This window comes from Bos indicus x Bos taurus, chromosome 26 (genome assembly GCF_003369695.1).
Source record: "Bos indicus x Bos taurus breed Angus x Brahman F1 hybrid chromosome 26, Bos_hybrid_MaternalHap_v2.0, whole genome shotgun sequence".
NCBI lineage: Eukaryota > Metazoa > Chordata > Mammalia > Artiodactyla > Bovidae > Bos > Bos indicus x Bos taurus.
Window position 1 is genome coordinate 7,592,064 of NC_040101.1, and position 283,698 is coordinate 7,875,761.

Genomic DNA, 283,698 nt, shown 5'->3' on the forward strand with positions numbered 1-283,698 from the left:
CTCTGTGTATGTGGGTTTTGAGCTCATCTGGGGCTCCCTAGTGGCTCAGATGGAGAAGGTGATGGCACCCCATTCCAGTACTCTTGCCTGGAAAATCCCATGGACGGAGGAGCCTGGTGGGCTGCAGTCCATGGGGTCATGAAGAGTCAGACACAACTGAGCGACTTCACTTTCACTTCTCACTTTGATGCGTTGGAGAAGGTAATGGGCTCACTCCAGTGTTCTTGCCTGGAGAATCCCAGGGACGGTGGAGCCTGATGGGCTGCCATCTATGGGGTCACACTGAGTCAGACACAAATGAAGTGACTTAGCAGCAGTAGTGGCTCAGAAGGTAAAAAATCCGCCTGCAATCCAGGAGACCCAAGTGCAATCCAGGAGACCCAAGTGCAATCCAGGAGACCCAGGTTCAATCCCTTGGTCAGGAAGATCCCCTGAGGAAGGGAATGGCAACCCACTCCAGTATTCTTGCCTGGAGAATTCCATGGACAGAGGAGCCTGGGGGATTACAATCCATGAGGTCAAAGAGAGTCGGACACAACTGAGCAACTAACACTTTCACTTGAGACATTTGCTTGTGAGCTGCAGACATCATGATTTTTCACCCGTAAACATACAGATTGAATTTCCTAAAACCCAGGAGATTCTCTTACATAACTGTGATATTACTAATGTGTCTAAGAAAACCCACAATAATTTTGTAATATCATCTAACTTAGTCCCTATTTAAATTTCTCCTAATGTGTAGTTCTTTAATTTTTTATTTTATATTGGAGTATAGTTGATTTACAATGTTGTGTTAGGAAACTGTCCATCAGTAAATTCTTCATAACAACAGCAGCTGGAAGTTTTACTAGTAACCTCTCCAGAGAATAATCTCTGTCTTACTGTCTAATTCTTCAGGAACTGGTATATCTATGGGCAGTTTTATTTGGGTCCCTCTCTTTTCATTCAACATTCCAGCGACAAATATTTATTGATCCCCATTCTTTGGCATCATCGACTCAATGGAAATAGTTCAGTTCAGTTCAGTCACTCAGTCGTGTCCGACTCTTTGCGACCCCATGAATCGCAGCATGCCAGGCCTCCCCATCCATCACCAACTTCCGGAGTTCACCCAGACTCATATCCATTGAGTCAATGATGCCATCCAGCCACCTCATCCTCTGTCATCCCCTTCTCCTCCTGCCCCCAATCCCTCGCAGCATCAGAGTCTTTTCCAATGAGTCAACTCTTCACACGAGGTGGCCAAAGTACTGGAGTTTCAGCTTTAGCATCATTCCTTCCAAAGAAATCCCAGGGCTGATCTCCTCAGAATGGACTGGTTGGATCTCCTTGCAGTCCAAGGGACTCTCAAGACACAGTTCAAAAGCATCAATTCTTCGGTGCTCAGCCTTCACAATCCAACTCTCACATCCATACATGACACAGGAAAAACCACAGCCTTGACTAGATGAACCTTTGTTGGCAAAGTAATGTCTCTGCTTTTCAATATGCTATCTAGTTTGGTCATAACTTTCCTTCCAAGGAGTAAGCGTCTTTTAATTTCATGGCTGCAGTCACCATCTGCAGTGATCTTGGAGCCCAAAAAAACAAAGTCTGACAATGTTTCCACTGTTTCCCCATCTATTTCCCATGAAGTGATGGGGCCGGATGCCATGATCTTCATTTTCTGCATGTTGAGCTTTAAGCCAACTTTTTCACTCTCCTCTTTCACTTTCATCAAGAGACTTTTTAGTTCCTCTTCACTTTCTGCCATAAGGGTGGTGTCATCTGCATATCTGAGGTTATTGATATTTCTCCCGGCAATCTTGATTCCAGCTTGTGTTTCTTCCAGCCCAGCGTTTCTCATGATGTACTCTGCATATAAGTTAAATAAGCAGGGTGACAATATACAGCCTTGATGTACTCCTTTTCCTATTTGGAACCAGTGTGAGCAAACTCCGGAAGACAGTGAAGGATGGGGGACACTAAATCACACAATTTAGTGATTGAACAACAACTCTTTGCCAAGCTCTTCTGGTGCCAGGAATTCTGAGATGCCTCCGTCCTTTGCCTGCCTCTGAGGGCCTCACATCCTACTGGAGAGTCAGACACAAGACATAACGCCTTACAATGTGCTGAGTGCTATCCCCAAACATGTGCAGAGCAGCAGACAGAGGTGTGAACAAGGTACTCAGGTTGCACAAGCCTCCCAGGTAAGTCCAAAAGGTTTCCTAAAGGTGGTAACATTTGAGCTGGGCCTTAGGCAGTGAGTAGGATTTTGATAGACTGAGAGAACTTTGATAGACTGCAGAACTTTTTAAGGATGCACATTGCACAAAGTTGGTCTCCACTTTCCATCTCACATGAGCCAGGGATGATCCTTGGATTCACTAGAGTCATCCCTCAATATCCGCAGGGGATGTGTTGGCGTCTCCCACCGCCTACCCCCCACACACCTACACCTGAGGATGCTCAAGTCTCTTATATAAAATGGAGGAGGGGGGTATTTGTACATAACCTACACACATCTTCTCCTGTACTTCAAATCATGACAGAATTACAGTTGAGCTATTTAAAATCCTAAAGGATAATGCAATTAAAGTGCTGCACCCAATATGTCAGCAAATTTGGAAAACTCAGCAGGGGCCACTGGACTGGAAAAAGTCAGTTTTCATTCCAATCCCAAAGAAGGGCAATGCCAAAGAATGTTCAAACTACAGTTGCACTCATTTCACATGCTAGGAGGTAATGCTCAAAATCCTTCAAGCCAGGCTTCACTAGTATGTGAACTGAGAAATTCCAGATGTACAAGCTGGGTTTTGAAGAGGCAGAGGAACCAGAGATCAAACTGCCAACATTCATTGGATCATGGAGAAAACAAGTGGATTCCAGAAAAACATCTACTTCTCCTTCATTGACTATGCCAAAGCCTTTGACTGTGTGGATTGCAAAAAACTATGGAAAATTCTTCAAGAAATGGGACTTGCCTCCTGAGAAATCTGTATGCAGGTCAAGAAGCAACAGTTAGAATTGGACATGAACAATGGACTGGTTCAAAATTGGGGAAGGAGTTCAACAAGTCTGTATGTTGTCATCCTGTTTGTTTAACTTACATGTAGAGTACATCATGTGAATGCCAGGATGAATCACAAGCTGGACTCAAGATTGCGGAGAGAAAATATCAACAACCTTAGATACATAAATGATACCACTCTAATGGCTGAAAGTGAAGAGGAATTAGAGTCTCTTAATGAGGTTGAAAGCAGAGTGAAAAAGCTGACTTGAAATTCAACACTCAAAAAACCATGATCATGGTATTTAGTGCCATCACTTCATGGCATATAGAAGGGGAAAAAGTGGAAGCGGTGACAAATTTTATTTTCTTGGGCTCCAAAATCATTGTGGACGGTGATAGACAAAAAAAGTTATGACAAACGTAGACAGCATATTAAAAAGCAGAAACATCACTTTGCCAACAAAGGCCTGTATAGTCAAAGCTATAGTTTATCCAGTAGTCATGTGCACACGTAAGAGCTGGATCATAAAGAAGGCTGAGTGCCGAAGAATTGGTGCTTTTGAATTGTGGAGAAGACTCTTGAGAGTCCCTTTAACAGCAAGGAGATCAAACCAGTCAATCCTAAAGGAATTCGACCCTGAATATTCATTGGAAGGACTGTTGCTGAAGTTCCAATACTTTGGCCACCTGATGCAAAGAGCCAACTCATTAGAAAAAACCTTGATGCTGGGAAGGACTGAAGGCAATAGGAGAAAGGGGCGGCAGAGGATGAGATGGCTAGATAACATCACCACCTCAATGGACATGAGTTTGAGCAAACTCCGGGAGACAGTGAAGGACAGAGGGGTGTGCTACAGTCCATGAAGATGTGAAGAACGGGACATGACTTAGTGGCTGAGCAACAACAAAGTTTACTCACAATACCTAATGCGATGTAAAGATGACGTAAATGGCTGCCAGTGTGTGGCAAATTCAAGTGTGGCCGCCTAGAACTTTCTAACAATTGTTTCTCTGATGATTTCCAATCTGAGTTTGGTTTAATCCAGAGATGCAAAACCCACAGATACGGAGGGCTGACAGTACTTCTGGAGACTGGTTACTTCTTGTCCCCAAGTTTCTCCAACACTCCCACTTAAACTGTCTGAAAGGTACTGTGGATGATTCACATCTTAGTACAAACAAACCACATCTGTTTGTAATCAGTCAAGAAAAATGACTAATGCCCCTGAGCTCTACAAAGCAGTGCCCATGGCTGGTCAGCCACAGCTAATGTCCCAAGCAAGTACATATTTGCTTTGGAATCAAACACCTCTCAGTCTTGTCTGTATGTGAATTGACTACAGAGGGTCTACCTTCTAACAGGTAACACAATCTAGGGCTCCCAGCACAGGTAGTGCACCATACTGAAGAATGACCGACCACAAGCGGGCACACGAACCCTGCAGAGAGTTATCTGCATGATCAAGGAAATCGTTCTTACATACGAAGACTCCAAAAATCCACTCTGTAGTGAGCACTTAAGTCTTAGACGAATATCATTAGTAAGTGCTCTAGTTTTGAGTCAGTTTCAATCTCAGAAAGCATTTCTTAAATGCTTCTCGGGTATTTGGGAAATAGATTCTGAGCTAAGGCAAGTGGAATTGGCTCTGGATTTATTAGGGAAAAAAAATCACGGTCAATGCAAAACAAATCATAAATACAGGATTTCATCTGGAAATAAAAGTTGAATGCAGGGAAGTCGGCAGCATCAAGGCTGACCTTACATTGGCCACAAATCTAAAAAAAACTGAAGTGTGGTGGTGAAGACAGAGTCAAGAATGTCTCCAGAATCACCTCTTGGGTGGCTGCATGACATAATTCATGTAGCCAATGACCCCACATTTCTGAAGTCTTTTATTAAACCCTTAATGCAGATAGAAAGTGCAGTAAGTGAAGGACGGAAGACCTGCCACGATCTATGTCAACACTTGTACTACTTTGGACTATTCTTCTAGATTATTTTCTGTCAATAGGAGTATTGCATAAAAACTTTTCCCCCACAAAAACCAGATCATACCTTCCGTGCTATTTGGAAACCTGACTTTCTGCATTTATCTAGAAACATTTCCACGTCAAGAAATCTTTTTGATTTCTGCAATACATTTAGTAGCGGTAGACTATTTCTTCTGTAGGTATACCAAAACGTAACCGTTCCACTACCATTAATTTCCAGTTTTTACTACTGAAAATGCTGCCATGAACCACCTTTTGCTAAATCTGCCTGAACAGAAGGCTACTTCCAAGAGCTGCCTTCTGGACCACGTGTAGCACATGGCATCCAAGGCCCATCTCCCCGCTGATGAACCCAGGCTAGAGGGGCCCCTCCCCCAACCTCCGGGGTCAGAGCAAGCCTGGAATAACCCAGTGGATGGACACTGCAGCCTGACTCTTCTGCCTGATTTAGGACGTCACAAAAATCACTGTAAAAAAGAAGGCAGCTGAGCTAAATCCCAGGACTTGTCCCAAGTCTGTTTGTCATCAAGTTGAAAAGTAAACATTTTCCATTATTTATTAGCACCACATTTGCAGAAACGGTTGCCTCAGGCTCTGTGTCTAGTGGAATTAAGGTTTGCCGTGGGAAACGATGAAGCAGAACCTTGTTAACAGAGTGAAGATCTTTCAGTGACTGAAGTGAAACCTACAGTCAGGGCAAATCAGACCCAGAACACAGTTAATAATCATCACTTCTATTGTATCTTAATTTTATATTCCCCAACTCCTTTAACTTCCCTAAAATACAGATTCACAAGAGGGTCCATTTAAATGTTTTTATTAAAGCAGTTATAGTTACTGCCCCACGGCGTCTAGAACTTTAAAATCTATATCCTTAGGGTGTGAATGTTTGGGGATGAGATTTCTGTTTTTACGTTTTGCTCTTTCTCCACAAAAGCCAATTACAGCATGTTATGAAGCATTTCCAGACTTCCAAGCAAGTTAAAAGAATCTAGTCTTCTTTTCTCGAAATTAGTTGGAGGAGACTAAAAGGTTACAAGCCACATTTTAAACTCCTACTGAAAACAGACTGTCACCTTGGATGCTGGAAGAGTGACACTAAAGGCCCGCACAGAATCCAGAATACACTCGTTATTCTGGAGCGTCTAGAGACGCTCCTTCTAGGTGCTTCTCTCATTCCAATGACACTCTAGGAGCCCCAAATCCTCCAGCATCTCAATCGTTAGGTGACTTGGCTGAGGTGTCTCTTCAAACAAGATCAACTGTGTGAAAGATGTCTTTCGGGAACTAAGGTTCAATTTTCTACTCAACTGATCTCTCTTGATAACTTGATATTTGACACTTTCTTGAAATCAAGAGAAATCTTTTAATAAATTGTATTTTTGGATTTCCCCTGAAACCAGCCTGATCAAAAAAATAAATAAATAAAAAACAAGTATGGAGATGAGTTTTCATGCCTTTTTAAAAAAACTATATGAAGTCAACTAAGAACGGCCAGAATGAGTAAACTGAGGCAAGACCTTGCCGGGTGTTGAGACAAACATTAAAACAATGGTATACCATGATTAAATAAGTTTTTATTGTCACATTTAACTGCTTTGTCAGATATACATTGTAGGTTTCAGTATGGCATAAAAAATAAAAATATTTTCCTGAATGTCAAAATCTGAACAGAGGAGATGGTGATGGCACTTAAAAAAAAAAATTCACACTGGTGCTGAAGCTGCTAGAAGGTAGCTGATAAACACTGGAACGGATTTGCAGATAAAGCGGTCTGCAACATTTCAAATCAAACGGCAGTGGTGTAAGGCCAACAAAACTGGAGAGCAGGAAGACACAGGCCCCGCTGAGTAGCTAGCTGTCTGAAGGACGGCAGTTTGAACGTTTAATTTCCATTCAGACTAAACTGCTTTCTTACAAAATGAAACTACTTTTTCAGAACCTGGATTTTAAGCTTCCTTAACAACTTCCTTATTCTTACAGGTCGTAACGAGTCCAGAGAAAGGCAGTTATAATCCATGGCATTAGCTTCGTGGGCTGACCCTGCCGTAAATGGGGGAGGGGGGGTCTTGTCATTTCCAAACCAGGAGCCTGTCATGCTCATGAACGTCTGTAGTGGTGTCACACATTCTGGGCAAAACTAGAAAGCAAGCAGTAATTAACTAAGAATGTTAAGTGCCTCCCCAAGGAAAGTCTCTACACATTCCACAGCTATATGCCCAAAGGTAACTTAAAAAAGTGTGGTTATTTTGATTGGAAATGAATCTCTATTCAATAACCAAGCTTCCCAAACAGTTTATTAAATGTCTTTCTTCCACAAATAAAACTAACACTAGGATTTGTCAGAAGATCTACACGAATTATCTCCCTTACGTACGAACTTGGCTAAATCTGCTGTGTCTGGAGTCTGTTCCTCATAAAACTCAGGTCTGGAACAGAACTCCTTTCTGTTATACTGCTGTGTGTCCTTCATTTAAGACTCCAGAACAGAGACCATAAACGTGGCTAGTGCAACAGAGCAGTCACTGGAATTCCCCGAAAGAAAAATAAGTAATTTATTTTATGACATACTTATTTGGATGATTACTTACTGGTAATTAGTATTTCTACATTTTTTTTTTAAAGGCAACCATTTTAAGTGACAATACATATCAGGCTAGTAGAAAAAAGTGGAAACAAAGCCCTCTCTTTTGATCTCACAAAGTCATGCAGACAAAAGAAGGTACGACTGATTTGTTCCAATCTTGGAAATTATCAAAATTTCTTTTCTGGCAAAGATGAATTTGGCTCATCATAGAAAGAAGGTTCTTTGAAGGCTGCTGCTAAACTAGTTTCCCTTTGAAAAAGTAAATTTCAAGGCATGATAGTGCAAGAGGTAAGGTTTTGATTTATAGAACATTTATAGACTAATTGTGCTTAGTCTCTAATTTCCAAATTATTTTAAAGAACAGAAACTACGTTGATAAGTTTATCTTTGCCTAAATTTACCAGTACATCCATGAATCGCACCAGAATTCGGACAATTTGATTATCTTAATGACTCTGTTGTGAGCCCTGCACACTGCGTCCGCAGGTGAGGACCCCCTGCATGCGAGGCTCCTCCAAGGTCTGGGCCCAAACACTCATCTTGGGGAGTCCAGGGGCCCGAGAAAGCAGTTCTCCCCTCCAGAGGAAGTCCTCAAAAACTCTCTCAATGAGCGATTAAGAAAAACAGTGCTAACTGGAGAGTTTCTTGCGTTCAGTTAAATCTGGGAGGTCTGAGTGTTCCTGGAGCCCCATCAGGGTGTGTCATGGGTCGAGAATCCCTTGAACGTGAGTATTCGCTATTAGGGGGCTCTGTAGGGTCAATCAAATTTTCATAATCACTGTCGTCTGATTCCTCAGCACTGTCTCCAGCTGCTCTGTGGGAAGGAGGGGCATCTGCTCCACTTCCAGGATATTTCAGTCCAGCACTGGTGGAGGCATAACTGGAGGAGCCCACAGCTTGAGGTCGAGGCATAAAGACGCTGCTTTCCATGCGAGAATGGCTCAGAGTACTTTCTTGATTATTTGGGTGAAGATCAGAATAAGGCGGAGGCGGGTCCGAGGCCTCTGTGTCTCCAAGAGTACTTCGACCTTCCGCTGTGAACCCTGGATAGGGCATCCGAGGGCTGAAGGTGGGGTCCACACTCTCAGATGGCATCTGTCGGCTTACCATTGCCTGCTGCAATCCTGGGTGGAAAGAGGAAGGAAACTGTAACACTCTCTGTATTGTCACAGCTTTGCATGTCAACACATTCAATGGTCGACCTGACTGTTCTGAAAACGGCAACAAAGCAGTGCAATGTATTATTTCTGTGAATTACTGTACATTTGCACAGTATTTCATAATTTTCAAAAGCCTCAGAACAGCTCTCTGAAGTACTACCGTTATCATTAATATTACCGTCTGTTATGCAGGCAAACGACCAGAGGTCAGAAAGACCAGGTGACTTCACTAAGAGGACAGTGAGAAGTGGGGGCTCTGATACCCAAACACAGGTCTCTCAACTCCAGATCCAGTGCTATGACCCTCGCCTGCTGCTCACTGTGCTCAGAGACCATGGGGACAGAGGATAAAATTTAGAGTTGTCCCCACACTTGGTGGTCATCTGAATGTGAGTTTTTCCTTAATAGACCTCACATCAAAAAACAAAAAAAAACTTCTCGACAACTGCTTGTCACAATATTCTTAAACATCTCTTTCTCCTTAAAAGTTCAAAGCCCTGGGACTTCCCTGGTGGTCGAGTGGCCAAGATGCTGCATCCCAATGCTGGGGGCCGGAGTCCAACCCCTGGTCCGGGAACTAGATCCCACGTGCTGCACTAAGGTTTGCATATCACACTGAAGGCTGCAGCTCCTGCATGCCACAGCAAAGACACAGCCCAACCAAAGAAACAGATATGAAGAAAAAAAAAGTTCAGAAAACAATACAACATTGCAAAAATACTTTTTAAATTAAATTAAAAAAATAGGGACTTCAAAAGTCCTGTGTTAGGTACTAGGCCATAACTTTATTGCATTTTTATGGTGGTAAAACTGAAACAGCCACACATCTATGAGTCTATGGCCTTTAAACTGTTTTCAAGTACATTTAAAAATATTATAAAAATGATTTGTACAAAATTTAGAAAAGGAAAAAAAAAAAAGAAAATCACCCACAATTCTATCACTCAGATAGATATCTGAGTCATATCACCCAGGGGCCTGAGAAAACAGTTCTCCCCCACAGAGGAAGTCCTCAAAAACTCTCTCAATGAGCGATTAAGAAAAACAGTGCTAACTGGAGAGTTTCTTGCGTTCAGTTAAAATTTTGATGAAAAGCGTATAAGATTTGGGTTAAAAGACACACGCCTCAGGTGTCAGGCACCCTAACTTCTCCAAATCCCAGCTCCACCATCCAGCTTTGTGTATATCTCTGTGTGTCCCTGTATTTTATCTGATTTATTTGCCTGCCTTGTGCAGCAGGCAGGCCCTTAGTTCTCCAACCAGGGGTGGAATCTGTGCCCCCTGCAAGGGGAAGAGCCAAAGTCTTAACCACTAGTTAAATCTAGTGAGTTTCATAAAAAAGAATGAAATAATGCCATTTCCAGCAACATGGATGGAGCTACAGATTATCATACCAAGTGAAGTCAGACAGAGATAAATACCACTGATATTACTTACATATGGAATAAAAAAAACAAACAGAAAAACGGTACAAATGACCTTACTTACAAAACAGAAATAGGCTCACAGGCATAGAAAGCAAATATGGTTACCAAAGGGTGGGTGGGGAGGATAAATCAGGAGTCTGAGATTAACAGATACACACTACTGTACATAAGACCGATAAACCACAAGTCCTACTGGATAGCAAAGTGAGCTATATTCAACATCTTGTAATAACCTATAATGGAAAAGAATCTGAAAAATTATATATATATATATACACACATACACACACACACATATCTGAATTACCATGCTGTACTGAAACTAGCATGACATTGTAAATCAACTGTATTTCAATAAAAATAATATTTTTAAAAATCTGGTGGTACTACAGCATATATGTCTGTTACCATGCTGGAGTTAATAGATTCTTGGGCCTAGTTCTCATTTAACCAGCTGGTTCCTTAGTGTAATGGTATCTGCTATCAATGGTAATCTGCTGTAATGGTAACTGCTATCAAAAACTAGACATTTAAAGTCTTTGCCGAGACCCTGCCCCGTGCATCAAACATAATGTTCACAGAATTTTAGGGAGCTCTTTTATGAGGCTCCAGTGAACACAGGACACGGCTCCTATGTTCTAGGCATGCCAGGGTTAACTTGGTAAGAAACATCGCATCTACTGTACACAGACCATATCACTTCTTGGGAATTACTCTAACTTGCTTCAGCCTTTCTACCTTTGGTCTTTTTTCTTCCAGTATCAGAGACTTGAGAAGGACACCATGAGAAACAGTACTGCGCTTCTGGAAAAGCTAAAGACAAAGGAATGCCCTGTCCTAAGCAGCCTAACTTGGGGCCTGATGAATGTAAAAGAATGGATGTAATTTATCATATAATTTGAAGTTTAAAACCAGACATTTCCCTGATACTCAGGGGTAAAATGAATAAGAAGCTCACGTCTTTCTTGTTCCTTTTCATTCTTCCTCTGAGTGATCTGTCTTCTTAATTTGTTCACTTCTGCCTGACAAGATTCAACAACTCGCTCACTCTTTTCCACGTCTGCACACACTGCCTGAGGGAAAAATGACAACAAGAACAATTAGTTTCAAATCCAAGCATGAGGCACTTCATAAAGACAGCATCGATTATGACCCTAGGAAAAATCTGTATACTTTATTACGTTAAAAAGCAGACATTTCCCTGAGGTATACAACAAAACCATGAAGGCCCACGAGACCAGTACTGCTGTTATTCACTGAGCTGCTTTCTCAGTTATGTTAAGATGATTATGCTACTTAGCTTAGACATTCTTGAATATGAATCTTTCCCTTGCTTACTCATCTTTATTTATATGAAAAGGGAATTTTGGTATCAGTCTAGCATAGGGTTTCCTGGGTGGGTGTTACTGGTAAAGGACCCGTCTGCCAATGCAGGAGACCTAAGGGACTCGGGTTCAATCTCTGGTTGAAAAGATCCCCTGGAGGAGGGCATGGCAACCCACTGCAGTATTCCTGCCTGGAGAATCCTATGGACAGAGGAGCCTGGCGGGCTACATCCACAGGGTTACAAAGAGTCGGATACGACTGAAGTGACTTAGCACACACAGTCTAGCATAGGAGGATGAACAAAAGAAAAGGGATGAGCATAGGAGGATGAACAAAAGAAAGGGATGACATGCTTTCAACTTTTACTTATAATCAACAATTAAGCCTCGGATCACACACAGATTTATTTAATAGAAACCACAACTAGGAAAAGTTGAAAAAGAACTTGACTTTGAAACTTATTTTCTTTTTCAACTTTCCCTAGTCAATGTACTTTAACCATTCATATCAGGGCATGGACGTGATCTGGTGTTTGCAGGGCAGGCCTTAATCAATAGGCAATGAAATGTCTAATACATGCCACTTTGAAGTCTGTGAGACGGCACCGACAGTCTGCAAAGAGCATGGTCATGAATTCAGGACAAAAAGTTGCTTTTCACTGCACGTTCCTTCCATAGCAGAAATACCAGAAATCGCCGGAAAGTGGGCCAGTCACCAATGAGTGAGGCTGGATTAAGTCCCTGTGCTGCTACGGGGACCGTGACCCTGATTTGGAGCCTCACACTGGGATCTGCCCACTGCCTGCTTTCCCCTGTGCCCCAGGCTGAATGGAGACTGCTCTCCTCTTTCTCAGTAGCTGCCTGTGCTCTTTCATTCCCTGGGCCCTTCCTCCAGGCCTGAGACAGCCTCTTCAGCCTGACCCCTCTTCTTCCTGTCCTCCAAGGCGCTTTTGTTCTTAGGGTTTCAGAGCGAATCACCCCTAAGAACACTCTGGGGCTGATGACAAGAACGTGGGAAAGTACTGCCAGCACCTAGCTCAGGACCTGGCTTGCAGGAGACGTTTCCATAAATATTTGTTGCATGAATGCCTAGGAATGAACAGGCCCCACTGCACCCTCCCACTCAGTGGAGGCAGCTGTGGGCAGAGGAGTGAACTCGAATCAGGAGGCCGAGCTGTCCTGAGTTACCACGGGGCTTTTGGGTGCGGTCTCTACTTAGAGGCTAAGTGATGCGACAGCTGTGTTCTTAGCAATCCTTCCTTAAACTGGGAATACATTTCTCTATGGAAAACGCTGTCATTAAGGAGGTCACAAGTATTTAAAAGAGTGATATTAAAACTGTACCTCAGAGTCTCCATGGCAGGCATATAGTGAGAGAGACAGGCTTTCGTAGACTGGCGTGAGTAACTACTACACACATCTGATATCATTTGGGGACTGATTTTTGGACCACAGGAGATTATTAAAAATTAAAGTAGAATTTAAAAAGCATTTGGGCAACATAAATACTGAAAGCTAGTGAATAAGTCAGTTACCTGCACCTTCTCCTGAAGCGCATTGTAAACCTGATAGATCGCCCTGATGTCTTTCATCACTCCGTCCTTGTCAAAAAAGTCAGCACTAGAAGACAGAAGCGAGGTTCACAGAGCGATCAGACCACAGTGAACGGAAGGCACTTTCCCGTCATTTCCTCCTTAATCTACCGATTACTTAAATGCTGCAACCCCAGGGTAACAATGTTTCAGCAACAATGCCCATGTCCCTAGGGTTACACAAGAGAAAGAAGAGAGAACCCCTGTTGCCAAGACCACTGAAAAATAGTAGTTATTTTTTCCCTCACCCTATACATTTTTCAGGGACCACAGTTAGCTTTCAGAACCTCAGATATACACATAATCTACTCACATTTTTGCATCAGTTGCAAAAAAAGAAGAAAATTGTGGCAAGTGATTAAAAAAATAAATATTGATAAAAGTAAATTTTCTTTTCAATAAGTGTTCAGATTTTGATATACAGTAGTAGAGAAAGAGAATTGCCTTATTGGATTTTTCAGTGTTAATCATATCAAATGACGTCACATTTCTCCAGAAGCACAGTTAGAAAAAGAAAGGAAAAACATTCATTTTACCTTTCAACTTACCCGTGTTCTTTAATAACTTTGGCATAACTCTGAGAAGTATTTGGCACTGAAGACACTTTATACTCTTGCTGGCTAGTATTGCCTAGATTGGGAATAGCAAGGGATATCCTTTGATTATACCTGTGGGGGATTGAGAGAGAGACAGAGATCATGTTGAAAGCACCCCTCTACTTAAAGACTGGGTCTTGCCAACAGGAGCTCGAGTCTCTGCACTGGGAACTAACAGAAGGTCTCACAGAGAACCCACTTCCACAGACCACCCAGGGTTATGTTGATTAGAAAAGTTTCACTTCCCTTATAGTAGGACTCAACTGTAAACTCCGGAAGGCAGATGTTAGGTCTTCTGCATTTCCACAGCAACTGACAAGAGTGCTGAGGTGGTTTTAGGTGCTTAAAAACCTACTGACTAATTGATGAAATCTTAGGAGTGGCTATTTAACAACTAATAATTATTTTTCACTGATGCTGATTTAATTTATTCTACTATAAATGAACTTCTGTAGGAACCCTTTCTGTTGTTTACTGACATACCATGATCATATGATCTTTCTTTTTGCTTTAACAAGTTCCTAATGCAAACCCTCATTAGCCAGTAGGTGGATCAATTTTACAATTTTGTCCTTGAAATCTATGTTTTAAAATTATAATCAGGCTTACAGCACAACAGAACTGTATTTGTATATAATGGATTATGGAGAAGCAGATGATGATTTCCAGCTGTTTATTCTTGTAAGAATTGATGCATAATGAATGTCTTGCTAATGCTTCTTGACTCAAAAACTATTTTAATTTATATAATTAACTGACAGGAAAACACTTTCTCCATCACAAAGAAAACCAGCTACGGGACAGTTATAAACACTCTTCTTTAAAGATGCTATAAAATGCTTATTTTCAAAGGCACAAATCTCAAGTACTTGTGTCAACATCTTTCCTATTTATGTGGGCTGGTGAATGCTTTCTTTACCTTCGATTTGGTCTAAAGAGAACATATTCTAAAGCATGAGTGGAATTGTTGGCGGTGGAGATGAAGCTGAAGAGGAGGAAGACGAGGTCGGGCACCCCGAGGATGCGGGTGAGCTGCTTGTGGATCACCTGCTCTCGGTACGACATCTGCTGCTGCGTGTTTCGCCGGAATCTGTACCAACCGATCACTTTCTGCAACAGACGTAGAAGAAAGAAGTGTTAAAAGCTGCATGAAATCCCACAAATTTCATTCCAAATGCATCCGCACAAACATTCATACCAAATTTACGTGCAACAGCACGAAACTGAAAGCCACGCAACTGTCCCACCAACAGGTGAATGGATAAATAGAAATGTGGCGTACGCACACACTGGACTTCTACTCAGTGACACCAAGGAAGAAACACCGACACACGCAACACACATGAGTCCCACATAATTATGCTGAGTGAGAGAAGCCAGAACAATAACAACAAAGATTATCATCATCATAAGAGCACAGGCTACAGGATTCTTTTTTTTTTGGGGGGGCCACACTGCACGGCTTGTAGGATCTTAGTTCCCCAACCAGGACCGAACCTGGGCCACAGTGGTAAAAGCGCCAAGTCCCAATCACTGGACTGCCAGGGAATTCTCAATCTACGATTTGATGGCATGTAAATTCTAGAAAATGAAAATGACATAAAGCAGATGACTAGGGCAGAGGTGAGAAGAAGGGATCAGAAAAGACAAGGAGATTTTGGCACGGACAGATATGTTCGTTATCTTATTCTGATGGTGGTTTCATGCATGTATACATATTTCAAAACTTATCAAAGTATATGCTTTAAATATATGCAGTTTACTACATGTTAATTATACTTTAATACAACAATTTTAAAAGGTTAGCTTTGTCAGTGTGACTATACCAGAACTTAAATTGGTATGTGATTTAAACTGACAGGCTCTTTGGAAGAACATTTTCACAATGTGATCTGCTGGATGTATGGAAGATGGAAGGCCCAAGAGACACCTGGGAGCTTGCTGGGCCCAATCAAAACCTGCAGAATTGGAGCTTCTAAGGGTACAGTCAGAAATCTGAATTTAAGATGAATTCTTAAGTTTTTTCTTAGGTATAAAGTTTGAAAACCTCTGTTGTGGAGACACTTTAATTCTTTATAGGAAGAAAAATCTTCCATAGCTTCTTTCTTTAAAACAAACTCTTTGTATGAAAATCCTAATGAAAGTAATTTAAAGTTGTTCAGGTCAGTTGCTCAGTCGTGTCTGACTCTTTGCGACCCCATGAATCCCAGCACGCCAGGCCTCCCTGTCCATCACCAACTCCTGGAGTTCAATCAAAGTCACGTCCATCGAGTCGGTGATGCCATCCAGCCATCTCATCCTCTGTCGTCCCCTTTTCCTCCTGTCCCCAATCCCTCCCAGCTTCAGAGTCTTTTCCAATGAATCAACTCTTCGCATGAGGTGGCCAAAGTACTGGAGTTTCAGCTTTAGCATCATTCCTTCCATAATAACGGTAAATTTAGATTATGTTTTAGAAACTTTCATAAAGGAAGGAAGTCAATCAACCTTTACTATTACAATTATTTTCACTAATTATCACAACAACCCTGAGAGGTGAATAATGTTTTCTGCACAGAGTTCATACCACATGCAAGGAACTACAGGGAGCAAAGTAACACTGCCTGCTCTTAAGAAGTACTGCTGCTGCTGCTGCTGCTAAGTCACTTCAGTCGTGTCCGACTCTGTGAGACCCCATAGATGGCAGCCCACCAGGCTCCCCCGTCCCTGGGATTCTCCAGGCAAGAGTACTGGAGTGGGTTGCCATTTCCTTCTCCAATGCATGAAAGTGAAAAGTGAAAGGGAAGTCGCTCAGCCGTGTCTGACTCTTAGCGACCCCATGGACCGCAGGCCACCAGGCCCCTCTGCCCATGGGATTTTCCAGGCAAGAGTACTGGAAAAGTAGTGGCAGTGGGTTGCCACTGCCCTCTCCGTAAGAAGTACTACTGAAAATAAAGCATAATTCTAATTATATTGAAGCAATTAATTCTGGTATACTTTAAATATAAAGAAAACTCAAACACTTCTGTCAGTATAAATCTTAGAGTGAAAAGTAGTTTTCCTTTAAAAAAAATAAAAACAAAAAGAAAAATTATCAACTGGCTAGAGCTACTAGTATCAAAGAACATGGCATATTTCATGCTGAGTCTCGGCACTTTGAATTTAACTTGGGATTAGCTCCTCTGAAGGACTGGGTCACGTCTCACACCCTCTGCATTCCTGCAGAGGCCCGAGCAGCAGTCAGCACATGGCCATTCTCATGAAATACTCGCTGATTAAAGAATCAAGCAAGTGGTGACTGCATGGATACTAACACTTTTCATTTACACTGACTCTACTTGTTTGATTCCATTTGTACTTTCTGAGAAACAGGAAGCTTTGTAAATTTATTGTGGATATTAATTTATTCATTTGATATTTGCTAAAAAGATAACCCTCTTCATTCTGATCAATGAGAGATAAGATGCCAAAATAATTCACACTGGTGACAGGTACAATTGTACCTTTTAGAGCTAATAAGCTGGTTGCAAGGCTATCGAGTACCGAGGTTACTGATGCGGAAGAGCACATTTTTGATAGCTATTTTTGGGCCATGATGAAAAATTATGAATGTCTTTCCCTAAAACCTTATCTCTGCTGAAGCTTCAGACAATATTTCACAAAGACTCTCCTCTCTACTCTCCATGCTAGACATTGACTTACATTTTCTGGAGCCAAAGCAATTATCCCCAATACTGAGCACATTTGTCATCTTTAACTTGTGTTCTTTTTGGCCTTATGATAATATTAAGATGGCAGTTATATTTATCATTATCTGTTTCAGAGCAGATGCTTTCAGGAAGGCAGAAATCCTCCTCTCACTTGCTTTTTTTGGCCTGAGCCCAAAACCTGAGGGTGGTCAAAACTTTGTAAACATAATATGGCTTCTGCCAGGGCAGTAACTGAGCAGACAACCAGGCTGCACCTACAGGGGAATTTCTCATATGAAAAAACACTGGCCTCCATCTTAAATCCAACTTTTTTTTTAATTTAGCAATGTTGTGGAGTTCCTATATTTGAGAGCCACATGTTTTTAGTAAATAATTTTCTATATATTTTATATATATTAATTGGTATTGTGACAAAAATCTTTATTAGGTTGTGTATTCTAATGGATTATTTTAGGACTCAAGAAACTTTTAAAATTACTACATACTTATTTTATGAGTTCAAATCACTGAACTTTCCTTTGTAGGATTTTTCTTTCTTTTTTTCAGTGGGGGAGCCTCCCTGCTCCACTTCTAGGATTTTAGCTCCCCCACCAGGGACTGAACTCCAGCAGCCCTCAGGGCCCTTGGCAGTGAGAGCGCAGAGTCCCAACCACTGGACCACCTGGGAACTCTCAGTTCAGTTCAGTCGCTCAGTCATGTCCAACTCTTTGCAACCCCATGGACTGCAGCATGCCAGGGTTCCCTGTGTATCACCAATCCCATAGCTGGCTTAAACTCATGCCCATCAAGTTGGTGATGCTATAAAAACATCTCCTCCTCTGTCGTCCCCTTCTCCTCCTGTCTTCAATCTTTCCTAGCATTACGCTCTTTTCCAATAAGTGAGTTTTTCGCATCAGGTGGCCAAAGTACTGGAGTTTTATTTAGCTTCAGCATCAGTCCTTCCAAAGAATATTCAGGACTGATTTCCTTTAGGATTGACTGGTTTGATCTCCTTGCAGTCCAAGGGACTTTGAAGAGTCTTCTCCAACACCACAGCTCAAAAGCACCAATCTTCTGGTGCTCAGCTTGCTTTATGGCCCAGCTCTCACATCCATATATGACTAGGGGAAAAACCACAGCTTTGATGTTGCCAAAGTGATGTCTCTGCTTTTAATATGCTGTCAAGGTTGGTCATAGCTTTTCTTCCACGGAGCAAGCATGTTTTAATTTCAAGGTTGCAGTCACCATCTCCAGTGATTTTGGAGCTTAAGAAAATATAGTCTGTCATTATTTCCACTGTTTCCCCATCTATTTGCCATAAAGGGACAGGACCAGATGCCATGATCTTAGTTTTTTGAATGTGAGTTTTAGGCCAACTTTTTCACTTTTACTTTCACTTTCATCAAGAGGCTCTTTAGTTCCTCTTTACTTTCTGCCATAAGGGTGGTGTCATCTGCATATCTGAGGTTATTGAGATTTCTTCTGGCAGTCTTGATTCCAGCTTGGGCTTCATCCAGGCCAGCATTTCACATGACATAATCTGCATATAAGTTAAATAAGCAAGGTGGCAATATGCAGCCTTGACATACTCCTTTCCCAATTTGGAACCAGTCTGCTGTTCCATGTCCAGTTCTAACTGTTGCTTCTTGATCTTCATACAGATTTCTCAGGAAGCAAGTAAGGTGGTCTGTTTTACCCATCTCGGAGAATCTTCTACAGTTTATTGTGATCCACACAGTCAAAGGCTTTGGTGTAGTCAATAAAGCGGAAGTAGATGTTTTTCTGGAACTCTCTTGCTTTTTCGATGATCCAAAGGATGTTGGCAATCTGATCTCTCATTCCTCTGCCTTTTCTAAATTCAGCTTGAACATCTGGACGTTCTTGGCTTACATACTGTTGAAGCCTAACTTGGAGAATTTTGAGTATTACTTTGCTAGCATGTGAGATGAGTGCAATTGTGCGGTGGGTTTGAACATTCTTTGGCATTGCCTTTCTTTGGGATTTGAATGAAAACTGATCTTTTCCAGTCCTGTGGCCACTGCTGAGTTTTCCATATTTTCTGGCATATTGAATAGTGCAGCACTTTCACACATCATCTTTTAGGATTTGAAATAGCTCAACTGGAATTCCATCACCTCTACTAGCTTTGTTTGTAGTGATGCTTCCTAAGGCCCACTTGACTTTGGACTCCAGGATGTCTGGTCTAGGTGAGTGATCACACCATCGTGGTTATCTGGGTCATGAAGATCTTTTTTTGTATAGTTCTGTGTATTTTTGCTACTTCTTCTTAATATCTTTTGCTTCTGTTAGGTCCATACTGTTTCTGTCCTTTATTGTGCCCATCTTTGCATGAATGGTTCCCTTGGTATCTCTAATTTTCTTGAAGAGCTCTCTAGTCTTTCCCATTCTGTTGTTTTCCTCTATCTCTTTGGAAGGCTTTCTTATTCCTCCTTGCTATTCTTTTGAACTCTGCATTCAAATGGGTGTATCTTTTCTTTTCTCCTTTGCCTTTAGCTTCTCTTCTTTTCTCAGCTATTTGTAAGACCTTCTCAGACAACCATTTTGCCTTTTTGCATTTCTTTTTCTTGGGGATGGTCTTGATCTCTGCCTCCTGTACAATGTCACGAACCTCTGTCCATAGTTCTTCAGGCACTCTATCAGATCAAATCCCTTGAATCTATTTGTCACTTCCACTGTATAGTCGTTAAGGGATTTGATTTAGGTCATACCTGAATGGTCTAGTGGTTTTCCTACTTTCTTCAATTTAAGTCTGAATTAGGCAATAAGGAGTTCATGATCTGAACCACAGTCCGCTCCCAGTCTTGTTTTTGCTGACTGTATAGAGCTTCTTCATCTTTGGCTGCAAAGAATATAATCAATCTGATTTCGGTGTTGACTGTCGGGTGATGTCCATGTGTAGAGTCTTCTCTTGTGTTGTTGGAAGACAGTGTTTGCTATGACCAGTGCGTTCTCTCGGTAAAACTCTATTAGCCTTTGCCCTGCTTCACTCTGTACTCTAAGGGCAGGTTTGCCTGTTACTCCAGGTATCTCTTGATTTCCTACTTTTGCATCCCAGTCCCCTGTAATGAAAAGGACATCTCTTTTTGGTGTTAGTTCTAGAAGGTCTTGTAGGCCATCACAGAACTGCTCAACTTCAGCTTCTTTGGCATTAGTGCTTGGGGCATAGACTTGGATTACTGTGATAGTGAACGGTTTGCCTTGGAAATGAACAAAGATCATTCTGTCATTTTTGAGACTGCATCCAAGTATTGCATTTTGGACTCCTTTGTTGACTATGACGGCTACTCCATTTCTTCTAAAGGATTCTTGCCCATAGTAGTAGATATAATGGTCATCTGAGTTAAATTCACCCATTCCAGTCCATTTTAGTTCACTGATTCCTAAAATGTTGATGTTTGCCATCTCCTGACTACTTCCAATTTGCCTTGATTTATGGATGTAACATTCCAGGTTCCTATGCAATATTATTCTTTACAGCTTCGGAGTTTACTTTGATCACCAGTCACATTCACAACTGGGCACTGTTTTTGCTTTGGCTCTGTCTCTTCATTCTTTGGAGTTAGTTCTCCACTGATCTTCAGTAGCATATTAGGCATCTACCGAGCTGGGGAGTTCATCTTTCAGTGTCCTATCTCTTTACCTTTCCATACTTTTCATGGGGTTCTCAAGGCAAGAATACTGAAGTGGTTTGCCATTCCCTTCTCCAGTGGCCCACATTTTGTCAGAACTCTCCGTCAAGGAACTCCCAGAGCTTTTCAATTAAACATTAGCTTTGAAGCCTGCCTAGCAGAGAATCAATTTTTGAAGTGTTTCCATTAGCACTTTCTTGAAGAGTTGATGTTAATTAAAAATAATTTTTTATATCAGATACTGTCTAAGTACATATGTATTTTTAAGCCGAACATTTTAAATTTAACTTTGTAGGTACTACTATAACCCCTTTGAGGTGAAGATGTAACTTTGTACCATTTCTGGGGAAAAATCACCATACTAGAGTCAACTATACAGCTTTTCAGTCTAAATATTAAGTATTACCTTTTGTTTTGGGGCTAGAAATTTGGATTCTTGAAAAAAAAAAAAAACCTCTAAGAGTTTATATTATGTATAAGGTGTCACAGGAAATACAATGAACATAAAACACAGTCTCTGCCTTTAACAAATTGTATGGAAAATAAAACCTAATTTCCAAGTAAATTGAAGAAACAAATTCTTGTCTTTTAATTGCAAAAGAAAATATAATCGTTAATTTTAGCACAAAGCTTTAGAAAATCAAAACTGAAGATCAAGTTTTGAGAATCTGGGCCCCAGGAAAAGCAAAGATAACTCCAGTTAACAATCTATATTGGTCTTCTGTGTCTCAAAAGACCAAATCCAATTTTATTTATTATTTTTAAAAATATGATATGCCTATATTTTAATATATAACTGAAATACAAAATATCATAGTAAATTAGCAAATCCAATTTAAAACCCCCAAATTAATTAAGAAAAGTGTCTCTATTTACTACTGAAAATGCTACATGATAGAGTTCATTTCTTTTTTCCAATTAGTTTCAATATAAAATATAATGTAAAAAAACTTATTATATAAAGTTTCCCCTCCTCAGCAACATCTCTGCTGCCTTTACTTAGAGCAACCACTTCTAGGTGTGGTTGGCTTTCTTCTGGATCTTTCTCTTTATACTCAGACTTTTGTTTTTATAAAAAGCAGGCTCAAATTATTTCACTTAACTTTAAGAACTTTCTAAGTCATTCATGAGAACCTCCCTTATCTTTTTAATGGCTGCTTCATATCCCATGGGCTTCCCCAGAGGTGCAGTAGTAAAGAATCCACCTGCCAATGCAGGAGACACAAGAGACATGGGTTTAATCCCTGGATCAGGAAGATGCCCTGGAGGAGGAAATGGCAACCCACTCCAATATTCTTGCCAGGCAAATTCCATGGAGAGAAGAACCTGGCAGGCTATAGTCCATGGGGTGGTCAAGAGTCGGCCGCGACTGAGCACGCATAAACTGTCATATTCCATAGTATGGAGGCACCAACATAATTTACTTAACCATTCCTTGCTGGTAGACATTTAGATTGCTTTCAAAATTCTCATTATTAAGCAAAGATGCAAGAAACATCTTTGCATGCTGCATTAAAAGGCCAGACTGCTGGGTTTAAATCTTGGCACCAACATTCGGGCTTATAACCTTAACCAAGATATTTATCCTTAGCTGTCTCAACTGTAAAATGGGGGTGATGATAACAGCCTTATGGGGTGGGTATAAGGATTAAATGTGTCAGTACCTGGAAAGTGCTCAGTATACGGTCTGGCACAGAGCTAAAGTGTTCAATAACACACGTTTTCACACCTTTGTGCCTATTTGTCTGTTTTCTTGGGCCAGATTCCTCGAGATGGAACTTTATATTTAAAATTCTGTTATTGCAAAACTCTCTCCCTAAATGTCTATGTCAACTTACATTCCCACCAGCTACAGCTTCCCCACTTCCCACAACCTTGCCAACACTGGATATTAGCAATTCTTTTATACTTTTGCCAACTAGATGGACAACAACAACAAAAACAACAGTATTATGTGTTACAATTTGCATTTCCTGATGAGAATGAACATTTTTTCCATTTACTTCTTGACCGTTTGTAGATTTCTTTTTTCTTTTGTAATTTCCTGTTCATATTCTTTATTTCTTTTTTCCACTTCAAATATTTTTTCTCTATTGAAAAGAAAATGTCCTGGTAATTTAATATATGGTGAGTGTTCTAGATAAGTGCTTCGGTAAGAATCTTCATGAAATAAATTTTAGAGAGTATATAAAGCTTCATTATTTAAAATGTGAAAATAAATGGAATGAAGAAGTAAGGCAGTGGCTAGAGAATGAAGATGCTCCAGATGCCAGAATGTGCATTTCAGGGAAATCACTGAGAATGGGGGAGTGAGACTGGGATCCTTGGGCTGTACTCACCCACTTCTGCACACCCAGGCAGGTGACCGTGTTAAAGACTCTCTGCCAACACGGTGCCCTTCCTGAGCCTGTCATCACCCACAAAACACTGTCCTTTCCCCAGACGTTCCCCATACTTTCTATGTTTCCTTTTCCCTTACCTGCTTCTCTTTCTGCCTGTGCACCAGATGGTGGTTCTGAGAGGGCCCTACACTGGAAAGGCTGCCCATTTACTCTAGCTGCTTCTGAGGCCCTTCTTCGAACACCTGAGATGTCCCACACTGATTGTTTTATGCACAGGTAATCTTTTAAAGGCTTTTTTATAATACATGCTTCTAAAGAATGGCATTTTGTTTTCTCTTTAACAAGCTTTCGCTTTCATTGGTACTTTTCCTCCTCACGTGATGTTTTAGTGACTCATCTATTTTCCGGGAATCAATATACCAAGGTAAAAAAGTAAACCCCGTACACGGTACAACAGAGTAAATTATGAATGAGACCATCACACAGCAGCAGCAATAAAACCTCGGCTCATTTTCAATTCTATTCAGACGTGTTTACCATATATATACACACAAGCAGAACATCATATGCATATGCTTACAGAAACAATAAACATATGATCTTTTGGGAAAACATCTATGTTCGATGTGAACTGAACTTGAAAGAGCAACACATCAAAAGATGTTTGACTGCAATCTACATTTTTTTAGGAATATTTTCCCTCATTATAAAATTAATGCATGTGTAGTAAATGTTGGCAAAATTATTTTTTAAATTACCAAACAGGAAAATTAGAACCACCCAGAAGCAACTATTGTTAACTTTCTGGATTATAGTTCATGTTCTTTTTTCTCCTTCTGACTTTTTACATAATGGAATCATACTCTAAATATCTAAATTCTGTTTTACATACTGTAAACATTGTATCACATCTACAGTTTACCTTTAAAATCCACTTAACAGAATTCTTACACATTAATAACAAATCTCACTGTTTCACTTTACATTCCTTTCTGGTTTTAAGTTTGGGTGATAAAGATTGATTTCCAAATCAGACTGGGTGACAAACATACCTTTCTCCGATCTTTAAGAATCCTGTCCAAGCTCTCTTCATTAACTTTGCTTGCATAGTCATAAAAACTGTTTTTTTTAAGAGGAAAAACATTTTATTAAAATTACATAGTATTTTGACAAAAATATGCTTAGCAACTTGTGTCTGTGTGTCACCTAATCCTAAAAGTTGGCAATAAAGCTACAACTGCTTATCTGCAATAGGTATAAAATGGCACAGTGGTAAAGAACCCGCCTGTCTATGCAGAAGGTGCAAGAGACGCAGGTTCGATCCCTTCCCTGCAGGGAAGATCCGCTGCAGGAGGAAATGGCAACTCACTCCAGTATTCTTGCCTGGAGAATTCCATGGACAGAGAAGCCTGGTGGGCTACAGTCCATGGAGTTGCAAAGAGTTGGACACAACTGAACAACTGAGCACACACACACACAATAAGTATATAAGAAAAAACAATCTAAATGTTTTGCTGATATGAGGTATCCTTTGCATCAAAGATTCCTCAAGAGACTGCTACATTCAAAAGGTATTACTTCCATAAGTGGAAATGCTGATACCAAGTAATTAAAAAATGTGTGGTTTCAAATGACTGTGACATCTTTTCCTTGTCTCTAAGTGTCAATTATCTATGGGGGAAAAAAAGAACAGAGAAGCACATATTCTGAGAAATGAAGAAGGGAAATGAATATTTGCTGACTCCTTAATAAGACACTCAGCTGCATGCTTCCTCATGTTAATTCATTTCATTTCTGTCTCACTGCTGGGAGGTAAGTACTAGTTCAGCCCAACAAGTCAACACTTTTTTCCCTCCATTTTTGTAAATAAAGATACTGCGGTTAAGTGACTTGCCCCAAATTATAGAACTGGCAGATGGAAGAGCTGGAATTTGGATCTAGGTCTGGCCAGCTTCAAATTGAAGGCACTCACCTTTAAAAGAGACCCATCTGACCAGGACCCTGTGAAGAGCATTTCGGGCATAATGATGTGTGACCTTTTCTATCACCGGTCCTGGTTTCAGGAATGCCACACCCCTCCTCCCACCACCACAAGCCCAGGCCTTACAGGCAGGAAGGAGTTCAAGTTACAGCAAAAACACTGAACTGGAAGTCAGGAGATACCAGCTCCAGCTCTGCGCTGCTCCTCTCTATATGATCGTGGGCAAGTCACTTGAACCTCAATGGCCTCCACTTCTTTTTTTTTTTTTGCAAAATAAACAGTTTGGAGCAGACATATGATTTCCATGGTTTCTTTCAGTCCTAAGAATGATGAGTCTATGGCTTCAATTATGAGTCTATGGGTCTAGGTTCTGGGTATTACTTTACTAACAGTGGCTTAAGGAACTCCTCAGAAAGACAAGGCAGGGCACACCCAGCAAAGTCTTAGATGGTCAGGGCCAAACAACAGGACCCTTTCCGATCCAGACCGAGGCTGTGAGTGGACCAGGGCCTGAATCATTCATTGACTGCTGAATCGTCAGCAATCGGTCTCAATGCTCTGAGATTCTTTTCAGATGAACTGCGGATTCCTTGTTTGCTTCCTGCTCCTCTTCAGTTACATGTAAACCTAAGAGTGAGGTTCTCAGCTATTTTGGGGCTTTGTTCACAGGTAACAATCCTCTGAAATAAGGGGTAAGTGTGTGTGGGAGGGGTGGGGATAAGATGGGTGGTGAACACAGTGGAAGTCTCCAGGGGTTCTTGGGTGCAGGGCTGTTGGGGGTTTAGGTCAGCTGAGGATGGGAGCGAAGTCAGGGTGAAAGCTGCCGTGAACACACGGCAGCAACAACCAGGCACAAGGGGCTGGCAGCGTCAAGGCAGAAGTGCTGACCCAGAACGCTGAATCCAACTGGTATGGGCAGCAGTGCAAGGAAAGGACTGGCCTGGCTTTTCACAAAGCAGAGGAACAGGGCCTCAGCGAGGTTTACGGAACACAAGAGTGAAGGTCATCATATCTGTCAACAGGTGGAAGGGTTGGGGGCTCTGGAAGGAGGCAGAGGCCTGGACTGCGGTTTGGGGAGAAGTCCGGTGGAGGCCACATGCTGGTCACTTTCTCCCTCACCTTTGCCTCCATGGGCGTCTGTGTCACTTTCTCTCTTTGAATGTCTCTCCTCCTGTTTCTTTCTGTCCTTTAGTTGGTCATAACATGCAACTGGAATATATTAACTTAAACCCAAAAAAGTAAGCTTTATGTTCCCTTTCCTTACACTTTAAAGTTGTACACAGAACACTTTTATGCCTCTTACAATATGCTTTTATCTCTATGTGATCCTTGATGAGCTGCTTTCTGTACGTTGACGAGCCCATGCTAGGAAGGCTGGCAGAAAGGCTTCCATTTTAAACAACTGAGGCCAAGGTTTATCTGCCCACCCTTCACCTTTTCCTAACTTAACACAGCGCTACACACGCATCTGACACTCAGTAAATCAGTGAACTTGGACCCCTCAGTTATACTTAAAACACTACAGCCATAATCAGATACAAGTCTGAGTTCATTAGTCTTCAATCAATTAATCTTTTAGTAAGGACGAAAAGCTACAAAGAAGGATGTGGCTTACCTAAAAAGTTTTGAACAAGGCTGATGGTTATGGATTTCTGTAATCAGAAAGAGGAAATACATCTCAGTTAATCATGTAAGATACAGACAACTATAAAGTAGCTCAGGATTTAAAAAAAACTTTAAACCAAAATCTCAGACAATAAAAAGATAGTTTTCCTTTCCCAAAGAGTGTGTACACTGGTGAAGGCAGTGTCTCCTTAACACTTAAGCTCAGGGCCACCCTCTCAGGACAAAGTAAAATGGCCAACGACAGGTCTGGGCCCATCTGTTGGCGTGTGATAAGCACACGCCTGAAAGCGTTTATTCAGGATCACACAGCTATTGTGTGCTTTTGGTCAATCTTACCTTTTTCCAAGAGGAAAAAGGAACCACTGACTGGAAGCATTTAATCGAGGTGGATAAAAGCTGTGAGGACAGCTTGAGGAAAGGAGGGCCTTAACCAGTCTGCCACCAGTAACTCACTAACCACGCAGGACAACTGGGCCAGGTGCTTTGAAGGGGAAGGGTGAGAGCTCTGAACATTCATTAGCCTTTTCAAAGCTTTCAGCACAAGGGAAACAGCCATTGTAAGGCAGAGGCAAACAACTTCTGAAAAGATGGCTGTGGTTTACTGTAGCGACCCATTTCTTCAAGTTCATCAGGGGGCTTAGGGTCTGGGTTGAGGTACAAGACCATGGGACTAATTAACCACTCAGTTCTATTAACAACATTCTCCTGGCCAGCAACTCATCACCTGCTGCTTATAAAGCCACAGCCACAGAGTTCCAGGCTGCAATTTTAACTCAATTAAAATGAAACCGCAACCCTGAAGGACACTAGGCTATGCCCATTAGCTTCTGTACCGATGTGAGAGCTGCCAAAACACACAAAAACGCCAGTACTTCCACGGGGAAGAAAAGATTATTTGCCGAGTATAACTGTCGACACAGTGATGCAAACAGGAAAATCTCATCTAGACATCCTCTCTTTTTATCACCAAAAATGATACAGTATACCATCATAAGTTACTTCAGAGATACTGTCAGTAATTAGACTGCAGAACATCTGTAGTAAAAATGTTAACTAGAGTTCAGGGGAAGGCAAAAAAAAAGTCCTCATCTACTTTAAAGGAAAGAATATTTTGTTTAAGAAAATCCCTAGAGTAAATTCTCAACTCTGAAGACGCACTCCTGTCATCAATCCACCCCAGCAGACTTCCTTCATGATTTACAACCTGGGTGAGAAGCATACTGAAGATTTGCTCTAGATACCACACCATATTTTCTACAGGGTCAAAGCTTTCTCCTACAAGATTCTGCAATGCCTAACTAAGCACTCCGTGGAGAAAACAGGGTGATGCTTTCAAACACGATTAAGCTGCAGACTGGCGTGACGTTGGCAGCTGTGACAGCTGCTAGGCAGACTTCTGGAAGCAGGGGAGCCAGGGCAGCTTGGCCTGGGATTCCAGAGTTAAAGCCTCCAGAGCTCTTCTGGCTGGTGGCTGCTGCTGCTGCTACTACTAAGTCGCCTCAGTCATGTCCGACTCCGTAGGACCCCATAGACGGCAGCCCACCAGGCCCCTCCGTCCATGGGATTTTCCAGGCAAGAGTACTGGAGTGGGGTGCCGCCTGGTGGAGCCCTCTTCATATGTGCATGGCATTTCTGCCTGCACGTCTGTGAACATCCCCACGGGAACGCGCCGCTGCACTGGCTTATCTTCCTGTCACTGCTTCTCCTGCTGGTGGGTGGGCTGAATAGCCCCTCTCATCCCCACTTCCATCTTTCCAGGAACTGCTGCTGCCATCACCTCATTAGCTAAGGGAGCTCTCGCGTTGCTCTCTCCTCCTGGCCACTCCCAGCATGAAGGGCAGACAGTTCCACTTCAAGTGCGTGCTGCTGCTAAGTCGTTTCAGTCGTGTCCGACTCTGTGCGACCCCATAGACGGCAGCCCACCAGGCCCTTCTGTCCCTGGGATTCTCCAGGCAAGAACACTGGAGTGGGTTGCCATTTCCTTCTCCAATGCATGAAAGTGAAAAGTGAAAGTGAAGTCGCTCAGTCGTGTCCGACTCGTAGCAACCCCATAGATGGCAGCCTACCAGGCTCCTCCGTCCATGGGATTCTCCAGGCAAGAGTACTGACTGGAGTGGAATGCCATTGCCTTCTCCGTCAAGTGTGTGAGCACCGCTTTAAAAATGAATGTGTTCAAGACGAGTGCTTCCTCACAGCATGCCATTTCATATCAAGTCCTCCTTATTGTTCAGAGTCAGGGAAAGGTCCGTGCGTGGATTCAGGCATTTTCAACAAATACGAAATTGGGTCAATTTATTATTTTAAAATGTGCTGGAGGTTAAACTATCCAGAAAATTTCTTTGCGCTAGTGGTATGGAATACTTCTCCTGGTACGTTCGTTATCTAACGCTTGGCCCTTTAATCCAGGTTTTCCAGGGTCCCGGTTTACATTTTCTAATATTGTTATGTAATTACTTTTAAATGAAAAACACCACCAAAAAAAAAAAAGAGAAAAAGACTACAATGATAACCATACATTTAATACTGGCAAATACCCTGTTTATGAGACCCATGATTGTTTCAACAATAAATTGAATGTAGCTAATAAATTAAACATTATACAGCAAAAGAGGGTCGTCGTCATGGCCCTGTATTCCCTGGGTCTCTCTATCTGCTGGCACATCTCTGTATCTGCAATACTATGGGAACTGGTATTTATGAATCAAAAATGAGAGTACACGATGCTGGAGAATTTAAATTACTTTACTATTCTGTTTCCTCAAAGATAAATAAACAGCCAGAGCACTCACCAGAAATGCTACTTTTGTGAGCATGCCAGGCTAGCGCTCTTTCTTGCATGGTGTGCCGTCAAGTCTTTCTGGCAAACCCTCACACACCACATTAGTTTTGAAAACCCAAGTGCAAACAATGAATAATTGCACAGATGGCCAATGAAACCGAGTTCTCTATTTTAGGATTTTTAAAGAGTTAAGCAAGACAAAACACAGAAATCAAACCTCCGTGAAAGAGCAGCTACATCACAGCACGTCAAATATCAAGTATTTATTTACCAAGTCAATATTGTGGGGAGTGGGTTTCATCGTTTTGGTTCTTTAGGAGACAGCTGTCTCTTGTTTTCCCCAACCCTCACCTCCTCAGTCCTCACCCTGGCCCCAGCCCAGGTACTAAAGGCAACGAGAACAGGCCGAAATCAATGCTTTGGCCTCAGCATAACCTAACCTCCCAGCAGTATTTCAAACCACAAACCACTCACCTTCACGCCGTCTGTACTCTAGACACCCAGAAACAGGCCAGGCTCCCTGCATGTTTTATGCACTCCCTGCCCCGGGATGCCCTGAACAAACCACTCACTGGCCCTCAGTTCAGCTCCCTCACGGTGTCGTTACTGACTTAACCCGAGAGCATTTTTTTTTTTTCCCAATTCATGAGATTGACTTTGTTCCTTTCTGACAGCACTCAGCCTGCATGCTCTGGTATTTCTGTAAACTTGTCTTCCTCTTCTCACAGTCCTGGAAGGCAGAGAGGCACTGCACATCCCTCTCACTGCCCAGCACTCGTCTCCTGCACTGGCGTTTTTCAATGACTGTTGGTTGCATAAATGCATCAAACAGCCCTTGCTCTGTTTTCAGTATCAGGACATGCTGTTCAGTGATGCACACCAGGTGAAAAACATATGATCCTTATTTATCAAAAGGAGACTGAGCCAAAGAGCCATGCACCTACAAAACACCTTCATTTTCCCCAGTAAGCTCCCCTAGATCGGCTGTTTGGCTTAGTCCTCAGAAAGCTGTGTAGGTCTGACAAATATCTTCTGTAAACAAGTGTAAACATCTTTGCCAGATCCCTCTAGGGAGGACCAGCAGAACACACGCTTTCATTATGGTATGAGGCGATGCTGAGCATGGGCACAGCCCAAAGCGCACACTCAGGGCTCACCATGGCTGTGGAGAGACGTGCGTGAAATTCCACACAGCCATTCACAGGTCAGAGCACTTGGGTCAGGGACAGCTTCACAAAATACCTGAACTTACAGACTCGCACTCTGGGTTTACACTGACTTACAAAGACATTTCACATCATTCCTAGTGAAAATAACTGGCATTGTGATCTGAGTGGCTTTCTATGTACTCTTTAAGTCTATTGTTAGGTTACAATCAGTCAATGGCCAAAGAACAAAAGAGGGCGCATGTATACGAGAAGACTTTTTCTCAGGCCCGTGACAAGCTCACTTACCGATTACTTGCAGAAACTCTGTGCTGCTGATTTGGGAGTCACTGATGCTGAAGGTTTCCTCTTGCCTTACCTCTCCCAGCAAAAATCCTTCCTGAAAGCAATGGGGGAAGAGAGTTGCAGCTAAAAACAAAAATGATTTTTACTGGAATTAAGAGGAATTGAGGACATTACAATTTTATAATAATTTTAACAATAATCCAAATAAACTTGTCACATAAACTACCATTCCATAAACCAACAGGTATACGACTAAAGTACTTTGTGACACAGCTATTAACTGAATCGTTTGAATAAAGGATTCCATGACAAGATGAAATATTATTTAATCCCTTCCCCTAAAACCCTGTTTTTCTGAAGTGAAAATAAGTAGAGTGAATTCATCACCTAAATCCCACTAAGTGTAACAAGCAACATCAAAAAAGCTCAGGAAGTAGAAATATTCTAGGCTGCTTTCTTGAAACAACATGTAATTTATTGCATTGTTTTAAAAACTCTGCTAATGACAACAGGGTAAAGACAGAAGTTAATGCAATGCACAACTAACCGCTCCTATGAGGGCTGGCAGGAAAAAGTAGGATTCCAGCAAGCAAGTTTTCACTAGGTCAAAGTTTTTCCTTAATAAATGCTGAGATAAATTGATTTACTCCTTTGAGAACCGACACCGTCATCAACGATTCAGCACATAACCTACTGCTTGAGCATCTGCTAGAGTTCAGCACAAGCACCGCTGGAGAATGTTCACTCTAAATGGCAAATACCATCCCGGCAGGTGGTGAACTAACAGGCTGTCCCAGACTTCCCCTCCCTAGGCATCCTACATTGCTTACTCCTTCCCTCCATTCGGCTCTTCACTCAAAACAGCACCTTATCAGAGAGGCCTTCCCTGGAGCGTGGAACAGAATCAAGAGTCTGCCACACACTGCTCCCTTTACCCTGCATCCTTTCTCTTCTCATATTTTTCTCCTGTTTCATATTTACACATACTAACGAATGCCTGCTCCGACTAAAATATGAGCTCCGTACGAGCCGGGATTCTATGTTCACTGTGCACTTCAGCACCTCGCACAGTGCCCAGCACACAAGAGCTGCTCAGCAAAGAGTGGCTGAATACATTTAGTGAAACAATGTCCTTTCTATTGTAGGTTGACTCTTCGAATAAATTTCCTAGTTTAAAAAGTCCCAGTTGGAATCTGTGGGGGTGAGGATGGAGAGATAGAGGCTTTTCAGCATAGCTGAATACATACATAACTCAATACAAAATACTGATTTAGAGGAGTGGAGTGTCATAAAAATCCCAAATCGGGCTTCGCTGGTGGCTCAGTAGTAAAGAATCCGCCTGCCGATGCAGGAGATATGGGTTCAATCCCTGGTCTGGAAAGGTCCCACGTGCCGCAGAGCAACTAAGCCTGTGCACCATAACCACTGAGCCCGTGCTCCAGAGCCTGGGAGCTGCAACTCCTGAGCCATGGGCCACAACTACTGAGGCCCAAGCACCCAGAGCCCGTGCTCTGCAACGAGAGAAGCCACTGCAAGCGAAGCCTGTGCACCTCAACAAGAGAGTAGCCCCCGCTCACCACAACCGCAGAAAAGCCCATGCAGCAATGAAAACACAGTCAAAAAAAAATTATATATGTACTAGAGAATCCATGACTACTAGTCTGGAAAACATGGACTAAAGCAGCTTGTTTTATCCTATGAAAGTCTTTCTTCATGAGTTCTTACTACAAAACACAAGCTGCGCCTTTGTAACAGATTAGAAAAATTTCTCTTTAATCAAAGTGGAAAATACAATTGAAGATTCCTACACAACTTTAGACCTTAATATCTACAGATTCCTAGTGTTCCACAGCCCAAGGTTGCCAAATTTAGCAAATAAAAACGCAGGATACCCAGTTAAATTTGAATTTCAGATAAATGATGGATAATTTTAATATAAGAAACAGGATATATTTATACTAAAAAATTGTTTACTGTTTATCTAAAATTCAGATTTAACTGGGTGCCCTGTATATTATCTGGCAGGCCTTAGTTTGAAAAAGTCGACAGTGACATCAAAACATTCTAAAGCCAAGTATAAACCAGATGCTTATTTATCTATGGGTCTAGATTATCTGAACCACTCTTATTTTATAATAGTAGGCAAACTATAGTGTGTGGGCTAAATCCAGCCTAATGGCAGTTACTGGGGCTACAAGCTTAGAATAAGTTTCTACACTTTTAAATTGCTGAAATGAAAGAGAAAATGGGAGCAATATTCCATGATGTGTGAAAAATTATATAAAATTCAGCTTTGTGTCCACAAGTAAAGCTTTATTGGAAGCAGTCATTCTAATGTATTTATTGTCTACGGCTCCTTTCTCCTACCAACTGCAGGGCTGAGTAGTTGCTACAGAGGCCACAAGGCTCAGGAGGCCTAAAATAATTACTGTCTGGCCCTTCACAGAAAAAGTTTGCTAACTCCAGAGCTACAGAATAATGAGCGGCTTTAAACTAATTTGCCAGGACAAAACAATATACTACAAAAACAAATTCTTGGTTCTTCAACTTTAAAATGTGTGAAATTGAAATCACTTTAAAGTATTCTACATATGTAACTGTGGCAAGGTTAACATAAAAGGTATCCTTGTAGAGTATAAGATACAAGTTGCAAACTATTGCCATTGGTAAAAATTTCTATTAAGTCTGGCACCATGCCTGGCATAGTGCAGATATTAAAGAGATATCTCTTGAATCAAGTTAGTAACAATCTAGGTAACATGGCCATCTCACTGTAGACTATAAAAAAAAAAAAAAAAAAAAAAACTAAAACTATCCACTTTTCAACAGGTTGCTTACAGTAATTTTGCTTTATATATAAAACTGTGATATTACTAGGCACTCCAAGAACTAGAGAGGTTAAGAAACAGGACTGAAACCATGTTTAACACGTCCAGGGGACACGAGCAGGATCACAAACTACCTGTAGAAGGAACTGCATTACATTATTAAAGAGCTGGCTGCAGTATCAAGGGCCTTAGTGTCCAGAGACAGGAGCTGCCTCTGGAAAAACCCATGTTGTGTATATTTCTATAGTTGATCTCTACCACTGAACTGAAGCAATGATCGGTACAATACTTTAATGCCATCCTATTTACTAGTGAAATCACCTCTCTACGAAATCAGTTTTATAGATGGAAACTAGGATTGCAGACATCAAACCAAACCCAGTTCCCTCTTCTGCAGTGTTCTCATTTTGCTTTGTAATGACACCACCACCCTCCCTCCCACTATATTTATTTAGTGAACTTAAATAATTCACTACTCAAATCAGGTTAACACAATCTCTCAACTTGGTGGGCAAATACGTAAAGACAAAAATTATCTAATGTCATAAAAGAATTTCCATCCAGAAGCCAGGGACATTAAAAATGCACTTCCGATCACTCATACGTAAAGGCCTGTCACTTCCCTATTTTCACTGAGACTAGTTCCCGGGTCTTAGAACATTCGCCAGCGAACTAAACATGCAACGGCCAAAGTAGACCCTCCACCGAACACTCCTGGTGACATCTGCATTTTTCATCGAGGCGAAGAAAACACACGCTCGCATCTAACAAGAGTAGTGACAGCCATAGTTACCCTCGTCGCACTCCACAACAACCTGTCAGACCAGAGGGCGCGGCTGGGAATCTCCGCTCCTAGACTGAAGCGGGGGTCCCTCGGTTCCTTCCCGACTCCGGACACCCCTCATTAGTCTCGAAGCCTGACTCAGGGAGGGGCAGGCACTGGGTTTCCAGGACTAAGCGACTCCTGCCACTGTCGGTGGCCGGCCGGGAAATCCCTCTCCACCGGGAGACTGCTGTCCTGGGACGGGCATGCCGATGGAAGGCACCAAGTGAGGGGACGCCCATCTCGGGGTGGGGGGCGAAGGAGACCCGGGCAGCAAGAGTTCGCCGGCGGCGGGAGCCTCCCGGGTCATCAGTTCCTTCGGCCAGCATAGGGGGCGAGGGGCAAAGGATCCCGGCTTCTCCACAGGCGTCGGCCTGAGACCGAGGCCAGAAGCCCTAGCAGCCGCGGCGGGTTGCGGGGAGTGGTGGGGGGCCCAACACCTACGTGGTCGGCGTTGCTGTTGGCGCTGTGGAAACACACAGCGCTGAAGGTGTAGCCCGAAATGGAAGCCGCCATGATGGAAAGCTCCAACTCCCCCATCATGCCCCGCGGCGGGCACGGAGCCTTCCGGCCGGCCAGCCCCTTCGCATGCTGGGAAATGAAGTCTTCGACAGGTGAGGCCAAGTGGCCCGAGAGCCCCCGGAGTGAGGGGTGAGAGGTGCAAGGTTTGCCGCCTACATCACTGATTCCAGCACTGCATCCTCCGCGTGCAGTCTCGCGCTCTGCGCATCCCAGACATGGCGCCTTCTGTTACAGGTCTTGGTCGTTCCCCAAAGTTTTCTCTTTGCACGCGAAATTTTTTAGTATTAAAAGCCAGCATTTGCCATGCTCAAGGATAAAGGAGGGAGTTGATTAGGCACTTGTTCGGTTTGGGTTTGATGCAGAAGTAACATGATGTGATTTCAGTTTCCACATGACCCCTCTGGCTGCAATGTCCAGGACATAGTGGCTGGGGAAGGGCGCCGTCACAGTAGTCCAGACGCTGGGTGCCAGTGGTTTGGGGGTGGATAGAAGTGAGATGCTGGTGGCAGTGGAGGTGTTAAGAAGCAATTGGATTCTGGGTACGAAAGAAGACAAATGTAATGAAAAATCCATGGGAAGAAGATAAAATCAGCATAAATAATAAATAACAGTGAAAATGAACTACAACTAACTTCAGGGAAGGAACTAAACTTTCTAATCATTATTCTTCAATTCGTTCAGTCTCGAAGGTTCAAAACTGAGATTGTAATCTTTCACAGAGCTCCTCCCAGCACACTTCTTCCAAACTCAGCAAACTGAACTGTTTTCTGACAGTTGCACAGGCCAACAACCTTGGAACATTCCTGATGCTCCCCTTTGATCAGTCAGCACAGTTTTCAAAAATACATCGAGAATCCTACAACTTGCCATAGCATACCCATCACAGTGGTCCAAGCTATCCCGGATCACTGTAACAGCCTTTAACTCAAGGGGTCTGAACTGGAGGCAGTTTTGCTCCATGGGACAGCAGGCAAAAATGAGACATTTTTGGATTTTACAACAGATGGGGGTGGGGGGGAGGGAGCGTGGGATGCCACCTGCATTTAGTGGTGAGAGGTCAAGGAGGCCACTAAATATCCTACAACGCATAGGACGGACCCTCACAACAGAGAATTATCCCACCCAGAATGTCCATTGTATGAGGATGAAAGAGGCAGTGTGCTCCCACTTCTGCCTTTAACCCTTTCCCGGCCAAGTCTGTTCTCAGTGTATCAGCCAAAACTGTCACACCAAAACTTAAATTTAAATCTCATTGCTTCTTGGTTAAATCCCCAACCTTACAATGATCTGACTCCTTCATTTCTTGCTGCTGTCCCCTTTGTTCACTCTGCTGCAGCTACACTAGACTTCCTTCTGCTTCCTGGATAACCCTATCTCATTCTACCTCGGGGGCTTGGCACTCACTGTTCTATTCACCTGGAATGCTCTTCTCCCAGAAAGCTGCAGGTTGACTCCATAGTCTCTGCTCTAGATGTGGTGATGTGTGACCCACACGTCCCCTTGTAAGACTGACTGAATTATTCTTCCAGGTGCTGACAGCCCTTTCTTGGATTTATCCTTCCTGGAATTCTCATCGTCCAAGATCAATCCTCTTTTTCTGGGCAAAAAAGCATTTGAGATTTGGTCAGTGTATCCACAGATGAATAAAGGCCCACATCCTTCAATCCAACCTGAAAATTCCGAAGGATCATCCCAGCGTCACAGTGTCCTGTCAGGGGAGAGGGTGTTAGCTGAGGCTCCGTTGTGATGGTACCCCAGCCTGACTACTTCCTCTGTCCAACCCTGCTTCTCTCTCTTCCCCAATAGGTGGTGATCTTGAGAGCAGTTCCTAATAAATTTCTTCTATGTTCATCTCAGTCTTACAGTCTGCTTCCTTGGGGACACAGCCTGTGGCAAACTCTTTTAGCTTTTCACTCAGTGCTACCCTCTCAGAGAATCCATCCCTTCTGACCCTAACCAGGATCACCTGGAATCTGACTGTTGTTTTGCCAGTTGGGGAGCATTTGAGAACTCCTGAAAGCACAGTTTCAGAGAAGCTGTAGGTAAGCAGGGTTCCAGCTGCAGAGACTGGCAGAGTCAGAGGGACACAGGCAACCCAAAGTATACTCAGGGCCTCCCTCCTGTCTTGTGTAACTAGCACCTGGCAGGAGGGACTGTGTTCCTTGGCACATTCCAGGTTCTCCCTGGTGATGGGCAGCTCTGCTCTGATCCAGCTTCTCCATCCCCCCACCAAGAATGTTGTCCTGGGAGATCAGAGGTGGTGCCCCACTCAGGACTAAACACTCAGAGTAATCCTGGAGCCAAAGAAGGAACTCTGTAGAAATCGTGTTTTTTTTTCCAGGGCTCCATACCAACAACTGTTTATAGCATTCATCACACAGAGCAATCTTAAGTGTTGGCAAGACATCAGATTGAAGAGAGCCTTATCTTTCATGGGCGCTTCTTAATTAGAACCTAAAACCTTTTAAGACCCACTCAGTCACATTCAAGCTCACTCTCTCGAGCATTGAGCATCAAGTCTAGAAAAGATCAAAACAACCATTCACTCAGGGCAGCCCTAATTGACTGTGGCATCTGGTGGTTTTATTACTCTGTAATAAGGTTATGCACTTTCTTGAGTTCTTTAATCACTATACACATAGATTCCCATCTGTCTTTTACCATATTCTACACCAGCACTTGCCTGAAGATCTTGGAACGTCTTGCGTCACAGGACATACACATGTGGTCCTAACTGGGATTTCTGTGAGCTGGAAAGGCAACTATTGATGCCGCTCACCTCCAGGGACTTGTTAACGTTCACTGGTTGAGAGCAGTCTCTCCCCAGTGAGGTGCTCCTGCGGAAGCTGAAGCACACAGAGGTTAGGGGTCTTGGAAAGGGCCAGGTGCCTGGTTAGCTGCTGCGTGGACACAGCATCCTGACTTCACTTAGAGCTTTCTTCTCATTTAGCTCTCCCATTACCCGTGGTTGGCCTACTTGGGCGGGCATGAAGGGGTGGGGGTGGGGGACCCTAGGGCATTCATTTCACCTGGCATAAAGTCCTTCCTCCACCAGTGACGTCAAGTCAGAAGAGGCCAGAATGCTAATTTTCAAGGCAGGGTGCCAGCCACAAATGGAATTAGCCTTGGGCAGGAAAGCCAAATACTGCGACGGTCCGTCCCACCCATTTCTCAGATCTACCCACGACGTGGAGAGATGAGGTGATCTGTACGTGTGGGTCGCTGAACGCTGTCAGCTTAGTTATCTGCTGTGGCTTCCCTACCGCCGGGCTTTTTCCAAAATGCAATGGCTTGAATAGTCTCTCACAAACAGCCGTCCCCATATCTAAGGTGCGCATACGCCGGGCACCCCGAAGCAGTGGGTGCGTCTGATGCTGGCTGGAGAGAGGCGGGACAGAGGGGAGGCCTAGCCCGGTGCACTCCTGGGCTAGGGTCCGAGGCGGCGCCGGGAGGAACGCAAAACAGCCGACCCCGCGGGGGCCGGAGCAGTAGAGAGGGTGGCCTCCCGCCTCCTAGAGGCGCCAGCCCGCCCGTCCGCTCTGCCCGCGCCGCGTCTCTATGGCGGCCCCAACGGCCGTCCGGGGCGCGGAGCGCGATGAACGAGGGCGCGGACTACGGTGGCGGCGCGGGAGGCGCGGCGCGGTCCCCAGGGTGCGGCCCCGAAGGGGGTGGGTTTGTCCCGTCTGCGCTGGGAACCCGAGAGCAGTGAGTGTGGCGCGGGGCAGGGGAGGGTGAGCGTGGCTGGCCCGGGTCCCGGGAGAGGGGACGGAGGCATGGATCTCTGACGTGGTGATGGTGGTGGTGGGGGTCCCGGCAGATGGGGAGAGCCTGAGCGGGGCGTGATGGGTGGAAGCCGCAAGGGCCATCTTGGGAGAGAGTCAGGGGGACCTTCGGGATGGAGTCCGGAGGGCCACATGTGAACAGGCCTTTCAAAGACTTTGACGTCTGAGGGGCCCGTGGGGTGCGGGGCGGGCCTTAAAGGTCCTGACTGGGCTTTTTTAGGGAGTCTTAAGCTTTTGGAGGTAGGCTTGAAGAAATGGTGGTGGTGGAGAAGACTCTTGAGAGCCCATTGGACTGCAAGGAGATCCAACCAGTCCATCCTAAAGGAGATCAGTCCTGGGTGTTCATTGGAAGGACTGATGTTGAAGCTGAAACTCCAATACTTTGGCCACCTGATGCGAATAACTGTCTCTGAAAAAGACCCTGATGCTGGGAAAGATTGAAGGCGGGAGGAGAAGGGGACGACAAAGGATGGGATGGTTGGATGGCATCACCTACTCGATGGACATGAGTTTGAGCCACCTCCGGGAATTGGTGATGGACAGGGAGGCCTGGTGTGCTGCCGTTAATGGGGTTGCAAAGAGTCGGACACGACTGAGCGACTGAACTGAACTGAGGAAAGGGAACGAGCGCGCGTGGGTCTGACAAGTAGGGCTGGTGGGCAAGGGTGGGAGCCGGGCGACAATTGCCCGGCTTAGGGACCTGAGACGGAGAAGGCAATGGCACCCCACTCCAGTACTCTTTGCCTGGAAAATCCCATGGATGGAGGAGCCTGGTAGGCTGTAGTCCATGGGGTCGCTAAGAGTCCGACACGACTGAGCGACTTCCCTTTCACTTTTCCCTTTCATGCATTGGAGAAGGAAATGGCAACCCACTCCAGTGTTCTTGCCTAGAGAATCCCAGGGATGGGGGAGCCTGGTGGGCTTCCGTCTATGGGGTCACACAGAGTCGGACACGACTGAAGCGACTTAGCAGCAGCAGCAGCAGTAGTACATTATTAGTACATTACTAGTACAAGGAGATGGAGAAGGCAATGGCACCCAACTCCAGTACTCTTGCCTGGAAAATCCCATGGACAGAGGAGCCTGGTAGGCTGCAGTCCATGGGGTCGCTGAGAGTCCGACACGACTGAGCAACTTCCCTTTCACTTTTCACTTTCATGCATTGGAGAAGGAAATGGCAACCCACTCCAGTGTTCTTGCCTGGAGAATCCCAGGGATGGGGGAGCCTGGTGGGCTTCCGTCTATGGGGTCACACAGAGTCGGACACGACTGAAGCGACTTAGCAGTAGCAGCAGCAGCAGCAGCAGCAGCAGCAGGGACCTGAGAAGGTTCAGTGGAGGAGGGCAGGGACATGGAAGCTAGGAGGGGTGGGAGTCGGGGATGGTCTAAGGAGGGAGCAAGGAGACAGTGAGCATCTTGGGATAGGAGAAAGTGATCTGACCTAAGCAGATGCTCAGTAACCATTTAGTGGGTTAGTAGATAGATGAATGAATGACTGACCGTGGGGAAAGGTAAGGATGAGAGGTAACTGGGAGAGAGACCAGGGATTCTAGAGACAGGAAGTAGGAAGAGGCGGCCATCGATGGGGGAAGAGTCCTTAAAAGGAGTAAGAGTAAGTTTTAAACTTAAAGCTGACTTTTAAGCGGAGCTTATCTTTAATGAATTCCATTGAGAGTAATCACCTCATTGGTAGAAAATTCTCGTATCTCTGCATTTGAGAGTGAAATGTACTGTAATGACACTGCCTGTACAGTTTTGGACTTGTGTTTGGGACTTGGGGATCCTTGGACGGATACGCCTTTGTATTTTTTAAGCTAAAACATACACCGTTTTTAATGTTAGGCATTGTTGTGAGTGCTGTGAATGTATACATTTACTCTCATTTTTTTAACACGAGGATGTTAAGAGATTGAGCGATGTGCACTTATCAACACTAATAATGTTTTAAGTTTTTGTCATAGCTATCCCGGTAATGTATGAGAACTATACATTGAATTCATAATACAGTTTAATTCAATAATTTGGTTTGCATTTGATTATTTATATAGTTGGGATGCTGTCTATAAGAGAGAACTGCAAACTTTCCAAGAATACGGAGATACAGGAGAAATCTGGTGAGTTAGAGAAAATAGTGGGAGTATGATCCAGAAGCTTATGTAGGGGTGTGTGTGTATCTTTTAAGTGCTTATCCCAGAGAAAGTAAAAATCTTGGGAACCTTGGACTGAGTCTGGCTTAAATGGGTAGATTTAAAGAATCACTCTCTTTTCTTTTTTAATGGCCTAGGTATAAATTTGATGACAGTCTTAGGAAATAACCCTGATTGTATAATTGTCCATTTTCAATAAGCAGTGCAGTTTTGAACCAACAGCATGTACAAATGTTAATGCTGATGTAGAGAAATGTTGATAAGTAACATATCAACCTTATCCATTCTGTTCTATTCTTGGGGGTGTTTCCTCCTTAATAATAGAGATGAAGATTAAGTTTACAGGTAGTATTTCTTACTTTCAAAAAAAAATCTTAATTGAGCGTATTGAATAAGCTATGTAGGTGGGATATAGCTGTAACCTTTGTTCTCTAGCCCTTGGTAGTTGGACTGACTGATTCTCTGTTTCTAATAGGTTTGGAGAAGAGAGTATGACTCGACTAATAAGGTGGATGCAGAAACACAAGATTCCATTGGATGCTTCAGTGCTTGATATTGGAACTGGAAATGGTGTTTTCCTGGTTGAACTTGTTGGTACTATTAATATTCATGTGTTAGAGCCAAATTTAAAAATGAAATTAGGAAAAAAGACCTTGCAATTAGGGATACTCTAATCTAACAGTCTAATCCAGCAGTCTAACTCTTAAGTAGTAAAGCTGTCATGCCACTTAGTTTGAGAGTCACATAGTATGAGAGGAGACTGTATGGGTTGTGAGAAAGCACTAAATGAGAAAAACGGGGGATCTGAGTTCTAGTCTTGGTCCTTCTTGCTGTAGTCTCGACCTTGAACAAGCTCTTATTTCTTTTCTCAGGTTTAGTTCTTTCTTAAAGATTTTACCTAGGTGATCTCTATGGGTTTCTTCTAGTTCAAAACTCTGGAAATCTGTATGTATTGCAATATAAAAGGAAGGTGATTCTTTGACTTCCAATAGAACATATCCCTCTTCTCAGGTGAGCACATGGTTTGAAGGCTGTTTTGCATATGGTCTGCAAAGAGCGTTTTGTCCATGGAGCTAAGTTTTGGTACAGGGTCTGCTCCTAGCTAAACTGCCGCTGTTATATGCCTGTAGTGCCAAGTGCTGTGGAGGGAGTGTGAGACAGGCTTCGTCTTTGATAGTTCTACTGTTTTAGTTTGTAAGGATATATACAGAACAGTCAAATGTATTAAGTGACTACTACTTGCCAAGCCTTGTGCTGGGCACTGGAAATAAGAAAATTTAGACCTTGGTGCTTGAGTTATTCACAGTACAGTATAGACTGACATAGACATGAATAACTAATGCTATAGCTTGATGTGCACAATAATATATATGCTGAGTGTAGGAAAGGGAGTGATTAAAGGGAGTGATTTGGGGAAGAGGGAAGAGAAAGGGTCTTAGAGGAGCTAATATCCAAGATTGGTGGAAATTGTGTTGAGTGTGAGTAGAGTATAAAGAGGGAGAGAATTTCAAGAAGTGGAAACAGTATTTAAAGGGATGAAGGTTTGAAACATCATAACATGTTCTGGCCCTCTGAATTTGGTAAATTAGATTATAAAGTGTGTTGTGGGATAGACAGAATGGAGGATTAGATTAAAAGTAGGAGCCATATCATGCCATGTGTAAGAGCTTAGATTTTGCTTTTAGGCTTTGGGGAGCCATTCAAATGTTTGAAGCCATGAAATATGATTAGAAAAAATTGTAATAATTTTTTTTGAAATGTTGGGGTGTTGCATATGTACATTAAAGTGTGCAAACCAAACGAGTATGACTCAGTGCATTATCACAGTGAACAGACCTGTCACTCTAATCAAGATGTAGAATATTACAGACTCCAGAAAGCCCCCTTGAATTCCCTACTAAACCTCTCAGAGTTATTCCTCCTTCCTTTCTAAAGGTTATCACAGGGGTTTTAACATCACAGATGAATTTGCCTAATTTGGATGTGTAAATGCAAGCCTTCAGTGTGTGCTTTCCAGTGTCTTTTGCTCAGCATTCTGTGAGAGTCACTCAACTTGTTGCTCGTAGCAGTTGATTCATTTTTGTTGCTGTATATGATTCTTTGTACGATTATATCACAGTTTTACTTACTCATTCTGTTGTTTACCTATAGATTCTTTTGGATTTTAGTAGCTTACATGTAGAGGCTAATGATTGATCCTTTGTGACTGATAGTTTAACTATAGGTTCTTTTACAGACTGAAAGACTAACACACACACACATATAATTATGCAAACTGTAAATAATGGTAGTTTTAATCTTTCCTTTCCAATCCTTTGTAATTTTTCCCCCTTGTTACACTGTTGGGATCTTTGGGAGAATGTTAAAAATTAGTGGTGACAGAACACATCCTTGTCTTTTTTTGCCCTTTTCAGAGAATGCATTTGGTGTTGCACTGTTAGGTATGATGTATCTAATGAGTTAGTTTTGTAGATAACTCTGTTATCAGACCAAAGTTTCCTCGTATTTCTCCTTTGCTAAGTATGTGTGTGTGCTGTTATTGATTAGATGTTTTTCCTGTATCTATTGAGATAATTATGTGAATTTTTTCCTGTATTCTGTTCATGTTAAATGCGTTTCGAGAATAAACCCAACTGATATGTAATAGATCAGTTTGAGAAGGATTTACATCTTTATAATGTTGAGTCTGTGAATCCATGGACATGATGAATTCGTCCATTTATTTAGTTCTTAATTTTCTCTCAGTAGTATTTTGTTGTTTTCTCTGTAGAGATCTTATATATTTTTCCTCGATTGACTCCTAGTTTTTTGTTGTTGTAATTGCTATTGTTACGCTTTTAAACTTTCATTTTCTAATAGTTTATGCTATTATGTATAAGTGCAGGAGGTTTTATATTGATCTTGTATCCAGTGAGTCACACATTCTTTCCAATAGTTCGTTTATAGATTCTTTTTTAAAATTAAAAAAAAAAATTTAAACATTTTATATTGGAGTAAAGTTTCAGGTGTGCCGCAAAGTGACTCAGTTATGTATATACGTGTATGTATTCTTCTTCAAATTCTTTTCCCATTTAGTGTGTTACATAATATTGATTGAGTTCCCATAGGGATACAGTAGGTCCTATAGATTCTTGTGAATTTTCTATAAAGACTTTAATGTCGTGTGTAAATAATAGTGGTATTTCTTTTGTTCCATTCTTAATATTTTATTTATTAAAATGCTGTGTACTCTTTAGGTCAATGTAGAATAGAAATCATGAAGGCAGATAGCCCTCTAACACTGCCTGTTGTAAGAGGAAAGCTTCTAATATTTCACTGTTAAATATGATATTAGCGCTAGGCTTTTGTAGGTATTTATTGAAGTTGATGATGTTTCTTTATATTCTAGATTGTTAAGAGTTTTTAATCTTAATGGATAGTGCACTTGATCTTTTGCTTTCTTTGATATTCACTGATATGATCAAATGATTTTTCTTCTTGATTTTGTTAGAATTGAATTGATTGATTTTGGTGGGGGCTCCTCAGTTTTTTTTTTAATTGACAATTTTATTGAGATAATTTTAGTGGTTGATTGATTTTAAAACAAACTTCCATTCCTGAAGTAAACCATGTTTGGTCATGGTGTATTATCCTTTTCATATAATGTTGGATTTGATTTGGTAGTATTTTACTTAGGAATTATATAGTGTCCTGTTAGTCACTCAGTCATGTCCGACTCTTTGCGACCCCATGGACTGCAGCCCACCAGGCCCCTCTGTACATAGGATTTTCCAGGCAAGGATACTGGAGTGGTTTGCCATTTCCTTCTCCAGCAGATCTTCCTGAGCCAGGGATCGAACCCAGGTCTCTTGCACTGCAGGCAGATTGTATATAGCTTTATAAGAGAGATTAACCAGTAATTTTTCTTATTTGGAATTTTAATGTAAGGTTTTTTTTTATCAAGGTTATGCTGCTCTAATAAAATGAGATGAGAATTGTCTTTATTTTTTTCAGACGATTTTTGTAAGATTGGCTTTGTTTCTTAGATGTTTGGAAGAATTCATGGTGACATTCTGTGAATGCTATCTTGACTAATGTAGCTTTTCAGTGAATCTTAAAGTTGGGTAGTGTGATTCTTTCAACTGTATTCTTTTTCAAATGTTGTTTTGTCTGTTCTAGTTCCTTTACATTTCCAAATGAATTTAAGAATTAATTTGTAAACATCTACAAAAGAATCCATGCTGAAAATTTGGTTTAAATTGAGCTGAATCTATTGTTTGAGGAGACTCCACATCTTTTGGGGAAGGAAATGGCAACCCACTCCAGTATTCTTGCCTGGAGAATTCCATGCACAGGGTAGCCTGGTGGGCTACAGTCCATGCGGTTGCAAAGAGTTGGACACAACTGAGCAACTAACACACACGACATCTTTACTGAGTCTTCCAATTCATGAACATGGTATGTCTCTTCATGTATTAGATCTTCTTTGATTTCTTTAATCAGTATTGTTTAGTTTTCAGCATACAGATCTGTACATATTTTTTAGACTTATACCTGTGTATTTGTGTGTGTGTGTGTGTGGAGTATTTAAAGTGGTATTGGTTTTTGAAATTCAGTTTCCAGTGTTTATTGCTAGAAATATGATTGATTTTTGTTTGTTTCTCTTGTGTCCTTTAATCTTGCATTTAATTGGTTCTACAAGTTTTTTGGTGGATTTTCTGAGATTTTCTATATAGACAGTCATGTTAATTATGAATAGGGTAAGTTTATTTGATTCTTTGCAATATGTATGCCTTTCTTTTTTTTCCTGCCTGATGACACTACATAGGTCTTCTAATACACATATAGCCTAAGACTGGTGATGGTGCATTTCTGCCTGGTTCCCATCCTAGGTGGAGTCTTCCGTTTTCCACCATTAAGTATGTATGTTAGCTGCAGGGTCTTATTAGATACATACTCTTTATCGTATTGAAGAAGTTCCCTTGTGTTTCTAGGATGACTGTTGAATTTTGTAAAAAAGTAGAATGAAATAATTTTTTTGCATCAATGAATATAATCCTGAGGTTTATTTTTTCTTTAGATTATTGATACAGTGGATTGTATTGATTTTCAAATATTGACCAGTATTGAACTTGTGGAATATGCTTCATTCGGTCATAATACCTAATTCTATTTCTGTATTGCTAGATTCAGTTTGTTAATACTGTGTGGAGAACTTTTGCGTCTGCATTCTTGAGGGATATTTGTCTGCAGTTTCCCTCAGTCCTGAAGTGTCCTTATCTGGTTTTTGCTTCAGGGTATCCCTGGCCTTATGAAAAGACCAGGAAAGCATTGTCTCCTTTTTTAATTGTTTGAAGATACTGTGAAGCACTAGTGTCGTCTCTTCTTGAATGTTTGGTAGAATTCACAGTTAAACTATTTAACCTGGAGATTGCTTCACTAAAGGTTTAAAGTATGGATTAAATTTAATAGTCATTTGAGAGAGTTTGCATGGTTTGCAGTTTTTGAGGAATTAGTCCATTTTGAATTTGTGTGTATAGAGTTCTGCATTGTATTCTCGTTATCCTTTTAACATCTGTGGAATATGTATTGATGGGGCCTTGTTCATTCCTAATATCGGTTACTCTGTCTTCTCTTTTTTCTTTGATGATGATGCTAGAAATTCATTTTTTCCTGTCTTTTATAAAACTTGGCTTTTTTTTCATTGACCTTGTTTTTATGTTTTCAGTTTCAATGAGTTTTGCTCTTAATTTTATTATTTTTTCATTCTTTTTGCTTTTAATTTATTTTTGCTCTTTTTTCTAGCTTCTTAAAGTAAAAGCTTTAGATTTTTGATATTAGATTTTCCTTTTCTGATATAATCATTTAATGATATAAATGCTAAAAATTTTCCTATAGGTGCTCCTGCACCCTTCAGACTTTGATATGCTTTCTTTTTCTTTTCTTTTCTTTTTTTGGCTGTGCCATGTGTCTTTTGGGATTTTAGTTCCTTGACCAGGGATTGAACCCAGGCCCTTGGCAATAAAAGAACAGAGTCCCTAACCACCAGGACCACCAGGGATTCTCTAATTTTCCTCTTTGATCCATGGATTATTTAGAACTTTGTTCTTTAATTTCCAATTGTTGGGGATTTTTTCTTTTTGTTCAGTTCAGTCAGTTCAGTTGCTCAGTCGTGTCCGACTCTTTGTGACCTCATGAATCGCAGCACGCCAGGCCTCCCTGTCCATCACCAACTCCCGGAGTTCACTCAAACTCATGTCCGTCGAGTCGGTGATGCCATCCAGCCATCTCATCCTCTGTCGTCCCCTTCTCCTCCTGCCTCCAATCCCTCCCAGCATCAGGGTCTCTTCCAGTGAGTCAACTCTTCGCATGAGGTGGCCAAAGTATTGGAGTTTCAGCTTTAGCATCATTCCTTCCAATGAATACCAGGACTGATCTCCTTTAGGATGGACTGGTTGGACCTCCTTGCAGTCCAAGGGACTCTCAAGAGTCTTTTCCAACACCACAGTTAAAAAGCATCAATTCTTTGGTGCTTAGCTTTCTTCACAGTCCAAGTCTCACATCCATACCTGACCACTGGAGAAACCATAGCCTTGACTAGACGGACCTTTGTTGGCAAAGTAATATCTCTGTTTTTTAGTATGCTATCTAGGTTGGTCATAACTTTGCTTCCAAGGAGTAAGCGTCTTTTAATTTCATGGCTACAGTCACCATCTGCAGTGATTTTGGAGCTGCCAAAAATAAAGTCTGACACTGTTTCCACTGTTTCCCCATCTATTTCCCATGAAGTGATGGGACCAGATGCCATGATCTTAGTTTTCTGAATGTTGAGCTTTAAGCCAACTTTTTCACTCTCCTCTTTCACTTTCATCAAGAGGCTTTTGAGTTCCTCTTCACTTTCTGCCATAAGGGTGGTGTCATCTGCATATCTGAGGTTATTGATATTTCTCCCGGCAATCTTGATTCCAGCTTGTGCTTCTTCCAGCCCAGCATTTCTCGTGATATACTCTGCATATATGTTAAATAAGCAGGGTGACAATATACAGCCTTGTCGTACTCCTTTTCCTATTTATTAGATTGTATCAGTGAACATACTTTGTATGATTTAAGTTCTTTTAAATGTGTTTGTTTTATTATCCAGGATATAATCCATCTTGGTGTATGTTTCACATGCACTTGAAAAAAAAAAATATATGTTCTGCTGTTACCTGATAGAATGTGTTGACTAGATTTATGGTGTTTGGTGGTGGTGGTATTCAATTCTATACCTTTACTGATTTTCTATTCTATTAATTATGGATATAGTAATGTTGAAGTGTCTATCTGACCAAACTGGTAAATTTGTCTGTTAATTTTTATTTCTGTCATTTTTTGCTACATGTATTTTCAAACTCTGTTCAGAGCATACACACTTAGGATTGTATGTGTGTTTTGATTAATTGACCTGTTTATTACTGTATTATGTTCCTCTTTAACATTGGTAGTTTTTACTTTGAATTTCACTTTTAATGCTAATAATAAAGCTTTAAAAAAAATTGAGATATAATCTGCATGCCATAAAATCTACTCCTTTAAAGTGGTTTTCAGTATATTCACAAATTTGTGTAACCATCACCACTGTTTTAATTCCTGAAGATTTTCATCACCCCAAGGAGAAGCCCTGTATTCATTATCGTTCACTCCTTATTGCCCATTCCCTTCAGTCCTTGGCAACCACTGATCTACATTTTGTCCCTGTGGATTTGTCTGTTCTGGACATTTTGTATAAATGGAACCATCAATCTGTGGTCTTTTGTGTCTGGCTTCTTTCATTTAACATACTATTCTCAAAGTTCATCCATATGGTAGCATGTATCAATGCTATATTCCTCTTCTTGCCCAGTTAATATTCTGTTGTATGGATTTGTCACATTTTATTTATCTACTTGCCAATTCATGGACTTTTAAGTTGCTTCTGTTTTTTTGGCTACTGTGAAAAATGCTGCTATGAAAATTTGTTTATGTTTTTGTGTGGACATATGTTTTTATTTCTCTTGGGTATATAACCAGGTCCATACGGTTACTCTATATTTAACCTTTTGAGAAATTGCTTGACTGTTTCCACAGTGGCTATATCTTTATACATTTCCATGAGCACTGTTTGTGAGTTCCATTTTTTCCATATTCTCACCAGAACTTTTTAGTATGTGTCCTTTTGATTATAGCCATCCTTGTGGGTGTGAAGTTCAACATTTTTATATTAGTTTTTGCGTGATACATCTTTTCCTAGTCTTTCATTTTAAGCAGCCTGTATCATTATATTTGAAGTGAGTTTCTTGTAGCCAGCATATAGATGGGTCATTTTTTTAAAATCTTTTTTGAATTTCTATCCTTTAATTGCTCTATTTGGAACATTTACATTTAGATTTAGGTCTGCCATTTTTATTATTTTTTTTCTTTGTTACCTCTGTTTTTCATTCTTCCTTTCTGCTTCCCTGCTTATTTTGGTTAATTTGACCATTTTTTAGTATTCCATTTTAATTAGATATATCTATACAAATGTCTTGGTATAGTTTCTTTAGTGGTTGCTCTAAGGATTTGACTATATCTCTGGCTTTTTTAGTGGTTGCTGTGGGTCCCGGGGAAGGAAATGGCAACCCATGCCAATATTCTTGCCTGGGAAATCCCATGGACAGAGAAACCTGGCAGGCTATAGTCCATGGGATTGCAAAAGAGTCAGACACGACTTAGTGACTAAACAATATTTAATGTGTTTGGAGCTTTTTTACTACAGATTATAATATACATTATTTACACAATCTTCTTAGAATCAATGCTTTACCGTTTCAAGTGGAATGTAAAAACCTTAGAACATTTGAGTTTTTTAATCTTCCCTCCTTTATGTTGTAGTTGTCTTAAATATTATCATTATATATGTTGAAAATCCTGTTGGATAATCTTGTAATTATCCTTTGTATTCTCCTGTCAAAGGAGAATAGTAGTTAATAGTAGTTGTTAAGTAAGTAAAGATACTTTTGCAGTTTTTTCTTCATTCCTGATCTTCTGAGTGTGTGTATTTGTTCTGGAATTAATATTGTTTACTTTCTGTCTAAAGAACTTCCTTCAGGGATGATTTTTAGAGTAGCTTTGCTGGCTAGAAGTTTTCTTAGTGTTCCTTCATTTGAGAATGTCTTCATTTCACCTTCATTCCTGAGGGATGTTTTTGCTTAATATAGAATTCTTAATAATTGTTATTTCAGCACTTTAAAAATGTTGTGTCACTTCTTTCTGACTTCCATAGCTTTTTTTAAACTATTATGAAATGTGTTTGGCTGTACTGGGTTCGTTGTGGCCCACGGGCTCTGTGATCTTCTTGTGGCGTGCAAGGTCTTCAGTTGCCGCATGTGGGATCTAGTTCCATGACCAGGGAGATGGGACCCAGGCCTCCTGCGTTGGGAGCGTATAGTGTTAGCCACTGGACCGCCAGGAGGTCCCAGAACCGCCACGGTTTTTTATGAAGAATCTGCAGTTGTCTGAATGGTTGTGTTCTTGTAAGTAATGCATCATTTTTCTGAATGCTTTCAAGATTTTTTCCATTTTCTTCTAGTTTTTAGCATTTTAATCATGATGTACCATGGCTTAGATTTCTTTCTGCTTATCCTATTTGGAGTTCACTGAGCTTTTTGAATCTAAGAACTTATGTCTTTTGTCAAATTTGGGATGTTTTCAGGCTCTCTGTGTTAAAATTTTTTTTCCCCTCAATAACATTCTTTCCTTTTGAGAGTCTGTAACTATCAGTTAGGCCTCTTTGTATTTATTGTCCCACAGGTCCCTGAAGCGCTGTTCATTTTTTTTCCAATTAGTTTTCTGTCCATGGATCAGATTTGATAACTAGCATTGATGTGTCTTCAAGTTCATTGACTTTTCTTCTGTCATTTCCATTCTGCTGTTGAGTCCACATTTTGCAGTTGGTTGATAGTCTTTAAGGCTCTTTAAATTCTCTGTATATTGTTTGTTTATTTAACTTGGTGATCTATTTATTGTAGAAGGTAGTTTATTAATCCCAATGATTTTCCATGGTGTGGACTTTCTAATTGCATCTTTATAGTACCATTTAAGCATATTTTCTGTCCCCTGTGTTTTCTGTAGGTTGGGAGTTAGATCCAGAATAAGGGTCAGCAAACTATATAGTTTATGAGTCAAATCTAGGATTCCCTGTTTTTATAAGGATTTCTTGGAATACAGCTATATTCACTTATTTACATTATTATCTATAGTTTATGTGCTACAGTAGTAGAGTTGAGTAGGTGTGACAGAGACTGTGTGAGTGGCCAAGCCTCAAATATTTATGCTCTGTTCCTTTAAAGAAAAGGTTTGTTTACCCCGATCCACAGATTTTTATCAAATTCAGTTTTTAAACAAGTAAATTTAATAGATGGTTATATAATGTTTGGTTTCCTGTATTTTTGTGATGTTAACAATCATTGCTCATATTTGGTGCTCTTTTCAGTGATCGCCTACCTTTTTGATGGAGATATATGCGTGTGTGTGTATACACACACATACATTTTTTTTGCTGGGTGTGTTATTTTAGATTGGCATTTTCCTTTCACTGTTTCCTGGCTTTCATTCTTTGACTTATTGTTAGCCATCAGTCTTATTGTTAGTCTTTAGAAGCTAATCTGTCATACTGTATCCCCCACCCCACTCCCTGAATGATTTTGAGATTTTTCTGTTTTTGATTTTCATCAGATATATTATACTATTTGTATATAATATAAATTGTATATTGTGTCAGATGTATGTTATACTGTATTATCTTTGTTTTTATTGTGCCTTGAGTTTATAGTGCTTCTTAAATCTGTGGCTTCAGATACTTTGTCAGAACTAGGAAATTCTCAGTCATATGTCATTTTCTCTTCTGCCCTATTTTTATTTCCTCCTTTTCTAAGACTGTTATATGTATTTAGATCTTAATACTCTGTGCCATATTCTATCTTTTATGTTCTTTCCTGTTGTTAATTTTCCATCCTTCTGTCATTCTGTGCTTAACAGTGGCATTTTCTTCTGACCTTTCTTCCACTTCAGTATTTTTTGTTTTTGTGTCCAGTCTGCCATCAAGCCCACCCTTGAATTTCTTAATTTAATTATTTCATTTAAAATTTTTCTTATTTGTATGGTTCTTTGTTATAGGTTTCAGTTCTGTTACAATTCCCCAGATTGTCATTTATTTCAGTGTTTTAAGGATTTGTTTCATTCTTTTTTGTTTTTTGCTTTGACTGTGGCATGTGGGATCTTAGTTCCCCTACCAGGGCTTCCCCCTACAGTGGATGTGCAGAGTCTTAACCACTGTACTGATAGGGAAGTTGCATTAAGTATCTGTTTCTGATCATTCTTTTATTTGAATCTGCTTTGGGCCTTTTCCTAATATAAGTTTTTCCCTCTTAGTTTTTGGTCATTTATTATTCCCTTGAATGTCTGCTTATTTCTCACTGAGTGCCAGAAACTGAATGTGAAAAATGTTGGCAATAGTTTGAGAATGAATGTTCTAGGAACTTAAAATGTCTGTGTATGCTTCTTATACAGTCCAAGGGAAGAGTAAACAAGTGTGGAGAAGCAGGAACTAGTTAAGAGTCAATTGACAGAATCATCCTGCATTCTAGGTCTGATAGAGAAGGAAGTGAGGGAAACGGGGAGAAAACGAAGCTGTTAAAGAATGCGAATTGAGATCACTAAAAGAATAGGAGTTTGGCATCAAAGAAGGGGTGTTAGATTATTTTTTTTGATACTAGATCTTAAGACTGAAAATAAAAGTGATCAAAGAGAAAAAAAGTGCTCTGTGGAGAATAATTGTTGGGTTGAGTTTAGACTAGGAACTAGTCACTTAGAGTTGAAAAGTGTAGGTAAGTCTTAAATGACTGGCAAAAAGCAGGAAGAGAATTTCAGGCTATGCTTTACTTTGCAACTTCTTTTCTTCTTCAGATTTCCTTTGAAATTGCCTTTAGCCTGAATGGTCTGACAATGTTCAGCATAGTTAGAGCTGAAGACCAGAGGCCATCATGCTTCTGGCCTTAGGCTTCTCACACCTCGCACCCTTTCATGGGTTAATGTGGTTAGTAAACAGCTGGATTGAAGGTTTCGTTTCAAAACTCTTTAGTTCACTGAGCTTTCTTTAACTCTTTGGGGGTATTAATACCTGCCCAGTGTATGACAGGTTTTTTGTAAAGGTCTACTGGAATGTGTGAACTATTTTAAAAATACTGTACAAATGGAAGGTGGTTAATAGTCACATGGTTGGTGGAGAATTATGTGATTTATAATTGCACTCAAGGAAAAATTTTAAAAGCAAGGACTTACTACATATGCATTTAATTTATTCATTAACTTAATTGTGTTAAGAAAAATTTATGACAGATTTATGTGTGAATTGGAGCATATCAGTATTGGAAATTAATACTACCTTTTTCTGCTTTAGGACAGAAATACACATATATTCTCATTGTCTTTGAGAAAATGAATTTCTTATGAAAAAGAAATCAAATATTGTAAAAGCAAATAAATTGTCACATTATATGAATTTAAACTTTTAGTTTCTATTTAGATTCTATAATAAAATTTAAACATGTTGTACTATTAGAGGGTATATGTCATTTGATGTATTAATAAAATAAAACAGTCTGGGTCCTAACAGAATATTATAACTCATAGGTAAAACAGTATTTAAAATTTTAGAAAACTAAAGTATAAAATTATCTGTCTCCAGGCAAAATTTGGTTTCTCTGATGTTACTGGAATTGATTATTCTCCGTCTGCAATACAGCTTTCTGGAAGTATTATAGAAAAAGAAGGTTTATCTAACATTAAGTTGAAGGTAACTATTATTTATATTGCTGCCATTGTTATTTTTATTTATAATAAGTTATAAAGTTTAAATGTGTCTGATGTGTATTAATTTGCTGACATCCTTAAACTCATAAATTAAGGATCAATCATAAATAATCCAAAATGATAACTTTTTAAGTAACAGTATTAAAATTTTCAGTCTAGTCAGTTTGAGGAACTTATTTTCTCCTCTTCCTCTTATGTTCAAGTATGTTTATTTTGCCTTTCTGTCTCTCTTTTTTTGCAAATACACACGAATAATAGCTAACTTTGGATTAACCAGATAAAAAATTTGTAAATGCATAAATTGGTATAATGCCCCAAAGATTACTTATTTTGCCCTCTGATCTGTGAGGAGATGACGACACGTGCATTTACATTTTTATCCTGGGCTTCTCCTCTGAACTCCAGAAACGCTGCATATTCTATAGTTCCACTTAGATAACTAATAGCCTATTAATTAGTCCAAAATGAAACTCTTGGTTTCTCCCTTTGCCTTCCCACTAACTCCCATCCCCATCCCACTCTTTCCTTTTTATTCAACAGCCAGGAATTCCCTGGTGGTCCAGTGATTAGGACTTCATGCTCTCCTGGTTCAGTCCCTGATTGGGAAACTAAGATCTCAAAAGTTGTGAGGTGCTGCTGAAAAAATAATCCTAGAAACAATTTTGTTGGTTTTATCTTTAGAATATTTGAGAAAATGTGTCATTCCTTAATATTTCCACTGTTGCCTCCTAGATCCAAACCACCATCAGCAGCCTCTTACTTGGCCTTCCCAATTCTACTCTTACCACTCTGCTGTGCATTACCACAGAGCAGCCAGAGTTATTGTATTTTTATATATATATATATATATATAATTAAATTTATTTTTAATTGAAGGATAATTGCTTCACAATATTGTGTTGGTTTCCGCCAGACATCAGCATGAATCAGCCCTAGGTATATATATGTTCCTTCCCTCTTGAACCTCCCTCCCACCTCCCTCCCCATCCCACCACTCTAGGTTGTTACAGAGCCCCAGGTCTGAGTTATTTTTTTAAAATGTAAATCAGCCTCCGAACACTTGCCCATTGCATTTAGAATGCAATCTGAACCCCCACCCAGCCTTACGGAGAGAGCCCCTTGGTTTTTACCCCTTTCCATCTTTATCACTAATACTGTAGTCACTCTGACTTTCTTTCTGCTCCTGATACGTTTCAGCCTTGTTTTTCTCCAATCTTTATTCCTGCTGCTCTCTGCCTAGAATGTTCTTGCCCCAGATCTTAGTTTGTTTGGCTCATTCTCATCATTCTGATCTCTTCTCAAATATCACCTTCTTAAAGAGGTCTTGCCTGACTACTTTTCCAAAACATTTCTCTTCCTAATCACTCAATGTCTTTATTTTTCTCTTCATAGCACTTTATCTGAAATAATGTGGTTAACTTATTTATTGGTTGCCTCTCCTTTTAGAGAATATGAGATATATTCTCATACAGAGATCTTTTGTTTTGTTTGCAGTTATAGTCCCAGGGCCTGAAATGTTCCTACATGTCATAGGTGTCTATGAACTATCTGTTGTATACATGAATACTTTTATACAGGCATTTAGGATAGAAACTTCTCCAGACTTGACTCTTATGAGGGGTAGTCATGGTTTTGCCTCAGGTGGAATGATGTGGGGTGGGAGTGGGAAGCCTATGTTTAAGTGTATGGAAACATACAGTACGCATTTTAAAGTCAAACAATAACAGAGTTTTAGATAATACACCATTTATAATTATTTTGTTTATATGAATAATCACAAACTGCTTAATTTTTCAAAGTAGCTTTTCAGAATTAATTTTGTTGGCAAATTATTTTGAATATTTTATGAAATTGAGGCAGATCACTATTCCAGATGCTTCTGAAGTATCAGTAAATTATTGAAAATGAATGAGATGAATGATACATGACTTTCAAAATCTGAAATGCATGATATTGGAAAAGTTAGGTAATTGCAGTTTAAACAGTCCTTTAATTTCTTAAGCTTTGTGCTATTTGTTGTAGTTGCTTTGTAAGCTGCTGAGTCAAGGCAATACAACTTTTGATTTACCATGTTTACTTCAGGTCAGACAACTAATAATATCAGCTAAAAGTCATCACATTTCCAGTGACCTATTTGAGTTCCAGATACTTTTTTGTCATTTAAAAAATATGTCAAATATTCTGCTTTTCAACAGAAATAACTTTTTCATAAACTGGGCTTGTGAGTTCCATTATGTGCTGGTGTTATTAGGCAGTACACCTGGCTTTGATTTGTTTCCAAATTTGTAGAGATTTGGAATGTCCAGGAAGCACTGTCAGTCTTGCTTACCAATCTTAGCTTTAATGATCTTGGAATGAAGCACATAAAAGTTAGCTGTAAAGTTGAAAATATGTTTATTATATGTAAAATGCCATTGTAATTAATTGCTCCTTTTATCTATCACTTTTTACAGATTGTTACTTAAATTCAGTAAAGATTGTGTGTGGATTGTTTCACATAGACATTGATTTTTAATATAGGTAGAAGACTTTTTGAACCCTTCCACAAAGTTGTCTGGATTTCATATTTGTATTGACAAAGGGACTTTTGATGCCATAAGCCTTAATCCTGACAACGCAATTGAGAAGAGGAAACAATATGTGGAATCTCTCTCCAGAGTGTTGAAAGTGAAAGGCTTTTTTCTAATAACCTCATGTAATTGGACCAAGGAAGAGTTGCTAGATGAATTCAGTGAAGGTAAATGGCTGTATATTGTTTAAATGTGTTCTTACCTCACGTTGAACGCACTCAAATAGGTTTTTTTCTTGGTGTTACAGTGTTTTACTTTTCTGTTTGTGGGAGTTGCCTGCTTTTCTTCTTTGTTAATAACCATGGCAGTACTTTTAACTGTATATTCAAAGAACAAAGAAATAATATTGGTTGAGATCCAGAGTCCTTTATAAAATTTTCCAAGAAATTCTGGCAGTTAAGTACTAAAATTTATGAGCCTGTAAAAATTAAGTTCTTTATTTAAGCTGTATAATCTCTTATTTAGAGAATCAAAACAAAGAAAGCACATATATTGTGCTTCTGAATTCAGTGCACTGATATACCAGTAATTAGTAATAATAGTAATAATGCAGGTGGTATTAGTGTTTTTTAAAGTCTTATATGGTGAGAGTTTTAATTCTGTGGATACTGGTGCTCATTTAGGTGTTGAGGATTTTTCTTCTTGTTTTAAGTGTATATTCTTTTTTTTTGACATTGCATAGAAGCAAAACATAGGAATTTAGAAGAATTACTGCGTATTAATTCTTGAGGAAATCTACTTTTTTGCAAGATTTTGGTGCCAAGACAGGAACATTTTTTTTTCCCCCAATTAGCAAAGTATAATTAGTACTGTGTCTACTAAATGGGAATCTTGTGAGAATCTTTAATCCATACGCGAATACTTTGAGCTTTGGCAGACTGCTCCTTGCATGGTTGAAGGGTTATTTCACCTGTCACTTACTCATGCGGTACACAGGCCTTTCTGGAAAGTACCTTGAGACTCTATAGCGAGATGTTTGCTTGGTTTCTCCTTACACTCCATTTCAGGTTAGTATTAAGGGTTTTTTTTTAAGGAATGGGAAGAATTTTCAGGATGGAGTATTAATAAGTGACATGGTACTAAATTTGTGGTTAAATTTTGAACTTCAGTTGTCACAAGCTAGCGGGAAATGGATTTATAACTATGTTGCGTGTGCTTCATCTCAGAGTTTGTTTTCTTTTGGTAGTGAGGGAATAGGCAGTAGGAGGGAGAACACCTAACACATGTCCTTCTGTGTGCATTCGATGGCTTTGGCAGGTTATATAATGTAAAACTTGAAGTGTTTGAAGCTTGAAATGAGAGCTTGAGGCTTCATTATTGCTGCCTCTGGAAAACAAGAATGATGTGATTTATTGTCTTTTATTTCATGTCATTAATTTTATTATCTTCTATGTTAGATTTGTTTCCTTTAGAACTGTTGAGGCCCTGTACCAATAGTCTTTTTTCCTGAAGCTTGACAGTTTTAATAAATGCTCAGTGTTACACTGTGTAGGGCAAGTTCCTTTCCTGGTTTTTAAATACAGGTGTTCTCTTTTACCCTTGAAACCACCAGACAAAAACATATTTGTCTGTCTTTGATAATGAGGAACAGACTTCAGCCTGGTAAAGAGTGCTTAAAAATCTGTCTTTGAGACCTACTAAGTAAATTCTTTAGCTTATGTTCAGTTTCAGAACTTAATGCAGAATTTAAATAAGCGAAATGTTGCCACAGGAAATGTTAAAGAAATAATTATATACACTGAAAACATTTTTCTTCTCTTAGAAAATGGTTTTTGGAGTTAGACACAGGACACTGCCATGCATCACTGCCGAGGGGCTTCTCACTGGGGTTTAAGATTGGCTTCTGTGGTCCCTTTTGCACAGAATAAAGCTTGCTTTGCTAATTTTTTCAGGTTTTCTGCTTCTTTCCTAATTTGAAATGTAAATGTTCGTAAATCTGTTGAAATGAATTTTTCCTTTATAGCCCTATTATATAAATATTTGGTGGTGGTATTTGTTTAGGTTAAGATTGCATAATCATTTGCCAGACACTAGGATACTCTAATTTGATGTCCAAGGAACTTGACTTTCTTACAACTAGGGAATTAAAAAAACTCGGAAACCTGTCTTACAACAAAAGTAACCTAGATTCATTATGGAAAACATTTGAAAATATCAGTAACCCCAACACATAAGTACATAGATTATAACAATTATAATTAATTATCTCTGGTATACAACCACTTTTAACACTTTGATGTATTATCTACTGAATGTTAGTCCAGGGAGTTAAAAGATTAGTTCTAGAAAATTTACACAGACAGCTCCATTTTCTTTGGAAAATTTTTATTATGAATTATTTGAAACACAATTTCAGAAAACAGATAGGGGCGTGTCCGCATGTATCCACCACAGTGGCTCCATTTTTTTAGCATTAAAATATATTATTTAAAAGGCCTGACCTTCTTTGGGAAAGTTTTCTTACGGTTATTTTTTTTTTTTACAGTTATTAATTAGCATTTTAATATCTAGTTATTTATTAAGATTTGGTGAACCCTGGTTACGAATATGAACTATGAAGAAAAGTATAAAAACCCAATTAATACAATAGTATATATCCTTTTAAGCATTTTTTTCTGTTTACAAGAGTTATTTGAGCCTTAGCTCAGGCATGGAAACTTAGAAAATATAGGCATCTCCTTCCCCAAAAGAAAAAAAGTTTCTCCCAAACTGAGAGAAACCCATGGTAAACTGCCACCCACCCTTATTTGTCTTATTTTTTAAAAACAGAATAATAACATTAAATTTCCATTTTGTTTTATAGTTTAGGAGAACACCACATTATCTTATTGTGATCTTTACAAAATCACTGAAAGTGAATTAGGGCAGTGATACCTGTAACCTTCTTGCGTAGAAATTGAGGATTCTGGATGAGGTAAATTGACCTTCACCTAATAACCTGCCATCTAGTAAGTGGTGGAGGTGGGACTTGAACCAGAATGTTTGAATCCACGTTAAGTGGGGAAAAAAAAGAATCAACCCTGCACTGCTTTGGCAGTTACTACTTCCTTGTCTTCCCAAGTTGAGTTCAGTTTGGGTCTGTATCTTGGGTTCGAACTGTTTTTTTACTGTAGTAAAATATATCTGACATAAAATTTACCATTTAGCCATTTTTAAGTGTTCAGTTCTGAGGCCTTAAGTACATGCTCATTATTGTGCAGCCATCACCCTGTCACCCCCATCCATCTCCAGAACTTTGTCATTTTTATTTCCTCATTATTTAACTTTCCTGTGTTAAAGTGCTTTTATATATCTGATATGGATTAATTGAATTATATGTAGAAAGCACTCAAAACAGTACCTGATGCATGGTAAGACCTCAACACATGATAAGCTGCCTACAACTGGATGGTTAAGGAGGCTGATGGAGGTGTAGGGTTTGCGTGCTTAATGGTAACAGTGCATGTGTCTTAGTCACTTGGTCGTGTTAAAACCTTTGTGACCCCATGGACTGTACCCACCAGGCTTCTCTGTCTGTGGGATTTCCCAGCCAAGAATACTCCTTCAGGGGATCTTCCCAATCCAGGGATTGAACCCGCATCTCCTGTATCTCCTGTATTGCAAGCAGATTCTTTACCTGCTGAGCCATTGAGGAAAGCCCTATGCATGAAGGGATGATGAAAAGGAAGTGAAGGAAATGAGGGATGGATGGAAAGCTTCTTTTCTTCAGTTTAATTTTGTCTGTTGCTTGTTGATTTCAGTGTTTTGGAGTGTATATACATATACACATAGTGTAGAATTGAAAATCATAAAGTGAAGTTTAGTCACAATGCAGTTTGGAATCATGTAGTTTTATGAAAGGTTCTAAGGTACTTTGTTAATACAAACATCCCTTCACTGTGGGAGTCAGTCCCTAATGAAAGTGTTTTAACTTTGGCAGGATTTGAACTTTTCGAAGAGCTGCCCACACCCAAGTTCAGCTTTGGAGGCCGATCTGGAAACAGTGTAGCAGCGTTGGTTTTCCAAAAAACATGAGGCTTTTCACTGGACAGACTCAGTTAGTGTCTTTTTAAGAAGCTCTACATCAAAGTAAACCTGACACAGAAAATGCAAGCGCAAGTGAATGTTTAGTGAGTATACAGGATGCACATTTTGAGGAGAAGTAATGGGTTGTTAAAAAAAACATTGTGAGCATGTAAGTGGTTGGGTTTTAGAGATCAACCAAGAATAATTTTAAAATTTTCTTTGTATTTGAGATGTAAATATTTCTCTTTCAGATTAAAAAAGTAATTCCTGTAACTGCTGAACAGCTAAAACTTTAAAGCAGTAAATGAATTTACAGAAAGCTCGTATCCTTGATTTTTGCACCTCGGTAAAGGTGAATTGAATATAGCTATTTATGAAGATTTGATCAAACTATTCCAGGGTCAGACTAATAAGCCAAATGACTTTCTTAATTTTTTATTGGACTATTATAAAACATACTGTGATATTTTGGGTTGAATGGTGATTTTTTTTAATGCTTTAATATCTGAGAAAATGTCTCAGCCCTTACGTGTGTAATTAAAATCAGATAAATATATCAGTTGATCAAGAAGTATTTACTGAGCTTTGTTTTGGCTGATGGCTTTCTGTACACTGTGGGAGCAGGAGGAAAGACAGCTGAGAGGCACTGTTAGCGGCTGGCACTGTGTCTGACTGCGTTGTCTTCCGGAGGCATTGAATTCCCTCAGCATCTTCTGCAGGCGCATATTACTTATTCCTGTTTCTACACATCAGACAGTACAGGATGGAGCCAGGGCTCCTCTCTGGTCTGCCTCTAAAGCCTGTCTCTAGTAGTTTGCTTCCCTGGGCTAAGTTTCTGCCGTTACGGCATTTACAGTTCATTAGGGGAACCAGGACTGGTACACCGAAAATTCTGTCAGAGAAGTTGAGCAGTTATTTTTAGTGGCTCTGCAGCTCCTTGTTAGTGACTGTTGGTTGGTGGACTGTGAGAATAGTGAGTCATCCGTCATTAATTTTCACTGTCTCCCTACTTGTCTTACAAGACTGGCTAATCAAGAACTGAATTATGTCATTCTTCTGTCAAAGGTGGTGTAAGTTTTACATATATACATCCTCAGGGCTCTGGAGACAAGATGTTCTAGTTAGGCACTGATCAGCAAGAGAAACAGTTTATTTATGATCGTTTTTGAAAAAATAAGTTTTATTAATCCTCACTGCCATTTTGTCTATGGGCTGATGTTTTAATATTGGAGTCATAATACAGGTTTTTAAAAAATGACAATAGTGTTTATGATTTGCAGCCTTTGGGTCTTGTTGGGTTATAAAACAAACAGAATTTTTGTTTGTTTAGCAAATGCTTTCCAGTACTGAGCAAGTCTAGCATTACACCCTTTTTCTTTTCATTTTTGTCTGGAGGGAGACAAGGGGAAGAGAAGAGTAGTTTGGTTTAGATCAACATTAATCAATCATTAAGATAACTATCTGCCTTGCACCGGATAATTGAATACATTTCCATAAACTTTCAACACAAATAACACTTTTGGAAAAGCTTTAATTTTTAACATGAAAACATGAGAAATAAAATAAAATTTTGTTGTTTAAAAATTAAATTTTAATTTTTAATATATATGTGAAAATTAAAATAAAAAATTTTTAATTATAAAAATTAAGATATATGTGATTTAAACATATAAAATTAATTGTGTTGATGTTATAAACTAGACTCAGGATCTTAAACCATAGAAACAGTGTTATATAATTTATTGAAGTGATCTTGTCTTTGTTGTTTTCCAGGTTAATATTTCTTGATTTTAAATACCGTATTAGTGTGTAGGTACTCTTTTAGAATTCTGAGTTGTTAAGTTTATGCTATTGTGAAGCATCAGTGGAGCAAAACAGGCTTTCTGTGAAAACCAGACTAAGACATTGAGTTTGATTCACTGATAGTTGGAGAGCGCCTTTGTTGAAAAGCTCCTTGAGTCACTATTGTGGGGGTATGTGTGTTCCGTTTGCAGAGATGTAGGACTTTTGGCAGGAGAATCATGGGACTGTTGATAAGGTTAGGAAAGGGGAGTTGTCATCTCTTCTTAGCAGTTTAATCCTGCTGGAAGCCAGCCTCTTGGAGATTGAAATCAGGACAAATGGAAGGTCCAAAGATGCTAACGATAAATTATTAATATTTTCAAATAATACCACACTTTCAAAACCAGGCCCAAGTTACTGAAACAAGTCATAAACACGTTATTATCAAACTTAGTTTTGATATGTCATATGGATATGTGGGTAACTGCGAAGGAAATCATGCCGTTCTAAAAGGGAGCAGTAGGTTATGTAGTGAATGCTGTTTTATCTGGGCAAGAAGTTGGAATTGTAATTTTATTTCATCAAAAGACACCCTTATTTTGAGAAGACTTGTTTGAAATGCAAACAAGATTTCTCTGTGGAGCCTGCACAGAATTGTTGCTTTTCACGATGATGTTATTGCCGCATAACAGTCCACTTCTGTGTGTAGGAAGTGTGTGTGCAAGTCCAAAGGGATTGGAGGCCTCAATGGGTGAGTTACACCAATTAACAAAGGGAAAGTTTTCAGAACATTTTGTTTTAAGCCAGGTGCACAAGTTAGAGTTGCTTTTTGGGCCTAGTGTTTATGTATCTGAGAATCAAACCTGACACTACTCTTGGCAGCTAGACTAAAGCCATTTTAAAATAAGTACAAACTGTCCTTGAATGATTTTTTTCCCTTTATAGTGGCAATGAGTTTGCCTTTTCTTCATCTGTGGTATGTGTGCAATTTTCTGTTTATTTGGGGGGAAAGAGGGAGGTAAACATACATGAAAGACTTTTAGTCTTTATATGAATAATGTGTTTCAATTCATTTATTTTTAAATTTTCTTGATACTGTAACACATTATCTATATGTTGACTTTCATTCACATTCATCCAGAGTATAATAGAAACCTTAATTTTAAAGAACCCAGATGAATAATTAGGTTTTATGTGGCTTTGAGATAATTGTTCTTAAACTGATATGCAAAGAAATAGAGTATCCCTGCCAATGTGAATAGACTTTGATTTATGTTCTCTTAAATAGTTTTATTTATTTGTGTGTGTGTGTGTATCTGGAAGCCTATGATGAAAAGGTACATGAGTGTGAAAAATGAGTTTCTCTCTACATCAGCATTCTACCCCTGTGGGGACACTTGGGTTTGATTCCCTGTTGTTAGCACTATGAGCTAGATAGAAGGTATGTGCTCCAGAGACAGCCTTCTGCTCTGAGAGCAAGAGACCAAGCATCTTGTGTTCCACTGTAGTAACCTCTTTAGCTAATTGTGTGTGTGTGGAGGAGGAGGGGAGCCGAGGGGTGTTGCTGGGGTCTGAAAGGAGTCTTGTCTAGTGCACTTCACAGGAAGGAGGCTGCCTGTGACCTGGAGTCTTGATTGTGGGAGGAGAGGAGTGTGGTAGGTTGAAGGACAATTCCATCGGGGGGAAAAAATTAGGAAACCCTGTCATTTCTCTTGGCTAGGCAGAAAACAGAGATGTCCTTAAAGAGGGGGGGAACACATGAGCATGTTTTATTAACAGTTAATAGAAGAAAATTAATGCTAATTTATTCTTCATACATACCATGCAATTTGTTAGAAAAGTAAAAGAATAGTTTGGGATTCTTTGGTCAATTGGTGGATTCCTATGTTAGGGCCATAGCAATGAAACTCAACATTAAGCAGACAAATACCCAAGCCCACAGGCTACATAAATGCTGAATAAAACCAGCTCTACAGTGGAACTCTGAAAAGCGAGGGGTAAGAAGCCTAATGAATGAGTGGGTATGACCTTAGCAAAATCCCTGCAGTGGTGTGGAAAGATCATTCATTTCCAGCTTAGATGTCAAGATGGGCTCCAGTAACCAGAGGAAAAAAAAGAAGAGTTTGAGTCGGTACTTACTGAGTTTTAAAAATCTCTACAACACAGTGCATTAAACTAATCATTAAAAGGACTTCTCTAACTGCATTTTAAGCTGCCACTGTATGGACCTGTGGTTTAGGCCCAGAGAAACCAAATTAAAAAGATAGGAATAATTCTCAAGACTTGAATGTATCGCTGTCCTGCTTTTATGGAGTAGAACTTCAAAAACTGGGGCGCAGAGGCGGCAGAATGTACTTTTGTCATGCTGATACCATTGTAAGAAAGACTTTCGACCAAGAGATCAATTGTGCCTTAAAGTATTTCCCAGTTACTTGCCTAGTTTATTGGAGGAAGATATAAAAAAACGAACCTACTTTTTTCATTTTTTAATTTACTTTTTGCGTTTTTAAGTGATCCTTCCCAAAGAAGTCACAAATTCTTATATTTATAAATACGTATTTTTATTACTGCATCAGGAAATAGTAAGTATGTTAGCGAGCGAGCTTCATTGTGCATGGTATCCAGAAGCTTTTTAAGAAAAGTGAATCTGACAATATATTTGTTTCTCCGAATACCTAAAAATTTTCACATGAGCCAGCAATTAGCATACTCTGGATATTATCTGAGGAGCTCAGAAATATGAAATACTCTGCTTGAGTAAGGGGACCCGGAAGTGTATTTATCACTCTTCATTAACAGAGATGAAGCAGTGTATCATGATGTGATTGTAGCAGAATGGAAGCGCTGCTGGGGTGGCTGCTGGCTCCCCTGCCCTTGTGTTCCTTGCTGCTTCAGAGTTGAGGGAATAGTCAGGACGAAGAGGCTAAATGTAGAAGAGAGTGGGTGCTGCAAGCTCACATTTTTCTCCCAACCCCTCCTCTAATATGAAAATGTCAGTCCTTTGTTCCCATCTAATTTTAGTATATCCTGGCTAAAAAAAAATGTTAGGATGATTTCCAACCATGGAACTTGGAGGGGCGGGGTGGGAGAGGGGCAGAGTGGAGGAAAGAGCCGTTTACATTCCATATCCGTCTGCCGTTCTGTGACAGCATCTCACCCCTACTCTGTGGATTTTCGTGATGAAATAAATTTACATGCACTGGAGCAGCACTAATTAGGTTTTCCTTCCATGTCCTCAACAAGAAGTCTCACTGGAGTCTGAATGGGGAAAATCCTAATATGGTATTTAATAAAACGTACTGGGCTGAATTAAAGAGCTGTTTGCAAATTTTGGAAGACAGGCTTGAAATTGTGAGTGAAAACTACATGTTGTGTGATTTATAAATAGAGCCTTCGTGAGTCAGTGAAACTGCTTGTATGCTATTTTTTGAATGAGAATAATATTTGTTGATTTTTGAGAATCAGTCATAAGCAAGTCAGAGTTATTTATTCTCTTTGGATTATACTTCATGGTAGATTTAATATATTGAAACTCACATTGGAATAAGCCTGACCTTTCCAAAAGTTTGCTCATTTACTGAGCTAAGGTTTCCTTGTGAAATCTTTGTATGGTAAGGACACTACATAGCCAGAATTGAGAGATCATTTTGTTAAGTCCGTTTGATTAATGATTTAATTTGCAAAAAATGCAGTAATCACATTGATTTTTGAACTTGAAATTTGTTTTTGTTTTCATTTTACAATAGCATATAATTTGCTTTTAAAATCTATTAACTAGTAGAATAAATATCAGAAATGATATTTTTAAAATACTAAATTTTGGGGGTGAAAATGACTGGAACCTAGGCAAGTCACTTTCCTTTTCTGGGCTTCCGTTTTTCTTTTTGTGAAAGAGGGGTGTTCAGTATGTGATACTTAAAGTTCCTCTCTACCTCTGTAATAGCTGGCATTGCCGTGGACTGGGTGGCTCAAACAACAGAAATTTATTTTTCATAGTCTGAAGACTGGAAATTCCAACATCAAGGTGCCGACAAGGTAGGTTTCATTCTGAGGTCTCTTCTCTTGGCTTGTATGCAGCTGCCATCTCCCTGTTACGTTCACGTCCTCTCTTTGTGCGTGCTTGTGGGGAGAGAGTGTGTGCAGTGTGCAAACTCCCTGGTGGTTCTTATGAAGCTCTTGAGTGTTTCTTCTTGTAAGTGCACTGATCCCAAGGTGAGAGCCCCACCCTCATAACTTCATCTAGCCGTAATTACTTCCCAAAGGCCCGCTTCCACATACTGTTTCTTTGGGTGTTAGAGCTTCAGCATAAATTTCTGGGGGATACAAACGTTCAGTCCATAATAACTTCTGAAATTGATCTGAGGTTTAGAGAAAACTTAACAAAATACATTTCCACGATATATGGAGAGTTTAAATACTCCATTAGCTAAATATCAGTTTTTAGGTCACTTTATGATTCTTTTAAACCAAATTAGCTATTCATGTATCTGAAAAAATACATGTACATATAATAAAACAGTTGAAGCCATCACAGGATTGTTTTTCAGTCTGAAAATGTCTTTGTGCGTTCATTGGTAAACTTTAGATTTGAGTATTGATTGCCCCTGATATATATTTGTTAATTCAGTTTGTATTCATTTGACACAGAGATGTTTTATATGAGAAACTCAGAAATTTACATCTAATTTTTCACTCCTACCTTAATTTTATTATTTTTTAAAACTTCTTTAATTTTTAAAAGTGTTGGGCTGTGCTGGGTCTTTGTTGCTTCAAGTGGGCTTTCTTTAGTTGTGGTGAAAGGGCTTCTCACTGCAGATGGTTTCTTTTGTTGCCGAGCATGGCCTCTTGAGCTCAAGGGCTTCGGTAGTTGTGGCTCCTGGGCTCAGTAGTTGTAGCCCTCAGGTTCTAGAGCTCATTGTGGTGTGCTTAGTCGCTCAGTCGCTCAGTCATGTCAGACTGTCTGCGACCCCGTGGACTGTAACTCACCAGGCTCCTCCTGGATTCTCCAGGCAAGAAGCCTGGAGTGGGTGGCCACGCCCTCCTCCAGGGGGTCTTTCCAACCCAGGGATCGAGGCTTGGTCTCCCACATTGCAGGCAGATTCTTTACCTTCTGAGCCACTAGGGAAGCCCCTAGAGCTCGAAGGCTCAGTGTTTAATAGTTGTGGTATGAGGGCTTAGTTGCCCAGTGGCATGTAGAATCTTCCCAGACCAGGGATTCAACCCTGCATTGGCAGGCAGACTCCTAACAACTGGGCCACCAGGGACTTTCCCCACTGTAATTTTGATAAAGTGATAAATAATTTGATAAAACTATGATAACCCAAAGAATCTCTCTAATTTGATTCTTCCCTATTTCAAACACACACACTGCACACTCAGAGATGACTTTATTTACCACTTGAAAGCCCTGGGTTTTTGAGGTTTCTACATTCTCATGCTATACAGAGTGTAGTATATGGGTCTGCCCTTCTATACCTTGTACCTCTTTGAGGTACTGTCAGTCTGTTCTATTGGAGAAGACAATGGCACCCCACTCCAGTACTCTTGCTTGGAAAATCCCATGGATGGAGGAGCCTAGAAGGCTGCAGTCCATGGGATCGCTGAGGGTCGGACACGACTGAGTGACTTCACTTTCACTTTTCACTTTCATGCATTGGAGAAGGAAATGGCAACCCACTCCAGTGTTCTTGCCTGGAGAATCCCAGGGACGGGGGAGCCTGGTGGGCTGCCGTCTGTGGGGTCGCAGAGTCGGACACAACTGAAGCGACGCAGCAGCAGCAGCAGCAGCAGCAGCAGCAGCAGCAGTCTGTTCTATAACTGCTTATCCCCCTCAGTGAAATTGAACTATTTTAAAGGTACTGGCAAAGTGCCTAGTATATAGTAGATACTTATTTCAAGTTGGTTACCCTTCAGTACCTTTCTTTGAAGTAGTTTGATATAGTGGAGAGAGAAGCAGTTGTATAGACTATACATGATAGGGTAGTGAATATTAAGTGAGAAAAATGTAAATCATCTTAGCATGATTCCTAGCACATACCAAAGCCAAATAAATATTCTTTTCTGCAAAGAAACCTTCTTCCCATTGGAGCTAATATATTGAATGGTTCAGGATTTTAACCCTCAGTGCCACCGAGTTAGTGTATTCGGATCCATCCTAAGGCATTTGTATTCCAGGAGTGATGAGATGAGTGAGTAGAGGAGGATGAGAGGTAGACAAGGAAGAGGGAAAGACTGGCATAGGTGGGGGCCTTTCCAGATTATCTTAAATCATACTGCACAGCTCCTTCTTCAGTCTCTAGATGGGACTGGTGCTAAAAGCACCTTTTTATTTAGTAAGAAGTGGAGACCAAATATCATAATGCTGGATTTTCATGAAATCCCCTTTATAATTTGTGGTAGCAGATTCTAGGAATCCCCCTCAAGTTTCTGATCATTATCTGTTTCAGAGGTCAGGAGGTAGTAATAAGAGTAGGTGTTGTGGGGAAAAGGTTACTGTGGATGCTTCTGAATTGAAAACAAATGGCCACGGATATGGTACATTTTCCTCAGGTTTGAACTCCAAGGCTTTGTTTTCGGTGACCACTAACGCTTGACCGGACCAAGATCCCCCATGTGACCTTGTGTGTGTGTGTGTGTGCGCGCGCGCGTGTGCGAGTCTCTCAGTTGCGTCCCACTCTTTGCGGCGACCCCATGGACTGTAGCCCGCCAGGCTCCTCTGTCCATGGAATTTCTCCCAGGCAAGAATACTGGAGTGGGTTGCCATTTGCCTCTGCAGGAGATCTTTCCAACCCGACTAGGCCACCTGGAAAGTTGGACTAAGATTTTTGTCATTGATTTCCACCTTTCATTATCTAGGTTTGATTTCTTTGATCAGTGAATCATGTTCATTTTCTTTGCTGTAAGTTAGCAGACATTCACAATGGCATTTTAAAGTTTGATGTTGGGCAGACAGTACTTGAAGCAGTTTATATGATTTGACCTTGGTGTATATTACCGACAGTATAGTTGGTAAAGTACAGTGAATCAGTTGTTTACACTAGTGTAGAAAACGCTTGGTTTGCGGATTTGTTTACTTACTTAACCTTTTTATTAGTGGTTAAATGAATACCTTAATGCTTAGAGTGCTTAATACTACTATAGAAATGCTGGCCAGAGGAGTGTCACTTTCTCTAGGTAACTAACCTCCAAGAGTTTAAGTCTGAACCATTTTAGAAGAAGCTCTACATAGATGAGGTCAGTACAATATGATGTATATCATCAGGATAGAACATAATCAGAGTTTCACTACTTTCAATTCGGTAAACATTATAGTGGTTGAATATCTTGGTTTGATCAAGGTGTTTTTTGTTTTGTTTCTATATGAAAATTAAAAGGAGATGTAAAGTAGTATTTAAAATTGCAAACCAGCTTCTCATTCATATCAGTTCTGTTTCAGGTCAGCTGCAGGGCATGCTAGGACAAAATAGGCAAGGCTGGCTGGCCCTCTTAGAACAGTAATGGAAAGGGTAAAACAAAACGTCTCGGCTTTTGGTTAATAGAGAAGACTGAGAGAACTGAGTGAGGAAATTCACAGGCTAGTAGAATACGTGGGGCAAATGTTCTTTTCATACTGCTCCCAGGGATGTTCTTCCATTGGAGCCAGAGACCAAATTTTTTTTTTCTTGATATTTTAAATCCAAAGGATTCAGTCTTAAGATTGGGTATTTAAACTCTATGAAATCACAAGCTGTATCTTTCAGTTTCCTGTATACCTAATGAAAATGAAATTTACTCATTTCATTTTCATGGGTAATAGGCAGGATAGTGGTAGCTTTAACTCACTAGGGATGAGTTAAAAATAGATTTTTCTTGAGGCAGTGACTTATATGACAGGTAGTTGATAGAAAATTAAGTTAAATTTGGGGCTGAATATCTCATACTAAATCTGAATTCCACTACAGAATATTTGAAGCAAAACATTGAAATGATTTTCATTTGAAGATGACATAAACATTGAGTGTGCTGTTGAAGTGTTTTCTAGATTAAATTCAATGTGTGGCAATATGAAAATGCTATAGCTTGTTTTTAGCGATGATTTTGGTAGAGTGTACTGAGGTAGACGCGGTTATCGGTGACTAAGCGTGTTATAGTGTCTGTTTCAGCTGAGACCATAAATAGATCAGGGAAAGGCCAGGGACTGATTATGCTTTTGAGTCTTAGTATTAAAATAGTTTAAGTAGGTTTGGTAAGATTTACATATGTCAGTGACTTTGAATGTAGATTTACTTTGCTATATTTTTACTTATTTACCATGCATAAACTTTCCAGTGTCTGTTTTTTCATGCTTGAGTTTTCTTTTAGCACATAATACTTACAGGTACTATTAATTTTGCAAGGAAAAAGTAATATCAAATTGAAATAAGTTTTAACTGTTGCTCTGTTCTTTTTAGCTTCCTTTACTCACAGCCCTTCCATGCAGTGAGTTGCAAGCGTGACATTTGCTGTGTTTTCAGCACCTGCCAACTTGGAAACCAGGGTTTGTGCTCAGGACTTAGGCTTACAACCCACACTTTGTGGTGCACAATGCCGTCCCAGCTGGCATGCTTCGTACCTCAATGGTGCTAGACGCTCAGTTACAAAGCTGTGCAGATTCACATGCGCTGATTTCAATAGGCAGTCTCCTTCAAGCTGCTTTCAACTCTCATTTTGTATCAAAAGAGTTAGATTGGTATCATTAAATTCACTGCTGTGCTTATTTTTCAATGAAAATAAATTCATTTTATTTAGCTCCTGAATCAAAAAATGACTGTCTTCGAGAACCAAAGTTCCTCTTAAAAAAGGGTGAATGTCTACAGATATGGGAGATAGATTTATGTATCTGTATGAGATTCCAGCCAGGGCTATAACTCATTTTCATCAGTGGAAAGGTTTCAGAACAAAAGATAAAAAGAAGAGAAAGGAAAGAACAGACATATTAGTGTGTTGTAACATGCTTATGTAGGTAGGGCTGTTAGTTGAAGCTGGATCATACGTATGGGGACGATTATAGAACTTATTTTTCTAAATAAGCTCTGAATAAGAAAATTGCCTCCATAGTAGGCTCAGATTTTTGGCTTCCACTGACAACCAAAAACTTTCCATCATTTTCAAAGCAGTGTATTTTGCTGATAACTTGCTTTCAGTAGCCAGTCTCTGAAAATGTTTCAGGTGGGCTTGGTGATGTCTATCTTCCCATCATCTATTATAAGCGATTTTAAAAGGTTCTGCTTTTATAAAGATCTTTTCAAGTGTAGAAAAGACAGTGTGAAATGTGAATGACTGGCTTTTAATACAGCACTTGTGACAAAGAAGCTGTGGCTTTGGGAAGCTGAATAAAGGGGTTAATACACATGCATCTGCATACTGCTGTTGGTTCCAACGTATAACATGTCTGATGTTTGTTTCACTCCCATTCTTAGTCTAAAAAGAATGTTATTCTCAGAGACAAACCAGTTTACCATCTTTCAGTGGTCACCACTCTTTTTACAATCATAGGTACAAATAAATTTAATGGGAAAAACTGAACAGTATTGACTGCTACTTGCTGAAATGTCAAAAACTTAGCTCCCTGTTGTTTGAACATCATATTTATCTGGTTCTAAAGACACAAACACAGAACACCCACTAACTATCAAGGACATTTCTGAGTACTTAATCAGAACCCAGTCTTTACCCTCTGCACAAATGTGCTTAGGTGAATACTTTTATTAGCTTGTTGATACAAGTTATAGTTGGTTACACCCTTTCTTAGTAAAATACACCCTTATTGTCTCCTGTTGCTTAAGAGCTTTAAACTTGGAATGGGAGCACCATCTAGTATAGAAAGCCACTCAGTTTCTATCTCCCCAGCAGTGCTGAGTGGACATGTCATGCATACCACACACACACAGGCATTCCTTCATTTGCAAGTTCTGCTTTGGGGAGGGGAGCCAGGAGAGCCAGTATTGACTGTACTTTTTCCCTGGGCTTCATATGTTGGTCTTGGAGTGAGACTGCAAGTAATCCCTACAGTTTATATTTCCCAGGGTGTTCTGTGCCTTAACCAGGTTAGTGTCGGTTGGTGATAATGGAAAAGTTGCAAGTGATCATTTTTGGATTATTTTATGGATTTATTCCTAAATTGGCCCATGAATTTGCATTTAGGTTTCCGGTTGTGTTCTAAATCTGGTTTTGATTTGGTTTTGACCTTTAAGGACTGAACAAAGGTAGACAGCTTAGCCCTCCTACCCCCGTCCTCTGACTGCAGCTTACATTGTTTTAAATCCAGTTTGACTGAGTTTATATTTACTTCTTTGAATTAAGCAACTCTAATATACAAACTTTGGGGTAGGACTTTTTATAATAAAGGACTGTGTAGTATGGCCCTAAAAAGCAGGGCATCATATATCTATTCTGCTGCTGCTGCTGCTGCTGCTAAGTCGCTTCAGTCATGTCCGACTCTGTGCGACCCCATAGACGGCAGCCCACCAGGCTCCTCTGTCCCTGGGATTCTCCAGGCAACAACACTGGAGTGGGTTGCCATTTTTTTCTCCAATGCATGAAAGTGAAAAGTGAAAGTGAAGTCGCTCTGTCATGCCCGACTCTTAGCATCCCCATGGACTGCAGCCTTCTAGGCTCCTCCGTCCATGGGATTTTCCAGGCAAGAGTACTGGAGTGGGTGCCATTGCCTTCTCCCTATCTATCCTATAGGACTTTATTACATGATATGGGAAGGCCCACAGTATGGAAGACTAGTGACACAGGCCTTAATGTGTGTATTTTTAGTCCTTAGACATTCAAATTAAGTAAATGAGAAATAGCTATATATTGGTTAGTAGCACAACCCCTGAAGCAGATAGTTTTTAGTTCTCTACACTTTTAAGAAAGCCTAAAAACCAGAAAAACAGGCTGCTTTAGGTTGGAAAGGAGGTGTTACGGCAAAGGAGCTTGCCATAACCACAACCCTTGGAGTTTTGTGAGACTAAAATCATCCTGAAAGCAACAAGAATAATGGTTGCAGTAATTGTTTCCAGGCTCGGGACCCCTGAATTTTGTTTTTTTAAGTTGACCCCATGAACTAGTAATTGCAGGAATAAACTGAATGTTTGCCAGCAGGAGTCACTCTAGGCCTCCTAATAAAAAGTAAATTAAACTATATCTGTAAAGCTCTCAAAGGCTGAGGTAACACTGCATGTGTAAGATGGCATGAGGGCAGCATTCTCAAATTATCCTTGTGCCTTTCTTTGTTCCGTCTAGGAAGACTTGGTTTTTGCTTCTTTCAAAATTGGCCCTTGATAACTTGTTTTAAAGCAGAGTGTATAATATAGGTCAGGATATGGGTCCCATAGTCGATATTAGCTTGGTTTGGCTTTCTTGGATGGATTGATTGTATCCCACATCATCTACTTGAATGAATGCTCACATCCTTCTCCTGGTTGTGCCTCTCAGTCTTGCAGCAGAAGTCACTGGTGTGAACTGTAGTTGGTGTGAAAGGAGATGTTAACTCGTGGTTTTCTGCAAAAGAATGGGTCCAGTGTAATGGGAAACTGAAATATGTTAGCAATAGCTGTGAAATATAATAGTTTCCCAAGTGCACACAAGCTCAAGAAGTTAATTGTTCATTTATGTTTGATACTGGGATTGAAACATTGGATTAAAACCAATTAAATGTTCCTAGAAGCAACAGAAAAAGTTTCCTGATTTATGAATAGAACCATTGAAATGGCGCAGACACAATCCATGTAAAGTAATGAGGTGTTTTGTTTTTTTGGCAAAGGAGAACACAAAACAGGCATAGGGAGTTCTTTTAAAAAACCTTCTCTTTAAAAACATCTTTTTGGACAAGGTCAATAAAATAACATACACCAGTAGGAAGGCCTAATGGGAAATCTAGGGCTTCACTTCACAAGGAAAACAATCCCCCTCCCCCAGGTGAGCGGCACAATGAAAATACTCTGCTTATTCTATCAGGGTTACATTCCTGAACTTAAGTCAACATCCTAAGTTACAGAACTAAACATGCTCTGCTTCTGCTTAGCAACCACAAATCCTTCCTTCACCAGTTGCATATATTTTGGATGTGGCTTCCGAAGTACACATTCCTTTATTTCTGTCAGGGCCCCGAGTTAGGAAAGGAGCGCTTTATTTTCCAAAAGCGCGACAGACAACACTCACACGGCTCCCCCCCGTCCCTTGCCGCCCAGCACGCCACTGAAGCGATGGTTTCTTTAAAACCTCAAAAAAAAAAAAACAAACCAAAACACCCCAACAACCCGGAAGCTGGACATCTGAAGTCCACGCGGCCCGGGGTTTTCGTCCCGGCTCGTGCGGGGGGCGGCCCCGGGGTCTCTGGCTCCGGGCCCGGGCGGCGGCAGGGGCCCGGGGCCACTTCCCGCGTTCCGGGGCCTCCCAGGCGCGAGCGCGGGCGTCTCGGCTCGCAGGACGCCCTCTAGCCCCGCCGGCGGCGCGCCGCGACCCCCCCGCCCCACTCCCCGCCCACCGGCGGCTGCGCGCACTGCACCCTCGCCCGCCGCCGCTGCCGCCGCCGCCGCCGCACGCCGCCCGGCTCCTGCACGCCGCCGCCGCCGCCGCGCCGAGCGCCCGGGCCCGCGACGCCGCCGGCAGAGCGCCGGACCCAGCGACGAGCAGCCGCGGTCGGGCGGCCCCGCGGCGGCGGCGGGCGCGGGCGGGCGCGGGCGGCCTGGCTAGGGCCGGTTAAAGGGACGAGTTGCAAACAGTTCAGGAAGTGACAAGTCGATTTCCTCCTCCCCGGGAGCAGCTCCGTACAAAGCGCTCGGCGCCGGCAGGAGAGCGTGCGCGCGGCGGCCGCGCGGCGGGCAGCCCGGACGACTCGGCGAGCGCCGGCGGCGACTGCGCGGGGGCCCGCGGCCGGAGCGTCCCGCCGCGCACAGTAAGCGATCCCGGGCCGGGCGGCGGCGGCGGCGGCGGCGACCGGGGGCCCGGTCCCGAGCGGAGGTCCCTGGCGAGTGTCCCCCGGCCGCCGGCGGTAGGGAGCCTGGCTCGCGGGGTGCACTGGCCTTAGCCCCCCCCCCCTCTTTTTTTAATATTTGTGTGGCTGATTTCCTTTTGGTCCGCCTGCCTGGTTTCGTGTGGGGCCGGGCGGTTTCTCTGGGCGCTGAGTGCCGCCGCTGGTGCATGCGTGAGACTTGTCAGAGCGCAGCCAGGGGAGCGAGCCAGCACGGCCCCTGCGGAAAAGTCTGCGCTTCCCCGGGGCGGGCGCGGGCACTGCTGCGCCCTGGGGTGTTCCCCCCGCTCCACGTCTCAACTTGAGCCCCGGCGAAGGCGCCGGGGACCCGGGCATCCCCTCGCACCCCGAAGTTCCCTCATCGTTTTGCAGACAACTCTTTTGTTCGTGGAAGTTTGCGTCCGCCACCCCCGGGATGCGGGCGCGCAGCGGCGGGCTCCGCGGCTGCTGGACCGGCCGGAGAGGTCACGCTGGGGGTGGGAGAGTGGCCTGTCCGTGGCGGGGGAAAGCCCCCGCGGAGGCCGCGGTCACGGGGACTTGCGGAATGGGGTGAGGGTGGAGGGCCGTGCCGGCGTGGCTTTTGCACATGGCGAGAAGGGCCGTCCGGCACAGGGCACCCTGGCCGAGTCCCATCTTTGCCAGTCCTTGATTTGCAAGCCCGTGGGAGTCGGCTTCCCCGCTCGGGCTTTCTCTTGGTGGGGCGGGCACGAAGATGGGGAGGGCGCCCAGAGTCCGGGGAGGGCCGTGGATTTTCATTGCCCAAAGTGCCTTCTTGGCCACCGCCCCCCCAACCCCAGCTCCCCAGCTCCCCACCCCCGCCCGCAGACTTGAGGAACAATACTCGTGGCTCGGTACCGGGTGGCGGAGCCCTGGCGAGTGTCGAGAGCCGGGTCCCTCGCTCCCGGACGCCCTCTGAAGCCAGGCTCCCTGCATCCGAACGCCGGGCTTCATTCACATGTACTGTACTTCGTACGACGGTGAACAAAGAACAGCTCTTTGCAGCATTTGATGAATGGGATTCTGCCTCCTATAGGCCACACTCCGAGTCTTCCATACGTTACAGCCTCCGGACTCGGGGGGGTGTTGGGCTAGTGGCCCCTCGCGCTGGGCAGCGCCCGGGGCTCGGGGACCTGGGCCGGGCGTTTGTGCCGCCGCCTCCGCCAGCTCGCCTTGCCGGAGCGGGTGCAGATGGAGCCAGGCTGACGGTTGTTCAACAGGAGCAAATGTTTGTTGAATTGTTGGATGGTGGAGACAAGGGACTGTTTTCTATTGACTGCTGCAGGAGTTGGAATGGCATTGTTTATTGGCCTGGGAAGCCAGGCAAGCGTCTTGTGCAGCTTACAACATATTAGCAGACTTCCAAATGACATACTAGCATATGTGTTCCCAGCAGTTCCCACCGGCTGGAGGGAGATACTTCCTTGATCCAGAATCCTGGACTCTGGGTGATTACAGTAAGACGCTACCAGGTTTGAGGACTTGGGAAGGAATGGAGTTAGTAGACTGGGTGAAACTCACTGTTTCTGCAGTTGGCTAGGTTTTGGTTTCATTTTAATTTATTCACTTAACAGTAGCTTGTCTCAGTTACAGTTTTGATACTGAATTGCCGATCTGTAGTTCTTTTTTTCCCTTCTCCCCCTCCCATTTTTCTCAGCTAGGGACAGCTAGATAAACTGAAAACAGCTACTTGTCCCAGTTTATAGGCCCATGTTAGTGGGAGAAGGTTTGGGTCTTAAGTTCAGGCTTGGTAACCCTTGACCCAGTGTCTGTGCTTGGCAAGGGCCGGGATCCTGCCAGCCATGGTCCAGACCGAGGAGCCAGCTCCCAGGGTGCTGCTGCAGCCCAGAAAATGAAAGAAAGGCACGGGGCAGGCCTGCTGCTTTCTCCAAGTGCTCCCCTCCAGAGAACAAGGCGGTTCCAATAATTCTACCCAAGGACTTCGTTTCCCCTGAGAAGTGATTATTGCGATGCAATCATTTTAACATAGAAAGCAAGTTTTAAATAAAAGCTTGCAGCATAGCTGCTGCAGAAGTGGGCTTGAATGTCCTCAGGCTAGCGGGACAAGTAGAGCATTCCACTGTTTTGATTGATGATGATGTTTTTAGTCAGTTTCTCCCTCCTGTTTTCAGCTCAGGGTAAGTTGCATGTAGCAGTAGCATTTTTGGAAGTTCGTAAAATTCTTGGAGGAAACAGAGCTTTAAGATACCGTCTTGTAATCATGGCTGCTGCACTTAATTGGCGTTTTATGGGAGAAAGCCCTGTGGTTACCTCTTAGGCTCTTTCCCACCACGCCTTTTCGCCTTTATTCCCCTGTTGATTCCTTCAGTCTTGCCCAGCCCCTCCAACTTCCCCGTTCTCTGGGAGCCTAGTGGGCTGGGTGTCCTTTAAATGGGTCCAGGGAGCAGGCGCCTGACCCGTGATGGAAGCTCAGGAAAGGCCGCCAGCTTTCCTCCCCCTGCGGGAGGCTGTAGAGGAAAAGAGCCTGGCGTAAACTCTGGGAGCTGACGGCAGAGGACGCTCCGGAGCAACTTGGTATACCTTTGCGTTGCTCTTTGAGAAAGCACACCCTTCTTTCCCCACCGCTGGATGCCGCGGGCGCTCAAGACTGTGCCTCGGACCCACTGTTGGGTTGTTGCGTTGATGTTTTACCCAGGCAGTGTGACTTTTTTTTTTTGGATTGCATAAAGTGTGTGGAAAACTTTGTTCTTGCCCTTAAAAAAAAAAAAGACTGAAATAAGCAAATACTCAGGTCAGCACAACTCCCATCATTACCACCACTTCACACACCTCTCTGATGTGTAATAAAAGAAACCTGCGGGCATAATTTGTTATGTAATACGCTGATAATACAAATTTCAGTTTTCGATGGAAACCAGATGTGGAGGGGCTCTCATTAATTGATCCAGCAAGGGGGACACTTTAATAGATTCACTAGCCCTTGTAAACCCCAGAGGTGATTTTTTTGGGGGGGGGGGGGGGGAGGACTTGAGAGGAGAATCCCAAACCCGGGACTTTTTCGAGGTTTTTGCCTCTCAGCTTCTCATCTTGCTGCAGCTGTCCTTTTTGTCAGACTCTTCCTCTCTTGAAAGAACCGGTTTGTTGCCAGCATGAAGCACATGGCTGGGTCTGGCAGGGCTCTGCTTGGCTTAACTCTGCTGGGCTTCACTCTCCTCCTCGCCTGGTCCAGCTGCCAGCCTGCCCTCCACCCTCCACAGCAGAGCCGGGCCGGGGGACTTGGGCGCTGTGAGGAATGCTGACTGGTTTCCCCCAGCTCTTTTCTGCAATGTCTGATCATCCAGGGAGAGTTGCTGTTTAAACTTGCCCAACGAACAAACTTTCCAAAATCATCGACTCTCCTTCTCTGATTAATTTCTGTGTTTGTTTCCTGCCTAACTTTATGAGGGTTCTTTTTACACGACTGAGTCACCTTTATTATGGCCCAAGGTCGGGGACTGCACTGTAATAGCTGACCCCACTAACAGTAGTTTCATTGCCTGCCGGGGATGTGAACTTTGGAAACAAACCCAGAGGTTTAGATACGCTGATGTGCCCGGAGACTCGCTTAGAAAATTTTTGTTTTAGCTCAGTTTACATTAACATGATTAATGACCCCAGCCACTGAAAAGTCTATATTCAAAAGCAATTTTACCGTTCCCGAGGGTTCTTCTTACGGCGAAGTAATTTTCTTGGCCAAACAACTTTGTTGTAAGGTAACTTCTTCTTTGATGTTTAATCCAAACCTCCTGTGCACACGGTTTTGGATCAAGGTTTGGGCTTCGAAAATCGCGGGTTGTGGTTTTGGTGGTGCCGGTCTTAACCCTCCCGAACTCTGGTCGGGAGGCACCCGGGTTCTTGTCTCGGGAAAGTTCTCTGAGATCCGGAGCATCAGCAGAGAGGGGAGGAAACCTTCCAGAGGAAACTTGGCTTCGGGGTGTCCTGGAGGAAGGATACAGGAGGCTGGAGCGGAGGACAAGCTTTTTCTTTTTCTTTTCCCCTTTGCAGTGATTGAAGATACTTGAGCGTTTTCAAAAAACGGAGACGTCTTTGCTGCAGCTGCCTCCTGCTCCTCCTCCTGCTGCTTTTTCCTCATCTTCTTCCTCCCTTTTTTTTTTTTTGTTAAGTGTGGGTTGATTGAGAGGGGAAATGCTGATGGGTGGGTCTGAAAGCAGCCTTAGGAAACCTAGAAAATAAAAACACATTTGAAGGACTCTGGAAGATTTTGCATTTCAAAGGGTCTACCTTGTAGAATTTCACATCACGTCAGGGAGAAGTGTGACGGGCACCCCGCTTCTTTATGATTCTCCTCTCCTGCTGCGGGGTGGGGGGTGGGTTGCTGCACGGGACTCTGCTTTTTGCGGGGGGGAGGGGGACAGCCTGGCCAGACTGTGCAGGAATATCTCACAGCACCCCCCCGCCCCCCCATAGGCAGCTGTAGTCCCTGGAGGGACTTTTTCTACCCGGCTCCCCGCTCAGGAAGTGAAAGCAAATCATGTTGGTAAAAAGCCCATTTGACCCCAGAACGCAGGACCAGGCCAACTCCTGGCTGTTCTGACTCTCCCACAAAACAAAGAAACAGATTCTCCTCCTGCGATGATATAATGGGGTTCCCAAGATGCAGGCCTGTACAAAAGTTGGGTGCAGTGGGATTTAGCTGAAATGGGGGTAGGCTATTTCAGAAATAATAGCAGTGCCCACTGGTTGTGGAGGCTCACCCTTGCCAGGGGCTTTGCATCCACTGTCTCTCAACTCTCAAAGCAGTCCTGCAGTTACAGCTGAAGAAACTGAGGCTGAGGGCGGTGCCAGGACACAACAGCTGGAAGACTGAGCAGCTGGGGGCTCTGTTTCATTCTCTCTGGCTCCACAAGCCTGCCCGCTCTCCATACACCGTGTTCACAAGATGCGGAGGCACTGAGTTCTGTTTTATCTCAAAGCATAAATTTTGTTTAGTCTTGTTAACACCACAGGGAAACTTAGAAATTTTAACTGCCTCTTTCCCTTGCCCCTCTGTTTTCCGCAGTCTTTTTTTTTTCTTCCCCCTTTAAAGGAATGATTGAATTCTATTGCTGTATCTGCAGTAGGACCAAAGGCAGTGCCTCGGTTGGGAAGACTGAAATGTTTCGCTTTGTCTTTACAAAAGACAGATTCACAGGAAAATATGATTATTCCTAGTGACCTTCTGGGGGAAATGGGAAATAAATCTGGCAGCCCATTAGAAGCATCACCATGTATGCAGATCCCATTTTCCCTTCAAAGAGATTGTTAAAAGGATTTCCAGCATTTATCTCCTTTTTTTTTTTTGTAGCTGAGTGAGATGTTTCAGAGTAAATCATTTTGTGGTACTTGCCACCCCAGGTTTGCACAATATGACGTTCTCTTTACATGTCCAAAGTAATCAAATAACTGAATACAATTGTCCATCCTCCAGTGTGTGGGCACTTGGTATGCCCCAGCCAGGGCTGGGCAGAGGCCCTGTGTTCTGTCTCAGACAGATGGCTCTTTGCAGGTTGATCCTGGTTTGTGTGTGGGGGTGGAGGTGGTGGGTGCGGGGGAAGGCAGAGTGAAGACACCCATCTCCAGCAAGGGCTGCCTGGCTGGGTCTTCTGGCTTTTGTGCTCCTCAGGGGTTTGTGGGAGAGGCCTGGGACCCCTCCATTGACTGAGTGTTTAGCATCCACAGAGGTGGTCCTCAACCTTGGCTGCATGTTAGAATCACCTGGGGAGGTTTAAAAAAAAAAGTATGGATGCCCAGACAGCATCTCAGACCAGTTACATCAGAATCTTGGAGAGAAGGGGTGGGACTCAGCGTTGGTATTTTTAAAGCTTCTGAGTTGATTCCGTTGTGCATCTAAGACTGAGGCATGAGGACTGGAATAGACTCCGCGTATACCTCTCTCTCCTTCGTAGGGGATTAGGGGCCTTCCTGTTCAGGAGTGGAATAAACCTATTGGAATTTTCCACTGCTGCCGCCATGTCTCAGCGAAGGAGAATCTGAGCGGTACCCACCCCTGGGCCCAGTGCCTGCTGCAGGCATCACATCCAGGTAGTTCCTGTTTCGGCCCGGCCAGGTGCTCGCTGCCCCTCACAGGATTTGGTACAGCCCCTCTGAGCCACCTCCTTTCTGGAGTGAAGAGGGCAGGTTTTATTCGGTCTGCTGTCACGTAGGCCCCGCATTCCTTCTGGAGGTTGGGCACATGGTGTCTGTGTGGGGCTCGGGCGGGAGGAAGCAGTTTTGTCCATCGGTGATTCTCAGAGAGCTGCTGGGCCTTTTCATCTTGGTTTGCAGTGAGTGTCATACTGACAGCCACCCAAGGGTACCTGACTGCCGGGAACCTGTCCTTCTACATACTTGAGAATCACGTTTTTCGTAGAGTTCCATTTCGGGTGACCAGGGGCTGGGAGAGCAGGAGCTGCCGTGGCCCGCTGATGGAATCTTACAGAAGGTGAATCCCACCGCCAGAGATGGGGTGACTTTTCGCCTGGTCACATGGGCCAGTGCAGAGAGAGACCAGAATCTGTGTCCCCGCCCTCCCCCTGTCCCTGGGTCCCCTACTCGAGTGCTGCCTCCTCTCCGGTGAGACTTAAGGACACTGTCTTGCTCGTGAGACAGCGTGCTGTGCAGTCCAGACCCACAGGCAGCGTGGTCCTCATCCAGCGCTCTTTAGCCTGGTGAAACATGCCCTCCAACACCCTCAGTTGGCTTGGACCGTCCATCCCAGATTTCACTTCCTCCCCAGCGTGGGGGCAGCAGGCCTCCCTTTGGTCGTTGAGAGTACAGGGTTACTAAGTCTGCCATTGTCAACTGGGAAAACTGAGCCCCGAGGGGAAGTGCTGAAACCTCGGGCTTGATCAAAAGGCCTTTGGTCGCTTTGGCAAAGGTTTGTCCATCTGCTCTTCTGGGCGCCGGTGGTGGTGCATAAATAAGGGCTCTTTTTCCTTCACTAGGAGTTGGGTTCGGGCCTAATGAGGTGGTCAGGCATGGGGGGGAGGTTTGTTCTTCCTGCCTTCATTTAGCAGACACTGATTGGACACCTGCTGGGCATCCCTCGCAGAGCTGGCCACTTTTCTTCATTCGTTCACTGAGTCCTCAGCACAGCCTGTGCCTGAGGGACTCGCTCCGTCGCTTGCTGAAAACGCCACTGCTTAGAGAAATGACTTGGCCTTGGGTTTGAGGGATGGTGACCTCCCAGCTCTTCGTGATGGCCTCCATCTTGTCCCTGCCACCAGGCTCCCTTTTGGCCAAGTGGCTGCCCCCGGGGCAGCAGAGATGCGCTTCCTGCCATAAGCAGGGAGCATCGTCCGGGGAGATGGCCCCTGGCAGTTAGAGATTGGGCACCGAGCTGCCACCTCTAGGAGGGGGCCAGGTGGCCACGCGCCAGGGCCTGCCTCGGGGCCCGGGGAGCAGGGTCTGCCCAGGCCTGTGTCCCCGCAGTTGGAGCAGTTCCCCCAGGGGGAGGCGGTGGCTCGCCCTGAGAGGCCACCCTCCTTCCCGCCGCCCTCTGGCTCAAGTGCCCTGACGGCCCGGTTGGGAGAGGCCTGTGCTGCGCCTGGAATTCCCCTTGCTCTGGCCTTCATGTTGGCCCGGGGCCTGGGAGTGCAGGGAGGTCCCGGGTGCCGCCTGCAAGCTGCCTCTCTGCCGGTTTGGAGGTGGAAGGACACAGGTCTCCACGGCCAGCTGCCTCTGCACTCAGGATGCGGGGGTGGGGCTGGGGTCTGTGGTTCTGAGACTGCAGGCAGGGTCTGGGATGCAGGGGGCCCTCTGTGGCATGGTCCTAGGGGCCCCCTCCTCCCGAAGGCCTGGGGGCAGTCAGACGATGGGATTCCCCAGGGGAGGGTGGCGGGCCCGTGACGGCTCACTTGCTGGATCCGGTTGGCTGTGTGACCCCTGCGGCTTCGGGTCTCTCCTCTCGCCCGCCTTGCCTCCCAGTGCTTTCAGGGTTGGGTGGGGGCCTGTCCAGGAAGCCCCCCGGTGAAGGGTGTGGTGCTGCCCGTGGGACGTGAGCTGGACTGGGTGGGCAGAAGTTCTGCCAGCCAGAGAACTACAGAGGAACTTGGGCAGGGAGGAGGGGAAACCCAAGGGCAGTTTTCAGCTCTGGCATCAGTGCCCAGGGTTTGAATCCCAGGTGTGCCCTCTGCTGACCGGTTGCTCTTAGGCAGGACTGCCTTTGCTGCCTGGGTTCCCTCATCTGGAGTGTGGTCAGGCCTGGGTTGGGGGGAAACTGAGGGAAACCACGGTTGGGGACACTCGGGGCCCAGCGGACGTCGGGGTGTAGCCCGCGGCAGGCATGTGCTCTTGGTGGGACCGATGAGGGGAAGGACTGGGGTGACTGTCCCTATGGCCAGTGGGTGACTGGACGAGGGACAGAGCTGTGGGGACTTGACTTGGAGCTGGACCTGGCTGGCCAGGTGAGGCTGGGTCAGGTAGAGAGCCTTTCTTCACTCCCAGTCTCCCTTGGTGGGCGTCCTGTGATTTAGGGCAAGAAGGGTGAAAGCCCACGTTACGACCTGGTTTGCACTGTGTCTCTCAGCTAAGATGGGCGGAGTCTTTTGAGCTTTTTTGCTTGGGAAGCAAAATCTCCTGTTTACCAAAGGTGATTGAATTCAGTCCTGAACATGGAACACTGGATGTGTGTCATGGTGTGGCCCCGTTATCTTGCCTCCACCCTCACCACCGTCTGGGAAGGAATTCTGTGGCCACTTCCTGGCCGCACCCCTCTGAGGACTGAGGGTGGCAGGTCCTTCACTGTCTTTAAGGTTCTTCGCAGACTCGCCATTGCTGATGTCTTTATTTTGCCCCTCCTTTCAACTTGCTGAGCTGCCTTTCATAACTGCCCATGTCCTCTTGGGTCAGGTTATGTGGCTGGAGCTGGGGTGTTTGCTGAGGCACGTTTCACCGACTCCTGGGGTGCGAGCCCACCGCCTCCAGAACCCCTCTGCCCGCCACCCCCACCGCCCACCCGCCGCCCCTGGTTTCTCCAGCAGCAAGAGCTCATCTAAGCTCATCAGAGCTTTTCAAATGAGTCCTTGACTGGGATGATGGAAGGGAGGGCCGTCCCCTTCCCAGGGAGTGGGTAGGCCAGTGGTCCCTGGCGGTCTCCATTCCCCACTTCTTCTTATTTTCATGTTCATCTTTCTGCTTTTCTGGCCATGCTGCGCGGCCTGCGGGATCTTCGTTTCCCACCCAGGGATTGAACCTGCGCTGCCCACAGAGGAAGCATGGTGTCTTAACCCCTGAACTGCCAGGGAAGTCCTCTTGGTGTCTCCTGAATGTCCCCTCATTAGCCCCAGCCTGGCCCTCCTGTGGGGCGAGCAGGGTGGACAGTCTTGGCCCGAGAGGTCGCTGCTCTGCTTTGGACAGCTTTGGGGAGACCCTTTCCTGGGGAGACCTTCCTGGGGAGACCCTCTCCTTTGGGGAGCTTTGGGGAGACCCATTCCTGCAGGGGTGCACAGACTAATCACTGAGTCTGGGCGGCTGCCCCGACTCCGCCCCTGCCCTCAGTCTGGCTTGGGTGGCTGGGGCTGGCTTTAGAGAGCTCTCTCCGTAGAGGACCCACTGAGGTGGCTGGCCTGGGGTGGCCGACACAGACCCTTTTCCTGGACGTCACGAAGCTCAGTGACCAAGGGGCAGTGTGAGGGGGGTGACCAGGACATCCGGGCTGCCTCCGCCCTTGCTGGATGACCACAGAACACTCTGCATGCTGGTTCCCACCCCCCCGCCCCCGCCCCCCGCCCATTCCCAGCGCAGTCCTGTTCAGTCAGTGGCTAGGAAGCGCCTACGGCACGTGTCAGCATCTCTGAAGAATCCGAAGATGAGTGACCCTAATCCCTGCCTTTGAGGAACTTGTGGACTTGAGCGGCAGACAGTCAGACTGCACTTATGTTCATGCACTTCCCACCACGTGCCTGGGGCAGTGTAGTGGACGTGTGGGTCCATGGGGCACTGGTGAGCCCCCAGTCCCGTGGGAGTCACAGGGGGTTCATTTAAACCGAGCCCTAGGGAGCAGGGCTGAGCAGGAGGCTTGAGGAAGGAGGGGTTTGGATGGATGCAGACTGGGTGGGGGTGGGGAAGGAGGCATTTTAGAACAGGGAGCAGGGAGCGCGGAGGCGTGGCGGCTGGAGGCCACCCCCTCATGGTGGAGAATGACCTAGGCTCGAGGGTGGGAAGCGCACCGCTGCGCCCACAGCTCAGCCGTGAGTCAGGGTGGTGCGGGTGTCGGATGGAGGGGTCCGGACGTTATCCTGGTGGGCCGGGAGCTGGGGGCACTTGCTGATGCTTCTCTCTCTGAGAGGCTTGGTGCTTGGGGAGCGGCACTGTAGAGTGGGGTTGGAGCAGACACCTGGGAGACCGCAGAGTGACCCAGGAGAGAAGGCAGGGATGAGGGTCAAAAGAGGTAGTGGTTGGTTAGTCGGACACTCGCTGGAAGCTGGCGAGGAGGCAACTGGGAGGAGGAGATGGGAACAGCCTGCTCCTTACCAGGGGCCCCCTTCTGGGAAGACTGCTCAGGGGTCCCATCCTTTTGACCTCTGAGTGACCTCCTGGGAGAGCCCAAGACTAGCCCCCTACACAGGGAATTATCACCAAGTGGTACCTACTTGACCGGAGGCACGTGGTTTGTGTTGATTTTAGTTGCAGCTCTTGCTTTCAGTGGGAGCACTTGGGATTCCCAAGACCTTCCAGAGTTCCTTGCCTGCACCTGTACTGGAACTAAAGGAATCAAAATGAACAAAGCCTTTTGGCATCGCATGAGCTGGAAGAGTCTGATTCAGGGTAAACCTGCTTTTTTTTTCTTTTCCCCTTAAAGGAGAAGAAAGTAACCACATTGGTGTGATGGAAAAAAGGAGTCTGGGTGCCCTTTGGGTTCTGCTGTAGCGTGTTCTCGCTGGTGATCTCAAAGGGTGGGGAGTTGCTGACACAAACACGCGAGAATGTTCCGCACGGGTCGCCTGGCACCTGGCGCTCCTGTGGACCCCACACCCTCAGACACCAGCCAGGGTTCCAGGCCCTCGTGGCTGTGTGGAGTGTGGCTCAGGCCCAGAGGACGATAACGAAGGAGAAGAGTGGCTCTCTAAGGCTGGGCCCTTCAGCAGCCCATCTCGGCGTTCAGGGTGTGTTTTCCAAGCCTCGTGGGGGTTTTGTACACCAGCATTTAGTCTAGAGGAGAGAAGTTAAGTAAGCTGGCTGCTCCGGTTCATCTGATTCCCAGGGCAGTTAGCAAACCGCCCTCACCTGTTAGAAAGAAAGTAAGAGAATGGTCAGGCCTGGTGAAGGCTGAAAGGGACCCAAAAGGTGAGCTGCAGCGCAGAGGGGAAGAGCCACGCCCGTCAGGCACCTGGACTGCCGGCTGAGGCATGTAGGGGGTGGCCTGTCCGCAGGTGATTGGGTTCTAATTTGCTTAAACGGAAAGTGTCAGATTTTTAAACCTTTTGAAAGATTCAGGTATGTCCCGAGGGCTGCAGAAAAGACCCCAGGACATCTCTGCTCTTGGTCGTGGCCCGGAGCTCTCAGCTCAGCCTCTGAAGAGCAGGGTCAGCCTGGCACAGGCTCTGGGTCGGCCTGAGGGCCCCTGGCCTGCTGGTGCCCTCCTCAGCTTTGAAGCGTGGATGCCCGGCCAGCCCTTCGCCTGCACCTGCTAGAGGAAGAGCAGGCTGGCCTCGTCTGCCTGCGGTCTGGGTGGATCTGTGGGGAGACCAGGCGACGTCACGGGAGGCGCTTCTGCCTGGGGTCTGGGTGGGTCTGAGGGGAGACCAGGCGACGTCACGGGAGGCGGTGGGGTAGACTGTATGGTCTGCAGAGCTCGAGACGTTTACTGTCCGGCCTATTACAGAAAAAACAACAACAAGCTGACCCACTGCCTGTATGGATGGGTCTGTATACCAAACCTGTGCTGTTCAGCGTGGTAGTCGCTTAAAGTTTTTTCCAGCTTTATTGAGGGATAATTGACACAATTATGATTGTTTAAATGTAAAACAGTGGAATTAAGAATTCAGTTCTTCACCTGCAGTAACGACTCATCACATGCTCAGTAGCTGCGTGCAGTTCCTCACTGTCCTGTTGGAAGGTGCACATATAAAACTTAGCCCAGTGGCATAGAACGTTCCAGGGGCAGAAGTGTGCTAGACCTAGTCTCTCAAGCGTGTGTTAAATTGTGTCTGACTCTTGGCAACCCCATGGACTGTATCCTGCCAGGCTCCTCTGTCCATGGAATTCTCCAGGCAAGAATACTGGAGTGGGGCTGCCATTTCCTTCTGCAGGGGATCTTCTGGACCCAGGGATCAAACCTGAGTCTCCTATGTCTCCTGTGTTGGGAGGTGGATTCTTTACCCCTGAGCCACCCGGGAAGCCCAGACCGTCTCCCAGTGTGTGAGGGAACCGGAAGGATGGAGGAGGCACCTCAGGGAAAGAAAGGACACAGGCTTCCCTGGCCCTGAAACATAGGGTGCAGAGTGAGTTCGTTGACTCGGAGGTGATGGAGAAATGTGTGATGCGACAGAGGGGGGCCTCGGCCTGGAGTGGAGAAGCTGCCCCCAGACCTTCCTTTTCTGTGACTGTGGGCAAGCCCCTCACCATGCAGACCATGGTGCCCAACTCCAGGTGACCAGTGGCTACGCGAGGACCCCCTCAGCCCTGCCTCTCCAGCCTGTGACCCCAGCTCCTCTACCGCCGGCTCCTGGCTCACCTGGGCCGGTGGCCACATTAGCTCTGCTGTGCCCAGCACTTCCCCCCGTTGGGTGGGTGGGGGGGGGGTGTGTGCGCGCGTGCGTGTGTGTGCGCACTCGCGCGCACACGCAGGTGTACACACACGCTGGGCTTTGTGGAAGTCCACAGAAATCCCCCTTTGCCTGTGTTCCGATCACACTCCGCTCCAGACCACCTGGACCCGATGGGTCGTATCACTGTTCCTCCTGGGCTGGGCTGGGCACATTTTTGTTTTGATAGAATGGCCGTGTTTTCCATGGGCAACAGATGAGGAACTACTCTATTCATTTAGAACGGTGGCTTCTGTGTAGCATGAGGAAGGAAGAGACGTTCCAGGCCCCGCCACTAGCCAGCATCATGTGGCTTTCTCCTTAAAATGCCGTCAGCTGCAGCGCTGGGGCAGTCTGTTGACTAGCTGGGAGCTGGCTGAACTGTAGCTCTTGTCTTGCTTGATGCCCACATTCGCTGACTCCCAGTCCCTTTGGAAGCTAGTTAGGGGTAGAGTCATTCCGAGGTGGGGCAGCAAATGTGGGGAACGTGGATGTGAGTTCTGTGCGTGGGGCCCGACTGTAAATGCGTTGCTGCTGGAACTGCCTCCCCGCGTTGCTGGACGCTGGTGGACTCGAGGTGGAGAGACGCCGCGGGGTTGCTTTCCGCTGAGCTGTCCCGGGCTGGGGCTCGCGGCCTTCACGAGATGCTGCGTTGTCAGGAGTGCGGTCCGCTTGTACCCTTGGGAACGGCCGGGCCTGTCCACGTTGGGTTTCCGTGAGTCCAGTCTGCTCGCATCGCCCAGCTTAGACAGTGCCCGCTCCCTTCGCGTCAGGATGAAAACATCTCCAAAATGCAAGCCTGAGATATCAGGGGGAGTTTCCCGGACTTTGGGCAAGAGTGCAAAAGGGAGGAAACCAGATAAGCCTGGTGCATTTAGCCACAGAAAGTTGCGTGAAAGAAGCGCTTGGTGAGGAGGAAGTTGGGGTTAAGAGGACACGCAGCAAGAGCCCTGGAAGCCCAGGCTTGATTGCGTACCCTCCTCTGACACTCGGCTTGCTTCTAGCCAGCCACTCAGGATGGTCTCCGGGGCCTGCCCTCTAAGGCTGGTGGGGGCCTGAGAACATTGGCAGATTGGGCTGTGCCCGGGATTGCTCACCGCTGGTCTCACCACCCAGAAAGGGGCAGTATGTGTGTCCCCCAGAACCCTGGTACAGCACCTCACCGTGGAAGTGGCTCGTTACTTAGGGAGCTGGTGCTGGGTGAGCACCTGCTGTGTGTCGGCCCTGCGCCTATATTTTGTCTGCTGGTCACCCAGGCAATTGGCTGTTGGCTTATGAGCCCCACTCCACAGGAGGGGACTGAGCTGCGGGCATATCCGAGTGCAGGCCCATCCTCACGGGCTGGATCCCAGTTCTTCTGTTCCAAAGCCCATCTCTCCTCCACACCCGGTGCCATCCCCCATTGGGGACCGTGCCACCATCTGCAAGAGGAGTCTCTTCTTCTCTGGACAGCACTCCCCCTGAACCCCGCCACCACCACTGTCTTATGGCTTGCGGGAAGAGAAGTAGGTTGCTCTGTGGGTTGACATTTAAGAAAGCCTACTTGATGGAGCTGTCCTTCTGAATATGTGGTTGTGGTACAAGAAGGCTTCATTTGTCCCAGGCTGTTTTGAAATCAGAGGCAGGAAACCCCCGTCTCATTTCTGTATCTTGCATAGAGGTCATCAAAACAGAACCCTGTGTTCTGTGCAGGAGTTGTGATCGAGGAAGCCAGCCACGTGTAGGCATTGGGGCTCTAGAACCATCTCTTCCGTCTGCCGGCTTTACTTGGATTTGTTTAAAGAACTTGGCATGGAAGCCCCCCTTCCCTAATACCCCACTGTGGGAGAGGCTAGAAGGGAGCCCTTCCAGTGAGGGTGGGCCAGACCCGGGCCGTCCTCTGCTCCCAGTAAGACCGCAGCTCACGCACCTCTCTGATCACGCGGCTGGGAAGGCAGGCCTCTGCCGTTAGGGATTGCGAGCGTCATGGTGCTGCCCTGGTGTGCTCTGAATTTCAGACAGTCTGCGCTTTCTAGTCCTTTTTAGGGCTTCCTCTAACTCAGAACCAGCCAGGAGTGATACAGATGGATATGCGTGACTGTGGGGTACTCAGGGCGCAGCCATCAGGCTCTTGAAACAGAGATGAAGTGCGGTTGTCCGGGTGACTTCGGAGCTTGAGTAGTCAGTGTCCTTTAGAGCAGAGGCTGTGCGCCCATGGTCTGGGGGCCAGATGTGGTCCCCTGGCAGAGTTTGTTTGGCCCCCAGGGTGCTCTAGGCACTTCCGCATTTCTTGACAACATTTAAAAACCAAGATTGTACAAAGAAGTCTAGATGGTCAGCTTTTTCTGACACATCAGAAGATCTTTAATATAGTATTATCCTGGGTCCTCTTTCCCCCGCCCACAGCCAGGCAGGGGTAGCCAGCCATCCAGCCCCCCGGGGGCTCCCTGCTGGGCAAAACGGTTCCTGCCCATTAGGTTTCACTTGTTTCTATTCCCTGCTTGGCTCTGGAAGATGTTTGAGATCACTGGAGTGGACGTGCCTTTCAGAAGGCAGGTTTAGGTTTTCTGGTTCCCCGGGTTGTATGGTTCAAGGTGCGCGGTGGTGGAAATGCCCAAGTGCACAGTCATTCCCTCTGTTATCTGGCTGGTTGTGCCACCTGCAAGGAAACTGACAGAGATGAGCCAGGGAAGTGCTCTGTTCATCTCCGTGAGGCTTCCCTCTGGCTGCTCCCATTGAACCTGCCCGCACGACCCCCAGTCCGCTCCGTGAAAAATGACCCTTGACTCCTGGAAGCCAGTCTCCAGCCCGGGGTTCCCCCCGGTTGCCCTGCAGATCGTTTCTGTCCCCCCAAGCCCCTAAAGTCACACTCAGTTGCTTCACCCAGTTCAATCTTCTTAGTTCGAAAGTGCTCCCATGGTTTTAATAGATGATGTAGGATTTTCTTTTTTTAAACAAAGATTAATCTCTAAATTATCTTGACAGGCAGTCTAGCTGCTATGTATCAAGTAGATAACTTCTGCTGGTGGTCGAGAGAGAAAAAATTTCTCAGGGTAAATGAGAACACGCTTCTCAGAGTCTCTCAGCTTATTCTTTTCGACAGAGACTCAATGAACCAAGTGGAAGCAAAGAGCCTCCAAATGGCAATTTCTATTTTTTTTCCCCTAGGAATTGAGTTTTTCTTCTTGTATTCCTCCAGGTATTTAGTATCAGTCACTCCTTTCATTTACTCTTTTTTCTTCATCCCCATTTTTTTCCTCCTGTTGTGGCAGATATTCTGCCTCCCCATCTGCCTCCTCCTCCCCTCCCAGCCAGTGGCTTCCTCCCATGCCTGTGGGCTTTGTCCAACCCCCGACCCCCCAGGGCCAAGACTCCTGAGAAGGACCCCAAAGGCCCTTCCCCCACTGGTGTTCTTGAGAGCATTCTAGGCGCTGCTAGGAGGGCCTCAAGGACAAGCACTGGGTCATCTTTATCTAAGTTCCCACGTCCTGGCCCAGATGAAGTGCTGGCAGTGGGACCTAGACCTTCCACCCCTTTCTGACCTCATGGACATTTGCATGAGACTCAAACCAGTCCATCCTAAAGGAAATCAACCCTGAATATTCATTGCAAGGACTGATGCTTGAAGCTCTAATACTTTGGCCTCTTGATGAGCCGCCTCATTGGAAAAGACCCTAATGCTGGGAAAGATTGAAGGCAGGAGGAGGGGATGACAGAGGGTGAGATGGTTGGATGGCATCATCGACTCAATGGACATAAGTTTGAGTAAACTCTGAGAGATAGTGGATTTTCCAAGTGATTCTAGTGGTAAAGAACCTACCTGCCAATGCAGGAGACATAAGAGACGTGGGTTCGATCCCTGGGTCAGGAAGATCCCCTGGAGGAGGGCATGGCAACCCACTCCAGTATTCTTGCCTGGAGAATCTGAAGGACGGAGGATCCTGGCAGGCTACAGACCATAGGGTCACCAAGAGTCTGACGTGACCGAAGCGACCTAGCACGCACGCCGGGAGATAGTGAAGGATAGGGAAGCCTGACATGCTGCAGTCTTTGGAGTCACAGAGTCAGACGTGACTTAGGGACTGAACAACAGCTTTGATGGACCCCATTTTTTTCATCTGCAGAATTGTCCTCCCCTCCCAAGTATCCGAGTTCTAAGGACCAAATCAAGTAGAACATGGATTTTCAAACTTTCCAGGAGCATCAGACTCACCTGGAGGGCTTGTTAAAGCCCTGATTGCTGGCCTCTGCTCAGAGAGTCTCTGATTCACTCTGGGTGGGGTGGGGAGTGAAACTTGGCATTTCTAACAAGTTCCCAGGTGAAGCAACTTGCTGCTTGTCCCGGGACCAGGACTTTGAGAACCACTGCCCTGGTAACCACGTTGTTGAAAGAGGCTCCAGCGTTCACCCCAGCAAGGGTGTGGTTCCCAGCCAGTGACTCTGATCCCCTTTTTACTTTGCTGTTCTGCAGACGAACACACAAAGCTTTGCATCTTTTTAAAAAAGTATACTTATTGACTTATTTGGTGGCCAGGCCTTAGTTATGGCACATGGGATCTTTTGAGTTTTGGTTCCCCAGGTAGGTTTATTTTACCCTGTCTCATCAAGGAAAGGCTGTGCGTGGGCTGAGCTAACATCTGCACGGAGATGCTGGGTAACCTGGCTCCTCACGGGCAGCTTGGTCCCCTCACAACGCGCGTGCTCTGCATCTGCTTCCCACGACTTTGCAGGTATCAATCAGTCTTGAGGCAGAGGCGCCCTCTGACTCAGGTGTCCTGAAATCAGTGTTGTTGTCAGTGGCGGCTGCCTGCCTGCGAAGATGGATTTCACCTCATTTTTGGTTTTCAGTTTTCCCGTGTGACTCTGAAATCACTGCCTGTCTCCCGTCTGTCTTTAGCCTCGGATGGAGTAGCTGGACGCGATGGCAGTCATCAGTCTTGCCTCACTTCGCAGTTTTCCGTGCAGTTTTGTTTTGTAAAGAAGTGTCCACTTCCCCCACCTCCCTGCCCCTACTTCCCCTCAAAAACTAGGGGGACAATAAAGCAGTCATGGTTTTGAATGAAGCGTCTCTGTGCTGTGTCTGGGACTCGCTTCTTGCTGCCCGTCCTCTGCTGTCCCCGGACCCAGGCCCCCAGCAGCTGAAGCACGTGGGCCCTTGTGCTTTTGTGCTCTCATAGGCACACAAACACGTGGTGAGCGCGTGCTCGGCACAGGCCTTGATCACATATTTGTGACTCGGGAGTCCGGGATGGTCGTGACATTCTCACGTGGGGCAGGGCGTGGCCGCCCCCCCTCCCCTGGGAGCAAGCACAATTGCTGTATTGTCTGTGGGCGGCTGAGCTAGCCGCGTGGGTCGGAGCTGGGCTGCTGGCACGCTGGGAGAGCAGAGAAGCTGTTTCACCCTGTGTATCTTCCTGCTGCTGTTTTATGGAAGGGGGTGGCGTGGGACGCCCATTCAGGATGCTCTGGTTCTGCTTGGCTGGTGCCCCTCGTGGTTCAGCTGCTGGCCTGGTGTTCCCACCCACTGAGAGCTAGAGAGGTGGGGCCAGGCCAGGGGTGGGGAGGCCAGTGCGGCTGAGGCCACCCCTGGATGGCAGAGCCCCCACCCTCCAGAGGCTTGAGAGGGCTGCGGGCGTTAGCCGGACACGTGCCCATTTGGGCAGCATGGGGCTCCTTCTGCCGAAGCGGGGAAGGGCCTCACCTGTCCCCAGCTCCCTGGTGACACGGAATGTGTCGCCAGTCGACTGCTCCTGGAGATGGCCTCACCCTGTCTCCATGAAGCCTGACATTCCTGCCGCTGCCTCTAGGACACCTGTCCAGACCTGGGCCTCCCCGTCTGGGGCCTCAGCTCGCTCCAGACCTGGGTCTCCCCGTCTGGGGCCTCAGCTCACTCCTGTGCTGCAGCACGTGTCTGCCCGGGCACTTGGTGTTGTTGCTGCTGCTCAGTCGCTCAGTCGAGTTCGACTCTTTGCGAACCTGTGGACTGCAGCACACCAAGCTTCCCTGTCCTTCACCATCTCCCAGAGCTTGCTCAAACTCGTGTCCATTGAGTCAGTGATGCCATCCAACCATCTCATCCTCTGTCGTCCCCTTCTCCTCCTGCCAGCATCTTTCCCAGCATCAGGGTCTCTTCCAGTGAGTCGGCTCTTGGCATCAGGTGCCCAGAGTATTGGAGCTTCAGCTTCATCATCAGTCCTTCCAGTGAATCTTCAGGCTTTATGTCCTTTAGGATGGACTGGTTTGATCTTGCAGTCCAAGGGACTCTCAGAAGTCTTCTCTAGCACCACAGTTGGAAAGCATCAGTTCTTCGGCGCTTAGCCTTCTTTATGGTCCAACTCTCACAACCATACATGACTCCTGGAAAAACCGTAGCTTTGACTATACGGATCTTTGCCAACAAAGGGATGTCTCTGCTTTTCAGTACACGGTCCAGGTTTGTCGTGGCTTTTCTTCCAAGGTGTGCCTTGCGGTATACCTCTGCGAGCAACAGGTGGTGTGTGACGGCTCGGCTGGGTCCCTCCGCCTTCCTCTCTCAGACCCTGGCATGGCCAGCCCGGGCAGTGTGGGATGGGGGACGCGGCCCTTGTACCAGGAGGAGGAGCCAGGGTGTGCGTAGGACCTGCCTGTTGAATCAGAGCCCCTCAGAAGCTGCCCTTTGTTCAGGAGCACAGCGTCACATGCGCATCTGACTTCTCCCCAGCGGTCCTGCCCCTTGGCCCTCCTTGCTCACTGTGCTGGCTGCCAGCCCTCAGGCCTCCAGTTTCTCAGGGGACGCCGGCATTTGGGGGTGCTGCCTCCCTGCCAGCCCTGAGTGCAGTCAGGTGCGTTCTCCTAAAAGCTGAACTTGGGGGAGAAAAAAAAAAAAAAAACAGGGAAGGACCCTGGGCTGAGGTTTTCCTGGGATTGGGTGTGTGAAGGACCGCCTGCCAACCTGCCAGCCCGCCCAGGGAGCCTCCTGATGGGTATTTGCAAGTTTCTAGGAGGTGAGTGGTATCAGAGAGAGTGATTTTGTTGCGACCACACGCTCTGCTCCTGCTCTGCTGCCATGGAACCTAAACAGCTTTGAGCCCAGCCTCTCCGTGGACCAGGAGAGCATTCGTGCAATGCTTTGAATTAGTGCCAACAGCAGAATTTTGATAGCTGCAGGGAAACCCCACAAGCAAGAGAGGTTTCAATAGCTTTTGGCATCAGGAAAGTCGAGACCCGACTTAATGGAGCGAATGTGTTTTTTGGGTTCAGCAAATGTTTCCCTGAGCAGCTGTCCGTGTGAGGTCCTGCAACTCAGGGGACCGTGGTGGGTTCTCGCCCTCCCGAAGCTCACAGCCTGCGGGGGAGATGGACACACTGCCCGTTCATTTCATGCTCCTTTGATTCTCCGTCTGTGGGGTGGGCGAAGCCTTCCTGGAGAGGGAGACACCTGAACTGAGTCTTAAGAGCTGAGGGTCTTGAGCTCAGCTGGAGGTGGACAAGGCTAAGAGGCGAGCAACCAGAGAGCCCAGCGTGAGCAAAGCTCGGGACACGTGGAACCGTGGGGGTTATTTGGGTAACTACCGGCAGCTGTGTGAGTGTGTGCGTGTAATTTTTAAGAATAGACAATATATACACTGGGTACAAACTCAGCTGTGAAAAGAACTCTCCCTGCCTCCATCCCTGTCTCCCTGGTCGGCCTCTCCTTCTCTCTCTGGAAGAGCTCCTGTTGCCTTTTTGTTTATTCTCCCAGAGATATTCCATTGATGTGCAACCACATATAATATATACAGACTTTTGATTTTAAACATTTATATGTTTTTTTGCATAGTACACACCTTCAAAGTTCAAAACATGCAAAATGGTATTCCGTGAAGAGCCTCCTCCCCACTCTGTTCTCAGCCACCCACTTCCTCTCCCCAAAGACCCCTCATATTGTTTCTTTTGCATCCTTCTATATTATGATTACATATGTTTAGTTTTACCCAAATAGGAGCTTGCTGTGTCCACTGTCTTTGCTTTTCCACTTAGCACTGGACTGGAAGATGGTTTCCTCTTGGTACCTATCAAGTCTTTTGAAAAGCTGCATATTGTCCCTTGCATGGATGTCTGGGCAGCTGTTTATCCTGTCGTTACTGTTAGGCAGTTAAGTTGCTTCCGTCTTACCTATGCTGAAGATGCATATTTTTTGCACCCGAGCAGGACTAACCTGTAGGGCAGATTAATTTGGCGTCTGAGGCTCAAGGGGGAAGGCCGCCTGGTTGACAGTAGCAGGGCACAGACCATGTTTGCCCAGGTTATGTTTTCGCTTTTGTTCCGCTTTGTGGAAGGCAGGTGACTTTTAAATTGGGTTGGGCTGAAAGTCTGGGGGAGAAACTGTTTTATTCTGTTGGTGCCTCCTGTATCTGACCCCTCTGAGAAGTGGGACCCACTGTGGGCTTGTGAGTGCCACTGACCCCTGGGTGTGGCCAGTGTTGTTCAGTGGCTGGGCGAGGCCAGACCCGGGGCCCGCAGAGCGGCTTTGCCAGCCCTGGCTACTGGGGCCTGGTGGGCGTGAATGCCGCATCTGGGCACGCGGTGGGCTTTGCGCTTCATGAGCATCATGACTCAAGCGAGTATTCTGTTGGTTTATTAATAACTGATGTGAACAATAATCTGTTCAGGAAGAAAACCCCCCCACCGAAGGGTGGGGGGAGACCCCAGCATGGCTTTGCATGCACCCCATAAAGGTGATGAGGCCCAGTTTTGCACTCCGGAAGGCCCAGTTACGTTATCATGTCTTAGGGGTGATGGGGGGGAGACCCCAGCGCGGCTTTGCATGCACCCCATAGAGGTGCTGACGCCCAGTTTTGAACGCACCCAGGTATGTTATCTTGTCATTTGTCTTTTAAGATGTACTCCGTCTCTTAGTGCATTTTACTTTCTATTTCACTCATGCATCAGTTAATAATATTTACTTCTCTGGACGGAGGGCCTGTGGCTTACATATGTTTTTGTCTTCAACGCCTGCGGACACCAAGCAATCGCTGGACAAGGGCTTGTGGGGTGAATGAGCACAACCCTGTCCCAGCCGGCTTTCCCGGGAGGACAGCCTGCTGTTAACTGTTCACCCAGAGCACCTGAAACTTGGTTTTGGTGTCAAACGCTGACCTCTGTCCAAGGACCTGTTAAATTTCATCCAGTCTCATCTTGTCCTCTTACTCAGTCTGACAACTTCTTTAAAAAAAAAAAAAAAAGTTTTATTATTGTATTATAACTCTGAGCACATTGATAATTTACACTCACCACCCTGGGGCTTCCTCCTGGCCAAGGAGGCAGGCATTGCCCTTCCTGCTCGTGCCTGCTTGGCATCTCTTCCAGAGGAGGCTCCTGAGCAGGGCGAGGCCCCTTCTACGTGGGGCGAAGGCCAGCTGGCGGGTTTGGGAGGTGCTCTGAGGCCTGGCTGTAGAGCTTAGCTGCTGACTTAGTGAAATGCGCTTCCTGAGGGTCGGACAAGTCTGCACCACACCCTGGTTCCTCTGGCCCTGGTAGGGGACGATGACAGTAACGCGACAACGACAGCAGCCGCTGGCACGTCTGCAGGTTTTCAGGAATACTGGGGCATGTTGTGGACAAATGTGGAATGAACCTGCGTTTCTTCCGGGGCCCGAGCCATTTCTGACGAAGGAGGTGGTCTCCTCACCTCCCGAGGTTGGATTAGGCCTCTCAGGGCTCTCGGAGTCGCCCTTAGAGCTGTCAGGATACACTAGAGGCCCTGCAAGCGTTCAGCAGGGCTTCTGGAATTGGGTTGGCCCTGCCGTTTCCTCTTTAACTCCCTCGAGGGCTGTGCTTACGAGCCCGGTTGTCACATCCACCCTGGCCCTTAGAGGAAGTGGAGATGGGTTTGCAAATGAGGCGCCCCTCCCTTCCCCTGCCCCACGCCCTGCCGGAAGGTGAAACAGGAGCCGAGACCCAGAGCAGCCACTCCTTGCCTTTGGCCCCTGAACCGTTCTAAATCATTCAGAACCGAGTCTCTGGGCTTTGCTGTGAGTTCGGGCCTCAGCCCTTCTCCCGCCTCCTCGAGAGTCTGGTGTTGCCTGTGCCGACAGGTGGCTGCTGTTCACAGAGTGGCTCTCTCTGCCTCGTGCTGATGTCAGCGTCATCTAGGTGGAGATGGGCCCACCCTTCGGAAGCCCCCTGGGAGGCACCAGAGGCACGGCTTGGAGAATGTTGACTGTGAGGTGCCCTGAAGTTCAAGGGTACCTGTCACGACGGACCCCGAAGAGTTTCGTCTTGGCCGCTGATGGTGTACTCGAACGTGCAGTGGCGCCTGCAGCACGAGGGGCAGAGGGGAGGGCGGAAGCCTCCGGGTAGATCGGTTAGCCGGGCTGATTCATTTCTGCACCAGACCCTGTGACACCAGTGGGTTCAGGAGGGTGAGGCCCCTGGTCCACAAGATGAGGTCAGGGTGTAACCTCCCGAGCGAGCGGCAGATGGGAGACCTGGTTCTCACGTCCCTAGCAGGCCTTTACTGTTGCGTCACCTCCCCTGTTCCACGGTGACACTTGTGATACCACGGGGGGCCCCTGAGATAGAGAGGGGCTGCCTTCCAGCTGTGGCCCCAGTGCCGGCTGCTGCTGGGGGGACTCTGTGTGCTCCGCTCGGCGGCCGGGGGTTCTTTCAGGGCAAGGCTGGTGTGGCTGGAGTGGGTCAGGACCGCCTCTCCCTGCCCGAGCTGCGCTGGCTCGGAGGTGTGCCTGCTGCCTGGCTGGGGGCGGGTCCTCCAGCCCACCAAAAATCCATAAATATTTTGCTGAGGGGGAGGATGTTCCTTTGCAGAAGGTAGGAGACCAAGGTGTGAAAACTGGTGAGTGACTTAACTTCCTGGCCTGCCGAGAAACTTCCTTCATCCCTGAACATTGTTAATGTCACTGAAAGACACCAGGCGCCCCTGCTGTGCTTAAGGACCAAGCTTGGAAAATGTGCTTATGCAAACACCCCGGTTTGCACCCATAGATCCGGAAGGGTGGGGCCAACCCCCCTCCCCAGCCCCAGAACCCAGGCGTCACCGGCCCCTCAGGGAGTATCGGGGTGGCTTCCTGCTCCCCACTCAGCTGTACAGAAGGTCACGGCTCAGGCTTGCGACGGCAGCGAGTGAGAATTCGGCCTTTGCTGTTGTCCGAGTTTCCTGGGATCTTGAACACTGGAGGTCGGGTCTGAGCAGGACAGGAAAGGCCACCCAAGGCCTGGCCGCCAGAGCGTGACTGCAGGGCAGCCATCAGTCCTTCCTGCCCGCTCACAACAGCTCACAACACACCTTCAGCTTCTCTGATCAAGTCACCACTCCCCCGGGCTCCTTTTTTCATGATGCAGGGGAGGAAACTGAGGCTCAGAGAGGCTGCAGGACCTGGCTGAACCACACAGCTGGGGCTCACTGGGCAGACACGGAGCCCGCGTGGCCCAGGCTTCCAGGCGAGGGAACCAAGGCCATGCGGGGGACGTGAGTTGGCAAACCGGGCTGGGCTAGAGGCCGGGCCAGAGCCCTCGGCTCCCGAGCCCCGCCGCCTTCAGGAAGAGGCCACTTGGGTTACTCTGTTCTTGTTCCATTTTTTTTTCTTTCTTTTTTTTTTAACCCCTCCTCTTTTTTGTTTCCTTAACCGTGCTTTGATTACATTCACTGTACTTGTAAATAGGTCTGAGCGAAGAACAGGTCATGGTCGTCTTAGGCTAAGTGGCTTAACATGTAGTAGCTTATCTCGGGGGCCCCTGCTCTGTCTCCCCATCCTCTGTTCTCTGCTTCGCCCTGGTCTGGAGGAGAAGGCGGTGTCTAGTCTGTGCTCCCTCAGTAAGTGCTGGTCCTCCACCCCCTCCGCCTCCCCGCCTAGCCTTCCTTTCCTTCCTTTTGAGTTCGCTCCTCGGACTCTAGTCCATAGGACGCTCTCGCGCGCACGCGCTGTCTCGCTCTCGCTCTCCCTCTCTCTCTCTCCCTCTCTCTCTCTCTCTCTCCCTCTCTCTCTCTCTCTTGCTCTCTTGCTCTCTCTCTCTCGCTCTCCCTCTCTCTCTCGCTCTCCCTCTGTCTCTCTCCCTCTGTCTCTCTCCCTCTGTCTCTCTCCCTCTGTCTCTCTCCCACTCTCCATAGGACGCTCTCGCGCGCACGCGCTGTCTCGCTCTCGCTCTCCCTCGCTCTCCCTCGCTCTCCCTCGCTCTCCCTCGCTCTCCCTCGCTCTCCCTCGCTCTCCCTCGCTCTCCCTCGCTCTCCCTCGCTCTCCCTCGCTCTCCCTCGCTCTCCCTCGCTCTCCCTCGCTCTCCCTCGCTCTCCCTCGCTCTCCCTCGCTCTCCCTCGCTCTCCCTCGCTCTCGGGTTTGGCGGGTTAGAATGACTCCAGCGGTAGCGAGGATCACGGGAATGCTTATAGGAGACTGGCCTGTCAGTTACTTCTCATGATGAATGAGCTCTTGACAGGTCATGCATGCAGCTGGCTTCAGTTTCAAGAAGCAGCTCAGGCTGTCTCGTTCCCATGTTCAGATTTGTTTTGGCTCCGGGTCTCAACACTTTCATGTCCCTGAATAATGTCCTTCCTCCCCCTCCTCTTGAAATGCTACTTGCTTAAAAAAAAAAACAAAACAAAAAACCCCAGCAGATCCCTCCAGCGCTGTGAGAGTGACTGTGTAAAGTCCCAGCGAACAGAGTCCCAGTTTGGTTCAACAGCTCATTGAACCAAAGCAAGGGTTTTGCTTGCCCTCCATCAAGACAGCCTCATGAGGGAGCCTGGGCCGCTTTGCTCTGCGCAGGGCATGGGGTCGGTCCCTCTCCTGCTGGGTGGTGTGGCCGCTCATCCTTCCCCCAAGACTGGGCCTTTGGCGGCTTTTGACTACCTGGAGGTCTAGCCCAGGGAATGGCAATCACTCTAGTTACTGCAGAAAACACCCCCAAGGATACACCTTACTCTGGGATGAGGGATCAGGGATGGGGTGAGCATGCTATCTCTAAGGACAGCAGATGCTTTATTCTCACTGCTCAGTCCCCCAGAATCCCGGGCAGCCATGAGTCAGCTGTGTGGTGTAGCCAGGCCGTGCTGCCTCTCTGAGCCGAGTTTCCTCACCTGCCGCAGGTGGACGGGAGCCCGAGGGCCCATGAGACTCAATCATGGATTCGATGATCTGGCCACTGCACCTCCCAGCGAGGTGAGCCTGTTCTGTGGCCTGGTAGCCAGTTCCCACGCGCTGGAGGAGGGCCCCCTCTGTGCTTGAACTGCGATCACCTGGGGACCTTGGTCTTCAGGGGCCCCACCATGCAGACCTTTCCTTCCTTAACTTCCCACTCGAGGGGGCCGACTTCTTACAGATCACAAAGCTTAGCAAAGTCACGCACATCCAGCGTGCCACAGCCTGCACGGGACTAAGCCGAGAGTGCTTCTGGACCTTGCCTCCAGTGCTCGTCCCCCAGCCTGTTACTGACTCCGCGAACAGACACGGATCAGGTTTCTGCTGTCAGAGGCTCTCTGTTGAGGCCAGAGGAGGCCAGAGGCAGGTCCACACCCGGACGACACGCCTGGAGGGGAGAGCTCGCCAGAGCACCCTGGAAATAGGCTTGGAGAGAAGGGCAGGGTGGGCTGTGGCAGCCCAGAGAGATGGGGGCCAAAGGACTCAGAATCTGATATAGCGGGGAGCCGGCACCACTGCCCCAGGCCTGGGGACACCCTGGCTTCCCTGGAAGGCCCTTCACCTCCTCCTGGCGCCCGGCGTGGCTGCACCTCCATGCGTTTGGGGTGGGGAAGCAGTGCCCGCATGCTTTCACCCCCACCTTCCCGCCTCCCCACTCCCTGCCTCGGTGGGACCCCTAGTGCCAGTTCAATCGTTAAGCCCAGAAGGTTGAGGTGTGGCCTGGGGCACCTCGGGAAGAGCTTATAGAGAAGGGGTGTCTTGCAAACCCAGCGTCTGTACTTCGGTATCTGGTCCGTTTGAGAGATCAAATATTTGTGGGATAATTATGATAAATGTTAACAGATCCTGGAGTAGAAGCCTCGATGGTTAAGACAGAAACTTTGGAATCCATCAGACGTGGTTGCATCCTTGCTTCACCCTTCACAGCTGGGTGACCCTGGGCCTCAGCTTGTCCCTCTGTAAAATGGGAAAACAGCAGTGCCCACTCGAAGGGCTGCTCTGAGGACTTGGTAAGCCTGGGGGCCTCACTGCTCTGGTGGTTCAGATGGTAAAAGACTCCACCTGCAGTGCAGGAGACGTGGGTCTTCCGTGGGTCGGGAATATCCCCTGGATGCAGGCATGGCAACCCACTCTAGCATTCTCGCCCGGAGAATCCCATGGACAGAGGAGCCTGGCGGGCTACAGTCCACGGGGTTGCAAAGAGTCAGACACGACTGAGAGATTAACATTTTATTCATGCTCTGTTAAAGGTAGACCCCACATCACCTGTTAATTTCCGCAAACACAGACCAGGAAGCTACTGGGAAGATGGTGGATAAAAGGTTATTATTTGCTGTCTGTTGCCTCTGCTGTGGAGTTGCCTTAAATCAGTGATATTTGGTGTCGAGCATGTCCTTGGTGTTCAAGTATTGACGTAAGAGGTATCATCTGTCTCTGTTTTTCTGTCAGCGCATTGCAGGTGGTGAAGGCCTCGCTCTTTGATCGGTCATTTTTCAGTAGGACCTGAAGACTTGGGAACCTAGGCCAAGGGAGTTAGTTTAAGCGTTCCACCAGCGTCTGGGAAACACATTCTCCAGGCATGTCCTCTTATTGAAACTGCAGACTCTTTCCAGTATCAGCTCGGTCTGGGAAAGTATGGGCTCTTGATAAAAGTTCCTAGGCAGCTTTTAACTTTTTATTCTTAAACTCAGATGCCTTTGCTACACAAGCCGCAAGCGAAAGGCCTCCCCAGGCAGATTTAATTCCCTTCTCTTGGCAGAAGTGGACCTTGACTGCGGCCACAGGATCAGTCTCTCCTCTCCACCCTTCCAGGGGTTTGTCACGGGATCTGGCAAAAGGTCGCATGGCCCCCTGAAAGATGCACTTCCTCAAACGTTCATAAATTAGCTTCCAGAGCCTGCCCACAGATTGCTTCTGTCACACCAGCAGCTGAGAAGTCACCGAAGCTGAGAAGTGCACGCAGCCTTCTCCAGGACCTTGCAGAACTGCTGTTTCTCTCCCATTTCCTTTGGTTAACGGGAGGGGGAGGGACATGGAGGCTGTGAGAGGAACGACTTGCTCAGGCCATCAGGAAAATCACTGTCAGCGGCCAAGGTTATGTTTAGGTTTTGCTCTGAGTCCTGTGTTTGGGGTGGTGAGATATTCTCCTGCTATAAAACTAACTTGCACAAGTAGTAAACACAGGATAAGGATATTAAAAGAAGGAAACATTTAATTGGGCGAGTTCCAGTGTGGTCAGTTTCTTTTCAAAGGGTAGCTCTTCAAAACGCATTACAGAAGCGTTTGGTAAACTCCTGTAATCTTCTGAAGAGTTATATAGAATTTGAGAGTTTACAGAACTTTTTGCATATATAAAGGAATTTGGTGTGCACTGGGCAGGGTTCCCACTCCCCAGAAGCTGAGCGTCTCCAGCCACAGTGACATCAGACAGCTGGGTTCAGGGGCTTGCAGAAGGCGCATCGCAGGTTGCAAACCAGAACCAAGAGAGCTGCTCGTTAGGAAAGGCTTGTGTGACAAAGCCAAGTCACCGCCTGTCTGTGAAGCGTCCTGAGGAGGCAGACCTGGATTCACATCTTGCCATCACCCCTTCTCGGCTGCAGGATCTTGGGCAAATGCTTGATTTATTTTCCCGGAGCCTTAGTCTTCTCATCTGGAAGATGGGAATCCTGTTAGCAGCAACAGCTGTTCATGGGAATTAGATGAAATGAGAAGAGCCCAGCCTGTCGTGCTCAGGGAGCTGGAGGCTGGAAGCACAGCTGTGAAGGGATAGGTAGAGGAGGACCTGGAGCCAGGCTGCCACGGGGCTGGGTTGAGGCCTCTTGTAGACTTCGGGCAGTGTCACTTGATGCCCGTTGACTGTCCGTGGGTACCCTGGGCAGTGGGCACCGACGTCTGGGGCCGTCTCTGTGCTGTGCTGTTACGTGCCTTTGCTTAGCCTAATTCTCCCGGCAGCCCGCAGGGCAAAGGTGTTCTCACTTTGGTTTTAAAGATGAGGAAGCTAAAGTCAGGTGACTTGCAGGGTGATGGCGAGGCTTGCCCAGTCCCTTAGCACGCATCCTTGCCCTACCCTGCACACGTCCTGTACAGGCAGTGGCAGCCATGTGGGCCCCTTAAAAAAAATTTTTTTTTCATATGTCTGTGCAGTGTAATTCACTCTTTAGTGTTTGGTTTTATGAGTTTTGATAAATGCGTCGATGGAATGGGCTTTTTCCATTTAAAAGTGTGACACCAAGAAGGGACTTCCCTGGCTGTCCTGTGGTTGAGGCTTCTCCTTCCGATGCAGGGGTTGTGGATTTGATGCCTGGTCGGGGAACAAAGGTCCCATGTGCTTCATGGCCAAAAAACCCAAAACAGAAGCAATATTACAGCAGATTCAATGAAGGCTTAAAAAAGTGGTGCACGTAAAAAAAAAAGTCTTGAAATAAAATTTTGACACAAGAAAACATTTGTTTTTCTTGCTTCTTTCATTTTGTGTCTCTACGAGATGAGGGATGTGTTCACTAAACGTGTGGTCATCATTTCATGATGTATGTGGGTCAGACCATAATGCTATACACCGGGAACTTACACACTGCCGGGTATCAATTTATATCAATAGAACTGGAAGGAGACGTTTGTTTTTAAAATCTGGGATCATTGTAAATTCACACGTAGCTGTAAGAAATCGTAGAAAGTGCTGTGTATCATTTTCTCAGTCTCCCACAGCAGTTAACACGTTGCAAAACGACAGTGCAAATCGCAAACAGGAAGTCGACGCGGATGCAGTCGAGATGCAGAACATTTCCATCACCTCGAGGGTCCCCGCCCTTTTCATAAGCACATCCTCCTCCCTCTCCCACCCGCCTTCCCAAGCGCCCATCCAGACCCCCAGCAGCAACTAAAGCTAGCCTTCCATTCTGTCCCTTGGTCATTTCAAGGCTGTTACGTAAATAAGAGTCGGGCAGTAATTAACCTCTGGGGGATTGGGACTGTTCACGCGGCATAATTCCCTGGAGATTCTTCCAAGTAGGAATCAATAGTTCGTCCCTTTCCAGTGCAGAGGGGCATCCCACGGCATGTCTGTTCCACAGTCTGTTTAGCCAGTCACCCGTTGAAGGACATCTGGGTTGTTTCCTGGTTTTGGCTGTTATGAATAAAGCTGTTACGAGCATTCACGTGCAGGGCTTTGTGTGAACATAAGCTTGCATTTCTGTGAGTTGCGTGCCAAGGAGTGCGCTTGCTAGGTTGTATGGGAGTTGCTCGACGGGGCTTTGAAGGATGCGCTTGAGATGGAGAGGCAGGTCGGGTGGGGCTTTGCTGCAGGTGGGCTCCGGTGGGCAGCACAGGCTGGGGAGCTCACCCCTGAGACCCTGGGTGGCTTACTTCATCTGTCTGTAAACTGTTACTAGTTACACCTGTCGTGTAACCAGTGCTAAAGCACCTGATTCACAGTCGGTGCTCAGTAGATAGAAGCCGTTCTTAATACGGGCTCAGAGAAGACCGAGCAGGCCAGGGTAGCTCTGTGCCCCACAGGTGAGCTCAGCAGGTCTTTGTTGGTTGTGGACTCCGGGGCACCTCCTTACCTCAGGTAGAGCTGTGCACCCAGTTGCCCTCAAAGGTCAAGTTCCTGGCTTCTGCCTGAAAAGTCCCTGGCCCCGTTCTCAGACTGGGCTCTGAGTCCCTGGACGGGCGTTGGCATTCCCCAGTGAGCTTGGCCAGGCCCATGCCACGGATCAAAGGAATCCCAGGGAATTCCACATGGTGCCAGGCTCTGCCGGTCTGGATTTGCCTCACAGGGTCTGAGAATGTGCCCAGATTATTTCAAAAGTTGCTGCGATTCAGCCTGGTTCCAGAAACGTGTGACGCTTTTGGTGTCGTCGAGACCCGCTGCTAGGTGTCGCAAAGAAAACAGACAGAATGGCCGTCTCAGCGGGTCAGCCCCGTCAGCTCCAGCTCCTTGGGGACCCTCGCCTGGCTGCGAGACGCAGCCTGGCAGCAGCGCCTTTGGTCTGGGGTGACTCTTGTCTTTCCAGCCCCTTGTCCCGCCGCTGCTGCCCTTCTCCACATACCCTGTGTGCCCGCCGCCAGTGGGCTGACGGCCCCCGCCCCCACCACACGCAGGCCAGGCTGCCGGGCTTCGCTCATGCTTCCCTCTTCCCAGTTGCCTCCTCCCTTCCTCTTGAAGTCTTACCTATTTTCTTTCTGGTCAAAAAGGTGTTAATATGCTTACTGCACTGGATGAAATACACAAACAGCGTGTGCGTGTGTAAGGCTGTACACTTAAGGCGTGCCTTCTCCCACTGCAGGACCACGTGGTTATGGAGCCACACTGCACTCCTCCCCTTGCTGTTTTCGTTTACAGTGAATCTTGGAGAGAGTGTCACGTCGGCACCACTAGAATCACCATTAAAACTGCGGTGCGTGTGACGTGGCATTACTCGTTTACACGGTGGCCCTGTGATTTCTCTTACCGGTCGCCTGCTGGTGGCGGTCTGGGTTGTCCCCACTCCCGGTCTCTTCCAGCAGTGCTGTGCGTCACTGCCCCTGTGCAGAGGTGTCTGTTTAGGACTCAGCCCCGGATCCCCCTCTTCCTCCTGTCTGCCTCTGGTAGCTGTGGTGCCTGTGTTCCCAGCACTGTCTTTCCACGACTCCTGAGGACAGGGTTTGTGCAGGACCTCTTTCCTCCTTCCAGCGCCTGCCGTGCTTACTGACTGCCCTGCTGCTGCTGCTAAGTCGCTTCAGTCATGTCCGACTCTGTGTGATCCTATAGATGGCAGCCCCCCAGGCTCCCCCATCCCTGGGATTCTCCAGCCAAGAACACTGGAGTGCGTTGCCATTTCCTTCTCCGATGCATGAAAGTGAAAAGTGAAAGTGAAGTCTCTCAGTCGTGTCCGACTCCTAGCGACCCCATGGACTGCAGGCCCCTCTGTCCATGGGACTTCCCAGGCAAAAGAGTACTGGAGTGGGGTGCCATTGCCTTCTCCAACTGCTCTAGTTTCCAGGAATACATGGTCCTCTGGTATTCACCGATCTTGCTGCCCGTGTGCTCTGGCCTTCTGTAGGGGCTCTGCTGGGAGCAGAGACACGAGAGCCGAGATGCCTGCACCACCACCTCTGTCCGGCTTTGTGCTTGGTACACAGCGGCAGCATCAGATGGGGTAGCTTGTTTCCATGGTGATAAGACTTCCACAGCATCTTTCTTACTGTTTTCACCACAGGGATCGACCATAATATTGCCAGTCCCCTCTAGATGGAACATTAGCTTTGAAAAGTTTTAGCTTTAAAATTCTGCCTTTTAAAAAATTTTTTGAGAGGACAGATGGTTGGGTGTCCATTGCTGAGAAGAGATCAGGACTCGGGCTCCCCCATGAAACTAGTGGCCGTGGCTACTGTTTATTGAGCAGTTCTTCAAACGAGCTAGGGCTTCTCACCATGCAAACGGCTTGAATTCGCATTTTCTCATAGTGCAGCCGTCTTCTGAGGCAAGCTCTGGTGGCGGTCTTTTACGGTGAGAGGAAATCAAGGCTCAGAAAGGAAGTAACTTGGTAAAGGGCACTCAGTACATTTCAAGAGGTGGGATTCTGGCTCAGGTATGCTCTGCTTAGGACTTGAGTTTATAACCAGTGAACCCTCCTGCCTTGCTAGGAGGAAGGGCCTGGGGAGGGTGGGTCACCCTGGGCCTGGGGTGATGGTTGGCAGCCCCAGAGCTGAATTGACGTTGCACCCATCAGGCCCGGTCTCTGATTCTGAGCTGCACAAAGGGTGCCTTTGAAGGGGGAGTCCAGGGCACCCCTCCGGGCGCTCTCCTGCACACATGCCCCCCCCTTCCCCTGCTCCCAAGCCAAGTGTCCCGGGGGCTGGCGGGCATTCCTGGCTCGACTTCCTGGCCAGACTCGGACGAGTGATCTGAAATTCTTTGCTGGGCCAGATGATACTTGGTCAGAATGTTTGTCACTTCTAGATGGATGTGGCTTTGAAACAGGTCTCCTGGTGTGACCTGGGGACCCCGCTGGGCCTCCCTCCCGAACAGTCAACCCTTTGAAAATGTATTGATTTCCCCCCTCCCCTTCCCTGCTTTTGCACTTTGGATGAACCTTGTTTTCGAAGAACAGTAGAAGGTAATTTTCCCGTGCTTGCCAGCTGGCCTGTAATTGAGCAATTTCAATAACACCCACTGTAAAATCTAATCGAAGTAAACAGGAAAATATGATTTATGATCTGGACAGCAAGTAAATACCAGGGTGCAATTAATTTTTACACAGAGCAGCAGATTCTAAAACATTTTCCTGCGCTGACCAGTTTGTTTTTAATTACAGATTAGGAGCTGCTTTTTATGTATTTATTTTATGATTTTTATTTTTTTATTTTTTACTTTTTGATGGTAATCTTCAGGTTCTGTGGATCTCTGTGACTTTCTCTGAAGGTGTAACCTTCAGAGGGGTGGGATAGAGGTAGGATCAGAAGAATTAATTTGTAAGGAGCGATTCAAGAATTAATTTGTAAGGAGCGATTCTCCCAACATGGGCTGCAGGCTGCACTTTTGGGGCGTTTGCTTGGTGGGAGATGACACTGGGTTGGGGAGATATTCCGGGCTGTGTAGAATGATGATTAGAGAGGGTCCCGAACTGCTAAGAGCTCAGAGGTGTGTGTGCAGGCCTTCCCTCACCCCCATCCAGGGCTGTGGTGTGTGTTGGCTCATTCTGAGGAAGGAGACAGGCATGGAGGGCCTCTGCTGTCCACGTGTCACTCTGGAAATTGATGCTTCCAAGGACAGGAAGCATGTGTCCTTGTAGTTCTTCCAGTAGCTTCTGTCCAGATCTGGGTGGAAAACAGGAGTCACTGCTGGTTGCCCAAGGGCCAGTGGCATGGGCTTCGACTGTGGGCTGGGTGAGTGCCCAACATCAGCCGACCTTGGGCTGTCTGTAGGGTCAGCTCTACCTAGGAGGTCGCAGGGCTTGAGCACACTTTGGGGGTGTAGCCCTGTGACCAGCCAGACCCTGAGATCTGTCTTAGAAAGGTGCCATGGCTGAGCTGAGAGTCACTGCTGTGCCCACCAGGGTGTTGGCTTTAGGGACGCTCCAGGGCCAGCATGGGGACTCCCAGAAAGGTGATTCTGGCCTTCGTGTCCCTCCACCGCTACCGCCCCCCAAGAAAGCATCTCAGTTCAGTGGTGAGGCGGTTCCATTCCCCAGCAGGGTCCCCACCTGGAGGGGAGGGGCTGAGTTTCTTGGGACCCCCGTCTTCTGCCGTCCTGAGTCCCTCTGCCTTTCTTTTGTCTTTCCAGAGAGCTGACCTCACTCCGCTGTTTCCTGGAGGAGCCCCACCCCGATGGGGAGCAGCCTCTGCTGACGTCATCGCCCGGGAGACATCCCAGGAGGTCGCCTCTGCACCCCCCCGTCTGCCCACCTGAAGATGGCTCGTGCCCACCCTGGGCTGGTGCCCAGTGCCTGAGGCCCTTACCATGGTGATGATCCTGAGTCAAAGCCTCGACAAGCAGGGAGCCGACCCCGTGGCCTGCAGGACCTTCAACCCTGAGCCGGTAAGGACCTGGTGGCCTCATTTGGAGGCCCGATGTCCTGGTGGGGCTCTGGACTGAGCAGACAGGCTTAGCAGACCAAGTCCAGAGGGCCCGTGAGCAGAGCTCTGGGACATGTGGCTGCAGGGGCGACAGGCTGTCACCCAGAGCCTGGCTTTGTCCTCGCCAGCAGGAAGTAGCTGGCTCAGGTGGAGTTCTCTGGAGAGCGATGAGGGGAGGCCACCCCCTCATCCCCTGGTGAATAGTACCAAGGGGGGCTCTGCTGCCCCTGCCAGGCCGAGACCCACATCCCTCCTGGTCTCCACCCAGCAAGGTAGGTGGTTTCCAGAAGGTGGGGGGTGGTACCAGGATAAGGCCCGGCCTCCAAATGGCGGTCGGAATAAGAGCTGCCATCTCAGAGATGTCAGGAGCGGGAGCCGGTATAAAGGAGGGTGTGGTTGGGGGCCTGGGTGGTGGGCCCAGTGCTGGCGGCCCTGCACCAGGTTCTTCTCTGACCAAGAGGGCTGGTGAGCTGGAGCAGAGAGGCAGGGGCCCGGCCTTCTTAGACCAGGAACAGAACGGCCCCCTGGTCCTGCTTGCAGCCCTCCTTCCTCAGAAGCGGGTGGGCTGCCCCGTGCTGAGGAAGCAGGAAGCAGTCCCACTCGGGCATGAACATTCTTGCAGTGGTGGGCTTTGCAGGGGGTCCGTCCCCAGGACTCTCTGCCGCTTCTGTGGGCAGGGCTTGGGGGCACCCCTCCTGGCACCTTCACAACCCCTGTGAGACTCCGTGTTAGCACCTCGCGTGGGCTTCCTCCCCCGGTACCTCCCCAGTACCCACGCCGAGAGCGGGCAGGTGGGTCTCAGGTCATTGCAGGAGCTTGTGAAAGTCACCAGGACCCGCGTCCACCCCGCAGGGCTTCCCTGGGCACTGTGGGCCAGAGGACCTGCGTCCACCCCGCAGGGCTTCCCTGGGCACTGTGGGCCAGAGGAGCTCCGCAGGAGGAGCCGGTGTCTGTCCGTCACCCCTTCCTTTTCCAGTGTGCTTTGAACGTGTCTCTACATAGACTTGCTCCCATCATTCCCGCCGCTTCCCCTCTGGTCCCGCCTGTGTCCTCTCTTGCCCGGAGTCTCATGGGAACTGGCCCCTGCTTCTGGCTCCTGCAGCCTCTTCTCCAGCAGCAGCAGCTGCAGGAGATGCAGGTCAGAGCGGCCCTCCTCCACTCAGAGCCTTCTACCAGCTATCCCCCTCTCAGGCCGAGCAACACGCCAGTCCCTCACTTGGATGGATGGGGGCTGGCATACCCTGGCCCTCGTAACCACTGGGTGCTCTCCACCACTTTCCCCCCCTCAGTCTGCACACGCCTCGCTGGCCTACGTGCCTCGGGGCCCATGCGCTTCCTCTGTGGCCTGGAACACCCACCCTGAGCAGGGTTCCCTCCCTTCTTCCCTCCTTTTCTCGGGCCACTACCCACCTCCCTTCCCACGTGCCCTCTGTCCCCTTTCCCTGGCCTTTTCCCTTCCCGGGCACCACCAGCCTTCCTCATGTTTTGATCTTGTTCCCTGAGTTGACTCCTGCCCCAGAATCCGAGCTTCACCAGGCAGGGACTTTTGTCTCTTTGGCTCCTTGCTGACCACCCCAGTGCCTGACCCTGGGCACGGGCCATGGTAGGTGCTCAGGGGACCTTGGCAGAGGGAGGGGATGTGAGTTCATGGAGCCAGGTTCTCAACTCAGCCTCGTTGAGTCCCTTCTCCGGTACTCAGCTTCCTAGCTCAGGGGGTGCAGGTATGAGCTGATCCGTTTTCTGCTCTGGGTGCATGTTTTCCTGGTGAAGTGAAAGCACCTCATGTGGAGTAGCTCTAACCAAGATGAGACGGCTCTCAGGGTGCAGGCCTCCTTGAGGTCCCCGGGGACCCCCCATTCCCTCCTCCCTTCCCTCCCCCGACCAGTCTGGTTCCAGCTGTGCTGTTGCTTCAATCGCTGCTAAACTTGGTTCCATCTGGAGGTGGGCCGGCCTGGGCTTGGCTGTGGAGCTGGTTCCGGGGCCCATGGGCCTGTGGTCAGCTGGGCTGCTCTTCCGAGAGACAGGGCCTGAGCCCCCGCCAAGGAGGAGGGTGGCCTCCCAGCCCCGGCCGGGGAAGGAAAAAAAACTTCTCAGAAAAAGAAAAAGGAGCGACGAGCCAAGGGGAGCAAACGGCCACTGAAGAGGGCCCGGCAGTCGCTTTTGGAGAGGGGCCTCTCCTGCGTCAGCCTGTGGGCGCGTCACAGGCCTGGATGGTTTCTGCCCTCACAGTGGGGTGGAGGCACAGTGAAGGCGAGGGGGCCAGGGCCTGCGGGGGGCCCGCCGAGGTGCCCTGCCTCCACCTCCCCGACTAACAGGAAACAGGGGGCCCAGGGGCAGGGGGCACAGACGAGCAGGATGCAGGCTTCAGGTGCAGGCCCCGTCCACCACCAGGGCCTTCACACCACCACCCACCCCCCGGCCTGTCTCCTGAGCCGCCACTGGCCTGGACTTCCTTGGGAAGAAGCATGGGCCATAAACAACCAAAGAAAGAACCCCCGCACCCCAGATAAGACCAGCCAAGTAACGACAGCCCCAGAACGTGGAATCAACTGATTAGAATCCGCTCTGCACGGCCAGCCAGGGTGAGAAGAAGATGGGGGGACTTTAGCTTCGACTTCCTAAACGGGTCGCATCATCCTCGGGTGAATACCATCAAGATAACGACAGGAAAGAGGGAAAAGCTGTCCTCTTTTGTTTTGTAATCAGACTAAGAAGATACCAGAAGTTGGGGTTTCAGATTAAAAAAAAAAAAGGAATGGTGAATCACCCCCAGGCGGCTTCAGAATTAGGGAAGCGAGAGGCCCTGCAGTGAGGTCAGAGCCTAAAAAAAAGCTGCAGGTGGACGTGCCCTGGGGGCTTGGAGACAGTGGCAGAGGAGAGGCTTGGGCATCGCACCCCCACAACCAGGCCCCGACCTGCTTGCTCAGAGGGTCCCTGACGCGGTTTCCTGGTTCTCCTTTTTTCTGTAAACTAAAATACTGGTGACAACGTGACCTCCCTACTCCCAGGGGAGGCGAGAAGACAGCAAAGGGACTGAGAGCCCTGGTCTCGCCTCCCCCACCGCTGGGGGTGGGGGGCGGTGCAATGACTCGGTTCCCCTTTCCCCCACTCTGCCCGGTCGCCTTCCTTTCCCCCTGAGTGGCCCTTCCTCCGAGTGTGCTAACATTAGCTGCTGCTGCTGGAAGGCCGCCCAGACATCTGACCTCGGGGCCAACCTTCCCCAAGCTCCTTCCCGCCCGCCCACGCTCCTGCCGAGGGCCCGTGGTCCCTCCTCCCCAGGCAAGCCTCCCGGCCCCCCTCTCTGGAGGCTGGAGACCGGAGGGAGCTAGGGGTGCCCTGCTCCGTGGAGGACGGGCCGGGGAGCGGTGGGGTTGGGGGGTGGACAGAAGCCGGAGGAGGGGCTCCAGGCCACCTCACTTTCCTCATCCTGGAGGTGTTCCTGGCCACAACAGACACTCCATGTTTTTGGAGCAGGTCCTTGCTTCCACGCTTGTCAGATGAGGACGCTGAGGGCCTTGCCCAGCAGGAGAGTTCAGGGGCCATGTCAGCTGCCCCAGGCACCCAGGCTTTTCCCCCGTCCTGCTCACCCGGAGTCAGCATTAGGCCTGACGGGGCCCCAGCCAGGATCCCAGGCTGGAATCCCAAAGTGCGCAGAGCCCGAGGCCGTCCCAGTCTGCGCCCCCACCGTCCTGGGCAGCAGAGACCACCCCCCACCCCCATGGCTGTCCTGCAGCCTGGGAAGCCGGGGCGCCCACCCTGTGTCCATCAGCCTCCACCCTGGGGCGCCTCTCCCTTCTCAGCTTCTCTTCCTGGCCTGCCTCGGCCTCCCACTTTCCGCCACTCAGGGTTTCACCCTGTTCCCTTCCGGAGGCCGGAGCACCGCCCTTGTTACCCTCCCAACGCGAGCGTGGGCCCGTCCGCATTGCCCCAAGACGGCATCAGCAGAAGGAAGAGTGACGTTATCGCCCTAGTCTGCAGAAGGAAGCCACGAAGACGCATGGTGATGGCCAGAGAGGAGCTTGGCCATTTTCTGTCTGAGCTGGCTCCTCATTAAATGATGACCTGAATTGAGTCTTATTTAAGTCAGGGCTTCTCAGTCAGACAGACGGCCCCTGGAAATACCATTTGGTCTCCAATTTCTGTCTTTCCTATGGAAGATGTAGTTCCAAGCTTTCTCTGCTGATGCAAGGAGTCTCCCAGACACCAGGCTGTGCCCTGGTCGGGACGGTGGGGCTCAGGAACAAAGGCTTCGGAGTAGCAGGAACAGCCCCGGGAGCAGAGCTCGTCATCCTGGGGACACAGCGAGGGCCCCGGGTGCACACTCGTGTGCGAACCCCGAGTGTCTTGTGAAACCTCAAGTGGTGAGAGCTTCCTCCACCCCGCCCTGCCCCCGGGGGGCCGGTCGGGCCTCACCACATCGTCCACAGAGCAATGGGCTCATCAGCCTTCCCACAGCGGGTGCAGAGGGCTTCGAGGGTTCAGGGAGGCTGGCTGCAGAGCAGCACAAAGCAGTGGGGATAGACCGGCCCTGGACAACCTGGAGTCCAGTGGGGAACCTTGGTGCTGGGCCCAGGGAGCGTGGCCAGCAGTCGGCGTGTACACGGGGCCCTGGGAAGCGGTGGGTTATGCGATGTCCTGGCCTGCCGGCTGCCAGCCCAACCTTGTGGACAGGGCTCAGAAAGTGAGTTGGGGGCCCTGATCTTTTTTCTTTCTTTCTTTACGCCAACAGGAGGCAGAAGCCCCAGGGGGAAGTAGTTAGCTCATGACTCTTTCAGCCCTTTTCTGACCTTAAAGTTGGCCAGCGTCCTGTTAGTCAACATTTCTCTACTGCTACTTTGAAGGGATTTGTCTCCACACACAAACCAGTTTGAAACGAGCATCACACAAGGATGAAGGAAAAGAAAGAGGGAAAAGCTGCATTTTTAGGTGGGACGGGAGAGCAGGGAAACACCATTGCCCTCTACATATTTTGGCCGGTTTCCTTGTATCTTTTTAGTGAAGCAGGTTTCACTGACAAAGTATGCTTCCTCGTGGTACTGGAAGCCTCTGCCCAAACACCGCTTTGAGCGGTTGCGTGATATCCCTTCAAGTGGCCAAGCCTACTTCCCCCGTTATTCTTCTTGAAGACCCCCATGAAATTGGCCAGGGTTCCTCGGACGTAAGCAGCTGGGGCCACCTTCCGCTGATACACACAGCAGAAGAGAATCCACTGGCGCGATGAAGAGAGACTTGGGAGAACTGGTGACTGAAGTTCCCGGAAAGGGCAGGGACAGGCCCACTGGGAGGATGGTGGAGGCGGGTGGGGGGCTCCCCACCCGGTGGACCGGCCCAGCACCCCTTCGATCCAGGGGGCAGAGCCCTGGAGCAGGCATGTCCGGTCAGCCAGGCCCACCCTGTGCAGTGCAGGGGGCTGGGGTCGGGGTGATATCCCACCAGGACACCCCCAGTGGGAAGGGGAGGAGCCCCAGTGCAAAATTGGGGTGCTGTTAGCAAAAGAAGGGCGCACACCGCCTGCCGTGCCGTTTAACACTCAGCACAGTGGGGGTTGTGCCAGGATGGGACACGGAGAAGGTGTCCCTTCTTGTCAGCTCTCCGTGCACACAATGGCTGATCCCCCTGCACCCCGGGTGCAGAGTCAGAGGCTGTGTGTGTGGGGGGGTTGCCCCCGACTTTATCTAGCTGATGCTGTCCCCCTCCCCCACTGAGTTGCGACTTGGCAGGAGGCCAGTGATTTGGGAGGGCAGCGGGTTGTGTCCAGGGAGAGTCCGTTTCCATCAGGCCTGCGTTCGCCAGGCACGTGGCAGCAAGGGCGGGCTCGGGCTGGCTGCGGGCCGCAGTGGCGGGGTGGCAGAGAAGCCCTGGGGTGCCCGCTCTGGGCGGGGGATGCTGTGGACCGGACCACGGCCTCAGGGAGGCTTGATCTCGGGCGAGTGAAGTCTGAGCCCAGAAACAAAGCAAACATGCGCGCGGGGTGGCGGGGGGGCAGCTTTCAGCAAGGTCCCGAGGAGAAGAGCGCGGGTGGGCAGGGCGTGTCTCGGCCGGGGAAGGCCGCCAGGGAGGCCACGTGACAGGAACCAGCCACAGAGCCAAAGGCCCGGGCAGCAGCGAGCCGGACCGTCCCCAAGCGGCATGAGTGAGGCTGGGGTGGACGCAGGCTTGGCTCACGGGCGCCCGGTGGGTGGCGGGGAGTGGGGCACAGCCAGGTTTCATCCAGGTTGTTGTGAGTGGGGCAGCCACGGGGGCTGGGCCCCCTAGGTCTGCGTGGAGGATGGACGGTGCAAGACGAGCCCAGGACCAGGTCAGGGGCTCACCTGGTCCCTCGGTGGACAACGGTGGGGCTCCAGCCAGGCGGTGTGGGGAGCCAGAAGCAGTCGTATCATTAGTGCGCGCCCCCCCAACCTGGCGAGCAGGTCCTCTTTGGGTGAGTGAGTGAATGACTGAATGAATGAGTTTTGAGGGCCAGCGGCGCCCTGCATGCTAACCCGTGGCTCCTCTCTGCGGGCCCAGACCCCAGCCTTTCTGGTGCCCGTTCGCGGGCCACATTCCCGGGGGAGGGGACCCAGGTGACCCCTCTGCCTGAAACACACCTGCTGAGCGAGAGGTCAGTCAGTGGGCAGCACACCCCTGACGGTCCGCACGCAGCATGCCTGCCTCTGCGTCCGTAAACCCGGGCCCCTGGTGGCCCCTGCGTGTGCCAGGGTGGTGACACGTGGCTCCCGCCTCTGTGCACCCTCCAGCTCTCGCTGGCCCGCCTTGCTTTGGGTTCCTGTGGGCCTCCAGCCTGCGTTAGGGCCCCCATCCCTGCCCTTCACGGGGATGCACTGAGGTGGGGTGGGGCTGTGGTTCCCAGTGGGTGTTGGCTCCGTGCTATAAAGGCTCCTGCAGCGTCGGGGGCCATCCCCCTCGGCCAGCCAGGCCCGTGGCCTCAGCCAGGCCAGCTTCTGTCTCCCCCGAACCTTCCCTGGGCGCAGGGCCTGCCTGGCTTCCACAGGCCGCGCTGCCTGGAGGCAGGGCTCTGAATGTCTGTCACACCCACTTTCCATGAAGTGACTCTGGGGTGAGCTGGGCAGGAGGCAGAGGCAGCCCATCTTTAACTTTTTCCAGGTATTTCCCCGGAGGGCTGTCGGTTGGGTGGACCCTGGGAGGGAGACCTATCCTAAAAACATAAGGATTGTCTTCAATCCAAGGTGGGGGACTGGAGGAGGACAGCCCAGTCTCCCTTTGTACCCCACACCCCCCACCCCGTAAGTTCCTTCAGGACCATCTCTGTTTCCCCCAGGAAGCCCGCCCTGACCTTCAGCTCCCAGCGCCCGTGGCCTGGTCCAGCTGCCTCCAGTCCCGCTCTCTGTCTGATTGTGTGACCTCTAGGAAAATGTGGGCTTCCTTGGGGCCGAGGCCACGTCCTTCACCTCTGTGTTCCAGGCTGGTCAGGACAGACCCTTAATAACCTGATCAGCGAACACACTACTGGCCAAGGGCAAAGGTCCCCAGCTTGAGCAAGCTGAGGACAGGGGTGGGGAGCCCCTGCCAGATGCCAGCTCCCCTCTTATCTGGGGGGGCCAGATGTTTCTCGGCGGCCACACCCTCCCCGTCCAGGCGTGAAAAGAGCCAGGGCCTGCGTCCCCCCCACCCCTGCCCCCCGCTCCTGGGACCAACAGCCAGGCACGCGTCCCTGTCACTTGGGGCTCTGCTCAGCGGTGAGAGCCCCCTGTGAGCACTGACCACTCCGGAGCCGGGAGCTTCTTTCACCATCGCGCGCTCCACCCCAGCACAAGCCTGCACCTGACTAGTCGCCGGTACATGTTTGTGGAGCGAATGGATGAATGAATGAGTGAAGGAAGGGATGAGTGAGGCCCTTCTTCCTGGGGCCCCGACGGGCGTGGACGGTCTCCTCCTCATTGGAGGTCAGAACCGGCCTCTTGACCTGGGTCTTGGCTAGCGCTCGAAGCCCCGGAACGTTCCAGGCTTAGGTTACCGCGGCGCCGTGGATTCTTCTGGGCGACCCCCTACCCTGGCCTTTCACCCTGTGACCACAGTGAGGCAAGGTATGGGGTGAGAGGGGAGATGTGCAGTGTTTACAGGGGACAGGGAAACCCTTGTAGAAATGTGGCACCGGGGAGTTCAGAGGCCATCGCCGTGTGTTGAGACCAGACGCAACCCGAGTTTCTGTTTCAGTTCTCGACGGTGTCTTGGCGGGCGGCGGGGCCCCTCCTGGCTGCGAAACAGCTTCCGAGACAGGGCCACCCTCTCGAGCTTCACAGAGATGGGGGAGCTGCTCCTCTTGCGTCCAGGAGGAAGGGCTAGGGGGTGGCAGGTGGGCCTCTACCCTTTGCTGGAGGCTCGTCCTGTCCCCAGGGACAGGAAGTGGTCGCCTGCCCTCCTCCCCGCCCCGGGCTGCGGGGAGGCTGCTCTCCAGCCCCTCCTGCGCCCTGACTCCGCATCACTCACGTGGACGAGTCCCCTGGTGTCAGGAGTCACGGGGCTCCCTTGTGTGTTTTTAAAGCCCGTTAACTTGATGGACTCCATAGTTCACCCGAGGCTCCGGACAAGAGCCCAGACCTAATTATGGGCAGATGTCTCTTTTAGTACTTGTTTTTTTGTTTTTTTTTTCCTCCTCCTTTGCCTGATCTGACATTTTCCACCCCACCCCCCCCGCCACCTTCCATGCCCCCCCCCCCTTTTAATTGTGACTTTAGCGAGGGAATCAGTGCAGGGTCATGTGCAGACGTGCTTCTTATGACTTGAAGAGTGATAGCTTTTCTGGTTGTTTGCAGCACACGCCAAAGAAGATGAGTCAAGGACCGACACTTTTCTCTTGTGGAATCATGGGTGAGTAACCAGGTGGCTGTGGACAGTCCTCCTCGAGCGCCTTCCCCCAGGGCCCGAGTCCTCCAGGGGGAGACGCTAGAAGCCCTTTCTGGATGCAGGCACAAGGAGCGGCCGCGGGGAGACTCTTCTGTGTTGTTGGAACTGTCTCGGTCTCAGTGCTGGAGCAGGGCAGGGGCTACGGGGGCTGAGTGAGGGGCTGGGCGCTGGTGCGTGGTTTACAGACGTTATTTCCAGCAGTGACACCTCGAGTTTGTGTCTGATCATTAACGTGACCACGTTCGTTTCTTTTTTTTTTTCTTAATTCAGAAAAATGCACCATTCGTGTAAAGTACAAAATAACAATCTCACACAGCCCCAGGACCCAGTTATAACTGCTGTTAATATTTTGGTGTAGTTTTTGTCCTTTGCAGTTTTTACATAGCCAAGTCCGTGATGAACGTATGATTATACAAATTTATTAAAAACTTTTGTTTTTGCTTTTTTTTTTCTGCATACTAATAATGACCCATCATTTCCCTGCAGCATGAAAATTGCCCATCCCATGCGTGATAATGAGTCTATAATATTGTCTTTTAAGGAGGTAACTCGTTTCTCAGTTGTTGGGTAGGACTGTTCTGTTGCTCTCACGATTGACGGTGACTCAGTGTCTGAATCTCGCTCTGCCTTTCGGATTATTCCTTAGGGTGGTTCCCGGGAATGGAGTAGAGAGGCCGGGGGGCAGGCACATTTTCATTTTTAAGGCTCTTGCTTTGTGTTTCTGTTATGCTTTCCAGAAAGGTTGCCCTGGTGCCCTGTTGACATGCAAGTGCTAATTACCGTTGTCCGTAAGGGGCCGAAAGGATGACTGTATTGACTGTTGATTCCTCTCTGCTCCCGGTGATGGGGCTGCTTCTCCTTGCGCCCTCTGCCCTGGACTCCTGCCCGCTTCCAGGACATGGCTTCTGATGAGTTTCTGTAAGCCGGGCTTCCGTGGCGGGTCCCCTCTTTGCGGTTTCAGGTTTGCCTCCCCAGGACTGCGCTCAGTGCCCGTGGCCTTTTGTCTTGGCCCTTTTCCATCTGGGCACAGCGTTTTCTTCCGCAGGCTCAGTTCCCATAGGTGGAAGGCGGGAGTGGTCCTGGGGAGTCCTTATCACGTGTCACAGTGAGCGTGGTGCCGTGCCGTGCCCCTGAGGTGCAGGGTCCCCCTGGACTCCACAGCTGCTCTAGGCGGCAGGCAGGGGCGCTCCGCTCACATCTGGGGTGGCACTCAAGGCCCCTCAGTGGGCAGAGCTGGACCCCGGGGCGGGGAACGACTGTTTGCTTCTCACTCTCAAGCCGCAGCTGTGTGGGAGAGCCCTGGGCGGCCTCCTTGGTGCTTGCCCCCTGGGGAAATGGAACCGGGGAGCTCACCTGGCCTTGGTTTACCCGTGTGACACACTTCTGAGGCCTGTCCCCACCAGAGGCTTGGCTGCACACCTTGGTTGTGGTTAACGGCTCTCAGCAAACCCTCCGCGCCCCATCCACGTGGCCCAGAAGCCCGCCTCCTCACCCTCTTCCTGGGCCAGACCCACAGTCGGGCTGCAGCTGGGCTGTCTTCCTCTGGTGTGTCTGGGAAGGGGAGTGAGCGGGGCTCCTGGGCATACCCACCCCTCTGCCCAGCTGCCCCGCCCCAGGTAGCTCAGAATTGGGCCAGACTGGTGACCCAGATGGTGGAACCCTTGGTCTTTATTTCAAGACCTTAACCGTCGGCCTTTGCTGTGAGCACATCGCAATAAGTTAGAGCTCTCGAGGGTTCGTGATGGTGGTGCTGGCCCTCACACAGTCACTGCGAACTGTTTACCTTTTCCAAGCCTCAGTTTCCTCATCTGTGAAATGGGTGTTGGGACAGCACCTGCCTTGCTATGAGGTCTCCGAGACTCTCGGAAGGAGCTTGGCGCAGCGTGAGCACCGTACGTGACAGGTGGAGAAGAAGGCTGAGCTTAGATTGAGAGTCCTGCTCCTGTGAGAGGCCTCCGCGCCCCCAGGGACCACCTTGGTTTCCTTGGTGGGCATTGGATGGGGGGTGGTGCAGGTGCGAGTCACCCTTTTGGAGAAGGTGCTCAGGCCCGTGGAGCAAGGCAGAGGCGAGCAGGGGAGGTCTCTTTCCAGAGTCCCAGAAGAGTCCATCTGAGCCCGCCGAGCCCAGCAGTCTGCCTTCTGCTGGGGGGGCCCGGGGCTACAGGATGACTGGGCTGCTGCCCCTCGGGGCTCTGGTGCGCAGGGCAGCCCCTCAGGAAGGGCTCCCTGGCCCATGGGCTCTTCGCCTCCACAAGGTCTGTGCGCTCCTGCTCTGCCGGCTGGTGCCAGGGCCCTTCCAGACAGTGAAGGACCACGGGGTCCGTGCAGTTACCCCCACTGCCCCTTCCGTGACTTCTCTCTCTCTGTCTCCCATCTCTCCATCTTTCTGTTGTCCTAAGCCCTTCCCTGATTCGGGAGATCCTGACCCACCTGACAGCACGTGCTACCAGGGCTTTTAGAAAAGTCGGCCCCAGTCTGGTTCAGTGTGCCTTGTTCTGGTCGGTGTTTATTGAATCCTCGAGGGGGCTTCTGTCTAGTGGAGGAGCAAGGCCAGGGAGCGTGGACTTCCCCTGGACCCGTGTAAAGGGGGCCCTCAGCGCTGTCCTCCTGGGCCTCCCTCTGCAGCCTGCACCTCGTGGGGTCCATGGGATTTAAGGAGACAGCAGCACCTGCGAGGCGCCGGCTCGCACCCCACCTCCGTCCTTTCCCCGCACTTGCTGAGGTGGGTGTCAGGGGTCCGAGGCCCTCCCCAGGCTGTGTGCTTGTGGAGGCTCCGGCCTGGGACTCAGTGTGCGGCCGCGCCCTATGACACGTGCGAGCAGCAGCCTCGAGACTTTCTCTCTCTGTGCCTGGTTTTCCGTAGTAAAGAAGAGGACCGCCGGGGTGGGGGTGGGGGTGTGCGGCCCTCAGCAAAGATGAAACCTCACAGCATTATAATCACCAAACCCCCTGCCTGTCTCCCGAGACAGAGGACTCCGGTTCTGGCCCTGATTAGTGGAATTCTCCCATGAGAGCTGGGGACAGCGTGGACCTGGGACTCAGGGCATTTCCCTCTCAAGCCCCCGTGCAGGGGTCCTCGCTGGACACTGGGATGAGCTGGAGGGTTTTGTGAGTGTTCGTAAGAAAACCCAGGCAAATGTGTTTGGTGGGAAGGGCCTGTTGGCTTCTTCTGGAGAAGCTGCCTTTGCTGGGAGCTCAGCCTCCCCTGCACCCAGGGAGATAAAATGGTTACTAATATCATCAGTGTTCGCAACAATGTTTCGGCTTTTAAATACTTCCGCGCTCAGTTATCCTGAGCTGGACTGCAGGGCCCTCCCCGCGGGTCTCCTCCCCTCCCTTCAAGTTTGGGAGCTTGATACAAAGAAGTAGTTTTGTCCTTTTCCAGCGTGGGGGTGGGGAGACAAAGTCAGCGTGACTGTGGACAGGAGAAGCGGGGTGGAGGGGAGCCAGGCCACGGCTGGCCTGCCCTGCCAGGGCTGAGTGCCCGGCCAGCCTGGGCGCCACAGGGCTCCTTCTATAGCAGAGGCGATGCCGTGCCTCTGGGTTTCTCTCCTCACCTCCCAGACCATCCTCAGCACGCCTCCTGGGCTGAACCAGAACTGCCTCTGCAAACAGCCTCTCTGGGGAGAGCCGTGTCTGCCCAGGGAATTGTGTTCCTGACACAGGAAACCCTGGTCAGGTGGCAGCTTCAGGGGTGTGGCCCGCCCACCAGGTCAGCTGGCCTGACAGGTGAGCCAGCCCTGTTTGTAGCCGTGATTGCTCATGGGTGCACACGGGGGGCTGGCTGCTCCTGAGAGGACCTCCCCGAGCCAGGCTCGGGTGGGGCAGTCGCCAGGGAGTCCTCGGCCCGTGGCTCCTCCACCACTGGGCCTGGGAGGTGCTTCTTCACGCTGACCCAGGGTCACGTGTGGATGGGTCAGATCTCTTTCGGTGAAACTGGACAAGCAGGTGAGAGGGGCCTCCATTCACCACCCTGGGCTCGGCTCCTCGCACCCCCTTGAACGAGTTCCATGTTGCAAGGACACTGGACTCTGCCCACTTCTCTCTCCTCAGCCGTCGGGTGAGCGGGAGACCGGGAAATCAAACAACATGAGCAAGCACGTGCAACCCCGGTTACTTCCGAAAGGCCGCTAGGAGAAGGCGTGTAAATACAAGTCCATGGACGGGGAACAAAACAGTTCAGATGCTTAAAAAAGAAAAAAAAAAAAATTGGGTGGAAACCCATAATTACTTTAGGAGTTATGGTAATAAATTATTTATTAATGTAAATTATCTCACAGGCAAAGAACATAGAGGAAACTTGAGCAGAAGGATCATACATTATGTATAAAAAGGAATTGTAAAAATATTATAGCAGCCCTCCTTGTGCCACTGTGGTTCAGATTTGTCAGCATTTTAATTATAAGCCCTTACTTTCCATGTTTAATTACTCGCTGTTAAAGTCTGCTCTGTACACAGAAGGCTTGCTCCTGGGGGCACCCCTGCATTAGTTTCTACAGGGTGCCCCAGTGGGCTGTGCTGAGCTGCACAGAGGAAGAGACTGCACTTTGAGGTCGGGGAGCTTTTGGTCTTTTCACCCTCCCACCATTTGTTGCTGAAAGTGGGCTGTGATTGCAGCAAGCGGGGAAAAAGCCAGCATTCGGAGGTTGAGTGTTTCAGGTTTCCAAGAGCAAACGGAACACAACTGAAATGAAATGAGCCGCAGTGATAACGAAGCCAGAATTTCTGGTCTCTGCCGCTTTTTCAGTCTCTCTGAGATAGCCACACTGCACATCATCCTTGGACCCAGGGCCTCCTATAAGAACTGATTATTAGCCAAAATAGGCTAGTACAAAAATCCATAAAGAGTGCCTAGGATTGATTTTTAAAAACGTAGCTGATAAGGACTACTCTTATTGACTGTAGTCATCGGTGTGGCTTGCCCATCTCTAACACGGCGTGAGGTCTGTCCACGCAGAGTGCTTTCAGTCTTTCCTTTCACCACTTAGGTTTCAGACGTTTCTGGTATAAGGTACAGGATGGGATGTAGGTACAAAGTGTAGCTGGCACATGATGGCCATTGATGGTTGCAAAGGGAGCCTCCCGGGCCGCCTTCTCACCCAGGCTGGCCTGACATGGTGGGACGGGCGAGGGAGCCCCAGAGGTGCCAGAGGGCGGGGAACGGCAGCTGCCAGACTGGCCGTGGGCACCCCCCACCCCCACCCATGTGGTGCCTCTCCAGGCCGCTTCCAAGTGGAGAGACGGTCGTTAGGAGGTAGCCTGGCCCCGCTGCGGGAGCATGGCCTTGGGATTGCAGACTGCTGTTGGCAAGCGACATGTCCCTAGGCGAGACACGAGGCCATCCTGTCCTGGAGTTGGTCTCCCCAGCCGTCACGTGGGGGAGCGCTCTGCTGCCCTGCGAGATGAGAGCTGTGCTTGGGGTATGCACTGAGGCTTTCCCTCAACTTCAGTAAGGATCCCACTGAGGTGGGTGTGGGGGGGGGGGGGGTTAGCTAATTGACAATTAATGCAGCTATATTGACAGTTTCCTGAAGAGCTCTTGCAGTGGCCAGTTTCCTGCTCTGTGTCACGGTGCCCAGCTTTGCTGCGCAGGTAGGTTTGGAGTTGAGTCCCTGGCTCCTGCCCATGGCCCATGCCCTGTGCAAACACGCAGCCAGGGTGGGAATCCGAAGGCAATGGATGGAACAGACCGCTGTGTCGCTTGGGAGATTTCGTGGCCCTCGTCTTTTTCTGTTTGTTTCATCTTTGGCCCACGCTGTGCACCATGTGTGGGATCTTGGTTCCCCGAGCAGGAATGGAGCTGTATGACCCCTGCAGGGGAAGCACAAGAGTCTCAACCACTGGGGCGCCCAGGGGACGTCCCGCCATGTGAATACTAGCTTTTTCCTACAGACTTCTGGGGTTGGGGTGCAGCAGGAGGTCCATTCAAGGCAGGAAGAGCTGTCACAGGGCCCCAGCCCATGCTTCCGCCTACAGATGGGAGACCAGCCCACCCTCCCAGTACCCAGTTGGGAGGGGTTTGTACCCCTTCACTGTCTGGGGATCCCCACTGGGCCTCTTTCTGTAAGAGAAAGAGCCCCCCCACAAGCAGTGGCCGCTGCCATGGGCCACCCTCACCTGGCTGGTGACGGCAGGACCCCAGGAACCCCCTGTACCCACCAGCCTGTCAGACGTCTTCCCAGTACCCTTCCAGCTAGCCTTCCCTGGGTGGGGCCAGGGGAGCATTGTCTCCAGCCATCCTGGCCCCTCATCCTCCGGCCCTGGGCTGAGGTGCTTGGCATCCTGTGTTGTCCCTGAACCTAAGATGCACAGACATTCTCTGATTTATTGCAGGTGAAGGTGGGCATCGCCAGAGGCTGAGGTTTGGGCAGGCAAAGCCCAGGAGCCTTTTCTGGCCCAGCCCTGTGTTGAGTCTCCATCCTGGTGACTCAGGGAAAGAGGTGCTCCCATGGGCCAGGGGCTCCGGAGTCCATTTAAAAGCACACGGTGCCGTGTGGGCTCGCTCATGCCACTGTCCCGTGTGTGCGTTTCCACCTGTGCTCTTTTCGTAAGAGCGATGTAATAAAGCGGGCTCCAGAAAGACACGGAGTTCCCACTGAAAGGGCTGGTGAGCTGCTCCCCTGCCCTAGATCAGGCAGAGAGTCCTTGCAGCCCGGAGGCCAGGTTAACACAGCCCCAGCCCCCAGGCCAGGGGAGGGGAGGCTGGTGTCAGCACAAGCAGACAGGTGTGAAATCCGAGAATGAGTCAGCCGGCCCCAATCCGACTGAGGCCGGCTCGCTCGGCCCGAGCGGCTGCAAGAGCCTTCCGTGTCTTGGGTCTGTGCTTCAGGTGTCTAACCTCTTCTAGAAACCACATTCTGTTGTGGTTATGTCACCATAGAGCGGCCTCCAAACACGGCGTGAAGATATCCAAGGCTATCTTGTGAACATAATATGAAGGCTTGTAGTCCACTAAGATTCTAGGCGCCCTGGGAATTTCCCTCCAAGTTTAAGGGCAGAAATGGAAACAAGAACATTTGAGGTCACATGCTATTTGTGTTCCTCTGGGTGTTTTCTTTCTCTGAGCTTGGAGATCCATGCACCCAGCAGCCTCTGCCCTCCCCAGTCAAGGGATCTCCAGACCAAAGCCTGTGAGTGTGTGTACACATTGCTGGGAGCGGGGAGTATCTGAGTTCTGTCCCCTAGGTGTGGCCATCAGCTTCTTCTGTGCTTCCCAGACACCTCAGGCTCGGTTGTGGAGCCTTAGCTTGGGAAGGTCCCCTGGAGGCCATCTGGTCCAGTCCGTCTGTGAGGGAGCAAGACGGCTTGTGTGATTTGTGTGTTTGTGTGGTTGGCCCCCACCCTCTGTAGAAAAAGCCCCGGGCGTGTGTATCCTGCACACACACCCACACACCCACTCCCATGTATAAACCTCAAACTTGTGAAGATTGGCCCAGCAGGGAGATGGAGAAACCTGAGCTGTCCCTGAGGGTTGCAAGTCATGGGGCCATTGAGAACCTCAGCAGCCGGGGCCACTGTCCTTGGCCCTTACCGTGTCCGCTGGGGGCTTGGTACTCGGACCTTCCCTGAGAAGCTGCAGGCCATGGCACGTCTTGCGGGGTGGGGGGCCTCCCATTAGTCCCGTCACGTGAACGGTCGGCCTCTCAGGCCTTTCGCACTGGCTCTCCATCCAGAACACGCTGTGCAACTTGGTGTCCCCACCCCCATCCTGTGAAAAGGGGACCTCAACATACTCTAAAGGCAAAGTCATCCTTCTCCATAATTCTGCTTTCTGTTGTTGCCCCAAACAAAGCCAGCGTTCAGTGATGTTCTGAATGCAGGCTTGTGGAGACCGGCATGGTCCACCCTGCAGAAGCTTCCTGGTGTGGCTGGATGGTCTGACTGGGCCTCCATGGAGATGTTTGAAAGACACCCAGGTCCCTGTGCAGCCTGCAGTCTCGAACAGTGGTTCTCAGCCACTTCACGTGAAAATAACCCGAGGAGTTTATTAAAAGGCAGGTTCCTGCTCCGAGAGATTCTGTGTATCACGGCAGGGACTGGGCCTAGGAATCTGCATATTAACATCCCCAGCAGACACCCCTCTGGTGCTCCCAAAACCGCTCTTTGAGAACACCCAAGTCCTCGTTCCAGACACACCCCACGCGGGAGGGCTGGGGCTCAGCTACCCGAGTCGCCTCCAGTGTTGTCGTCACGGCCACGCTGCTGTCTCGTGAGCCCGTCCTGTGGCCTGCGAGGCGACGGTTCCATTCTCAGGGTAGCTCTGTGCAGAGGTTACAATCAGTCTCCTCGTTCTATAGATGAAGTAGCCGAGACTCAGAGAGGTGAAGTCACTTGCAGAGCTGGGGCTCGAACCCAGGTCCACAGCCTTCCCACCACACCAAGTCCTCCAGCTCAGTAGACTCCTCGTGGCCACAGCCATCGTCACTGTTGAAAGGGTTACGGTTGTTTGTGCAGAGACGGTGTTGAATGGAGGGGCGGGGGCGTCCGGTATCCTCTCCTTGGAGCCTTACTGAGGCCTTCTGTACAACGTGACAGCGTGCCCAGCGCTCAGGGCGGTTTGCCATTAAAAATTAGCTTCTATTCCTGTTTCTTTTGTTTGGTGACCTGACCCAGCAAATCGCCTTCTGTTCCCTGAGCAAAGGGGGAAAACACACGGGCTAAACATAGCCTCGATTGTTTTTACTTTTCTTTATGTTGTACTTCTTGAAGTGATAAAGATAGAAACAATTAAAATATTATCTGCTCCGCAGACAGAACAAGTAGCCACCTGGCTGGTGTTGACACACAGTAGCAAGAGCTCAAATCAGGCAGGGCTTTGTGTTTTCAAAGTGACATGGCCACTGCTGGGCCAGCCACTGTCCCGGTCAGTTCCATACACGACCATCCCTGGCCCCAGTGGGGTGGGGAATTCATGGTACAGCCCAGGTCGGACCTGCTTGGCCAAGGGACGGCTGGTTACCTGTGCCAAGGGCAAGGGATAAGCGAGACCACGTGAACACCCACGGTGTGCTGTGTAGTGTTTATCTGCTCTGTATCACTCTTCCCTCCCTCCACCCCGCACCGGCTGAGGTCTGCTGTGTGCCAAGCCCTGTGCTGGGCGCAGGAATGTCAGGCCGGGACCGCCCTCTGGAACTTGTAGCTCAGCAGACGAAACAGACACATAAGCAGATAACGAAGGCTCAGTTACTGCGAGACACGTGACTGAAGGTCTAGGCGAGGCACTGCGGGTGCCCATAGGCTTGTGTGGGAAGGGGTGGACCTGCAGAGGAGGCGATGTGCGCGTTGGCTCTTCGATGGGGAGTAAGAGGCTGGCGGGAGGATACAGACAGGAGAATAACATCCTGGGTCTCTTCCCCCTTGGCGGAGGAGCTGCAGATCCACCGTGGTCACATTGCACCCTCATTTAACCAGTGGACTGAGTTGAGAACTGATTCTGTGAATCCTCCCTGCAAGAGACGTTTTATGTGTTAAGGTCCTGTAGAGGCTTCCTCTTTAAAACAGGAGTAGTTCCTGAAGGTGGGTAGGAACGCGTTCGAGTTAGCCACCCAACCCTGGTTCCCACTGGCGATTTGAGAGTTAACCTCAAAACAAATCATATGGGGGACTTCCCTGGTGGTCTAGCGGTTAAGAATCCGCCTTCCAGTGCAGGGGACACGGGTTCGATCCCTGGTCGGGGAACTAAGGTCCCACGTGCCACAGGGCAGCTGAGCCCCATGCGCCACGATTTCTGAGCCCGCACACTGCAGTGAAGACCCAGCACAGCCAAAAATAAATAACAAAACAGCAACACCACAAAAATCGTGTGCACACCCCTCTGTACGTAGACGCTAGTCGCGCTCATTCCTGCCATCGCTCTAATGAGCTGTAGTTTTATGGGCTCTTCAGGGCTGTGGACGTGAAACCAGAAGGAGTGGGCCTCGAGGGCTGTTTCAGGGGTTTTCAAGGAATGCTTTGGTCTCCCTGATTCCTGTCTGACTTGTGCCGTGAAGGGAGGTTTGGCACCTGCAGCGTGGGTCTCCTGGGGAGACCACGCGCAGACGGAGCCTGGACGCCAGGCTGGAGTGTTTGCCGCAGGAAGCTGCTGCAAGGGACGGACCGTGAACCCGTGGGAGCCTCAGAAAGTTCTCTGGAGAGAGAGAGAGAGGAGATGGGACTGGACTAGGGAGCCCCAAGGGGTCCAGTCAGGAAGCAGCGAGATCACAGGTGGTCACTGCAGAGCAAAGGGCCCTGCTGAGCCAGAGAGACAGAATGTCAGTGCTTAACTGGCTCCTCTGCCATGCCCTTTTCTCATGGTTTCCCAGAGATGGGAAAGTTCCAGGACAGTGAGGTAAAAAGGGAGCAGAAAGTGGTATCTTCTGAGGACAGAATCCCTCTCCTTGACTTCCTGGGTCTCCCAGGGCCTGCGAGAGAGACCGTCTCTTGCGGGCTCCCGGCTCCTCAAGTCGGGGCCATGGTGGCGCCATCTTGGAGCCTTCACCGCCCTTGGTCGGCTCCTTGGTTCCTTGCTTAGCCGGCCACTGGCCCACCGGGCACCTCAGAGAAGTCTGTGGCAAGCGTTGTTCGGCGAGGACTTCCTGAAAGACTGAAGGAGCGAACCCAGAGGAGGATGGGGGTCCTAGGCCCTGGCCCTCCACATATTTGTACTTAACGAAATGTAGAAACTCCAAGAAACAAAAAGGAGAAAAATCAACTAGCTCTCTGCCATTTGACTGTGAACATGTTGGCTTGTTTTCCTTTTTATCTTCCCATATAACGTATGTGTTTTACTAAAGAGGAGTCACGCTATCTCTATGGTTTTATGTCCTCTTTCTTTATGTCTAGTATTACATTATTAACATTTCCCCACATCGTTAATATTCTTTGAAACGGCTTTTTTCATGTCCATGTTATTCCTTGATGCTGGATTTAACACCCCTCTTCCCCGTAGGCCCTTTTTAGCTGTATTTATCATTCTGCCATCACTCGTGTCATCTTGCGGAGAAGGCGCTGGCGCCCACTCCAGTGCTCTCGCCTGGAGAACCCCATGGACGGAGGAGCCTGGTGGGCTGCAGTCCAAGGGGTCGCTAAGGGTCGGACAGGACTGAGTGACTTCCCTTTCACTCTTCACTTTCATGCATTGGAGAAGGCACTGGCGCCCACTCCAGTGCTCTTGCCTGGAAAACCCCATGGACGGAGGAGCCTGGTGGGCTGCAGTCCATGGGGTCGCTAGGAGTCAGGCACGACTGAGCAACTTCACTTTCACTCTTCACTTTCATGCATTGGAGAAGGAAATGGCAACCCACTCCAGTGTTCTTGCCTGGAGAATCCCAGGGACGGGGGAGCCTGGTGGGCTGCCATCTATGCGGTTGAACCGAGTCGGACACGACTGAAGTGACTTAGCAGCAGCAGCATGTCATTTTGAAGAACATCATCATACATAAATCTCCACCTTTTTTGGAGGATAAGTTTTCTTCTCAATCTGAGATGGTTGTGACTCAGTCAATGTTAGTTTTTTTTTTTTGTTGTTGTTGTTTTTAAATTTTACTGTTAGTTTACTGAACTTTCAACTGCTGATAAATGTCAAATTGAACCTCTTTTAAAAGAATGGTGACTACTTGAGGAATAGTGTATAATGAAGACCTGTTTTGAACAATGCATGCATACTAAGTCGCTTCAGGTGCATCCAACTCTTTGTGATCCTGTGAACTCCAGCCCTCCAGGCTCCTTTGTCCAGGGAATTCTCCAGGCAAGAATACTGGAGTGAGTTACTATTTCCTTCTCCAGGGGATCTTTCTGACCCAGGGATCGAACCTACTTCTCTTTATGTCTCCTGCATGGGCATGTGGGTTCTTTACCACTAGCACCACCTGGGAAGCCCGTTTGGAACAAAGTAAATGCTGTTTGCAAAAAGGTAAATTTTGGTAATGCTCTGTCAGATTGGCTTAAAGAGACACGTATCAAGACTGGCCGTGCGCCAGGGCCCAGGCACATTTCGGAGGTGAGATGAGTTGGACAGTTAGCATCAGTCCTACTTCGTTCCCGGCTGGCCTGACGAGGCAGGTCTCTCTCCTGCATCTCCAGCTTCTAAGGACCATGGCCCCCCCGACACATGGGAACAGCCTCTGGACAACTTATGCATGTCCCCTGCCCCGGGTCCCAGCCCCTCAGGCTCCAAGTCCCGTGGCTGCGTCAGGGGCCCTCAAGGAAAGAGCACACGTTGAACCCCTTTGGCTTTTCCTCTGGCTCGTGACGCTCCCCCACAAGTAGCTGCTGGTCGTGACATTCACCATGGGCTCAGTGCCTGCCTCGGGTGTGTCTCTCAGGCCCTTTGAGGAGTGGCCCCTGGTAGAGGAGATGGTCCTCCAGTTCTTGCTGCACTCCCGTAGGTGATGTCACAGGTTTCTGAGCGATGGCTGACCTTGCATGACTGGTAGACTCCTTGAGGGTAGGGCCGAGGCGGGATTCCCCTGCGGCTGCCTCAGTGCCCGGTGTAGTGGAGAGAGCAGAGGGCTTTGGGTCGGGCCAGCCTGGGTTTGCATCTCTTCAGCTGTTAGCTGTGGCTTCGGAGCCACTTACCGCACCTCTGCGAGCCTGGGTCTCCCCATCTGGGCAGCGATGGTAGCCAGGCAGGACACACTGGTTACACCCACCACCCACGGGGCTTGCACAGTAGTTGTCTGCCGTGCTGAGAATCAGCGCGCGTGAAATACCTGCTGACTGTCATTTCAGGTTTTACTTCTACCAACTGACTGACTCAAACCATACTTTTCTCTGTATTCACATTTGCGGAGTTTATGAAGATGTGGAGATTAGAGAAAACCAGAAACATGTTAACACGTCGATTCCCAGCAGCACAGCGTATTTCTTAACTCTGTTTTTGTTTTATTAACTGTGTCAGATTTGTCTTTGAGCTCCTCAGATTCTCAGCACAGGGCCTGATTCCACAGCAGAAAAACAACACACAGTTCCTAGCAGGGTTGGCTTGTTTGTGCGTTCAAGGAGAGACCCCAATACGCAGGTTTAAATTTCCACTTAGGTCTCTTTGCAGCCCAAAACTTGATTCTACGGACTTTAGCAACCTTGTCCTAGATTTTAGCAAGTGAGCAAAAGCAAAGTCCTCAGTGATTGGCAGCTGTTGTTGTGGTTGGCTGTGGAGCCTTTTGGTCGAGGGGATGTAAATCAATAAAATATCCAGTTTCTATTGTCTGCCTTCGTTTTAAAGAGGGAACTCAGGTCAACTAACCTGGCAGCACCTCCAGCCACCAGCCACTCTGGGGGTCCCGACACGCTCACCTTTGGTCGTGGTCTTCCCCCAGGCCGTCGAGTCCCAGCCCCAGAGCAGAGAGCCCTGAGATGGAACGTAGCAGACACGTTATCCGTGCTCTGCTGCCGGCCAGGGTGGAGGCCGGGCAAGTCGGTTTCGCTTCTAGAGGATGAGAGGCCTCTGGGGTGAACAGTAGTGCTTCAAACTGTCCTGGGAGGCTAGGGCTTCCCCAGTGGCTCAGTGGTATAGAATCCACCTGCAGTGCAGGAGCTGCAGGAGACATGGGTTCCATCCCTGGATCGGGAAGACCTCCTGGAAGAGGGCATGGCAATGCTCCTCCGTATTCTTGCCTGGAGAATCCCAGGGACAGAGGAGCCTGGTGGGCTAGAGGTCCATGGGGTGGCAAAGAGTCGGACATGACTGAAGTGACTTAGCGCTGGAGGCCGTGCAGTATGTTGGAAAGAAAACCGTGTCAGGAGTCGTGGGGCTGCCCTGCGTCTGACTCAGCACCTTGGGGGACTCACGTCCGTCCCTCTGAGCCTCAGTTTCTCATCTGTAAAGCGAGGCCAGACTGGATGGCTTTTTTAAGGGCCTTTCTGTCTCTAACCTCCTGTTTAAAACGGGTTCTCGGTGAGGCGAGAGAGGACCGGCGTGAAGGCCCTTCTCAAAGCCCCGTTTCTCTCTTTTTTTGTCATTTCCAAACTAGAAAATGACAGATGGCGAGACCTGGACAGGAAGTGCCCCCTTCAGATCGACCAGCCGAGCGCCAGCATCTGGGAGTGCCTGCCGGACAAGTGCCAGGACAGCGCCCTGTGGCACCGGGAGGCGGCCACCACCTGCGCGGTCACCAACCTGATCAAAGACCTCAGCCTCAGTGACCACAACGGACACCCGTCCGCGCCCCCCAGCAAGCGCCAGTGCCGGTCGCTGTCCTTCTCGGACGAGATGGCCAGCTGCCGGACGTCGTGGAGGCCCTTGGGGTCCAAAGTCTGGACGCCGGTGGAGAAGAGGCGCTGCTACAGCGGGGGCAGCGTGCAGCGTTACTCCAACGGCTTCGGCACCATGCAGCGGAGCTCCAGCTTCAGCCTCCCGTCCCGCGCCAGCACGCTGTCCTCGCCCTACGACCCGGCGGGACTCCACCCGCGGCCCGGCGGCCCGCCCGGCCCGGGGGTGCTGGGCCCGGCCACCTGCGGACAGGCAGGCGACCTCTGGGGCCCCGCGGCGAGCCCCGTGGGCGGCGGCCGGCTGGATATGCAGCGCTCCCTGTCCTGCTCGCATGAGCAGTTCTCCTTTGCGGAGTACTGCCCGCCCTCCGCCAGCAGCACCCCCGCCTCGACGCCAGAGCCGGCCAGGCGCTCGGGCGGGCTGGCCCGCAGCCGCTCCCAGCCCTGCGTCCTTAATGACAAGAAGGTGGGCATCAAGCGGCGGCGCCCCGAGGAGGCACAGGAGCAGAGGCCCTCCCTGGATCTTGCCAAGATGGCACAGGTAAGAGTGCCCTGCCCTGAGGAGGCGCTGCAGAAGCCACCAGGGGTGTCTCGGAGCCTCCCTGGATCCCGGTCCAGCCCGGGCAAGGGCAGGGTGCCCGCATCGAAGAGGCCCGGGAAGCTGGTTCATTCCCTCGTTCTTAAAATCTGATACGGTGAAAAATGAAATCAAGCCCCCCACCCCCCACCCTTAAAGCCATTGCCATTTCAAAACAGAAACGCTCTCTCCCGGCACTAGCAGTGCTGGCTGTGCAGGAGCAGAGAGCCAGGAAGAGGCAGGCGCAGCCTCACAGACGCTGGGGGTCCCCTCCTGGCCCTTCTCAGGGGCCTCCCGCAGGAGCCCCTGTCCCCACAGCTGCTGTAGGAACCGCTCGCACAGGTGGGGTTCAGCGTCACTCAGATCATGCTGATCCCGAGGTCAGGGCGGTGAGTGACGGTTTCAGAGGATGAGACGACAGGGGCTGGGGGGCGGGGGAGGCACGCACTCTTGTGAGTGAGCTGCCGAAAGCGTGCGTCCAGCAAGAAACGGCACTCACCCTCGCTGCCCCTGGAGGTGTGGCCTCTGGCCACGCGCCCTGTCACTCGCGCGTCATCCTCTGTCTTGGGGCCCTGGCCGCCCTCGCTCGTGCTTGGTCTCGGGTGTTGGTTTGAGTGAGCTGAACTTGGAGTTAATGCACCACCATCAGAACAGCCTCCAAGCCTGAGAGCTGCCTGCATTGGGGAGTCCCGAGGGTCAGATCCCCAGGAGCAGGGCTGGCCCCTCGAGGACGGATGCGTACGGTGGGTTCTGGGTCCGGGGGGCCCTTGGGTGCTCAGGGCCGTCTTTTCTAGTCTTATTGTCTGAGCTTCAGTCGCGGCTGGGCTTGAGGGAATGGAGACCAGCTCGGTGGTGAGAGGTTGGCCTTGCTCGGGAGCATGTGGCCACGTCCAGACAGGCAGGCTTGACGTGTCCACTCCTTTCCAGGCGGGCCTCATGGCCTTCCTTCAGTGGCCAGCACTGCCTTTTCTCCAGGCCTCTTTTCAGCTGAGAATGAAAAATACAGCTTCTGTTGATGGCATTTCCTCCTTTCTCCCTTAGTCCTCCGTCCCAGCCTACAGGTCCCCACCCCAAAAAAGAAGAGAGGCAGGTGTCTCAGGTCCAGAGCCCCCACCTGGCCCCCAGGTCCACTCTTTCTGGCCACCTTTGTCCAAGAGCCCAGGCCCTGGCTCTGGACCAACGGGTGGTGCCTGCCTTTCTCTGTGCCCGTGGGGGTCGCCTGGAGAGGACCCGAGGGGAGGACCCCACGGGACCCCCGCCCCCAGCCCTCCCATCGCTGCTTTCCCTTCCTCCCCATCGCTGCTCCAGGTGAGTCTGAGCTGGTCAGCGATCTAACACATTCATTCAGGTTGGACAGGCAAGTGGAATTTTCCTTCCTGGAGAAATGTAAATAGGTAAAAATGCTGGAAAGGTGACAGATTTGGGCAAAGAAAATCTTCTGAAGAAAATCCAGAGCCACGAGTTCTGGGTGTGATAAAACGGCTTCAGTTAAATTTTTAATGCTGAGCTTATTTTATTAGCTAATAAGCTAGATAGGTAATAAAAACAATGTACATGTGTTATTATATTTTACTGGCCACAAGTTGGAATAACACCATGGGCATCGTCGGAGACATTTCCCGCCCTCACTTGGGGAGAAACCGTTTAAAAATACATTGTTTGGTGGGGCCGTGCCCAGATGTATAGATTGCTTCATCGGCTCCAGGCAGGCCTCCAAGATCCTGAGGAGGCTGCCCTCTGTCCGCCTGTCTTTCCCCAGCCAGGGCCTGGGGAGGGCAGAGTCCAGGGAAAGCAGAGAAGGGGCCCCTGGGAGGCATGTGGGCCTAAGGGCTGCAGCCAGAGGCCTGGAGATGGATGGGCCTGAGCCGCCCCCGCCACCAAGCCTCTGGACCCGGCCAGCCCTCTTCCCATCGGGTGGCGCCTGCTTCGACTCCCCCACCGGATGATTCATGGCCCTGGAAAGTGGGCCTTGCTCCTCTGGGAACCTCAAAACGCCAGGCCCAGGGCCACCTCTGTGCATCTGAAGAGCCTTGGATGCAGTCTGGAGCATGTAGGACCCCTGTGCCTGGTACCCTGTGAGCCGGTGTCGCTGGCGCGGGACTTCCTGCCCCCAGACTCTGTCCTCCGCATGGGCTTCCCGCATCAGTAGCCACCGGGGAGGGCGTCCTGTGCCAAGGGTCATCGCTACTCCGCATGTCCTGCTGGCAGTCTGTCCGCTGGACCTCAGACCCTCTCGTGGGTTTTGGATCTTGGTTTGTACGTTTGTCTACCTGGTAGGAAGGGTTCCAGGTGAGCTCCGTCCTCCAGGAGCCCCTGTGTGCGTGGGCTCTGGGCCCAGGTGCTTGAGAGACTCGGTCTGCGGGTGCAAAGCGAATGGGGCAGAAGGCTGGTGGCCCCAGAGGTTGGACCTCTGGGATGACGGGCAGCTCTGAGAAGCCGTGGCCTCCCCCAACCCAGCGGCGCTGACCGGGGCTGGGACCTTCCCCAGGGTCTGTGTGTAAGCCCCCAGGGGCACCCCGGAGCCTCTCCAGACTGCCGGTGGAAAAAGGACCAGGGAGAGACCCCGAGAGAGGCAGGCGGGCGGAGAGACCAAACATTCTGAGGTCCGGGGCTGCCTCATGCCCACAGGGAGCCAGGGAGCCGTGGGTGGGCCCCACTCCGAGGGGCAAGCTCTCAGCTGGAAGCCTGGGGCATGAGGGTAGGTGTGATCTCGGGCCAGGGTACCCCTGGAAACAGGCCCTTCTGGAGCACGGTATTCCCCTTTAGGTCCTCACTTGGCTGGACGGGGGACGTTGATAAATCAGACAGCCTCAGAGGTGGGGCAGAAGGCTGGTGGCCCTGGAAAAAGTGCTTCACATCTCTGTATAGCAGATAAATACTGTGCCGACCCCCGCCATCAACGTAGGACTGCTGGGAGGAACAGGAAATCACGTGTGTGCACATGTTTAAGTGTGTTGAGTAGATGTGTCCGTGTGTCTGTGTGTGTATATGTATGTGTGTAGCTTATGTATGGAGGTCTGCGTATAAAGGTCTGTGTGTGTCTGATTATCTGTTGACATGCGTGTGTGATTCCGTTTACATGTACATCCCCCGTGCTCTGCCCCCCGCCCCCACCGCCGGGGAGCTGACGGATGCTGACCGTCGTCATGGTGGGGGGCCCAGGGCTCGCTCTGGGCATCTCCAGGGGCAGAAGCAGGCCCTGAGGGTGATGTTCTGCAGACTCCCCTCTTCATTCGTCCATCTCTTTCCTTCTGTTTTCAGTCCTGGCCACTCACTCCTCGTCAGTTCCTCTTCTTGCCTTATCCTTGGCTTCTGGAAACGGGAAGGAGGCCTGGCCTGCGGCTGTGTTCCGCTTGTAGTGGGCTCTGCCCGGGGGGCCAGGGGTCGTGAGATGGGGCAGAATCCGAATCTCCACCTGCCCGAGGAGGCTGGTTGGCGCGAGCACCCTTGTCTCACGTCTGTCACCCGGGGAACCAGGATGGGGGGGACTGCGGGAGCCTGCCAGGCGCCCCTGCCCACCCAGCCGGGGTGCAGGCACAGCGGTCCAGCTGGCAGCAACGGTGGCTCGGCTCCCACAGTGGTGGGGTGGGGGTGGGGCGGGGTGGTTAGCAACTGCTTTCAAATTGTCTTTACTGCTTCTTTTTTTTTTAAATTCTGAATATAATTTTTTTAACTTTTGATTTTGCATTGGAGTGTTACCAATTAACAGCGTTGTGCTCGTCTCCTGCACACGGCAGGGTGACTCAGCCATACATATCCACGTGTCTCTGCCGCTTAAAACCTGCATGCCCCGCTCTTGGGCGGGGGAGCTGGTCCCGAATAGGGGAGGGTGACTGCGAGGAGGAGGCCCTGGGGGGCGGATGACGCAAGGACCTGGCCCCGAAAGGCCCTCTCTCCCTGGAACTGCAACTGCAGCCACTCCGTCCACAGAGCGAGAGGCTCGGAGGCAGCCGTGCCAGGTCTGACCCTTTCCTCGACCTCCCTGAGCCGCTTTCCTCGGGCCCTTGCAGCCTGGTGTTTCATATGAAGCCTCAGCTTCCCTTTTGCAAAATGGCAGCGTGTGCCAAGGAAGGCAGGGCCCAGCCTGAACATGTGAGTTGTGTATTAGCGGGACTTTCACTGACAGGATTATTAGCGCCTGCATTTTTTGAAACTTGGTCTGACCGCCCAGCATTGGTTGACCCCCCAGCAAGCCCTGGGCTCCGCACGGCCACTCAGACCTGGATCAGGTATGCGAGCGTGCATAAGTCGCTTCAGTCGTGTCTGACGTTCTGCGAACCCACGGACCATGGCGTGCCAGGCTCCTCTGTCCATGGGATTCTCCAGGCAAGAATCCGGGAGCGGGGTTGGCATTTAAAAGCAACAGTTAAAGATGACCCACCGAACGCTGTGCCCTGGGTGGGTGTCACAGGCCCTGCCGTGTTTTTTAAGTCCAAGCTGGTCATCTTGAAAGAGCAACAAGTTGTATTTCTCACAGTGCCTCCGACAGAAGGGAGACGCTTGCGAGGAGGGGTCCGGGGGTTGGAACAGAGGTTTGATTGATCGCAGCTGCCCACATGCTGTGGGCCCGCACCTCCCAGCACAGGCCTCTGAACAGGCAGCAACTGTTGTGTTAGCAGATGTTGGAGGGGCCTGTGAAAGCTGGCCAGGGGGCAGTTTGGGGTAAGAAAGAAGCCTGAGTTGGAAGCTATGCTGAGAGCCGGGGCCCGCAGACGGGTCCAGGAGGGCGGGTTGGCCAGGGCCGCGTGGGCTCTGACGGGGGAGGGCTTGATGCGGGAAGTTGCCCGAAGGGTCATCTCAGAGGCTCGTCTATAGCTCGTGCCACTCTGCTGGCAAGGTCCCTGGGCAAGGCAGCTCCTGGCTGGCCCCCTGCCCCTCTTCTGTGTGTGGTGGGACCTCATTTCCCACGGGGTGGCCCTCACCCCACCTGCCGCACTCCCTTCTTGCTCGGGCCGCCCGGCAGCTGCAGGCCAGCTGGGCTTTCTCTTGGCAGGGTCCCTGGGCCCAGGCCGGGTTGCCCAGGCCTTTATGGCCCTCTGTCCCCCTCTGCCAGGGGCGGCCACCTCCCCGGCTCCAGCTTCCTGCCACGTTGCACCCTCAGCACCCTTCCTGACAGCCTGGGGAACCCTGCAGACGGCAGGCAGAGGAATTCAGAGGTGGGTCGCCCTCTACAATGGGGGATGCAGACAGGTGCGAAGATCTTAGAGGAACAGTCATGGGAAGCCCTGGGATTCCAACTGAGATGAAATAAACGCTAAATAAGAGGAAAGGCTTGGGAACTCCCTGGCAGTCGGTGGTTAGGACTTGGTGCTTTCTCTGCCATGGCCCAGGTTCAATCCCTGGTCAGGGAGCTAAGATCCTGCCAGCCGCGTGGCATGGCCAAAATTTTTTTTAAAAAGCCAAGCCAAAACCCACTGTGGATGCATAGCAATGGTTGCTTCTGATGAGGGAATAGGCTGGGCCTGAACAGAGGAAAAGGTCCCTTGAGACCCAGGCTGTCAGAATGATGGATGCCCAGGGTGGCAACTCCTGCTGTGCCCAGGACGGGCATCGCCGGCCAGGCAAGCTGTCCCTCCGGTTGAACTTACAGGCCATCTAGAATCTTCCCCCGCAGCGGTCTTTGCAGCCACTGCTAGCTGATTCTCCACCTCTGCCCTTGTCCACTCCTTGCTGAGAGTCAGGAGAGAGTTGGTGAGTTGCCGAAAGCCACGTGGCTCTCTGGAGGAGGCTGGGAAGGCCAGGTTCGGGGCTCTTCCTGTGGCGCAATCTGCCCCCAAGCGCCCTTCCCCGGTGGCTCACGCTCATGGACGCAGAGGCCATGGAGATGAAGCTAGGAGCTCTGGGGTCAGGGGGTGCTTGGCTCCCCATTCTGTCCCTTGTTTGAGCTCTTGGTGCCCTTGGGCGGGTCACCTCTGTAAGCCTCCGTTTTGGTGTCTGGAAAGCATGGGAATGACTGTTCCGTTTCCCATGGGTTTGGATGGGACTCTGGTGGTGTGGGTCCAGCCAGGACGATGCTGTAACAGCGGAGCCGCTCCCCGCAGCCTGCCTCCAGACGAGAGCGAGGCTCGCCACCCCTGGCACAGGGGTGCTGTGACCCCGCGGCCTGGAACAGGGAGAGGCCAGGGCAACCAGTTTCGGCTCTCTCTAGTCCTCTTTCCTCTCTGAAACACCGCAGTTCTTTTCTCTCCAAAAAAACCCCAAAGGGATTCTCAGAATTTGAGGAAACCCCCTGGATCCCTCCTGTGTCCCCAGGCACAGCCACCAGGTTGCATAAGCAATCTGCTTAAGGTCACTCGGATCAGGGCCGAGTGTTGACACAATAGCTTTGATCTCCCGGGGAAAAGAAAAATAGAAGGAGTTCAACTGGGGACATGCCAGGGAGGCAGCCTCTAATGCCACTTGGTGATTTTCCATGCTTTAATCAAGAGCCTCGCTGAGCCGAAGGGTGTTTGAGGCGACAAAGCTCTAGGGGGGTCGCAGGAGTTGGGGGGCGGCCCGCTGCATAAGCCAGGGGCCCAGACGAGCCAGATGAGCTCTGGGTGCCCTCGCCTCGCCGGGTCCCCGCTCCGGTGCCAGGTGCGGAGGTGGCCGCCCCGCCCTCAGGAGGCCAGAGCCTGTGGGCAGGTGGAAAGCACATCCGAGGACATCTCCCCATCCCGCTTGGTGAGAAACATCCGGAAAACGTCTCACACATGGTGCCGGGCATTTCCCAGGGAACTTCCTACGCACGGCGGTCCCTGCTCAGTGGCCCAAGCCCTGTGTCGGGCAGCAAGTGAACGACCAGGAGCCCGGCGCGGCATGGTGTCAGCACCCTGTCCAGGTTACTGCACGTGCTGGGCTGTCTCGGGGGGTGTTTAAAGGGGCCCGGCTTCTAGCATGTTCTCTCAGTGCCTTGGAATCGTGTGAGCAGGGCCATAAGCCGTGAGGCGGCCCTGCCGGTGTGCTCACGGGGGCTACTAGCAGAAGTGTGTGTGCAAAGGTTGGAGTCAGGAAGGGGCGGGGAGAAGCCCAGAGTGCCCGGAGCAGGACCAGGTGGGCAGGGGACCGGAGCCTAGGGGGGCCTTCTTGGTAGGTCCTCTGAAGATGCTTGTCTTTTACTCTGAGTGCTGTGAGGGGAGCCTTAGAGAGTTTTAAGCAGGGGAGTAACAGCCCCCCGTCCCCAAGCTCCTGGTGGCAGGGAGCAGCGTGGACTTAGGAGTGGGGCCGGCTGTTGACAGGCATGCCAGTGTGGACCAGCTTGGAGACACGCCTCCTTGTAAGGGGTGCAAACATCCCAGAGGTACGGCCAGCAGGCCCAGCCAGGGGATCGATCTTGCATTAGCGTCCAAGTCACCGTGGTCACAGACCTCACTCAGGGGGCTGAGTATCCATCACCTTAATCCCCAACGATAACGTTCCTTAAGCTGCTGCATTCAGAGTTGGCTGGCGGTAAGGCCCTCGTGTTATCCCGCATAGAGCCCTCGCTTTGCCTGTATTTCTCCGTGATCTTTCCTCAGTAGCAGTGACGGGTAGCTGATCCTTGTGATTTGCTTTGCTTCCACACGTGACCTTGGAGCCATCCTGCCCCCTACCTTTTACGCATCAGGCTCCCTCTGCCGTCCCCGGGAGCTCGGTTCCTACCCTTCCCGTCACCCCTGCCTCCAGCCTCCATCTCCTTTGCTGAAGGGTCCCTGGTCTTGTCCACTTGAATCTGGGTCTTCTCTCCTGGACTCGGCTGGACAACTCGGGGCCACAGGAGGTCATGCCTGCACCCCTGCAGGCTCGTCCTGCTGGGTCGCATCTCAGGGGTGCCACATTGGGTCTGTTTACATTGGCTGGGGCGGCATCTCTGGAAAATGAGAACCTACTAACAGCCCAGGGAGCCCCACGCAGCCTGGAAGGATGCAGGGGAAGGGGCTGCTTGACAGAAACCCGGAAGCATTCCAGCGTTCCCGTCCTATTCCTGGCTCCTCATCGGGGATGTCAGGGTCACGCCCCCCGGGAAGGCGCTCCACGCCCTCGGTGAGCCGGTGGGTCAGCCCCCAGGAGGGCCAGAGACCAGGAAGCAGGGAGCCATGTCCCTGAGACGGACGTGATTAATTACGAGCCGACGTGCCTGCCGCCTGCCCGTGGCTTCATCCTGTACAGGCTGCTGGCTTACGTGCGGACTCGGGTCGGATGAAGTTAGGCCCTTCGGTAACAGTCCTCGATTGTCCTCAAACATGGCATCGACCTAGACTCCCTCTAAAATTTTTGTGGAATCAGTGGTCCTGAGTTCCTGCCCTCTTCTTGCAGCCTCAGGCCCCCGTCGAGAACTTCAGAAAGCGAATGCCATGCAAGAGGGCCAGTCCTGCGCTGTGTCCCCGAGCTCGCAGGAACTGGGTTTTGCCTGGACTCGAGAGTGGGTGTTAATTGCCTATTTATGGCGAGAAGATTAACAATGCCTCCTTTGAAAGTTAGGCATAGTAGAACTCTTGGATAATTCCTTCTGGGGAGGGAGAAGGGTGGCTTTTTTTTTTTCCCCTGCCTTGGAAAACAAAAGGAATGGTTGGTTCCAAAATATAACGAATCACCACGAGCTTCATCTGTGAGCAGTAGCAGTGAGCTCACATCGTCATATGTCACTGAAGGCCACCAGGCCCAGCCCCCTTCCCTGAAACAGTGCAGGGGCCTGTCCTGCGTTTAATCTCCGTTGACTGGGTGGTGACTGTGGTGGGGGTTGGGGGGCGGGGAGCGCTGCAGCTGTTTCCTTTCCAGAGCCCTGTGCCTGGGGAATGTGCCAGGCTGCCTGGATTAGCTGGGACCCTCTGCAGGGGGCGGAAACCACCCCATGAGTTGGAGAGTTTGGTGTGGATGATGGTTAGGCAGGTTCCTGAAGACCGAGGAGGGGAGAGGGCCACAGTGGGAGGGGCTGCCCTTGGGAGGGTGGGGCTCAGCAGTGGGGTCCGCAGGCCCACTGGGGCTGAGGACGGGAGGGCCATGAAGTGGGTTCCGTGAATGTTGGAAAAGCTGCAAACTGGAAGCAAGTGCTGTGCATGGACCAGACGCTCCCGAGGGGTGAGGAGCAGAGGCGGCCGCAGGAAGCAGGTGAAGTGATGCGCCTCCTCCAGCCTTGAGGGCTCCCCCAGCCCGCCCGTGGGCACAGCCTCTGGCGGGGGGGCGCAGATGGCAGAGCCCCTCCCCTGGGGCAGAGTGCAGAATGGGAGAGGGCCTGGAGCTGACCCTTGGTGTGGGGCAGAGGGGCTCGTCATCCTAGGGCCTGGCCGTGGGCAGACTGTGCAGACCCAGGCAAGCCCTGTGCCATCGGTACCATTGGCGTCCTCGGCCACGGGAGCTAGGGGCCTGCCCCGTCCTCTTCTTCACTCTGCACCACCCTTGTCTGCACTCAGAGACGCTTCCCTGGGGAACTGCTGGGCGCCTGGCACTCAGGATGAAGTCCAGGGGCGTTTTCTGCAAGACGCACACCGTATCACTTGTATCAGCTACTGTCAAGAAAGGGGGTGGATAAGACACAAGCAACTTAGCGCGGACTCCCTGGACATGAGTTTGAGCAAACTCCCAGAGACGGTGGAGGACAGAGGAGCCTGGCGTGCCGCGGTCCGTGGGGTCGCAAAGAGTCGGACACGACTGAGCGAAAACAATAAGCCAGCACACGATAGGCAAGATAATTTCCGATGGCAATGCGTGCTGCCAAGCAGCTTGAGCAGGCTGGTGTGGTTTGGAACGCCAGGTGGGAGAGAGGAGGTGGAAGGGGCCGCCTCCGGTTGGAGGGATGGGGAGGCCCCCCACCCCCGAGGAGGTGACTGGATGGGGGGACGCCTTCAGCTCCCACATCTTCACCCACCAGCCTGGCTGAGGCCCTGGGGAGCCAGGTCTGCTGTCCTCATCAGACTGGCCTATGTCCGTAGCAGGAATAGGAGGGAGTTCATTGTTCTGACCCACCACCACCGCCACCCACCCGCTCCTGGGGTGTGGTCCTTTATCCACCCAGGAGGGTTCCTCTCCTTCCTCTTCAGGGAAGAAAATTGAGTGTGGGCTGCCTGCTCACCTTCCGAGTTGGGAGACCACTGATGGGTGCCCTGGTCACTCTTCGGCCCCCATGACCCGTGGGCAAGACCTCCCCAAAGGGCCCCTGCCAAGGGTGGGTCCTGCCAGCCCTTGCCAGCCAGGGGCCTGGGTGAGGCCGGGACCCAGGCTAGGCTTTGGGTTCCCTGCAGGTGGGGTGGGGGTGGTGACGTATGGCCAGGGCCTCAGGACTTTCTCAGGAAGCATGGCTGTTGCTTGTCTAATCCACTAGGCTCACACAAGGATGGAGGAACCTCGATGTTCTGATGTCATCCCGTCTCAACAGACTCATCCTCCCAGCCCTTGGGCAGACAGGCTTTGCATTTCTTTCTTTTTTTACTTTTGCCCGTACCATGCAGCCGAAAGGGGCAAACTCTTTGGGAGTTTGCTCCAAGTCACGTCTGTCGAGTCGGTGTTAAATCACTTGCATATTATCCACCCCCTTTCTCAACAGCTGATACAAAAGTGACCATGGTGAGTGTGGAATCTTAGTTCCCCAACCAGGGATCGAACCCTCGTCCCCTGATTGGAAACACAGAGTCTTAACCACTGGACCACCAGGAATGTCCCAGCTTTGTCTTTCTCGAGTTGTGAGTTTTCTGGCTGGAAAACCAGGGCACCGAGGTTTCAGCACCAGGGCCTCCCTCGGAGGCTGTTTCCACTCTGCCCGAGGACCGCAGCGCAGCTGTTGTGGTCCTTCCACAGTATTGGGATCCATATCCTTCTTCAGTGCGGGGCTGGAGCACACGGGAGACAGGCCCTCGGTCTGGTTCAGCCGTGCCCAGGGGAGGTCCTGCAGGTGGACACATCCCCAGTCTGAAAGCATCCTCTTAGCACCCGAAGCAGAGCCTTCGTTACCTGTTCCTGAGATTTGCTGGGGGATCTCTAAGCCCTTGGCCATCGCTACCCCCCTCATCCCCAGAGTGACTCATCTCCTGGGAAGGGCGGGCGTGGCAGCCAGCCCTGCACTTGCCCCAGCCCCGGGCCTGGCCGGCCTGCCCTCTGACCCTCAGCCAGGCTGTCCTGGACACAGGCCCCTGGCCACTCCTCTCCCGTCCCTCCTGGAGTCTCACTCACCCTCTGAAACAGTGGGCAGGCCTGGATGTGGGGAGAAGGGGCCTGAGAAACGGGCCTTCTGTGTCCCGGAAGGGAGGTTCCCGGCAAACCCCTTCCTGAAATGACTTGGCGAACAAGGTGCAAGGTGACCTTGAGGGTTTGCTGTGCTGATGGCCCAACCAGGCAGGGGCTGTGCTCACACTCACATAAGGGGCTCTCCTCGCCCCATCACCCTGATTCCTTGTCTGCCCCTTTCTCACGTGGGCACCCCGGGAAGGTCCCAAGACCAGGGCAGGGGCCCTCATGGGCCTCCTGGGTCTTCTCCCGTCGCGTGTCCCCTCTGGAAGGACGGGTCCCCGCTGGGACCCAGGGCCGTGTCCAGTCTCGCAGACGTTGGGTCCACCTTTGGGCCCGCACACCCTCCCACAACCCCTCGGTAGTTGGGACAAGCTTTAAACAGGCCTAATCCACCTGGAGAAGTTCCATCTCACATTAATCTGGAACAGTCTTGAACAATGGAAGTTTCCAAGAATTGATGGCAGATAGAAACAGAACAAGTATGCAGGCTGGGGAGCCAGCAACAGAAAAGACCCTTTTTTGTTGGGTTTAGAACCAGCCCGGGCAGGTGTGGCACCTGCAGCATGTTGGGGGTGAGCATTTCAGCTGAGGTAGGCTGATTATGCAGCATTAACTGTTTGGTGAGAGGAGGGACATGGCGTCTGAAACAATGCGAGGTTGATTGTATCGCTCAGCAGAAACAGCAGAACTTCAGTATGATGCACGCAGGGAGCCCGTGAGCAAACACTGTGCCCACATCCTCCCCTACACCTAGGCCAGTGGGCGGTGGAAAGGTGGATTCTGGACCTGGCGAGGCATGGCGGGGTAACTCTCGCCAGCTGGGGGGCCCTAGGTGCGTCACTGTCCTTCTCTGGGCCTCTGTGACCTCTGCTGTGCACTGTGCGCTTTGAAATTCTGGGGGCACCTGGAGCCGGCTGGGTGCACAGACACCCTCCAGAGGTGCTGGCCCCGGATCAATGTGGTCACCCCTGTCATCACTGGTATTTCTTTGACTTGTTACTGCTTGTGACCCTGAAGTTTTACCATTAGCCTGATGGGCAGCCCAGAGAAGGAAGCAGCAGGCTGCTAGGAGGCCTGAGGGGGGCCGGGAGGCTGGAATGGAGGGTGGGGAGGGCGGGTGCTTGTGGGTTACCTGCTGACTCTGGGCAGGTGAGGTGGGAGCAGGTTTGCAGGAGAAACTCACCCATCAAATGTTCTCCTCAAGACAGCCCTGTGAGATCAACACATCTTATCCATTTTAGAGGTTGTAACTGAATCTCAGCTCCATGCAGTGGAAACAGAATATGAGCCGTTGTTTTAAGTTTTTAAATTATTTCAAATTTTAGAATTTCTGGTTATTGTTGTTCAGTCGCTCAGTCGTGTCTGACTCTTTGCCACCCCATGAACTGCAGCATGCCAGGCTTCCCTGTCCTTCACCGTGTCCCAGAGTTTGCTCAAGCTCATGTCCATTGAGTCAGTGATGCCATCCAACCTTCTCATCCTCTGTTGTCCCCTTCTCCTCCTGCCCTCAATCTTTCCCAACATCAGGGTCTTTTCCAGGGAATCAGCTCTTCGTATCAGGTGGCCAAAGTATTGGAGCTTCAGCTTCAGCATCAGTCCTTCCAATGAATATTCAGGGCTGATTTCCTTTAGGATGGACTGGTTGGATCTCCTTGCAGTCCAGGGGACTCTCAAGAGTCTCCTCCAGCACCACAGTTTGAAGGCATCAATTCTTTGGCACTCAGCCTTCTTTATGGTCCAGGTCTCAACTTGCTAGTAGCCACAGTTAAAAAGAAGAAATGAATAGGTGAAATTAATAACATCTTTTGTTTAACTCAGTGTATCCAAAATGGTATCATTTCAACATGCAATCAGTAGAAGTCAGTCATTGGTAGGGACATGTGCTCGTTTTCAGTATACCAAGTTTCCATGTACAGGACGTGTGTTATGGTTACTACACATCCTAGTGGGACTGGCCACACATCCAATGCCCGGTGGCCCCAGGGGGCTGGTGCTCCTCTCGTGTGCACTTGGAAGTGGGCCACCTGGCCCCCCAGCACTCAGGCTGTGGGGTGCAAGGGCAGATGTGGGCTGGCCTAGGGGCAGAGTGTGGTTCCTGAGCAGTCCTGTCTCTGGAGCTTGGCGGCCTCCTGACCACATTCTTCCTAGGAAATTGCGTTTATGGTTCTAGCTTGCACCCCCCTGCCAGGGCGGACCTATAGCAAAGTGGGGCCTGTAGCTTCAGCAGCCTGGGAACTTCAGACAGGGCCCCGCCCACCATGGGAACCTTCTGGGCCCTCAGACTCCACGTAGCAACAACCCTGTGAGCTGATTCCAATCGGCATGCAGTGACGGGGTGCCAGTTTTGTGCAAAGGCCTGGAGCAGGGGCTCAGGGGCTCAGCACGCAGAAGACCCAGCCGCACCTTTAAGGAGCCTGCAGGCTGCAGAAGGGTCGGGTGGGAGCAAGTGTATCTAGGCAGCCACCTGCAAGCTGGTGAGGTGGTCGTGTCCTCTGGGGGTTTGGGTTCAAGTTGTGGACTCATCTCTTCATTCAGCCACTGCTGGCCAAGCTCCTGCTGTGTGTCGGGCCCCTGGAGGCTCCAGGGCTGCAGCAGGAGATGGGGACGCTCCACCCCAGCCTTCTAGAAGTCACAGCATCAACACTTTATCACGTAGAAAGCTACAGACTTTGACCGGTGCTCGTAGCTCTGCCCTCTGTGAAAGTAAAAGTTGCTCAGTCGTGTCTGACTCTTTGTGACCCCATGGACTATATAGTCCATGGGATTCTCCAGGCCAGAATTCTGGAGTGGCCTTTCCCTTCTCCAGGGGATTTTCCCAACGCAGGGATTGAACCCAGGTGTCCTGCATTGTAGGCGGATTCTTTACCAGCTGAGCCACAAGGGAAGTCCAAGAATACTGGAGTGGGTAGCCTATCCCTTCTCCAGCCGATCTTCCTGACCCAGGAATCGAACTGGGGTCTCCTGCATTGCAGGCATATTCTTTACCAGCTGAGCTATGAGGGAAGCCCAGCCCTCTGTGCCTTGGTCTTTTTTTCTGGTTAAGTAGGATCCGTAGTGGTTGTTGTTGGGCTTAAAACAGGATGATGACTGCTGTAAGGACCCTCCCTGGCACCTGATGCACTCTCTGGAGTGCTCCAGGAATCCAGTAGTCAGGACCAGGGATGCCTGGTGGGTTTGCCGTGATGTGTGCAGGGCTCTCCGCTCCTTCTCAGGGGAGCTGCAATGCTCCCTGGTGGGCCTAGGCCTGGTACCCAAGCCCCTCCTCAGACCACGCCTCTGCTGGAGGGCAGAGCAGAGACAGGGCCCCGAGATGCTCCCTTGACTGGAAACCGACCCATGTGGCTGGAGCTGTGGTTGGGATGGCGCGTGGAGCGTTGGGACCTTGTTCTGGATGCCATCGGGAGCCAAGGACAGTTCTGAACAGGACGGTGGGGTTTTGGAGCTCTGTCTGGCTGGGGGTAGGTTTGCAGGGAGCCCCCAGGGCAGACAGAGAAGGCTGGTGCCTGTGTGTTTAGTGGCCCTCATGGAGATGGGGTGCTGTTGGAGTCCCAGTCATGCAGCGTGAACTGCTTTGGGCCCAGGGCCTTTTGGGGAATTCCTTGCCTGGCTCCTCTAGGCCTGAGTGTCCAGGGCCTGGAGGAGATGGGGGAGCTGCTGGCTGAGGTAACCTCTACAAGGCCACCCTGTGAGTGCTTCCTCCCCCCACCAGACAGGGAAGTTCATCAGGGAAAAAGGAGGATGACCTAGTATGTCCTTCGGGAAGCGAACTGAGTCAGAAAGGCCTTCCTTGTCCTCTCAGGAGCCAAGGAGGCCAGAGGCGACCCTCCTGAGCAGTGAGATGATGGGACCTCCTGCCTCAGTTTGGGTCACCTGTCTGGTCAGATTGCTGTCCACGCTGTCCCTTCGTGTTGAGACCCATTCGCCGGAGCCCTGCACCTTGTGTGGCCTGAGCCCCACCCTTTGAAACTTGGGTCCACACGTGAGGATAAGACACACTGCTGACTCTTGCCGTGTGCGACAGTGTGCATGCACTCTGCCTGTGTTTCCGTGCTCCACGGACCAGCAGGGGGCTTGGGTTCATGTAGTCACGTGGTGTCATGATTACAGTCCCCAAAAGTGAAGATTGCTGTTCCCATTTTGCAGAAGAAAAAACCGACATTCAGAGTGGCAGCCAAGCTCACAAGGTTAGGCGTGGCGGGGCTGTGCGGTCCAGGTTCTCGCATTTATCGGGGGGTCAAGGTGGGACTCGGGGTGCCAGGCCCATTCCATCATCTCAGGTGTCCATGGGGGGTCAGGGCCAGCAGAGACTGGAGCTCGGCGCGAGTCTTCCCTCCTTGGCTGTGATGGGCCTGTTGGGGGACAGCCTGGCCCTGGGCGCTCAGGGCTCTGCTTGAGGACAGGACAGTGGCCAGGCTCAGGGGTCAGGGCCCAGTCTTGGGGCGGCAGCTGGGATCTCACGTGACATCTTGAGGGAAGCCTGACCTGGTCCCTTGTGCGCCAGCTGTTGGAGCTGTCTAGACGGTCTAAGGTGACAGTTGTCACCATCCTAGAAGAAGTAGGCTAAAATTGGAGTATCACAGAAATCTGAAACTTCAGATCGAAGTCATGGCACTGAACAAGTGCCTAAGTGGGGACACTAATGGCGGCCTTGATGAAGCCCATGGAACTGCAAGAAGGATCTGGCTGCACTTCCCGGCATGTGGGATCTTAGTTCCCTGGCCAGGGATCAAACCTGCGCCCTCTGCATTGGAAGTGTGACGTGCTGACCACAGGGAAGCCCAGCCCTAGGCTTCTGAAGAAGTACCTAAGGCTTAGTGTGAGAGGCTGGTGTGGGGGAAAAAGACAGTCCCCTCCTCCCTGGACCTTCCCGACTGCCCCAGCCCTCGAGCCACCCCGCAGTGCAGGCTGGTGCCCGTGAGACTCATCCAGAGCCAGCCAGTAGGGAGGAGGGAAGATACGGGCAGAGTCAGTCCTTGCCCCGGGTCTCAGGATTCCCTGCGGGGCCCCTATGGAGGCCAGACCTTCAGGGCAGGGGGCCTCCCCTTTGCCCCTAGTCTGCCCAGGTTTCTCTTCTTCCTTGTGGTTACGGGTGGGACAGAGGGCGGTCGTGAGTCCCTCTCTGCCTGGGCCTCCCTGACCCTCAGTCTTTGACCCTGTGCCAGGGGTTCTGCAGGGACCACCCTTGTCCCAGAGTGGAACCTCAGGGGATCGGAGGCCCAGTATCTGTTGAGTCCTGTGTGGGATGTGACTTAACGGTTTATAATAATAGATTTGCTATTCTAACTAGCACTCTGCTGAGAGCACCCCTGGGATGCTGAGGGTTCAGTGGTGCCCCGCAGTTAACAGCCAGTGCCTCCAGGAGTACTAGCAGCCGTCACCTCCAACCATGTAGACTGGGGTCAGCAAACTCCTGTTAGCCACTTTTGCAAATTGAGTTTGAGCGGCACACAGCCATGCCCGCGGCCTGTGGCTGCTTCCACGTCGGTAGAGAGACCACGTGGTTCTCAAAGCCAGCAGCGTTCACTTGTCTGTCTCTCGCAGAGACTGTGAGCAGCCCCTAATGGAGATGACCCCGTGCCTCAGTTTCCCCATTCGGAAAGCTCGACCGGCATTTGTTTGGCAGCTTCTCGCGAGAGCGGGTTCCCCAGGAGGGCCCGGCGCCGTGATCGTGGCGGTCAGGAATGTGAGGGGTGATGTCAGGCGGCCCGCCCCAACTGTTTCAGGCCCTGCTGGCTGCAGACTTGGCCCCTGTGGGGCCCCTTCCTTGTGGGCCATGAGAAGGAGCCGCTGGGAATCCCCTGGTGGTCCAGCAGTTAGGACTCTGCACTTCCACTGCTAGAGCCCAGGTTCCATCCCTTGATGGAGAGCTAAGATCCCAAAAGCCACGCACGGCTGAAAAACACACACACACACAACAGAAAAGAAGGAGGTGCTGCTGGCCAGGGAGCTGCCAGAGCTGGTTGCTTCTGGCTCACCAGGGCCCTGGCGTCAGGACGAGCTGTTCAGTATCTCAGTGCACAAAAGTGTGATACCTTTTTAAGAAAATGAAAAACCACCTCCTCCCAGCAGCGACCTGGCTCTGGAGGCACTGGCTGGGTTGCTGGTCCAGTCTGCAGTGCTCCCCTCTCCTCTCCTCCAGGCCACCCTCCTGTCTCTGCGGCCGGGGAGCCTGGTTCACTTCCTCCTGCTTTCACCCCCTCCCCCGGCTCTGTTCTCATCATCCCTCGAAGAATTTCGGGTGAGGCCGTTCTGCCCAAGCTGCTAGGACACAACTCAGGATGCAAGGGGTTTTCGTCACTCGGGACAAACCCCTGGAAAGTTTGCGCTGGCTGGAGACGCAGCAGCCTCCCCGCTGCCAGAGGTGTCCCGGCCCCGAGGCAGATAACCAGCTCGGAAGTTGCTAGAGGATATTAGCTCTGTGGCGACAGAACTTGGCCCAGCGAGGTGGGTCTGGAACAGCATTGTGAAAATAAGGGCAGGAAGGCTGGCTCTGACATTTAAGGGCCTCAGATGGCTGCGGTTTCCATCCTGCCCGCCCCCCGCCCCCCCACAGGCTCAGTCAACAGAGGCCGGCCTGTCCCGGGGCCGCCCCACGCCTGAGAAATCCGAAGGCGGACCTCGGAGCCAAGAGGCTGCGGCCTGGGCTGAAGCGCCTTCGGGGACCGGGAATGTGGTCGGAAAGTTCTTAGCGCGACCAAGAGCCACTTCCACCACCACAGCGGCTGGCATCGGCCCTGCTGTGAAGCCAGCCGGCCACGAGCAGGTGGGGAGAGGCAGTTTCGGCATAGGTGCATGTCTCTCTGAAGAAGCTGCTCCCTGCAGGTCCCCTCATCCCCCAGCTTGTCAGCAGGGGGGTACCGTGCAGTGAACAGCCCGCTATATTCATGGTCGAGAGCAGGAAGACTGGGGTGGGGGTGGAGGGGGGCTCACAGTTTTTCCCAAGAATTGAGCTTCACAGACGACAAATTCTATGAACCTCAGCCCCCTGAGCTGAGCTGCTACTGCATCCCGGATGCTGGGGAAGGGTGTGTGTGTGGCCAGCAAGTGTAGCCCCTGCCAGGGAGAAACACACGTCTGCAGTTAGCCTGCATGAGACATCTGCTAAACTGAGGTCCCAGGAGCATCCCAGTCTCCTCCCTGGGAAGCGCTGGGTGGCAGTAAAGAAATGCCTCCATCAGCCTCGCTGTGGGCTGGGTGCCACTCTGAATGCTATGTAAGAGCTCCCTCCCTGCTCATGCCAGCCCGGGAGGTGGATGCTCTTAGCATCACATCCGGTACTGCCAGGGACCCAGGAGCAGAGACCCGAGGAGTGACTTGCCTCAGGCCATGGAGCCAACCCCCAGCCACCCACCCACCCCTGCCCCCGGCAGGTGTGGGGTTTGAACCCAGGTGGTTTTGCCGAGAGCATGTGCTGAGCTAGTGTGCAGCCCAACTAGGGAGGTGCAGGGAGGGGTCCAAAGGCTGGAGGTTTTCTAGGCGGAGCCAAGCAGCGGGGTGTGGAAGGGGAGGAATGCGGCTCTGGAGTCCTGCCATGGATGGCCTGTGCCCTTGCCTCCCTGCCCCGCAGCCCCCGAGGAGCACATGTGAGCACCTTCGTGCCCATCTCCTGGGTGGGCCCAAGTGGACTCTTGTCCTGCCAGGCTTGTGCAGGAGGTTTTCTGAGGTCCAGCACTGTTGAACAGGCCTCACGACTGGGAGCTTCTTCCATCCTGAGCTCGTATATCAGGGAGGTAGAGAAAGCAGCCGTGTGGAGCCAACCCCCTGTGGCCTCGAGAAGCACTATTACTGTGTGATCAGGGCTAGACACATGGCAGCGGGCAGGAGGGGACCCGCTGACATCTCTTCCAGGGTCAGTGCTCTGGGACCCTAGCAGAGTGACCCTCGGTTCAGGTCCTGAGCCTTCCCGGGGTGGCACGTTGTCAGGCAGCACAGAAGATGACCAGGTCTCCCTGCTGGCCCCGTAGGAACCGCCATCTCCAAACACAGCAGTGTTTTCTGCAGTTTAATGTCTAGCAAAGCCCTCTCCCCAGACTCGTGCCGACCTGCCCCTCTCCCTTGTGCTGGACAGTCTGTGGGTGAGGGTGGGCACGGACCTGGTTCTTCTGAGGCACCTCCAGAGTGCCCACCCAGTCCTGTGGGTCTTGAGATTAGTGATGAGAACAGCAGCTGCCTTCAGTGGCTGGGCAGAAAAAGGGGCAGGTGGGAAAGAGCCCTAAAGTCTGCCAGAGAGCTGTGGAGCAGGCTGGCTGTGAGCAAGGCCTTTGGAAGCAGACAGAGAGCTGGGTGTGGGTCTAGCTGTGGGACCCTGAGCCTCGGTGTCCTTGTCTATGAAATGGGTGTGGTAATAGGGAGCTCAACGACATGATGTCTGTCTAGCACTGAGGACATAGCGGCATGTAACACTCGGTTATGTCAGTTAGCAATATTCCTGTTGGAATGGGGGCACACAGTTGTGTATCAACCCAGGTAATTTTTCCAGATTCATTATTTATTGTTTCTCCTGGCTACAGAGTTGATGTGTGCATGTGTGCCGAGTCGTTTCAGTTGTGTCTGATGCTGTGCAACCCTACGGACTGTAGCCCACCAGGCTCTCCTGTCCGTGGGATTCTCCAGGCAAGAATACTGGAAGTGGGTTGCCATGCCCCCTCCTCCAGAAGATCTTCCCAACCCAGGGATCATACCCAAATCTCTAGTTGATACATACATGTAAAAAAAAAATTTGCAAGTTGAGAAGGTAAAAAAAAAAATTACAGTTTAGAAATGTAAACATACAGAAAGTGAAATTCCTCCAACATCTACACCCAGAGATACTATCTTGGAGTGTCGGGTGTAGGTCCTTGCAGGCCTTTTTCTAAACCCGCGTAACACTGAACGGAGACCCTCGAGGCCCTTTCCAGTCCAGGAGTCCATTGATTGCACAGGTTCGCACATACTGCGTGTGCCGTGATGACAGGAAGTGAGAATGTGTTCCTTTAAAAGAGAGAAGTGAAAGGAATAGTACTTACTGAAACAGAAAGTCCACGCACCTAGTACTGGTTTTCTACTCTATCCAATAAGAAAAGCAGACATGGTTTCAAAAGGAAAACTGACCACAAAATTCTTGGCCCTGGGCAAAACAGAACTAAACTCTTACCAGGGCTGTGTGATCCCAGCCCTGTGACCAGTGTGTTGATTCTGTCGTACCACGCGTCATTGGTGATGCTGTTCTCCGTCTAACATTGCCGAACGCTCTCCATGCTCTCGGACACCATGCCTCGTGTGATGTAATCAGCCCCGTCGTCCATTGTGGGGCCCACTGTCTTGGCTGCCCCGAGTGCAGCGTGGCCAGCTGGTTTCCAGCCCATCCAAGCCCAAGAGTCACTTCCAATGTCAGCCCCGCACCGCGGACTTGGAGCCTGTCTGCCGACGGGCAGGGCCCTGCCGTCATTTGGTCTTGCTCCTCGTGAATAGTTTGCACATGAGCCCAGGGAACTGGCTTGGCTGTGTAACGTCGTCTAAGTGTACCACTGCATTCTGGGGCCGCAGTGCCCAGGAAGGCCCGTGCCACAGCCATGCTCCCGGGAGCCCCCCACCGCCATGCTCATTTGGGACTCTCTTCTTTGTGGGGCCTGTGGTTCATCTTCCATGCCAGCCCTGCAAGGTCGGGGCGCGCATTTGATGTGCGAAAACCCCAAAGCACCACCTCCCTCGTGTCTGTGTCTCCCCACCCTCGCCCCGACCCAAGGCAGAAGCTGGCCCCCTCCTCCTGGGTCGGTTGTGCTCCCCGTGTAGGACCCACGTTCAAGGGGATCTCTATCACCATCTGTCAGTCCAGCTCCTCTCTCTGGGGACCTGCTGTGTTCAGGGCACTGTGCCAGTGCTGCAGAGCAGGAGAAATAGAAGCAGGACCCCCATTCCTTTCAGACGGATCCCATGCATTCTGGGCCTGTTGCTATGTGCTGTGCACCTACTGTGCGCCAGCACTGCTTATGCGGGCAGATGGTCAGCAGGAGCAGAGAGACCACGTCAGAGCCAATGCTCAAGCCTGGAAGCCTGGGTAGCAGGGCAGAGAGTGCTAGGCAGAGAAGCAGGACGTTGTGGGGTGGGGGGTGGCACGAATGACCACCCCCCCCACCCCGAGGCTTGCTGTGTTGGCAGGAGCTGCTGGGGCTGGAGCCGGGGGGCAGGGGCAGGCACTCACGCCTGGCCCAGCCCCAGCTCTGCCAACCTGACGGTGCCCTAGAGGGTGATGGCTCATCTCCTGAAGTGACTGTCTGTCCTAATCCCCTGCTAGGCTTCTCGCCACTCCCGTTTCCCCAGCACCTCCGTCCCGTATGGGCCTCGAAGTGCCCGGGGATGGAAGGTCTCAGTGGGGAAAGCTGTCCCTGGTTTTCCTATAGATGTCCAAGGGGGGCTGTGACTCTGGGGTTCCTTAGCAGCCCAGCCAATCTTGGCGCAAACCCTGAACTCGGTGGAAACACCCCACTTCAGAATGGGCTGCCTGCCGTGTGGGAGGGGGCATCGCCATGGGGTGATCCTGGCGTGTGGCTGGGAGATGGGGGCTGACTGTGTCCTTGAGCTGCTCATAGCCCTGTCAACCTACACGTGGCAGGACACGGGGACCGGCCTGGCTGGGAGTGTCCATCGTGGCAGTGAAGTTATGAATGGGCCGCTGGACCGGGGGTCTGGGGAAGCAGTCCTGGGCCCTGGAGTTCATCTTCCGTGTCACCATCAGCGACCAAAAGACTTCCCAAAAAGCTGTGACCACTGTGCACCTTGGGCTTATGTAACCTTGGCTGTCTGGGGACCTGTGGCTCGTGTCAGCCTTGACTGTTGTCAGACAGATCTCTGCCCCTTCCTGTGTGTCTGACTTTTAAGAGCAGCCAGGATGACCCTGGTGTGAATCTGCTTGCGGGGCTCCTCGGGACAAACATGGGTAGGTGGGTGGGGACATCGGGCTGCCCTCTGGAGCGGCTGGCTGGCAGACCCGGGATTCAGAGCGGACAGCATCACGTCAGAGCCGCAGGGAGACCGAGTCGCCTGCGGCCCCAGCCACAGTGCATGCTCCGCCGGCCCTGACCCTGCCGTTAACTGGGGACCACAGGTTCTTGCCGCCCTTCTTTGCAGGCTGGAAAGGAGACCGCTCCTGCACATGGCAGGCCGTGGACTTTCTCCCCCAGCACGTGCCTCACGTGGGGCGGAAGGGGCCCTCGGGGCAGATGAATCAGAGTCTGCCTTCCAGTAACTCACTTCTGTTTGTTCTGCTCCAAGTGGAAAATGCGTTCTCACCGCCGCGTTGCCCTGGCCGCCATCCCCACGCCCTTCCCCAGGGACCAGAAGCCTGTCTGTGGGAGCGCCCCTTCCTTCCCACCAATCCCTGCAAGGCCGTGGACCAGACACGCCCCTCTCCCGGAGACCCAGGGCTTGGGAGGGCCGGGTACCCAAGGCCTCAGGTCCCTTCCTTCCAAGATCTTTCTCTGAGCACCTTAGTGCTGGGTGCTAGGCAGTGTCTAGCCCCCAGCGTGTTTTTATCTTTGAATGCTTCATAAATATTTCCTTTGGTCACGATAATGAGCCTTTTGCTTTAGGATCCACACCCCAGAGTTTTCCTTCTTTCCAAATAAGGGAGATGTGGCTAGTGCCTGGGGTCCCGGGGGTTCCTTAGTGGCTCTGAGCACCCGTCTCTCCCAAGTCCACAAGGTGAACCGGCAGGCTTCGCTCTGGGATGGGTATTGACGGGAACAGCTAGGAGAGCCTGCCAGGTGGAACCCAGCCCCTGCGGTTTACCAGCCGAGCCTCAGGCCCCATTGCTGGTCAGTGCCAAAAACGCAAGCCGGAGGATCCACCCGGCACGGGCCCTGACCGGATGACGGGCGTTCCAGACCTGCCTGCTGTGGTCCGCTCCCACCCGCCCAGCCCCTGAGAGCCAGACCACGCCTTCAAACGTCTCTCCTGTTTCTTCCCTGTGGGTCCCTCTGAAGTGGGTTCTGGTCGCCCTGCTGAGGGGTAGGGAGAGTGAGGCTCGAGCGGTGGGCCTGCCCATGGCCACATGGGGGGAGGGGTGCCCAGGTCTCCCTGGCTCCCTGTTGGATGCCGCCACCCCAGCGTCCCCCTAGCGACAGACCCAAAACCCATCCCCACCTTGGCTATTGGCCGAGCCACTCGCGAGTAGACCACTACTGTGCTTCAGATGGTAAAAGAATCCACCTGCAAGGCAGGAGACCTGGGTTCAATCCCTGGGTTGGGAAGATCCCTGGAGAAGGGAATGCCAACCCACTCCAGTATTCTTGCCTGGAGAATCCCACGGACAGAGAAACCTGGTGGTCTGCAGTCCATGGGGTTGCAAAGAGCTGGATATGACTGAGCCACCAACTCTTGAAAGTAGAGGGCAGGGAGGGAGGCCTGGCTGCGGGGACCCTGGCAGCGCCCAGTCGATTTCGGCTCCATGGATGCCCCTGTTCAGTCGGCATCGGGGCCTTCTTGCTGCCCCAGCCTTCCTGGCATAGAGGAAGCCCGCCTTCCTAGCTGTAGGCCTGCTCTTCCTGAAACCTGGAAGACATCCCTTCCTGGCCTTGAGCGTGGGTCTTCATCAGAGAAACTCATCACAACCTGTGTGAGCCGGAAGAAGCCTCCGCTCCCAAAGCGGGCACAGCAATCATCAACCTAGGTAGTTTCTAGGAGCAAAACAGGACAGTGTGCGTGGGGTATTTGAGGTGCAGACAGGCAGCCCCTGAGGCTCTTTCTAGCTGAGTTCTCTGCAGGGCCCCAGCGGACCCAGTTGGAAAGCGCAGTCCTGGGCTCGTTCGTGGGCCCGTGGCTCCTCCCTCTTAGGGCTGCTGAAGCAACGGGTCCCCCCAGGAAGGACGAGCCCCGTTGTCCACAGTCCCTTGGAAGCACCGGGCTGGGGGAGCCCACGCTCACCCAGGGCATCCATGCCTGTGTGTAGGCCTTCGAGGGCTGGAGGGAGATGGGAGGGGCCTGGGGATTCACCCCTCGAGTCTCAGCTGGGAAGGGCACGACTCCTTTCAGAGCCGCACCCCCGCCAGACTCCTGCTGTTCCCTGTACGGAAGGACTCAGGGCCCCAAGTTGGGAACCAGAGGGGCCCGGGAGACACTGCCGCTTTAGCCCTGCGCCCTGGTCCTTCCTCGTGGCTGTGTGGACTCAGAGCTCTTCCCCACGGCCCGGACTCCTGGACCCAAGACCTCACCCCCGCCTTCAATCCCGTGACTCTGGGCAAAGCCACTGAGGCTCCGGGGAGGGAAGCGACTGTTGCCACGGTTACCCCGCAGCTCATCTCCAGGGCCGAGAGGCTGGGACCGGAGCCCATGGCGGAGAGGCACGGCCACAGCCTCTGCCACCGGGCAGCGGTGGGCCCTGGATGCGTCCTCCTTCGCCCTGGGCAGGATGTGGATGTGCCCTGCAAGCAGTACACCCCCAAGCACATGCTGTGGCTCAGACCTGCTGAGTAGAAACATCTTGGGAAACTGACGCTGTCCCCCTCTGCAGGGACAAACTGGGGCAAGGCTTGGGCCCTTGGTGGAAGAGAGGGCTGGAGTGAAGAACGTAGAGCAACATTGTTCAACCTTATAAAGAGTTCTTGGAGAAGGCAGTGGCACCCCACTCCAGTACTCTTGCCTGGAAAATCCCATGGACAGAGGAGCCTGGTAGGCTGCGGTCCATGGGGTCGCGAAGAGTCGGACACAACTGAGTGACTTCACTTTCAATTTTCACTTTCATGCATTGGAGAAGGAAATGGCAACCCACTCCAGTGTTCTTGCCTGGAGAATCCCAGGGACGGGGGAGCCTGGTGGGCTGCTGTCTATGGGGTCGCACAGAGTCGGACACGACTGATGTGACTTAGCAGCAGCAGCAAAAAGAGTTCTCATTCCTACTGTACTTTGAGTCCAGATTGTGCTAGGTTTGAATTCTCTTGGGAGAGGAATCCTGGCGGGGTGGGGCAGGGACCTGCCTCACCAGGCCTTCAGTCTCTGGAGCTCAGGACAGCGCCCGACACAGGGTGGGTGCATCATGGATGAGGGGGAAGAAAGGAACTGGTGAGTGAAGGCCCCCTGGGTTGAGGAATGTTCCCCAGGCTCAGGTCATCCTGATGCTGGGGCTGGTGTGAACGTTCCAGGCTTGGTCGGCATGGACTGCATGAGAGTCCAGCGTTGGGGAGGCCGGGGTGCCGTCTGCTGACCTGGGGCCGGCGACCCGTGTCCACGTCAGGGTCCACCAGGGTCTCCGTGGCCTCGCTTCTCCAGAGCGGTCGTGCCCCGGGGCAGGAAGTCAGCTGATTGCACCGCTCTGCCCTGCGGAGGAAGCAAAGGGGCTGCTGGGCTGGGATGTCTTCCTGGGAGGCCGGCCGAGGAGGCGGCAATAAAGTGGGGTCTGGGCCCCGGGGCCCGTCGCGGGGCCTGTGCTTTCATTCAGCAGCTGGAGCTCCGTCGTGGTGCCCGTGGGTCGGGAGCAGGGCTGGGTGCGAGCAGCAGTACCCGTGCACCTCTGCCTTTGGCCGTCCTCCTCAGCTCCAGCCCTGCCTGTCCTGCGCAGCTTGGAGGCCGAAGGAGACCCAGAAGGACCCCAGGCCCAGCCGTCAGTGCCAGAGGAAACGGAACATGGGGCTGTAAGCTGGGCTCAGACCTTGACTCTGGGTTGCAGGGTGACCGAGGCCGTCGGAGACTCCCGGAGTGGATTGAAGGCTGGCCTTGATGCCTCTTCCTGTAGTGCAGACTCAGAGCCAGGCCAGCAGGGACCAAGGCTTTGCTCGACCTCTCCGCCTCCTTTGCCGCTGCGGCCTTGGCTTTGGGGTTGTTTGAGGCCTGGGGGGGAGGGGGAGCCCTCTGGGAAGGGAGGGGCATGCCCCCCAGCGCTCCCAGCTCCCAGAAGGCCCCACAGCCCTTCCTTCCCTGGCGAGCTCACTGCCGAGGGCGGGAGAGGGCTTAGGGTCTGGAGCACACAAGATCCCCTCTGGGACGAGTCCGCTCCTTTCAGATAAGCCTCCCCCTCTGAAGACACATGCCAGCGGCTAAGGGAGGTTGGCTTGATAGGGAGATGGGGGACTTTTATTCTGGGGAGAGAGGCTGGAAACTGGTCATCAGCAGAAGAAATGGTTTCTCATCTGGACTCAATCCCTTGGAGGGGGATGAGGCAGACGAGGCGCCGTGCCTGTGGAGGTCCGTGGGTGAGTCCTGGCCTCACCACTCTAGCCAGGTGGCCCTTCTGAGCCTTGGGTTCTTCAGTTGGCAAACGGGGTGCGTCACTCACCTCACAGGGTTGATGTGAGGACATCACGCAAGCCGCAGGGCGTAGAGCATCTCACACATCCAGCTGCGCTGTGGGCACTCGGCGAGCGGTAGCGGCTGCCGACAGCATCACCATCATCGCCGTTGCCTCCGTCATCGCCGCTGGCGTCAGCATCCGTATCAGCACCACCCCTGTAGCACCGCAGTCATCGTCAGCGTAGTCTTCATCGCCACCACCTGTCACCTTCTTGTCACCACCTCTTCACCACCATCACCACCTCCGTCACCACCTTCAGCATCGCCACCATCGCCTCGTCACCACGATCATCACTGTCTTCATCACCGTCTCGCAGGCAGAGTCCAATCAGAGCCCTTAGCAGATCAGCCTCGTGCCTGGCTCTCTGAATCGTAGTGGAATGCACTTTTCTTCGTCTCTCGGACACTGCAGTGACCCCGGCTTCTCTCCCTCTTCAAGATGGCTCTCTAACCTTTGGCCCCTTCCCACTGGGAGAAAGTTCTTCCTTGTCGGGAGAGGTTCCAGGGTTAGTTTCTGTCTTCTTAGGACTTTCTCTGGGAGCAGGACAGAGCCTACAGTATCTTAAAATTATCCTGTACTTAATTATATTACGCAGAGTAAGATATTCTGGCTCTATTAGGGAGAAAAGTCGTCTGGTGCATAATTATGTCATCTGTGCGTGTCACCAAGGCATCGTGTTATGACTTGAGCTCTTAATGCTGTAAATACCTCATGTGACTAGAACTCTCCATTCTCATGGAGAGGGAGCTAGGCCAGGAGGAGGGGTCTAGGGGTCAGCCCCACCTCTGTCATTCACTAGGTGCAGAATCCTGCACAGCGGACTTTTTTTTGAGCCACCGGGGTTTTTTGGTTTTGTTTTGGTTTGGGGTTTGTTTTTCCTGAAAAATGGGGCTAACAATAATGTGCTTTGTGGAGGCATCGTGAGGACCAGAGATGTACGGCACTGTCTGTGGGACAGTTATGCCTCCGGTCCCTGATTGCTCCTTTGGAGCCTGAAGGACTAGGAGGGGTGGGGTGCACACTTCCCAGCACGTGTCAGGGTGCACATGGCACCGAGAGCACGTTCTGGGGGGCAGCTCCCTGGTCCCTGTCCTGCCACCTTGCAGTCGGGTGCCTCGTGCGGCAGGCATCCTTCACACAGTGGAGCACACACAGACTCGGGGTTACTCGGGGAGTTTGTTTAGAACTGGCGTTGTCCACGTCTGTGCAGTTGTTGGGAGTTTGGCAAGACCGCCTGGTGTGCAGTGGAGAAAAAAGTCCACTGACTCACACGGAGGCGGGACCGCTTGCGGGCTGCCTCCTGCTTCCTGCCGTGGCCTCTGTGTCTGGGCCCGCGTGCTGGGCGGCACCCTCTCCGCCCACCCCCTGTCTTGGTTGGTCAGACGGGCGGTCCGAGGGTGCCAAGCCGGTCCCAGAAACAACTCGCAGGCCTCCGTCCAGGTCGGTGTGCTGGGGTCTTCTGAGACAACAGCATCTTCCTCTAGGAAAACGGCGTGCAGACTTCTAGTCCCCAGGACTGGTTTCTCTGCTCCCAGCTTTGAGGATAAAGAGATGCAGGCGGTGCTAGTTGGCACCCATAATCCTCTGAGCCTGAAGGGACCCTTGTCTAATCGTGTCTGTGCATCTGGGGGTAAAAGGAGGCCCCAGGGAGGCGAGGCCCTTTGCCCAGGGTCACACAGTGAGCCGGCTGCCCCTCCCCGGACTCTGTCACCAGCCCTGGCCCTTCCCCCCTTGGCACCTTCCCCAGCAGGCCTGCAGCTGCTCCTGCACGTTGGCAGGATGGAGCTCTCCTCTCCTGCTGGCTTCCTCCTGCCTCCCCGGCGCCTCCCCGTGCCTCTCCTGTTGTGGCAGGCGCTTCCCATTGCCTCCAGTGACGCGGCACATTCCTCCGGGGCCTGGGGTGCTGTGCTCTCTTCCCAGGGGAGCTTCCCACAATTGCTAATCCTGGCCAGGCCCTCTGAGCGGCTAGAGGAGCCCTGCGCAGGCCAGGCGGGTGCTTGCACCCGCGTTCTGGTGGCGGGACTGCGGGCAAGCCGTCGAGCCTGTCTCTTGAGTCCGCTTGCTCACCTACTTGGTGAAGACACGAAGGGCATCTCAGGACTTGTTGCTGCAGGGGGCTGTGGGCACGGCCTTTGCTGCTGCTGTTTCCGTGGGTCCTCCCCTCCCAAGCCTCAGGAAGGCCATCATCCTTGAGGTCTTGTGGTCATCCTGCCAGGCGAGCTGACCGGAGACCCGTGATTGCCATTTTACAGACGGGGCGATGGAGGCTCTGGGGAAAGGTGATGGGGATGGCTTTATGGCAGGCTAGGTATAGAGCTCAGCCAGAACCCAGCAGCCTGGCACTCACCCACCCTCCCCCAGGTACAGCCCTGCTCCCTGCCTTCCTCTCTTCAGAGACTGTGGGCTCATGGCTTCTGGCCATGCAGGCCTCAGGGCAGCCATGCCCATCCGTCGGTCTCATGCTTGGGAGTTTCCCACAGAGGCTTCCAGTGCTTCCATATTTTTGCTTCTTGGAAGCTTTGATGCCCCCGGTCCCCCGAGAAAGAGGGCCTTCTCAGGAGGCAGGAAGAGTGCACCGTTTGGCCCTGCAGAGGCAAGCGGATTTTTCAGTATCCGAAGGAGAACCAAGAAGGCAGGAGTCCAGGGGAGGCAGCCGCTCACGGGCACGTTCCGTGCGTTTCCTGTTGACGCTGCTTTACCCACGCCCACTTCCTCTCCAGCCCTCGTCCCCACCCCGATACCCTGCCGGCTGAGTGGTGGCCGAGTCCAGCTACCAGCATGCTCTGTTGTTGGCCTCCCTGGTGGTCTGGGCGCTGGCGGGGAGCCCTGATCCCAGCACAGTGCCATCGGAGTCTGAAAGCTCCTCCTCCGTGTCTTTCTGGAAGCCTGAGACCCACGCTTCCTTGGCTCATCCCGGGTCTGCCCCTCGACGCCCGCAGCCTGGTGCCCGGGTTCTGCTGTGCCCGCTGGGACACCAGGCAGGTGCCCTTGGTCCACTGCCGTGTGCCCAGGCACACACTCATCCTCTCGTAGCTGGCTCGGGGCTCAGGACGCAGTCCCTGGTGGGCTCTCAGCTGGCCACCTTCCCTTCCTTCTCTGGCCTGCTCACCTGAAGGGGCACCCACCCTGTTGACTACCCCCGGCCTCAAAACGGACAAATCGGCATCCAGCTTGAGGCTCTGAAACACTGGGCTGTCAGGGGTGGGGTTAGGATCAGGAGAAATGGCCGAGGCTCAGGGGAGCTGGGGCAGCTGCTTGGAGGGGGCAGCCGGCTGTGGCTTTCCGCCAGCCATTCATTCCCGTTACCAGGGCTCCGAGTCCCCATTTAAGATAATAAAGTCGAGTCTCTCGGGAAAATGGACATTAAATGAGATGGTATTTCAAAGGTGCTTGGTAGAGCGCCCGGGCCCGGCCAGGTGCTCAGCAAATGCTGGCCCGAGGCCTGGCCCCTTCGCCCCTTGCCAGCCTCGGCCTGTCCCAGCTGGACTCCTCAGAAGCCAGGCTGGTCTCCTCCTGCTCTGGTGGAGCCTGATGCCGGCCAGGAGGGAGACCATGTCACCCTGTCACAGTCCCTGGGGCTGGTTCCCAGGGCCCGGGGCACCTTGGAGCCCACGGACAGAGCCTCACCTTAGACCCGGAGAGAACCGTGTCTGTGCCTTGGCTCTTTGGTTCTGTGCTCATTATAGGCCCCCCTCCTGCGGTTGGGAAGAGACATGGGCTGTTCTCCCCAGTACCTGTTTCCTGCCTCTTATAACCATAGGAGTCACCCCTATGACAATTCAGAAAGAAGTCAGGTTCACTTGAAGGGAGTGGGCGCAGACTGATCTCCCCGAAACAGGAGGGGACGTGGGGGAAAGGGCTGCAGAGAGTGGCCGTGGCCCACCTGGGCTGGAGGGCAGGGGTGTGAGTCCCCATAAACCCCTGTGTCCATGGTGAGCCAAACCTCGTGCCTTCAGCCCTGGGCCCGGTGTCCCAAAGGCCCTGGGCCTGTAGCAGAAGGACTGAGGGAGGAGCTGGAGGTGGTGGCATGTCAGTGGGAGAGCCCCGGGCTGGGGCAGCTGTGAGTCCTCGGAGTCCTTCTCCAAATGGCTAGCCGGAGGATGTGTGTGCTTCTTCGCCTCGCCTGTCAGGTGCTGAAGATCTGGGGACGATGTTTGAACCCCATTTCGGGGGCCAGAGCAGATTTAGGTCGTCTGCCTGGAAGCCGAAGCAGGAATCATTCTTTGAGGTGCTTAGTGGACACCTCAGAGTAAGAAAGCCAAGCGTCCAGAACAGGGAGAGGTGTCGTGCTTCCCTAGGGCAGCATGTCCCAGCTCCAGCCGCATCACCTCTGGGACTTGATCGTTCTCTCATGGAGGGAAGGGGGCTGTCCTGCTCTGGAGAAGCTCTGTCTCTGCCCCACAGGTGCCCGCGGTTTCCCCGCTCCCCTCGCTCCGGTTGTGACGGTCACCTGGAGGTGACATTTTTCAGGTGAGGCTGCCGACCACAGTGGAAGAAAAGACCTTGACCTCCCAGATGGCTGCAGCCCCGGGGGCCATGGTACATGTTCTGGCCGCGGCTGGGAAATCTGATCCTCTGAACTGGGCAGTGGCAGAGGAGAGGTACCTTCCCGGTGCCCACTCGGTTCAGGTGCCCTGCAGGGTGGGTGCATCTGGGTGGCGGGCGTCTGGTTACTGGAAGGCGCAGGCCTGCGCTCCCCGCCACCCCCGCCCCCAGGATGGTTGTCCACTTTGTTCTCTCCGTCCCCAGGGAGATGGCCCAGGAGCTGTGAAGGACGGTGACCCTGTCTGATGGCTTCTTGGCCCACGTCTCCTGCTGGCTCCTGGGCGATGCTGGGGTCTCTCCGCTCCCCCCGCCCGCCCCCCGATCCCCTCCAGGGAGGCCAGGCAAACGGGCACTTGGCCAGACAGCCGCCCGCAGTGTGCGTCGCTGCTTTTCATCAGAAAAGGCGCCTGAGTCCCCTGCCAAAACCTGAGCCATCTCGCCCATTAATCAGGATTTCAGAATTCTCGGGGAGATCTTAGCAACTGCCTGGCACAAGCCCGACTCGATTTGCCATCACCCGTCTGCCCTCGGAGCCAGCCCGTCCACTGCCGCACCAGGGCCACCCCTGGCCCCGGAACCTGTGTCAGGGGCCAAGACTGATCTCTCAGCAGGGCCTGAGGAGCCTCTGGGTTAGAATTAATGTTACTTGTATGCTAATTCTCAGTGTTCCTTTTTTTTTTTTTTAAACTTGAAAGAGAAAAAGGAAGCCAGACAGGTGTCCCAGATATCCCCAGATATCTCCAGGTTGAGGCCTGGAGAGGTGAGGCTACCCAGTCCATGTGCGTGGAGGCCTCTGGGAGCCTGGGGCTGGCCCAGCCGCCTCTTCCTGCACTGAGGGCTCCGCTTGGCTCCTTGCAAGGCCACCCTGGGGCTCCCCTGGTAAGACCAGGCCTCCTCCTTGTTCTGGGACTGCCCCTGAGGGCTGACTTCTGCACGCAGCCCCTCCCCCCCCGCCAACAGCTGCTTTCCTTTTCATTCAGGCAAGAGTGTGAGGGGCCGGCCCCATGGGTTCTGGAAACGGTGGGAGCCACCCTCGCCCTCCTGGGGACGGAAGCTCCGGGCACGTTGGGTCCTCAGCTGAGGGGCTGCACACTCCACGCCCTCTGTCTCCCTTTCCCTCAACCAGAGGCAGCTCTGGCTAGAAAGGCCAGCCAGATTGCCCTCCTCGGCACCCCCCCAACCCCACCATTCCCATCACCACTGCCTGCCCTCTCAGGTCACCTTCTCAGGCCTCGGGGGTCTCTTCAGGTGCCCCCTCCCACCCCCACCCCCATCTGGGAAACTGCACCTCCTCCGAGTATCCCTGGGAGGTCGCTCCTGGCCTCCATCTGTGCCAAAAACCTCTGAGTAGGGCCTCTCAGAGACGTTCCCGGGGGGGAGGACCTTGCTCAGCCGCCCGGATACCCGGGTAATTTGGAGAAGGGTTGCTGAATGCCACGCAGGTCAGCTGGAATTAACGTGCATTTCGTTGAGCGAACAGACTTGCCACCCACATCTTCCTCCACTGCTGGGCTGTGGAAGGGGGATGGAGGGGGGCAGGGAGGACCCCCTGCCCCACTTCTGGGGGTTCTGATCTTGCCCTCGTGGAGCCAGAGCTCCCTGGTTTGCTGGCAGAGCTTCTGAGGGGGTGGTGTTGGGCACTTGTTGTGTGTGGTCAGTGGTTGCAGTGCTGGCTGTCCCCGGGGGCCCCCCGCTCTACCAGCCCCGCAGCTCTGCAGGCTGGCCTTCATCGTCACTGCTTTCGGCCGAAACAGGCCTGGGGGCAGAGAGGCCAGGCCTCAGATAAACAGCTAGGAGGTGATTAAACCCGGGTCCCTTCTTCCCCTGACGATGACTGTCTCCATGGTCAGTGATCCCAGGCCGGCCAGCTTGCAGGCATGGGGGGTGAATTTACCCCCAAGCACAGCTGTGCAAGCTGTAGGCCGGCCCAGTCCCACCCACACCAGGTTCGAGCCATCTTCCTGAGCAGATTGGGTTGGCTGGTGGGGGGGGCCCCCCTCCGGTACGTACAGGGAATGCTGGAAGGTTCCAGAGACCCCAGGGGCCAGGCTCTTCTGAGGGCTGGTGCCCAGGTGGGCCCTATTCCTTCCAGAGGCCCTCTGCCCCTGAGGATGGGGTGATGTTCTGAAGTGGACCCATCCTCGCAGACTGCCAGCCACGCCCGGAAGAGCCCAGCATTCACAGTCAAGCCTTGTCTTCCCAGCAGCCTGGGAGGGACTCTGCTTTTAATTAGCTTAGTTTGGGAATGGCAGCTCTCAAGCCCTGGGAGGCGAATGCAGCCGCCTCGCTTTTGGAACCTGCTGCCAATGGACACAGTTGTAGCTGCAGGAATGAAAACGAGGAAGAGAAAGGCCCATGGGCTTGCGTTTTTAATTGGCACCCCCCTTCACGGCCCCGCGCCCGCCCGCCAGCCCTCCCGGGGCTCTGTTTGGGCGGCCTGGCCTGGCCTTCGAGTGATGGAGCCTTTCACAGCTTCAGACTGGTTTAAATGGCCCCGTGTGGGTTCCTGCAGCCCTCGCTGAAAGAGCATGGCACGATCGCCACGCTGATAAACCCTGGGAAATTGATCGGCCACCTGCAGGCAGTGAATAGCGATCACCACCAGGAGCCCCGCAAGGCGGCTGGGCCGCCTATGGCCCCAGGGTCCTGCTGTAGAGAAAGGATATTTCTAAAGCTGCAATTATTTCCACACCCCCCCCGAATCACTTGGAAGTTGCTCTCTTGTTTTGAGCTGGGAGAGTGGGGCGCTAGGTTCTGTGCTTCTCTGTTAACCCGAGTGCTTGACCGCTGGTGGCTCCTCTCCCTCTCGACGAAGCACAGCTTTCTTTCTCATCAGCCATCAAGGAAGGGACTTTTTTGTCTGTGTTTTGTGCGTGTCTTTCTGTCGTTTTTCTTTCTCTGAGATCATCTCAAGCTAACAGTGAGGGAAAAAAAGGCATATGTGAGCGATTCCGCCTCGACAGGTCCCACAATACCTTCAGGAATGTCCATTTTTCTTGCTTTCACGAAAACACTATGAGGTCTCACTTCGAGGGGACAATGGTGGAGATTAAAGCGGGAGGCAGCGGGAGGGCAAAGGGAAAAGTAGAAAGGCAGTTGGGCCGCCGCTGGGGAACTTTGTGCTGCAGTTGAGGGGGTTTATTCTGGATCCCCCCGACCCTGCCGGGACAGTTTGGAGGTGGGGGGCAGAATTCTTAGCTCTTATTTAGTTTTGCAGTGAGGCCCCCGTTTTAAGTGCAAAAGAGAAAGAAAGTCACCCTGGTCCCAGGTTTCTGTGAGCATACGTTGTGTGTGTTTCTGTGGGGCTGCCAATCTACAGGGCTTCCGGGCCTGTGTCCCCTTGGGGGCATGGTGACCACAGGGCGTTGGTCTGGTGGCTGTCATGCAGTGGGGCAGGCCCGCGAGCCTCTGTTGGGCTGCCAGGGGGGCCCCCACCCCAGGCCAGTTCTCCTGCAGAGAGGACGTGCCAGGCTTTAGGAGGTGGCATCTAGGGCCGTCTGGGCTCTGCCGGGCAGTGCTTCTGTCAAGGCAGAATCTCTCTGCCCCCTCCAGCTGCCCTCGAAGCTGGCCTGCTTTTGCCTCAATGGCCAGGAGTGGCGTTGGCACGAGGGGGGACCCGTCCCCGTGCGTTTGTCCACATTTGCGGTTCTGGCTCTCACCCCTTCTCGTCTGGAGCCCCAGCCTCGTTAGTGCCCCTGGCCTGCTTGCCTGGCAGATTGCGAATGAGCCCAGGCAGGGTCAGTGTCCTCGACACAGAGAAGAATGACCACCCTGTGCCCTGAGCCCACCCAGCACCACCCCTGGCTGCAGCTGTCATGACCTGCTGGTAGGACCCGCCGAGCTCGTTTTCCCTCCTGGTGTGCAGGGCGCTGTGTGTATGCACTGAGCACGTTGCACACGCGTGAGCAGCCTGAGGCACCCCATCACTGGGTGACCTCAGCAGGCTTCTTGGGCCTTTGTTTCTTCCTCTGTGCCCTGGGAGCCCTGACACTTGCCTGCTAGGGGTTCTGGAGAAACGTGTACAAGGCAGGCGCCCAGGTCAGGGGCATACGTTATCAGCTGCCTTTTTGGTAATATGTATCCCAGGTGGCGCTCGTGGTAAAGAATCCACCTGCCAATGCAGGAGACCAAGGAGATGCAGGTTCGATCCCTGGGTCGGGACGATCCCCTGGAGAAGGAAATGGCAACCCACTCCTGTATTCTTGCCTGGAAAATCCCATGGACAGAGGAGCCTGGTGGGCTACAGTCCATGGGGTCTCAAAGAGTCGGACACACACTTTGGTAATAAGACCCGCCCATCTGCTTGAAAGACAGAGGGTGGAGAAGGGGCCCTCTTCCTGGGTCCACAGGGCAGGGACTCAGCCTGCTGGTAGCCAGCCAGCCCCAGGGCTGCTATTCTTTGAAGTCCCTGGGGGCGTCTCCCGTGGGGATTTGAGAACCTCCTCTCCCAAGGCTCCCCTTTCTGAGAGAACTCGGGCTTCAGCTGATGACCCACAGCGTCTGGCAGCTCCTTTTGGCAGTAGCCACTTGCAGATGGAAAGTTAGGGACTTCCCCGTGGGTTCTGTGCTTTTTCCAAGTCATCAGACACTTTTACAAGAGAGAAGTAGGCTCATTTCCTGACTTGGGCTCAGCCGATGATGATCTTAAGCTCAAGGCTGGGGCCCAGACCCGGAAGCTGAGGTCTCCTTTGCCCCTCTCTCCCATCTGACTCTGGGCCTGGCCCCACGTGGGGTCAGCCGGGGCATACCCTCCCTCTCGCCCCTGGCAGGTACCTGGAGGGCACCTCACCTCCCATCCGGGCTCCGTCACAGCTCACCTCAGCTGTCTAGACCAGGACAGACGCAGAGAGGTTCAAGTCCCGTTGACTCCACGATCATCAGTCATTGCTGGCATTGTAGCAGCTTGGAGGGATTGCAAGATTGCGGAGCTGTGTGTGTCTGTGTGTGCGGTGTGCGCACACATACACATGCATGAATTTATATCTAAAGGGGAGAAGCGAGCGGGGGCCAAGCTGGGACCCTCGAAAGACGCTGGGTGCCGTGTGCACCCAGGCGTTGTCTCTGGGCACCGACTGGTTCCTCCTGTTTGTCTTCCTCGGTGCTGCCAGCATTTCCCCTGACGCATCATTCATCACCCGGGGCTGACTCCAGGGAAGAGTAACGTGCTTGCGGCCTTTGCCCTTCTCTCCCATCTGGCTCTGGGCCTGGCCCCACGTGGGGTCAGCCTGGGCATACCCTCCCTCTCGCCCCTGGTGGGGCTGCTGCCCCAGTGGCGTCTGCCCCGTGGAGACCCCAGTCCTTTCCCGCTGCCTCTCCTTCCTGCACTCAGGCCTGTGGTCCCAGAGTCAGATGCTGGGGTTCAGATCGTCCCCACTTGCTCCCTGGGTGGCCTTGGCAATTCCCGAGCCTCCAGGGCGGTTGAACCCCCGTCTGCACGTAGGGGTTTGTGCAGTGGGACAGTCCCAGGAAGCTCAGGGAGCAGGCTTAGTGGACATTCGTCCTGCATTCATCAGAGGCTACACAGCTGCTCGGACATGAGAATGCACCCCCAGAGATGCCCTGACTTTGTTGCTGGGACAAGGCAGGATTCCAGGGACGACGGGTGGAATTTACGGTAGCTCAGCCTCGTGGGTCGGCTTTCTTTATGTGAAGGAACATCTGGATTGGAGAGTGATTTAGGGCTGCTCCAAGCCCTGCACATTCCTTGGGGGGCCATCCCGGAGCCCTCGTGGTCATAAGGGTCTTCGGCTGTCGTGGTTGAGAATCTTTACCAAGTAGTAGGTGAGACTTGCCAGGGATGCCTGTGGGGTAGAAATCGGGGTGGGTTTCCACCGCCGATTCAGGCATTTCTGGTGGCCGTGAGGTGCAGGGGTGATGGATAAGGGTACAGACAGAGCTGGGGCTGAACCTGGCCCAGCACGGGTCCCCTGGATCTCTCCGCCTGTGCATGGAGGTGCTGGCCGAGCCGCCTCTCGGGGATAGATGCTGAGACGATGGAGCGAGAGGTTCACCCTGCGGGGCCAGGGCGTTCCCCTCAGGTGTGTTCACTTGGACATCAAGGGCCTCGAGATGCTTTGAAATGCCTGTGCTGAGTTTGCATGTCTCATCCAACAATGAAACAGTAATTAACAAAAGGGAAAAAATAGAAAAGGAAGAAAATAAGCCCATGGGGAAATTCACAGTTGTATTGAGGTGTGTCCCTGGGAAAAGCAAAGAGACGGGGACCCGCCCTGGCCAGCCCTTCCCTAGCCTACGGTCTGGCCTCTAAGGGGGGAGTGCGTTCTGTGGGTTCACTGAGGCCCCAAGCTGTGTCTTCCGCACGGTTGGCGTTGGGCTCCCAAGGGGGTGAGACTGCAGCTCAGCCTGGGGCACTGGGCAGAGCTGGGCTTCCAGGGCTCCTGGCCGTGTGCTGGGCTCCCATCCTGGTGCCCAGGCCCCACCGACATGCTGGCCCTGCCCTGCTGCAGTGACGGATATGACTGGAGAGACGTGACTTACACGGGTGGGAGGACAGGCCATCCCAGGAAAGGTACCTGGTGGGCAAGAGCCCGGGGTGAGTCTCCCCCCGACCCTTCCCATAACTAAGCGTCCTGTCTGCCTGTGAGACAAAGCTCCCAGGACAGGCGGTCCTCTGGTGGGGCTTGGGAGCACCAGGGGCCCACACAGCGTTCCTGCCACTAAGCCCGGGCTCTGTGGGAAGGGGCGGCCGGGCCCACAGAGGCGGAATGTGCCCAGGAATGTCCTGCTGTGCCTGCTGCCAGCGGGCATGTCCGTGGCCACCTGCCCTGCGCCGGGCACGCTGGGACACGCTGGCTGAGCCCCGCTGGCCGCCGCCTGCCCTCACCCCCGTGGGCCCCAGTACCCGGGACGGGCCAGTTTGGCCTTGCGTTTCCCAGCACGCCTGGGAGCTCTGCACTCACGGATCACTTCCAGGCCGGATGGAGGCAGGTGAACAGCTGTCCATCTCCTGCCCCTGCCTGAACCCCGGGGCCAGGGCCAGCCCTCTGCCCCACCCCCGTCCTGGTGTACCTGGGCACCGCAAAGAGGTGTCGGGGGGTCCCACTGAGCCAGGCCCTGTGGTGATCTCGCTTGAGCCCCGTCACCGCCCCACATGAGCAGCTGTATTTCTCCATTTTGCAAACTGGGAAGAGCAACTCAGGTTGCACAAGGAGGCCCCCAGGGAACGGCAGTCATCGTGGCCAAGGCGGGAATCCACCACACGTGGGTGACCCTTCTGAGCCCTCCATTCGGCCTCCGCCCTTGTTCCTGTGCAGGCATTGGGGACACAGCGAGCAGACTTGTTCCCTGGCCGAGCCCCCCAAAATGCTGCCTGCCAGCCCGTGGGTCGGGGGGTGCTTTGTGGTGGGGGGGAGGGTGTGTTAGCTGGGAGGTGAGGGGAGAGAGAGGTTTCTCCAGCGGGGCGATCCTGACTGAGGTGGGGGCACCCCCGGGAGAGCTTAGCACACCCAGTTGGCCTGAATGGGCAGCGCAGGGACAGCCAGGTTCATGTAGGACCAATGCCTCTTTCATTGTGGACACGGGCCAAGGACCTCCCCAGGACACACCCGGTGTGCGACAGGCTGGAGCCGGGTGTCCACACCCCTCGGGGGCGTCCTGGACGCCACACAGGCCTTGGGGCTTGCCCGTCGTCTCCTTCCTTCTGCAGGCTGGCACTGCACCCAGAGCCTGTGTTCGATGCCCCGGGTGGGGCTCAGCATCCCTCATAGGCATGGTGCCTCCAGGGGTGGAGGATTGCCCTTGAACCCTGACCTTAGACCTGGTCACAGAGCAAGGGAGTGGGTGTTGTGGCTTGTGACATGGCCAGCTCTGTGGCCCGTGAGGTGCCCCTCTGGGTTTGGCCGGGGAGCCCCCACCTGATGCTGTTAGAAGCAAAGGCAATCAGACACTGTCTCCTGGCCTTCTGGGACCTCTTCCCAGCAGCCCTGCTGTGCCCGGCTCAGGGACGTGGGCAGGCCAGGGTGCCAAGTGGATGGTCTGGTCAGTGGGGACAAACCCCCTCCCTGGGGGCCTGCAGCCACCCCATTTCCTGAGCCTGCCCTCTCAGCCTGGCGACCCATGGGCACTGAGTGCGCGGCAAATGAATGGTGGTGTCTGGGACCAGCTGGGGTCCTGGCTTCCTGGAGTTGAGGGGTGTTGGGACAACCCTAAGGTGGTCAGCATAGGCTCTCCTGGCCTCAGGTTTGCCTGGAGTTCAGCCTGATGGTAGCAGGTTTCATTTGGATTTTCCAATATTTGGCCTTGCAGACATGGGGCGTGCATTTTGTTTTCCTCCGCGGCCCTCTGGCCTGGGCCCGCTAGCTGGGAGTCAGTGTCGTGTGGCTGTTGCCGTGAAGTCCAGCCTTCCTCCAGGGCCGTTGGTGTCAGTGCAGACACCGCCGGAGCCCATGGTGTGGGATGGATCCTGGCTATGCAGGTGGCCCCTGGACCCTGCTCAGACACTGTCCTTCCTGAAGTCGGGGGCCAGGGGCCTGGAGCTGCAGAGCTTGGAAGAGGGGCGGAACCAAACCAGAGAGGTTGGGAGTGTGAGCCCAGGGCATCCTCTGGGGGTCCTTCCAGCGGGAGGGGGGCGCTTGGTCCAGTCTGTAGAGGGCATGGGGGTGGCTCGCTTCTGGAGTTCTCCACGCCAAGGCCTGTTGGAGCAGAGAAACCGGCCAGTTGTGTTTCTGCAGGGTTTGCCTGCCTTTCTTTATGATTTATGTTTTATCGTTGAGGAGGAGATCTCGAAGAGCGCCTCCCCTCTCCCCCACCAAACAGAAAGGAAATCCAGCCGAATCAGACACTTTGAACTTAATCTGTGCTTCTCATCTCTTTGCCAGGTGTGGATATACGATGACAGGTGGCGAGGGGGTGGGGGGTTCCATGTTCACACGCGTCGCAGCTCCGGACCCCTGGCCTACACGTCCATCCTCGGCATGTGTCCTAACCCTCCCTGGGGACCCAGGCTCTCGTGGGCCCCGGGGGGCTGCTGCCCTCAGACCACTTCTGATAGACAAGCAGCTTCCTTCCCGCCCCAGGCAGGGCTGGGCAGCCGCTCTGAATGGCCGGCACTGGCCCACTTGGACAAGGCTGGCACAGGCTAAGAGACGGGCCTTGTCCGGGGAAAGCTGGGTTTGGGGCACAAAGCTGCCCCAGCCACGGCCTGGGGTCACCCACAAAGCCGGGCAGTGTTCTCCCACAGAGTGAGAGGAGCCCCCCGGGCCAGGCCCCCTCCAGGCGGGCGGGGAGCCCTGCAAACCTCTAGAACAACGAGATATTTTCCAAAGGGTTCCCCCGGCCTGCGTCTGTGAGCGCGCCTACCAGCCCCGGGCAAAGGCCCGCATGGCTGACCGCCCACATGCAGATGGCTGGCACATGTGTGGGCCATTTGCCACTCAAGGGGCGGCCTTCCCGATGTGTTCCCGTCTTGTGCTTGTGAGAGACTCAGATTTAATTTGGTGATTATTAAGTGTAGGAACCCTGTAGGGGTTTTTTTGTTTTGTTTTTTTTTTTCATCTGCACAAAGTACTGTTTTTTGGTAATGCATAAGCCTTATTCCTGCCAATAAGAGAGAGGAAAGTCGAAAAGAACTTTGGTGGAGAAACGTTAAAATGATTTAAGATGGAGATTGTTGCAGCCGTGGAGAGGGTCTTTTTTTTTTGAAAATCAGAGTGACCACTTCAGTAAGATTTGTTTTGGCCTGTGAGTCATCCTTTTTCTTCATTCCTAATTTAGAGTGTCCCTTCCTCTATAATATAAGCACACACATATTTTATTTTTTGATGGTATTTTCACATGTTCAGAAATTAAAACAATACACAAGGGAAGTCTCGCTCCCATCCCCCGTGGCCTCAGGTTAACTCCTTGTTTGTTTCTTGTGATCCTTCCAGAATTCCTTTATGCAAGTACCAGCAAATAATAATGTTCTTGTTTCATTCTCCTTTCTTGTACGGAAGACGGCAGGCTGACATCTAGCCTTCTGCACCTCGCTGTCGTAAATCATAGACCCTGGAAGAGTTTCTGAGTCACAGCCCAGCTGTTGGCTGCCTTTTTCCAGCACAGGAGGGTCTGTTGTGCGGCTCTGCCCCACTTTCTTTTTCCCAGACCCCGGCTGTGGACCCCCGGGGCCGCATGCATCTTTCTCAGCGTTGCTCGGGCCCTTACAGGCGTGTGCAGGTGTATCCTCTGTGGGCACACTCCACGTGCACGCTCCTCGTCCGGGAGCCTGTTGCCCAGGTGACGCCCAGCGGGCCACGCTCCCCGATGATGCTGCAGGTGGTCCATTTATCCACCGCCGCCCCAGCAGATCCTGCTCACACGTGGGTTTTGCCAACCAGAGAGGTGAAAACATGGTTCCTCCGTGTCATTTTAGTTTGCATTTTTCTGGTCAGTTGAACATCTTATAGTTAAAGGTCACTCGTGTGTTCTGCACTGTATTCATGTGCCCTTAAAAGAAAATGGAGCTGTTGCTCTGTTTCTTGATTGTACAGTAGCATGTTATTCGCTTCAGGCATGTCCGACTCTTGGCAAGCCCATGGACTGTAGCCCACCAGGCTCCTCTGTCCATGGGCTTCTCCAGGCAGGAATACTGGAGTGGGTTGCCATTTCCTTGTCCACGGGATCTTCCCAACCCAGGGACTGAACCTGGGTTTCCTGCATTGCAGGCAGATACTTCACCTTCTGAGCCACCAGGGAAAGCTCCAAGTGTCCATTAGAGAGGTTGGTTTTGCATGTGCTGCTGCTGCTAAGTCACTTCAGTCGTGTCCGACTCTCTGTGACCCCATAGACGACAGCCCACCAGGCTCCCCCATCCCTGGGATTCTCAAGGCAAGAACACTGGAGTGGGTTGCCATTTCCTTCCCCAATGCATGAAAATGAAACGTGAAAGTGACGTCGTTCAGTCATGTCCGACTGGTAGCGACCCCATGGACTGCAGCCCACCAGGCTCCTCCGCGTATGGGATTTTCTAGGCAAGAGTACTGGAGTGGAGTGCCATTGCCTTCTCCGTTTGCATGTGCTGTGAACTGCAAATGTTTGTTTCTGATTTGTTCTTTGTCTTTTGACATTCTTTAACAGCTTTATTGGGATATAATTCACATTATACAGTTCACCCATTTATAGCAAACAACCTTAGTGGTTTTTTGTGTGCTCACAGAACTGTGCAGCCCTCACCACAGTTGGTGTTAGAACAGCTTCCTCACTCCCCCCAAAGAAGCCTCACACCCACTGGCAGTCGATGTTCACCCTCAGCCACCCACTAATCTGCTTTCTGCTCTTCCTGGATCTGCCTGTTGTGGGTCTTTCATATAAATGGGATCATACAATAACGCCATTTCTCGTTGACCGGCTTCTTTCCCCAAGCAACGTGGTGACTTCAAAGTTCATTCCTGCTGGAGCGTGTGTCAGTGCTTCATTCCTTTTTATGACTGAAAAATACTCCTACCACATTTTATTTATGCAGCTGCTAGTTGACGGGACATTGGGGCGGTTTCCTCTTTTTGGATGTTATGAGCAATACTGCTGTGAACACTGACGGGCGCGTTTTTGTACGGGCATGTGTCTTCATTTCTCTTGGCTGTATACCTGGGGTGCAACTGCTGTGTCCTGTAACTCTGTGCTTCAACATTTTCAGAAGCTGTCAGTCTCTGTCCAAAGCGCGTACACAATCTTACATTCCCACCAGTGCCTTTGGTGTTTTTTGACATGTATACATTTTTATCAAATTTATTATTTCTTCTATGGATCTGAATTTTGGGTTTTAGAAAGGGCTTTCTATCCCAAGACTATAAAAGAATTCTCCTGTATTTCCTTTTAGTGTTTTTATGGTTTTATGTTGCAATATTATGTCTGTGTGGAGTTCATCCTGTATATAGTCTGAATATGGAGCCAGCCTTTTTTTCTCTTTTTTAATATGTCTACTCATTGGTCTCAATATCCGCTATTGAAAATTCCATCTTTTCCTCTCTGCTTTGAGATTCCATCTTTATGACATGCTAACCAGTCCATTCTAAAAGAAGGACTGATGCTAAAGCTCAAACTCCAGTACTTTGGCCACCTCATGCAAAGAGTTGACTCATTGGAAAAGACCCTGATGCTGGGAGGGATTGGGGGCAGAAGGAGAAGGGGACGACAGAGGATGAGATGGCTGGATGGCATCGCCGACTCGATGGACGTGAGTCTGAGTGAACTCCGGGAGTTGGTGATGGACAGGGAGGCCTGGCGGAGAAGGCAATGGCACCCCACTCCAGTACTCTTGCCTGGAAAATCCCACGGACAGAGGAGCCTGGTAGGCTGCAGTCCATGGGGTCGCTAAGAGTCGGACACGACTCAGCGACTTAACTTTTCACTTTCATGCATTGGAGAAGGAAATGGCAACCCACTCCAGTATTCTTGCCTGGAGAATCCCAGGGATGGGGGAGCCTGGTGGGCTGCCGTCTGTGGGGTCGCACAGAGTCGGACACGACTGAAGTGACTTAGCAGCAGCAGGGAGGCCTGGCGTGCTGCGATTCATGGGGTTGCAGGGAGTCGGACACGACTGAGCAACTGAACTGAACTGAACTGAACCTGGGGCTATTTCAGAAGATTCTCTATTGCATTAGTCTCTGTGTCCTCGCGCAGTAATATACTGCTAATTATTGAGGCTCTGCAGCAAGTTTTAGCATCTGGTAGGACTAGTCTCAGGGTTTCCCTGGTAGCTCAGCTGGTAAAGAATCCACCTGCAATGCAGGAGAGACCTCAGTTGAATCCCTGGGTCAGGAAGATCCCCTGGAGAAGGGAAAGGCTACCCACTCCAGTATTCTGGCCTGGAGAATCCCATGGACAGAGAAGCCTGGCGGGCTACAGTCCATGGGGTTGCAAAGAGTGGGGACACCACTGAGTAATTAAGCACAGCACAGGACTCGGCTTTCCTCATTGTTCTTCACGGAAGCTTCCTGATCATTCTCACCTGTTCATTTTTCAGTTAAAAACTCGAGAATCTGCTTACTCTGAGATTGGAGGTGGGGGTCGAGGACTGCTGTTGACATTGCAGGTTGAGATTGTGTTAGATTTATGAAATAACTTGGGGAGAATTCACACCTTTTTGAGGTCGAGTCTTCTGTCCACAAGACAGGATGTCTGTTTGTTCAAGTCCACTGTTACGTTCTATGAAGTTTTCTTCTATTTCTCTTGCCAATTCTTGCATTTTTATTCCTAGGGATTTTTACCTTTTGTGTAACTGGCAGGTCTTGCGGAATTCTGAAAGCAAGTTTTGGTTAAAAAGGGCAGTGGGTTTGACCATCTGTATTATAGATTCTGTTCCCAAAGCCGAGCCCCCTGACCCCTTGGCCATACAGTGCTGACCCCTGATGCCTTGGTCATGCAGTACTGTCCACAGAGAGCCATGCCCCCTCCCTCAGCCTGAACACAGCGCAGTGGGCGGAGGAGGGACCGGGGAGATCAAGGTTTGCCAAGCGCCTCCTTGGCTTCCTACGTGGTCTCAATGTAATGAACCCTCCAGACAATTCTGTGACTGTTCTGTGCTGTGCCACCTGGGGTCTCTTCACTTCTCCCAGCCTCAGTCCACCTAATCTGCAGGTGAGGCTGCTAGGCTGATTGGTAATCTGTTCATTTTCCCAGAAAGCCTCGCCTTTCTCTGGAAGCCAATATCAGAACTGGTGGGACTGGTCTCACCTAATTGTTGTTCACCGAGGCTTCCTGATTATTCTCACCTGTTTTAATTTTCAGTTTAAAAACTTGAGAACCAGCCTCTCTTGAGATGGGAGGGGGCAGACATGGAGCTCCTGGAGCGGGGCTGAGCTGGCCCGGCGCTCCGCACTCACGTCACCCTGTGGGTTGGTGTGGCCACGGGGGCCCGGGGGCCCACCATCTGCTCTGGACTTTGGCCCCACCTTCAGTGCCCCTGCGTCCCGGGCAGAGGCCGCCCCTGGAGTCCCCGAGCGTCCCCGCCACACATTGGCCTTGGCCCGCCACCCCCCCCGCCAGCGTCCTGTGTGCTTTGGAAAGATCTCTTGACTTTTGTCAGGCGAAGAATCTTCTCCACACCAAGCTGAGAGCGAAGTGGTTTCACAAGTCCTGTCCTGAGTGTGTGCTGGCCGGAACACACACCGCAGAATGCTTCATTTCCCAGTTGTGAGCTGCTTGGCGTCAGCGTCCGCACCTCTGTGCAGGCAGGCCATCTGCGCCCCCGCCCCAGGGACCTGGTGTAGAAACAGCCTTCACCACAGTGTAGCCCGGGTGTGGGGTGCTCCTGTGTGGGCTCCAGACCCTATAGGGCCGGCTACCGCTCGGAGGACATGACCTCCGGTTTGCGCGAACGCACAAGCTGAGCTCCCGGGGGCCAACCCTGCGGGTCCTTCCTTCCTATCCCACCAGGCTGCTCTCACACCTTCCATGACCCGGCCCCCAAGCCAGGCGGTGGAGTGCGGGTCAAGGCCATGGGGGCCCAGCAGGGTCCACTGGGCTCAGCCTGGCTCCTGCAGGGACGATGCAGACTGGGCTCTAGCGGACGAAGAAGAGCCTGCAGGGCTTGGGTGCTCAGGAGACGTTTCTTGACCTCTGCAGAGGGAAGCCCGGGAAATGACCCAGGAAGTCAGGGCTTCCCAGTAACTGCCAGGGCCGTCCGTGCACCCTCACAGATAGTCCCCGCCCATCCCCGGCTGCCTGATTCTAGAGCCCGTGGTCTGGGAAGAACTTTTGTGTGTCCAGGGCTGAATCCACGGTGCTCCCCGGGGCCTCCCTTTCTGGGCTGCATGGCCGGCGTTTCCCATATTCCCGAGGGCAAGGGAGCAGTCCGGGCTCGAGGAGGCTGCCTCTCACGGGGGTCCCGTAGGTGAGTGTGACAGGGACAGATCAGGCCCAATGAGCAGGAAGTGGTGCTGGGCTCTGCGTCCTGAGCCCGGAGATGAGAAGCCGGGAGTGAGGGGCCGGCTGTGCCCACTGCCCCAGGCCACCTCCAGCCAGACCTACAGCTCTGACCCGGGGCAGCCCCACCACCTGACCCGTCGTTGGGCTCCCAGGCTTCCCGTAAGCGACAGTCCAGCCTTCATGCAAAATTCAGATTTACCAAAGATGGATTAAAGATAGGCCCCAGTAAGCCAGTGTCTTTTTTTTTTTTTGTCTTATCTGAGATAATTAAAAACAAAAACACAGCACCACCCCAGGAAACCGCACGCCTCACACCGCCTCGGTTGTCACTATGCCAGCCTCCAGCATAAACGAGACTTAGAAAATTTCCAGGCCGCTAGCCATCCTCACGGCCTGGTGTTTTCCCGACACTTGGAGATTCTGCTCTGGAGAAGGCGTCTGTTTGGGGAGGAAATGCCCGGACTCTGCCAGCGCCCGAGCCCAGCAGCTCCAGCAGAGGGGCCCCCGAAGCTCTAGGAACCCCGGCCGGGTGGGGACCTGGTCTGGCCAAACTGACTAGCTGGTTGGGCTTGTTGGGATGCCCCTGTTTTTGAGGCGGTTCCCTCAAGATCAGTCACACAAAGCGATCTAGGAAATTAGATGACCAGAAGCTGGCATCAGGAAAAAGCAAACGTGCCAGGCTGGAAGGCCGGTGCGGAAGAGGGGAGTTGGGCGCTGTCACCCTGCTGTCTGAGCAGGGGGAAGTGCCCGTGTGCCTTGGGGGACCTGGGTCCCGTCCCAGCACAGCGCAGAGAGGACGTTTCACCCGGGCCCGGGGGTGAGGACGCGGGCTGACCCGAAGACAGGGCCCCTCCCCGCGGCCGCTCCTCCCCGGTGGTCCCGACCCATGGACCTCACGGGCTGCCTTCGCGCGTTCCTGTTCGGAAGGAACAGCGCTGTGGGTGAGCCGTGGAGAGCAGAGCGCTTTCACCTCCCGTCTGAGGTCGGTTCCATGGAAGCGGGGCTGGAGTGCAGAATCTGGTCCCAGAGACCCTGCAGCTCCTGGGAGGAACCTGTAGGAAGTGCAGGAAGCAGCCAGGCCGGCCACAGCCCAACTCCGGGGAGCACCGTCATGTGACAGAGCACCTGGGGTTGGACCCCCCACCCCCACCCCCGGTCCTGGGCTGCTCCGGGACCCACGTCAGCCCGTCACTGGCCGGGGGTCTGCCTCGGGAGAATGGGCCCAGAGGGGCTGGGGCTGTGCCAGCCAGCACGTCGGCACCAGGGAGCAGGCTTCCATAGTCGAGGGGGATGCCAGGAGCCCCCCTTCACATCCCTTTTCTGGTAGGACCCTTGCGAAGGCCCAGCAGTCAGGCCGGCAAGGACTGTTACATTTCTGGAGCAAACAAGGCAATTCCAGACTCAGGTCCGGGTTCTCTGACCCCATCCGCTGCTCCTCCCTGGGGCCACGTGTACCGTACTCCTGAGGCCTTCCTGGTTCCAGGGGTTCAAGGGCAAGTTGGGGCCCAAGAAACCAGGAGTGAGGAAAACAGTCGGTCCTCCTCAGGGTACTGTCTGCCTCAGGCCACGGCGCCCCCTTGGCCCACCTTGCCCTTGGGCCCGCACTGCCGAAGGCTGACACAGGGATCCCTGGCCCCTGGGGACAGGATGGAGCTCACAGCCTGCTGCTAGGCAGGGGCGGGGGCGGAGGCGTGCACAGGGAGACGGGGCTGAGTCTGTTGAGTTCGGGTGAGTCTCCCAAGGCGGGGTTTGGTTTTCAGCTGGTAGCTCAAGGCAGAGTTGTCCTGAGCTGGTGAGGGGCTATGAGCTCTTCGCCCCTTGGCAGGGTGGGCACTTGGGGCTGGGTGTGGCTGCAAGTTCCAGGGGGTGCTCTCCCCCACCCAGGTCTGGTGGGCCTCTGCCTGGAGTTCCCAGGGGGATCCCAGCAAAGATCCGCACAGGAGAAGGGGGCCCTTGCTCCTGACTGCAGAGCCTTGGGAAGATTGGATAGGTGTGTGGGCTGCGACACAGCTGGATAGACCCTGCGATATGGCAGGTCTGATGGAAGCAGCTGGACTTTCAGGGCCCTACTCCAAAGTCACTCCAGACTCTCGGGCTGGGGTGCTGACGAGTATCTCCAGCCTCTAGCCTGAGGCCACATGGATGGTCCTCTCTGAGTTCTGTTACCTGGGCAGGCCTGTGCCCAAGTAGGCGGCCCAGCCCTGGGGCTAGGGCTGGGTTTCAAGAGAACAGAGTTTGGCGTAGGGGGACTGTCTGTCCCCCAGCAACCACTTCACGCTGGAATGATGTGTTCACATGGTGCTTTGAACTTGTCCTCAGCTTTGCCGCTTTCCCCAGAGGGGCGCCCAGGCCTCTGGCAGGCCCGTGTAGCATTCTCCCGTGGGTGCTGAGATCTCGGGGAGTGTGAGCTGCCAGGAGAGGCGGGGTGGGACCCGGGCCCCAGAGCCTGGCAGGCGCAGCACCACACCCTGGATGTTGGCATAGGACGGGCTCTTCTGGCTTGGAACCTGGGCGGGACACACAACTGCCCCATTGTGACAGCCACATTCCTCCCCGGCAGGTGGGCCTTGCCACCGGCTGGGACACTCTGCAGAGGGGTCTTGGTTTTCACCATGGCTGCAACAGCTGAGTTTTGAGTCAACAGTGTTTTCAAGGTGACACTGGCTTTGTGGCCAAGGAGGAGGCGCCTTTGAGGACTTTCAGAGGGTGGGGTCAGGGGCATCCCGGGGTTTGCTGTGACAACAGTCACCAACCAAACCTTGCAGCTTCTTGTCCTGCCTCAAAGCAGAAACGACCCAGTTATTCCAGACAGCCAGAACGGGCAGGGGAGGGGGCTGGTTGGGGGGGCCCCCCTCGTTGGTTGGGGGGGCCATGGCCCAGAGGTGGGAGGGTCTTGTCTGAAGTTGTCAGGCCTGTGTGTGGCAGAACCTAGGACTGTAACGGCAGCCTCTCTGACTTCAGTCCTCTCCCGGGCACACTCAAGGCAGAAGCCACATCTCAGAAAGGCCCCAGCAAACCGGGGTCCCCAGCACCCTGCTGCTGGTGTGGCCGCTGCGTAATATGATTCGTGCCCAGACGTGCCGTCACAGCTGCCGTGAAGGCAGGTGCCCCCCACACACACACCTTCGTCAGCACCTGGGGTCAGGCTGCTTGGCAGGCAGGATGCTCGGGAGGAGTTCCGGAAGACCCCGTTCTCATGGTACAGCTCCCAGGAAGCAGGGAGGCCCGCTCAGGTCCTGCACATGGAGGGGAGCATTGTGGCCGTTCCCCCAGGGCTGCAAGCCCCAGGATCTCAGCCTCACTGTGGCCCATTCGCAGCACACCGGGCTCGCACCGGACGCCACTGTCTGTAACTGGACTCACACGGCTGTGCACCGCCACTCCTTCCTCTCCGCCACGTCTACAGGGCGAGAGACCATCTGGCCATGCAGGGGTTTAGATCTGGCTTCCCAGGGCCTCCCTCCTAGGCCTCCCTGCTGAGCCTGGGGTTTGATGCCCCTGCCTGGGCTGGGCCATCTTTCCTCCCTTCTGCCCCCCACCCAGTTCTCCTCTTGTCCCGGCTCAGGTCTGGGCCTGTCCAGAGGGTGGCCGGGAGGTGGAGAGGCCTCAAGGGCCTCTCAGCTGGGGCTTATCCCCACCCAGGTTTGCGTTCTGACCCTGGGGACATGAAGGATCTCGGGGGCCATTTTGCATGAGGAGCTGTCTCCCAGCAGCAGAGCAAACGTGCCCAGTGAGGACTTGGGCCCTCTGAGCCCTATGCAACCCAGCAGGGGCTCCGCGCCCCTAGGCTGGCTCCTGCCACAGTCAGGGCCAGCATCGCAGGTCTAATGGGTGGCCTGGCTCTTCTCTCCTCAATCCCCCCAGTATCCCCCAACCCCCAGCCTGCCTTCCTCAGTTAATCAAAAGATTCCAGGACAAGCAGACCCACGAGAACGGGTTCCTCCACGGTGCAGGCAGGAACAGGGAAAGTGCGCACGGCGGGCCCCGCCTCCTCCCTCCAGAGAGAGTGCCTTTTCCATCTGCCCAGATGCTTCAGCAGCTTATGCGCCATGAGCCAGTGGTCGTCTTCATTCCAAAGCAACACGTAAACACTGCCGTCAGCAAACGGACCAGGGCCCTTGGGGACGGGCCCGTGGCCTCGGCGTCGGTGGGCAGGCGGTGCTGCCCGCGTTCCCACCTCCCAAAGCCCGGATCCCCCCAGCTGCTGCCTCCAATGCGCTTCCCTTTCTGTCTCGTCCCTGGGAAGGGGCTGGGCTGCCTCTGTCCTGCCCGGGCCTCGCGCTCAGCCGTGGAAGCAGGCATGTAGCTGGACCCACTTGTGCGCAGTGCCGGCTGCCCCCTCTTGTGAGTGCGTGGGGTCACGTCCAGGCTGTGGCTGCTGCCGGTGGGCCCTAGGCTGCCTCCTCCAGGCCGGCCACATTCACAGAGGCAGGGCTTGGCAGGCGCGGAGCCCTTGGCTCTTGCTGGGGCCTCAGATGGGACAGGTAGGGACCTCCTCTCACAGAGGAGGCCACCGAGGCCTAAGTGTGGCTGGGCGTGGGGGGTCTGCCCGCGGCCCCCAGCTGTGAGCCCTGCCCCGCCCCCAGCGGGGCTGACGCCCACCACCCGAGGGCCCGGGAGCCCAGGGCCCGTGTGGGACTGTGCACCACGCGAACGTCAAGCCCACCCTCCCCCGCCCACGTCCCGTCCCTGCCACGGCGAGAAGGTGGTGTGGGCCCCTGCGTCCGCTCTGAGCGCCAGCGCAGCCTGGCAGCTTCTCCCTTTACATCAGTGGGCCCGCTCCTGCTGTGTTCTTGCAACGGCTCAAGAGCCTCCCTCTGCCTGAAAAGACATGCTTTACGGAACCAGCATCATGGGGAATGATGCTGGGTCACTCCCTTCTTTCCACTGTAACGGTGTGACGAGGCACATTTGTGTTGCTGCGTCCGAACTGTTTCCTTGTGGTAAAAATCCTAGAGGTGAACCTGCCACTTCTGTTTTGCAGGAAGGTTGTGCGTGAAGGCCTCTGAGCCTGCCCCCAGCACCCTCCCTACTGCACCACCACCACCCCCAGTCCCCCCAGAACTGGATGCTAGGAAGTTTGTGCTCTTTGCCAGTTTGTAGACAAATAACTGCATTTTGAGGCTTCCCTGGTGGCTCAGACGGTAAAGCATCTGCCTACAATGCAGGAGACCTGGGTTCAATCCCTAGGTCAGGGAGATCCCCTGAAGAAGGAAATGGCAACCCACTCCAGTACTCTTGCCTGGAGAATCCCATGGACGGAGGAGCCTGGTGGGCTACAGTGCATGGGGTTGCAAAGACTTGGACACGACAGAGCGACTTCAGTCACTCAACTGCATTTTATGTCTCTTGATTAACGTGGTGTTCACCGGCCAGGGGTGGTTCTTCAGGAGTTAACCAACGGCCCCTCTGCCCTTGCTGACATTGGGGAGGGCGTTCCATCGCCTGGTGGGCCCACCACCATGGAGCCCCCCAGGGGTCTTGGCCGGGCTGGGTGGGGCGTTCGGTCCTTGGATTCCGTGGGACTGCGACCCCTTGTGACCTGTGTCTGTCTTCCCCACAGAACTGTCAGACCTTCAGCAGTCTCAGCTGCCTGAACACGGGGACGGAGGACCGGAGCACCCACAGCCCCTTCGCCCTGCACACCAGGTCCTGGGCCACCCTGCACTCGGCCCCCAGCGCAGGGGGCAGGACGCCCGCCGGGACCCCAGTCCCTGAGCCTCTGCCCTCCTCCCTGGATGACTCGCTGGCCTGCCGGGAGGAGCCATGCTGCGAGGAGCTGGGCACAGCCTGGCGGGACCGCAGGGCCCGCAGCAGCCCCTGCTCCCTGGACGGCGAGCTGGACATAGAGCAGATAGAGAACAACTGAGGGGCTGCAGGCCCTGGCTGGGGGTGGGGGGCGGGGGTCGGGAGGGCTCGTTTGAATCGAGGGGCCTCCTCCTGCCCACCCCCCAGGTGCGGTGGCGGGCCCTCCGGGGAGCCCCACCCCTGGGCCTGATCCAAGCTTCCTGGGAGGCGGGCATCAGGGCCCAGGAGCGAGCCCACCGGCTCCCCGAGATGCTGTCCCGCCTGCGGGGGCCCGGGCCGCCCCCCACTCCCCGCCCCGCAGTGCAGCATCTCAGCCTTTCACCAGCACGGCAGCCACGGTCCACGGAACCACGGGGGCCGGGACGGAAGCTTCTCAGTCTCGGTCTCTTGCCCCCCTTTCACTTGCGGCACATCGATGGGCACGGCACCCCAGCCTTGCCCGCTGGGCAGTCTCTTGGCGTCTGTGCAGGGCTGGGGTTTCCACCCCCAGCCCGGGTTTCCGCCTGAGGTCCACGTGCTGGCGTCACGGGCCCACCCGCCCTCCCGCTCTCAGGTTTGGGTTGGGGGGCCAGCCCTGCCGCGCCCTCCTCCCCTCGAGTGTGTATTCCGTGCCTTCTCTCCCAGGTCTCCCGCTCAGGCTCGGGAAGGCGGGGGAGGCTTCCTCGGTCGTTAACACCAGAACCGTTCGGCCTTAATTCCAGGTGTGGGTGATGGGGCCCTGCGTGCCGGGTGGACTCCCAGGGTCCAGGGAACACCTCGGGGTGCGGGGGGTTGCTTGTTAGAGGCCCGTCCAGGTGGGTAGACATCTGGTGGCTCCATTGGCCAAGAAGGCAGAGGCACGAGCCCCTCCCATGGTGTAGAGGTCCCAGCTCCAGACTTTGCTGCTCTGGGGCTGGGGGCTGAAGTTGGCAGGGTCAGCAGCTGGCAGCCGCTGTCCACGATGCCCTGCCACTGAGCAATGAGCTCAGTAGACACGGGTGAGTGGAGAGACGTCCCCAGAGGAGGGCAGCCTTTTGAAAACGTCCTCAGGGACAAGGGCCCTGTGCAGGTGCGCAGACCCAGGCCCTGGGCATGTTCCGGGACTAGAGGGTGCCTGTCAGCCATTCTGGGCCCGGCCATCTACCAAGCACAGCCTTGTTGGTTGGGGGGGGTTGGAGGGGTGCCACCTCCCTGCTACCGCCCCAACCACAAGCACAGAGTGGGGTGCCCACACACCCTTCCTGGCTCCTGGCGCCCCAGCAGAGCCCCCCCCAGGTCCACCAGGAGCCCCAACTCCTTGAGGCTTCTCTCCCAGACCACTCCTCCCCAGCCCCGCTTTGCAGACACGCCCCATGGGGCTCTGGCTCCCCTGGAATCCAGCTGTCAGCAGCTCGGCGTCTTCTGCAGACAACAGCAGTGGGGGTCAGCTTATGAGCAAAGTGGCTCCTTTTCCCACAAGGCTCAGTCCATCCACGTGTCCCCTGCAGTGTGCTGCCACGCGACAGAGGCACTCCGGGGATCCCTTTGGTCCCACTCACCTTCTGCTGACGGCAGAGCCCTCAGTGCTTGCAAGGGCTGAGGGCACATGGTTCTTTCTCTTTCCTCTGAAGAGAGACCAGGTTTGGGGAAATGTGACTTAAACCTTTACTTCTGGACATCCGAAGTGCAGTGGCTCAAGTTCTCATTTAGAGTTGGCTCTTCTTAAAAATCAGCTGTTTAAGATGCTTGCAGAAAACCCCAACTCCATGACCCGCCACCCTGCCCCCCCGAGATGGTGTCAGAATCTGCAGGTTGTAGAGCATCGTGGGCGTTTGGGTGCTGGGCAGGTCCCGCCAAAGGGCACAGCCCCCCTGGGGAGCCAGACCAGGCGGCTCGTCGTCTTTGAGCCGATCCAGGAGACCCCGGGGCGTCCAGCAGCGGGTGCATGGACGGGAGAGGACGTGCCGGCGCCCCCTGGCCTCAAGGAGCCTGGGTGGGAGGCATGATACCTGACCCACACCCAGTGGCCACAGCGGGCATGCGCCCTGAACAGCAGCCCTTCCCCTGGATGCCATTCCTCCAGGCCGGGAAGGGACGCAGCAGTGGTGCGTGTCACAGAGCTGTAGTGCGCGTGGCCCCCTCGGACCCTGCCAGCCACCCCCCACCCCTTCTCAGGCCTGGTGGCGGGGAAGGACGAGCCGTGGCCCCACCCGCCCCATCTCCCTGCAGGCTGCTCCTGGGACCCATGAGGCAGAAGGGCTTGCAGCCCAGGGCAGGGTTTGGCCCTTCCCAGCCTCCTCAGGCCTCTCTCGGCTGTTCCTGCTCCCACAGAAGCTCCCCGCCCAAGCCCACGACAGCAGCAAGGAGGGGAGAGGATGACCAGTGATCCCTCAGAGAAAGAGGCAGCTGTGGGGTGGCTTCATGTCCGTCTTCCCATCAAAGAGAGCAGCCCCCATCTGTCTATAGGAGGTGCTGCCTGAGGCCCGTCTCTGGGCTCTGCTCCCCCAGCACCAGGACTCCTGGTCTTGAAGGGAGACTCTCTCTGACCACCCTGGGGTGAGGGGTGTCCCTAGGGGGCAGCAGGCCAGCTGGTGCCTCCTTTCCCAGCCCCGAACCTCACTTCTGCCAGGACCCTGCCTAGTGCAGCCCATGAACTCCTGCCTGTAAGGGGGAACTGAGGAAGTTCAGAGCTAGGAGGGAGGGCTGTGCCAGGCTGTCTGCCTGCCCGGGGGCCTGGAAGGACAAGAGCAGGGTCGTGCATTTGAAGGGTGTGGGGGCTTCGTGTTGGGGCACCCTCACTAAAGCCGCCGACTAACAGAGGCCGCTGCCCGTGGGGCCGGGCCGGGCATCGGGGCGGCAGCCTCAGCGTTTACATTACCGCATACCCTCTTGCCTTACTCGCGGTGGAGGCCAGGGCCAGTGCAGCGCCCGTGGGCAGACACGACTCCCAGGCCCCTGGAGAGCTCGTGAGGATTTTCACTCTCAGAAAGCCTTACTTTTCAACAAAATTTTTGTAGCAGGAAAAGTTTTTGTGAATTTGTATACACTGAAAGAAATTTTAAAATGCAAAGTCCACCTTAGAAAGGAAACAAACCCATTGTCCACAAGGGGCCCCAGAGCAAGGTCGGGGAGGGGCAGCCTGTGCGCTTCCACACTCTGGCTGGTGCTGCCTGAGCCTCCAGCCCACGCCCTGGACAGACGCCCCACCACGGGCTCGAGTTTCACACACCCTGGCCTGGAGGCAGGTCATCCACACGATGACTGTGTCAGATCCCACAGCCTGGGGTGCAGGCGGTCCTCACGCCCCGGCTCTGGGGGCAGCAACCCAGCCAGGACAGCGCCTCCATGTAGGCGATGGTGCCGCCGCTTGCCGCAGGCTCACGGTGGCCGGACCCCTCCCACTGGCGCCTCTTTAAAGAGAAAAGAAAAGGATTTAATTAAAAAAAAAAAAAAATCCCAGACCACAGCAGAAATCTTATACCTAGCTAGAATAGTCCAATCTTCTAGCATAGTCTCCTTGGCAAAGAAATTGTGTCCCAGTGTGGGGGCCCACGTCCCGGGCGCGGGTGCCCGCGGGTTGGCCGTCTCCGGGGTCACGTGTGCTTTCCCAGCAGCACCCGTCGGTGCCCTAGAGCTTCAGGAAGCGTGGTGGCTGGAAAACGGGCCACACTGGGCCCGGCCCCTGCCCGGGTGAAGCGCTGTGCAGGATGGCGCTGGGTCTACCCCCCACTGCCACCCACCGCAGCCTGCCCTCTGCGCAGGCCACAACTATCTTGCACTAGGGCCGCTCTAGTCTCTCAGGAATCTGCTTGTTACTTTTACTGTGTAAATAAAGCTTCCTGGTTCAGTACCCAGTTGCTGTGAGCCGGCTGTGTGCTTTCTGTTGGGGGGTTGGGGGTGACGGATCGGAGGGTTGCACCTGTGCTCTGGGCTGGCACAGGCAGAGCCTGGGGCCTTTCTGTCCCCTCCAAGCCCCAGGGTCAGATCTGTAAAGTGGGGGGAGAGCTGAGTGCTCTCAAAATCTTCCGGTGCAGGAGGCTGTGAGCAACTGACGGGAGGGCTGGCCATGGCCACAGCTGTGATCCGGGGGGTCCCCAGCTCCGGGGCAGTCATTAGAGTGCGTGTGTGTTCTGGGTGGAGGACTTCTGCTCCTCACTCCAGCCAGGAGCCAGGGACCGCACCCTGCTGTAATCCCCAAGTTAGGAGCACTGAGGGACCTGCTTGTCACAGAGCTGTCATGAGCATGTCAGCTCAGCACCCAGGCCGGGCCACGCGGCCCTGACGCTATAGAGGGCCTGGCCTGAAAGTCCTGCCGGGTGCAGGGCCACCTGCCCACCAGGGTACCCCGGGAGACGACACAGGCTGGGCCCTCCCTGCCCCGCAGAGGATGCACAGCTCAGGTCTGCACCGCTCGTGCCGAGGGGTCAGCAGTGCACACAGCTCAGCCCAGAGTGGGCTCCTGTGCCTGGCCCCCAAGTCACGGACCCTTTGCTCACCAAGCTCAGGAGACCATGATGCTTGCAGCCTTGGGGACAAATTTACGGAGGCTTGTGTAATTTCTAAGAAGCCAGGGTTGGCCCACGTCCTCTGACCACAGAGGCTATGGCTAGAGATGTCTTAGGTCCTAAGGACGCCCCCTAACCCTGGGAATGAGCCACCAGAGCACCCCACCCAGACTCTCCTTGTTTTCTGTTTAGCAGCTCTTCCTTTTTCAAACAGGCCCATGAACGTGCAGTTCACGAAGCAGGTGAGGCAAGGCTGGGGGTGGGAGGAGCCCCATGCCCTCCCCTGGCAGCCTTGTTAGCCCCAAGGCCAGGGGCCCAGAGACCCTGCCTCATGCTTCCCATGACTGGCAGAGGAGGCTCCCCCAGAGTGGCCCTGGATGGCTACAGCCCTAATAGCTCCTTACTCATCCTCCTCAGGCTACATCCATGGCAGGGCTCGGATCTGGTTTCAGCACATCCCAGCTCAGCAGCCCCCTTGGTGCCTCACCAGGGCCAGGGGCAGCAGGGGACACTGCCTCAAGCACAAGCTCTGGGGCTTGCAGCTCAAATGCTCTGCCGTTGGGTCCGGCCCAACTGAGGGCCACCCGCAGCCAACAGGGGCACCATCCGTGGGCCACCAGGACGTAGGCTGCCTCTGAGCAGCCTCCTCACGTGCAGACAGGGCTTGTAACACTCCTCGGGCTTAAGTGAAAGAATCAACACCCAAAAAAACCCCAGGACCACCCTCCACGTACGGTGCAATCCCAACTGTTCAAACATTTATCTTCACGTGGAGCGATGTGGAAGGAAATGCACCCAAATGTTAACAGCGGTCAGACTCCAAGAGGCTCTGGTTCCTGTCTGAACTTTTCTGTTGATGTTCCTACAATGACACATGTTGCTTTTATCATCTTATGTGTTAATTGCTCAGTCGTGTCTAACTGTTTGCGACCCCATGGACTGTAGACTACCAGGCTCCTCTGTCCATGGGATTTCCCAGGCAAGAATACTGGAGTGGGTTGCCATTTCTGACTCCAGGGGATCTTCCTGACCCAGGGATGGAACTTGGGTTTCCTGCATTGCAGGTAGATTCTTTACTGTCTATTCAGTTCATGACTGAGTCAGACACTCAGTCATGTCCGACTCTTTGCAATCCCATGGACTGCAGCACGCCAGGCCTCCCTGTCCATCACCAACTCCCAGAGCTTACTCAAACTCACGTCCACTGAGTCGGTGATGCCATCCAACCATCTCGTCCTCTGTCGTCCCCTTCTCCTCCTGCCCTCAAACTTTCCCAGCATCAGGGTCTTGGACTTCACTGGTGGCTCAGCTGGTAAAGAATCTGCCTGCAATGTGGGAGACCTGGGTTCAATCCCTGGGTCAGGAAGATCCTCTGGAGAAGGGAATGGCAACCCACTCCAGTATTCTTGCCTGGAGAATCCCATGGACAGAGGAGCCTGGGGTTGCAAAGTCCAGGGGTTACAAAGAGTTGGGCACTACGAGTGAGCAACTGAGCACACACAGAAAGTGGCTGAGGCTCAGGCGGTACACGGTGCCCCCAGAGTAGGGCTGGCCCTCCATCCTGAAAGACACTACATCTCCGGGGGAGGACGTCAGGGCGCCCCTCGCCTGGGAAGTCACAGCCACCGGGTCCACCACAGGCCACCCCCCATGGAAGGACTGTGGAAAGGACCAGAAAGGGCCTGGGATGCAGAGTCGGACTTTGATTCGAGCACCTCAGTTTCCTTACCTGTAAAAGTGGGAGGTAACAGTGTCCACTTCGCTGAACCCACAGCTTGGGGCAGGAGGTGGTATGTTCTCTGCCCAAAGCAGGGGTCTGCGCCTGCTGTTCCTCTGACACCCTCTGCATCCCACTCCTGGGCAGCGGGAACCACCAGCCACCTTCCTCCAGAGCCCCATTACCCTGGCTGCAGGCCCCTGCCGAGGACAGCGGGCAAGGGTGGCCCACGAAAAGGGCAAGATGAAAAAAGGGAACAAGCCAAATGGGAGGCTGCGGGCCCGCTCCCTCACAGTCACCCTCCGAGCCCCGGTGAATTGCAGCCACCTCGTGCCTGCCTACAGCACCCAGCTCATCGCCTAAAGAGCTGGGATTAGGGGACCCCCTCCAGGGGCAGGGCATCTGCCTATTTTCCAGCTGATAGGCCAAACGCCCTGCCTCCATTGCAAGCCAACACCATGAGCCTAACCAGTTACCTCTCATTTCCATGAGAAGACCCAGCACCATCTTTCTAATCCTGATTTAACAGGCCAGGGGACTCGGATTCAGGCAGAACGTTTTATCATCACCTGCCTTTGTTTCACGGGAGTCCTGTTCTGGAGGACTCATGAGTTCTTTTATGAGAAGTCTCCCAAGATCTGTCAGTGGCTTCTGGGTGGATTTGGGGAGAAACAGAGCAATCAAGTTATCCGACCTGCTGACTGATTCTGAAACCTGAAACCGGGGCAGTGGGTGAATTCAGAAAGCCTGCAGCTCACCACCCTGAGCGGAGGCCCATGCTTGCCCTGTCCACCTGGTCCCCATGGGGCCTCAGTGTCCCCCCTCTGCTGAATGAAGGGCTTGAGGCAGGTGAGGTGTCTCGGGGCGCGGGCCCTCTGACATGTAGGGGTTCAAGTCCAGGGTGGGATCAGGGACGGTCCTCCCAGCCCCCGAGCAGTTAGAGCATGAGTCACTGCAGGTCAGGGTGGAGTTTATTTCACCATTAATTTCCTGGGGGTGACAAGTCTACCGTTAAGGCTCTAGCAGGTACCCTCCATCCACAACCTGGCATCCAGAGGTTAGAGTTCTCACGCTGAAGCACGGCAGAGTGGCCCTGGGAGCCATTCTGTTTTGGCTCCAGAGGGGATGGGATGGGGAGAGGGGCTGCATGGTTTGGGAGGTGCACGGGGAGCGCTGAGTGCCCACTCTGACACCAGGTGGGGGCCGGAGCCGCTGGGCTGTCCCGGGGAGGCTGGCTCAGCTCTGCCTACAAGGACGGTGCCTGGGAGACCCCCGCTTCCTCCAGGTGCCTCCTTAAAGCGCAGGGACTGTTCACTAAAAGACAGTGGGCAAACGCCTGAGTCCAATCAGGTAGCACATTTAAAGGACGTGGTGTGAATGGAGGGTGGGTGTGGGCGTTCAACAAGTCTGCCCACCTCTCGACTTCCAGAGGGACAAACAGATGGGATGGGCCATCAGCGGGGATCAAACTCCCCCCAGGAGGCTGGGAGATGTGTCTGGGGAGGGTGAGGGGAGGAGAGGGTCGGTAGAGGGAGACAGAGGAGGAACTGGTGGCTCAGGGGCCCAGAACAGCCTGGCTGGCACCCTCTTGCCTGCTTATCCAGGGCCGAGGGCAGCACCCTGGGTGGTCTGGGCACGGGGCAGGGTGGCAGGAGGCGGGGCCCTCCCAGAAGGCCCGTCACTTGTCCGCGTGCTGCAGCAGCAGGTCCACGGCCTCTGCGAGGTTGTCCACGTATCCATCAGCCTTGACTTCCGGGTGGTGCTCGTCGCTGGGCCTGGAGGGCAGGACGGAGGGTTAGCCGGTCAGTAACCCCTAGGTAACCCTCTGAGGTCACTGCCTTCCCAGCATCCAGCACAGGCCCGGCCTCACCCTCGGGAGGTTTCCAGGCCCTTCTGCGTCCCATCAGGCCAGGCTGGCCTTGGCTGGTGCGGTCCCTGTCCTCCCCATGCCCCAGTCCCGGCCACCCCCACTCAGAAGCACCCAGACCTCCCTCTGCCTGGACTCCTCCCTGAGCCCCTCCTGTGGGCAGCTTGCTCAGAGCCCCGTGGCAGAGTGGCCACTGGCCCCTGCTCCATCCATGCTGCCAGCAGAAGCATCACGCCCCGGACAGTGGGGCCCTGAGCTCCGTCCTGCTCCGAGTTTCCCACCCAGACCCCGGGGTGGGTGGGGGGCTCATGTACCCCCAGAGGCTGCACCACCCAGCAGAGGAAGGCTCCTCGCAAAGCTGCTCTCCGGCTGATATCTGGGAGGCGAGGACCACCCAAACCCTGCATCTGTGCCCTCCTCTATTCCCCGAGGCCCCGCTGGACACGGAGAACAAGGGCAGTGAGGCCACACGATGAGGGTGGGTGTCCGCGGGGCCGCAGGGGACCCCGTGCAGGGGCTGCGGCTGAGCCAGGCTCCCAGCAGACGTGAGAGGGGAAGGGGAACTAATGGGGCTGCAGCCTTGGTCCCGGGAGGGGGCAGGGGCTCAGGGTGGGCTCCCGGGGACGACCCCTGGAGCCTTGACAGTTGTGGGAGTGGCCTAGAGGGTGGGCTATCAACTGGAGTGTGGGGCCCTGGTGACAGGAAGGCACCCCCCACCCCCACTGCTCGTGGGCTGGAGATTGATGGCAGGGGTGAGGGGGATACCCCGATGCAGCTTCCCACGCTGAGGGGCTGCCGCTGGCATCACCCCAAAGTCTGAGCCAAACGCCCCAGGCAAGCATGAAAGCGCATCCACCCCAGCAGCGGGGCCACCACCTCGGACGCCCCCAGGAAGAAGTGGCTGAAGTGGGTTCTGACAACATCCTAAAAGTCAGGTTACCCCTTTGGAAAGTTTTGATACTGAAAAAGCACTTGACCCTAAAATGGCCATCCTGAGTAAAGGCCGTGGAATTAAAGGCACTGCTCCTTGGAAGGAAACTTATGACCAACCTAGACAGCACATTAAAAAGCAGACATTACTTTGCCAACAAAGGTATGTCTAGTCAAAGCTATGGTTTTTCCAGTGGTCATGTATGGATGTGAGAGTTGGACCATAAAGAAAGCTGAGCACCAAAGAATTGATGCTTTTGAACTGTGGTGTTGGAGAAGACTCTTGAGAGTCCCTTGGACTGCAAGGAGATCCAATCAGTCCATCCTAAAGGAGATCAGTCCTGAATATTCATTGGAAGGACTGATGTTGAAGCTGAAACTCCAATACTTTGGCTACCTGATGCGAAGAGCTGGCTCATTGGAAAAGACCCTGATGCTGGGAAAGACTGAAGGCAGGAGGAGAAGGGGAGGACAGAGGATGAGATGGTTGGATGGTATCACCGACTCAATGGACATGAGTTTGAGCAAGCTCTGGGAGTTGGTGATGGACAGGGAGGCCTGGCATGCTGCAGTCCATGGGGTCGCAAAGAGTCGGACACGACTGAGTGACTGACCTGAGCTGAACTGAGCAAAGGTGCCTTTTGCGGGGGCTGGAGGGGCGGTGAGTTACCATGTGGCTTGTGGGATCCTCGCTCCCTGACCAGGGATCGAACCCGTGCTCCCTACAGTGGCATCGCGGAGCCCTAACCTCTGGACCGTCAGGGGCGTCCTAGGCACATTTTCTTTCATAGAGCTTTCAGCCCAGTGGCTTGGAGGTCTCCTGCCCAGGGCTGCTGAGGCCTGAGAGCGGGGCAGGGGTGTGGGAGCAGGAAGTGTGGATACCTCTGCTCACTTGCCCACCCTCTTGTACGGGCTGAGGCCACTTCTCTGCCTGCTGCAGTGACCCCCGCTGCCCCCCAGGCACGGCCCTCACCCATCTCCCATCCTCTTCTCCTTCTGTCCCCGGGGTGGAAGCGGGTGAGAAAATGGGGGATCAGAGAGGTTCAGAGACTTGATTGAGGTCACACAGCAGGGAGGGCAGACCCAGATCTGACCCGGTTCTTCTGACTCCTGGCCCGATTCTGGGTGCCAGAGCCTCGAGGCGCGTGGGAACACATGTTCCCACCCCTCCAGGAAGGCCCCCGTGGGCAGCGCCTAGTCCAAGCAGAGGCCACCTGCAGGTGGCAGGGCCAGCAGGCACTGGGCATCACTCCTGGTCTTCTCAAGAGGGACAAGCACACAAGGACCCTCACCCTTGCCCGCAGGATCAGCAACTCTTGCGTCAGTGGAGGTATTTAAGGGATTATTATTTCGCTCTTGCCAGATCCAAACATCTAGTGAACACGGGAATTTAAGACCCAAATTACCCCGTGTCGGTGCTGAAATCCGTGCTTGTTAACTGTCAAAAGTTGTAGGTGGCACACACCCTGGACAACGGTGCTGGCACCTATTTGTGAGCCACGAGTCCCCTCTAGGCGGGCAACACAACCAAAGGGCGTCGGCCTGTCCACCAAAATCGTGTGCTGGAATGTTCTGGCGGCTTCGGTCGTAATAGAAAAAAAGGTGGAAACTGCACAAATGTCCATCAACAGGGTAGGACGTGCACAGGCCCGGAAGGCCCAGGACACCACCACCCCCCACGGTGAGCCCCCCAGGCTGCCAGGTCTGCCCTTTGTCCCCCACAGACATCGCGGCGGGTGGAAGAAGCTGGGCTCAAGGCATCCAGGCCAGAGGACCTGTTCATGTCAAGTTCCGGAGTGGGTGATGCCAGGCTCCTGGGCAGAGGCCAGAAGCCGGCTTCCTCCTGGGGGTGGGGTGGCAGTGTTCTAGACCTTGGCCCAGGTGGTGATCGCGGGGGTGGTTCATGGTGGAAAGAGCATCGCACTATTCACGTTCAGTGCACTTGACAAGTGTAAAACACGCGTAGGGTCACACTTGAGGTGTTTTTACTGTGAAAGTTTCATTAAAAAGTCTCATATAAAGTCACATGTTCTGTGTGTGCATGCTCAGTTGCTTCAGTCATGTCCCGACTCTGCGACCCCGTGGACTGTGGCCCGCCAGGCTCCTCTGTCCACGGGGATTGTCCAGGCAAGAATACTGGAGTGGGTTGTCATTTCCTGCTCCAGGGGATCTTCCCAACCCCAGGATTGAACCCGTGTCTCCTGCGCCTCCCGCGTTGGCAGGTGGATTCTTGACCACCCGGGAAGCCCAAGCGCACGTGAAGAGGTGTCTGTTTCCTACCGTGGCGGTCCTTCTCTGTGGCCCACGGATCAAACCCTACCAGCAGCCTGTTTTTGTACAGCACTCGAGATAAGAATGGTTTCTACATATTTAAAACTTTGTGAAAAGAAGAGAACGCAGAACACAGGCCCACAAGCCTCAAGCCACTGCCTCCTGGGCCTCCCCAGCAAAGGCTCTCGTGCCAACGGCTCTGGCCGTCTGCCCTCCAGGGCCCCTCCCTTCCCATCCCCTCAGGGAGGGGCATTCATGGCCTCCTGGTGGGTCCAGGGTCTCTGCGGACAGCCCTTCCAGTAAGAGGGTCTTCCTCCTTGGAACTCGGGGCTCTCTGCCCAGGCCCTCCTAGAGGGCAGACAACCCCTCCCCTGAACATACTGAGGGGTGCCCCCCTCGCTCAGGTCTTTTTGAAGCAGGCGGGTGAGGAACTCCTCTCTGGGCAGCTCCCCCTGAGATGGGAGCGGCCTGGCCCAGGGCACAGGGAGCCAGGCCCTGAGAGATGGAGACGGAGCACCTGAACGGGCAGCAGACCCACCACGACAAACCGCCCCTCTGCCTCGGTTTCCTCCTTGCTGCGCTGAGCACAGCACAGCTCCACCCCTCACCCACCTGGTGACCACCAGTGAGCTGGCACACCTCCGAGCATGCAGTCCCTAGCCTCTGGATGGGGGGTGCTCACGGGAGGCACACAGAGACACACACGGTTGGAGGGGGCAGGCCCGGAGGCAGATTTGGCATGGAGATCATGGCCAGTGGCAGGCTGCTGGGAGCAGGCCAGGCAGGGAGACTGGTGGGGGGCAGACAGATGGCATGAATGTATGGAGACCCATCGGCGTGCGAGGTACAGGGAAGACAGTGAGCTGGGTGGGGGGTGGGGCGGCATTGCAGTGGGGGCCGGGGGGTGGGGGTGGCAGGGAGGCAGGACCTGAGCGGACGTCCCATCTCGTGCTCAGCCGGTGTGTGCGAGGCTGCAGCTCTGCACTGCATGGAAGCGCCCTTACGGGTTTCCCTCGCGGAGGGCGGCCCTGAGGCCCGGCTCACCGATGTGTGGGGGTGCCCAGCCCCCACTCAGGAGGAGGCTGTCGGGGGAGGGGGATGTCTTCAGGCCATGCCCGCCCAGGTGCTGACACCCCCTGTGCCCTCTCTGTGCGCCCCTCAAGGGCAGATCCCTGACCTTTCTCTCCACCGCGATGGGGGAGGGGGATGGCGGCAGGGCGTCCTCAAAGCAGAGCGGAACCTCTCCCAGCAAACACCCGCCCCCAGTCTTCATCTCCCGTCCTCGCTGGGGGCAGCTGGCCGCAGGACTGGCCGCAGGACTGTCCACCTCGGACCTTTGCCAGCCCCCAGCCCAGGTTCACTGTCCAGTCGAACCAACTCCACCCCGAGGGGGAACCAGAAATCGGCCCGTGAAAGAAGATGCCTCCTAATGAGATCCTAGGCGGCCCCACGTGGCATGCAGTACAAGCCGAGATGGGTACGCGGCTAATTATGCTTAATTACATATCATTTGAATTCAAGAATCCATTAAAAGAAAGGATTGCATTAGCAGCCAGCCGCTGTTTGCCAACACACAGAGGAAATCGTGGACTTTCATGTCGTAATTACGTGACGCTGCCGTGAGCCGCAGCTGGCTCTCTGGGGGTCCCCAGTCCAGGCCCGCCCGCCCTGAGGCCCCCGAGGCCACTATGCCTGGCCGAACTGGTCGGGAGAAGACCACAGGCCATGCCGGCTGGTGACCTGTGATCCTCAGGGCCTCAAAGAGGTTACACTACAGAAGCTGAACCAAGAAGCCCAGCAGAGACATGCCCTTTGGCAGTGGGAACAGAAGCAGAGGGTGATGGACAAAGGGGCTGAGAGACACCCCTGGCCTTTGAGCAGGCCCTACTCGGACAGGGCTGGACGTGCTGGGGAGGTGGGAGGACGAGGAAGCAGGAGGACTGGGAGGGGGCAAGACTGAGGGTGTGAGGACTGAAAAGGGGAGGACTGTGAGGCGGGAGGACTGACAGGGGGAGGACTGAGAAGGGGAGGACGGAGAGGCGGGAGGACCGCGAGGGGGAGGATTGGGAGGGGGAAGACTGAGGGGGTGAGGACTGAGAAGGGGAGGACTGTGAGGCGGGAGGACTGACAGGGGGAGGACTGAGAAGGGGAGGACGGAGAGGCGGGAGGACTGCGAGGGGGAGGACCGAGAGGCGGGAGGACTGGGAGGGGAGGACTGTGAGGCGGGAGGACTGCGAGGGGGAAGATTGGGAGGGGGAAGACTGAGGGGGTGAGGACTGAGAAGGGGAGGACTGAGAGGTGGGAGGACTGAGGGGGGGAGGACTGAGAGGCAGGAGGACTGGGAGGCAGGAGGACTGGGAAGGGGAGGACTGAGATAGGAGCAGAGAAGAGACCCACCGGCAGACAGAGGGACGCACATATCCGGGAAAAGAGGAGGATGGAGGAAAGAGAAACTGAGTCAGAGAGAGAGAGAGAGAAAACAGAGGAGAGAAGGGGGGAGACAGCAGGGGGCAGAGAGACCCTCAGGGTGGGGAGCCGAGAGCGACAGATGGAGGGAGGAAGGTAAGAAAGAGAACCGGAACACAGAAGCGTGGGGGAGCAGACACCGGAGTCCCCGAGCCCCTCTTCCCCTGGGGGATTAGGAGAGGCCCCTCTCTGTACCCCGAGGCTCGGCTGGGGCCCCCACGGGGGCTGTGACTGCAGCAGCCCTCCACCCCAACGAAGTCCTCCAGAGTGGGGCCGCCCCAGGCCCGCAGAGGGCGGGCTCCCTGCTCTCTTCCCAGCCGGTGTCTCTTCACTTCCCGCGGCCTCGGTCTCCTCATCTGAAAAGGTGGGCGTGTGGTCTGGCGCGTGGGGTCACTGAGAATGAAGCACCTGGCAGCTTGCCTGCACCCGGGGGGCCCTCGAGGGGAGGCCAGCTTTGGCTGCTCAGCCTTTGCCCTCTGCCCGCCCCGAGCCCACGGTCCAGTCCCACATTCAAAGTCGTGACCAGGGCTGAGAACGGAAGGACAGGGTGTGGGGTCTGAGGAAATTTGGGAGGCAATATGTAATCCGCCTGGCAATGCAGGAGACATAAGAGACACGGGTTTGATCCCTGGGTCAGGAATATCCCCTGGAGGAGGGCATGGCAACTCACTGCAGTATTTTTGCCTGGAGAATCCCATGGACAGAGGAGCCCGGTGGGCTATAGTCCATAGGGTCTCAAAGAGTCGGACATGACTGAAGCGACTTAGCGTGGCATGGAATGTGGGGATCAAGAAAGCTTCTAGAAGAAGGGGTATTAGGCTAGATCCCGGCCCCTGCCATCCATGTGAGCATGGCCCTCAGGTCCTTCTCCGAAGTTGGAAGCAGAGGCAGGTTCCCTGGGTGGCTGAGTGGCTGAGGGGAGGTGGATGCCTCTGCCCTCCCAGGTTCCTGTGTGGGGGCAGTGTCCAGGAGTCTCTAGTTGAGTGTGAGCCCGGGGACCCGTGCAGATCCTTTCTCTCCTCACCAGCTCCCACCTCTGCCTGGGTAAACTCTGCTGTGGCTCTCTATTGCCCACGTCACAGCCCAGCTCCTCAGCAGAGCAGACAAGTTTGTCCTAACGGGGTATCCTCTCAGTCACCCTGCATCCAGGGCCCACCTTCTTTAGACAGTCCATGCTCTCCCGCACCTCCATCCACACTACGTCCCAGAAAGGCATGATCGCCAGGTCCTGCTCCAGCCACAAACTCCTACTCATCCTTCAAAGCCTCACCCTCCTGTTCCCATCTCCACCTCTATGCTCTGTAACAAGCTGCTCTCTTTTCTGAGCACCCAGAACTTGCCCCCCTGCCCCCAACTCTCACACCATGCTGGCCGAGCACCAGCTGACCTGAGCTGCCTAGAAGGAAGGGCCAGGCTTCCTGCCCCGGTGACCACCCACATGGGCCACACAGGCACCCAGGAAGGGTCTGCCAACCAGTAAATGAACAAAGGCCCCCACCCAGAGGGGCTCCGCCTGTTAGTTATTCCGCCCCCTCACGCCCCGTGAGCGAGGGAAGGAGGCAACGGCAGAGGCAGAGGACAAGGCCAATCTGTGTCGGTCTGGACAGCTTCACAGGGCCCATCTTTGTACTGGCCCACCAAAAATGGCGGCTGGACGTCCAGCAGAGGAGCCCAGCAAGAGCAGTCGCCATGCCCGCCCCCTCCTCTGTGGCTCCGCTGACCAAGGGGACCTCCCTGTGACATTCTCGAGGACACAGGGCCACCCTGCCCCACCCTTCCCCCACCCCCTAGCCCGGGTCTGCTCCAGGACAGGGCTGGGCAGAGACCAGAGGCCATGGCGCTGCCCGTACGGGGTGCGGCGTGCATCCTCATCCGGATGGTTTTGGAAGCGCCGGCCGCACCCCGGGTGGCCAAGGGCTGGGCGCTAGGGCAGGCTGGGCCGGCCACGTGGATTCAGGGAACCAGGCCCTGGCTCCAGGGCAAGTGACCCAGCCGAGGCTGACGCCAACTCCAGGCTCTGCTGACGAAGTTGGAAGAAAAGGGCAGAGAGGGCTTCGATTTGTGGGCCGGAGGTGACGAGGCGGAGCCAAGGGTGTCTTTCCAGCTGAGCCGCTGGAGTCCAAGACCCCGGGGGCCTGAGTGCCTGTTCCTAAGATGGTACAGGCCAGCGTGTGGCCTCCTGCAGACACCAAGGGGTGCGTACCGGGACCTGCTTCCACCGGCCCTTGTCCACTTTCTTCTGAGAGTGGGTGATGAGATCCTCATCACCGGCCATGGTCTAAAGATGGATGGGGCTTCCCACAGTCCACCTGCTGGCCCAGGATGCTCGCCGTCCAGACAGCAGTTTGCTAGGACCCAGAGGGGCAAGCCAGTGATCCCCGGCTTGCGCCGGCTGCTGGCAGGTGCGACCTCGTGGTGGCGTGGCCTGGGAGGATGCTCCTGGCCACAGATCTCAGAGGTGGGGTGGGGTGGGCCCAGACTCAGGCTGACACCCCAGGCACCTCCGGGAACCTCTGGTTTAGTCCTGCTGTGGACGGAGAAACCGAGGCAGGAGCTAGTCTCTGCAGAGCCCCAGCCTGGAGCCTGCCAACAGCCGCCGAGCCCTGCTTCACACGGGGACTCTGACCCCAATCCCTGCTTGCAATGAAGCCACCTTGGAGACGAGGACCCTCCATCATCCTGCCTGGACCGCTCGTGGGCTCCAGGCCTGGATCCCTGGTCTCACTCGGAAACCTGCCCGGGGCCTCAGGCCTGTGTCCTGGAGCGCCACCCACCAGACCCTCGGCTTCCCTGGCCTCCAGGTCCCCCACTGCCCGCCCTCTGTCTCACCTGTTTGGGCCCAGCCTTGGTGGAGCAGAGCAGCCTGGATCCCCCTGAGCCCCTTCTCCTGCCCCTCGGTCACCCAACCTGCTCGTGCAGATGGTGGTGGGGGCCCCCTCTGGATGCCTTAAAATCACATGGTGGGTAATATACTGAAATAAAAACCCAGGCTTAAGACAGTCCTGGTCTCAGGCCCCTCTGAAGACCTCCCGGGGCTCCCTGGCCTGGAAGCCGATGGGGACACACTTCTACTGGCTGAGCCTCCCCGGAGGTCAGAGCTCTGCTGGGGGGTGGGGGTGGGGGAACGCCCCAGGGGCTCCCTATCCTGGCAGGTACCTGGGCCTCCCCTGTCCGTCTGGCTGTCTGCTCCTCCGTAACGGGCAATGGGGTGGGGGTGGGGAGAGAAAGCTTCCCCCAGAGTACCCTCTTCCAATGGAGGCTTTGTGTAAATGACAAAGAGGTGCGCCCCGGTGAGCCAGGCCCCTTGGGGACCCAACTGTGGAGCCTGGAGCTGACATCACGGGGGGAGGGGCAGGGGCACAGAAGGTTGGTTGCCTTCCCTCCCCCTCCCCGCAGCCTCGCTTGTAGGAGGATCTAAAGATGGGGGCGGGTCCTGGGACCACCAGCTGGGAGACCCTGGCTGTGCATGTGCACAAGTGGGCTGGAGCAGGAGGGGGCGCAGGGGTGCCCCCAGAGAGAAGAGAGGGTCGCACCTGTGTCGAGCACCTTGCAGCCTCGGCCATTCCCCGGACGCCCCCTCTCCTTCAGGCAGGTGGCACCCCAGGACCCAGAACCCCACTCAGGATGGCTGAGCCATCCCCCAGCTGGGAAGGATCAGGAGTCTCTCCCACCAGGAGGGGGCACTTGCTGGACCTGGTGTGTGAACTGAGGCCGCAGAGGAACCTGCCGCTGACTCGAGGGCCCACCCACCCGCAGGCAGGTTCCAGGATGCAGGCAAAGCTCACCCGGCTGGGGGCATGGGTGAGCCACAGACACTGCACCACAAGGCCAGGGGGACAGCTGGGCACCAGACCCGCAGCTGCTGCGGGCAGGCTTCGAGGAGCGTCTCCCATGTTCCCTGCACGATGCCCCACAGTGGGCACCGGGATGGCCTGTTCTAGAGATGACCACACAGTCCTGTGATGTGGGGGAAGCCTGCCCACAGTCACAGGCAGTGAATGGCAGCACTGGGACCTCAATCCTGTGTGTCTGGATTTAAACCCAGGCTCTCTCTAGTGATTCTGCCCTTGGCACACGGGACAGATTGTGCGTCTGGGAACCGCTGATGTGCTGGCTCACCTCCGGCCAGGCTGAGAGCCCCGTGGGCAGGGGTGCACCCTGGCCTCTGGGTTAGCCCCTGGCCGGAGGTGGGCCCCAGGAAGGGTCTGCTACCTTTGACTAATGCCCGGAAGGGTGTTTGTGAGACACCAAAGAGGGAAAGAAAGGCACGGTCCACCCTGGAGCTGCAGAACACCACCCCTCCCCCAACCCCTCATGGCAGACCCCGGAACTCCTGAGCTGGGCCTTGGGGGCCCTGGCACCCAGGCCAGGCCTGTTCCACCCAGGAGGAACCAGGCAGAGGGCAGTAGGGGCCCGAGCCGTGGACCCTGGCATCCGCCCTGGGGCCCCTCTGCCCGCAGGAAGGAAACGGGCCTGTTTATGGGTGTTTCAGCCTGGTGGCACCTTGTCAACCGGAACTGACCCGATGAGCTAGCTGTTTCCTGCGAGGTTCTCCCTGCCCGTTGGCTGTGGGCACCTGGCGTGCTGAGAACCGAGTTGGGGCGTGCAGACATGAGTGGGTGGTGCCGCATGGCCTCCCGCTGGCCCATTCGCAGATTCGAGAGGCTTCCTCACGCTGACAAACGAGGTCCCCTGAACCTCCAACCCTAGCTGGAGCCCCTGCCTCGTCCTTTGCCCGATGCACATGCACAGCGAGGCCAGAGTCACAAACCGGGGACCCCTGGATGCGTCTGGGTGGGGCCCGCATAAGAGTATTTCGAGAACAGGAGCTGGAAACTTGACTTCGTTTGAAAATCTGAAAGATTCCTAACACTGGGCTGGGGATTCCACAGGCAAAGCCAGCGGATACCGCGTGGCAGCCGCTCCCTCAAATGGGGCAAGCGGCTTCTAGTTTACCACACTCCCCACCGTTCTCTATCATCTCCCCACTCTTAGACCAGGCCCAATCCCCTCCACCACACTTCCCGCCTGCCCATGCGAGCCTCTGAATTTGCTGCCCTGACCCAGCATCACTGGCTTTCTGGCTCATTTCTCAAGGAACAAGCCACCTCCTCCAGGAAGCCTTCCCTGAAGCCTTGCCCCCGGCCCTCGTCTCAGTTAGGTGCCCCTTCTGTGCTCTGTGGCAACCTGTGTTGACCCCATTGGAGCACTGGTTACACTCTGCTGCAGTGTCTGGTTGCCTGGGTGACGCTCCCTCCAAATCCTGAGCTCCCTGAGCTCAGGGGCATCCCCGTGGTGGCCGTCTGCTGGGAGCTGGCAGAGACAGGAACAATCAGCCAACTGCCTGAGCAGACAAGCAAGGGGCCTCCTTCCTTCTGACCACTGGGAGCTGCGTGTCCTCGCCAGCATCTGGCTCCCTGTGAGCCACAGCTGCCTAGAAACCTGGGTGTGGGGGCCACTCCGTCCCCAAGGCCATGGGGCAGGAAGGCAGGTATCTGAGGCTCTGGGCCTGGAAGCCCCGCCTGGCCTCACTGTCCCGCCCCTCCCGTGGGGCACACGCAATCTGGATCCTCACCTCCGTGGGGAGGCCCACTGCCCAGCCCCCGAGCGCCAGGCCACGGAGAGCTCCCTTGTGGAGAAGCGTTCACCAGAATGAAACCCTCTCCCGCAAACCCAGGCTCCCAGAGGCGTGAACGCGTCACCATGAGCACGACACTGCTAGTGGCCAGTGTCACTGAACCCGAAGAGGCAAGCCCCCTGCGCCCACCCAGGCCTGCAGCGCTCTGCGCCTTCACGCTAAGCGGGCTCCGACACCCGAGGGCAGGGCCCACACTGCAGGTGTGGGTGTTGGATGCAGAGGCTCACAGAAGCTGGGGGTGCACTAAACCACCACGAGGGGCCCAAGGTGTCAGGCAGGTGCCCGCCCTGTGCTTCCCCACTCCCAGCAATCTAAATCCAGTGTCCTTCACGTGGCCCACGAGGTCGCAGCCCGCCCGCCACACCCCCCATAGCCCCCAGCTCGGGTGTCCATATCCCGGCAAGTCTAAATCCAGTCTCCTTCACGTGGCCCATGAAGTCGCCCCAGAGCCCACCCGCCACACGCCCCCATAGCCCCCCAGCTCGGGTGTCCACACACTCAGGTTCCCCAACTGTCCATGTCACTGCCTAGAACATGCTCTCGTGCCCCCTCCTCTTTGTAAGGTCTAACTCAGAAAGAACGGCCCCCCGCCCACCACCATGGTCTCCGGGACCCATCCTACCCCCTGGATGAGTAAATGAACACCCACTCAGCCTCAGAGACACGGGGAATCCACTTGGGACATTTGAGAGTCATGGGAAGAGCACCCCAAAGAGGGTGGCTGTGTCAACAGAGCAGGCAGAGCTTCTTGGCACGCAGGGAACCACCAGGGCACCCAAGTCATGCCAAAGTGGTTAGCCATCACATACAGCCCCTGTGACTCCCACACATGGTCAAACAGCAAAAGTGGTTTCTCTCTCCTTTCCCCTTCTCCTTTCCCCTTTTCCAGTCCCAGAAGACATCTCAGGTCTGACCCTGCTGCTGCTGCTGCTGCTAAGTCGCTTCAGTTGTGTCCGACTCTGTGCGACTCCATAGACGGCAGCCCACCAGGCTCCCCCGCCCCTGGTCTGACCCTAGAGGCCCCTAATTACAACCACACCTGGCCCAGGGCAGGGGAGGGCCGGGGGGTGCCTGCTGGGCTGGGCAGAGGGTGCTTGACCCCGGCTTCAGACTGGGCTGGCCCTGACTGCTGTGTGGCCTTGAGGAAACACTCGGAGCCCTGCATCTCTCGTGAGTGGGTCTGGAAAGAGCCCCCCCAGGGCTGTGGGGGAGAGGCAGGGGGAAGACACATGGAGGGCAGGCACGCGGACGCGTGGTTTGGGTGGGTGGCTGGCCGGCAGGCGCTGGACGGGGCGGGTGAAGAGCCCTCGCGGGCTGCTCTGACCCGAGGGGAGGGGCAGAGTCCACAAGGTGGGCGTGAGATGCTCACGTCGGGCTCGGAGTCTGGAGAGCTGCTGCCACCTGCGGAGAAGGTCCCGAGGACCATGGATCTTGGGGGGGACCTTCCCCAGGGTGCAGCCAGGCTGCAGGGAACAAGCGCCACCCTCCTACTCGGTGGGGCCGAGGCAGCGCTTACAGAGATGCTGGGTGACTGTGACCAGGGACGCTAGGACTCCTCAGAGAGGGAAGGGGGAGCCCCAGGGGGAGGCTGAACCAGCCCCGAAGCCCTGCCCTCGGGGCCCTTGTCTCCAAGCTGACGGGATGCTCCGCTCATAATATTGTTCCTAGTAGTGACAGTCACTGAGGCCCTCTCCCCTGGGGGTCTCGCACGGGAACGTACGGTGCTGCAGCCGCTGTGGTCTGTGCAGCAGCCCGGGAGATAGGCGCTATGGCCCCTATCTTACAGCTGACAAAGTGGAGGCTCAGAGAGGGCAAGTGGCCTGCCCGGGGTCACACAGCAGTGCTGGGAGGGCCCCTCTGCCTTCCTTCCCAACCTGCCGGAAGCACTGTCCGAGCCCCACCAGGAGCCAGGGGCTGGGCTAGCAGGTGGTGGGCAAGGGGCCCACCCTCCAGCAGACGAGACCCTGGCAGCTGTTCAGAGTGTTTTGATAAAAATATGGGGAACACCTGGGGTGTGTTTAGATTAAAACCAGCTGGCCCAGCCCCTTCGATGGGCTCTCCGAGGGCCGGATCTCCCGGGAGGGCACTCTGTGCCCCAGCAGCACACGCAGCGGTACTTCCTCCCTGCCTCCCCCACACACGCTGCCCGTCCCCTCCTCCGGAGGCTAGACTGGGCCAGGGAGACCCCATGGCTAGCACAGCTGGCCCTCGGCCTGCACCCTCCAGGCCCTGGTTCTCATGAGGCGGTCCTTGATGGAGGGCACCCATACCCCACTCCCTTTGAAAGGTGAGGAAATCGAGATTTGGGATGGGTGAGAAGGAACTTGCCCAGAGCTCATGGAGGAGCAGAGCTCGAACCCAGAAGCCCTATCCCGTCCATTAGCTCGAGAGGGAAGTCTCCGAAGGCGATGGGCCGGGCTGAGCCTCCTGGCTGCTGCTCAGGGACCAGCGTGCGAAGCTCTCATTCTGCAGAGCGTGCAGTTTCATCAGCTCCGTGCCCCATCCTGGGGGCTCACGTGGGAGACCTTACCTACTTTGTTGCCTGTGTGCCACTTCAAAGGGTTAAAACTGGAGCCTCACAAACCAGGGGGTCCAGCGGCCAAAGGCAGCTCGAGGTGCTCATGAGCATCAGAGCCAGCAGGCTTAGGTGAATTCAGGGCAGGACACCCCGCTCGCCCAGGAGCATGGCCAGAGGGCCGGCAGGGAGGGCTGGCAGCACATGGGCAGGGGGCACCTCTCACCAGCAAGGGACGTGTGAACGGCTGCGACATCCAGAAAACACTCGGCAGACACAGCATTTCCTAACGCTAAACACATGAATGGGGTGACCCTGGGATTCCACCGTGGGTGCATGCCTGAGAGAAACGAGCCCGCATCCACTGAGAGACGTGGACAGGGACATTCCATCGGCCCTGTGCGGAGCGACCCCGAACAAGAAACAACCCGAGTGTCCATCAATCGCAGAATGAAGAACTGTGGGCCAGTCACACAATGAAACAACACACACCAGTGAGAAAGGCTCCCGAAACACAGGACAACATGTATGAAACAAGGGTTGGGTTGTTTTTTAATTGTCCCAGGTAGACTAGAAAGACTCACAGTGACGTTTAGGACAGCGCCAGAAACTTGAGTTTGAACCAAAAAATGTCGGGACTTCCCGGGTGGTCGAGAGGCTAAGATGCCATGCTCCCTATGCAGGGGGCCCAGGTTCAATCTCTGGTTAGAGAACCAGATCCCACATATTGCAACTAAGAGTTCACAAGCCACGCTAAAGATCACGCGTGCCACCAACTAGGACCGGTGAGGCCATGTAAATAAGTAATCTTTAAAAAAAATGTACTCTTGAGTTCCCAGGCAGCCAAGGCAAAGAGGGAAATCGAGTTTACAGAGAAGCAGATGACTGTTCATGAGAGACCACTGTTCCAGCGGCAGAGACCAGGAGGGTCTTGGCCCTGCCCACGTTGGGGCTTGTGTGGCCTCAAGCACAGCAGGGACCCAGCAGTGGGTGGGGAGGTGGGGGTCTGCAGGAGCTCAGAAAGGCCTTCTTCCAGGATGAGCAGACCTCTGGCCACCTCCCTCCAAGTGGCTGTTGCGTGGCTCCAAGACTGGCTCGACCTGGTCCCCTGACTTCCTAACGTCCAGCTCAGTGGGTCGCTGGCTTGTTCAGCCAAGGGCTTCCCAAACTAGTCCCACTTGCTCCCGAGTTCCTGCCTAGACACCCTGAGTTCAGAGAAGTCCCTTCTCCTCTTTGGACTTTGGATTCTCCATTCATAAAACCCGGGGGTTTCAGCTGACCCTCCTGGCTCTCCAGCTCCTTTCTCCCGTATGGGGGTGGATGTCCCACGTTAGGGGCTGACAGGTGACCGAGGCGGATGCTGACCTGGGACAAATGAGGTGGGGGTGGGGGTGAGCAGGCTGGTACAGCACAGGTCCCAGGAGCCAAGTGAAGCTTTAGAGCCTGTGGTTATTCACGGGGTTTCCCTGGTGGCTCCGACGGTAAAGCGTCTGCCTGCAGTGTGGGAGACCTGGGTTTGATCCCTGGGTCAGGAAGATCCCCTGGAGAAGGAAATGGCAACCCACTCCAGTGTTCTTGTCTGGAGAATTCCATAGATGGAGGAGCCTGGTGGGCTACAGTCCATGGGGTCGCAAAGAGTCAGACACGACTGAGCGACTTCACTTTCCCTTTCTGCTTTATTAATGAGCTCCATGCATGGATTTCCCTGCTCACTTCCAATCGTGAACATCGCGGGGCTCGCAGTGCGCCTGCAGGGTTGGGTGGCAGTCGCTTCCTCCCTGGGCAGCCTGCTGTGTGCCCTCCCCATTCACTCAGCCCACCCGGTGGTCCCTGCATGCACGGGATGCCCCTCCAAGCTGGCAAAGGGGGACCCCGAGGCCTCATACGTGGAGGACTCACTCCATCGTGAGAGACAGCTGGCCCCGTGAAACAAGATGGTAAATGAAACATGGGATGCTGGGCGCCAAGTGCTCACGTGCTATGCTCTGAGGGCCCCCAGAGTCAATCACCTGTCACCTTCTAACCACAATCAGGAGCCTCCAGCACGAACGGGGCAGAAGAAGGACCTGCTGCCAGCTCGCTCGGGACCTCTTCCCGGGGTCAGCTGCCCACCCGTGCCGTGGCCTTGTCTCCCCCCGCTCCTGAGCTCGGAGCATGGGCTACTCCTGTGAAAAGTGGGGGGAAGGAGACCCTCCCGGTCCCAAGGCTGGCAGGGGCCACAGTGGGGAGCACTCCTGTGTGTGCTCCTGGAGGGAGCACTTCGCACAGGGGCCCTGGGTGAGGGCCCACATCTACTAGGGCAGGTGACTTCCCCTTGTCCCCGTGAGACCCAGATGGGACACTGCGCGCTGGGCAGTGGAAGTCAGCGTGGGCTCAGGGTGACGAGGTGGGGTGACAGCCGCCACGGACAGACGCTGGGAGGTACCGAAAGGGCCAAATTGTCCCAGGCGGTCATCACGAACCGCTTCCAGGGGCTGCTCACTGAGACGGATGCGCCTGTTCACAAGGAATGCTCCCCGTGGGGGGTGGGGGGGTTGCCCATGGACGGCAGCCCTGCCTCTGGGACAGCCCCCCATCCCCCCATCCCCCTGCATGTGGCAGGCTTGCAGTCTCTCCGTTTGTCCTGACGCATCCGTCCTGGGGCAAGACTACTCAGCCGCCCTCCTCCCCGGGACGCAAGCTGACAGCCCTCTGTTGAGGTCACGTGGCTGAAGATGTTAAGATCCATAAAAAGGATTAAGGGCTTCAGTCCCATTCCTGGAAACCTTCCCTAAGAATTTCATCCCCAGGGAACCTCATACAGAGTCTGGCACGTGGATGGTTTTCAGAAAAAGTGAGCTGAATTGAAGGACAAAAGCTATAGGTACAAGAGGAACCAGTCCAAACCAGTCAAACCACAGGGAGGGTACTTAAGTCTAGTATGGCTGATCTGCTTCGTAAAATAAGATGCTGCTGTGGACAACGGTCAGGGGAGGGGAGAGGGACACACGAACGTGACCACGGCTACCAAGGGGGCTGGTGGGAAGCCAGAGGCGATGAACAGCCGTCTGAGCGTGATGGGATGATGGCTGGGACCATTCCTCCCAGTTCCCTTGGAGGCTGCAGTAAAGCTGTCTTAATAAAGCTCACAATAAGGAAAGCAAATGTTCTAGTTTGGTCTTGTCACCGCTTCACTGGTGGTGTTAGGGAGGCTGGATAGTCAAGGGTATGCTCCAGACCAACCAGATATAGTAAGAGGCACAGCGACTCCCCAGGTCCAGCAACTCACCCGCCGTGGGAGGGACAGTCCTGGCCAGCCCTAATCTTGGGGCCAGAGCTGGGCATGGCAAATGCCACCAGCTCTGTAGCTCATATCCATTGACTGCAGAGGACCTCCAGGCGGGCAGAGGTAACCTTGGGGCCGGAGGTACCTGCAACAGCCAACAAATGCCACTTGGAGACCACTCGGGGCTGGCCTTACCCTGAAGCCTTGCCCACCTGGCCACAGTGCCAGAGAGGCCTGAACCCACTGCCCTGGGGAGAGAGAGCCCTGGGGGTCCGCCCAGCACATCCTTGGTGGCACCTCCTTGAGGTCCAGCTGGTGAAGACGTCACATCTCACACCCTGGAGACGGGGACACGGGAGAGTAAGGGGTTTGCTTCAGGCCACATGGCCAGCACGTGGTGGGGCTGGGACTCGGATTCTGCCTCCAGCGCTGGCGTCTTCCCCGTACCCAGGGGATGGAACAAGCCCCAAACATGGTAAATCGAACCCCGAGCCCAGGAGCTGGAGGGAATTTAGGGCACAACCCCTTCGTTTCTCAGGTGAGGAAAACTGAGGCCCAGGGAGGGGCGGACCCAGGCTTGAGAGCCCCTGGGAGGCTGCACTGAGATGGGATGGGCTGCCCTCCCAGAGAGCTGAGCCAGCTCCCCCGGCACTCCCAGCCCCAGGCACAGGGGGGTCCCGGGCTCCCTTCCTGCCAAGACTCTCATGCGCCTGCACTTACAGGGCAGGGGCCGGGCATCAGGGAGTGGGCACCGATGGGGAAACTGAGGCATGGGCTGGCGCGGGCCAGGAGTGAAACAGTGGAGAGCCAGGTGCCCCTCGCCCATGTTGATTTAGCACCTTCCACCCTGGCCAGGTTCCCCGAAAAGCTGACGGATGCCACTTATTCATCACAGTCCAGACGGCACCTCGTAAACGGGCAAAGCCGCCCAGTGAGGGGGGCCATTCATTCTGGCCCTCGGGGACGCCAGCTTGCCGGGGGTAGCGTGCCCCACACTGGGCCAATTGTGAGGGCAGGGACCCTGTCCAAGCTGCCCCGGCTCCTGGCAGGCCACCGAGCCCTGGACGGTTCCTAGATGGAACCCTGTTTTCTTCAGATTCATCTCTAGCCTGGGAGGGTGAGGGGCTCCTCCAGAATACTCACTCAACACTGCTCTGATGGGCCTCAGACACTGGTCCTGCCCCACGATTTACTGGGAAGCCATAAACCAGTGTGAGACAGCCCTTTGCCCTGGGAGCTTCCCTTGTGGCTCAGCTGGTAAAAAATCTGCCTGCAATGAGGGAGACCCGGGTTTGATCCCTAGGTTGGGAGGATCCCCTGGAGAAGGGAAAGGCTACCCACTCCAGTATTCTTGGGCTTCCCTTGTGGCTCAGATGGTAAAGAATCCACCTGCAGTGCAAGAGACCTGGGTTAGATCCCCGGGTTGGGAAGATCCCCTGGAGAAGGTAAAGGCCACCCACTCTAGTATTCTGGGCGGGAGAATTCCATGGACTGTACAGTCCATAGGGTCGCAAAGAGTCGGACACGACTGAGTGACTCACTCACTCACTCGGCCTGGGAGCAGCTCCCACCTGGCTGTGGGCGAGGATGGTGCAGTCCTCCGGAACACTGGCTCAGGGAGCTTCAAGGGGGCGTTGTCTCCTTTATGGATGCGGGTGGGGTACCTGGCAGAGGGCAGCAGTTTAGGCTCAGGATTCGGAGCCGTGGTGCTCCCCGGGTTTGGGGCAGCCCCAGTGACCCGTCTTCTCTCTTAGCCCTCTCGGCCTAGGATCCCCCTCCAGGGGCCTTGGGACTCAAGCCTTGGGCTCAGGCAGCCCCAGTGGCCCGTCTTCTCTCTTAGCCCTCTCGGCCTAGGACCCCCTCCAGTGACCTTGGGGACTCGAGCCTTGGCCTCAGGTGTGAAGGGCTTGGGTATGCCGGGATGGGATCATGGGCAGGCCAGCCTGGTGGTGAGGGGAAGGAGGGTAACAGGACCCACCTCCCCTGGGTGCTGTGTGGGCTGAAGGTCGCACGGAAGGCAGGGCCCCAGGTGCCATCTGCCACGCTGCTCCTTCCTGGGTGCCACACTCTGGCCCAGGCCTGGAACCACAGGAACACCATCCCTCACCTGTCCCTTGGCCCAGGTGTGTCCAGGGATGGAGGCGCTACACTATATTTAACATCTCATGGAGCCCCTCCCCCTCATTCTCCCCTCCCCCAGGTTTCCTCCTTGCCTTGCTACTGCTAAGTCACTTCAGTCGCGTCCGACTCTGTGTGACCCCATAGACTCCGCCGTCCCTGGGATTCTCCAGGCAAGAACACCGGAGTGGGTTGCCATTTCCTTCTCCAATGCATGGGAAGTGAAAAGTGAAAGGGAAGTCGCTCAGTCATGTCCAACCCTCAGCGACCCCATGGATTGCAGCCTACCAGGTTCCTCCGTCCATGGGATTTTCCAGGCAAGAGTACTGGAGTGGGTCGCCATTGCCTTCTGCGTTCCTCCTTGCTTTACTGTCATACAAACTGAGAATTAACTTGTCCACTCTGTGACCAAGTTATGACCAACTTAGCGTATTAAAAAGCAGAGACATTTCTTTGCCAACAAAGGTCTGTCTAGTCAAAGCTATGGTTTTTCCAGTAGTCATGTATGGATGTGAGAGTTGGACTATAAAGAAAGTTGAGTGCCCAAGAATTGATGCTTTTGAACTGTGGTGTTGGAGAAGACTCTTGAGAGTCCATTGGACTGCAAGGCGATCCAACCAGTCCATCCTAAAGGAGATCAGTCCTGAGTGTTCATCGGAAGGACTGATGTTGAAGCTGAAACTCCAATACTTTGGCCACCTGATGTGAAGAGCTGACTCATTTGAGAAGACCCTGATGCTGGGAAAGATTGAAGGCAGGAGGAGAAAGGGACGACAGAAGATGAGACGGTTCGATGGCATCACCGACTCAATGGACATGAGTTTGAACCACCTCTGGGAGTTGGTGATGGACAGGGAGGCCTGGTGTGCTGCAGTCCATGGGGTCACAAAGAGTCGAACACGGCTGAGTGACAGAGCTGACTGACTGTGTGACCAGGTGGAGGAAGGGGGTCTTACCTTGTCCTTCAACAAGGTTCTTCAGCAGGAAAAACCTGACTTCTTCCTCAGAACCCAAGGGTGCTGTCAGCCCCCTTTCTAGAGGCCCAGCATTGGACAGGAGATGAGAATGCAAGTTTTCAGATCCAGCTGCTTATCAGAATCACCTGGGATGCTTTAGAACAGTGACTATCATGGGTGGGACCCGAGCTGTGGGTGCAGCTAAAGCAGGACCCAGAGGCAAATCTCCAGCTCTAGAATCCTTACACGGGAGACGGGAGGGAAGCTCTCAAATCCACCATCTCAGCTTCCAGCTTAAGAAGAGCAAGAGAAACCCAAGGCAAGCAGAGGAAGGAAATAATAAAGGTCAGAGCAGAAAACAATGAGATTGAAAACAGAAAAACAATAGGGAAAAATCACTGAAACAAAGAGCTAGGTCTTTGAAAAAGGTCAATTAGCAAAGCTAATGCTTGAACCCCAGCCTTCTCCCCAAACCCAGAGAGGACCTGTTGCTGGTCTGGGGTTGGCACAGAGGCCAGCTGGTCTAATTGCCCCCGGTGACTCGAATGGGCGGTGAGGACCACCTTGCTGCCACACACAGACCTGCCCAGCAGGAAGAAACAGCAGCCTACCACAAACACTGCCTCAGTCTCTACCCCTGTAAAACGAGGTGGCAGCACAGTGCCAGCTGCTGGCCATGGCTGGGGCAAGTCTGTTTCCCTTCTGAGCTTCCGTCTCCATGCCAGACTCTGTCCTAGACCCGACCTGCTCCGCCTCCGCTGCCCAGAGCCCCGGCTTCCCGGAGGTCCCTGAGCTAGCGCGGTAGCAATCAGGCAGCCGGTCCTCAGGAGCCTTGCCTCCTCCCGTTTCCCACTGGAGCTGGGATGGACTCCACCCCGCACCCCAGGTCCTGGGCTTGTGAACGAGGTCCTCCCAGCTTTGCTCCATGATCAGGAACCTCCACCTGGTGCTGCAGTGGCCTATCAACTGTGGTGACCAAATTCACCTCCTCCCACAATTCTGCACGGACCTTCCCTCCCCCAGGCTTTTCTCCCAGTAAGCCAATGCCCCACACGGACACTTGCCTGCCAGGACGCTAACAGGATGCCTGCTGACAGGCCCACCATCCTTCCTACCCCCTTTAACTAACAAGCCGGGGCCCCGGAAGAGTGCTGAACACAACACCCACCTCGACGCCGCTTCGCCTCAGTTTCTGCAATCTCCATACCCTCCCTCAGGGGCTTCTGTGTTCCCCGCACAGAGAGCGTGGAGACAGAAATGCCTCATGCCCAGGTCAGGCGGAAACGTCATGGAAGAGCAGTGAAGTTGGGCCTTAGGAAAGCCCAGATCGTCTCTCTTCCTTTTCACTTATTTTTGGCTGCCCTGGGTCTTTGTGGCTGCCCACGGGCTTTCTCTAGTTGCAGGGTGCGAGGGCTGTTCTTCGATGGGGTGTGTGGGCTTCTCATTGCGGTGGCCTGGCTTATTGCGGAGCACCAACTCTAGGGTGCGAGGGCTCAGTTGTTGCAGTGCCCGGGCTTAGCGGCTCCATGGCATGTGGGATGTTCCCGGACCAAGTGTCCCCTGCATTGGCAAGTGAATTCTTAACCATTGTACCACCAGGGAAGTCCAGGTGGGATCTTTTCTATCCGGAACAGGAATCCCATTTTCTGCAAAGAGGTAGGCAATGAGCTCAGCTGTTTCAGTCGTGTCTGACTCTGCGACCCCATGGACTGTAGCCTGCCAGGCTCCTCTATCCATGGGATTCTCCAGGCAAGAATACTGGAGAGGGTTGCCATGCCTTCCCCCAGGGGATCTTCCTGATACAGGGATCACATCTCCTGTGGCTCCTGCATTGCAGGCAGGTTCTTTACCGCTGAGCCACCGGGGAAGCCCAGGTGGGTGACTGTTTGCTAAATACCACAGAGCTTTCGTGGACCCTACAGGGGATAGCCAACACCACAAACCCATCCTGCCCCTTAAGGTGTGCAGGATTATGACCTGGCCTCTGTTCTACAGACAAAAAAAAGGGGCTGTTAACCCTCAGCCCCACAGCAGGTAAGTAGCCGCGGACCCACACTGTCCCCCTTTCCAGCCGAGTCATTGGGTGCGTCTCAGGGGACAGGCCCCACCCCGTGCAGACGTAGGGGAGCCCTGGGCAGAGGAGATGATGCCACCCCATCCTCCTACAGCTCTCAGAGCCTGGGGCTAAGGCCCAGTCCCGGCACAGTGGCGAGAGAGAGAGGGAGCCACCGACCCCATCACAGAGGAGCTGTGTCGGGGAAGGCCTGGATGTGCTCGCCGTTGCCAAAGTCCACATCTCACCTTGACTCAGGATTCTGGGCCAGGAAAAGTTCCCTTAGCTCTCTTGGCGCCTTCAGAGCACAAGAAAGACACCCCCTGCCTGTGTGTGTCCTTCATGCCCTTGCCACCAGGCGAGGCAAGGCCGAGTCGACAGCCTGCATGGCGCCGCCCCTCCCGCTGCGGGGAAGCAGTGGGCGTATAAATATGTAGATGGGTTATTAATTAGGCCCGGGCCACCCATTGGCACCTCCGTTCCCTGGTGGCCCCGGGCTCTTTCCTTTGCACAGCCCACAGCCAGTGCTTGCTCTGTAGCCCCCATCCCCGAAACGCTCGGGTCCACACTCTCCTGGCTCCATTTCACGTGCATTTGGAAGGAGAGGGACATTCGGACAGAGGAAGACGGAGAGAAGGGGACGCGCGTGAACGAGTGAGCTGTTGGTGCTATTCTCTGGAAAGGATGAAGCTTAACAGCTTGCAAAGCCAGTCAACTGCACATCTATTTTTCTAAGGGAGGAGGGATGGGATGGAGAGAGCTTTCCTGAAAGGACTTGGCCTTGAAACATTAAGTCAAACAACTGGACTTGGCAGCAGCCAGCTTCTGAGCACCGCCAACCTGGAGAAACTGGCGGCCCAGCACGGCGCGTCGGGGAATAATGAACTCATTCCGAGCCGGGCCCAGGGGCTGGAGAGGCTGTGCACTCGGGGGGCCCGCAGATCAGAGGGGCAGCGGCACCAGGGACCCCCGGGTCTAAACCAAGAGCCTGACCTCAGCTCTGTAGCTGTGGACCAAGGCCGCCCAGCAGGGAACCCCACAGATCTGACCCCACAGATGCGGGCGCACCAACGGTCTGTCCCGATGGACAGGAAAAGGCGTGGTTCTGTGCTATTAACACAGGAAGGAAGTCCCAGTGGATGAAAATTACAGGGGCTAATCCCTAATTGGCGACTAAAGTTCACGGGGTGAGTCCCCCAGCACCGCGGCCTCCTCTGGAGGGCCCCTCACGTGCTTTCACAGTCCGGCTCCTCCGACCTGGGACAAAGGGGTCGTGCAGAGCCCGTGTGGCCACTGCCTACTCCTTCTCTCGTCTGCCATCCCACCGGGGCCCGTGGGATGGCGACTCTGTGGCTGAGCCCACGTCCCAGTTTGGAAGCTGAATTTTAATTTTTGCTGATCAGCCTTTGTTTTTGGAGGCGGCTGAGAAGCCAGAATGGTGGACCCAAGCATCTGGCAGCTTAGGACCTCAGAAGTGTGCTCTGAGCAAGTGTGGCCACCACCAAGGAGGCGCTGTCTCTAGACTCTGGGCCGCTTTTCTCAGGAGAAGGTGCCTGCCATCCACAGCCCTCCCGCGTGCCCGCGTGCCCGCGTGCACGGAGCGGCCCCGGTGGCGTCTGGACAGCATTCCTGCGCACACCGGCCCGGAGGCGGTACGGGAACCCTGTGGCGCACGGGGACGAGGTCTGGCACAGGTCTGCACGAGGTTCGGGAGAAGCCCTGTGTCCTCGCAGGTGTGGCCCCGGTTTCTCTCCGACAGTTCTGCAGAAGGGGCACCCTGGGGTCATTTCAGAGTCCTCATTAGCTGTGCTGCTGGGGAAAGCCTTGATTTATGGCCGCTCCACCGTCTCACAAATAACCGCTGTGCTGGCAACACAGCTGCTCCAGAGAGGGAGCGTCTGGTTTTCCCTAACCTCTGGTCCCGCGTCCTCAGCTCCCAGACCACAAGGCAACCTGCGGGGCAGGCCCTTGGGCTGGGGGCGGTTGTCTCCTGACCCCGCTCCCGCAGGCCTCAGTGTGTCCCCCCTCGGAAAGCAGATTTAACCCCTGCGAACTGCTGCCGTGGAGGGTCACCAAGAACCTACCAATACGGATGTTTCTGTGCAGATATTTATAAAATCTTCTTTTTTGAAAAGCTAAAAAGTCCAGCTTGCTGTGCTCTAGAGAATAGTGCTTCAGGCCGCTGGGCCCGTGGTCACCCTGGAGGCAAGGCCCTGGCCGACACTCCTGGCCCCTAGCTCCTCTGGGCTGGAACGTACCCTGAACCCCAACACAGGCCTGTCCAGAGGTCCGTGTTTTCTCAGCCTTGGGTGCCCCGCCCACAGAGCACTTGTGGGTGTGGCTTGCTGGGGGGCGGGGCGGTCAGGGTGGGGAGTAGGACTTCCCCTTGAAGGCAGTGTCGGGGGGCTTTGCTGGTGCTCAGCCTGTGAGTTGGGGGTGCCCATCCTTACAGAGCCCAGGGGCCCCGTCCCCACCCCACACCTGTGCTCAGCGGGGCTTTGACTGTGCAAGGTCAATGCCACACCCCGGAACCTCTCAGGGTTTTTTTTTAAACTCAGGGTGGGTTCCGGCCACTAGAGAAGAAACGGCTAGAGCAAGCGCCCTGGAAGCAGAGTTGGGGGACAGAGGTGATGGCAGAGGAAGGGGCACAGCAGGGCCCAGTGGGGCTGGGGGGCATATCTCGTGCATGGGGCAGGGGGCATGACCAGGGCGCTGGCTGCGACACATCAGGGTCACCTGGCATCAGGCTTGAAGCGGGGGATAGAGAAGAGACTGGACAGTAAGGGGGACACAAATATCTAGATCGAATTGGGAGCAGACATGAAATTACAGGAGCACGTGTGTGAGAAAGATGGTTTTGGCCAAAATGACAGGTCAGGGGTGTCCCTGCCTGGGGGGGAATCCCACTGCCATGATGTGCTGAGTTGGGGGAGCCTCACTCTTCTGTGGGGGTCCATGTCCTGCCGCCTGGGGCCCTGGCCCCCGCCCTGGCTCCCACACACTCTGGACCTACCTCCCCACTCCCGGTGGCTCGAATGCAGGAAGGACAAGCGAGGGCTGCCTGGGAGCCCTCATAAAGCCACCAAGGCACAGAGGGGGCCGCTTCGGGGCCCTCTGCTTCCAGGCTCGAGGAGAGACAGCGGGCACGGGCAGTCTGCATGCCAGCTCCAGTGAGGCTCCGCCAGGGCTGTGTCTTGGGGGCGCCACTGGATGGGTCAGGGTCAGAGGTCAGGGGCAAAGGTGTGTGGCTGTTTTTCCAGACTCGGATGGTGCAGGAGTCACGGCCTGGCACAGCCTCCTACCAGGCAGTGTGTCTTAGAGCGTTGGGGATTCTTAGCCCTTTCCTCTTCCCTTCTCCACTGCTCCCCCGGAACCCCTCTGCTCCGTTCACCACTGGCTGCTCTGTGCTGTGCGAAGTTTAAACACACAGTCTCCTCTCTGCATAAGCCCCACCCACCCATCCGTCCGTCCTTTTTCCCAGGCTACATCAACGTCGCACACTGGGAATGCAATCAGCTGATGTCTACATTGCTGACAGCAGTTTCACCCCAGAGGGAGTCATGGGACTGCATTTTCTTTAAGAGAACATTAATTAGTTAAGTGGGCTGCACACAACTGTGTGCTGCGCAGGTCTGTATGGACCTGCACGTGTCTTTCCAACTCCATGTTCAGTTCAATGCAGTCGCTCAGTCATGTCTGACTCTTTGCAACCCCATGAATCGCAGCATGCCAGGCCTCCCTGTCCATCACCAACTCCTAAAGCTTGCTCGAACTCATGTCCATCGAGTCGGTGATGCCATCCAGCCATCTCATCCTCTGTCGTCCCCTTCTCCTCCTGCCCCCAATCCCTCTCAGCATCAGGGTCTTTTCCAATGAGTCAACTCTTCGCATCAGGTGGCCAAAGTACTGGAGTTTCAGCTTCAGCATCAGTCCTTCCAATGAACACCCAGGACTGATCTCCTTTAGGATGGACTGGTTGGATCTCCTTGCAGTCCAAGGGACTCTCAAGAGTCTTCTCCAACACCACAGTTCAAAAGCATCAATTCTTCGGCACTCAGCTTTCTTCACAGTCCAACTCTCACATCTATACATGACCACTGGAAAAACCACAGCCTTGACTAGATGGACCTTTGTTGGCAAAGTAATGTCTCTGCTTTTCAATATGCTATCTAGCTTGGTCATAACTTTCCTTCCAAGGAGTAAGCGTCTTTTAATTTTATGGCTGCAATCACCATCTGCAGTGATTTTGGAGCCCCAAAAAATAAAGTCAGCCACTGTTTCCACTGTTTCCCCATCTATTTCCCATGAAGTGATGGGAACAGATGCCATGATCTTAGTTTTCTGAATGTTGAGCTTTAAGCCAACTTTTTCACTCTCCTCTTTCACTTTCATCAAGAGGCTTTTGAGTTCCTCTTCACTTTCTGCCATAAGGGTGGTGTCATCTGCATATCTGAGGTTATTGATATTTCTCCCAGCAATCTTGATTCCAGCTTGTGCTTCTTCCAGCCCAGCGTTTCTCATGATGTACTCTGTATATAACTTAAATAAGCAGGGTGACAATACAGCCTTGACATGGCTCAAAATCAGCTGTGATGGGAGTATTTACACTATGGGAAGTGGCAAGCACTACTAATCAGGCTTTCTCTCACCACCGAAGAGCTAGTTGTCACATGTAAGCAACTAGCTTGAACTTGTTAATCCCCCAAATTCCTCATCATTTATAATAATTCCATGAGATAATGATTTATATGCTCATCTATAACTAAGCCTGCATGGTAGGGCAATTACCAAGATAATGACAGTAAAACTTCATGACTATTCATCCAGGCAAGGTTTTTTGAGATGAGAAAACCCTGTAGTTCATAATATTTTTTGAGTCATTTAATTTTATATTAGCAAGGCGGAGGACCATAGGAGAGCTGTGGCCTCTTTCCCATCCGTGGGCCTCTGTGCAGATCATTTCCTCTGCTGGAAAGCCTTATCCTCATTGTCTGCCAGAGAATCTGCCCTTTTTGAGACTCAGCTCAAATGTCACCTCCTCCAAGAAGCCTTCCCGGACTTTCAGAGACATATCTGGCTGTGCCCTTCACTAGGCAAACTCAGCCCTCAGCATGAAAATGAAAGTGTTACTTGCTCAGTCATGTCCGAGTCTGTGTGACCCCATAGACTCTAGCCTACCAGGCTCTTCTCTCCATGGGATTTTCCAGGCAAGAATACTGGAGTGAGTAGCCTTTCCCTTCTCCAGAGGATCTTCCCAACCCAGGGGTAGAACCCAGGTCTCCCACATTGGAGGCAGATTCTTTACCAGCTGAGCCACAAGGGAAATCCAAGAGTACTGGAGTGGGTAGCCATGTCCTTCTCCAGGGGATCTTCCTGACCCAGGGATTGAACCGGGGTCTCCTGCATTTCAGGCAGATTCTTTACCATCTGAGCCACCAGAGAAGCCCAGGCAAACTCAGCCCTTGGCAAAGTGGTGTCCCTAAGCCAGACTTTCCATTCTGTTTTGAGACTGTGTCTCTCTTCCTCACAAACCTGGGGGAGCCTCCAAGGCAGGAGCTTGTCTCATTCACACTTGTCACTGACCACCGTCCACACTGGATCAGGTTAGGAGGGTGAGGGCGATCTCCCTTGACCTTCTGCTCCCCTGCCAGGACAGATGGAACACTGAAGGAACATTTCAGGCCTCTCTCTCCGTCAGACCCACCTCTAGAGGGAGAACTCATTAAGCTCAGTGATTCCCGCCCATCACCCACCACCTCCTGCATCTCATTTAAACAGAAAGGAAACAAGATGGAGACCCACCCACAGCATGTGGTACAGCTGCGGGGTCAGGCGAGGGGAGGAGCGAGGACTGGCCTGCTTCACTACCTGGGACCTTCAGTTTGTTAGCCTTCCGCTTAAGAAAAACTTACTCTAAAATGCTTGCTGAATAACACATTGAGGGACTTCCCTGGTGATCCACTGGTTAAGAATCCGCCTTGCAATGCAGGGGACGAGGGTTTGATCCCTGGTCAGGGAACTAAGATCTCACGTGCCCCAGGGCAACTAAGCCTGTGAGCCACAATGAGAGAGCCCAAGAGCCGAAGTGAAGATCCTACATACAGAGACTAAGGCCTGATGCAGCCAAACAAATAAGTGAGTATTTAAAAACACACGTCTGACCAGAATGCAATTTCAATTACGATAGCGTCAAAAAGAATAAAATACTTAGGAGTAAACATAACAACAAATGCAAAACTTACACTCTGAAAGCTACAAAACATTGTTAAAGAAATTAAAGTTATAAATAAACGGAAAAGTATCCCATGTTCATGAAATGGAAGACTTAACGTGGTTAAGATGGTAAAGTCCCCAGAACTACAGACTCAATGCAATCCCTGTCAGATCCCAGTTGACTTCTCTGGAGAAACTGATGAGTTGATTCTAAAATTCATACACAATTGCAAAGGACCTGTAATAGCCAAAAACAATCTTGAAAAAGAGAACAAACTAGGATCCACACTTCCCTTTCTCAAAACGCACCACAAGGCAACCGTAAAAAGTCAGTGTGGCACAAGGAGGGACACACAGCTCCGAGGAAGAGAACTGAGAGTCAGGAAACAAAGCTGTGTGTGAAGGTCAGCTGACTTTCAACAGGGCGCCAAGACCATTTAAAGGGGAAAGGATAATCTTTTCAACAAATACCGCTGGGACGACTGGATAGCCACAAGCAAAAGAATAAAGTTGTACCCTTATCTTACATCACAGGCAAAAATGAACTCAAAAAGGCTCAAAGATCTAAATGTAAGAGCTAAAAAAAAAAAAGAACTTCTAGAAGAAAACACAAGGGTACATCCTCATGGCCTCCTCAGATTTGCCAAAGGATTCTTAGATATGACACAAAAAGCAGGAGCAGCAGAAAAAAATAGAGAATTTAGACTTTTAAAAACTTTTGTGCTTCAAAGGACATCATCAAGAAAATGTGGAGGAGGGCATGGCAACCTATTCCAGTATTGTGGCATGGAGAACTCCATGGACAGGGAAGCCTGGCAGGCTACAGTCTATGGGATCACAGAGTCAGAGAGAACTGAGTAACTAATATTTCATTTCATTTTCATATTTGGTTTAAATCTGACATTGTGCAATATAATGATGAACAGAAAATTCACTAAAAATTAAAATATTTTGTTTTGACTTTTCTTGGAATTACATTGAATAAATGCCATTAAAATGTATTTTAGCCTAAATAAACAATTATGTAATGCTTTAAAGCAATAAATATATTTTATCTCCTAAAAAAAAAAGAAAATGCAAAGACAACCCAGAGAATGAGAGAAAATATTTGCAAATCGTATATCTGATAAGGGCCTATACTCTAGAATATCCCACATTGCAGGCAGATTCTTTACCAGCTGAGCCACAAGGGAAGCCCAAGAATAATGGAGTGGGTAGCCTATCCCTTCTCCAGGGGATCTTCCTGACCCAAGAATCGAACCGGAGGCTCCTGCATTGCAGGCGGATTCTTTACCAACTGAGCTACCAGGTAAGCCCAATGAAAGGACAACCCAATTTAAATATGGCAACAGAGACGACAGATATTTTTCCAGGGAAGATACATGAATGGCCAATAAGAGCACGATGAGATGCCTGGCATCATCAGTCATCAGGGAACTGGAAATGGAAACAAGGATGGAACCACTTTACCACCCACTGAGATGGCCAGGGTCTAAAAGTCGAGAATAACAAGTGTAGGCCCTTGTAGGGATGTGAAGTAATCACTGCTCACGTGACGCTGCTGAGAATGTAAAGTGGTGTCGCTGCTTTGGAAAACAGTCTGGCAGTTGCTCAGGTGATTAAAACCTGTTACCATACGACCCAGCTACTCCTGGGTGAAAAAAGTGGAAAAAGCCAGTTAAAAGAGAGCACATATTATATGGTGTCACTCACGTATTTCCAGAATAGGGAAATCCATATAGAGAGAAAGTAGGTTAGGGGCTGCTCAGGGCTGGGAAGATGGGAGGAGGTGGCTTGGTGATAAATAATCTGCCAAACAATGCAGGAGATGTGGGTTTGATCCCTGGGTCAGGAAAGACCCCTGGAGAAATAAATGGCTACCCACTCCAGTATTCTTGCCTGGAGAATCCCATGCACAGAGGAGCTTGGCTGTCCATGGAGTCACAAGGAGTTGGACACAGCTGAGCGACTGAGCATGCACACAGCTAATGGTGAGAGTAGTACATGGTCTCTTTCAGAGAATACGCAAATGCTCTCAAATTGATGATGCTGGTGTGTGAATATACTAACATCACTGCATTGTACATTTTAAATGGGCGAGTTGCATGGTTGTGGATTATATCTCAATATAGCTGTTTTTATTTTTATTTAAAAATTTTTTTTAGCCACATCACACAACTTGTGGGATCTTAGTTTCCCAGCCAGGTATCGAACCCTGTGCCCCCTGCAGTGGAAGCTTGGAGTCGTAACCACTGGACCGTCAGGGAAGTCTCTCAGTACAGCTGTCTTTTAAAAGCCCTATATAGGGGACGTCCTTGGCGGTCCAGTGTTTGAGACTCTGTGCTCTCAGTGCAGAACAGTGCAGGGTCTGTATCCCACAAGCCATGTGATGTAGCCTAAAGGAAAGAAAAGACAACCACAACACCAAAAACCACATTCAAAGAGAATGATGAAAGCAAATACGGAAAGCTGACATGGGACAGACGTGGCATTACAGGTCACCGGGGAAAGAGTGGCCTATTAAAAGAAGGTTCTGGAACAGCTGGCTGTCCACATAGAAAATAAAGCGAAATCTCCCGCCTCACACGGCATACATGGCCAATTCAAGCATATTTAGAATCTAAACATGCAAAACAAAACTTTAAAAAACCTCTGGAGAAAAATGTAGAAGACCGGTTTTCTGACTGGGAATGGGAGGATGTCTTACACAAGATACAAAATGCACAAACCATAACAAAATGAAAACGGCTCCGATTAAGAAATCCGATTATAATTCCATTCCATACTTGTTCAACAAGACACCATAAGCAAGGGGAAAAGACAAAACAAACTAGACATCAGTGTCTGCAATACAGATAACTGACAGAGGAGCAGAACACGCGAAAGATGATTACAAACTGATTTTTAAAAAGACAAGCATTCCACGGCGAAGCACGTGAAGGGCATGAATGGGTAATTCACAGAAAGGGAACTTGAATGGTCATTAAACATTGAAAAAGTGCTCAACCACACCAAAAGTACAGGGAACGCAAATTACATTAAAATAAGGTATTACTACACCCTCCTCGAGTTGGAAAAGTTTTTCTAAAAAAACAAAACAGAACCTCACAGTATGGAGAATTGGCAAGAACGTGGAGAAACGGGGTTCTTTTCCACTGCGGGAGGGCGCGGAATTGGGCACACCCCTTTGGGGGGATCGGTATATCTAATTAGTAACTGTGGCCCATGCTCCCTGAGTCAGTTCTGCTTTGGGACTAAACTGCCCTGATAACAGGAATCACTGAAGTCCGGCTGAAAGAAAGAAAAGATTCCTGGGCCTTAAAAAACTCAGACCCGCCAAGGGACAGACCTGGTAATATGTATATTTAACAAGCTCTCCAAGGCGATGCTTACTACCCTGCAAATGCAGGGCGGGGGAGACTGTTCTGAAGAAAGCCTAGCCCATTTCCACAGGAGGCGCGCCAACACGGCTCGCCACAGCGTGATTTATAATCGTGAAAAACACTGGAAACCATCTGCACGTCCATCAACAGGAGCCTGGAATACGAATTGTGGGACAGCCATACATTGAAAGGCTCCCACGTAACTCCAGCCTTTCCTGGCCAACTCTGCAACGCTCATTTCCAGAGGCTGGCCGGGCCTCTAAGTAAATAGGTCCTATGTGCGACTTTCCCCACCGGTGCCACGCTGTGTGAACACAGTTGAGGGGAACTGTTAGGAGCTCGGTGCTGGGGGTTCTTGTAGCTTTCCACTGGCTGATTCTTTCCATCAAGAGGTGGGGGGGATCATGCTTGCCAGCTCCACAGTGGCAGTGGGCTGCCTAGCGCGGGAAGGCAGAGGGCACCCCACACTCCGGTGCGAGAGATGCTCCTGGAAAGAAGAGTTCTGTGGTCCAGCCTGGGTGAGGAGATGCAGGCTACCCTGCCTTCTCTGCCAGTCACCACACCTGTCTCCTTACTTCAGGCCCCCGGGGGAGACCTGCCTGACAGTCGGGACACTTGGGGACATGTGCTGGGGCCGTGTTAGCCTAAAGCGGTCCAGCTTGGCCCAGATGACTTGCCCACGGCTCCTTTTCCACGTGATCCCCTTTCCTAGAAATCCCTCTGGCCCCTGTTGGGGCCTCAGAGCAGCCAGACATGGGTGGGACTGAAAATAAGTGATGCAAAGAACTCTTTTTTCCAAAGGCCAAAACCTAAGTGTGTGAGCCAGGAGTGGGTGGCCCTGTCGGCCAGGCTGCCCGACGGAGTGGGCGGCGGGGGCAGTGGGGCGGTGGGCAGGGGCCCAGCTCTCTAGGCGCTACTCAGACCTGCACTTTCACACACAGCAAAGCGTGAGCTACCCGTGACCAGTGGCCATGTCTGGGTCCACTGGGGCCTGTGCCCGCTCGGCACCTGGACACAGTTCACAAGCAGGACACAGGAATGTCCTTCCTGACCACGTTCCCTCCTCACCCCTGCCAGGTGCGGGTTTGACACCGTCCTGCCAACTCCTCAGCCCCCGGAACCCCAGGCCATGCCTTCGGCTCGCCCATTGGGAGAGGGCCTGGCAGGACATGGGTGAGGCCCTTGGCCCCCTGCAGCCAGGAGCCTCATGTGGAGATGTGCCCCAGCAACCAGGCAGAGGGCGATGGGGAGTGGTCTGCAGAGGCTTCCTGGGGGTAGCACGTCCAGGGGGACCTGGAAGAGCAATGATCCTGGACACAAGGCCGTGGGAGGTAGAGTAGCCTGGTGTGTCTGTCAATCAGCTCCTGCTCGGAGGCCTGGGGCGGGGGGGCCGGGCGAGGGCTGCTGGAGTAAGGCCTCCAGGCCCCTCAGCTGCCCCAACACGGGCACCCAGGGCAGGCTCCGTCCAGCAACAGCACCGGGGCAGAGACGAGCAGCCTGATCCACTGACTCCTGAGGCACTGTCACTCGGTCGGCCACTTCCCCAGCTGGACTGGTGCTGGGGGGCTCGGGGACCATGACGGCATGGCCTCATCTCCGGAGCTCAGGCCTTGGGGGGAGACACACATGAATGGGTGATCATGGGAGCTAGAGTGGTTACTCACAGCCTGAGGGGACCATGGGAGAGGAAGTGCTGACGGCTGAGAAGATGGACAGGAGTGAAGGCGAGTCCATGTGTGTGGGTAAGAGTGCAACGTGTGAGGGCACATACATGTATGTGGGCATGTGTGCAGGTGCATGTGGGGGCATGTATGCGCATGTATATGGAGGTGTGTGGGCATGTGTGTATGTGGGGGTGTATACATATGTGTGGGCATGTGTGCAAGTGTATGTGTGGGTGGGGGCATGTGTGTGCATTTGTGTGTGCACATGTGTGTGTGCCTGTATGTGGGGCACCTGTGTGCATGTATGTGGAGGCATGTGGGGTGTATACATGTGTGTGGGCATGTGTGCAGATGTGTGTGTGTGTGTAGGCATGTGTGTGCATGTGTTCAGAGGTGTGTGGGCATGTGTGCATGTGGGGATGTATATGTGTGTGGGTATGTGTGCATGTGTATGTGTGTGGGGTATGTGTGTGCATGTGTGTGTGCCTGTATGTGGGGCACCTGTGTACATGTGTGTGGAGGCATGTGGGCATGTGTGCACGTGGGGTGTATACATGTGTGTGGGCATGTGTGCGGGCATGTGTGCAGATATGTGTGTGTGTATAGGCATGTGTGTGCATGTGTACAGAGGTGTGTGTGCATGTGTGCATGTGGGGATGTATATGTGTGTGGGTATGTGTGCATGTGTATGTGGGGGGCATGTGTGTGCATGTGTGTGGAGGCATGTGTGAATTGCAGGGTATGTACATGTGTGGCTGTGTGCATGTGCATGCCTGCATGCGGGGGCACCTGTGCGCATGTGTGTGGAGGCGTGTGGGCACATATGCAGGTGCATGTATGTGAATGTGTATGGGCGTGAGTACATGTGTGTGGAGGCGTGTGGGCACGTGTGCATTGCAGGGTGTACCTGTGTGTGGGTGTGTGCATGTGCATGCCTGTATGTGGGCACCTGTGTGTGGAGGCATGGGTGCCGGTGTGTACATGTGTATGCGTGGCCATGTGTGTATCACCTTGCTGTAAAGCAGGGGTGATAATGCTACCAACTTCCCGGGAGCAACACAGAGTCAGCATCAGGCCTCCAACAGTAAGCACGCAGAGGGCACAACACAGAGTCAGCCTCAGGCCTCCAACAGTAAGCACGCAGAGGGCACTGTCATTCTTACTCCATTTCCCAGGCGTGACGCGCAACAACAGCGCCTGCTCTGTCTCCTTTAGAGGCTGCTGGGCGGGTGGACACGCACCCGAGGGCGCAGGATGATACACAGTCCCCTGGACACTGGCAGATGGAGGCTCGGCCTTGGGCTGGCGTTCAGCAGCTCACCCGGGGCACAGGCCAGATGGGGCGCGGGTGGGAGGCAGGGCCTGGGGGATCGTCGACTGTGCAAGGAGGGTGGGCGGCAGGCTCCCCCTGGACAGCACAGACACTACCTAGGGTGCCCCATCTGGAACAGGCCTTGCACTGGTGCCCCCCCCTGCAGAGGCTCTCCCTGGTCCTCCAGCCCTGCTCACTCAGGGAGGAGGAAGGGGGTTCCTGGGAGACCCCTGTGCCCACGTTCCAGGCAGGCCTGGGGGCAGGCTGTGGAGGGGGTTGGCCCGCCACCTCGGCCCAAGCATCCTCCTGCTGCCTCACACTTCACACCAGCACTTTACATCCTACTGGGTTCTTAACGTTGTTTTTTTTTTTTTTCTTCTTTAAACATATTTCTGGGAAAGCTGTAGTTTTACTTTTGTCCCGTGAGGTTTGTTTTTCTAAAATACGTGTGCACTCTATTAGGCGATAAAATCTCCACATGAAGTCATCCTCAGCAGCTCATAATCAAAACCCCAGGTGTCCGGAGAACAAAGCGATTGAGAACACCAGGACTGAGCCCTGTGGACAAAGTGCAAGTGACGGGCAGTTGGGAGCCACGTTTCCCTTTGGCTCAGACCTCTGCTTTGCGAACCGCTGACGGCTGAGTGTTGCAGCAGACACCCAAGGGCTGTGAGCCTGTCCGTGGGCCAGAAGGTCACCTGGAGTCCTGGTTCTGCCCAGGGCCCTGCCATCCAGATGGGTCACGGCTTCTGCTCACAGGCCCACGGCATCAACAGGATGGAACACTTACTCCTTTTGGGAGAACTGTACTCCCTCATCCACGCACATGACGGTTTTGGAGGCCGGAGTGTGGACGAAGAAGCCCAGCTCTGTCCCTGACCCCCCCTCACACACACACAGCAGGTGACATGCTGGCAGCGGGTCTAGGGGAAGCTGGTGCAGGAAGAGGAGTGGACAAAGCGGATCAGGGACGCAGGGGAAGGATGGACGCGAGAGCCGGCACCTTCTGAATCATTTTTCCCACAGAGGCCAACGCCTTAACCTTGGCCTTCCAGCCTCCAGAAGTACAAGAAGACACGTGTCTGTTGCGTAAGCGCCCTGGTCTGTGTGGCCTGAGCAGACTAACACGTGGTGTCTGAGCAGGGGAAGGGAGGGGCCCACGCAGCACGTCCCTGGGAGAACTGGGACCATTTTGTGGCATGTCACTCAATTTGTTTTTTAACAGGCCTCCCAGGCAGCCCAGTGGTAAACAGTCTGCCTGCTAACGCAGGAGACGCAGGTGACACGGGTTTGATCCCTTGATCCGGAAGATCCCCTGGAGAAGGAAATGGCAACCCACTCCAGTATTCTTGCCTGGAGAATGCCATGGACAGAGGAGCCTGGCGGGATACAGTCCATGGGGGTTGCAAAGAGTCAGACATGACTGAGCAGCCTATTCACGTGCCATACCATTCACTTACCGAAAGTGCAGAAGTCAATGGGTTTTGGTGTACTGCATAACTGATTTTTCTAAATTGCGGTAAAACATATAGAACATAGAACTTGCTACTGTTTTTTTAACGGTCCAATCCAGTGGCATTCATGACATTCACAGTGCTGTGCAACCATGATCACTATCAAGCTCCAACAGGCTTACAGAAACAGAAACCAGTACCCCAAACAGGTCCTCTGTCCCCACCACGCAGTAACTCAGCCCCGGCAACCACCACTTGACTTCCTGCCTCTGCGAGTTTGCCTCCTCCGGATATTTCACACAAGTGGAAACGTACAGTAAGTCGTCCGTTTGGTCTGCTTATTTCACTGAGCGTAGTCTTTAAGGTCCACTTACGTTGTAAAGTGTGTCAGGAACTCATTCCTTTCTGCGGCTGAATAATATTCCATCGCAAAGAAAGACCACACTTCGTTTCTCCATTCACTGGCTGGGGGACGTGTGGGTTGTTTCCGCCTTTCTGCCACTGTGAAAACAGCGCTATGAACATTTGTGCATCGGGTCTGTTCGTCTTGGCTTTTGGCTCCCTGCTCACTGTGGTATGTCTGAGTTTTCCCGTGTTTACGGGGAAGGGCGCCCAGGGCTGTGGTTCCATTCTCAGCTCCGCATCAGGGGTACGTGCCATCTCACTGCGGGTGACGACCGCCCTGATGATTTGGCTAAGTTGAGTCTACTGGGGTCCACTGTAAAGTCCCCATTTTCCCTTCTAAAACTGCTAAATATTCAGAGAGGGGTAGTTCAAGGCTATGTAAATAGTCTGTTGCTGCTTAAACTTCCAAAGGGCTCTCTGTTTGGAACCTGCCAGGCTGGAGATGTCTACTGATGGGCAAGGGCCAGAGGTCACAAGGTTACTGACGCCAGAGCTCGGGAGGGTTGGCTGTAGGCCGAGGTTAAAGAAGCATCCCCGGTGGGGTTTGCGGCCACAGGCCCAGGCCAGTAGTCACCTACGGGGAGACCGGAGGAGAGCGGGTGGCTTCAGTCAGGCCACCCTGCCGCCTGCAGCGTCTCTAGATAGGAGAGAGAGCAGGCCGAGAAGGAGCCCTGGTAATGACTGAGTGCTGAGGGCTGAGGGGAGAGCGTGGCCTCAGCCGGCAAAACCTGGGAATCCGTCCTTCATTCTCCAAGACGACAGGCCGGCGGGGTCACCCTCCGCATCTCGACCCAAGCCCGCTTGGCTTACCTCCCATCACCCCCTCACCCCGGTCCCTACGCATCGTCCCTCTCACCCTTCAACCCAGAACTTTCATGGCAAGACTGTTCAAAGCAGTGAAAATGTAGAAACAGCCGTGTCCGTGACTCTGGGAATTATTAGTCATATAACAGCACGACTGTGTCATACTTGCCTGGCAGCTGCAAGAGAGAAGGTGGCTCCGTACACACTGAGCAGACACCCAGGGCATATTAAGGGGGAAAGCAAGATTACTGAACTTTATACTTGGGGTATAATCCCATTAAAGTTAAAAAAAAAAAAAGTATGTGTTTATATACACATAAGAGCCCCAGGGGCCCATGTCAAACTGCAACAGTGGCAATTACTTCCCGCAGCACGGCGATGAGGCGGCATCCAGGGGCCGTGCGTCCACGTTACTGGAACAGAGTATTCCCTTAACAGTGGGCGTCTACTACTGGGTACCTTCGGCCACCACCTCTCCGTGGACCTCCTGCAGAGGCCGCCTAAGGGGTCTTGCTGCTTTTGCCCTCCCCTCTCCTGTCATCTCTCAACCCAGCAGCCAGAGGGACCCCTTCCAAGCATGAGGTCAGCCCGGGTCCTCTGTGCACACCCTGAAACGGGCCACCCGGCAGAATAAAAGCAGAAGCCCCGATCCCTCTGACCCCCTCAACTGCTGCACCCCTGGTGCCCAGCACCCCACTCCCCGGCACCCTGCTTGTGGTTCACATAGAATATGACCTGCCTGGTTACGTGCTCCATCGCCCACCCTCCCCTGCTAGCACGCGAGCTCACGTGGCAAACACTTTGCCTCTCCAGCACTCTGATGGCTCCCGAATGCCCACCCCATGAGAGCTGGTTCAAGGAGTGAACTCAACAGAAAAACCATGAAAACACTTGCATTCATTATAAGTTCTTTGATCTCCCTGATGAGCTGGACTGTATTACCATCAATGCCGCAATGGCCCCCTTACCTTCCAAGGTCTTCCTTCTGGGTACATGGGGACATTCGGGGGATGTTTGGGCCAAGGATCTAAACGTTCACGTTTGCCATGTTATTTATTAAGTTTCTTGAATGGAAGTGAATGCACTTAATCTCTTTGACGTATGCTTACCCAGTCTCTAAAAGTGGCTGCTTATTCCTCAAACTGACATGGGGGTCAATCATTTGACCCAGAAATTCCATGGGTTAGGTAGGTTGTATCCAAGACAACAGAAAACACATGTTTACCAAACACTTACACGTGGAATTTCAGAGCAGCACTACTCACAATAGCTGAAAAGCAGAAACAACTCCAGTGTCCATTACTTGACGAATGGATAAATAACAGATGGTATATTCACGTGTGAGAAGGAGTTCAGTTCTCACATACGCTACATGCGTGCTCCAGCTGTGTTCACAGGCTGCCTTGAGCTCCACGTTCCCGCGTGCACTAGAAACCCTGACTCTCACCTGGCACGTATGTCCCCCTCACCTGCCTATGATCATGAAGAGTGTCAGACACGGGGCTCCCAGTGCCAAGCACACACCCAGCAGAAATACGTCTCACGGGTGCACACGACACGTAGCAATGTTCCAGCACCCCATTCCGGTTGCTAACAGCCCCTAGTGCCCGCATCATTGCAATGGGAAAAAACAGCAGAAACTACTACAATCAGCAGGCGATGCAGCCTACACACTGTCACAGGAGGATCTCACAAAGTTAGTGCCAAGCAGAAGAAGCCGGGACACGAGGGAGCGCTCGCTGCGCGGCTCCATCTCATAAAGTAAAGACGTGGGAGTCTGGAGAGGGGTCGTCCCAGCGATGGGGGAGGGGACAGGAGAAGGCACGTGGGGGCTTCTGGGGCCGGGAAACATCCTGATTCTTGACCTGGGTGTGGGGGAATGTTTACTGGATATATTTCCCTCTGTGAATATATATCAAGCTGTGTGTTTATAATACACACCCTTTTGTTATTTTCAATGAAGTTAAGGAAATTTTAGGAAGACCCACAGAGCATTACCTAGACAGCATAGTAAAAAGCAGAGACATTACTTTGTCAACAAAGGTCTGTCTAGTCAAGGCTATGGTTTTTCCAGTAGTCATGTATGGATGTGAGAGTTGGACTACAAAGAAAAAGAAAGCTGAGCACAGAAGAATTGATGCTTTTGAATTGTGGTGTTGGAGAACACTCTTGAGAGTCCCTTGGACTGCAAGAAGATCCAACCAGTCCATCCTGAAGGAAATCAGTCCTGAATATTCATTGGAAGGACTGATGCTGAAGTTGAAACTCCAATACTTTGGCCACCTGATGCGAAGAGCTGACTCATTTGAGAAGACCCTGATGCTGGGAAAGATTGAAGGTGGGAGGAGAAGGGGACGACAGAGGATGAGATGTCTGGATGGCATACCAATTCGATGGACATGAGTTTGAGCAAACTCCAGGAGTTGGTGATGGACAGGGAAGCCTGGCATGCTGCAGTCCATGGGGTCACAAAGAGTCGGACATGAATGAGCGACTGAACTCAACTCAACAGAAGGTTATATAGCTACTGAAACCACGTGTTACAGTGGATCATAGGGAGCGGCCGTGTGTGTGCGCGTGCACGCATGTGTACACAAGTGTGTGCTGGTGTGTATGAGTGTCCACACATGCGGTGATGTGTGTGCTTGTCCTGGTGTGCACACGTGACTATGTAGTGCCTGAGTGAATGTGTGTGTGTGCACGGTTATCTATGCACGCATGTGCGTGGGCGTGCACACAGACATCCAACCCAGGAGAAGGACGCGCCTTCAACCACAGGAGGCTACAGTCCACAGCTGGTAAGGCGAGTGGTCACCTGAGGCTGATCTGGGATGTTAACCAACAGTACCGTCCTAGGTCAGCCAGAGTGCTGCTTTGTGGTCATCTGGGGACGTTAAAGGAGTCAAACTGCCCACAGAGGAGCCCATAAAGGACCTTCTCATTAGTAGCAGTAATTCTAGTTGCCACATACTAAAGCGCTGTGAGGAGCCAGGCGGTACTTGTGCTTTCCATTTTATCATTTATGCCCATTCACGAGTGGAGGAGACCAAGGCCGAGGGGACAGCAAGTGTCTGGGCTGGGATCTGAACCCACCGGTGCCTCTGGTCACCCACAAGCATGGGCTCACTCCCTGCTGTGTGCGCTGGCTCTCATTTAAAGAACATGTATCATGTCCGGTTCTGCCCAGGCCTCTGGACACAGAGCTGACCCAGGCAGGACCCAGCCCACTGTGGGGACAGACCCAAGAACATTTAGCCCCATCAGAGACTGTGACAAAGGGCTGGGGTGTCCAGACGGTGGAGGTGCAGGGTCCACACTCTCTGGGACCCTGAGACCAGGGCTGGAGTCCCAGCTCTGAGCTTCCGGGGGTCCCAGGGAACTCCCCTTTTCCGTCCCCCTCCCCTTGTCAGTTCATCTGCCGGATAAGAGTGTGGCCTGGGCGCCCTCACTCTGAGAACTGGAGTAGGGCTGGTAGCAGTAGCTGAGGTCAGCACTGCTTCAGGCAAAGTGAGGCTGCCCCGGGGATCCACTGGAAAGGGCTGGGGGGCCAAGATGAACAAATTGTCCCCCAGACACCGCTGCTGACCCTCAGACCTTTGCAATCCATGGCTGAGGTGAACAGCTCAGCTGACCATCCACCCCTCACCCCCAACAGCCTCATGGTGACCTGGTTGTGATTCTGCTGGGATCCCACAAACTCTGCACAGAGGACCCCAAAAGATAGAGGTGGGCTGGGTAACGGGCTCCAGGTGCGGGGGTAAAGGGATAAATCCTGGTTTGTAGTGTTGCCGATTGTCAATACCTCCACCCTGGTTAATTCAAGCTACCGACGTGTCACGGCTGACTGCGGCTGAGAAGGTCGTGCACGACAGACTCTCACAAGCTGGGTCCCGGGGGGCCCAGCACTTCAAAGGCTTAAGCTACAGTTAACTCTCGGCACCTGCCCCAAAGGGCTTAGTGTCAGTTTTGGGAAATCTGGAGGAATGCGGCCCCAAAGCAGTGGCCGGTACCCAAGGTCTCTCAGCTTACTGCCCCTCCCCAGGGGACAAGCAGCAGAGTGTCCCCGGAGGGGCAAGGACGGCCCTTCCGAGAGTGGTGTCCTGGGGACCCAGTGATGCTAACCAGACTCTGGGTTAGCAGGAAGGCAGCCAGGCATGCGAAGGGGATATGATACGACGAGTGTCCCGTGTCCAGGATCGGCCCCTAAGAGACACTGGAGAAGGTGCCACCCCGCTCCCCAGGCCAGGCGGGCTGGGAAAACACCTGTCTGGGGGCCTCCCCTGCTGAGCGTGGCATGGCGACTGCCCACAACAAACAGGGCACAGCGGCCAAGCCTGGCTCTGCAGACAACCCAGGGGCGGAGCAGGCCACACGGAGCCCAATGCCTAGAGGCCCTCTGAGGACAGCAGGGGTTCTCACCCCCCGATGCCTTTGCTTGGTCAGGTTTCTGAAGGCGCAAAGCCCAATTTTCTCCACCACGCACAAACGCAGAGGGGCAGCAGTGGTCTTCCAAACCGGCTGGACCCGCTGTAACCCGATCCCTGGGCTGGAGCAGGGAGCTGGCGGCCACGGTCTGGCTCTGTTTGCCAACCTCTTCAGCTGCTGCCCGGTGACCTTGAGCAAGGCCAGATACCCCCAGGCCTGTGGCCGCACGCTGAGACAGTGGGAGCTGGGCTTCCTCCCTGCCTGACAGAACCAGATGTGCTGAGAACAGACACCAGACAAGGCCTTGCAGTCCTTGGATGGACGCAAGGCAAGGGGCTGCCTCACTTCTGGGTCAGGCCTTGGAGCACTGGGCCCCTCACGACGGTGCTCCTAAGGATACCGGGTCAAAAGGAGACTCAGTGGGTGGCTCTCGATTTAAAAATATTTTTAGAAAGAGGTGCAAAACCTGGAAACCCAGCTCAACAGGTCCTGCTCCCCCGAGACTAAACCATCACTCCTTATCTAAATGCACTTCAGCAAAGACCTGTAAGTGACTTCTTAGGGACGGTGACCTGCATGGTGAGCCAGCGGCATCTGTGTTCTTCACCGACTTCAGTAAAGGATGCGGCAGAGACTAGACCTTACTTCCTACCCGAGGTCCAAGGACAAACCAACAAAACCCTCTGCCTCAACCAAAAATTATTTCCAAGGGAGGAAAAATGCCCTCTTCTCTCACACTTGCCTCTCAGTGCTGCAGAATGCTGCTGGAAGGCTCCAGGGGAGCCTCGAGCATCTCAGGTGGGCCTCGCCTGTCACCTAGGGTGCGGTTTGTGCACATCTGGGCAGAAAGTGAAAAAAGCAAAGCCGCTCAGTCGTGTCTGACTCTCTGTGACCCCATGGACTGTGTAGCCTACCAGGTTCCTCCATCCATGGGATTTTCCAGGCAAGGGTACTGGAGTGGGCTGCCGTTTCCTTCTCCAGGGGATCTTCCCAACCCAGGGATTGAACCTGGGTCTCCCACACTGCAGACAGATGCTTTACCGTCTGAGCCACCGAAGCCCTCATCTGAGCAGAGAGTGTGTGAAGAAGGTACGGAGCGTCCGATGCCAAGAAATTCTCCCCCACCAGCTGGAGGCCCTACAGTCCAAGTCAGTTCTCTCACTGTCCACCTGGAGAGAGCGTCAAGGGCTCAGGCCTGTTCCCCACCCAACTTCAGAGGCCGAGGTCCAAGAGCCGCCGTGCTTCTGATATACCTGCTATAAATCAGAGGTCCCCACGATCCCCTCCTCTGGGTCAATTCATTTGCTAGGAGAGCAGCTCTCAGAACTCAGAAAAACATTTACCCACGTGTGTGAGTTTATTTTAAAGGACATTATAAAGGATACAAAGCAAGGTAGGACTCTCCCAGCACCTCTACCTGCTCAGAAGCTTCCAGAAGCCCATCCTTCTGGGTTTCTATGGAGTCTTCATCATGCAGCCACGATTGACTAAGTCATTGGCAGTCGGTGACTTGACCTCAACCCCCAGTACCTCTCCCCTCCGCTGGGGTGTTGTGGGGAAATGAAAGTGCCAACCCTCTAACCACTGGGTGGGTTCCCCTGGCAACTAGTCCCATCTCAGGGACTTTCCAAAAGTCACCTCATTAACATAAACTCAGCAGCCTGCTGAAAGGGGTTTGTCATGCACATGAGATACTTCTGGCGCTTTTATCACTTAGGAAATTCCAAAGGTTCTGAGGGGCTCTGTGCCAGAAACAGATGAAGACCAAACATACATTTCTTACTATAAAGTCACACTATCACAGAACCCGCAGGGGACATGTTTCGGGGAGGACATCACCACCAAACCGAGACGTGGGTTCCTGGGACGGTTCCTGCCGCCCTGCTGCCTGGAGACTGCCTTCTGGCTTTATGGCTTTGTGGGAGAACAGGTGTGTCTGGTCCGTGAGGCCCACCAGCAGCCGTGTGATTCTGGGATGCGCCTGTATCAGGCAGGTGCAGGGGAAGCCGGAGCAGTAAAGGGCTCAGAGCAAAGCCCACCCTCCCGCCCCCAACCCCTCACCCCATCTCCCGTCCCTGGAACTCAGAGCTGTTGTCAGATAACCCAGTGTTCAATAACCCAGTGCGCACTACCCGCTCCCTGAGAACACTTTGCTTTTGCTCGTGCATTTCCTTTTTTAATATATAACCTCTTCCATCATAAAAAGTTCATGTAGCCATATCACATTTGGAACTCAGAGATAAGAAGAAAACATTACCCATAACTCCAAGAAGAATGCACATACCCACCCCAGACTCAGCACCCTACATTGCAACCACCCCCTTCCTCATCCATCTCCCACTAGGGAGCCCGGAAGGACCAAAGGAGACCACTGTTCAGACAGACAGGGAGATAACAGGTTGATTTCAATTCTCTAACTCAAACCACCATGAGTATGTGGGGACGTGGCCTTCCAGTCTCATTCCCCCAACAAGCATGCCTACTCCAGAACTGTCATCACTCTGAAACAAGAAAGTTTTGTCATCAGCTCCTATCAGATTATATCATAGGCATTTTTCTGGGTTGTTACATACAAAGGGGTTCTCCGCACAGACACCATTTCGTTGTTTTCGCAGTAAACTTTTATCCTGAGATAACTATAGATTCACATGTGGTTTCTCCCAATAAAAACACCTTGCAAAAACTACAGGATAATATCAAAACCAAAATATTGACATTCTTACAGTCAAAACACAGAGGATTTCCATGACCATCATGATCCCTCATGTTGCCCTTTATGACCACACCCACCTCCCTCCTACCCAATGCACGTCTCAATCCCTGGCAACCACTAATCTGTTTTACATCACTATAAACTTCCTGGGGCTTCCCAAGTGGTGCTAGTGGTAAAGAATCCACCTGCCAATGCAGGAGATGCAAGAGACGTGGGTTTGATTCCTGGGTCAGGAAGATCTCCTGGATGAGGGAATGGCAACCCACTGTAGTATTCTGGCCAGGAAAATCCCATGGACAGAGAGGCCTGACTGACTATTTTAATAATGCTATATACAAGTGATGAGATAGCACAGAATCTTCCGGGACAGGATTATTCACTGTATCAACAGTTTCTTTTCCTTGCTGAGTAGTATTCTATGCAACGGATATGTAGTTAAATTGTTCACCCACTGATGAGCATCTGAGTTGTTTCTAGTTTGGGACTTGGAGAAAAACTGCTGTGAACGTTCACGGACAGGTTTTTGTGTGAATATGTTTTCATTTCTCTGTAATAAATGCCCAGGAGTGCCACTGCCAAATCAGATGACAGCTGCATGCTTATTTACTTTTGGCCATGCTGTGCGGCCTGCAGGGTCTCAGTTCCCCAGTTAGGGACTGAAGCTGCAGCCTTGGCAGTGAAAGCACAGAGTCCTAACCACTGGGCTGCCAGGAAGGTTCTGATAGTTACACGTTTAGATGTTTAAAAACCTGCCGAACTGTTTTCCCAATTGGTTGCACCACTTTATAGTGCCACCAGCCATGTCTGAGTGATCAGACTCTCAGCATCCGCATCAGCATTAGCTGTTGTCATTATTTTTAATTTTAGCCATTCTGAGAGGTATGTAGTGATAGCTGGTGGTGGTTTTTGCATTTCCCTAATGACTAGTCATGTTGAACATCTTTTTTGAGTTTATTTGCTACTTGGTGAAATGTCTGTTCACTTTTTTTCCATCTGTTTTTTTCTCTTTGGGTTACCTCTATTTCTCTCCACATGTTCTCAGATTGTTTCCATTGTTCCCCCTCAAGGAGCAAACAAGCCCATCCAATGAGTTTTTAATTTTGGCTACTGTAGTTTTCAGTTCTAAAATCTTCTTTGGTTCTTTTTTCTGTCTTCTGTTTCTTTGCTGAGCCTGTCTATGTCTTTGTTGAGCTCTACTACTTTGTCACTTGTTTGCAGATGTGCTTGTTGAAGCATTTTCAAAGTAGCTGTTTTAACAACTTTTGTCCTAACATCTGTGTCATCTCATTGCTGGTGTTTGTCCATTGACTTTTCTCATTCAAGTTGAGATTTTCCTGGTTCTGGGTACAACAAGTGATTTTGTATTGCAATTGTGGACATGTGGGGTACGAGACTCTGGATCTCATGTAAACCTTCTCTTTTTAGCTGACTTCTTTGGGAACACGACTCCAGCAGATGAAGTAGGTAGAGCTGCTGTGTTACTGCCAGATGGGGCAGAAGTCCAGGTTCCCGACTTGGTCTCTGTGGACACTGAGGTGCAGGAGGGGTGCTGATCACTGCCGGTCGGAGGCAAGGGGAGTTCCACCCTGGTTGGGAGGAACAGGAATGCCTCACAATTGCTTCCCATGGGGCCTCCATTGACCACATGGAGAGTATCAGGTGGGAGTCACCTTATTACTGCTGTTGGGGTAGAATCACCATGGCTTTCCATGGGGCTTCCATCGACCACATGGCGAGTATTGGGTGGGAGTCACCTTATTACTGCTGTTGGGGGTAGAATCAAAATTGCTTCCCGTGGGGCCTCCATCGACTGCATGGACTATGTCGGGTGGGAGTTGCCTTATTACTGCTGTTGAGGGTAGAATCACAGAATCTCCACGTCGTCCCCAGGGACACCCCAGCTGAGGAGCCCTCTTTATCACCCACCTCCTGGCTCCCTATCTACTTGGCCTCCTATGACACCCACCAGCCCAGGGGTAAGAGGTTCATGACAGCCTCAAGAAGGTGGGAGTGTAGGCTCGTCGCTGGGTCCTCGCCGGCATGAGAGGGAACAGACCAGTTTACTCTGTGGCATTTGGCTGGCGCAGAGTGGTTATCGACTACAAGTTCCTGTCTCGCTGGGCTGCCTAGAAGGACAGGCTTCTGTGGGGGCTTTTTGTCTGTGCCCCTTGGCGTTTCCAGGCTGCTGGCTTCTTCAGCTCCAAGTCTGGGATCCACCAGACAAAAAGAAAACCCAGGGAAATGACCACTGTGTCACTCCACGGCTCCAGAGGTCCCTGGCACGCCTGCCCTCTTCTCTTCACCTTTCAGAGTCTTCTCATTGTGTTTCATAGCTACTGTCCAGGGTTTAGTTGCACTGAGCAGAAGGAATAGAGAAAGGATTTCAGCTTCATCTTGTCCAAAGCAGAAGTCTCTCCAAGTGCTTTTCATGGTTGAGTTCATATTTTTTTGCTTCTTGTAACCAGGGTGGGTCTTGGGAGAAGCAGCGGCTGGTGTCTGACAGAAGACCCCTCAGCTCCCTGTCAAGTGTCTGCTTTGCAGAAGACCCTGGAGAGCTCTCGAGGGGCTCCTCAGGAGGGTGCTGGGCTCAGCAGCCCCCACTGCATGACAGGCCCTTCCCTGTCCTTGGTCTTGACTGAGAGCAGAGCCTGTACTGTGACCATAATCACCAAGCGCCCTTCAGTTGGAGTCGGGGTCACTCGCGTGGCTACTTGGGCCTTTATTTTACTAGAAGGAAAACGCGAGGCCATGTGTTCCTTGTGCAAAGCCAACGAGCAGGATATTTTTGGACTTCCTCCTTCCCCAGCTTCAGCTAAACTTCGGCAATCTGGTCTTCTCCCTGCGGCCCATATTGAAAATGCAGATGAGCCTCTTTCAAAGCTGACTAGTACAGGCTGTAAAACTGTACATAAAACACAATTTCAATTATGTTTAAAAATACTTTAAGAAGGAGGGGTCTGGAAGGAAATATGTCATAATGTTAATTGATGTTATTGGTGGATTACAAAAGGATTCTTTTAGAGCTGCTTCTTTCAGATGGTTGATGATTTCCATATTTTCCAATATGAACATATTACACTCATAAAATTAAAAACAAATTTTTAAACCAAAATAAAATGTCTCCCGTGAAAAACTAAATAGTGAGTGTATGAAACCATCACTGGCTACTTGTCTCATCTAGACCCGGGTTTATATCTTCAGACCACAAGTTGTGGTCAAGTCGGGACTCTGAGCCGCTGCACAAGATGCCAACCAGATTCAGGACCTGGAAAGTGGAAATGACGCCTCTTCCCTGCATGCCCGAAGCTGCTGTCTTGCCAGCCCCGAGGCTTCTGGTTTTGATGGTCCCTGGGGTAGCAACACTCCTGCAAAGAGTCACTGCACAGCTCTGACCGGAGAGAGACCCCATGGAACCTACTCTCCGTGGGCCCCAGAGCCAGCGGTACATACTCCACACAGACTCCCTCAGGCCCCACAACGGTCAGTGCCACCAAAGGACCCAGACTGCAGTGAAACCCAGCACTGCCAAGGCTCAACCTCTCCACACTATGTTCGAGACCAGGCTTGCCGGAGGATATTCTCCAGGACAAAGACAAGAGAACTGCTCATTACCCTGCCTGAAATAATTCCCCCCACAAGGCGGCCTCCAGCCCAGGCCTCCAGCCCGGCCACCCCATCCCAGCCCGGGGTGGGGAGGGGGCCATGTATACCATCTTCCCCAGCAGATACACCCGTGGCCTCACTGCCAAATCCCCTCTGTGGCCTTGGTGGGTGGCCTTCATTTCGGCAGGCAGCTCAGGTCCTGGCTGCCCTGGAAGGGTGTGGGCCCCAGGGAAGCCGGCCAGCCAGCCCCCTGGCCAGGAGCCTGGGACCCACAGGCAGGAGAGTGCTGGAGACTGAACTCGGTCAGAGCCAGCTGGGGCGCATCACCGGCAGGTGCCCTCGGCCCCACCCAGATTCCTCCTGCAGATGGTCAGCACCAGCAGAGAACCAGGGGCCGGTAAGGAACCAACACTTCCCAACTCGGGGACAGACTGAGCAAGCATTCTCCACCATCTAGGGGCAGCCCACCCCCAGGGGCCCCCTCTCTCTTTAGGCCTCTTTTCTCTTTGCTGTCCTAGGGTGTGGAAACCTTGCTCTGGGTCCCTCAGCTATCTGGAAACCATCATTAGCTTCCTCTCACAGAGGCGGGGCCACCTTGGGCCCCAGCGTGCTCAGTAACAGCTGCAGAGAACCCCGGTCGCTGGCCAGTTGGGAGAGCAGGCCAAGCCTGGCCATTGGCTGCCTCTTTATTTATAACTTCTTTTACTTCCAGTGTTAAAGCCCCGCAATTTCAACCGGAAAGGTCGAGAGAAAAATGAACGCCTTGACATTTTTTTCCAAACATCCTCCCAGAGGGCGCTTGGCAAGGGAGCCGTGGTTTCGCTGAGAGCATGAGAATGTCTGCGGCCCCGCAGAGCCCTCCTTGGAGTGGATCTATTTTTGTTTGCTGAGACATCTGTGCTCTGCGAAAGGCTCGACGCTGGCGACTGGGAAGGAAAACCAAAACATGTAAATGGGGGCTGAACTCTCTACCGAAATACAAGCGGGTCGCGAGCCGTTTCGCCACCTTGTCGGGTGGGCGCTGGGGGATCGGTGGCGGCGTGAGGTGTGCCCCCTGTCCGCTAACCGCCGGCTTCCTCCGGCCAGCCTTCCCAGGTGGCTCCGGGTCCGAACTGGGCAAACCCCAAGCCAAGCGCAGCCACCCAAAACTGCCTAGGGATGAACCTGTCCGCCTCCCACCGGTTGGGACCTCGGGCAAGTTGGCTTACTCCTCCCGCCTCGCCCACCCCGCTGCGCCCCGCCCACCCGGCTGCGCCCCGCCCTTCTAGCCCCGCCCCTCGCTCCCGCCCCACCCCGCTCTCCTCGCCCCGCCCACACCCCGCCTCATCCCGCTCTCCTCGCCCCGCCCCGCCCCGCCCCACCCCGCTCTCCTCGCCCCGCCCACGCCCCGCTCTCCTCGGGAAAGTGGGCCCCGGCACAGCAGCGCAAGCGCAGCACAAGTCTGAGCAGCAAGCAGGCCGCAGCTCCCTGGGGATAGGGAGCCACGGGAGGATGTCCGCTCAGGGAGGACTCGGGCAGCCCTCCAGCCACTCCTTGATTGCAGGCTCAGATTGCTGAAGGGTCACTGTGTCCCCCGGAAAGGCTCTGAGAACACTCCCTGGAAGCCGCGGAGGCAACAGTCCCCCAGGCCAGGTGGCCCAGCAGCTGCAGGGCGGGTCCCGGGGCGGCTGAGGCAGCTGTCTGTCCAGTTGCGGCGTGAGAACCCAGGGCCGCGGGGTTGCTGGTGTCCTGCAGCCTCTGGCGCCCTCGACTGTCACCCAGAGTCCTTAGGGCACCTATCTCCTGTGACCCCGAAGCGTCAGGCCGACGGGACAGTAAGGACAAGGGAAGAAGCAGGTACCAGAGGACAGGCTCCAGGTGCGCATCCCAGGTGTCCGGACACAGAGGGTGTGGTCGGGAGGGGCCCTAGACCACACCCCTCGGCTCCCGCTGTGCTTCCCCTCTCCCAGCCCACCCCTCCCTAAACTCCCTGGACTCCCCAAGGTCTTACAGGTCCACCACTCAGCCCCAGACCACCACCTGGGCCTCGACCCTGGTCACCCCCAGTCCACTCCTACATAGCTTCCCGACCCAGCCCCTTTTGCCTCCTTCCCTGGCTAGCCTGGCCTAGCATCACTGCGACATAGGGGCGATATCTGGCCCCACATGGCCTCCCCAGCTGAGCAGCTGGGTGATGACAAAGTCACACCCCAAGACTGGCACCCTAATCCTCTTCTGGGAAATGGATTTTACAAATGGGCTGTGACTGACTCCAAGACAGACATCAGGGTTTTACACATTCTTGTCTCTCCAACTCCTGGGGACACAGAGGCATGAATACAAAGTAAAGTTCAGTTCAGTTCAGTCACTCAGTCGTGTCGGACTCTTCGCGACCCCATGGACTGCAGCACCAGGCCTCCCTGTCCATCACCAACCCCCGGAGTTTTACTTTATGAAATAAAGTACAAAGTACTTTACAAACTAAAGTTCATGAAGCTATTTGTCAATTTCAAACACAAACAACAGGCAAGTATTACCTGTGCTATGATTTTCCCAGTAGTCACGTACAGATGTGACAGCTGGACCATAAAGAAAGCTGAGCACCAAAGAACTGATGCTTTCAAACTGTGGTGCTGGAGAAGACTCGTGAGAGCCCCTTGGACAGCAAAGAGATCAAATCATTCAATCCTAAAGGAAATCAACCCTGAATATCCATTGGAAGCACTGATGCTGAAGCTCCAATACTTTGGCCACCAGATGCAAAGAGCCGATTCACTGGAAAAACCCTGATGCTGGGAAAGATTGAAGGCAAAAGGAGAAGGGGGTGGCAGAGGAGGAGATGGTTAGATAGCATCTATCAGTGACTCAATGGACATGAATTTGAGTAAACTGTGAGAAACAGTGGACAGGGAAGCCTGGCATGCAGGAGTCCATGGGGCCGCAATGGAACCTAAACCCTCCCTGGGTGGAAGCCACCTACTCATCGTGTCCCCTGAATCAGACCCTGTTGACGCCTATGATGCCCTACGTGGTCTCTCCAGTCTGATGGGGTCTGACCCGCACTGCACACAGAATGAGAAACAGGTGGGGGAGGCTCTTGCTGTGCACAGACCTCAAAGAGCCTTCACCCAAGACCCTGTCGAGAAGAAGGTATAGTCCTGGCTGGGCCACTCCCCAGCTGCACTGACTTAAGTTGTCTTCCTCTCTAAGCCTCAGTTTCCTCATCTGCAAAGTTGGGATAAGGCAGCATTCACCTTATTGCTCAATAAATACTAGTGATTATGATAGAACAGCTGGCAGCAAACTCCCACACTCTCCATCACTCAGCTGCAGGATTTCACTAGTCTTCCTTCTCCTTGCCATGCCTCGGAGCACCCAAGGGGCCTGCTGGCTTTTATCACTCCTGATCTAATCAGCACACTGCTGCCCCCGCAGTGCTGGGACCCCGGCCACTTTAAGATCAGTTATTCGAGGATTTCATCCTTCCATCACTTGCCTGACATCTCATGGCATCAAGAGCAGGGCCTGACTCGGCACCAGAAACATCTGGAAACCACCCCCCACACCTTCCCAGGTGTCAGGCATAGCACCAGGCCCATCACATCCACCCAGAGCTTGTGTGAATCACAGGGCAACCGCAGAGATCCTCATTCTACAGCCCAGATAGTGGAGAAGTATTCACAAGTCACGGGGCTTAGAAAGGGCGGGTAGGGATTGCAGCTCTGGTCACTGTGACCCCAGTTGCCTCTCAACTTAGAGCAACAGGGATTAAAGTGTCGTTTTTTCAGCTGGGATCCTTGCACACACTGCCTGTCAGTCTCACATGCTGGAAATTAATTTCCCAGAATCTTTTTGTCTCGGTATCTGATTGGATTAGAGAAACAAAAAGGCATTTTCCCCAGAGAATAAATGACTCAGACTCTGCCTCCATCTTTGATGACATGCAGGTTCCTCATTAAATGAAAGTCTTGGTTTTTAAAATATACAGTAAAAAATAAGAAAGAATATGCAACTTACACAAGGAAAAATACCAGTGTCCAAGGAAGATGAAAAAAAAAAAAAAAACCTTTAGTCTCCCTAGCAATCAAAGATGGTACCTTTCTCATATACCCAGAGAAAACCATAATTCCAAGAGATACATGCCAATTTTCCCAATGTGTGTAGAACACTATTCACAATAGCCAGGACATGGAAGCAACCTAAATTCCCATCAACAGAGGACTGTATAAAGAAGATGTGGGCCATATATACAATGGAATATTACTCAGCCATAAAATGGAAAGGATCCACCTGCAATGTATGAGACCTGGGTTCAACCCCCAGCTTTGGCAGTTCCCCTGGAGAGGGGATAGGCTACCCACTCCAGTATTCTTGCCTGGAGAATCCCATGGACAGAGGAGCTATGGAGCTGGTCGGCTACAGTCCATGGGGTCGCACGGTCGGACACAACTGAGTGACTAAGCACACATAAAAAGGAATGAAATTGTGCCATTTACAGACATGGATGGAACTAGAGACTCAAACAGAGTGAATTAAGTCAGGAAGAGAAAAACAAATGTTGTCTATTAACACATATATGTGGAATATAGAAAAATAGTACAAATGAATCTATTTGCAAAGCAGAAACAGAGACACAAATGTCTGGACACCAAGAGAGGAAAGGGAGATTGGGATTGACATATATACACTGCTATGGATAAAATGGGCTTCCCCGATGCCTCAGCAAGTAAAGAATCTGCCTGCAATACAGAAGACGCACAACACACAGGAGATGTGGGTTCGATCCCTAGGCAGGGAAGATCCCCTGGAGGAGGAAATGGCAACCCACTCCAGTATTCTTGCCTGGAAAAATCCCATGGACAGAGGAGCCTGACCGGCTACAGTCCATGGGGTCGCAAAGAGTTGGACACGACTGAGCATTCACACACGTATAAAATAGACAACTAACGAGAACCTACCATATAGTATGGGGGGGGGCAGAAAAGAAGGTACAATTTGCTTGTAGGACACATATTCTTAACCTTAAAAATGCATTTCAATATACAGTAGGTGCAGAGAAATACGATTTGATTCCATTTATACGAGATACCTAGAATCATCAAATCAGTCAGAAAGTACATTGGTAGATCCAGGGACTGAGGTGGGGTGGTGGGGGGAAGGGGGTTAGTGTTTAATGGGGACAGAGTTTCAGTTTAGGAAGGTGAAAAATTCCAGAGCTGGATAATGGTGAGAGCTGCACAACTGTAACGTTTCCATATGGTTAAATAGTATGTTTTATACTATGTGACTTTTACCACAATTAAAAAAAAAAGTTAAAAAAGGATGGTGACTTTTTTTCTATCAATGGAGACAATGCTTTTAAATGATGATACAGTTCTCTGGTATTATCTGTTGGCAAGAATGTAAAGTAACAGAGATTGTCCATGCTGCAAAGGGGAACTCAACTAGAAGCCGGGAGGAAGAATTCTGCAGTACCACAGCCCTCAGAATTCTGCACATCCTTTGACCCAGCAACGCCATATGCGAGAATTTGTCTTAATGCAAAAAAAAAAAAATCGCAAATAAGTGCAAGGCCCTGCTCCAAGAATGTTCCGTGCAGTCCTGGTTACACTAAGGTAGAGCTGGAGACAAGGGACTGTCTAGCAACACGGCGAGTCCCCAAGGAGTAGGATGCAGCCATTGAAACGGTGACACAGGAGGGTGTTATGACACAGCACGGTGTTATCGAACTGGTCGCTGAAGAGAGGAGTTTCAAAAACAGCACACGCTCCTAATCTCCCTTTTGGGTGGAATACGTAACCCACATCCTCTACACAGCAGGGCTGGAAGGGGGACCACCGTGTGTTATCATAAGTCACCCCTGGGTGGGGGGCTGACTCAAGGTTTACTTTCTTTTTTCACTCCTCTGCTGCTGCTAAGTCACTTCAGTCATGTCCGACTCTGTGCGACCCCATAGACAGAAGCCCACCAGGCTCCCCCGTCCCTGGGATTCTCCAGGCAAGAACACTGGAGCGGGTTGCCATTTCCTTCTCCGATGCATGAAAGTGAAAAGTGAAAGTGAAGTCGCTCAGTCGTGTCCAACTCTTAGCAACCCCATGGACTGCAGCCCACCAGGCTCCTCCATCCATGGGATTTTCCAGGTAAGAGTACTGGACTGGGGTGCCATTGCCTTCTCTGTTTCACTCCTCAGGTTCTCCTAAACTTTCAGCATCGAACGTGAGCACAGGTGAGGGAGCTGGGTGGCCTGAGTTTGAATCCTGCTGCTGCCGCCTCACAGCGGTGGCCTTTGGAGGTGGCGGGGACCGAAGGAGCCAGTGCATGTGAGCAGTGGGTGACCTGCTGTGTGACCTTGGGCTTAACTCATCTATAAGTGGGATAAAATAGCACCCACATCGTGGACTCGGCACTAGGCTCAGCGAGGCAACACCCTGAACAGCTCAAAGCAGAGCTGGGCCCAGAACAGGAGCTCACGAAGGCCCCTAATGTCATCAATCAACAAGAAAAAATACAAATTATTATACTGAATTTTGGAGGGGAAAAAGTGATCATGAGAGAGACCCCAGGCTGGATCTCCAGTTTCACATCCTCCTGGAGAGGGTGGCTCCCTTCTCCCTCTGGCCCAGCCAAAGACCACCCACACAGCTCCAGGCCCCCTGCAGCACAGCCCAGTCCTGCCTGCTCCTTTCTACCCTGCACATGTGCCCACCCCTCCCCCTGCCCCACTAGCCCACCCAGGAGAGCGTGAGGGTCTGGGGCTCCCTTTGAGAGGGAAAGAAGAGGGTGAATATGAGAATGGCTCTGCTCAAACCCTGGTCCAAAGCCACCTCCTTACTGGATGAAGTCAGGTCAGTCACTCAACCTTTCTGAGCCTCAATTGCCTCACCCATGAAAGGGCCTAAAATGCCAACTGCATCCAGCTGTGGTCACGGTCAGTGAATGGCTCTGTGCAGCGCTTAGCCCAGAGTCTGGCACACAGGAGGTGCTTAAGAAATGACGACCGTCACCGGGATTTTCATTTCGTCCCTTGATATGGGTGTGCCACCCCTGAACCATCACCTAGCCCTGGTGGAGACATCCCCGGCACCTGTCTGTCTCACTCCTATCCAGACATTTCTGCCAGATTCGCAGTCTCTGGGAAGAGACAGGACAGTGTGCAGAAAGGAAGGGAGAAGAGCCAGCGCTGGGGCCACCAGGTACCCCAGACCCAGACACACATGGCGCGGAAAGCAGAGACACGGGCCCTACTCAGAGCCCACCTGGCTCACCCTACTTGCTCTGTGTCCTGCTCTGACCACTGCTGTCAACCACAATGACTACAACAGTCGCAGCAGCATTCACTGAGCACTTACTGTATACCACGTACTATGCTAAGGCCAAGCATGGAAGAATTGATGCTTTTGAACTGTGGTGTTGGAGAAGACTCTTGAGAGTCCCTTGGACTGTGAGGAGATCCAACCAGTCCATTCTGAAGATCAGCCCTGGGATTTCTTTGGAAGGAATGATGCTAAAGCTGAAACTCCAGTACTTTGGCCACCTCATGCGAAGAGTTGACTCACTGGAAAAGACTCTGATGCTGGGAGGGATTGGGGGCAGGAGGAGAAGGGGACAACAGAGGATGAGATGTTTGGATGGCATACCAATTTGATGGACATGAGTTCAAGTAAACTCCAGGAGTTGTTGATGGACAGGGACGCCTGGCGTAGTGTAGCCCCTGGGGTCCCAAAAAATCGGACACTCCTTAGTGACTAAATAATTTAATGCAGTCATCATATCCCAATTATACAAACTGAGTCAAAGTGGTTAAATAACTTCTACCCGGCCAAGGTCATACCAGCTCCAAGTGGCAGAGGCTGCCGGGTCTAATCAGGGCCCCGCCACACTCCCTTCTATCTACGCCAGCGTCCCTCCCAAAGGATGCACGTGGCTCTGTCTAAAGAAGCACCTGGTTCCTGGAGGACGGGCCAGCGAGGGCCACAGGACATCCCCGTGCCTCCCAGAGCACCGCCGCTTTCCTGAGCAGGAAGAGAACAGATTCCAAACAGATGAGCCTGCAGCAATCCCGGCGTGGACGCGGCCTGCTGGAGGCTGCCTCTTATCTCCTGCTCCGGACGGGGTGGGGGCTGGCGGGTGGGCCTCTGTGGGGTTCGCCAAGCTGACAGCACGACGAGGAACCAGGCAACACACAGGAACAGGCGCGGTTCTGGCTCTAGTGTGCAGCTGTTGGACTTTTCCTGGGGTTGGGCCAGGGTAGGGGGTGGTGGTGGGGAGAGGGGTGCGGTCTGGAACACGCTGTATTAGAGGGGGGTTCCGTCTTCCTGGACACACACATTTGGAGGCCACGCACAAGCCACAGATGATCAAGGGCATCTGGATTTCTTGGCTGGTTCCCCAGGGCACAGGCCCGGGACGCAGCCCTGGGCTCTGTCTGTGCCCCCCGACCTTTGCACGGCTTACCCCCCAACACCACCTGCAGCCCCACACCTGCCCGCCAGCCCCAAATCCTCCTTCCTGGCTGCACTGGACCCCAGGGAGGGCCCACGGAGGCAGAATGCAGGCACAGCCAGGCCAGCGCTCAGGGCAGTCTTGACCCCACCCCACCAGGGCAGTGCTCCCCAGGGAGCACAGGTGCAGCCCGGCTGCAGGGGGTGTGGCAGGAGGAAAGCCCGCAGGGAGACCCTCCCAACCGTGCAGGGGGCTCAGCTCCACCGCGGGAAGAGCTGGTGAGGAAGTTCCCATTCCCGGGAGTCTGGGGGCTCGCCTCGAGTTCAACACGTGGATCTCTCCCTCTCTTTCTGCACGACCTGTGTCATCAGGCTGCGTCTTATTGAGCCAGAACACAAACTGAGCACTGGGGACAGCTCAGTCCTACAGACCCGGCTGCCCTGGAGCCGCGGTCCTCAGCCGGGTGCCTGTTCCAGGGCCTGGGGTGCTAACGGCGACGGCAGGGCTGACCCTGCCCCGTGAGGTGAGGCGCAGGCACTTGGTACCTGAGTCCCACTCCCCCGCCCGAGTGCGACGTCGAAGAGCCCTAGGAGGCCGCACCGGAGTGCGGGGCCGGCCTTGTGATCAGCTTGGAAGGCCAGCTTAAAGGATATTCCCGTAATGGCAAGGTTTTTCATAAATGTTAATTACAGTTGCCTTAATTAGCTCTGAACCCACTGATCTATGGATTATATTAGGTTTATAATTACCTTGACAGGCATACGGATTACAACGATGCTCCAACTAAACCCCAAGCGTATGGCATATAAATCAGCAGCGGGGTCCTCCTCATTCCCGGGGTCAGCCTATTAAAAGGCCGGAGCGTCAAGGCCCTTACACGGGGCCGGCCCTTCACAGGCTCAGGGGCACGGGGAGATGGTAGGGGGCGGGGTGGGGCCGTCCACACAGTCTCTGGTGCTGCCCGCATGGACGGGGCCACACGTCTAAGTGCAGCGGGGTGGGGGCAGCGGGATGGTGGGGCCTGGCCTGCAGGGCTGCGAGCTGTGCCCAGCTGGGCCACTTCTCTGTGGGCACCGCTGGGGACCCCCTTCTCCTCCCCCAAGGGGATCAGGACACTCGTCAGCTCGTTAATTATGACTCAGCCCCTCGGCCAGAGAGGTGTTAAATCCTTATCTCTAGGGTGAGCGGGGTGAGTAGTATTAACCCACTTTCAGGGTGCAGGGTGGGGTGACTGCAGAGGCTGCTGCGCCTGGGGTGGGGTAGGGAGGGAGGGCCCCCTCTTCTGAACCCCACTGACAGCCTAGAGGATGGAGGGGGTGAGCAGGGGGCCAGCAAGGGGAGGTTCTCACACTCAGCCTAGGGGAGCAGGGCAGTGCGGGGGGCAAGGACAGGAAGTGCCTGCGGTGGGCAGAGGAGGGCAGTGGGGCCTTGGGATGACAGAATTGCTCAGTTCAGGCGCTAAGTCGTGTCTGACTCTTTGCGACCCCATGAACTGCAGCACGCCAGGCCTCCCTGTCCATCACCAACTCCCGGAGTCCACCCAAACCCATGTCCATCGAGTCGGTGATGCCATCCAACCATCTCATCCTCTGTCATCCCCTTCTCCTCCTGCCCTCAATCTTCCCCAGCATCGGGGCCTTTTCTAACGAGCTGCTCAGGGTCCCTTAGAAAACCCGCTCTCAGGACGCTGGCCCCAAGACCGCAGCGCCCACCGCCCGGCAAGCTCCTTGGATGTCCTTTGTGTCTCACCAGTGGCCCAGGCTCTGGGGGGCCAGAGGTGGCAACCGCCCTGGGCCGAGCTGCCCTGCCCCTGAGGAGGCCTCCAGGGGCCCCCACACGGGAGTGGAGGGCTACGGGCCCCTCACAGCAGCAGACTTTCTCCCATGGAGCCCAGCCCAGCACAGGGGACCAGGGGCATTAGAATCCCAGAGGCTGTGGCCCTCCTGTCTCCAGGGCCCCCATCACGCTTTGGTTCCTGCCATTCTGAGCCCCCTCCCCATCAGGATGCTCCCCTTCCCCCTGGCCCTCACCTCGCTGTGGTCAGGACGAGGCTCCGCACATCTACGGCAGGGCCAGCTGGGCAGCTGCAGAACCCGCCCTCCCCTCTGCTTGGTCTCGGAGGCAGCGGGGTGTTGAGGCTGGGGAGGTGCAGGGGAGGTCGGGCTGCCTCCTCAGGCACCCTGGAGGACAGGCAGGTGGTGGCACAGGCAGGCATGACAATGATGACAGCAGACACCATCTCCGGGGGAGACTGGACGTTGCGGGAGGTGGCGGCTCCTGTGGCCCCATCGTAGAGCTGGGTTATGAGACACGGAGGCACAGCAAGGCTCACACTGGGAACCCGGGACGGCACGGCTCCTCAGTGGTGAACCAGGCGTGTGTGCCAGGCTGTCGGGCTCCAGAAAGGTTCCAGAGCTCACCCCGTCCAGCCCTCTGTGGGGAGCAGAGCCTCCCCAGCTGGCTCCGAGCACGGAGGTCACCCTCAGGGCACAGAGCAGACGGCAGGGCCGCAGGCAGGGGCTGTCTCAGGCCTCTGTGGCCGATGGGGCCCTCCCCTTGGCCATGGGTTCCTCACCCGCAGCTGGCATTCCAGAACCCTTTCCCAGAACCAGGGCCTAGAGAGCAGAAGCACATATTCGCCACAATCAGTCGATGTGGGGAGAAGCCAGGCGCACGCACCTGTGCACACGCGTTCACACCAGCACAGAAGGGCCCTGTGCACAGACGCAGTGTGGCTGAGCGGGGCCACCTCCTGCATGTGCAACACACGCCTGTCCTCCCACCTGCACACGTGGCTAGAAATCTTACAGACATGAGCAGCTGCGCTATCTGAGCACGAATGCTACACAGACTGGAGACAAGGCCTCTCTCCTGACAGCACAAGAAGGGGTGTGTCATGGGGGGCAATCATCCTCAAGCAAGGGCTCAACCACCAAGACCGGGGTCACCACCAGCCCGCTGCTCCCCGAGCTGCCTGAGGGCAGAGGCCACAAGGCACAGGTGGGGAGAGGGCACAGGAAGGTGTTAGCAGGAGACCAGACTCCCCATGGTCAGGAATGAGCCCCCCGGCGCAGGGGGTGTTCAAGCCCAGGGGGCAAGCACGAAGAAGGAGAGGAGCTCGGCCAACCCCCAGGTCTCTGAGGGGCCGGGGGCAGGGCCATCAGCCTCGCACACCAGGGTGCGGATGTCTGGGCCACCCTGCATGGCCAGCACTGTCCTCCTGGCTTGCAGTTACCCTATGGACGCTTTACAAACACAGCGGGATTCGTTTCATCCTCATAACACCTGACAAGGTAGGCGTTACCATCCGCACTTACAGTCAGAAAAAGCGAGGCTCAGAGCGCTGGTTACTTGCCCCAGAGTGGCTGGTCAGTCCACTGACCAAGTCAGGATTCCAATCTGGGCCTTTTGATTCCAGAGACCCCACCCCTCGAGGCACCCAGAGGCCGGCCTGCCTGGCAGACTGTTCCAGGCACAGAAGTGCCCACTTCTGCAAATCACCCCGCTGGCCACCATACACGTCCATGTCCTCTGCCCCAGGTAAGGGGACAGAGTACCACATGGCTTCTTCTGTGAACTCTTAAGGCTTTACAGATATGACTGGTGCTCAAAAAAGTCTTTTTTTTTTTCTTCCCAGAACTAGGGATTAGAAACTGAGTTCCTTCCTTTCCCTTAAACTTCTGAATTTAGCAGATAAGATTCATTCATCAAGGGGCTTTCATGTCCATGATGCTGAGAAATTGTTTTGAGGCAAAATCTAATTAGACTAGATTTTCATATTGGAAACACTAGCTCCCATTCAGGCCTAAATACAATAATCACCATCGCTTAAGAGTCAAGAGAAGCCATATGTGTTAAAAATGCACATTTTATTCTAAAATGTCCCCCTTCTCTGTTCTTTTCAGGTCAAGGAGGCTTCGAGACCATGACCTTGACCGGTGAGAAGCCCACAGGAGAAAGCCCTGGACTGAGGTCAGCTGTCTGTATGGGAGGCAGAAGGGGCTGTGGAATAGTTCCGGGTGGGGGAGTGAAGACAGATTTGAACATCCAGAAGACAACCCCAGCGGCTATTTGAAGAACAGAGTCGGGGTGTCATAGAGGCAGAAAGGCTGGTTTTCTGGCCACCCTAACCCCAATTTTGTCTGAGGCAGTCATGGACGCCCATTCTTAGGCAGAGAATCATGGTTGGCTAAGTCGGCTGTGATGATTTCACTGCCTTTTGCCAGGTACTTCCTCCTTGAGAAGCCCTCATCAGGCATGTTCATGTGACCCAGTTTCAAAGATACAACTGGAAGTCCGGAAGTCAGGGAAGGTGGGCACCACTGGGAGAGCCATTTAAAAGGGCCACTCATAGGAGGAAAGCTCACTGGCACCGCCTTGAAGGTGGCCACGACACCCGGTGCCACAGCAGCCATCTTTTGCCCATTAGGCGACAGACAGAAGGAAAAGCCAACTCATTAAGCAGGGGTGAGTTTACCATAAAGCTAATGAGCCTTTGGTTTCATGCCCCTCAACAGCACAGGCGCCTTCCAGGGCCCTAGAAATATGTTCACACGGTTGTTTTTCTAATTGAAGTCAAACTGACGTAACGTGTGAACGGTCCTCAGTCGTGCCTGACTCTGCGACCCCACGGACTGCAATCCATGGAATTTTCCAGGCCAGAATACTGGAGTGGGTAGCCTTCCCCTTCTCTGGGGGATCTTCCTAACCCAGGGATCAAACCCAGGTCTCCTGCACTGCAGGCAGATCCCTTACCAGCTGAGCCACAGGGGAAGCCCTTACGTAACATAAAATTTACCATTTTAAAGTGTACTTCAATAGCTTTTACTGCATTCCCAATATTATACAACCTTCACCACTATCTAACTTCAGAACATTTCTGAAAAAAATGTTAAACGTGTCAAGTAGTTTAACCTGAAAAACCCTAAACATGTCAATTACCCGTCACCATCCCTGGCTCCCCTGCAGCCCCCTGGCGACCACTAATGTACCTCTATCTCTACAGACTTGCCTGTCCTGGACATTTCCTACAAATGGAACCACGCAGCATGTGGCTTTCGTGTGTGCGGCTTCTTCCATTCAGCATAACGCTTCCAAGGCTCATCCTCGTCAAAGCGTGAATCAGTACCTCATTCTTCTCCACGTGTGAATAGCACCCCACTGCCTGGAGAGAGGCCGCACTCTGCCTGTCCATTCATCAGTGGATGGACACCTGGGGTATTTCCACTTTGGGGATGTTATGAATGATGCTGCTCTGAACCCTCGTCTACACATTTGTGTACACTCATGTACGTATGTGAGGACATATGTTTTCAATTCTTTCCAACCTACATTACATTCATTAATCTACAGTATTCTTTTTCTTAAAATGCCCCTCTCCTCCAAGTTGCCTAAACTTCAGGCCTCAGTCTGGATTTACCCTGATAGTAAGTCTGGTGGATCAAAAAAGACGGATGATACAGCCCGTGTTGAAGGGCAGCGCCAGCCCTGGCTCTGAGGATCTCCAACTGCTTTCTTCAGAAAATAACCATCCCGATGGCTGAAGCCATGGCCAGCTGGTGTCCAGCAGCTGCAGCCACGGTGATCCTGACGGGGATAGGAGGTGACTGCAGGGGTCAGCGTGGGACACGAGAGACGAAGCCTTCGGGATGACCCTGGACTTCTCTCAGTGACTTGATGAAGTCTTTCACTGTCTTATTATTTAGCTAAGAATGTGAGTGAATACTTACCAAGCACATCCCAGCAGCTGGCAGGGGCCTTTGATACGTAACGTGTGAGCGGCTGACCACCGCCCTGCCATGTACAGCACCCGACATGGCTCCGGGCACAGCTGGCACAAGGTGACCCTCCCCTCCCCGTCCGTTGTCCAAGGTCAGGATACGATGGTGGTGTAGCAGTACCCCCCCCTCCACCGTGCTCCTATGGACCCTGAGCCCCTCACAGCGTCAGGCACACCCTGGACCTTCCTGATGGCTTGGCTGGGAGGACAGCCTGGTGACCCCGATTCCAGCAGCACCGGCTGAAATGGAACACAGCCCCTCCCCCTCTTCCTGCCTCTTTCTGAAGCTCATTCTGAGCTGTGACAATCAGGGTCCAGAGCTGGACCAATGAGCATCTAATGGCAGCAGGCAGCTGCGTTTTCTCCGCGACTGAACTTCTTACCTCACTTGGAGCAGAACGACGGTGTCCGCCTTACAGACCCAAACTGCACCAGAAGATTCTGCACGGATTTTCAGAAACATAGGAAAATCGAAAACCACAGTTATCCTCCAAGTGCACGCTTACACACATACTCGTGCATTCTTGGAGACACACTCACATATGCCCTGCATACACACACACACACACCCTCTCACACACATACACATGCATGAACACACACCCTCTCACACACACACCCTCTCACACATACACATGTGTGCACAGGCCCTCACACACACACATGCACACACACCCTCTCACATACATGTGCGCACACATCCTCTTTCACACACAGACACGTGTGCACACACACCCTGTTGAGTCTTGCATGCTGCCTGTGGATTTGGGGCCCTCCTCTTGGCTCCCTGGGAGCAGCCGTGAGCTGCTTACATTTCCAGGCTCCACAAAGACCCAGAGACCCCCTGCCCGTGAACTAAGGACCAGAGCGTCAGGACCAGATGAGTGGCCTGGCCACTAAGGGCCTCAGAGTGGGCGGTGGGTGCACTGCCAGGGTCACCTGGGGTGAGCGACAGAGGGGAGAGGCAGGGCTCACCCCCCGGAGGCTGAGAAGGCCCCTCAAATCCCCAGGAGAAGAGCTGGAGGCTGACACCAGACTGTGAGCCGCCCCAAGCGGTGAGTTGTAATAACGATTGTGGAGGAAGCGGGGCCGCCTGTGGAGCTTCCAACTCGGGCCAGGTGTGACTCGGCCGTGGGAGAAGCATGCTCTCATTCAATCCTGCCATGCCCGTGAAGTCCAGACAGCGCTCCACCCCTGTTTCCAGGTGAGGACACAGGTGCTTCGGAGAAGGGCCAGGTTCACACCTGGACTATCGCCCGCCTGAGGGCGCCCTGCAGGTACCAAACGGAGCCGGGCGGGTCGCTGAGGGGAGCTGCTGGCAGAGCACCCTAGCTGTGGGCACAGGCGCCACGAGAAGGTCAGGAGGGCAGATACGCGACAAAGGTCTTCCGTGACTCAGGCTCCAGGCCTGCAGGGCCTTCTGCTTCCGGTTCAGGAGGGGTGTCTCAGCAGAGCCTCTCAGAGGCCCCCGCTGTGATGCTCCTGTTCCCCGGAGGCAGAGGCCAAGTGTGGGCACGGGCCGCCCCTGTGCAGATGGCAGCATCTTGCCCACTCCTCGGGGAGGTGGCACCCCTTCCAGGTGGGAATCCAAGCAGGAGGGGACCATCCTCTCTGCCCTCCAGCATCACAGAGTCTGCAGATAACATCAGAAGCCCCTGGCCCCCAGTGTGTTCTAGGAAGCCCGTGCCGCGTGTACTGAGGGATACGTTCACAGGGGCTCTGGCTGATGGGACCACGATGCCCTTGACCCCACAGGAGGCCCTGTCCCAGGTCCACACTGCTGTCTCGCAAGATGTGAAGCTGTCTACCACTGGAGCTGCTGCGTGGAGTCCACTGGGGTGGTCGTGGTCCCCCCTAACAGCTCAGGGGCTGAGCCCCGGGGTTCAGAAGTTCATCCCACTTGGAGCCAAAGGCCACATTCCTGCCGACCAGAGAGCCCTGCCCCACTCTCCCCACAAAGCAGCTCAGGATAAAAGTCCACCTGATGAGTCAGGCTCAGACCTCATCCACCATCTGGGCCCAGGGGGCCATGAGCGCTCATCTTGCCACAGACGCCTCCTGGTCCACGGCACTCGGGACCCCGGGCCTGCTGAGGGGGCGTGGAGGCTCTCACACGGCAAGGGTGCGCCTGCTGCTCAATGACTTTAGGGGCCTCCTTTTCCAGAAGAAGAATGTAAGTAATTTAACAGATTTCTGTGAGCCTCAAAAGTATCATGTATTTCTGACATGAGAAAAAAGATTTTTTTAAACATTTTCTTTGACCTTAAAAGTTTGAGGGGTTTTTTCCCTTTTAATTTTGAAAGAAATTAAAACACCTTCATGAACCCCTTAAGGTATTTGGGGGCCCCATTAGCTGCAACTCCTGGCTCCAGTTCCTGGGGGCTCTGGAGCCCTGCCTGAGCCAGAACCCAGGAGTGGGCTCAATGGTCAGGAGAGGGGATGAGTGTCCACGTAAGCCACCAGGCACTCTGGCCCACTGGTCTCAGCACCCCACCTGTGCAGACCCTCGGGGCTGTTGCAGAAGATGTTCACGTTCCTGCAGCCCTCAGGCCCTGAGAGAAAATGCCGTTCCAACTGCTGACGGTGAGTGGAGTACACGGAGCAGGCTGCAGGTGGGGGCCCAGGCCGATGGGGTCTGGGGACCCTGGTGGAAGGAACCAGCGTCTCAGGCTCTGAGCCTGTGTGGGCAGCTTCCCTCAGGATGCTGTGAGCCACTCCAGATGCCCACAGGCTCTGGATTCTGGTGAAAGGCCCCTCCTGCAGGGCGACCTGGGGGAACAGGGGGCAGCCACGGCCTGAGCTGCACTCCCGGCTCAGGTGGGGACCCCTGTCTCTGGAGGCCCAAGGGCCCAGGCACGCCTGCCCACCCACCCAGAGCACCTCTGCGGACTCCGTGGACAGCGGTGCCGCAGGGATGCTAGCCTTCCCCGCCAGGGTTCACCCAAGCCTGTGCCCCCATCATCACTCTGATGGGGACACCAACAAAAATGACAACAGCCAGAGCTTGCCACCCGCTCAGCACGTGCGGGAAATGTGCTTAACGCTTTCTGCACAACACGCCGTTCTGGTCTCCCTCAGAGACCCATTTTAAAGATACGGAAACTGAGGCCTCAAGTGACTGAACTCAGGCAGGTGGCTCTGACTGCAGAGGCTTCGCGGCCTCTCCTTGGGGGACTCAGGAAATGAAGGGGGCATTTTAGTTTTAAGAGCTGAAGAGCCAGAGGGGACACTTGGGGGGCTCCCAGTACACCTCAGGGGCACCCCACATTTCCTCCAACCATCCAAGATCCAAGTCCCCCCAGAAAGAAGCCCTGAACAACCATCCTACACTTGAAGTCCATCTGCCCAAGTGACAGCAAGAGTACCCCCCAGACTGCACGAGGACGGGCTAAAAATAATCCAATCCCTGTAGTATTTTGAGAAGCAAAGCGCCTTAAACTATCTCGGGAGGGAGCACAACTTCTCAGAAAGCGCCTCCCTCCTTCGCCATGCAGGGTTTAAGAGGTGGTGAGAGCCTGCGCTGCGAGCAGAACTTGAGTCAGCTCCCAGATACCCGGGTGACCCGCGCAAGTCAGCAGCCACGCTGGGCTTACTTTCGTGCAGGACGGGGTGGGAGGGACGTGCAGGAAGGAGTGGACAGTCAATCCCCGAGGGTTCCTAGATGTGCGCGCCTCTCAAGAAATGGAAGGTCTGCCTGTAACCTCATCACCGCCGGTCTCCTCAGGAGCCAATCGGCAAATCCCCAGCAGTCACCTGCCCGGTCCAGAGCGAACGTGGGCGGCCTCCATCTCGGGGGAAGGAGGCCTGTCCACACCTTCCCTTCGGCCGGAGCAGCGGCCCGCTCTCCCGAAGGGGCTGGGTGCGCGCGGACCAGAGCCTCGGGGCGGCGGGCCTCTCCCTTCCTCACCGAGAACACTAAGGGTGGGCAGAGACGGCAGGCGGGGGTCCATGCAGCTGGTGGGGAGCCCCTGCAAAGAGCCACACCCGGTGGGTGCGGTGGGCCCCGCCCTGGGCACCAGGGTGGGAGGTTCTGGTGGGTCACCCGGGCAAGGAGCAACCGGAACAGGGGCGCCAGGAAGAGAGTCCAGTCAGGACCGGAGAGTCAGAACCCCGAGTCCTAGGAGGGTCTTTTCCCACCGTGGCCCCTGGGCCACACCTGTCCGCACCGAATCACTGCTTGGTGGCGGGACAAACCCACACGCTTATCCAGGCAACTCGGCAGCTCCTGCTTACGAGGCAGCCTGCATTACTCACACCTGGCTGAGACCTCCAACATCTTGGGTCACCTTGGCCTCCACTCTGCCCAGAGCACTGGGCACAGAGATGGGGGGCCCAAGGGAGCAGGAGATGGGGAGCCTGGCCCTTGGGGCAGGCCCTCATGCCAGCCACCTGGCTCTGTGGCCTCAGTTTCCTCATCTTTGAAATGGGGGCAGGGTGGCAAGTGAGCTGTTATCTCTGATGGGAACGGCCTTCAGGTACGTCTTTGGATGGACCAGTGAAAGGGCTCAGGGAGCTCTGGGCTCCTGGCATCTGATTCAGGCCTGGGGCTGGGCCGGGGTTGGGGGGTGCAGAACAGGCTCCAAACACCGGTGCCAACAGTCGTCAACAGGTCCTGGCCTCCCCACCTCACCCGACTGCCTGACGGGCTCCGGCAGGCTGGGCACGCCTGCCACCCACTCCCGGCAGCCTGATTCACGCCGCCCGGAGCCTCCCACCTGCGTCCCCACTTCTGAACAACAATGAGAAACCCCCGCCACACGGGCAGACACCTGAAACCCTGACATCTCCCGGGGGCCCTTGACACCCCGGGCACTGTGTTCCCGTCTCCTGGCAGCACAGAGATGGAGAAAGCAGGTGGGGAAGCTGAGTCCAGGTGAGCGGGGTGGGGGCTGTGGTCAGGGCTCTGCAGTCAGACATACTTGGTTTGACTCCTGGGTCCCACCAGGTTACTAAATGTTTCTGTTGCTCAGAACCCGGAGACGCTGTATTTACCTTACAGGCTTGCTGTGCGAGGGCCCGGGCCACAGTCCACACCCAGACCCTCACAGCTCAGTCCATCCAGCTCCCGGCAGTGGAGGAGGGTGGAGCAGCTTCCAATAGGACCCATCAAGGCCCACTGTCCTAAACCAGTCCTTGCCGGACCGGTCTGATTCTCCTGGGCTCAGAGCTGCCGCACAGATTGGCTCTTAAATAACTCAGGTTCCCAACGGTCTCCAGTCAAGTGGGACCCTGGCCTGCTTCCTGCTTTCTGAAGGTCACTAACAAAGTGACCCAGAAGTTTCCCTGCCCTTCTCCCCTCCCCTCCTTCAGCCTCCCCCGTGGGCTCACGGGACCTCAGGCAGACATCCATGCGGGCTCAGGGATGCACCAGCTGGTCACCTGGAGGCCGGGTCCATTGGCCAGCGGCCCGAGTGCTGCCCACCTACTCAGGCCTGCAGAGAGGAGCTCGGACGCTAGGAGGTGCTCATGAGCTGCCACCCTGCCCTGGCAAGATCCGTCTGGGGCGGCCTCAGCGGGGCTGGACTGGAGTTTATGTTAAACCATTTCACGTGGAAACACTGAGGTTTCCTCTTTACTGGGGGGTTCCAAAGAAGGCTAACCCCATCTTCCCCGTCCTGGCTGATGCTGGCCAGAACGAGACAAGGAATGACACAGACACACTGCCAGGAGCCTGCCGGGCTCCAGCCGCAGCATCCGTGAGATCCATGAGGCCTGGGGGAGCAGAATGGTCAGCAACGAGTGAGGGACAGGTCTGAGCTCATTCATCTGCTTCTCCAGCTCCTGCTGCTGCTGCTGCTCAGTTATTCAGTTGTGTCCGACTCTGTGTGACCCCACAGACGGCAGCCCACCAGGCTCCCCCGTCCCTGGGATTCTCCAGGCAAGAACACTGGAGGGTTGCCATTTCCTTCTCTCAAGCTCCTAAATGCTTTCAAAGCAGAACTTCCACCCCAGCCCAGCAGAATCTGAGGCAGCCCCAACACAGACAAGACAGATGCGCAGGCTGAATTACAGCAGGGTCTGGAAGCCCCCCCCAGTTGGTCCCCTGAAGGACCACAGCAGAACTGGGGCTTGGGCCCTGGCCTGAGGACAGACCCTGAGCCCCTGGGCTCAGCTCCCTTGGCAGCTGGGAGCAGCTCCTCAAAGTGCTGGCACCCCTGCCCAGCCGGACTTCACAGCATGCACCCCTGGAGGGCAACAAACTCCACTGGACTAGTCTAGAATGGTCCAGAAAGAAATGGACCGTACTCACAAGGTAACATGGCACATGGGGGACGATTCAGAGCACTGGCTATGGAGTCGACTCCAGGGTTCAAAGAGGGGCTCTCATCCGCTCTGTGACCTTAGGTGAAGGTCCCGTGTCTATCCCTGTTACAATTAGGATTTTCCCAACAACGGTAAGAAGGAGACACATCCACAGTGAGGAAGCTGAGGCACAGAGAGGTTAGGTAACCAGCCCACAGCCACACAGCTGAGCACACGGAGGGCATCAGGTCCCAGGGCCTGTGTGCTTAACCACTGGGCTCCAGGGAGCAAGGCACTTGAGAAAATACCCAGACCCCATGAAAGTCGTTCAGTTCAGTTCAGTTCAATCACTCAGTCATGTCCAACTCTTTGTGACCCAATGGCCTGCAGCACGCCAGGCCTCCCTGTCCATCACCAACTTCCAGAGTTTATTAAAATTCATGTCCGTCAAGTCAGTGATGCCATCCAACCATCTCATCCTCTGTCATCTCCTTCTCCTCCCACCTTCAATTTTTCCCAGCATCAGGGTCTTTTCAAATGAGTCAGTTCTTCGCACCAGCTGGTCAAAGGATTGGAGTTTCAGCTTCAGCATCAGTCCTTCCGATGAATATTTATGTGTAAGTATGTGCATGTCCTGATGGCTACTTTCCACAGTTGCATCACTGAGCTCTTCCTGGCCCTGCGTAAGCCAGAGCCAAGCTACTGACGAGGCCAGAAACCACGAGAGATCTGTCAGGAGCCCGAGAGGGAGGGGACAAGCTCATCACGGCCTCACCTGGACCTGCCCGGCTCACCTGGACCTCACGGCATCCTACAAGAGCAGCAGCAGTATCTGTCTTCACAGACGGGAATGAAGCACAGAGATGCAAAGTAGCCTGTGCAGGGTCACATGCGGGCCAGGTGGTGGCTCAGAGATGTCATTCCCTGCCATAAGCCCCCAAACTCACACCCTTCCGCCAGCCTGTCCCTGTCTGAGCCCCGGGCCAGACCTGGTCAGGCCGGGAGCTGTGCTCTGGCTTCCTCCCCACACAGCTGTGGTTTCTGACAAGCCACCATTGCTCCCTCTTGCCGCTCGTTGCCTCTACAACCTCACATTTGGGAGACTCTAAAAAATGAAAGAAAACCCACGGGTGCTGTGGTGGAGGAAGAAATCCAGCCCCTGAATGCCCAGCACCTGAGCACCCAGCCCCTGAGTATCTAGCCCCTGAGCACCCAGCCCCTGCGTGCCCAGCACCCGAGCGCCCAGCACCAGGGCAAAGGGGCACTACCAGTCTCCCAAGGGGCATCTGCTCCCGAAATACTGCAGCCACACTACAAGGCTCCCTCCTGCGGACCACCCACCACTCGGTCACGTTCTGGGGCCTTGAGGGGACTCCAGAAGCCCAGCACCTCCGGGCCCCCCGCCCAGGCCTCTATGTCCTCAGCCCCATGCCCACATCCCTCACTCAGAGTTGGCAGTCTGGGGAGACCCAAGACAGGACACAGTAGGGCGGATGCTGTCCCTGCTGAGCCCACATCCTGAGCACCACCCTCACAGCCCCCTCCCCCGGCACTCTGCATCTCACGGAGTCCTCCTCAGGTGCCCCCAAGCCCCCAGGACACACACTCCATGCCCATCACTGGGCTGGGGACCCTCCAGGCCACTTGGTCTCCCCACACAGTGCTGAGCGCGTGAAGGTGCCTACAAAGCGGAGCTGCCCTCTGGGTGCCCTCTGGGTGGTAGGAGATGGCCTGGCAAGGATGGGGTGTGTCTCCCTGCATCTGGGTATGGGGTGGGGTAGGGTAGGAGCTTGCCCCTCCTCCCCGAGTAGTAAGCCTGGATATAGCCACCTGCGCCCTGTTTAAAAGAAAAGTCAAGCTTCCTAATCAAGCATCTATCGGCTCACGATGGCTGGCCCCGTGGTATGCCCTGCTCCGCCTGGCTGCCACAAGGTCACAAACGGCGAGAGACCTGGTACATGGTTGTATTCTTCCCTTCTGCCGTCCATGTCCGTAAACTTGTGCAAGCTGTTGACCGTTCCCCACACGCAGGGGAGGCTGGGAGCCCATTTGGGAGAGTGCTTGGGGATCTAAGGATGTGGGAGAGCGCTTGGAAATCTGAGGATGCGGGGGTGAATTTTCAAAGTGGCACCTGAACACCCCAGTCGATGACCCCTGTGATTCTACCCGGGGGCGTGGGTCTGGCCAAGCCCGCCCTCAGGAACGCCCGGGCTGTGGGGCGTCAGGCCGGCAGCCTCGGGCGCTCTGTGCTGCATGCACCCGTGTATCACAGACCCACTTCCCCCTGCGCTTGTCGGCTCAGCCGGCTCCTCCTGTGCTGAAGGCGCTGACGCTACTGCCCCCAAACTTCCATTTTAAAGATGAGAAGACTGAGGCTCAGCTGGGAGGTGGCGGAGCCGGGATTTGAGCCTGGGATTCTTCTCCGTCTTCAGAGCACGTGATTGCCACAGTGGCGGCAGTAGCAGCCCAGGTGACACCCCTAACACCGCGTGACTAGGCTTTCATGGGGGCCAAGGGGGACAGCCTCGACAGACAGGCTGGCAACCGGCCCTGGAACGCCCTCTCTCCAGCCGGGCGACCCTGGGCGGGTCGGCATCTTCCCCAGAACGCCCGACTTCCCCTGCCCACCCGCGGGGCTAGGGTGAGAACCATGACAAAAAAAAAAAAATGGTCTGGGAAGCTGAAAGGCCTGTCCAACGGGGAAGATCCTGGTTGCCCAGTTACACAGACCAGGGTGTCTGCCGCGCGCGAGGCACGTGGGGATGATGAAATTGGCGAAAACCCAGTCCTATCGCTCAAGGAACAAGAAGGGCACGAGGAGGGAGATGGATGGAGGTCTGGGGTCTTCCTCTCTGGTGGGAAGGCAGCTGGGTGCCCTGGCGTGGGAGGGGGCATGGGAGGGGCAGAGCCCCTCATAAGGAGAGCGCTGCGGGGCGGTGAGAGGGACACAGTCCAGCAGGGCCGGGGGTCAGCCAGGTACAGGGTGACAGACAAGTAAACAGGAATGACAGATGCCGGCTTCTTCCTGTCGGGGACAAAGGTACAGATGTGCAAAGGCACCAGGTTGGGACGGCCCGGTGGGGCTGGAGCGGGATCAGAGGTGTCGATGTGTACCCGTGGTCTTCTATGGGCACAGGCAGGAACAGAGACACGCGTGGTTGGACGTGTGAATTACGCACGCGCGCGTATGCGTGTCTCCCACCTCTGCCCAAGGAGAGGGCCTGAGAGAAGGGATGCTCAGAGGCAACCGAACATCCAGTGTCCTGGGCTTTGCTTCTAAGAGTCACTTTCCACTCCAGGGCACTGGGGCTCCCGGGAGACACAGCTGGCTCTGGCACTGAGGCAGAGACAGAACACAGTGACCCTGAAGCCGTTTTTCTGCCAGAAAGGGCGGGAAGACGGGGGTCAAAAGGACACAGAACCGGCTTGAAGACGCTGTTACTGGCCACACTGGTGACCACTTGAGCATTCAAATGAATTACGATGCTTATAGATTATCACCTAGTGGGTTACACAGGAATCCGTGAGTCCACACGGATGAAAATAAATAAGTGGGGAGAAAAGAACATTCTTCCGTACAATAGAGCATCAATCACAAATGTTAAGAATGAATGATGGAATTACTTGGTGGCCATTACAGAAACAGTTAGCTCAAGGAGAAACAACAGACATTAAAACTAGTGGACGGGGGCTTCCTTGGTGGCTCAGTGGGAAAGAATCCTCCTGCCAATGCAGGAGACACGGGTTCGATCCCTGGTCTGGGAAGCCTCCATATGCCACGGAGCAACTGAGCCCGTGAGCCACAACTGCTAAGCCTGGGCTCTAGAGCCGGGGAGCCGCAACTCTGAGTCCACGAGCCGCAACTACTGAAGTCTGAGCACCCAGAGCCTGTGCTCCGCAACCTGAGCACTGCAACTGGGGAGCAGCCCCCGCTCCCCGCAGCTAGAGGAAAAGTCCTCGCGGCAATGAAGTTCCAGCACAGCCAAAAAAAAAAACACTCGTGGATGGAAAGTAGGGTGAGAAACAGGATTCTTACCCAAAGGGTCTCCCCACGAATAGTTATTCATTACAAAGGGAAGAAAACCCATAACTTTACGTAACTTTATGGCAGTCACCACCTTAATCAGACAGGTTAAAACATCACTGTTGTTGGCAAACCAACACCGCACGCTTCCTAACATGACGCTCTGAGACGCACACGGCATGGCTTCTGTGATGCTCTGGCCCCAAGTGCGTAACCTGGGCCGTATCACGAAGGAGTATCAGACGAGATGACTGTCCTGGGATCTTTAAGACCGTCAGTGTCAAGACAGGCGAGGCCTTGGCGCCCCAGATGCGAGTCCAGAGATAGGACTTGCCCCCAGGGCTGGAGTGTCCTCTCAATAAAGGAAGCAATGGAATTACCAGGAAGATCTGGGCAGGGTCTGGCTCTGGGAGAAGGGTCCGTGGCATTTGTCTTTTCTGGAAATCTCCAAAAAGGTTTGGAAATTATCAGGCCATGGGAACTCCAGGCAATCCCCCCGAGGTGAGGGGTATTTCGGGTATAAGAGAAACGGCCTGGAGTGGGAGCCCACATGGACCCCAGCTTGCCACGGGATCCCCTTGACCTTGAGATGGCCCCTCTGCCACTCAGAGGCCCATACAGAGCTGAGGGAGCCCCTTAAGGCCCTTACAGGTGGGAGGACCCCGGGAAGCCATCATCAGACAAGGCCTTAACGACAGCAAGATTCCGGCCAGCAGAGGACGGGCGTGGTGATGGATGGAAGGGCGCCTTCTCCGTGGAGCCTTGGTCTCCCCGTGAGCTCACAGGGGAGACCTAGAACCAGGAACCTTAGCCAGGAACCCTGGGTTCTCAGGCCCCCTCCCCTGGGCAGATGCAGGGGAGCCGGAGGAAGAGAAGGGCATGGGAGAGGCTGGCGGGAGAGGCCTGGGATCCCACTGCCAGGGGGTCTCTCCACAGCCGGGCCCAGCACCTCGGGGCTCTCCACGAGGGCTGGCAGAGGAGGGGTGAGGGCCCGGGGTGGAGGGTGGGTGGGCTGCAGGGCCTGAGTGTGCACGCGTGTGAGCGTGCAGGTGCACACCCTGCCCTCAAAGCCCCCGCTCGCTGGCAGCAAGGTGCCCACTGCTGGCCCCTGCTGAAAGCAGCGTGTGGAAGAAGAGAAATGAGTGCTGACCCTGTAAGACTGGAGGGCCGGGGGTGGGCAGTAAAGCCAGGGGTGGAGGTGAGGGCAGGAGCGGGCACAGGAGGAGGGACCCAGGGGCGGAGCATCTGGGCCCCCTGCACGCTCCCCCGGGACCCTCCTAGGGCACAGCACAGCTCGGAGGCTGCCCCTGCCCACCCTCTCGGGTCTTCTCTACCAGGCCCCTCCCTGCCCTGGGTCAGAGACTTCGTCCCAGATGCCAAGGGGCAGGTGGGCTTGGACTGCACACATCAAGGCGGTGGGCGGGGGAGGGGGAGGCACCTGGGCCTTCCTTCAGCAAGGGGAGCCTTGACCCCGCCTTCTGACCCCCTCAGTCCAGGGAGGGCTGACTCAGGCTCTGCCTGGCATACACTCACCCGCCGCCCCCAGCCTGGGGTCTATAGTCTGCAAGTACAGACTCAACAGTCCTGGGCACCCACTCCGTGCTGGGGTGGCTGGGAGCCCACCCTTGGGCGGCCACCCTTCAGGTTCAAATCCGTGTGTGTGTGTGTGTGTGTGTGTGTGTGTGTGTAAGTGTGTATGTGTGAGTGTGTGTATGTGTGTGTGCCAGGGTCCGGAAGCCCACCCTTGGGCGGCCACCCTTCAGGTTCAAATCCGTGTGTGTGTGTGTGAGTGTGTGTGAGAGAGTGTGTGTGTGTGTGTGTGTGTGTGTGAGCCAGGGTATGGGACCTTGGGGGGTGGGGGCTGCTGCAGGGAGGTCACAGATGGCTGCGCGTGTGTGGTGGCCCAGAGAAGGCACTGATTTTGGTCACGGGGACCAGGGTCTCCACCCTGCCCGTTGCTGGATGAAGGAACTCAGAGGGTGCACAGCGTCCCCACCAACCCGTGGGCCATGTCCTGGCACCAGACACGGAAGCAGAGGAGCCGGAGCGCCCGCTCCCAGGCCAGGAAGGGAATCTGCCTTGCGAGGAGGCCTGTGTCCAGCGACCCAGGGTCCTGTGTGTGAGCAGGGAGCCTGGCTGGGCCCTGGGGCTCAGGGCAGAGCCGCGCGCCGGCTCAGGAGCATCACGGCACTTGGGCTGCTCTGTCTTTAACCAAGTTGCCTTGAGGTGGTCTTTCTTCTGAAGAGCCCCACTCACAGGCCTATGGGAGGGTGGCACAGACGCACTTTAAACAGCAACTGCTGTTCTGATAAGAATGCTGCACTTCCGCTATAACATATTTAGAAGACACACGGATTCTTTACCAACTGAGCTATCGGGGAAGCCCTTAGGAGACACCCAAGGATGCAAAGGGCTCCCTAGGTTGGGCTAGTGGTAGAGGACCCACCTGCCAATGCAGGAGACATGAGAGACTCGGATTCGATCCCTGGGTTGGGAAGGAAGATCCCCTGGAGGAGGGCATGGCAACCCACTCCAGTATTCTTGCCTGGAGAATCCCGTGGACAGAGAAGCCTGGCAGGCTTGTCCATGGGGTCACAGAGTCGGATGTGACTGAATCAACTTAGCATGCACACACACAAGGATGCAAAGATACAACCAAACCCTCTCTAACAAGGAGATGCCTTTCTTTCCCACCTCTGCTGCTCAGGCGCCTACATACCTGCATCTATGGCTTTAACCCCTGGGCTCCAGCTCTGATGCTAACAGCCCACGACCGAGAGGAAGAAGTCACAGGCTGGTTGGTGGATCAGGCGTGAATGACAGGCCCAGCTGGGATAACCGAGTCCCAGGGCCCCTCACCTGCCTGGGAGGCAGTTTCCACATCTCCAAGTAGGAGGCAGTAACGCTGTCATCCCAGGGATGGTGGTGGGGGAGTGGAACCGGAAGGACAGAGACCCACAGGTGCCCGTTTCAGGGCCGCAGACTCAGGGCGCGTGTGTGGCTCTGGCCCCAGCGGTGCCATCTGCAGCTGCCCCAGCTTGTCTCCAGGGACAAGCACTCACCCCTCTCCAGGCTGCCCGTTCTATTCTGGGACCGCTCTGATAAACCTTCAGGGCAGCCTTCTCTGAGGTTAAACGAGGATCCTTCCAGCGCTTTCCAGAGCAGAGAGAGCGAGCCAGCAGGGCTGTGAGCTGAAGCCCACTGTCGAGGTCTCTATTTGCCACTCAGCAAGGTAGCGTGGGAAAGTCTAACACATTTTTAGCATAGGGACCATACTTTTCTGGGGAGGTTTTTTGTGGGTCTGGTAGTTTTTGAATACTGTGGGTTATGATGGAATATTATAGATACTATATTGAAGATGCTCTGGATTCTGTTTTTTAAAATTTTGGAAATAAAATGGAAGGCAGAAATGGAAAGAAATACAGATTACAATAAAAGAATTTATCTAAATGCTAACATTGCAAGGACTATTTTAAAAAGGTGGGGGGCAGCATGGAGACCGGGGCTTGCACACCACACAAGCAGAAAAGGCGAGCCTGCAGACAGAGAGAAAGGAAGAGACTCCCACTGCGCTGTTGGAGCACACCACGCCGTCCACCTGCGTAAGCAGCAGCACCCTGGGGCGGGTTCCCCAGTGGGCACACATCATGGTCGACCCGCCCGGGGGAGACGGCTTTCTGGACCAACCCGTGGTACCACACTGCTCCTGGGGCATCGCTAACCAAAACGCTAATTCACTGGCCCGCTCGACTTCAAAGGCCAGAGGTGGGACCAGCTTCAGGCAGAGCTAGATCCAGGTGCTCCAACAATGGGGACTCTCTCTTCCTTTCCCTCTCTCTCTGTCTCCAGGCTCCCCTTGCCTGCTTGTCAGCTTCACCCTTAGACAGGCTTTCCCCTGGAATGACACAGATGGCTACTGGTACTTCTCAGCTTCTATTTCACTGGCGACTTTCCTAGGGGTTCTCGAAATCCTAGGCCTAGCTCGGATCACATACCCATTGCTGTGGCCAGGAGCTCCGCACGCTCCAGACCGACCCAGCCTGAGGCTGCCTGCTGGGCTGACCGCTGGTCCACTGATGTCCCTCGGTGGGGCTGTTTCCAGACCCTCCCCCAGCTGGCAGCCAGGATGGAGCCCGCGGGACCCAGGGCTGAGGCCCCCGAGCCCGGCATTAACTGGTTCTCCGCAGCTGGGCGGGCCGGGCTGCGGCCGGGCAGTAGCTGGCCATCTCCAGTCTCTGTGCTCAGCCTGCAGCCCCGCCTGAAGCTACATGGAGGCCCCTCCCCGGCCGGGAGCATCTACCAAAGGCCTGAGGTTCAGGAGCACTCACTCCACGAGGCAGAGGGTCCCGCCTGGAGCACATGTGCTCCACAATGGGACCAGGGTTGGAGCAACCAGGGTTGCTCCCGATCCCTGGGTCTGCCGGCCAGGCCACCACCCACAACCCTGGCCTCCAAGAGTCTCATGGTGACAACTGTGACTGCTGGAAAGCCAATGCCCGGGTTCACTCACTTCCTTCAAATACCACCTGGCCCTAGAAGAAAACTCCATCTCATTCCAAAGAGGAACCAGAGCCTCCTAAGGAAGCTTTGAAGTCGGTGGCTGCAAAGTGATGGGAGACAGGGTCAAGGGACAGGCTCGGGCAGCCACTGTGTCAGGGCCAAGTCGGACCTGGCCGGTTCCACGCCAGCCTCTGGTTCCACCACCAGATTCTCTGCACCCCACATCCTCCAGCCTTGTGCAAAGTGGCTGGAATCTGCCTGCCCCCCTCACCCCCGGCTGAGAGAACAGTGACCATGGGGACCCTAGCCCCAGCCCAGCTTCGGTGTGGACGGAGCACCAGCCCCAGTCGAGGGCCCCTCCCAAGTCCAAAAGGGCAAACTGCTTGTCAAGAACGTTCTGAGCTCATAAAACGTTATCCAGCCGTGAGTAAATAACAAAAAGACACCCAGAGCAGGCTCCACGCGGCTGAGTTACTGACACAGCACGACCAGCGTGGGCCCTGCCGTGAGACGCCTGCTGTGCAGGTGCAAGGGGCAGCCGTCCAGGGGTCCTCGCTCTGTTCCTGGCGTGTCCCCAGGAGGAGGGGTCGGGCGGGGGGCTATCAGGAGGTGTGAAGGGTCAGCGAGATGTCCTGAGTGCCTCCTCCTCCACTGGGGAGACAGCATCTCGCTGCTAGGAAGGACGTCTCTGGCCTGAATTTGTCAAAATAAGGGTGCACAGGGCCCGGCTCCCACAGAAGATGAGGCCTGTCCTTAGGAGAGAAGAAGGGGGCCGTGGTGCCAGGGGGTGGGGGCGGCAGCTCTCCCAGCCCAGCCCCCCATCACAGCCACCGAGCCCTGCCTGCGCCCTGAAGCGCGGCTGGGACCATGACTCCTGCAGCTCCTGGAATCTGACCGCAAGGCCTAGGTGTTCCCAGGAAGAAAACAGAGGCAGAAGCACCCACCTGGGGGCGGAGCAACCAGGCTCCAGCCCAGCCTCTGCCAAACCTCGCCAGGTGGCCTGGGGCAAGGCTGTAACCAACTCAACTGGGAAGGCCTCTGGCGGCGGGGGAGCCTGCACCCTGATCTCCAGGACTCACTGGCACCATGAGGACCTGTCATCAAGGGGCTCAGGGCCCCGGGAGAGTTGGGACGGGACCTTACGGAGCTGCAGGAGCAGTGGCTTCTGGCTTCAGGCTGGAAGGTTCTGCCGGCAGCCCTGGTGCGTCACACATGCCAGGAAGGGGCAAACAGGGAGAACGCCCAAAAGGCCTTACCTGCCGGCCGGGTGAGGACCACACCCTGGCTGGGCTGGACTTCCAGGCAGAGCAGGTATGATCAGCAAGCTTTGTGTGGTTTCAGCCATGACTCTGCTGCCCTGCTGGGCGGGTTGTGTTTGCACGCTGTCTGCCCTGGGAGCTTCGCTGGCTCCAGACACTGGGGTTGGCGGAGGGGGCCTGGCCCGCTTTTCTGCAGGCCCTGAGCCTTCCTGCCGGTAACAGTAGGGGCAGGCCCTATGAAGCCCTCCTTCCGAAGCTCAGGCCCCCGTGACCTCGCCCCACTCTGACACTTCACCCTTTTCTCTTTGGGCCATTTTGCGATACAAGCAGGAAGGAGAGAGGAGGACGAAGACACGGAAGGTCACAGGGAGACCTCCCAGCCGTGGGCAAGTCCAAGTCCCACGCCCCCAGCAGTGCCGTGGTCAGACCCACAACCTCGTACACGCACGTGTGTGTGAGTGTGTGCACAGCCAGGAGACGCTGGCCTGAGGGGCACCTGCAGTGGGGCTGTCCAGAGGCCACCAGCGCCACCCACTCCAGTTCCAGAGAGAGGCCGGACCCCCATCAAGATTCACACTTGTTCAGCCTCCCCATGCAGCCTCGGCCTCCAGCCAGTGGAGAAGCCACGTGGCCCAGCGTGAGCACCAGGCTCCTCACTGCAGGGCTCTCTGCCACCTGTGCCCTGGGACAAGGCCATGCTCCACCCGCCTCGATCCCCCAGTGCAGTCAGGGCTGGGCCAGGGCCACCAGCAGGGGACACAGTGCACCCACTCGGGCCACTCAGAGGAGAGGCCCAGCGCACAGTAAGGACACCTCACTGTCCCCGCCCAGCTCCTGTCTGGTGCAGACATGGGCCACGACGACCTTCAGACCTAGTGTGGCCGGCTCGCAGAGGTGGCCAGAGGGGTGGAGAGCTCCAGGGGGCAGGCAGGGCCACCCTAGAGGGGGAAGTTGGGTGCTGCCCCAGGGGGTGGGGGGTTGGACGGTTGGAATGCTGGCCCAGTCTCCAGGGTACCAAAGTGCCAAGGCTGCTCACTGGCCCCAAGCCAGCTACAGGGCCTGCCGTGAGCTTCAAGCAAGTGCCACACAGGCCTCATGCACCAAGAGTGCCATCTGCAGGGAGAAGGCAGCCGTGCAGGGGCCCCGCTGTCCACCAGAAAGGCACCCGGATGGGTGTGAGCAGTGAGGCGAGCCAGGACGCTCTAGTAGCCATGTTGCCAAGAATGAGAACAAACAAGTGAAATTAACATAAGGCATCAGGACTACAACACGTGATCGGTATGAAATATTATGAATGGACCCTTTCATGTTCTTCTCCCACCGAGTCCTTGAATTCTCATGTATGCCCATTTTTAACCCAGCTTCATCTCCAGGGCTCCCCAGCACCTGTGGCTTGTGGCCACTGCATTAGACAGCGAGGCGCTGGAGAGCAGAGATGGCAGAAAACGTGGCTCGAGAAGGAGGCAGGTGGACTACTATCCTGGTTTTGTAAAATATCCAAATGTTACCAGAATATCCGTATGTCGTCAATTAGGCCAGCTGTTGATTGGTTTCTCTCTCCAGGAGATGGGGCGACAGGGGCCTCAGAAAAGTGCCGACCCCAGTGGTGCACGGTGGGACAGAGCCGCCCGCATGCCCACCTGCCCACTGGTGGGCTTCCTGACCACACATGTGGACCTTCCTCAGGGACTGAGCGCCCTAGGGGTACACGTGGGGCCTGGGGCAAAGGCAAGACCTTCTCGGTTACAGGGGCAGGGCTTGGGCTGGCCAGAAAGACCCCAACCGTGGCTACATTTAATCCCAGAAGACAAGTTTTTCTTCCTAAGAAATCAGAAATAGCCCAGTACATACACACAAAAAAGACATGGTTCTCACTCTTCACCCCGCTCTGAGCCTCAGCACCGTGTTCTTAGCAAGGAGGCCCCACTCCTGTGCCTGTGCTCACAGGGGCTCCCTGGGCCGGACCGGCTCCTGACAGGTGGCATGAGGGACTCGGCAGCACCGTCCAGCAGAGCATCAGGGCGCCAAGTCCTCCTGCTCAGCAACTTGGAGGGAGGGGGACAGAGGACCGCAGGGGAGAGAATGTTGGCAAGGCTTTGAGTCAGACATAAGCTGGACATAGCCAAGGAGACCCAGGAAATCCTGGAAACCCTCATTTGAGGATGTGGGGGAGAAAGGAGGTCCAAGTTTCAAGGCATGCTGGGGGCTTCAAGGGGGGCCTCTGACACCCTGGGAGGGCCAGGAAGAGGCTGGAAGGGACTTCTTGGCCCCAGACCCCCAGGGATGCTAAGACTTGCTCACTCGCCTGGTGTTCCCCCACCTGTCCCAAACCCAAAGGCCGCCTGGGTCTCTCACACAGGAGACAGGCCTCAGAGTGAGGGTCAGGCCCTCGAATCGACTCCTCTGACCCGGTCTAAGCAGATTGCTCATGGCTGATGAGGTCCATCCCCCCCACCCCCACCCCACATCCAAATACCCAAGGCAACCACGTTTTAAGTAAGTCTCTGCAGCATCCACAAAACAGTACTTCCTCTGAATGGCCACAGTCAAAACCACCTAGAGTCAGGCAGAACGACACTCTGACGTCTGAGACGGGCGAGAGAGCCACACTCGGACACCGCAGGGCACCTCCACACATAGCAAGTGCCCGGACCCCGACAGGCGCCTGACGGCGACCCAAGCGACGCCAGGCTGACTTCCCAGCAGAGAAGACACTCTGGAGATGGAGGCTCAGCTCCCAAGTGTCCCTGACTCATCCCTGGCCACACACCTGTCATCTTTAGGTGAGAGAGCCAGACACATGGAGGAAAAGGACAGGCAGTGACCAGAGGAGTCGCACACAGCAGCTGTAACCTCCGAGCAGAGTGACCCGTCTGCCATGGGGCCAAGGGCACGAGGCCCAGGCTCTGCAGGCAGTGGGCTCGGCAACCGGCCAGAGCCTTTAGTGCATGGTCTCTGCACGGCACCCTTCTCCAACCCCAGGTCTGAAACTCAGACCCCGTATCAAAAGCTGCTTTCCCTGCCACTCTCTGCTACTAACAGGCACCCAGGCCTGTCCAGGGTGCAGTTACCAAAAAGTCACTGGGTGCCCACAATCTGCTCTTCCATCTGGAAGGAGAAACACCCTTTATTTTGGAGATGAAAAGTGAAACCCTAGAATCCATGAGGCAGGCAGGCTATGGGAGGCAGGCTCCCACGGGCGCTTACCTGAACTTCCCGGTCCGCACCTGCAGGGCTCTCATCCCGTACCTCTGGGCACCGCCCACGTCGCCCACGATGTCATCCCCGATCATGATGGCCTGTCGGGCAGATAGTGAAAGGCGCTGAGAAGTGGTGTCGGGATGGCTTTCTTCCTGCGCTCCCTCATCTTTTCTGACATTGTAAACCTCTTGATTTGATGTTTCAAACCACCATCGTACACATTAAACAAGGTAATACTGTCGTCATATTGACTAAAAGTCAACCTGCTTGAATATATCTCCCACTGCCCGCCATGGGCTGCAGCTCTGAATGGTGCATATTTGCAGAACGTAAAATCAACCAACAGGTATCAAAGTGATCTGAGGTGGGCTTCCCTGGCGGCTGAGCGGTAAAGAATGTGCCTGCCAATGCAGGGCACGCAGGTTCAATCCCTGATCTGGGAAGACCCCCCATGCCGAGGAGCAACTAAGCCTGTTTACCACAACTACTGAGCCTGGGCCCGAGCGCTGGGGAGCCACAGCTGCTGAAGCTCTGGAGCCCTGGAGCCCACGCTCGCAACAAGAGAAGCCACCACAATGAGAAGCCCAGGCTCCGCAACCAGAGAGCAGCCCCGGCTCCCCGAAACTAGGGAAAAGCCCGCACAGCAATGAAGACCCAGCACAGCCAGAAATAAACACACAGGTGCCACAGGACACATGGGGAGTTGACACTGTCTCACCTCTGCTCGAACACAGGCTGAATTTTACCCCCAGCCAAAACCTCTGCAGGGCTTCCCTTGGGGCTCAGCTGGTAAAGAATCCGCCTGCAATGCAGGAGACCTGGGTTTGATCCCTGGGTTGGGAAGATCCCCTGGAAGAGGGAAAGGCTACCCACTCCAGTATTCTGGCCTGGTGAATTCCATGGACTGTAGGGTCCATGGGGTCACAAAGAGTCGGACACGACTGAGCGACTTTTACTTTCACAAATACTCTGTAACCAGGTTATTTTGTAAAAGCTAAGTGAATTTCTGGCCAATCTTTGTAGCCCCAACGGAGAAGCTTTTACTCTCAATGGTGAGTTTACCACTTATAAAAAGCAAAAAATGTATACAAAAAGAAATACATTCTGATATTTGGCAAAACTAATACAATTATGTAAAGTTTAAAAATAAAATAAAATTAGAAAAAAAAAAGAAACACACACACATGTGCACGGAACACTCACAGCCTGGGTATCATTTCTAAAAGCAGCCCCTTCCCACCTGAAACAACTCGAAAACCAGATAAACCAGATGCAATCACAGTTTTCAAGACACTGGACATCAGGCAATAAAGGACAAATGCTGAGATACAGGAGAAGCAGGAGAAACAGACAGTCCTGTGGATCCCTGGGGCTGCCTTCAGGACTTCCAGTCTGTGAGCACAGGGAGGGGGAGTCAGGCAGAGCCCCGATCCCCTGAATTGAGGAGGTGAGCTCAGAGCTGGGAGACCGAGGCAGCGTATCGGAGAAGAGTGGGCACTGGGAGAACAGGGGAGATCTACGGAGTGTCCCCCTGAAGGATGCAGTGTCGGGCAGACTGCTGGTGAGCACAGGTGAGTGAGGAGACCACCCGAGGCCAGGGGAAGAGTCACACCAAGAATTAAAACAGAGCCGGGACCTCCTGCAGAGTTGGGGAACGGCACCTGTTCCCACCAATCAGACTGGAAAGTCAGACTGGAAAACATTATAATGCACAGGGCCTGGGGAGCATTCGGAGAAGCGTCTTGACTCAGCAGTGAGGAATACCCAGCCCAGAGTAAACCCTGCTCTGTGCTGCCTCCCTACTTTTAAAAGCAAGATCTGGAAGGATTGAACTATTCCCAAGTGATTTGACTGTATCCCAGAACAAAGCACAAAAGTATTTCCCAGGTGGCGCTAGTGGTAAAGAACCCGCCTGCCGATGCGGGAGACAGAAGAGAGGTGGGTTCAGTCCCTGGGTGGGAAAGATCCCCTGGAGGAGGGCATGGTCACTCACTCCAATATTCTGGCCTGGAGCATTCCATGGACAGAGGAGCCTGGTGGGCTTCAGTCCATGGGGTCACAAAGGGTCAGACACGACAGAAACGACTTAGCACCCACACAAAAATATCCAGCACTCAGAAAGATAAAATTTAATAAAAATGAATCCCATCTATGCAAAGATGACAAATAATCACACACAATGAAGAGGAAATCAACGAAAACTGAACTGGAACTGACCCAGATGTAAGAATTAGCAGAGGAGGGCATTGCAGCAGTTGCTATAACTGTATTCCATACGTTCCCAAAGTTAAGTAGAGACCAATATCCAAATCAAGCTTCTAAAAGGGAAAACTACAATGTCTGGAACAAAATACAAAAATACTTGATGAGATTAAATCCAGGTAAGACAATGAGGAAAAAAAGATTGAGGAACTTGAAGACACAGTGATAGAAATGATCCCAAATGAAACACAGAGAGAAAAGATATATATATTTTTAAGAAAATGACCAAATGACGAAACTTCAAAAGGCCTGGTGTAACTGGAATCCCTGAAAGCAAGATGTTCAGAGAGGAGACGGAAACAATATTTGACGAAATATTGTCTGAAAAATTTCCAAACTCAACAAAAATGATAAATCCACAGCTCCAAGATCCCAATCAATACCAAGCACAAGACACATCAAGACAGTTACATCAAAGCACAACACAGGCAAATTGCTCAAAACCAAGGACGAGGAGAAAAACTTAAAACCAGCTGGAAGATTAGAGTGAACTTATGGTTGCCGGGCGGAAGGACGGGGAGGGGGGATAGAGAGTTTGGGATGAACAGGTGTACACACTGCTATATTTAAAATGGATAACCAACAAGGACACTTAAGAGGCCCAGACCATAGAACTGCTCAACAGTTACCAAACAAGAGTCGGGGGCAAGGGGCACAGTCAGCATTCCTGTTGCTGAAACCTCAGTCATCACTGGTGGGTGTCCTTTCAACATATCAACCTGTGCGATGAATACTACCATTTAAATGGATTCGTATTCTTTACATGAAAGTGAAAGTGGCTCAGTCGTGTCTGACTCTTTGCAACCCCATGGACTATACAGTCCATGGAATTCTCCAGGCCAGAACACTGGACTGGAGTGGGTAGCCTTTCCCTTCTCCAGGGGATCTTCCCAACCCAGGAATCGAACCCAGGTCTCCCCGCACTGCAGGCGGATTCTTTACCAGCTGAGCCACAAGGGAAGCCCAAGAACACTGGAGTGGGTAGCCTATCCCTTCTCTAGTGGATCTTGCTGACCCAGGGATCGAACTGGGGTTGACTCTTTACGTAAATAAATGTATTTTTAAAGAAGAAAAAGAGCAGCCTCCCTCACTCAACTACCGCACTGATTAAAAGCTTCAAAATATTTTCAGGAAACGATTCTGCCAGTGCAAGTCAAGTCTAACGCATCAGACACCAAACACATTCCAAGTCTGATCAGAAATGTCCTTGGTCGGAGGTCAGACAGCCCGAGGAACCGGGCTCCTGGGGCACAGTGAGTGTCCCGATGTTGACGGGGAGACAGGCTTTGAAACTGACAATTATTCTTAAGTTTCTCTGAAATTCAGATGCTGGGTAGGGCCAACCAGTGAACAAATGCAGAAACCGGAACCAAGAAAAGTAAAAATGATACCTGTGAAGCAGTCACAAACTCGGGGACCCTTACCCGTCTATTTGAACTCTGCCTGTGAGGAGTCCAGATGGAATGTCCCTTCCATCTCGGAGTGGTAGGGGTGGAGATAGGGAATACAGAGGCCGGCCCCATGCGCCCACCAGACTTGTCAGACTGAGCTCAAGGCTCAGATGGGGCCAGAGAAAGTCAGCCCAGGGTCCCCGGTGTGCGATAGGCTAGCCCTGCAATCTCGTGATCCACTTCAGTCTGTACAATGGGTTCAACTAATGTGGTATTTAAACAGAAACATGGAAGTTAAGCATCCAGGGCAGTGCCTGGACATAATAGCTATCTGTACATGTTTAAAAGGAAAATATATTGGGAAACGTTTTATTGAGTAAACTCCTAATCTAGCCCTATTAGAGAGAGTCCACAGCCCTCACGACAGGCCTCCAGTGCCCCAGCCCTTCTGTATCGGGTCCTCTATGGGCCGGGTGGTGGGGACACAGTGACTTAGAAACACAGTCCCCACCCTTGTGAAGCTCCTGGTGGAAGGCAGAGGACAGATGTTCATGAGGTAATTTCACACACATATAGCCAGGACCTGCAATAAAGCACAGGGAGGAAAAAAAGCAGGATGTGGTCAAGCCTGACCTCGTGGGGCTCACAGTGGTCAGGGAAGGCTTCCTGGAGGAGGTGAGGTTTTGAGTTTGGATCTGAAGGGAATGAGGTATCAACCAGGCTAGGGGGCATAGGAGGAGGAAGGATGAGAGCCTTCCCCGAAGAAGACACCACACGCGTGTCAACCACAGGTCAACAAACCTGAAGCAAATGTCCTTGGAAGAGTCTCCCGAGTGGGCCTTCAGATAATGAGGAATCGCGAGGCGCTTGTGCACAAGCGGACAAAGGCTGAGCTGCTGCTGCCCCAGGCGCCAGGGAGGCAGTTTCAGGTGAACACGAGGGTTTCTAACAATTAGCACGGACTGCCTCAGAGGTACCAGACCCTGCTCACTTAATCATATTCCAGCAGAGACCAGAGGGACCTCCGTCAGAGAAGCTACTGAAGGACACGGGCCCCCAGGAGCGTGAGCAGGTGGCTGATGACCACGAGGGCTGAGAATTCCGCTGACCGCTAGGAGCTGCGCCCCCTGCGGGACATACGAGGTACCTGAAATACACTGCATTTCGTCCCAAACTTCATACAGCTCTGGGCTTTCCTCCACCAAACTCTTCTTCGCCAACGTGTGTTACACATACTATTGATGCGTGATTTGATTTTAGGTAGAACAGGATGTACACTTTTAATACAACCATTAGTATTTATTTTTAGAGTAATCTATTTATGGTGAGTGATTCTGGTTTCCCATTTAGAGTAGGGATCGAAAGTTTCTTGTAGACACTGAAGTATATAGAATGAATCAATTTAAAGAAACATTAAGTTAATAATAGTGCCGCAGGCAAGTATTTGGATATGGTAAAGCTGGATTTTTTTTTTTTTTTTTTCTAGAAAGTGATGCTGGGGAAAACACCGTCAAATACAAATGGGTTCATTTTCGTGTCTACGAGCTCCCATGCAGCCGTGTGGAAATCATCCATCACCCAAGAAGAAACAACCAGTGGCAACCCACGTTCCTCGAAGTGGGACCTGCCCCAGAGACGCTGCACACACGCGAGTCTAAGGGTACCCGCAAAGCCGGGGTCTCCTGGGCAACCACTCAGCTCGCCTGGCCAGAGAGGCCCCGGCAGCAGGCCGGCCACGTGCTCTAGCGGGAGACTCTGTTTTGACTTCCCAGGGAGTTGTCCTGACACTGTCAGGCCAGCCTCTAAACATCCGCCGTGGTTCCGGCTTAGGACCCTATCCACTGCTGCCAGGGGTCCCGGGGGCCACCTTGCTAGAAGGCTCCTTGGAAATGAAACGGGCTTCCAATTATTCAACGTCACGCCTGGCATCTTTCATGCTCTGGGGGAAATACAATTTTGCGCACACACACACGTACATGCAGCAGAAATTCCTCCCCACTCAGAACAGAAGCTCTGGGCCTTGCTGGGTGAGAATGTTTGCAGGCAGGACCCATGGAGGCAGAACCAGGGAAACCTGGGCCGTTGGAAGAAGCTCACCGAGGAGCAGCAGCTACGGTTCTGCCTGACAACCCAACGGCTAAGCCCTGGCAGAGCCCAGAGCCGTGGGTGGGCGGGGGGAGGGGCAGGGTGCAGGACCCCCTGGGTCTGCAGCCCGGCTCAGCGAGGCCTGTCTGGGCCAGCTTGTGGGTTCCGCATACCAAATGCGTTCCGGCCCCTGGGGAATCTCACAGATTTACTATCGGTGAAGGGCAATAACCACGCAAGGAGGAGCAATTATTGCCAAATCATTTAGGATTTAAAAAATCATTGGCAAGAAGATAGAGGTCAAGAGGTGCGCTGTCGGGGGAAATAAAAAAACCCTACCTGTCAGGCCTGGATTGCACTCCCTTTCTGACTGCAATATGGTGCAGGGAAGATGGAGACACGCACACCAAGTGGTCGGCTCCCACAGAACAGAGATCCAGGAGCAGGAGGCAGCACCAGAGCCCTTGAGGTAGGTTTTCAGGTCTGGGTTCAAGATGCAGAATTCATTTGTCCTTCTTAAATATCTATCTGCCCACCATGGTCTCCTCTTCCCGCCATCCTATTTGCCAGGGGAAGAACCCATTCCAACAAGTGGCGATGTTTGGAACACAACTTCAGTGAACGCCAAAGAGCTTTCCCAAGAAAGTTCACTTCTCATGAAATGTCTAGTGACTCCCAGGCTCTGCCAGGAGGAACACTTCTCCCCGCCATGGGGTACCAAACAGCAGGGCTGGTGGTGAAGGAGCAGTGGGCTCAGCCTGCACTTCAGCCCCTGGGGACCCGGACCCCCACTTAGAGACACCTCGAGAAAACACCTCGCTCTGGGAGGAGCCTCAGACCCTCAGCCTGCAGGCTCACGTCTGGAGGCTGGTCATCGCTGAGGCAGCTCGCCCACCGTCTGACACACTCGTAAAGAATATATCAACACAGCAAAACCCCAAGTGGCTATTTTATATACAGCAAGAAACAACGATATTGGTGAGGATGTTGGGAAATGAGGACTGGCAAGGACAGCTGGTGAGGAAGCCGAATCGCTATGGCGTTTCTGAAATAGAAATGAGCAATGTGCACCATGGCATGGCAACCACAGCCCCAGGATCTCTAGGAAAACAATTTAAAATGTACCAAAGGAATACGAGGGTGTTCACGAGGCTTATGTACAAGAGGGAAACTGGAAGCAATCTAAATGTGCAACTCCTGAGGACGGCGAAAGCACGTTGCGGTAGCAGGGGGTTGGGAGAATAGACCTGTGCTTTAGAACATTACGGTGGTCCCTGTGACAGAGTGCTCTGTAGCCACAAAAATTACTTTGTGGAAGTGCCTGAATCTGCACCAAGGAGACTGTTCCCAATGTTACAGGGCAGGGATGGGATCAGGTTTCAAACAGCAGATGCAGGATTGTCCAACTTTGTGTTAAAAACGTGTGTATGCATGCATGCTAAGTCGCTTCAGTCATGTCTGACTCTTTGTGATCCCATGGACTACAGCCTGCAGGCTCCTCTGTCCATGGGATTCTCCAGGCAAGAACACTGCAGTGGGTTGCCATGTCCTTCTCCAGGGGATCTTCCTGACCCAGGGAACGAACCCATCTTCTGCAATGATAAGCAGGTTCTGTGCCACTAGTGCCAGCTGGGAATCCAGAAGCCCCAAAAAATGTGTGCACAGACCCCCCGCCCTCCAAATTGGAAAGGTTAAGCATGATTTGTGTTATTCCAGGTTAGGGAATGAACATTTTTTTTTTTCCCTTGTACTTTCTGAATTTTATCCACCTCCTTTAACAAATATGAGTTACCTCATCATCTGATTTTTTTATTTTTAATTGTGTTTTGAGGAGAAGGAAAGCAAAATCTACTTTAAAAGGCGTTAGGGGAGGAAACGTCTTAGGGAAAAGCTGAGACAGGAGGTTTTAAAGGTCCCTATGTCTGAGAAAAAGCACAAAGGCAATCCCAGGTCTGGCATTTCCTGGAACCCACCCCCTACCCAAGGCTGGAGGCAGAGCCAAGTTCAAAGCTGGGCTGCAGCAGCTCAGGCCCTGTCTCTCCCGGTGCTCCCACCGCCCCAGCAAGTGGTCTCCAAGCTGACACCCAAAGACCAGGCGCCCAGCTGGTGGGGAGGATGGGCTGGAAGAGGGCTCGGCCGACAAAAGGGAGAAGACGGGCCTTCCACGCAGACGTTCACGCCACACCCACAGGCTTCCCCGCCAAGGGCACAGACTGTCCCCATGGCCCACACTTCGAATGAAAGCCCTGAGAACCAGGGAACAAAACGACGCAGCAAAGTCCTTGTCTTATGCCTGGTTCTCTTTGAATAAACCCACAAACCTCATCCCCATTGTTTTTTTTTGGATACGCTGGGTCTTGGTTGCGGTATGTGGGATCTAGTTCCCTGACCAGGGATTGAACCTGGGCCCCTGCGTTGGGAGCACAGAATCTCAACCACTGGAGCACCGGGGAAGTCCCCTTGTCCCCACTGTTGATAGGCTGTCCTCAGAGTACTCACCATTACCACCCGTAACCTTGTCTAGCTTTATTTTCTACATTCTGCCAACAAGACATATTTTAACATTTTTTTTCAAAATGGAATATATCACACTACTAAATATACCTTTTCAAAGCTAAGCGTTCTGACATGTCACTGCCACCACCCTGAGAACTGGGGAGCAGCAGAGACCCAGAGGGACTGGGGGCCTCACTCCACATCTGCAGGGAATCCTGGCTCTAACAGCAGCTTTCATGTGACCACCCCGCAGTGCCCTGGTTCTCAACTGGGGGCGATTTTGCTCTCCTGGGACATCTGGCAATGTCTGGGAATACCTGTGGCTTCACAATTGGGGGACGATGGGGTTGAAAAAAGAAAGTGAAGTCACTCAGTCATGTCTGACTCTTTGTGACCCCATGGACTGTAGCCCACCAGGCTCCTCTGTCCACGGGATTCTCCAGGCAAGAATATTGGAGTGGGTTGCCATTTCCTCTTCCAGGGGATCTTCCCAACCCAGGGATCGAACCCAGGTCTCCCCCATTGTAGGCAGACGCTTTACCGTCTGAGCCACAGGGGAAGTTGGGGGACGATGGGGGTTACCCTCACCACAAATAATGATCTGGCCCCAAAATGTCAACAGTGCCAAGGCTGAGAAACCCTGCCTTATCCTTAAGATGGGAACCAAGCACACGAT

General features: G+C 52.7%; 4 protein-coding genes across 13 annotated transcripts in view; 2 read left to right on the forward strand and 2 right to left on the reverse strand.

Moving 5' to 3' along the window:
* Positions 1 to 8,173: 8,173 nt before the first annotated feature.
* Positions 8,174 to 35,375, reverse strand: ABRAXAS2 (abraxas 2, BRISC complex subunit). Its single transcript, XM_027528344.1, is given in 10 exon segments — positions 8,174 to 8,267; positions 8,270 to 8,701; positions 11,123 to 11,237; positions 13,025 to 13,109; positions 13,630 to 13,749; positions 14,597 to 14,787; positions 24,387 to 24,453; positions 26,931 to 26,967; positions 31,175 to 31,265; positions 35,267 to 35,375. Coding segments are annotated over 10 exon segments (1,272 nt in total). The 5' UTR covers positions 35,366 to 35,375; the 3' UTR covers positions 8,174 to 8,232.
* A 3,519-nt stretch (positions 35,376 to 38,894) lies between these two features.
* EEF1AKMT2 (EEF1A lysine methyltransferase 2) lies at positions 38,895 to 63,773 on the forward strand. 2 transcript variants are annotated; one of them, XM_027528352.1, is made up of 6 exons: positions 38,895 to 39,049; positions 41,175 to 41,240; positions 41,749 to 41,863; positions 53,995 to 54,102; positions 56,640 to 56,856; positions 60,609 to 63,773. In XM_027528352.1, the coding sequence occupies exons 1-6, from the start codon at positions 38,940 to 38,942 to the stop codon at positions 60,701 to 60,703; spliced, it is 711 nt and encodes a 236-aa protein (XP_027384153.1). In that variant the 5' UTR covers positions 38,895 to 38,939; the 3' UTR covers positions 60,704 to 63,773. The 2 variants fall into 2 exon arrangements, with proteins under 2 accessions (XP_027384153.1, XP_027384154.1); XM_027528353.1 differs by having other exon boundaries at positions 39,004 to 39,049; positions 41,749 to 41,867.
* Positions 60,711 to 188,938, forward strand: FAM53B (family with sequence similarity 53 member B). Of its 6 annotated transcripts, XM_027528345.1 has the most exons (6): positions 60,711 to 60,798; positions 66,420 to 66,511; positions 109,553 to 109,807; positions 118,620 to 118,674; positions 132,660 to 133,438; positions 184,882 to 188,938. In XM_027528345.1, exons 3-6 carry the CDS (start codon positions 109,730 to 109,732, stop codon positions 185,185 to 185,187), a joined length of 1,218 nt encoding a protein of 405 aa, XP_027384146.1. In that variant the 5' UTR covers positions 60,711 to 60,798; positions 66,420 to 66,511; positions 109,553 to 109,729; the 3' UTR covers positions 185,188 to 188,938. The 6 variants fall into 6 exon arrangements, with proteins under 6 accessions (XP_027384146.1, XP_027384147.1, XP_027384148.1 ...); XM_027528346.1 differs by lacking the exon at positions 66,420 to 66,511 and having other exon boundaries at positions 60,716 to 60,798; XM_027528347.1 differs by lacking the exons at positions 60,711 to 60,798; positions 66,420 to 66,511 and adding an exon at positions 75,137 to 75,383.
* Positions 188,939 to 192,259: 3,321 nt separating this feature from the next.
* Positions 192,260 to 283,698, reverse strand: part of LHPP (phospholysine phosphohistidine inorganic pyrophosphate phosphatase) — a 127,814-nt gene continuing 36,375 nt past the window's right edge. Inside the window, exons 6-8 of one of the 4 annotated variants that reach the window (XM_027528674.1) lie at positions 274,795 to 274,886; positions 210,262 to 210,403; positions 192,806 to 193,081 (exon numbers count right to left, since the gene is read on the reverse strand). In XM_027528674.1, the coding sequence (XP_027384475.1) occupies positions 210,292 to 210,403; positions 274,795 to 274,886 (204 nt within the window). In that variant the 3' untranslated portion in view covers positions 192,806 to 193,081; positions 210,262 to 210,291. Of the gene's footprint in view, positions 193,082 to 210,261; positions 210,404 to 229,785; positions 229,913 to 255,944; positions 256,003 to 274,794; positions 274,887 to 283,698 lie in introns of all 4 variants that reach the window. The other 3 variants (XM_027528677.1, XR_003508836.1, XM_027528675.1) reach the window with 3 other exon arrangements.

Coding starts and splice junctions, on each gene's coding strand:
- FAM53B (XM_027528345.1), top strand. CDS start 109,730: ATGGTGATGATCCTGAGTCAAAGCCTCGACAAGCAGGGAGCCGACCCC. Junction 109,808..118,619: donor GGACCTTCAACCCTGAGCCG/GTAAGGACCTGG, acceptor GGTTGTTTGCAG/CACACGCCAAAGAAGATGAG. Junction 118,675..132,659: donor TTTCTCTTGTGGAATCATGG/GTGAGTAACCAG, acceptor TTTCCAAACTAG/AAAATGACAGATGGCGAGAC.
- EEF1AKMT2 (XM_027528352.1), top strand. CDS start 38,940: ATGAACGAGGGCGCGGACTACGGTGGCGGCGCGGGAGGCGCGGCGCGG. Junction 39,050..41,174: donor GCGCTGGGAACCCGAGAGCA/GTGAGTGTGGCG, acceptor TTATTTATATAG/TTGGGATGCTGTCTATAAGA. Junction 54,103..56,639: donor TATCTAACATTAAGTTGAAG/GTAACTATTATT, acceptor TTTTTAATATAG/GTAGAAGACTTTTTGAACCC.